Genomic DNA, 243,793 nt, shown 5'->3' on the forward strand with positions numbered 1-243,793 from the left:
ATGCTCTCTGCTCACTCCTCACACTCCCGCACTCAACTCAACTCAACTTCTCGCCATCTCGATTATTAAATGTAATGAATATTTAATATAACATTCCGTGCTCCACCATTTCTATATAATACACATTTATTTGTATGTTATTTTTCCTGTATTTTTTTTGCTTCGGGAAAAAATCTCATAATTGAAATAAAATGATCTTTTTTATTTTTTTCGTACACATTATTTTGTTTCCCAACTGACAAAGAAAATACTGCTACAAAAATGAAAATTTAATCAATTTTCACCTCGCAAAGGCCGTGCAGCAAAAAAAAGAGAAAAAATTGTTGCTTTACATTCTCCGAAATCGCTTTTTTGTTGTTCTTGCTCTTGTTGCGCGCCTTGTTATTAATTGAGTTATTCAAATTGGTCCGATGTAAATGTTGTTGTTGTTGCTGTTGCTGTGTTGATGTTGCTGTTGCTGTTGCTGCCTGTTGGCAAGACAGTTGACTCGCGCTTGGTCTTGGCGCTCTGGTTCAACCTCTGACAGTTCCGTGGCTCATTACGCATTTTAATTGTTTCATTTCAAGTGCTTTCACGTCAAGGTTTTCAAATTGCAACAGCATTACGTGGAAGTCTGCCCTCATATAAAGTCTCTACGCTAAGTAAATGAAATCTTAAATGACCTTATATTATTACATTCAATTCAAGTGAAATAAAATATTAAAATAATTAATTATTTATCTTTTCTTTACACTTACATGTTTTTATTGTATTCTTCAACGTAAATCCGTTAGTGTATACAAATGTTGAAATAGTTTGTTTATGCTCTCGTTTTATTTCTGACTACTCTATTTATTTTGCACTTTCTTTTTTCTTCTTCGTCGTTTTTTGTGGGGAGTGAACGAAATTGCTGTTAAGTGCGTCGCGCTGAGCATGTGGAATTTTGTTGGACATTTGTATCGTAAATTGCTTTACAAGTCGATCGCACACGAACCGAAGTATAAATTATTTAGAGTCGACTCAAGTCGCAGTGAGTTGCATGACTTTTGACTTGTTTCATCTTTGCTTTATGGCAGCCATTAACTCCAGCTCCAGAGGCAGCTCTAGAGCCTTGGCAAACTGCTCATCTGCACTTAACCCACTCAAAGAGTCGACACTTGGATATGGTTGAAATAGTTGGACACTTGGACAGTTGGACACTTGGACAGTTGGACAGTTTTGATACTTGACCAGTGTCCAAAACCTTTAAGTGCGCCACTGCAGATGACAGACAGACAGAGAGGAGAAAGAGTGGTGGGGCTGAAAGGGGAGAGAGTTGGCCTCTCCATCTGCCAAGTATATGAGTACTATATTCGTAGCATGTACTCATAGTATGGAACTCAGTTTGTATCATTTGCGGTAGCTCTCGCATCGCGTGCCATGCCGTGCTCTGCTCTGAGCTCTGCTCTACTGTGGCACATTAATAAGTTCACTTACACTTCCAGTCCAGACAACATTATTCATGCCTTCACGACATAATTACAATTTGAATTGCTTTTACGGCCAGCAGAAGTACGACTTACATTCCCCACGCTCTGCTGCCTGCGCTCGTTTCGTTTGTCGACAAATGAAAACATTTTGCTGACATTTACGTGGGCAACAACAACAGCAACAACAACAAGGATAACAACTACAACATCAGTATACAATTTAACGGTGTGAATATACTATAGCTGTCCGGCTCATTGCTTTATTGTACTCACTGTACTCTCTGCCGTACTTCACTTTAATTGTGTTTAATTAACTTTTTGCAATATGCCAACAGCTAAGAGTGCGCTCTTCCGCCATCTGCTGCTCTCCCTCTCTCTTTCTCACTCTATCTCTGCGTTAAATCCGCATTTTTCATACTATTTTAAGGGTCTGGTAATTTCACAAAAATTACCTTGGGGCTCTTACTCTCGGCATTGCTTTCATCTTCAGTTTGTCATACCCTTGAAGTTGTGAGAAAAGGTATAAGCAAATTGTTTATTTTCACATAATGTTTATACAGAAATTTCTTATTTAATTTCATAATTTAATTGAATGTATAATAACATAATTACATAAAGAATTTATTTTTAACCATTTTTACTAAGTATTTAAACGTCGCGCCTACAGCTTTTCTTTCTTTGGCCTCATTGTGTTTTCATAATATTTCCAAAGAAATTACATTTTATACTTGCTATTAAAATAACATAAATTATACAATTTTTATCAAATTGGTCATAAGCCGAGACAAATGTAGCTTTAAATGCCATTTTTTACAATTTTATTGCGAGCAACGTTTCGCGACCCCAAAAAGTATGCTACAATTTTTCGGGATCAAAGTGAATGAACAAAAGCGTGCTAATGTGTTATGAAAACTTAGTTTAAAAGAAATGTATACCTTATTAAATTAGTAAAATATGAAAACAAAAAATATATTCAAATATATTTATTATATATTTAGCTTTATCCGTTTACCAACGAGCACATTATGTCCCAAAAAGTATGCTACAATTTTTGTATTCAAAGTGAGTAAGGAAAAGCTTGGTAATGTGTGATGTAAACTAAGTTTGAAAGATATTTATAAAACTAGTAAAATATTAGAATTAAAAACATATATTGTAGAATAACTTGTCAGTGCTCTTAATACTTCTTTATTGTCAAGCGAGCACATTAATTATTGAGAAATGGAATTACTTAATGGTAAAGCAAAGAATTGTCCATACATTGTGCACTTAGCTGGAAAATATGTCATAATATTTACCAATCGTTTTCGCTTTTCACTGGCCATTGGAATCGCTTTCAATCAATCTAGGGGCTAATGGCATCGCGCTCCACTTCAAGGTCATTGGCAATAAGTTAAGCTAAGTGGCCGAAAATCTTGGACAGCAGCACATTGCTGGCAATCTAAAAAGATTGCCGCACAGCACACAACAACAAGAGCAACATCAAATAACATTAGCCAAGAGGAATTGGGTGGAGAGCATATTCAGAATGCGAGTAATATAAATAAATAAACTTTAAGCTAAGCCCACTTGGCTCTTTTGAAGCTGCTCCCCAAAGCATCTACATACATACACACACATATAGCGAATGCCCACTTGCAATGCCACGCCCTGCTCCACTGGGGGGAAGCCGCACTTTGTATTCCCGAACCGCTGCTGTCATTCGGCGCAATTCGAAGCCATAGATTACAGCGCATTGTGTCTGTCTGTCTGTTTGTCTGTGTGTGTTTGTGTGTTGTTATGTTCCTGGTTTGTGTTTCTGTTTCGCTTCGCTTTTTTACGCTACATTCTTTTTTTTTCAATTTCTTTAAAATGTTTATTATCGCCATTGCCGTATCTGCCACACAATCAAGATAAATCGCCGGCAATTGCGGCTATTTTGCATTTATTTTATGGACAAGTCGCCGCTGCGGCGCATTTATTGATTTTGTTATTATTATTATTATTTTTTTTTATACACTTTTTATCAAACGAAAAAAATACAATTTCATATAAATGTGTATAGCGTAAAAATATAAATACTCAAGCATTTTGTACATGTTTTCATGATGTTGTTGCAGCTGCTTATCAATATGAATGTTAACAAAACACACGCTTCCCTCTTCTCTTCCTTTTCGATGTCTGTCTCTTTTGCTTGGCCTACACAAAATTGCAAAATATTTTACTTGACCCAAGGTACGAGTAATGGGGGGAAGGGAGGACTGCGCGTGTATTTTTTAGATTTAAATATTTAATTTGCCCCGAGGACAACAAGAAAATGCCGATAAGGCACAGGGGTGAAAATGTCCCCTTAGTTACTTATTCAAGCAAAAACCAATTAATTAATAATGTCAATATTTGCGACGGGCTTGTCGAGTCAGAATAATAATAATATGGAAAGCGAAGAAAAAAACTGCACACACCAAATGTAAATTTAATGAAATAATCAAAAGAAGAAAAATGCAAATGAAAATCGAACACAAGAACTCTGCAAATAATTAACAACGATTTCCAACTCTTGAGCTTAATAAAAACAATTTACATAGCACAGTTAAAAAAATATAGAAAATTAAATGTAGGTTAGCATTTATATCTAGTATATACAAAACTCTTGCCATTTAAGTCAGCAGGCAATTCCAGTATTGCAGTAATAACAGAGGTAGCTATAACATGAAATTATACAACTACTAATTAGAGCTGAATCCCAAAGCATTTGTAATTAGTTTCGTAATTGTTAAATAAGCGAGGCATAATCAACTGTTAATAACATGAAGACAGCTTGCATTAGATTCCAAAGAATGCAAATTTTGTGTGCGAAATTAACAAACAATTTCTAAGCAAGTTTTCCATTTTGCCAAATGGAAACCATGTGAAAAGGCAATTGCAGAGCTGGAATAGCGACCCACAGACCATGCACTCATTCCATGCAATTTTCGCAATTACGCATACGCAGCGTTGGCCCGCGCAAAAGGTCATTACTTTAGCTTGTTCGAGGAGAAGCTGCAAAGGTACGAATAATTTCCATAAGCTGCAAAATTTATGCTAAAATAAGCGTCACATAAAATGCAAATAGTTATTATTACACTTTTCTCTCCTTGCGTATTCTTTTACTCGGTCCACTGCGGTCGCTATGCTAGAGATGAAGTAGAGGAAGCTTTAGCCGCATTGCATGCAGGATGCGAAGGCTGCGACCTAGCTTATATTTAGTTTCAACGTTCATCATAATTATGTTTGGGGCCGCAACATGGTCTTTGGGCATAGAAACTGTTGGCAACATCTCGAATTGAAACTGACACGAGCATAGTTCATTGCATGCGCCACACATTTCATATTTCATACGGCAGCCAGCCCCCAGACAACATGAGAGACTAATGTTAATGATGCTCCAGCAGACAGAAGTTGTATGATGTGTGTTGTGTGTGTGTGTTTGGATTTCAAAAGCCGTGCCAGCTGCAGCTTCTACCTTAATGCTAAATGATAATAATACATCGTCTTTGCTTTATGACTGCCTGTAATTATACATTGTACACGCACATGTGTGTGTCTGTGTGTTGTCCTTCTTCTTTTTTTTTAAATAATGAACATACCTGTGCGTATTAATTACTGCAATAATTTACAAGTAACAGGAACAACGATGACAACAACAACAACAACATGAAGCACTCGCGCCTCTGCGAATGTGGTACAATAATTTTGCCTTGTTCGTTTCGTCAGACAATTTATTATTTGTCATCTGTTATTATATCATTAAGGGCCTTTTTTATTGCTCTACATTTTTAATTATCATTTGATCAATTTTTGTCCCTTTTTTGCGCAAAACTGAAGCTCATTTTAATGCTGTTTTACATGGCAATTAAGTTGTACACGAGTCGAGGCAGCTGTTGCCAATGATATTGAATGGCCGAGCTGGCCTATTAATTTGAATTCGAAATCGAGTAGTAATTGAGCTTACCTCATAGATTGAGGGGAGAGGAAAATGTGTGTGTATTGTATGTACTACGTGTATTATTAACTAGTTCGCTTCACTTGCATTCAAATTGCATTACTCTAAAGCATGCGGTAAACAATTTGATTAAGACTCTTAATTGTATGCAATTCACGCAAAATAAATACTATGTTGTATAGTATATGCAACAATTTTATTGCCTTTACGTGTATTAAATTCCATTTTCCACTGCATAAACATGGTGCCATTAAACTAATCAAACAAAGGAAGTTATAAATCGTAAAATGTTTAACAAAAAAAACCTACACTTTGCATGCAATTGTGTAGGGAATTTGTTAACAATTTTGTGATTTTGTCAACCAAATTCCATTTTACAAATTCAAGTATTTAATGGTATATTTAAATTGCTGAAATTCTTCATTAAATAATCAATTAATGCAACTCAAAGTCAATGCTCTCTTTGATGTCCACTCCACAACTCGTTCTCTCTAAAGTCCATTTATAATTTGCACAATTGATTTTTCGGTTCATTAATATTTAATTACGCAACCCGGTCAACAAACAGTCAACAAAGTGCCACAGCCACAACAACAATAAAATGCGATTCAACTTGAAAATGTCAAGCTGGGCAAAAGCAAGAACAACAAAAGCTTTTAGTCTGGAATTTCCATAGAACCACCAACAAAAAAACGAGATGTGAGTTATATAAATAATGTATGCGATCAGACAAAGTAACTGCGTATAGATTTTGGCATTTTCTTTTCTTATGATGCAACAATTAGCACATTAAAAGCAAATTTACTCCCCTTTTTGCGCCTAGTTTGATTCCTATTACAACTTTTGCACAATTTAACTTTCAGTCTACACCCAACTACTTATGGTGCACAGAATAGGAATGAAGAAACCTAAAAAAAAAATAAACATGTCATCACGCAAAAGAAGTTTATTTTAATTTTAACATTGCATGTCAAAGTTCTTGCCTTGGCTTTGGGCTTTGGCAATTTTGGTTCGCCTACTTTTTAGCTGCCGCTTTTTTTTTGTGTGTTGGCTTGGCAAATAAATCAAAGGCAGTTTACTCTTTCGGTTTCGTTCTTTTTTTTTAATGGCCACAAATCACGTGTTTGGGGCTCTTTCATAATGGCGCGTGTGCCATGCTCGATAAGGAAATATAACATTTGCTTGCTGCCCCATTTTGGGAGCACTTTTTCTTACCACTTTTCCATTTTTTGCTTAACTTGGGGGCATTTTTGGCAAATGTTTGGCAAGTATGATAAGTGACCGCCTAATGGCATATTTGATTGTTTATGAAATGCATTTGGTTTACCCCAAAACGAAATGATAAGATTCCAGGCTCGAGCTCATTAACGCCAGCCAAGCTTTTGGGCATGTAATAAAGCCATTATTATTTTGCACAAATATTTTATGGGGGAAGCACAATTTGTTTCAATTTGTTTGACTGCTCAGCATGGGGGAATATGAACGTCAAATTCACAACAAATCCATCAAAAATGTCAGACACAAAAGTGGAAAGACTAAAATCAATAGGAAACTTTAAGGTGTAAATATTCAGTATTTAGTATTTAGTATTTAGTATTTAGTATTTAGTATTTAGTATTTAGTATTTAGTATTTAGTATTTAGTATTTAGTATTTAGTATTTAGTATTTAGTATTTAGTATTTAGTATTTAGTATTTAGTATTTAGTATTTAGTATTTAGTATTTAGTATTTAGTATTTAGTATTTAGTATTTAGTATTTAGTATTTAGTATTTAGTATTTAGTATTTAGTATTTAGTATTTAGTATTTAGTATTTAGTATTTAGTATTTAGTATTTAGTATTTAGTATTTAGTATTTAGTATTTAGTATTTAGTATTTAGTATTTAGTATTTAGTATTTAGTATTTAGTATTTAGTATTTAGTATTTAGTATTTAGTATTTAGTATTTAGTATTTAGTATTTAGTATTTAGTATTTAGTATTTAGTATTTAGTATTTAGTATTTAGTATTTAGTATTTAGTATTTAGTATTTAGTATTTAGTATTTAGTATTTAGTATTTAGTATTTAGTATTTAGTATTTAGTATTTAGTATTTAGTATTTAGTATTTAGTATTTAGTATTTAGTATTTAGTATTTAGTATTTAGTATTTAGTATTTAGTATTTAGTATTTAGTATTTAGTATTTAGTATTTAGTATTTAGTATTTAGTATTTAGTATTTAGTATTTAGTATTTAGTATTTAGTATTTAGTATTTAGTATTTAGTATTTAGTATTTAGTATTTAGTATTTAGTATTTAGTATTTAGTATTTAGTATTTAGTATTTAGTATTTAGTATTTAGTATTTAGTATTTAGTATTTAGTATTTAGTATTTAGTATTTAGTATTTAGTATTTAGTATTTAGTATTTAGTATTTAGTATTTAGTATTTAGTAAAATACGGCAATTTTTAATATTGCGGCACAAATTACAAAAACCTCTTGACTATATCATGTTGCAGTTGAAGAATGATCAGTTGTTCTCGCAGTACTCGTCTACAGTTTACGTGAATTGTATCAAATGGCAGCTTACAGACGTCAGAGAGAGCATTCCCAGGCGAGACAAAGAAATGTGTTCGCATGTAACAATATATACAATCTCGCAGCTGGTTTCGAATGACGCTCGAGATGAAGATGGTGATGGAGATGCAGCTGGAGACGATGCTCTCTCGCTGGCTAAGTCAACTGGTTGTCAAATTTTGTTTGTGCCCTTGTGCAATTACCGTAATGATGTCAGGCAGCGCACAAATCAAGCGACGTCGTTTATTACAAGTGCGAGAACTTAATTAAAATGGCGAAACAAAGGCAGCTCAAATGGCTCGGGAAAGCGGGTGTCGGGTGTCGGGTGTGCGGGGGAAATGCGCACATAAACTATGCACAATACCAAGTGAAAGTGCCGCTTGTGAGCTCAAGGACTTCCGTTGCCGTCGTCGTCGTTGTTGTTGTTGTTGTTGCTGCTGCTGCCACATCAAAAAACAAGAGGCGACGACTGAAGCCCGAGTGTGTAGGAGGTAACTTTGTTGTTGACTTTTATGATTGCTTCTCTGGCATTGGCTGCCAGTTCTATGCCAAATGGAAATGGAAATGGAAAGTTGAGAGACGCTGCTGCTGCTTCTGCTGCTGCGTTTAACACCAATGCGTCTTTTCACGCAATTTCAAATCCCAACTCAATTTGAGTAATTTTGCAGTGAATCCTTTTGACTGCGGTTAGTGTGTGCGACAACGGAGCAGAACTACCATTTTTCGACCACCGCCATTCCATCATCATTATCCACCAACACCATCATTTTGGTGCTGGGCAAAGTCATTGTCCAAACTTTTGCAGCGCAACGCAACGGCGAACGCAGAGCGCAAGTTACTGGCTTCTGGTTATTGGTCGTCTGTGTTGGTCTGGCTTTGTTAATTTAGTTCGCAAACCGCACACACTCACACACATGCAGAGCATCACACATCGCAACACACTATTACTATTATTTCCTCCCTCACACGCACACGCACACTTTTGCATTTGGCAAACGCATTTGGAGCATTTGCTTCATTTACTGCGTCGTTTGCCGCATTTTAATTGCTTCTGCTCACTCACACACATACCCACGCTGACACTTAAACTCATCTCCATTGGCAGAAGGACACACACACACACACACACACTCGCACTCAGTCTTACAAAAGTTTGTCAATCTGCAATTTGAATGCGCGGCATCATCGACGTCCGTTTCCTGCCCATTCGCTCTGCGTCTGTTTGACTCATAAACCTGAGCGCGCTTTCCCATTAAATGAAATGAGTTTCTGACGAAATTATCCTCCACACTCGTCTTCCTTTTTCTCCATCTTGCTTTCCTGCCTCCCGAGGAAGTAAAGAAATCCGCTTTTGCCATGCCGATGTTCGATTTTAATGTTTAATGATCAATTTCGGTCACATACTATATGCCATATAGACTATGGATAGCATCACATATCCACACGTAACATTTGCGTAGCCCGCAAATTGTTTCATAACTCAGTTAACTAAGCAGCTGCTCCAGAGAACGAACGAGAGACAGAGAGAGCCTTGTTAGGGTTTGCCTGCCTGCAGCGCGAGCTAAAAGTTTAATTAAGTTGCTTACTAAATCAAATCAAATGAGCAGCTTGCGACAAGGATTAGGCGAACCTTACGAGTACCTGGGAGCAGCTACAACAAGCTGGCTGGCTGACTGCCTGGCTGGCCGCTCCCTCGACGGCAGCTGCTTAATCCGCTCGACAGCCAGCGTTTTCATGGCTCTCAAGTGGCATTAAAACAAATTACAAGTAATTAAAGACTCACTTCCCATTGACGACGACGGCGACTCCTGCCAGCAGCTACAATTGTAGTTGTAATTTGTTCTAGTTTCACATTTTTTTTTCATTTTTCTGTTCGCGATTTTGTTTCAAGGATTTTACTGAGCAGCTTTTTTTGCATAAAACGCAGCTTTAATGACAAATTATTTAATTTCGCATTTATGAAATTTGTTTCAGTTCTCTCAATAAAACACAAATTAATAATAAATGACAGCAAACCAAAAAAAACAAAACAAAAAAAACGAACTTCGTTGCCAGGTAAACTGCAAAATTAATGAAGTTTTGAGTGCGTACAAAAGCAGTCAAGTGTTGAGGCTCTTAAAGCCTCAACTCATCCTCATTATTCGCCAATATTATTATCGATAAGCTCAACTCATCGTCATTGGCCCTGTCAATTTCCCATTCCCCTGACCCATACTCATTCTTAACATTATCTCTTGATTGTTTACCCGCCATGTTTGCGCTTACTTTGATTTATTGCATTTATCGTTGTGCGCGCGCTCCACAAAAAAAAAACTGGCTTGATAAATGATTAAAGTTCTTTTTGTTTATGGTAATTAAAATAAAAAGAAAAGAACTCATTTTATTTGCTGACAGTGGAGGCTTCAGCTTACAAAAGCGAATGTGGCACGTGTCACTTTATTGGTTTTGAGTTGTTATATCAAAAATATTATAGAATTTAATTCAAGAATAACTTCAACATAAATATGAAACTACAGTGGGGAGCAAAAGTGAGTGCATGTTTGCATATAGCGCATTTGGATGCGCATAAAATTGAAAGTAGTAAAGCAAACATAATAATTTCTTTTCTACTTATTCTACATTTAATACACTACAAAATAATATACAACAATTAACAGCTAGAATAGCAGAAAAAAGAGAAATGTAAAAACAAAAAAGTCGCATGTACTCACTTATGCACCTTTGGTACTTAACTTTTCTTATATTACTCGCGATGTACTTAGATAATAAATACATCAAATAAATTATTATCATGTTCTGTCATTTTATTTTTGTTTCATAATAATACCGTCCAAGTTCGTTATATTTATTTATTTATTTATCATGCTTTTTCTCCAAAGGTAAATAACCAAATCGTAATCGGGCTTGCTCATACAGCATAAAAGTAATTATAGTATTGGGGCTGACTCGCATTAAGGCAGGAATAAATCCTTTATAAAAAGCAAGTGGTCCTTGTTTTGCAATGTGAATTGCCACGCCTCCTATTCCTGTAAATTCGCCAGGTCTTGCATTCATATATGTTGTTTTGATAACATCTAAAGGCTGAGTCATTAGTGTACCAATGAATCCCGCTATCGATGATGTAAGAAAGTGAAGATGGAGGCCCTCTTTAATATTAAATGAACTTTTTAGAATTTGTTTAACTTGATCATATGCGGCATTCGTGCCAATTGTTAAGAGCACAGCACGTGATACGGCTGGTACCGCTCCACGAAAAAGATTATTAATACCTTCCTCTTTAGCAATACGATATAAACCATCGAAAACGTGCTTGTAACTGTAAATCAATAAATCAATGTTATATGACTGCAGATTTCTACACTACTGACTTTCGTCTCTTCTCCGGTGGAAGCTTAATATCATTCTGTAACCGAACTGTTACAACGTCACCAGGAACCCCAATTAGGCCCCCAATTACTCCTGCTATTGTTGCTAGCTGTACTTTTGCTCCAAGATTATTAGCATCCACGAAATTCTTACCAAACTCGTATACAGCAAAGCGCGTAGTTGTATAAGTAAGCTGGCGGAACCACGAAGCTGATATGCCGCTGTAAAACCCAAGTATGCCTACGTAATCCATTCAGAGCATGTATTTATTTTTCACTTATATTCTCACCTGCTTCATTATATATTTTCTTAATAATCTGTTTTACAGGAACTTTTTCTGATTGTGTTTGCAGTTGAACTTTCACAAGATCAAGAGGATGTGTCGTAGTGACCGCCACGGCAGAGCAAACACCTCCAGACCACCATCTCGGTAAACGCTCCGTTCTCCGATCATCCATTTAAACTTCGAAAATTTTTGGAAAGCTAGAAATCTTTGAACATTTTAAATAAATTTTTGGATATAATAAATATAGTTCCAACGCTTGCTGATATATGCTCATAAAAATATATATTAATTTTATTCATGTTTATTATAGAGAAGAATGCGACAAAGTTAAATATTCTTTTGATAATAATATGTATATTCAAATGAATTTAATATTTAAAATCGATAGCTGCATGGCAAAGTTTATGCTCGACTGTTTTTTCATTTAATTGAACTTAAATATATATATTTATTTGCCAACGATGAGTGACTTTTCACCTGGTAAATAAAGCGAGTCGCTGTTTACACAACCTGAACCACATTCATATGACATTATCACTTAATTCTTGCCTGGGTTGCATTGCACTCGTTAAACCAATGAACCGAATATGCAATGTTCATATTAAGAGCAGCAGAAAGGACAACAAAAGTGTGATGCTATTATGGTTACGCAACCATCTGCATCGCTCTCTTCAGCTTTTTTTTTTTGTTGGGCATATCCAAATCAAATTCGACATTTTAAATGCCGAACTCAAGGCACGAAAATCAATTTGAATGCCAAGTCTTCTTCTGCTGGTTGAGCTAAGCCTACTTAAGCGATTTGCTAATAATAGCCCAAAAGCCTTAAGCTCTTGCCCACAAATTTGTAGCCAATATATATATATAAAGCGGGGGTCCAAGTTCAAGTGGGAGTATGTGGCATGCTCATTAAATATGCACAAATGTGTGTGTGTGTGTGTGTGTGTGTGGGAGGTTGATTGGGAGGGGTCAAAGTGCCGCCCATTTCCGCACGTTAACAGCAGGCAATTACAAATGTTGTGCGTAACTGTAACTGTGTCTTCCTTTCGTTGCGTGCTGTCTTTGTCTACGATATATATACTCGTATGTTTGCTACGTATGCGTAATCTATTATGCCGCTGAAAGTGGTAATTCCGGTCAGTAAATAACATGCACGCCCAATGCCAAAAGAGTCGCTTTTGCCGCTCAAAGGCGTCGATTAGATTTTAAGCCACGTCGACGGCGCGCCAGAAAGTCAGAAAAACGATGGCCAATTGCGAATTTTTAAGCCTCGACAAGCGAAAGCCAAAAGCGCCAGACAGACAGCAATATCGAGAGCAAGAGAGAGAGAGAGAGAAAGAGAAAGCGAGAGAGGGAGGTGTAAGCAAAGCTATAGCCAGCGAAGGACAGACAACAATAACGGAGCGAGCCCAACCGTCTATAATTCCTGTGTTAAAACCCATAAATCCATTGGGCCCTGCTTACATATGCGCCATTTCACACCGTTACCGTTAGACGCTATTACATACACATACATACACACATACAGTTACCTACACTAAGTGCCAGACTCGTGTTTGACTTCGACCCCCGCCTCGTGGGCGAAGCCAACTACATACAGTCTGTTATCGATAAAAATGGCGTACACCTTTCAACAAAATTGCTTTCCGTTCGATTTCCTACACATACACACACACAAGTGTATAAAATTTATTTACAGTTTTTTTTTGAAGCAACATTTTATCAATATTAAATTCAACATTGGATTATTTTTGTACGCTGGCAATGAAACAAAATTAAACAACATTTAATAGCCTGATTAATTTATTCAATAACCTTCCACAATGTCCGCTACCAGAATAAAATTCCATTAAATTGAAATTTAATTTAAAAAATGCATGAATACAAGAAAGCTGCTTAACAGAATTCAGCTGAAAAGATGGCATTGAATTTAACTATTATGAAAAAACTCATTCTTTGTTTTTTGAAGATTTACCTTGAAAGTTTACCTATTATTGTTTTGGGCTACAAATATTATTTTGAATATTAATATTAATTTGTTTTGTGGGCCATAAATCAGACATAGATTTATCAGACAACCTAATAACAGCGACTCGACAGAACTATTTATTCTTGTGGCCAAAAGCAGACAAAAGGCCACGTTAACAATTTTGACAGTTTTCAATTTCGAACCGAGCACAAATTAAAAACGTTTCGAGTATGGTGAAGACCAAACGACGCCAGCTGAGACTTCAAAAGCCTTTGCAAACCAACAGACAGAGAGAAACAGAGAGAGAGAGAGAGAGAGAAAGAGTGAGAAAGACAAATAAGAGGACAACACAGGCAAAAGGCACGTGAGTTGGTGCTCATGTGAAAATCGTACAACGAATATTTGTCAATTTGGTCGAAAAAATAAAAATGCCAAGAATCTGCTGGAGTCTCGCTGTCTCCGTTTTGAGGCTGCTTTTGCCAATTCGTGCGTTTTGTTTGCCTGTTTGCCTGTTTGTCTGCCATTGAAGTAGTTTTTCGGCTGCTGATTAGAATCGCACACGCACACACATATGTCACATACACACATACACACTCGGAAGAGGCGACAGAGCGACAACACGGGAATACCCTGAATGTTGCTGGGTGCACATCATAAACATAAAAGTGAAATGGTGAAAGTAGTGACAGCGACACATACTCGTAAATACGTTTACGTATATATGATACAAATCCTCTTTTTATTCTTATTTAATATTTCTGGCGTTTTATGAAATTTTAGTTACACACGCACACACAGTGAACAAAGTCGGCAATTCGAATATTTTTTTACGTACAGCTGCGTTTCCATGTGTCTCTCTCTCTCTCTCTCTCTCTTTCACTTGACATTATCGGGCACGCATGTGTCAACTACCGACGCCGCTGACGACGTCAGAGATGGAGAAACAGACAGAGACAGCGACAGCGACAGCGACACACAAAAAGGTACAATAATAAAAACCAATAAAAATGACAAATAAAAAGATTTATGCGATTTGTGTGTATTTGTGTATTTATTGTATTTGTCTGTGTAGGTAGAGCAACTTGTTCTTCTCTATTCCAACATGACTTTTTGTACACTTAACGAAAATGTCCATAACGAGCTTTCCATTATGTAAATATTGATAAAGGACTATTGTTATTTCCATCGTTCATAAAAGCATATCTAATCCCAATATTGGTAATTAGCTTTCAATTTGAAGAAGTTCACCTCATTATGGAAATATAATGATATTGACTTGAAGAACTTCTTATAAAGTGATCAAAAGTACATCTAAGGTAAGGCTCATTATTGATATTAAATGTAAATTAGATCTAAAGTACAACTCATTACGTGAGTATTAAATATTAAGATGCTAAATATTGACTTAAAGAACAGATAAGGGAATGCTCATTATATATATTGAATTGAACATGAAATATAAATTAGATTTGAAGTGCAACTCATTAAATCAGTATTGAATATTAAGGCACTAAATATTTACTTAAAGAACATCTAAGATAATGCTCATTATAGATATTGAGTTAAGCATGAAATGTAAATAAGAAAACTAAAGTGCAACTCATTAAATAAATGTTGAATATTAAGCCACTGAAATACTTTTATCTTAATGACTCTACTAACAGCCTGCAAGTGATTGATGAAATTTATTTAAGCATGTATTTTCAATAAAATCAGTTATTCACTGAATTTGTATTAATTTCACATAGAATTGAATGTGAGTATTCAATTTCATGCAAAAAGAAATGAAGCGAGTGAACATATGAGTGAGTAAGGCATAATTTCTTACAAGCAATTTATTTCTCATCAATTTACATACAAAGTGTATATACAATATAGAGAGAGAGCGAAGACAAAACAAGGCATTTAATCGCCTATGTGATTTATACATAATGTACCTACAACGCACACGCAAAAAAGCACACACAAGAAAACAGAATATAGAATACAGAATACAGAAGGCAAAAGCGAGTCGTACATTTGTTTTTACGCATTTCATTTAAAGAGTTGCTTTGTGATCTGTGGCTGAGATAAGAAACAAACAACAAGCAAATTAAAATGAAATAAAGCAAATGTGCCGCACATGTGTGTAGATGTGTGTGTGTGTGTGTGAGAAGTGAAGAAACACACACACACATAGGGGCAAACAGAGAAAAACAAAAAAACAATATGCAAATGCGATTGTGTAGCATACTTTTTGGGGCCAGAGGTGAATGTGAATTCAAATGCGAATACGAATGCGAAAGCAAGTGCGTAGGAGCATGTGGTAATGAGTTGGCAGCACCTGAAACTGAAATTGTAATTGAAACTGATAATTATGTATGCAACTGAACAAAAGAGTTGTTTACAGCCAAACCGGAAAAGGGGGAAACCAAGCGCCGCAACAGGAAAATCAAGCCACACACACACCCACACACACAACATCTTGGAATTAGTTAAATACATTTCCTGTTTTGTTGTTTGCACTACTAGAAATTCCCCCGTAATGTGAGCTTATCTAACTGACAGCTGCAGGGCAACATTATCAAGCGAGAAACTCTTAACTGCAACTTACAACAATTTTCAGTTTTCTAATGGTTACTTTTGCTTAAAGTGCAAGCACAATTTAAACCCCAAACAATTGGCTATTTCAAGCGTTGAGAGCAAAGTCCATTGTGGACCAGGGCTTAAGGATGCAACGCACACCTGCAGCTGGAGTTCATTGAGCTGGCCACCATGGCAGCCCAGCTCATGGCAGCTCATGACATTGTACCTAAAATGTGCTCCAATGAGCATCAATATCAATTTACTCTTTCTCAGTGCCGGGATACATTAAGAAATTTGTTTATTTTTCATTTGTACAGCGAATGAGCACTGAAAGTGAAGTAAAATAAATACAAACAAAACAGAGCAGAGCAGAGCACAGAGCACAGACAGATGCCAACATCGATTTTCATCTTGCTTATTGGCAGTCCCCTTTCTCTCCTTCTATATCTTTACCCAACTCGAGCTCTCGTTGTTGTTCTGGTTAACCAGCAACTCGTGACAGTTGACATATATTTCTCTCTAATAATTCTCCACCCACTTTATGTCACTTGTCTCTCTCGCTTTCGATTTTTGTGCACTTAATGAAAATGTTTTCCTTTTGGCAAACACGACACACATATATCGTACATATGCTGTTCATATATCGAAAAAAAAACAAAAAGAATATTTACCAGTTGTGGATAATTAAAAATAAAATTTCATCAACTCTGGGCTAATAAAGTCATCGAATTTGCATGTGTTAAGCCAAACAAGCCATAAGCTTTTGCCTCTCACTGAATAATTATTTAGGCAAAATAACAACAACAATGGCTATAAAATAACGAATGACGGACTCCGTTCAACACTTCAACAAATGCGAACAAATAATAAAATGGCTATAAATACACTTTGAGTAAATATTTTGCATGCCAACAGCAAACCAAACCAAACCAAACCAAAACCAAAAACCATCTCCCATAACCATATCCCAGACGGGAGAAAAAACCAATGCCAAAGCCAAAACCAGACCATAGCAAACCCAATCAACCTGCCATTCCAGACTTTCTACCTTCTATGCCTTGGCTGCAGGTTTTGCAGGCTGCGAAACAAAAACACAACACAACAGCAGCAGCATAATAAAACCAACGACAGCAACCAACAACCAGTATCAACAGAGCAGCAGAGAATAGAATGAAAGGCATAAAGATACCGTGTAATTAACAGAATTTTAATGTCAATTCATTTATTCATGAAGTGCAATCTATTAGGAAATTAATCCTTAAACATAAGGGACTGAATCCAGAAATAAAGTAATCTGTTTACCTATCTTAAAGTATCTACAACTCAATCTCAAATAAATCTTAAAGCTGTTCAATACTTCCTCATAAAGAAAATAAGTAACCTAAGCTGCTGTCTGCTGGTCATGTTCACACAAGTATATGATAGCCCCCGCCTTAGCTTTTATGTGTACAGGATATAAAAAATAAACAAATAAAGTATAAAAATCATGCAGCGCGCAAACAAAAGAACAACAGCAACAGCAACATGAATAAAAATTTATGAAAATGTGTAAAGCGAGCGGGTTTACGGATCGTGAGGACAAAAACAGGAATCGCACACACGGAACTGTTGTTGTTGTTGCCAAAGCAACGCCAAATGGATACATTGAGATACTCATTCTCCTTCGCTCCTTGCGTTCGCCCTCCTTTCGTGCCATGCGGTCGACTAACATGCCATAGTCGACGTAGTATGTGCATGTGCCACATGTGGCACAGTTGCAGCAAACGACTAACGGAGCTCGACAAGTGAACAGCATCCTGCATAACTGAAGCCCCATGACTGACTCGTGAGGTAAGTGATTGTGACAGGTTGCAAATTTGAGTAGCTAAAACCGCAGTTCGTGAGCGCAACTGAAGGATTTGTGTTGTGTTGAGTTGAGTTGGTTCAGAGCAGTTCAGTTGAGTTGAGCTGAGTTGCAAGTTGCAAGAGTTGCCAAAGATTACAGCCATAGTCAGGGGACCGCTTGACAACCTATCAGATACAAATGCCGCTCTTAAGATGATGCTGATGCATTGTCAAGAAAGTTTTGCTTTCGAAATGCGAAATGCATTAATAACTACTTTAAAATCAGTCCAAATACTTTTGGCCTACTTTCCGGCCTGCTAACGTAACGAATGTGTGTGTATACGCTATAAACGGAATACATTAAAGTTTCAATTAAAACATTTTCGAAGTTAAACCCTCGCTGATTTTCATAAACCTCGCGTTTTTTCCATTGGCCTCAAACAACAACGAGCGAGGAAGAGAGAAAAAGAGTAAGAGAGAGAGCATCGTTTAACCTGCCAGTGCCATACACACACTCACACACAATTCCCTCTCTCAACTCCTTTCCGCCTCATGTGCATTCTGTTTTTCAGTTTTCCGCGCCCACAGACACAATTCCTATGTTACTTGTTTCCTTTCCTGGCACTGTGCCCTTTTTAATAATATTTTCTGTGTGTGTCGTGTTGTTTGTTTTGTATTGTTTGCATTTTGTTCTTTTCGCGAGGCGCAAAAGTAAAACTCGCAAAAAAGTTTCAGTTGCATTTTGGCATTGTTTGTCTGTGCTGAGCTCTCGTTCTCTCCTTCTCTCTCTTTGCCTAGGCAAAAGAAATTTATTTTAAATTGTTCTCGCAATGTTGCAAAGACAACAAAAAGAGAGAAGAGAAAGACGAAGAAGAAGAAAGGGAGGAAGGACCCTACGCTGACTTTTAATTCATTCAAAACGCTGCGAGTGAGACATTTCTCGGTTAAATTAGCGCAAAGTTATTTGACTTGAGTGCGATTGAAGTACTTTGATGATACAACAAACCATGTCAATGGCATTTTGGTGCGTGAGCTGAATCACAGCGCCATCCGCTGAGGGCGTAATAAACGAATACACTCGACGAGTGACGAGTCCACTTAGGGGCGGGCATCCCTTTGAAACACACTCACACTCACACTCACACCCACACACATGCAACGTCAACGTTAAAGAGAGGAAGCAAAAAAAGCATTGCATACTTTTTGGAGTAGTTCTCAAAAGAGCAATTTAAAAGAATAGAATACGTTGACGTAACTTTTTTGACGAAATTGTGTGTTTATCAAACTCTTGAAAATAATTATAAATAATAAAATATTAATATTCGTGGCAAGGGCATAGAGGCTTCGTTGTGCGTGTTTTATGTGTGGCACTCGTCTATTGTTTGAAAATTCACTTGAAGTTCGCAACAACTTTGTCGCAGCAAAACTTGGCAAGTCAACTTGAATTCAGTTGGCACACAGACACACACACAAAGGGCATACTTATTTGTTGTCGTCATTAGCCGCGTTTGTCTGAAATTAAGTTAAGTTTATGACACAGCCAACAGCCCATTCCACAATACTCCGACACAGACCTCCAACAGACTGAGACTGCGACTGACAAGACAGAGACAGAGACAGAGATTGGAGACGATGTCGCCGATGTTGTGTGTGAGTGTGTGGATGTGCTTTTTGGGATGTGTTCATTTGTGGGATTGCCATTATGGTTTTATTATCATCAATATCACATGTTAGCTTCTATATCTATATTGTATGCCATGTGGAACAATTAATTCGGTTTGGCTTTTATTTGCTCTCTTTTAAGTGTTTTCTCTCATCATCTCTCTCTGTCTCTCTCTAATATAAACATAACTGTCTTTGTCTTTCTCATTCGCTATGTGTGTCAACTCTGTTTTGCAGTTGACGCCGTGTCGTTTTTCATGCTTTTGATTTTATGACAGCGACAGCTTGAGCCAAATAAAAGATATACGAGTATGTGCAAGTATCTGTATCTGTATCTGAATCTGTATCGCGAACTGTATCGGGATCTGTTACTGTCTCTGTTTCTGTGACTGACATAAAGTTCATTAAGTCCAACCAACGCTAAAGCGCACAAAGCTTTTGTATTAACGGCAAAAGCCAAAACTCTAAGTACGCTTTGCGTTTGCCAACTTTTTTGGCCATTTGTCGGTTTTGCGGTCGCTTGAACTTTATGGCCAACTGACACGACGCGACGTGGCGCGACGCGACGCACTAAAAGTGGTTAACTACAACTACAAAGGACATTCAAATGTGCTTAGATTTGCACAAAGAGACAACAACGTCACATTTAAAGGTAACAATTTCTTTTATTACTTGTGCCAAATACTTGTCATTAAAGCGAAAGTTTTTGGCAACAGTTTAGTCGCTGATTGCTTCACAGTTTATCGAGCAATTTCCCGAACAACACGAAGCATGCTCATTAGTTCAGCCAACAAGCTGTCAAATATGCTTTGCCCGGTGTGTCGCTCTCTCACTTCCAAATAACTATGCCACATTTAGTGGCAAGAAGCAGCAGCAGCAGCAGCAGCAGCGAGCCAGCGACAACTTAAAGCCTAAGCCGCCCACAAATGACTTCAAATGACAGCAATTGCAGGAGAAACACGCGCGTTTTAAAATCATCAACATTATCATCAGCATTATGGCAGTTATGCGGCGACTGTTGGATGCTCCATGTATCCAGCTCCCTTCTCCTTGTCGTCCTGCTTCTGCTCTTCTCTTGGCCTGACGCCGTCGGCTGTTGCTGTCATTCATTAGGCGACGCACAATGTGCCAGAAATGTGCCAAGAGAGCGAAGCAGGAATAGAAAAAAAAAGAAATGAGGAAAAATAATAACGCCATAGAACATGAAATCAAATTACACGGCGAACGTTGGCGTTGGCGACAACGACGACGACGACGATGACGATGATGGCAACACGGCTACACGGCAACTGCGTGCCACAAACCTTTCTCGCTACACAAAAAGTTTTTGCATGTTGCTCTTCGGCTCTTTGGCGACACAGCGACTGACTGCCAGACTCAATGACTATCCATCTATCTGTCTCTTTGTCTGTCTGCCTTACTTTCTATCTGTCTGTCTGTCTGTCTTGCTGTCTGTCCATCTGTGTCTGTGTCTGCTGCGGAATTTCAACATGTAGCTGCAGCTGCTTCATTTATTTAATTATTTCCGAGCAGGCAACTGTCTCTTCACTCTCTCCCTCTCTCTCTCTCTCTCTCAGCTCTTCAGCTCTTTTACTGCCTGCTGCGCGTGCTACTTTTACCCTCTGCAGTAATTTAGTTTATTGTTATTTTTGCTTACACACTCGGCAAATTGCATTGTTTACAGGAAATTGCAGAAATTAGTTTTCGACGACTAACGGCGCATAATTGTATGAAATCTCAGAGTGTGTCTCTCCTCAGCACTGATTAAAGTGCCACGCCTCTTCCACACTTGTCTCAAGGCACATTTCTATGTACTTCATTTGCCCACTGTAAACAGCCATCAAGACTCACATGCGCAGCCATTGAAAAGGCATAAAAACGAGTAAGAAAGCTTCAGTAGAGAGTGCTCGACTGTGAAATACCCGCTACATTTTTTAATGTAATGAAAACAGTGCGGTAACAGTGCAGTAAATAATACAAATAAATAAAGGGTAAAATATACCAGATTTTCAGACCAAGCAACTAAGATCCATAGTAGGTATGACTCCTATCTTTTCCATACAATTCCTAGAAGATATAATACCATTCTACCCTATAGGTAGCGAGTATTAAACAGAAAACAGAAAATACGCAACTCAAACAATTTCCTTGTAGAGCCGTTTTTTGCTCCTTTTCTTTCATTTTTATGACGCATTGATTTTATGATTTTTAGCACCCAACGGTGTAAAAGTTGACATCCGTGTCCTATGAGAGCACCGTCTGCACTTAAAAGATGCCTCCAACCAATGTTCGCTACAGTTTACCCCTAGAGCTTGTGAGGCAACCTTAAAAAGAAAGATCTGCAGCTGTCTGCTGAGCTGATAAGCGCTAAAAGCGACATCAATTTTAATGCCGATCTCTTTGAATCTATTTGCACGGAATATAAATTGAAAAAGTTGCCAATAAATATTGACTTTTGGTATTATTTCAGATTAAATTTCACAGCAATGTATGTATTAATTTAATACAATTTCCTCTGTACAATCTTAGTCTACTTTTGCTTCACTTGTTAACTAATTATGAAGCTCTTTAGGCCATGAACAATCTATCCATCTTTTTAACTATCCTGTATGTTTCATCAACTACTTTCATTTATGTTACTTTCTGCATCTGTAGCTTAGTTCCAGCTCATTTAACCACGCGTCTGAGTCTCTAATCTCAGCGCATCCAGGCAGTCATCTCAGCTCAACGCAACTCAAACTCGTCTGAACTCTACTCAACTCATCTGCCGCCAAACGTCACTCATCCAGAATTCTGGGCATTCACATACACTGCCATCTAACATTTTCCCAAGCCCAAACCCAGACACAAGCCCAAGCCCAATGGTGTAAATCTCAAAACACATGCTCCCAAGTTGCGCAACATCATCCATCAAAATCATTTTATATGGAAACGAGATGGGCAACAATTTTATGGGCGCACTTAAATTATTTTTTTTTTCTCCCCTGTTGTTGTCGCATGCTGGCTTAACCCTTTGGCAAGCTATTGGAGCAAATAGAAGCAATACTCGTATCCTTTCTGGTTTTTAATGCCTCAACTTTAACACGAAAATGGTTTGGCCTCAAACTCCAGGCTTTTTGTTTTCGGAAACAGAGAAAAACAATTTTTTATACCGAAGAGAGAGCAAGTTTATTTTATGCTTTGTTTTGTTTCTTGTTCCGACTATTTTGTCAATGTTCTCCCAGTTGTCCAGCATTTTTTACGACCAGTTTCCAATTCGCCCGAGGTGGTTATACCTGTCACAAAACGAAATCGGCATAAAAACTTTGCCATAAACTTTGCTGAATTCGAAAAAAACAATCAGTCAATTAGATTATGCAATTTGCCACTTTATTATCTGTATATGGTTTTTATAGTGTTTCAATTTAATTTATTTAACATTTCAATTGCTTTAAATTAAATTTATAGAGTATTGCAGCTGCGGTGCATTAATATAGTACACTTTTTGCTTTATTTTTACGCCATTGAAGCGTGTTATTGGGTTGAAGTAGTTGGAGGGCCGCAGACATAAAAATAGAAACATGTCTCATTCTATTCACATGTGAGCACGACATACGCACGAAATACTTTTGAATTGCCACGAAAAACATCGCCACAGCAATGGCTGCGACTGTGACTGCGACACGGCGATCCATCATGGCGGCAGCTTCCGGTTTGCCAATTGCGCAGCGCAAATATTTTCATAATTCGACTAACAAAGTCAAAAGCCGCAAAACTGCATGGCATACCCGAAAATCAATAAGTTTGGCGTACGTGTTATGCTCAATGACTCCACAGGAGCTGCCCAGATCTATCCCTCAATATATATCCAGATACGAGTGCGATACCCACTATGAATGAGTACCCGAGATGCTAGAGCGTGAGTGCTCGCTCGTTCATTTCTGCCTAGGGCCTCTTTTTTTATACCCGATACTCGTAGGGTAGAAGGGTATTATAACTGCATGAAATGTATGTAACAGGCAGAAGGAGGCCCTGTAAATTATATATATTCTTGATCAGCGTCAAGAGCTGAGACGATATGGTCATATCCGTCTGTCCATCTGTCTGTATATTTATGATTCCTGCGAATTTTATTGCAATCGCATAAAAATGTTGAAAGTTATTTAAGAAATACTTATTTTTGGCAAATTACGCCTACTGCAATCGAGTCTTAGCTAGTTTGGCTGACAATCTGGTATATTTTTACCTCTTTGGTATATTTAAAATCATCTTTGTCGATATGGTCTTTGCTATATTTCAGAACTTTTGCGGTATATTATTTAATAAATTTCTAAAGGATTATTTCATCGATATACCAAATAGGACTTTCGGTATAGTTTTAGTACGTTGTCGTATTTTTTGTATATTTTAAAATGAATACCGCACTGTTTCTCTTTTATTCGAAATGGGTAGCGGGTATCTCACAGTCGAGCCCACTTGACTGTAGCTTTTTACTTTTTTTTTTTTGTGGCTCGTGATTTTTGCCAAAAGTTTTGCTGAAGTGGATTTGAGCTAACGCTGTCGATAACTTCATCAACCTGAAGGATTTTTGTACTTTTTTTTGTACCCTTACCTATGTAGAAGGTAACATAATTTAGTTTGTGTAGTCAATAGAGCGTATGCCACAATTTATTTTTGGCAAACAGAAACATCAATTTGATTTACACAAATTGGATTTAGTAACTGAAAATGAAACAAAGTTTTAAATTTATTTTATATTTAAATAAAATGTTGCTTGCAGTTCAATAAATTCATGAATAAATGCAAAAAGAAAATACTTTAGTAATTAAAAATTTATTTTGGATTCCTTACATATAGAATATATAGAAATATACTCACATTACAGCATCAATCGTTGAGGGTATCGAATAGTTGTTGATTTCCAAAATTCGCTGCCCCTTCTAAAACTTTTTTTTAGGTATTTGCAGTGGCCAAACTTTTTGGCAAGGGTCGCGTGGTGGCACGTGTTGGTCGTTGTAGCGCACGCTGGAGAGTTATTACAACAACCTCATGCTCATGCTCAACCTCAATCACAACAACAAGAACAACAACAACAACAACAATGGCAACTATATCAATAGCAAAGAAAACAAGAACAACAAGTGTACTGGCAACATGCATACTTATATTTATTAATGGCCACTTCGATAAATCTCAAAACGAGAGACGCCTCTGCGACCATCGTCATCTTCGTCTTCATCTTCATCATCAGCATCACGAGTGGCATCCTCAGCTTCATCATCATCGTCGTCATAACAAAAGCTTAGCGAAGTTGCCGCAACTTTTCCAATAATAAGCTCAAATGAATATGAGTGCCGAGAGGCGACAGCGTCACCCAACAAAAGATATTGCCAACTTTTTCGTTTCGTTTTTTTTTTCTTCTTTTTTTTTTTTGACATGTGGCTCAGATAATTTTTGTGTGGTGGCAATTTGATTAAAGGCCCAATCATTCGATTGGCACAAGCAGCGCCCTAGGCTCAAGGCAATTATGTACCAACAAGGATTTAGTTCAACAAAAAATGACAAGCACAATCCATAATAATCTGCAAATATATATTATGCAAAATCAGACAAAGTACGTGCGCACACCAACTGCAAAATACAAAATGCGAAAAATACGAAAAATACAAAATACAAAGTTCAACGTAAAGTCCAAAGTATGCGGGATTTATTTCATTTTTAACAATTTCAAAAGTGTCGCAATTTTCAGAGCATGATAATCTGCAGATTGGTTGACTGATTGCAGCATGAAGTATGCGGCGGATTAATTATAATAATTAAATACGTTAATGTTGCCTATAAAATGTTTATAAGGTAAAACATTTTAGCTGAAAAGCAAAAGCTAACCGAATATAAAGTTTCTCAAGAGGCATGCAAATATTTATGCATTTATTATTTAAAAAAAAAATGTTTTAAGTTTGACTTCAAATCAATATTTGTTGTAGCATTAGACTTAATTATTAACTATCATCAAACTAAACATCAAACTAATCATATAGTATTTTATATTTTCTATTCAGTTCAATCAGCATAATAATTTAAATTTAAGAATAAATTAAATTAAATTTAAATTCAATCAACCCTCTGAACAACTTCACAACTGCAGAATATATTCCATTGTCTATTTTCCATATTCTTCTTAAATACTCATAAATTAAATTGAAATTTAGTCAGCCTAGTCATTGACTTCCCGACTATTTCTATAGTAGAATACTTCATGACACAATACATATTTTGCCACTACACATTTAAGCACTCCAATTTTAACTGAATATTTGAAGTGAACAACTTGTAACTAGCTTTCCACACCGCCATTTGCATAACAATCTCAAATTACACACAGATTGCTCAGAGCCGAGTGCTGAGTGCGATTTCTTGGGTGCAGCCCAAGGTATCTTTTATTTTTTTGGGGACTCAAGTGTTGACAGCGCGTGGCTCAACTTGCTTCGTGGCCCAAAAGTTGTTTGCTGCCAACGCCGTTAACAAGCCAAGTCAATAGCAGAGACAAGAGCCGGGTTAACCGTTAGCCCAGCAGTCTCATTAGGTGCCGTGCGTCCTGTATATACATCCGACTGTTCTCCTGTTGTCCTGTTGTCCACACAAAACGCTAAGCCCAAAACGGTTTGGAGTTGCTGCCCCTGCCCCACATCTGCATTTAGGCATTGTCAACATTTCGTGTAACAGTCAAAATCGTCTGGCAGGAAATGAGTTTACTTTGTAGGCCACCCACGAGACACCAAGAGACTCAGTGAGCAGTCAAAGCAGACAGTAGCAAAGAAACAGAGAGTCAAAGTCAGAGTTGTGGGAAAGGGAGTGTGGAGTGTGCTGTCCAGGAACAGGAAGTTCGCTGTCATAGTTGCTGCCATAATTATCTTGTTTACAAGGTGAAGGTAGCCAGCACACAGGCTGAGGCTCAGGCCCAAGCCCAAGCTCAGGCCAGGCAACAAACCCACAACACAACAGCTACTGTGCCTGACTTGAAAATTTATGACTGTACAACACATTGGGTATATTAATTTGAATATGATTGCCCTTGGGTGCCCGGTTTGCCAGTTCATAATATCAAGTCAAAACACACACACACACACATACTGACAACGATTTAGTATGCTCATGAAATATTTGTGTTGCAGATTAGTAAAATGGACAATTTTGTTGCTTTTGCCCCTGCCATTAATTACAGTTTTCACTCTCGCTTACAGATTTACACCCACACACACACAGACATTTGCTGTACAATATTTTGTGACAATTATTAATCGTGTCGCCTGTCGTCAGAGCCATCGCACAGCTTGGCTTTCCCTTTGCATATCAAAAATTTCTCAACTCTCAACTTGTGCCAAATTTGCTGTTCATTAGCATTTTGGAAAAGGCGATTGCATGCATTGTCCCTAATTGAGTTGAGTTCACTGGCATTTTGGGGTCAGACCAGTCACATAAAAGCCACTAGTCCAAGGCTCACGTTAAGCTCTCTCTCTTTCTCTCTCTCTTTCTCTGGGAAACGTTGCAAATAAGTCTCAAGATATAGCTACATATAATTAATGGCTTACCTTGATTACACACTAATGCTGGACTATTAGTAGCAATCATAAATTCAACATTCTATATCTCAGCATATCTCTGTCTAGACTAGAGATTTAATATAATGAAAGTTCTCCAATTGCTTTGATCAATAATCTGGCAAGATTACAAGTTCTGCCGAGCAAACTAATGATGGAAAAGATAAATAAACAGGCAAGAAATGTTAGACAATATTATTATAGAGAAAGTGAGAACACTAATGATGCTAAATGAAATAAATGTCGCAACTTTAATATCGACTTCTAAACACACAAAAATTTTAAGACAAATTTGTTGCCTAATTGATGGCGCAGTCACCCTGTAAGCACTTGATGTGAACTACTATGTAAACTCGAGCTAGCAAATTAATTTATCATTACCTCTCAAAGCAATCTGAAAAGCGCTACTCAAAAACTAAGCCAGCCGAATTTACAAACGTCTGGCGCAAGTCAAGTAACCATAGACGAACAACAAGAAGCGCCAGAAGGAAAAACAACACGATGATGATGACGATGAAGGAGATGATGAGTAAACCCTTCAGTAAGTTCATTAGCCCACAAATGGGTTGAAATAATGCGGCAGTTTTTGCTTGCTAGCTAAAAGCAAAATCAACAAGACCAAAGCGACTGCAAAGAAAATACAAATTAATGGCAAATTAATGAAATCTATGGCGGCAGGCGGCGCAAAACTGAAATAGAAATGAAAATGTTGCCGGAGTTGGAGTTTGAGTTGGAGCCGGGAGCTGGGAGCTGGGAGCTGAGAGATGGAGAAATTGCAAAGTGAAAGAGAAAAGCGGACAGTGGGGCACAATTCGAAGCGACTTGAAAGGCAAAGTGGAACACACAGAGAAAGCAATACAGAGTGGGAGGGAGAATCAACGAACCCGAAAATGCCGCCAAAAGCAACACAACTGGAAATGTGTCAAACCGCCAGCCATGCCACTGCATCCTCCGTACTCCTCCTCATCTCGTTCCCTTCCCCACATCATCGTCCCGTGATGGAAACCCACAGCAAAGCGTGCAAAAGCGCCGAGTGAAGGAATTTGCAGTAATTAAACAATTTTGCACTGACGCAACCCTCCGGGGTCCGGATGCTGGCAACTCGCGTTCATTACGGCAATTTTTCAGCTCAAGTGTTGCATTTTGTTTGCGCTAATATCCGGGACTCAGAACAAACCCAACCCCTCCTACGCCCCCCTCTAAGTCCTCTTTCGTATCCTACCTCAGCGTTGCAACAACTGGAAATTTTTATGAGTGGCTGCAAATTAGCTCAAATTAGAGGCGAGGGCCCAGAAAAACGACAAAGCAGCGCAGCTAACTAGCAGCGCTAATTATTAAAGCGACTGCAATTTGCACTTAAAGTTCACCTTAAAGTTATCCACAAATCAGTTACAAGTGCTCACCTTGAGGCGCCTAAAACAAATGTGTGTGTGATGGGCAGAGGCTCAAAGCGAAACAAATTGTTCGACTGACTTTTGTTGACAGATATCCGACAAAACTAATTTCTCTTCCCTGCCCCGCTTGTCAAATATAGTACTCGTATATACGTACATATATAGGCCAAGACAACGACACGACGATGATAACGGCAAGAGACAAAGACAATTGAATTAGAAAAGCGGAGCGTAGACAGCAGATGACAAAACAAAGAGACATCCCATATACTCGTCGGCATGTAGTTGACCATGTGGACATCTTATTTCAAGGATAATAGATATCAAACAAGCAAACAAAATGGGGATATAGTCAACACACTCACACACACATGCTTGTCTTGAGAGGGGTCAACAGAAGACGAAATTGATGACAACGAGTAGTTGACCTCGCTCGAACACATTTGACTAAAGGTCACATTAGCTGCAAATAATTTAGCGGATAAATTAACGAAAGTGCACGTATTAAAGTGCAAAATAATATATAATAATATTGCATTGAATATAAAACAAAACTATAAAAACAATTAAGAATTTGGCAGAGTAATTTAGATTAAAACAAGAAAGCTATAGTCGAGTGTGCTCGACTCAATCGTAAATACCTACATCTAATTATTTGAGGGTGTCAAGAGAAAACGAAATTCAACACATTTAATACAAATAATATAGTCCAAAAATCAACTAAAGTGCAAATATTAAAGTGCAAAATAATATTATTGAATTTAGAAGAAAACACAGCTATAAAAACAATTAAAAATTTGTCGCAAAAACAATCAAAGCAAAGCAAATTTCAGTAATTTCGATTTTCAACAGTCTGACTCATTTTTTAGCCATTATTTTTATGATCCACCATTTGCTAGAGTGTGTCCAGCAATAAAAACAATTGCAAAAATGCAAAATTGAATTGCATTTAATTGAATAAAAATAAAAATAATTAACTTTTCACACATGACTTCGGTATTAAATGTCTAAATTTATTGACACAATTGTAATTAATTTCGTGTGCACAAATTGGCAACATTTTGGCCAAAATTGCATTTAATTAAATTGCAATTTAAAATAAAATTTAAAAAACTAAATCCATTAAAGCTTGTCAAAACAGAGAACTTGAAAATCGCAAAGCATAAAATATGAATATATAATAGAGTCGAGTGTGCTTGTGTGTGTGTGTGTGTGTGGAAACTCAGTTGAGCATAAGTTCAACTTCTGAAGCAAAATAAATAAATAAACTTAAAGCAAGCAAAAGAACTCGAGCTGCTTAGTTATTCACTCACCCATTCACTTTGAGTCGGTCGTGAAACTCATACGGATCGACAACAATACAATTACATAAATGTGGTTTAGGCCGTGGGGCATAATAAGGCAAACTGTAAACCAGCGTCAATGAAGCGTTATACATAAGAATGTATTAGTCTTCTGCGCAAAAAAAAAAACCAAACGAAACGAAAGCATAAAGAAAAGCGAAACGAAAAGCAAACAAAAGAAGCATATAAATGTGCTGGCCATCAATCAAAAGAGCATTCCAATGCCAACAAACGACAGCGACAAACAGCAAATGGCCGTGAGAGAAAGCGGAAGTATAACGAGCAGCTTCCATACTTCGCACCGGAAGCACAGCCGGCAAAGGTAGGTCCCATTCCCCAAAAACGGAAATGCCAACTCTAAGAGTAACTAAATGCCTTGGAAAAACGCAACTGCTTGAAGGTAAGAGCTAAGAGGTAAGAGGCAAAGTCCAAGTCGCAGTCGTGTGACAATAAACACAAAACACAAAACTGGTGAGCTGGCGAGCAAACGACAAACAAATAGACGGCCTACAACTTTGTTTAGACAAACACAAACACACACACACACTCAGCTATAGCTATAGCCACATTGCGTATACGCCACCAGCGCCGCAAAAGCAAGCAAATGCGCCCTTTGACACACTCGTGCACACATTGTGGTGTAGCCTGAGGTAGCCACAGCTAAGCATAGCCACAGCCACACACACACATACACATACACACACACTCTCACACACCAGCCAAAACAGACGCAGCACTCATTCTCACTCTCGTTTTTGTTGCTGCTGTTGTTGCTGTTGTTGCTTAAGTATTTACGGCCTCGGTGGCGAAATGAAACAAGCGCGAACAAAGTGTATGCCAGCTATATAGGTGTGAGGCGACAAGAGACAGCGGAGAGCGGAGTGAGGGGCAGAGTGTAGTGGCTGTGCCACAGACAGCGGCACAAATAAGCAAACAAACAGCTCAACATCCTTGCACAGTGGCTGGCACATATGACGCCTGTTAATACCGCGAGAGTTGCCAGCAAAAAAGTGACAGTAAAAAATTAAAGAGTCACTTTAAGAGACTATGCACAGAAGTGAAATAATCTAAAAGTACAAAAATGTTAAAGACTTTTCAATATTGTCACATAATAATAAATCAATAAACATTAAATATGTCAAATGAAATAAGAATATTAATCTGATAATTTAATATTTTCTATTAAAATAATATTGAACATTCTAATACTAATTTGGAACTTAAACATTTATTATTATTTATTGAAAGTGGCGAAAATTTTAATATTAATTTGAAAATTTCAGATTTCCACTTTAATTTAATTAACTTGAGAATGTTAGTAATATTTTGAAAATAGTCTAAGAATAAAATACTTTACATTTCTCTGTATTAGAATTTCGGCAAAAATCATTTTGCATAATAAACTTCAAATAAAGAAACTTAGAAAACTCTTCTCAATAATACTAACAAACATTTTACTTTAATAATTTAACATACGCATAACAAAACATAAATAGCAAATGTTGCTGACATTTAGAACTCTAAAAATAAATGACTATCTACTTAATCTAAACACAATTACGTTTCATTAACTCAGCTAAAATACTCGCTGGACATTTTATGAACTACTGCAGACATTTTACGACATAAAAGCAGTTAAATTTGTGAAGCTGGCCTCGCGTATGCAAATTGTGGAATAATCAGACGACCACAGATATCACGGACAATTGCTGGCAGGACACACAGGACACACACGTAGTTCCCTGTGCCGCACGTATGTGTTGCGAGTGGCAAACTCAGCTCAAAGGAATTTATAATATGAAGTTAATTTATCATTCCGTTTGGCAATGCGAAGTGGAGACTACATCTAAATATCCTTGGCAATTCAGTGCAAAAAAAAACAGAGGAAATAACAAGAAAGTTGAACTGTAAACTGAAATAGAGACTGTGATTCGCAGGAATGAGAGAATCCGTATAACTGCGACAGTAAAGTGCTCATAATTTGTGGTAAGGATAGACAATTTGAGTGCTCTAGCTGTAGCTCTTCTCTTCTCATTGTTTTTGGTCAGTTGAAAGTTGATCTATGCTGAAGGTCATTCATTCATTTCATTTCATTTCGTTTTCTTTTGTTTGTGTGTGTGTGTGTGTGTCTTACGTATTTTGTTTTGTGGCTTTTTTATGGCTCGCCAGTTGCAAACTATAATTTTCTACGTTTATTGCTAACTGGCTTTCAAGCATAAAAGAAACAAAACTAACATAAGAAGTTTATGTTAGCCTTGGAAAAAGTTTTGCCGCTCAAAATACAGCTAAAAACTCATTAAAATTTAATAGCAAAAATATAAGAAGAAAATCCTTCTGTTTTTATTTTAATGCAAGTGCAAGTGCGACTGCGAGTATTTTCTCAAACGAAAGAAAAATGCAATCACATGTCTCATAAGGCAGCTTATGCTTTTTATTCATAACAAAGCTTGCCCCATCAACACAGAGAACGAGAGAGATAGAGAGAGCGAAAGAGATAGCGGAGGGAAAGCTACAAAAATGCAACATACCGCAAAATACAATAACTCATTCAAAACCCAATTTGTTTCCGGCCTGTTTCCCCAACGAATTAATTATGATATCAGCATAACAATTTGCATAACCTCAAAATGAAAGCCAGACATGCACATATACTTTGCCATTCACACACACAGATAGGGGAGAGAGGAGAGAAAAGGGAGAAAGGGGAGAGAGAGAGCTGACAGCATATCAGCCATGGTACAAATGAAATAAAGCTCGTTTTCCCCAAATGCCATATCAGCTCAGCAGATGTATAGCCAAAGATACAATATAGCAGCCGAACATCCAAACATCCAGTCGCTCTCTCCCCTTCCCTCTCCTGTCCTCCGCCATCACTTTCATGCCCTTAACTACAACAGCATCAATATTACAATATAAAAACTCATACGAGGCCACAAACGTGTTATTCATACTCTGTTGCTACAAGTTCTCTTACAATCTGATTAAACATAACAAGCTGGGAATTTATAAACAACAACTAATAAAAATATGTAGTTGCCAAACTTAATTTTTCAAAGCAATTAACACTTTCATTTATCTTAAGAATTTCTTAAAAATAGTTATACTAATTAAAATTACAAAAAAAAAGGCAGACAGCATTTTTATATCACTCCCAAATATGCATTTTATTTACTATTCTTATTTAAATGGAATGAGTACAAAATTCAAAAGAGTAAAGAAAACAATATATTAAAACGTGAATTTGAGAAACTAAATTTTTAAAAATAAATAAAATTTATCTTACAATACATCCCCAAAAATGCAGTATTAATAATGCAGCATTTAATGTATTAAATGTTATCTTCCATATAATACAATCCAAAAATATGATTAGTAAAAGCAAGATTTTGTTCAATTTCCTTTCATACTTAGTTTTATTCCTCAAATTTGTCTACATTTTGTAGAAACAAATTAAAAAAGATATTAAAAGAGATGAAAGCGAGTGCATTGCGTATTCGACTTGAGTTGTCAGTTCTTTAGCCGCTTTTTTAGCCATATCTCGATGTGGCAGTGTGTCTTTTGGTCTGATGAAATTGCATAATCGCTTCCAGTTGTTGCACAATTATTGAAATGTGTCTGTGTTGACCGCCCACATCAGGCTGCGAGGGGCTGGCTTGAGTTTGGGGGCCTGAGTAGAAAGAAGGCACAGCCACAAGCAGTATGGAGGAGGTGGAGGAGGAGGCGAAGGAGCAGGAGTGAGGGGGAACAGGAAGCAACCGCAGTGCCACGCCAAGCAACGAGCCGTAAAATTCACTCGGAGCTGGCGCTGGAAGCGCGTGCTGCAAAAACGCAAACGCAAAACGCAAATGAAATGCCATTTTTCAGTACAATGCCAACAACAAAGGCAATCAAAAATTTATAGGCGACGACAGGCAGACACATTGGGAGCACCGACATTCATTCTGTGGATGCATCGATGTGGATGCGAATGTGAATGTGACTGTGGATGTGAATGTGAATGTGGATGTGAACGCGGACATGTTTCGTGGATTGTGGCTGGGAATGTGAATGTGCGGTTGTTGTCTCTTAAACATGAAACATTTAATTGCCAAGTTGCTGCAAATTGCTAGCAACATTATTTGACCAGCAAAATGGACAATTGTCGGACTCGCAACTGACAACTGCCAACTGGACAACTGGCCAACTGGCAGAGGACAATTGGCAGCTTGTGGCCTACGTCTTGGCCACAAGCTAATTTACGAAATGCATTGCAGGCAATCAACGACAATTAGATGGCCAGCACTTGGGTCGTATGCGTAATATGCTAGTGGGGAGAAATAAGGAAAAAAAACTATGCGAGCTTGTCATACAATGGTATATCTCATTTGTGGCCCCGGCCACATCGATAACATTGACAGTCGGAACTACTGCAGGCTGTGGCTGGGATCTTGGCACAACAAGGCAAAGGCTGTCAATTTCAGTTAACTGCTTCGTATGAAAGCAAAACCAAAGCCAAGCCAAGCCAAGTCAAGCCAAAGTCAGTGGCACAGGAAAATTGAAGCGAACTCAACAATGCAACCACACAGAGTAGGCGACACTGACACTGACAACGACAACGACGACGACGACAACAACAGAGCGGACATTTTCACATGCAACTTCCGTTTCCGATTCGCTTTTGTCTGCCTTCAATTCTATTCCTTTTTTTCTCTCAATTTTTTTCTCTTATCCATTCAACGTTTAGCCTTTGGGCCTGAAACAAAAACAACAACAGCAGCAGGGGAGTAACAACAATTGGCCTGCAAGTGACATGGCTGTAGATTGCTACCAATAGGGACACCCTTTGCCAGCTGGAGCCCAACGCGATTGCCCCTTTGCTTGTTGAGGTGTGTTTGAGCTGCTGTAGAACATGTGTTTCGACATTCTGCAGCAGCTGCTGCCTCTGCGTTCTCTTGATTGAATTTGCCAACAGCCAACTACGAACTGGCTGTTAACTAACAGTCGAATGTTAGCACCAAATTCGTAGCGAGCTGATTGAAATTTTCAACTGCAGTCGATGATTCAGCACATTTTTTAATGACTTTCATTACTCATACGCCGTGTAAACATTTCAGACCAATCAACATTCCCTTTGTTTTGTCTATTCTATTGCTTATGATAGCCATCTTCAGTCCACATGCCATTTCAACCCCCTTTTGATTATTATCAACTTTTCGCATAGCCAAACACATTTCACGTCTATAATACCAATTAGAGAGCTGCGCTCACAAAACAACCCCAACGACAGCCACAGCCAAGCGACCCCCAAAACAATTCAATTATCTCAACACAACGCGGGTCCAGTGAAATGTCTGAGCTGCAACAGTTCTCGGTGTCGCATCAAATGAAAGTCACTTGCACTTTCAAACAAATTACTTTTCGCCACAACAGTGCTAAGTCGCCAGACCAAAGCCAGAGAGCGCGCTCGCTGAAAAACTTAATAAATCCCAACTTGGCTCGCTGGCTGATTATAAAACTAGACTGCAGGACAGCACAAGGCATAATAAAACAAAGGCCAGTCTAACGTCTGAATATGTCGACTATTTGATGCTCTTCTTAAAGAAAATCTAATTGAGTGTTGCTTTACAGATTAAAAAATGTAAAATCCTTTAACATTTTGTTCGAAAATATATAAAAATTACAGAAGTGAGCGATAAGGATAAGTAAACAAGAACAAGAAAAAGTATAGGCCATTAAATCTTTTATACTTAAAGATATTAATATAACACATTAATGAAAGAAAAAATGAATTTATAAAAATCTTACCCGATACAAAAAACACTATATCAAAGAAAAGTATAAAATTTACACATCAAGTTTCACCTCTGAAAATATGAAAGGAAAAAAAGAAACTAAAGAAACTATATAATAGAAAAGAATAGAACTTTCATATAAAGTTTCGTCTATGAAAATATAAATAAAACCCAGCCTTAAAAAAAGGAAATATTTACACCAAAGAAAAGTATCTAACTTCGAAGTTACGCATGTGAATATTTTGCAAAAATTATTCACATAATAAACTAAACTTAAATGCAAAACTCCCGCAACAACTTTAATAAAAACTTTCGACTGTTAACCAAGTGAAACGAGCGAGGCGAAAGAAAGAGTATTTGGATTTACAAATGTAATCGAGAGAGTGGCAGCGACAGATAATAATCAGCACTGTTTGCCTGTTATAAAGAGGGGGCGACACGAAAAGGATAGCATATAACAGTTACATATAAATGTGTATATACGTATACGTAATTTTTTTTCCAGTTATTTGCAGTTTTTATAGCAGTTTCCCTTGACGCAAGTTCCTGTTCGTGCTGTGTTTTGTCTCTGGCACGAAGTGAGGAGCTTCATTATGCTCAAATGTCGCATAATAAAAATGTCAAACGGCGACAAATATGACAGGATATACGATACTAATGAACTGTCAGTCCAGGGTCCAGGATGTGGACGCCGTGTGGCCGCCAGAAGGGAAAAGCAAAAGCGAAAAAAAAAACACAGAAAAAAGTTATCGCGAATTGGCAATTCGATTGTTGCGGATTGAGTGGAAGGGACTCCGCTCCCCTCTTCACCATCCCCTTGCTGACTATGCGAAAGCCAGACACAGACACAGTTACTTAACAAGCGGTGAGCGTACAATGGCCAAATGGAAATTGGATTTCTTGTGCGAAGTTTGGACAATAGATGGCGCCACGGGCAGCACAGCATCCTTGATTGCTCCAACAGCGCGATTGCAGAAGCTGTACTTTACTTTATTCTTCGTTCGCTTCTCCGATGAATGCATGCAAAAAAATTTTTTTAATTAAAATTATGGCAAGCCAAATGACTAGCAAAGTGAGTATGGCGATCAGCGGGAGTGGTTTTTTCTGTATACTACATAGATATAGGTTAAACCATTTGCTTGGGCAAGTTACTCGAAGAGATTCTTGGACACAAAGTTCCTGACGAGTTGGCACAAGTCGCACAGTCGGCATTTGGGAAGCGGAATGCAAAAACTTTTTCGGGTTACAGATGAAGTAGAAGTTGAAGCTGTAGCTGTAGCTGTAACTGCTGCTGAAGTTGTAGTTGCAGTTGCAAAAAGGCCACAGAGCGCACACAGGATGTCGACGGGAGATTGCCGCACAAATGAGCAGCGGCAATCGGCAGCGGCAGCGGCAACGGCAACGGCAACGGAAAATGCACAAAACTTAACCTAATGAACATTAAGATAATGCAACAACAAGAGAGAAAGAGGAGGCAACCCTGGCGGACTGCTTTGGCTGTCCCATGGCTACATAATTCTGCATTCGACCTCAGAGCACAGCCACAAAAGTTTTGCTTACTACAACAGAACCCTCGCACCGTCAGTGGCTGCCCCTCCTCCCACCTCCCTCTCTGCACTCACTCTGCTGCCTTGATGTCCGTCTCCAAATGCAGTCGGAAACTTGCGTTTGCCATTTGCCAGTTGCCAGTTTGCATTCTGGAAGCAACATAAAGTTTTTAGCTTATGTTGTGATTTTTATGGCTAAGGAGAATGCGACAGACAAACAGAGAAAGAGAGAGGGAGTGAGAGAGAGAGAGAGAGAGAGAGAATGAGCTCAGACTCTGACTGGCACACCAAAATGAAGATAAGTTTTATGTGGCGCGGAAATTAAGAAGTTTGTTTATAGTACTACATTACAGTAGCACATAGCTTAAGCAATGCATGTCCCTTGTCCTTTTTTAGTGTCACACTGATGGCACATGCATATCTTCCTCCTCTTCAATGTTAACGACACTGTCATTAGCTGCTCGTATTTCGAAAATGTGCAAAATGTTATTAAATGTATTAAGAATTCATTAGTTATCCTTATGGCCAACTTCAAGTCAAAGCAAAGCAAAGCAACGCAAAGCTTTGGGCCATCATTAAATATGCATTTATTTTATTATCAAAACTTCAATTGTATTCGGACTCAATAAGCTCACCTGCGAAGCCCCATTAATGCGCTGTCAATGCTTTTGTTTCGACTTTGTTTAGCATAACAAAAGCCAGCGACCGAGCGACAGCTGAGCAAAAGTATGAGTCTTATTAAATAATAAATCTAATTAGAAAATTGTTAAATCACGCAAAATTCTCAACGATAAAGACACACAACACAAATTGACATTTTAATTAAAATAATTGCACAGATATCTAAATTATTGATATGATTGATATTGATGGTTTAATTATTATTATAAAACATTAATTTGAAATGTGAATCACACTTTAAACTCAATTTAAGAGAACAAACTGTTTAAATGGAAAAGCGAAAGCAGGTGCTCAAGCATGTTGTGGCAAGTCAACATGCAACGTGTGGCAAATGTCGCCAAGTAAAAATCTAAACACGTGCCGCACCAACTTCAATTTCAGCTCCAACTCCAACAAGTCGCCCTCTTTGCTGACTATCTCTTAATTAACTTGCTTGCAACGTGGGGCAAACAAAAAAAATATATATGTATGTGTGTATACTAATCATGGCTAGTTGAAGTAACGAGTACTCCTTCTTGTTCTCATTCTCATTGCCATTCTCTTTCTCATGGTCGGAGTTTGGCAAACCTCAGCTAAAGCCATAAAACGTCGTGAGACAACTTTCAGCAATTAATTATCCGCAAAGTTTTCAATTACAAGCCAATTACGCCCGAGCATCAACCCATTGCCGCACATGAGTCTGAGTCTGAGCAAGAGTGTGTGTGGCATATCACGTACCTGTAGCTGAGGCAAATAAAATTTTATTGAGCACCAAGCAGCAGCAACATCATCATCGTCAACTGTCGATATTCATGTTCCCCTCTTGCATTGGCTGTCGGAGTCGCTGACACGTTTTGCCAACACATCATACAACGTTGATGATGGCCAAATGAATGCGTCCTGCTGCCATAACGGAAATGCACTGAAGCGTCGGCGTGCAAGCGAGATAGCATGCACTTTTGCAAATGGCTGACAAATATGGCGACGCAACACAATGGCCGACTTCAGTTGCTGCCTCTGCCGCTGTCGTTCTACTGTGTTTTTGTGTGCGCAAATTTACACGGAATTGCAATCGAATCGTGTCGGGAATATAGGCAACAACAACAACAACAACAACAACCGTAGTGCAGACAAATTGCAGAAATTCGCATTTGGCAGAGTCATTGTGGCCGGAGTAATGCAAGTTGGTGCCAGAGGATATTGGTTTTTCGGCAGCATTCTGTTGACGTTTCAAATGCGCACTTAATTAAGCTATAATTTTCAATATTGTGCGAGTTGGTCGCAAAGCAAAGTTGCCTGGCCCCAGCTATTGACATGTCATACAAATTGTTTACTAAAGATACACAAGGGGCAAGATGTAATGTTGAAGAACAATGCAATGGCAAAAATAAGGCGCTAAATGCAATTAATTATATTCAAATGAAGTGCAATTTAGTCATTTGAATTACTCAACAAATCGATAGCAAGCTCATTAAAAAGAGGTCACCATGGAACGTTTGCCAGCTTATTATCCAACATTTATTATTTATCTATCACAGTCACTTAACAGTCGTTCACGTTCTCGTTCTCTTTTTTTTTTTGTGGGTAAACAATTGACCTTAACTATGACCCGTAAACGACCTCTTATAAGCAGTTAATCGTTCGATATTACTAACTATAGTACAAATTGCCACCCACATGTAATGTGGTCTAACTGCACCCGCAATGAGTGATTGACAATAATGTCAATATATCAACCGGCATGTTTGTCCAAAAACGAAATAGCCTACAACGAGAGAGTATGAGCTTGCGAGAGTGTAAAGCCCAAACAAATTGAATTTAATTACACTACGCTTGGGTATAAAATGTGTAGTATGTGGGGAGTCTCATTCAATCAATTCTTGCTAAATTATTCAAATGTCAAGATTTGAAAGACAAACATGAAAAGTGTTTTGCCGCAGTTCGGCATCTATTTCTAGTACTATTAATACGACAAAAAAGGTAGAAAAATACACATACAATAATAGTAAAAATAGGAAAAAATAAACGGATATCTACCATCTAAATTGTCATGTTTAACTTAAAGTGGAACTTTGGAGCTGCTACTACTATTGGACAATTGCCAACACACTTGAATTATTTATGAAAGTGGTAGCAACAAGAGCACATGCCGTGTCAACATCAAAGCCAACGTCACCTGCAGAGAGACAGAGAGAGAGAGACAGAGAGAGAGAAAGCTCATTGCGAGCACTCGTACTCGTAAAATGCGCAAAAGTTCTCTGGCTAAGGACGAAGAGAAAATGTGCAGTTGGTTGCGAGTCTCTTGGTTATTGCACGTGAATACTTGAATGGTTACTTCGTCTGCTCGTATCAGCACAATTTGATTTAACTCAAATTAAAATCAGCTGAGCGAGTCCGAGTACCGAGTACTTACTAACTGACCCTCTTTATACACATTATCCGGATACATTTATCTAAACATTGCCAATTGGATTCGTAATGTGAATGTCGGCCAGACAAAACGACTGGATAACAGAGTAATGAGTTGGCCACTCGAATGGCAAATTCCAACGCTTACCTGCATATGTGCTTCGCATACAAGAAAGTGTGCGAAAAAGTGAGGTTATGGCGAAAAAGTGAGGTTAGAGCTGACTGCAAGCAAATTGCATTTGCACAAAAAATACCAAACTAAAACACGTCTTGGATTTTATTGAGAAAGTTTGCATTAGTGCAAATAAAAACTATAGATGTTAGTCTTTCAAATTTAAGTTTGCTAGAAAATGAATTGTTATATTTTTTTGTAAACATCATAAAAAAAACTTTGGAAATAACTTAAAAATTGCACACTGAAACACATTTATTTAGCAATTTAAGTTTTAAGAAAGTATGTAAGTAGAAATGTATATCTTAGCATCTTCATATAGGTTATGTTGAAAATGTGAGGTTAACTATAAGGTTAGCAGGTTATGTTGAATAAGTCTGGTTAAAGTTTGACACTTTAATAAGTTTCAATAAAGGACGCACTGCAAAATCAAATTATAATCAAAAAAATACTTGATTTTGGATTTTTTTTTAATTCATTTTGAGAAATGATACTGTTAAATATGTATGTTTGATTAGGTTAGGTTAACATAACCTAAAAATATTTAACTTAAGGTAAATATAGGTTATGGTGAAATAAAATTTCTTTATCTGTAACTTTATGTCAATGAAACATTTTCATCTGAACTTGTATCTTCAACTTTAGCTGTACATTTAAATTTAACCTTCACTGCAATTCTAAGCTGTACCTAAACTTGGCAACTGAAATGTAGACTGATTGCATAAATTACTCGACAGATCATTACCGTCAGGGTTATCTCACGTTTCACAAAGAATGTCTGCGAGCGAGTGAGCGACAGAGGGAGAGAGAGGCAGATAGATAGTGTGTCCATATATCAATAGCCATATGCCAACTACAAGTAGAACTGCCATTAGAAGCAGGACAGCCCAAAGGGCGCTGCTTTACCTGGCAGTTAAAAACGAAATCCGGTGCGAGTCCATGACTAAAGGTAAACTGAAAGGCGTCGATGTCGATGCTGCCTCGTGAGCGTGTGTGTGTGTGTGTTGGAGAGTATGCGTGTTGCAAGGACAATAGAAGCGAGCACAGTACATAGTACAGCGAACTCACGGCGAACTGCATTGGGAAGCACTCAGTTAAATTGTTCAAACTGTCTGACGAGTGAGTCCTTACAGCCTTGCAAACAGCACACAGGAGCAGCAAGAAGGGGAGAGAGAGAAGTCGGTGTATGTGGAGCAAAGTGCTTGCCATATAGCAGTGCATAGATAACAAACGAGTGCAAGGATAACGAGGGTCTCTGGGTCTCTAACCGCGCCGGAAGTGTGCGAAAAATGGCGCAACAGTAAAAGTGCCGAAGACATTGAAATATTGAAATACAATTGGATTAGGATTTTGCCAGATACCCGAGACCGGGAATGGGACCGAGACCGAGTCAAAGGCAGTTTTTGGCGGATGGCACTTTAAAAACCGCATCAGGACGCCAGCTTAGCCTGAGTGCTGTTGCGCAAACTGTCGAACTGTGAACTGCGAGCTCGAAACTGGAAACTGAGTACCCCAAAAGACATTGTGGTCTCGCTGTCAGCGACAGGCAACTACACACACACACAAACACACACACACAGAGAAAGTGCAAATCCTTTTTCGTACAAACAACGTTGTCCTTGCCGCGCCGTGTCGCTGAGTTGCGTTGCGTTGCGGCTCCTTCGTCAATCAACAGCGGCTTCGCCATTGAGTGGGACACGTTTCGGCAAAAGTTTCCTGCTGAGCCAAAGTTCACCACAAACAAGGCGACACATGACACGTACTCAACTCGACTTCGCTTCCATCTACCCATCTACCCATTTCCTCATCTCATCATCGTCATCTTCTACTAGGTTCGTCTTCGTCTCTGTCTTGGGCTTGGGATTATTTTTAGTTTGCTTCGACTATTCTTCTTCAGCGTTCTCTCGCTCTCTGCATTTCGGCACTGTTTTAAAGTTTAAAGCTCTTTTGTGGCATATTTGCATATTAAGTGGCATGCGTTGAACGTTTGCAACAGCCAACACAGCGCTCAAGTATGCTGTGTAGTGTAGTGTTTTAGGTGCTCTACACTCTCTTTGGCTTTTTGTGTTAAAGTCCCCAAAGTCCCACCCCGTCCCAGGTGTTGCTGTTGTTAGTTTACGTAGGCTTATTGTTGAGCCCGAAACCGTTGTGCCAACTTGCAAAATGTCAAAAATCAGTGCCTGCCACATTCACTGGCTCCGGATTAAAGCTCTGTCTTCTGCAGCCGCGTGTGTGTGTGTGTGTGTGTGTAATAGTGTGTTAGAGATTTTGCGGGTACGCCCACGTCTAAATGTCTGGTTAAGACTTTAAAAGCCTCACTGTAATGCCAACAAGCTAAAAACTCAAATTACCATAGATAAAAGGATTTTCAAATTTCATTTATACTCTTTCTCTCTCTCTCTTTTCGAATAAAACTTTCGCAAAATACATTTTACACATTATAATACTCAGTTAACATACATTTACATACACGTAACACATATATCACTTTATAAAATCCACAATTTTTTGCAATAGTTTTCATTTCGTCTCTCTCTCTCTCTTTAAATCACTAAGACCCTGAGTATTTCAATAGATCTCTCTAAAAGTCTATAGAAAAAAATAAAAACAATAAAAAGAAAACGATTAATTTGAGTAACAAAATGGTTAATGGGAAGATAATTTAAATAGTATCCCTTTCCCTTTGAGGATAGTTCGTCAGAATAATTTGTTCATTTGTTGGAGACGTTTTCTTTGTGCCAGTATTGGTTCTACCTCAGTGCTGATGGTCCTAACCGTCAATATCGCCGGACTCGAGCAACCGTTGACAACGCCATCGACACAGGCTCGCACATAGATGCGATAGTATTGATCTTGCAGCAAGTTCGTCATATTGTAATATTGCTGATTGCCCGGCACTACAAATCCCTTAATTTCCTCCTCCACAACGCACTTCTGTTCGAGTTGATTGGCCACCGAAACATCAGAGCTGTGGCACTTGGGCGGATCGTGCAATATGCGAAACTTCTCTTGATCCACATCCTGAATATTGCGTGTCTTCTCCTCCACTTGTAAACGGAATATTTCATACAGTTCCGCAGTTGTTTCCTTTGGTTTGGTCACATTTGCCGATGATGGGGCTTCGGTTGTAGTAGAAGTAGTAGTTGTTGTTGTAGTTGTTGTTGTTGTCGTTGTTGGATTCTCAACAACTTGACTCATGGGACGACCTGCTATTAGATCCGTATAGTCCACAACCTTTTCAAACTTGTCTTGCTTGATTGGCGGTCGACGACGTCTAGAAACAAAATTCATTATAAAAACTGCTCTAAAATCTAATTATTTTGCTTTGCTTACGACACATAGATGAGATTGGGCAGCGCTTCTTCGTAGGTTGTCTGCGTCTTATTAAAATACTTCTCCACCTCCGGCTGTGGACCCGAATAATATGGCTCCTGATCATTGCACTCACAATTGGGGGGATCGTTGATAAAGAGAGGCTTTTCCATGCCATAACTTTTGGTCTTGTTCTCCTCGCTTGTTAGATTATGCAGCTCATAATCAATAATGTATTTGGTGATGTTGCCATTGGGACGTATCGGCGGCCACCAATGCACCATCTAAAAGAAAGCGGGCTCTTAGTAGTATTTCATTTTAAATCATTTGCTTTTATACACACCATTTGTGTGTGGACTTCCGAGATGCCATAGAGACGTCGTGGAGGACTCGGTTTGCTTGGCGCCGTGCGGAAATATTGTATTTTTGAATAGGCTTCCATTTGCCGGTGGTAATCCCAAGGTGACATGGACTTTACAAAGTATGCATACTGTGTGTAGGGCTTCAGATTGCTGATCATATGCCGACGATTCTTGCCGATTGACACATCCATTGACCAACTACAAAAAGTTAATTTAATGTCATTCAATTGAAATGATATTTTTTCATACTCAACTTACTTGTCATGCCCACAACCATGGCGACCATCGTACATGGTTATATTGCGCTTGGGTGCTTCCATGAAATGATACGTATATCCAATTAGATTACTAACATATTCATACTTCATAAAGTCGAGCACAATGCTGACAGCCGTCGCGTTAATATCCTGAATTTGTGGATCCAATGTGGACACATCTTCGCCACAAATCATGCGCTCGCCATTCGAATTCGGCGACACATCGGCTACGGATAATTCTGTCTTTAGATTTTTCAGCGCGGGCTGCAGATTCAAGATTTTCTCATAGCACAAACGAGGATTCAAATGGAAGAAAATTGAGCCATGCTGTATGGCCACCTGGCGATTTGTGGGCCAAATGTGCTCCAAGTGATAATTATTGACCACATATAAAGCGTATCTAAAGAGACAAACTTACAATAAACCATTTTATGTGTGTTGGGAAGCTTTACTCACTTCTTCTCAATGAGCTCATCGCCGCGTATGGTGTCAAGATTCATGAGAAACGTCAGTGACATCAATGGTGTGGAGTGTATCACTTTTAGATACCCTGTAATCTCCTTGATGTTTCCCAAAGCCTCCTCCAATGCTTTTACAATTGGCTCTAGAATTCAGAACTTTAAATTGATTTGCTATTTATCATTCTCTCAAACTTACCTTTAATATCCACCAGTTCGATAATCAGCGAACCTTGGATGCTCACACAATCCCTCAGCTGCTCCAAGTCCTCGACACGCTTCACGTGGTAAAGTCCCCTGCACTCCTGGTCGCATTGCTTTCCTCCATTGGCATCTATAATGGGCTTGTGATTCTTCGGACACTGATCGACACAACGCAAGCCTTGAGCCAATGGAATAAGATTCAGCTGTTGACATTCCTTGCCTGCAATGCACAGGCGTTTGTTCAGCTCATAGCTGGCAATGCATTGATTCACACAACGTCCATTGCGCTGATAATTGCTACACAGTGTACAATTCTGACTGGAGCAACCGGTGAGGCAATTGTGATCACAACAAGTGCCATTCACATCACAGCCAAAGCGACCACAACTCGCCGGGCAACCCTTGACCTTGGGCCGAGTCAACTTCAGCTGAGGCGCGAGGATTCTCCAGCAGTAGGCCGTATTCTTGTGTAGATAATCATAGTCTGCAGATAGACCATCGCACAGAGGACAATGATTTGGCGATCTGTTGCCCTGGAAAGCGAAAGTTATGTGAAGTGTGAAAAGTGAAATATACCGGGTATAAATTTGAAGAAAGGGTATACACGAGTTTTGTGAAAGGCAAACTAATTATTAAACAAAATATACAAAATATAATATAGTAAAGTGTGAAAAATGAAATACACCCGGTATCCATATGGTGAAAGGGTTTATACAAATTTTGTAATAATCCAAAAAGTTATTGCACAAAATATACTAAATATAGGTATATGGAATATTTGGAATACTTTAAAGTATTAAGTAAAAAATGCTAGATATTTAAAAAAAAACTTATAAAATGAATATGTATATAAAACTACTTTACTTGTTTTTATATACTCATATTACATATATATCACATATATTTTTCTTCTAAAAATTGTCAGCAAAGTTAATTTTCGATTTTTGCGTACTCTTAAAAAGTTTGTAGTGAGTATTGCGAAGTCAAGTCGATTTTTCGGTACTTCTAAAAAGTTGGTATTGAGTATTCCAAAGTCGAGCGCACTCGTTCACTTATTTATTTGTTTCCTTTAACAATTTTACCTTTTATACTAACTATTATCTACAACTTCTTGGTTCACTTTCACTTACCCTTATGGAGAAATGCTGCTTGGTGCTATTACCCAACAAATAAACCCAGTCGATGGTATCCACATAGCAGAGCGTAGGATTATTCTCGATGCGTATTTTACCATTCTGTATGCGCAACAATTGCAAGAGTCCAAGCTCCCGCAGATTGCGATTCTCGTAGACAACGAATGAATAATGATTGAAGAGTAAATCCCGACCACGAATGAGACGCAGCTTAGGGAAAATGTACTCGGCAGTGAGCAGACCCGTCGTATGATAGATCAGCAGATAGTCGGTGATTTCGGTGACATTCGTTTGCAGCTGGGTGAGATTGACATTGCCTGGCAGCTGGAGATTTGCAATGCGCACATGACCCACAACAAGGTTGCAGTTGCGCAGTTGATCAAAGTCCGAGAGTTTGCGCACTTCGATCGAACCGCAAATGTTCTCAGCTCGTATGATGGCGGCCAGGGGGCAGAGAAGAAGTAACCCGAATAGAGAGCGCCACATTTTGATGCTGACGCATTCAATTGAGAGCACTTGACCCGATTGACATGCAGCAGAAGAATGCACAATTAGCTGCCCTCTCTCTATAAATTGCCCAATTGAATGCCAATGTCGTTCGTTCTCCCCAAAGACACAGTAAAGTTGTTTATGATGGTTCTATTTTTCTATTTTTCTATTTTTGTAGCGGCTTCCGAGTGCCAAACGCGCTCCGTTAACGACGACGTTTCAGTTTCAACTGATTTGCCCTGGCGAACAAAACGAATCCAAAATGAAACGAATCGTCCCCATGGCGATTGCGTTCGATCTTTTCAATTAGCTAAAGCCCTACTCTGCTCTGCTCTGCTCTGCTCTCCATCTTTCGTTCGTTCTTTTTATTTTTTTGCTGATTATTGTTTTTGTTTCGCATTTCGAGACTTGCCGGCAATTCTTCGCTTTCAAAATTTCTCGCTTTGCACACCAGCTGCAAAACTGTGTGTACACTTTACTAATTATTTGCCGTTCACTGAAGTTTATTCTATTTTCCAGCTGGTGTGAGGGTGAAGCAAGAAGTGCGAAGCTGCAGAGGCTTGAGATTAAGGGGAGTTAAAGAAATGGAAGATTGATAATTCAAATACGAAATGATAAACCAAATTTGAAATGAGAGTGAAATAAAGTTGTAGTTTTAAATAAACTTTAAAACAAATTTTAAATAAATAAATGTAATATGTGATAATGATAATATGATAATAATAATAATATATAATGATAATATAATAATAATAATAATTCACTACAAATTAAATAAGCTATAAGTATACAAATTAAATAATATAAAAACAAGAAAAAAGGAATAAATTTAAAGACAGTTTTTTATATTCATATGCTGCCTTTTTATTTGACTGATATAACAAAATATTATTTATTTTTTTATTCACTCTTTTTTTAATTTGTAAACCCCCCTTTAAGTATTCCAAACGCCGCCTGTGTCTCGTTCTGTCGCCGTGATGCTAATCGTCTGATGCGTTTCTTGCAATTCTTTCGGGCAACTGTTGCCTTGCAGCTTTATTCTCTTCCACTTCCTTTGCGCCGGCAGTCAAAACACTTGTTGCCCTTGCCCATCTCCCCCTTCCGCCCCTTCGCAGGCCCTTCAGCACGACCTTTCAACTGAGGCTGCAGAACCGGTTCACAGAGAGACCCTTCCTTCACCCTTCCTTTGCGCATCTCGTCGACTGCTTTGCACTTTTATCGTTTTGTTTGTGTGTTCATTCCTTTGTTTTCTTAGATGCTGCGTTAACTGATAAGAAAAATGCGCCGCTGTGCAGAATAAAACAACAACAAAAATTAAGTTGCAACGGTGAACATTTCAATTAGAGTAAAGCAGAGAGTAGAGAGAGAGTGAGAAAGGAAAGTAAAGGAAAGGCAAGAAAAGGAATCGAGGCAGAAGTAAGCGAAGCGAAGTGGCGCAAAGCGAGCAATTGGCGGTTTCAGTTGAGTCAATTCAAGTACAAATAATGTTAACAATGTGTTCTGATGAAGGCTAATAAAATGCAATTGAAATTAATTGAGGTGAAAACAAGAAATGCGCAGTGAAAGCAGCAAATACAACGCAGCCAATAAACCACTCTAACTGGACATACTACAAAATACCCTAGGAAATTGATTGAAGGGTATATTTTACAAGTAGTTTCCTCATCATCACAATACATTGTTGATTTTTTCTGTGATTTACAAATTGTAAGTTAGATAACGAGGTTGTCTCTCTCTCTCTCTCTCTATCTCTATCTGTCTCTGTCTCTCTCTCTCTCTCTCTAGGCAGATTGAATTTCCAATTCCGTGAATTCAATAAATTAGTATTTCCATGTAGGTCAAGCTATATTCATCATATGGTGCATAATTGACTCTCTTTGATGCATTTCATTTGCAGCATGTACAAATAAATGAAAAGCAATTAATTAATTAAGATTGAAAATCAATTTAAATCGAAATCAAATGACTGTTGTAAATAAGAGCGTTCACCAGCATAAATCACACAAAGACAAGCATAGCGAATAAAATTGTATATAAATTGTATGACAGAATGAATATATCAGTTGCCATTTATAAAATTATAATAAGATAAGTCAGTTGCAGCATATGTTCACGACAAGCACAAAATATTGCTACAATCTTAACATGAAATAGTAAATATAAAAATGTTTCCACTTGATGAGTAATAGCAAACTTAAAACAACACTTAGTTTAGCATTTTCAAATGAAATAAAAATTCGCGACTGATAACCACAAAAGCGCAATGCGACAAATATACGTGTGAAAAAGCCAAAAGTGATATGACAAAATCGTGGCGTGCAAAATTCACACCTCACACACACTCGCACACTCATTCACTGAATGAGAGAGCGCACAAGGCAAAGGCAGCTGTCGGAGCCAACTGATGCCGCTGAATCAATTTTCATGAACATTTTGTGGGCTGCGCTGATGAGGATCGTAAATTGAATGCAGCATACTTTCGGGCGGCATGTCAAACTATGTAGTTGTCGTTGTAGTACTTCCCTGTGCGCGCCAATTATTGAATATGCCAGCAATAACGACACGGATGGACGCAGCCCGCCAAACGACCAACGCAGCACACAGAAGAGCAGAGCACAGCCGCCACCACACACACACACACACACACACACATAGTGCCATGGGCTATATAATCCAGTGGCATGCCAACTGGGAGACACCTACAGCATCATCGTCGATGGAGGCGGCAAACACGTAACGGCATTTTGTGGCGCGTGATAGGAATCCATAGCAGTCTTTGCTGCCAGCTACGCTGTGAATACGTGTGCATATGCCTACTACATATACTTATAACCATTCCCTCCTCCTACTCTCTCCCTTCAGCCTCTACAACTTCTACTGTTCACGCATCTCCCCAAGGCGCTTCATAAGTCAGTCAGTCCCACGCACGTCGCTGCATTTAAGTGCCAAATTAGAGCCGTGGTAGAGACCACTTCGTGTGTGTGTGCGCTGCACATGGCAGCCGCCATCAACTATAAATCAAGAGTGAAGCGCATCTTATGCACTTTATGGCATGCCAATTCAAAAGAATCTGCCGCCTCCATCATCTCTATTATTAAGTAGTTGGCAGCGCTTAAAATTAATTGACTTTCCACATCAATTTCAACTAGCAGCAAGTGCTGGCAGCAGCAGCCAACTCACACACACACACACAGTTTCAAGGCCTGACACTTGCTAATGCCGTTTGACATCTAAATAAATATAGAAAAAATACATGTGTGTGAGCACATATTAAATTCTATGACGCACCTAAAAGTATGCAGCACATTTTTGCAGCACAATTGATTTTATGTGACATGTCAAAGCATTATGATTTTGCAATAACTTTCAACGAGTTTAGTTGGATTTTAAATCACTTTTTTAACTCGAAAATGGCAGCACACACATTTTTTTCGATTTTTCAGCATAAGGGCAATTTAATCTAGATTTATACCCACACCTATTTTTACTCTCTCTGCGTAGGAAAATGAATTGCAGTTTCTCAGGCAGTTTCTATTATAGTCACATTTTAAAATATAACTATAAATTATTTGATATAAATACGCATACGCAATGCGAACGGAATTAAACTGAATTTCAATTACAGAACGCACGAAAGGCCACTTGACTAACATTTGCGTGTCGATTGCAGTCGCCTTTGATTGTGGCAGGTGTGTGGTTTGCCTTTGTGTGTGGTGTCCTTACACACACGCACTTGCACACACACACAAACACACACACTTATGCAAGCTTGAAGGAATCTGTAAAACAAAAGGCGAAAGCATTTAAAAATAGCTCAATTTATTCAACTTGCGTGTGCTTGCCGAAGCGTTGGAAATCTAAATTTATATCCACTTAGCATTTTACGCAAATCAAATTGAAAACTTATTTATAATCTATAAAGTGGCAATTACGTGTAATTGGATAACTAGAATGTAAATTACACAAATATGTTAAATAACATTTTCATTAACACGCACTGCGTAGGCGTCTGTAAGTACAAATTAATAACCAAGGAAACTCAATAAGAAGGGCTAACAACTGTGCCTGCAAAATATAACTAAACATCATCGTCTAGAAGCGCTGCGATATTGAACTTGGAAACAGATCTGATTAGCTTAAGCTTGATATCATCAGACATCTGTCTATGCATGATTTTAAAGTGCTTGCACTTCAAACTTTATCTTTTATGGCCAATTAAAGCAAACAAAGTTTTGTGTGCATTTTATGTGAACTTTTCCTTTCAGAATCTGTCTCTCTCGCTGTCTCTCTTTTCTTTTCCCATTCAATGCGCCTTTTGCGTCTCTGCGCGCTGTCAACGCATCTGAGAAAAAGCGTTGCATATTTTACGGCTGTGCACATTATGCCAAAGCCAACATAGAGACAGCTGCCCTCAGCCATAATGGCAACCCGCAACCCCGTTTGGTATTACGCATACGCCACATACACTTGCACACATGAAGAGCGAGAGGAGTGGAGAGACTGTGAAATCTTGAAGTTTATGCAAAAGGTGCGCAATGCTGCCATTTGCTTATATTCCATTCTCTATTTTTATTTCAATATAAATTGTGCCCGACGCTAGCCGGGCAACCAGCTAGCTAGCTAGCTTTGCCCTTTTCCCTTTCCCCTCCCCACTTCCCCTCTCTTTGCATATTTTTGCCTTTCCCCCCGGTTATCATGCAATGCAAATCGCTTGGCGTTGGGTTAAACATTTTTTCTGCATTTTTCTGCCACTCGCCTTTTGTTGCCTAAGCGTGTAATTTATGTCTGTGTGTGAGAGCGCGCGCATGTGTCTGTGTTAGTGCGTGTGTGTGTGACAGCATGTGTATATTTCCATTTATATGGAATGTGTAAGGGGAGCTGCGGCGGCACTTTGCATGTCCTGGCACAACAATTTGCATATGCTGCCCATATGAAAGGCAGGTAAAAATTTTCTATTAGCCGCACATAAAGCTTAATTTATTGGCTCAGAACTTGGACTTTGGCGCAATGCTTTTGCTGTTGTTGTTGTTGCTGTTGGGCCAGGAAGTTGCAATCAGCCCAAAAGCTGGCCAACACTTTATACACACGACCAACAAACACATCTACCCCTCAACCGCTTGCAAACTTGACCCAAACGGCCTGAAAATGAAATTTGATATCAAAGCAAATTAATAATGCAAAAAGGTTTTGTGAGTCGCCGGAATTTTCACTTTGCGTGCAATGCTGGAATTCGATGCCACGCCCCCATGCCATCCGCCCAATGCTCACACCCATGTTCTCGCCTCCATGATCCATTGTGTTAAATAATGAGTGAAAATATTTCAAAAGGCTTAACCAGCCATATACACAGCCATAGCCGAGAGTCAAGCGAGAAGTCGAGAGTCGAGAGTCGAGAAGTGCCATTCTGCCAGACAGACATTCGTTAGTTAGTCGGCCTTTTCAGCCAGCACATTCTCTCCGTATCCGTAGCCAAAGTTTTTGCGACGGAATTGAAAATACTGCGGGAACATCAACAGCAGCCGAAGAACAGCAACAACAACAACAGCACAATATTAAAATCAAATTAAAGTCATTATTAAATTTGGTCGCTGAGTGAAAACAATGCGTGGCAAAAGCGTAGTCTTCTGCCGCTTTGTGGTGTGTTGATGGCCAAATTAATTGCATATCTGATGGTGCTAAGATTCTGCATACAAAACCAAAAACCACCAAGTTGAGTCTCGTTTCCCATTCCCCGTTCCCCATTCCCCGTTCCTCGATCCCCATCAGAGCAACCACTACGCTCATTTGTTGTGCCTTTGTTATGGTGAATTGTTGCGTTATAGGCAGGGGGAGTGGCTTTTGGTGCACTTGACTGAGCAGACGGAATGGGGATGACGCGACGACCGACCCGACATGATGATGAGAAGGGGGAGGAGGAGCAGAAGGAATCCGACGACTCTAATCTGGCGTAGAAAGGGTTGCGATATAAAATGCTGCTGTTGATTATTTGGCATGCAACGCGTGCTTAGCCAAATGCTGGTCATGAAATTGCTTTAAAATCCATCTCAATGAACAATTTGCATTCATTTAACGCAATTATCGCTGCTGATTTATAATTGAAGCGTTGAAAGAAATAGAAAAGCTAAGCAATTACAAGAAGGAGATTAGAGATGCTTAGCTTAGATATTTAAATTAACATTCGTTTTATATTTCTACATGTATTGAATTTATTAAAAAACATTGTCAAATTAATTCGGTTAAATTCTTCTTGTAGTTTCATTAACTCTCAAAAATATAATAATTACATAACTTTAAAGTACGATTTACTAATGTGTTATTGTAATCAATTCAACTATCAATACAAATTCAAATAAATAATTTGTTTGAAAATAAGAAGCACTTCTTTTAGTGTGAATCTTTCTTTGTAAAATCTTTTTTAAATACTCATGTCTATTGCAACCTTTTTATATTCATTATTTGCCATTCTAAAAGCAATGCCAAATAAATAACCACAACTGTAAATATGCAACTCAATCTGACGAAACTTTAATTAAAATTGCAAGACTTCTAAAAAAAGGAACTTACTTCAAAATAGAAAGCTGTCTCCATGGAGATAGCAGAATTTAAAGTACACACAACTTAAATTTGGCTTCTTGAGCCAACGAGTGACAAAAGTCAAATACTTCGTAGAATTGAAGAACTGAAAGCCAACCGCAAGGGAAACCTTTATTCCTAGAAAATACTCGAAATGTCAGATAGTAGATATTCAAATAGGAAAGGAGCTGGAGTAAACGAAGGGAACGAGAGGAACGAGAGCGAGCCCGTAAACAAAAGGACACCTCGAAATTTGTTAAGATTAGCACACAATTCGCACACAGTCAACGCCATCTACATCACCATCTCCATCTCTTCCATCTCCATTTTGCTTTTCCATCCGTGGAGCTATGAGATGCTGTGGCCAAGACGCAGGCGTCTGTTTAATCTAATGGCTGCCGGCTGCTATGGCAGCCTGACAAACATTGACATTTTCTGTTATGTAATCAGACGCCCCAAGGTATGCAGCCAAAAAACAAAACGAAAAAGAAACAACAAAAAAACGTGAGCGCCACACAGAAAAATACACAACAACAACAGCAACAACAAAAAGAAACGAACGCAATAAATTGTCGCATAAAAATTGATGTTTTATTTTCAGGTGCGTTGTGTGATGCTTTTTTTTCCTCCTGCTTTGTGTTGTTGTAGCTGTTTCACTAATACTTAGGTGCGCAAAACGTGCACAGAAAACGCAAATTCTTGTGGTTAGCCAAAAACCAGCAGGCTAACAAACAAAAGCCAGAGAACCAGTCAAAATTATGAGCCACGAAAAAAAGGAACTATGGATACTCTTTCGAAAGACTTTAAATAAGTTGGCAGTAAAAACAAACTGTAAGTGAAATGTTCATTTAAATGCATATTTATTTACTTCTGTTTACAGTTCTTCATTATAAAATTGACTTTATATTTAATGCTAAACTAAATATACCCCATAAAGAAATTGTCTAATGATGTGAGACCGCCCTGTGGGAAAATGCCATTCTCAGGAGAAGACAAATCAAATTACCCATTGTGTAGATTGGACTTAAGCGAAATCTAGTCAATGCTGCGTATGATTATTATGTGTTCGAATCGGCAAAGTTATATTTAGTACTCATATGCCAACGTTTATATCGCTGTATGAGTGTGATCCTGTCATTTGTTTGAAGTGCAAACACACACACACACACACACACACACCCACTCATAAGCAACACACATGCTTATGATGATGATTTGACTGGGCATTTAGCTGGGCCATTTGTATTGAGAAGTTTCACGCCACAGCTGCTAAATTAATACTTGGCACGTGTAACGCGGCGTATGCGTAACCTTAGCCCAAGCCAAAGCACTGATGAAAAATGCCAAATAATCCATTACACGGTGCGCAAGAACCAGCCTCAGCAAGTGTTATGTTACAGCCTCTTTCTCTCACTCTCTCTCTCCCTCTCTCTCACTTTCTCTGCTTTTCCCCATCTCTGGCTGTAAGCTGACAAGTGGCTATTAGCATTGGAATTTGAGCTTACAACGAACGAATGAATTCAAACTTGGGCTAACAAACCTGTTGGCCAATTGTTCTCAACAAAAGCCGTTGACAGCTGTGCTGCGGGTTGTGACTGAAAACGAGAGAAAAAAAAAAACAAAGATAATGAAATACGCTAGATGGCTGAGGCCGAAATTTCATTTACTTCCTTTGGCAATTCTATGAAAACTTTTAGTGGTTTCTCTGAATTTTATTATGTGCAAAATGAGTCTACGTGTTTAGCTAGAATTGATTTCAAAATAAGATATGGAAGCATCAAACGGTTTTTTGAGAAGTTTTACTGGCTATGATAAACATATGTATAAATAATGTATTTATGGGTATTAATACAAAATTTTTAACATAGTGTTTAAATTCAATCCATTGCTTCACTAAAAGTGAGCAAGTTTTCACTTCAGCATAATTCCTTAGAGTATATCAGCTGCGGCATGTTGAATGAAGCAAATTCCAGCAGCGCAGCGGTTAAAATCAATTTACACCAGCTCTATCTGGCTCTGTTAAAATATGGTGTTAGCAAGTCCTGCAGGAAAAGCAACAGCTCAGCTAGAGCAATCAGGATACACTTCACTTGGCACTCGCTATATATAGTATATACACACACACACTTACATACACACATATAGTAAGGAATCATCAAGTTTAGCCCGGAGGTGATGGCGGCATCATCTTTGTAGAGGCAAGTAACGAGATAGCATGCCGGAAATTTGAGCAATGCAGCTAAATTGCGTTTAACCAAGCAAACCCCTCCGCTGAAGCTGTGCCCGAAAATCCAGATAACTTGAAGACCACCTCGACTACACGTAAAGACAAACTGCGCGATGAAAACATAAATTCTTGATTGCAATAGACGACGACGATGTTGACGTTGACGTAGACATTGACGTTGACGTCGACGCTGACGTCGTTGTCCTCATCGTTGTCACCGCCAGCATCGTCGCCGACGTCGTCGACGTCGTTGTCATCATTTTGATGTCTTCTCATGAACTTGTGCCATATTTCACTTAAGGGTAGCATTTCAAAGGGACAGCCAAAGGCATGAGAGGGGAAGTGAGGAATGAGGAATGAGAAAGGGCAGGCAAAGCAGTTAAATTGCGTCCAAACGTAACAAAAGGAACACGTGACATCTGCGGCACATAAATAAAGCGCCATTGTGAATTATTACGCGTCATCGTCAGCGACATGTTTCGGCAGCAGCATCTGAAGAGGTCAGCGACTGCGCCGCACTTCCTCCTCCATCTCCACCACTTCACTTCTCAATCACTGTTTTATTTATACAACTCAAATCAATGGAGAGCCAAAAGTCCTTGTAAAGCTCCCTTAACAACTTTGCCTAATGGCGAACAGCGTCTACTTTTGCCCAAATTAAGTGCTTAAATTTCAATTAAAACTTGTCTCTCTCTCTCTCACTCTCTCTCTTCCATCTCTCTACCGATTTCAATTGTAAAATTTCACTACGCCATTAAGGTTAAATATCAGCAATATTTTACACTAATTAGATACAGTTAAATATAGTAGGCTGAACGGTGTTTGGTTACGATTATTACCGAACACAGTTCTTGGCTTTTGACCGCGGCTTAAATAATATTTGTACAAATTAGTTTAATTAATAAGGCGTATAAACTGCAGCTTTGCTTTATTTAGCTGGCAAAACTTTCGTATTTAAAGATATTGATTCGAAGCTTTTAAAATTGTAATCCATAGCGGAAAATGTTTTTTGAATTACATTATTTTGGAACGACAAGCTTAAAAGTGGCTTATAGCTAAACAAATTTGGATAACTTTTGCTTAAGTTATGCCACTTCCAAATATATTAATGAATAAAGTAAGCAATAATGGCGATATTCTACACATATTTTTGATATATGTTAAGAAACTATAACGTATAATGCATATATTAACAAGAAAATCAAAACAGTGTGCTATTCATTTAAAAATATATCAAATTAATATACCGCAAAAATACAACAAATTATACCAATTACTGTATTTGGTATATTCTTCTAGTACTATATTAAAAATATACTATAGAGTGTAAGATATACCAGATCGACATACAGAAGCATTTCTTAAATAACATCTAAATTTTATCCACAAATTTTCAGGAATCATAAAAACTAAAAATAATATGTTTTATACAACAAGCTTAATCGCAATTTTGGAGGGAATTTTATAGTTCATTGTTGTAAATACTGCTTCGAAATTTATTTAGGTAACATGTTTTAAAAATATAAAAAAAGAAGCCTAAATTTCGTCTAAATCGAGTTTGCAAATTCTCCTGAGGAGAATGCTATTTTTCAGAGTTTTATATATGTATTATATTGCGTACATGTAGTATACGCAATAGTTTCGAAATTATAGCAAAAGTCAGACAGCAGCTTAAGCGAGCAGAGAGCAGAGAGCAGAGATGTCAGAAATTTGTATACCTTGAGCTTACAATACATTTGGCTGCCATTTCTCTCGATTGCCGTCTTTGATTGCAGTTGACCTAGTTGCTGCCTGATTACCCAACCGCACATTCAAACACACACTCGTACACACACACGTAGATAGACTCCATCCACACATACATATATATGTTGTACACACAGAGCGTGCTCTCCATAGCATACTTTGCATAACTTAAGGCACATTCCGCATTCTTCGCTTGGCAAATAACTTTGCATATTTGGTGGCGCCTTTTGCCGCATGCCTTGATTTATGCAAAATTTTCATTGCTGCCGCTGCTGTTGTTACTTCGATTAATTACTATGGAAAACTCACAGAGTTTAATATGTTCCCATTGCAAAAAGTCTCGCACATATGCCATCAACAACGACAACGTCAACGACTACGACAACGACTACGACGACGAAGACAACGACAACGACAGAGGCAACGACTGACACAATTTTCAGAATTCTCGAGGGCTCCTTCCAGCAGCATCCGCGTGTGGAACTCGGAAAGTATCACATTAATTTGCAGCTCTTTGCCGATCCGCAAGTCTTTAAAAGTTTTGTTTGCCTTCGAGTTTAGTTTTAATCGCATTTGCTTGTCTCGTCACTGAGACTTTGACTTGCTGCTGCTGTTTTCCATCTTATGACTTATTGTTGCTTGTTGTTGCGGCGGCTTTAAATGCAAATTTATATGAGCACCACATAATACATTTGTGCATATGTTACTGTTGAATATATCATCTGGAGTTCAGCTAACAATTATATTACACAAATTATAGCTAGACTTGTTTTCATCCTTAACAAAATTTGGGAATTATAAGTTTTTAAGTAATTATCAATGCTAACATTTATTTTGACCTTACGAAAATTTAGAGTATATATTAAATAGTGCAGACATTCTAGAACATTTATATATTTTAAAAGGTTTCGGTTTCTTTTTAGTGACGTAAGTAAATCGTTCAGGGATTTTCGATTTTCGTTGCCAAATTCGTGCCACGACGGTGTAATAAAAAGTAACATACACTACAAGTTATTATAAATTAATGAACATGTTTAAATAATCTTCGAAATAATATTTTTGACTTACATGAAAATCAGCACAGTGGGTACATAGAAAAAATTACTCAGAACGAAGACGCCTCCCGGAAATGATTTAGAAGTGGCAGCGTAAACTGCATTGTAGATATATGGAAATGTGTGATCTTCAACTAGTTGCAATATACTAAAAATAGCGAACAACTTGCCTGGAGATATAAATGAATTTAAGAAATCCGTTATGTTTTGTGTGTTTTAAACAAACTTACCCTCATCATGAGTAATAATAGATGCAGTTGATTTAATGGACACAATACTTAGATATCTAAACAAATCCAGCACTTTGACCACATACAATTTTGTCGCATCCGTTGCGAAAGCCTAATTAAAATAACTTCGTCAATTGAGTTTAATTAATTTATCAATCTACTTACATAAACAAAGAAGGACATGACAGTGAAGACCGAAGAATATATACCAATCATTAAATCGGAGAATTTCAAAATTATTTTAAAGACTACGAGTCCCAGAATAGTTCCGATAATACTTGATGTATAACGCACCGTATTGGGTGTCTCTTCGCCTTCGAAATTCCACCTCTGTTTATTTTCTCCGTGTACTTTCAAGTATTCAGACTCCATCTCACTAGGACCAACAGTTAGTAAATAACACAAAATAAGTAACAATAATATTGAACGGCGATTATTCGACCGCCTTTGAAAAGGGAATTTAATAAGCTCCATCAGCAGCATCGGATCAAAGAATTCTCTTAATACGTGACGTCGTGCAAGTTCTATCGAAGGTTCAACTTTTGATGATTCTACCTCTTTTGTCGCTGTAGATCCATTAATTTCAACAGCGAATACATCTATGTTTCTTGTTTCTTTCCTTTCCTTATGTTGACTATTATTACCATGTGACTTGGGCTCCTTTATAACCATTGCAATGTATAATATGGTAACCAATTGCAAGATCACACCTGTTGTAATATCATCTGAAATTAGGCGTGTGATTATAATACACCTAATATGCCAATTCAAATACTTAACTTACGATCAACTCCGAAGACATAATAAAAATTTTTGTCACTAGGGTTAGATACAAATTTAGTCAATAACACAGAGATGATAAAGATGCCAAAGCGTAAGGTTCGATCCTCCTTAGAAGTTGTCGAGGTCATAAAACAAAATATAGACATCATAAAGGAAGCACGACCGCCAAAAGCGCCCGCAATACTGCACATAAATAGATAATTAGCTCAGAAGGAAGATCGGAAAGAAATATCACCGAAAGAATCTGAACTGTGAAAAACAAATTTGTATTAAATAAAGTAATAGTTGATTTAGAGATACTCACTAACAAAGTATATGCATTCACCTACTATAGCCAACATCATGATGGTTTTATGCTTATGGTAACGATCCGTCCATCCTCCAGCAAAAAGTAACATAATCAATGGAAGAACAAAATCTGCGGGCCATGAAAAAAGATACATATCAAGTTCATAAAAAGCGATTGCGAACAGTCCTTGAAATGAACCAACTTTAAATTCTAGCTAAAGTGATTTGAATACTAATATTAAGCGTAATTGATTAAGTAATTGTGTGGTATGCATAAAACTATTATTAAGTTATTGTAATTACCTATATAGTAAATATTTCCAAAATAATTATGCAATACAGATTGTACTTTATATCTTATACTACATTCGTCATCATAATACATGGGAAAATTTCCATTTTCGAATTCTAATAACCGACAATCTTCTATCGCGCTCCATTCACAACTGGAAATATCGTTTGCCAAGTTTTGCGATACAAACTTGGCGATACAACAAATAGTATAATATCTTATTGTTTATAGATACTGATGTCCAATGTAAAAACAATAACGGCTCTATAATGAAAAAACGACGCCACAAGCTTTGCAGATATTTGAATTTGAAGTTTTGCTTTGCTTCAACCGTATTCACAGATCCGACATCGTTGGATGAAGTCATTGCAGTACAATTTGTTGAGAAAATTATTTTATTGAATTCCACACAACACGTACGATGGAGTGCTAAAATTACACTGATGTCGTTTTGAGCTTGTTTAGATGTAACATAGTATAACGAATTTGTAGCAGGTAGCCAAGCCTTATTATGATAAATGACGTAAACTAGGTGAAGATCCAGCGATTATGAAATGCCAGTGGGAATTTTGTCTTTGGGCAACATTATTTTAGCTAATGAAAAAATATATATTTCTTTTTATTGCCTTTGAATTTGTTGACCCAAAGGGTATTATAATGTTGTGCTCTCAGAAGGAGGCACCGACTCCATGGATATTCTTGATCGGTGTCCATCTATCTGTCTGTCCGTATGAACAGAGACAATAAAATACTGGTTACATATTTTAAACTCTGTGGTATATTTTGAATGTATATTTTTTATACCTGCGGTATATCATTGCATTTTCTTCGTATATATTGACTTTAGATTTCTTACTTGTTTAATTATATAATATAATATAACATAATATAATATAAGATAATATAAGATAAGATAATTTATAACGTAATTTATAAAATAATTGAATGATGTTTTATATTGTGCACATACATACATACGTATTTGTATATAAATAATTAGATTAAATATTTTTAGAATCTTGCTCTCCATTTGTTCCGTCTTTCTGAGTTAACTCTGTGTTTTGACGACGTATTAGGATGTAGCATGTCCTACAAAATAATGATTAAATTAAATAAAACCCTTCCATTCGTTTTAAGTCAAATGATTTCAACTTACCTAAATATTAATCCGATCGATAAGTTTAAGAATACCTCAAAGAACGATTCAGTTTTGTTACTGTCGCGAATAATATCGCGAATTCTTTCAAAAAATGTTTCTCCAAAATATTCTAAGATAGCAAACAGTGAGAACAATTTTCCTATAAATATGAAATGATTGGAAATACTCTCCAAAAGAATTAATTTTTGTATTCAATCACCATAGTCATTACTAATAATAGATGCCATTGATTGGATGGGGATATTGCGAATTATTTCAGCCATTTCAAATGGTAATTTCAAGATTGAATCCATGTCTAAGAAGACCTGAAAGAAATAATAAAAATAGTAAGCTTATTTTATATGTGAAATTTCTAATTGTAAACTTACAGGTGCCAGGCTTGCCATGGCAGTAATTAATGAAAATAACATGCCCATTACAGAATCAGATATTTTCATTAGTTTACTTAAAAGTAGGTAGCCAACAAATATTACCATAATAGCTGATGCTACTATTACAACCTTGTCTATATCAGCACCAGAATTTGCAAATGGATTACTAAAACGTAATTCCTTATCATTTATTAAATCTTCATTTTGAGGGGTAAGGATGTAAGCCAAAATCAAAAGCAGTAATATAGAGCGACCGTTATTCTTTCGCCTTATAAATGGGACTTTCAGAAGATCCTTCAGAAGCTTGAGATCAAAGAATTGTGTGCACATATTATTTCCAGTAAGTATTGACTCTGAAGGATCGTTATTGTCAATCATTTGGCTTGGCTTGGGCTCCTTTAAAATCATGACAATGTAGATTAAGGCAGCAATTTGACAACACGCACCTATTGCAAAGGATGCTGAAAAAATACATATGAATAAAAGTATTTCTTTATAGAATAAACAATCAATACTTGTGTAGCCGAAAAGTTCATAGCTAGATCCGCTGGTGAAAATTACAAAGGGTGCAAGTTGCTCAACTAAGGCACATGAGACAAAACGCAAAGCTCTATCTTTTGCAGGAGTTGATATGGCTATGTAGCTATACACTGACATCATAAAGCATATTTTGCCGCCAAAAAGATTAATGAGCATTGAACTATAAACAGCAAACTTCCACGATATATCCTTTAAGAATAACGACGCCAAGAGCTGACCTGTTAATCACTAGAAATCACATTTCTCTACTTGCTGACTGAATTTATGATACTCACACACAAAGAACAGGCAATTTCCTAAAATGGGCAACATCATGAAGGTTTTATGCTTATTGTAGCGATCTATCCATCCTCCAGCGAAGCACAGTATTATCAATGGGAATATTATATCTGTAACATTTTATTGTTTTATTCTTACTCATCAATATTAACTGTTACATAGCATTTGGTTAATTATTTTTACCTATTTCCGCACTATAGAGCTTTTTTAAATGTACATCTTTGGCAAGTCCATCAGTGCAATTCGTTTCATAAGCAATTTTATCTATACTTCCATATATGTAAGCATCTTGTATGACTGTACACATGGATGGACATGCCATACAATACCAAAAAAGTATTATTGGTTTGTAATTAACACGACTTGGAGCCAAATATAAAAACAATATCGGCTCGACAAATAGATAACGTTGACACACTTCTCGTAAATAGTTCATTTTTGACTTTTCACTTGTGGCCTCAGTTGCAACAGCGGCCTCTTCGAAAGAGTTTCCATTATCCATTTGAATAATTTATTTTATTTTTTTTTTTCTTTTTTTCCAAATTCCACACTACACCCAACACTTCGCCTCAAGTTCTAAAATCAAACTGACGGTTTTTGAGCATTGTCGGGTTTTTTGTTTAGTTTAGTTTAGTTTGTGTCTTAACATAGCCCTGCCCATATTATTCCACCACATTGACGCTGGTCAAAAAAGTATCCACCAAAATTTATATCGTCGTTCCTTCCATACGAAAGTATCTTTTGTCTAACACTATCATTGTGAGAAGGTTTAAGGACTCCCTTATAGGTCATAAAGCATGTGTTATCTTCACCTTTTTATTGCCTTTGTTAACACGAGAATTAAGAGAAATTATTTGATAGTTTACACGCGACTATAGCTCACGACTAAACTCATTAGGTTAATTTAAAACAAATTCAATTGTAAAATTAGCCATAGCTTTTTGTTTATTGGCCTTTTTTACAGTTTGTTACACACACAAAAGATAAATATAAATATAATTAAGGAATATTTCTTTGAGAAATTTGATTATGGATCTTCGGATCTGTATTTATCCCTTCAGTTTCTTAACTTTGAAGAGCCAAGTTCGCACTACGATGACGAATTAGAAAATAGCAAGCACTGAAATATGATAATAATTCCGTTTAAGTATAGAAAATTATATTAAAAATAAATGTGTTCAACTTACAACAAAACCAGCACATTTGGTATGTAAAACAGTTCAATAAGTAGCAACATTAAATTCTCAAATGAATCAATTACGACAGAAAGGTCTGGAACAAAAATGCGTGGATATATGAAGACAAAAATTGCTTAAAACACGTCAAGATGCCAATGTGCAGAAATGAAAATAATTTTCCTAGAATGATAAACCGCTTGAAATGTTGTGCCAAAGCGAAAGGTTTTGCTTTTATTTACCAGCGCCCTCACTAATAGATGATGCTATGCATTTAATTGGTATTATGTGAAGAATGAAAAACAAATCGAGCACTTCAGCATAATACTCTTTAGAAGTTTTTATACCCGCTACCCAAAGGGTAGAAGGGTATTATAACTTTGTGCCGGCAGGAAATGTATGTAACAGGTAGAAGGAGGCATCTCCGACCCTATAAAGTATATATATTCATCATCAGCATCAACAGCCGAGACGATATAGCCATGTCTGTCTGTCGGTCTGTGTGTCTGTCCGTCTGTCCGTATGAACACCTAGATCTCAGAGAGATAGAGCTATAATCTTTTTTCAACAGCATTTGATATGTTTGCACGCAGATCAAGTTTGTTTGTTTGTTTTTTGCCACGCCCACCTCCGTCCCCGCAAATCAATAAATTCGAATAACAAGCGTATGATGTATACAATAATAACTATTATTTATTTATAATTTCTAAAAATTTGATTGTGGTCAGATACTAATTGTGGAAGTTATTAAAGAAATACTTTTGTATGGGAAAGAACGCCTCCTTACTAGGCGTCTTAGTTGCTTTGGCTAACAATCTGGTATATTGTGCCGTCTATGGTATGTTTTAAATGTGGTACTATATCGATATAACAAATATACCGTTTGGTATATTTTCAGTATATTTGTATTATTGGTATATTTTGGGAAAATACCGCAATATTTTGCTTTTATTCAAAATGGGTAGCGGGTATCTCACAGTCGAGCACACTCGACTGTAAATTTCTTACTTGTTTTAGTATACGCAATAACCGATATAACAGATGAACATAATAAATGATAATAAATGAAATTCAAGAATTCCATTAATAAACTTACAAACATGACACGAGACATAGCTGTGAAGACAGCAATCCAGATTCCAATCATGGAATCGGAGAATTTCCAAATTTTACTAAAAATTACACCAAAAAGACAGGCTCCAATAATAGATGTCACAAGTTTTTTCATTCTGTATGTGTTGTGATTATGATCATAATAATATTTTGATTCAATGTATATAGTTCCCACAGTAACACACAGAGTATATATTTAATAGTGCAGACATTCTAGAACATTTATATATTTTAAAAGGATTCGGACGTAAGTAAATCGTTCAGGGATTTTCGATTTTCGTCGCCAAATTCGTGCCACGACGGTGTAATAAAAAGTAACATACACTACAAGTTATTATAAATTAATGAACATGTTTAAATAATCTTGAAACAATAATATTTTTGACTTACATGAAAATCAGCACAGTGGGTACATAGAAAAAATTACTCAGAACGAAGACGCCTCCCGGAAATGATTTAGAAGTGGCAGCGTAAACTGCATTGTAGATATATGGAAATGTGTGATCTTCAACTAGTTGCAATATACTAAAAATAGCGAACAACTTGCCTGGAGATATAAATGAATTTAAGAAATCCGTTATGTTTTGTGTGTTTTAAACAAACTTACCCTCATCATGAGTAATAATAGATGCAGTTGATTTAATGGACACAATACTTAGATATCTAAACAAATCCAGCACTTTGACCACATACAATTTTGTCGCATTCGTTGCGAAAGCCTAATTAAAATAACTTCGTCAATTGAGTTTAATTAATTTATCAATCTACTTACATAAACAAAGAAGGACACGACAGTGAAGACCGAAGACCATATACCAATCATTAAATCGGAGAATTTCAAAATTATTTTAAAGACTACGAGTCCCAGAATTGTTCCGATAATACTTGATGTATAACGCACCGTATTGGGTGTCTCTTCGCCTTCGAAATTCCACCTCTGTTTATTTTCTCCGTGTACTTTCAAGTATTCAGACTCCATCTCACTAGGACCAACAGTTAGTAAATAACACAAAATAAGTAACAACAATATTGAACGGCGATTATTCGACCGCCTTTGAAAAGGGAATTTAATAAGCTCCATCAGCAGCATCGGATCAAAGAATTCTCTTAATACGTGACGTCGTGCAAGTTCTATCGAAGGTTCAACTTTTGATGATTCTACCTCTTTTGTCGCTGTAGATCCATTAATTTCAACAGCGAATACATCCATGTTTCTTGTTTCTTTCCTTTCCTTGTGTGGTCTATTATTACCATGTGACTTGGGCTCCTTTATAACCATTGCAATGTATAATATGGTAACCAATTGCAAGATCACACCTGTTGTAATACCACCTGAAATTAGGCGTGTGATTACAATACTCGGAATATGCCAATTCACATACTTAACTTACTATCAGCTTTGAAGATATAATACAATTTTGTGTCACTAGGGTTAGATACAAATTTAGTCAATAACACAGAGATGATAAAGATGCCAAAGCGTAAGGTTCGATCCTCCTTAGAAGTTGTCGAGGTCATAAAACAAAATATAGACATCATAAAGCAAGCACGACCGCCAAAAGCGCCCGCAATACTGCACATAAATAGATAATTAGCTCAGAAGGAAGATCGGAAAGAAATATCACCGAAAGAATCTGAACTGTGAAAACAAATTTGTATTAAATAAAGTAATAGTTGATTTAGAGATACTCACTAACAAAGTATATGCATTCACCTACTATAGGCAACATCATGATGGTTTTATGCTTATGGTAACGATCCGTCCATCCTCCAGCAAAAAATAGCATAATCAATGGAAGAACAAAATCTGCGGGCCATGAAAAAAAGATACATATCAAGTTCATAAAAAGCGATTGCGAACAGTCCTTGAAATGAACCAACTTTAAATTCTAGCTAAAGTGATTTGAATACTAATATTAAGCGTAATTGATTAAGTAATTGTGTGGTATGCATAAAACTATTATTAAGTTATTGTAATTACCTATATAGTAAATATTTCCAAAATAATTATCCAATACGGAGTGTACTATATATCTTATACTACATTCGTCATCATAATACATGGGAAAATTTCCATTTTCGAATTCTAATAACCGACAATCTTCTACCGCGCTCCATTCACAACTGGAAATATCGTTGCCAAGTTTTGCGATACAAACTTGGCGATACTGCAAATGGTATAATATCTTATTGTTTATAGATATTGATGTCCAATGTAAAAACAATAACGGTTCTATAATGAAAAAACGACGCCACAAGCTTTGCAGATATTTGAATTTGAAGTTTTGCTTTGCTTCAACCGTATTCACAGATCCGACATCGTTGGATGAAGTCATTGCAGTACAATTTGTTGAGAAAATTATTTTATTGAATTCCACACAACACGTACGATGGAGTGCTAAAATTACACTGATGTCGTTTTGAGCTTGTTTAGATGTAACATAGTATAACGAATTTGTAGCAGGTAGCCAAGCCTTATTATGATAAATGACGTCAACTAGGTGAAGATCCAGCGATTATGAAATGCCAGTGGGAATTTTGTCTTTGGGCAACATTATTTTAGCTAATGAAAAAATATATATTTCTTTTATTGCCTTTGAATTTGTTGACCCAAAGGGTATTATAATGTTGTGCTCTCAGAAGGAGGCACCGACTCCATGGATATTCTTGATCGGTGTCCATCTATCTGTCTGTCCGTATGAACAGAGACAATAAAATACTGGTTACATATTTTAAACTCTGTGGTATATTTTGAATGTATATTTTTTATACCTGCGGTATATCATTGCATTTTCTTCGTATATATTGACTTTAGATTTCTTACTTGTTTAATTATATAATATAATATAACATAATATAATATAAGATAATATAAGATAAGATAATTTATAACGTAATTTATAAAATAATTGAATGATGTTTTATATTGTGCACATACATACATACGTATTTGTATATAAATAATTAGATTAAATATTTTTAGAATCTTGCTCTCCATTTGTTCCGTCTTTCTGAGTTAACTCTGTGTTTTGACGACGTATTAGGATGTAGCATGTCCTACAAAATAATGATTAAATTAAATAAAACCCTTCCATTCGTTTTAAGTCAAATGATTTCAACTTACCTAAATATTAATCCGATCGATAAGTTTAAGAATACCTCAAAGAACGATTCAGTTTTGTTACTGTCGCGAATAATATCGCGAATTCTTTCAAAAAATGTTTCTCCAAAATATTCTAAGATAGCAAACAGTGAGAACAATTTTCCTATAAATATGAAATGATTGGAAATACTCTTCAAAAGAATTAATTTTTATATTCAATCACCATAGTCATTACTAATAGTAGATGCCATTGATTGGATGGGGATATAGCGAATTATTTCAGCCATTTCAAATGGTAATTTCAAGATTGAATCCATGCCTAAGAAGACCTGAAAGAGATAAACAAAATAGTAAGCTTATTTTATATGTGAAATTTCTAATTGTAAACTTACAGGTGTCAGGCTTGCCATGGCAGTAATTAATGAAAATAACATTCCCATTACAGAATCAGATAATTTCATTAGTTTATTTAAAAGTAGGTAGCCAACAAATATTACCATAATAGCTGATGCTACTATTACAACCTTGTCTATATCAGCACCAGAATTTGCAAATGGATTACTAAAACGCATTTTCCTATCATTTATTAGATCTTCATGTTGAGAGGTGAGGAAGTAAGCCAAAATCAATAGCTGTAATATACAGCGATCGTTATTCTTTGGCCTTATAAATGGGACTTTCATAAGATCTTTCAGAAGCTTGAGATCAAAGAATTGTGTGCACATATTATTTCCAGTAAGTATTGACTTTGAAGGATCGTTATTGTCAATCATTTGGCTTGGCTTGGGCTCCTTTAAAATCATGACAATGTAGATTAAGGCAGCAATTTGACAACACGCACCTATTGCAAAGGATGCTGAAAAAATAAATATGAATAAAAGTATTTCTTTATAGAATAAACAATCAATACTTGTGTAGCCGAAAAGTTCATAGCTAGATCCGCTGGTGAAAATTACAAAGGGTGCAAGTTGCTCAATTATGGCACATGAGACAAAACGCAAAGCTCTATCTTTTGCAGGAGTTGATATGGCTATGTAGCTATACACTGACATCATAAAGCATATTTTGCCGCCAAAAGATTAATGAGCATTGAACTATAAACAGCAAACTTCCACGATATATCCTTTAAGAATAACGACGCCAAGAGCTGACCTGTTAATCACTAGAAATCACATTTCTCTACTTGCTGACTGAATTTATGATACTCACACACAAAGAACAGGCAATTTCCTAAAATGGGCAACATCATGAAGGTTTTATGCTTATTGTAGCGATCTATCCATCCTCCAGCGAAGCACAGTATTATCAATGGGAATATTATATCTGTAACATTTTATTGTTTTATTCTTACTCATCAATATTAACTGTTACATAGCATTTGGTTAATTATTTTTACCTATTTCCGCACTATAGAGCTTTTTAAAATGTACATCTTTGGCAAGTCCATCAGTGCAATTCCTTGCATAATCAATTTCATCTATACTTCCATTTATGTAAGCATCGTGTATGACTGTACACATGGATGGACATGGCATACAATACCAAAAAAGAATTATTGCCATGTAATGAAGACGACTTGGAACCAAATATAAAACAATATCGGCTCGACAAATAGATAACGTTGACACACTTCTCGTAAATAGTTCATTTTTGACTTTTCACTTGTGGCCTCAATCGCAACAGCGGCCTCTTCGAAAGAGTTTCCATTATCCATTTGAATCATTTATTTTAATTTTTTTTCTTTCCAAATTCCACACTAAACCCAACACTTCGCCTCAAGTTCTAAAATCAAACTGACGGTTTTTGAGCATTGTCGGGTTTTTAGTTTAGTTTAGTTTAGTGTGTGTCTTAACCTAGCCCTGCTCATATTATTCCACCACATTGACGCTGGTCAAAAAAGTATCCACCAAAATTTATATCGTCGTTCCTTCCATACGAAAGTATCTTTTGTCTAACACTATCATTGTGAGAAGGTTTAAGGACTCCCTTATAGGTCATAAAGCATGTGTTATCTTCACCTTTTTATTGCCTTTGTTAACATGAGAATTAAGAGAAATTATTTGATAGTTTACACGCGACTATAGCTCACGACTAAACTCATTAGGTTAATTTAAAACAAATTCAATTGTAAAATTAGCCATAGCTTCTTGTTTATTGGTCTTTTTTACAGTTTGTTACACACACAAAAGATAAATATAAATATAATTAAGGAATATTTCTTTGAGAAATTTGATTATGGATCTTCGGATCTGTATTTATCCCTTCAGTTTCTTAACTTTGGTAAGCCAAGTTCACACTACGACGACGAATTAGGAAATAGCAAGCACTGAAATATGATAATAATTCCGTTTAAGTATAGAAAATTATATTAAAAATAAATGTGTTCAACTTACAACAAAATCAGCACATTTGGTACGTAAAACAGTTCAATAAATAGCAACATTAAATTCTCAAATGAATCAATTACGACAGAAAGGACTGGAACAAAAATGCGTGGATATATGAAGACAAAAATTGCTTCCAAGATGCCAAAGAAAGAAAATAATTTTCCTAGAATGATAAACCGCTTAAAATGTTATGTCAAAGCCTAAAGTTTTGCTTTTATTTACCATCGCCCTCACTAATAGATGATGCTATGCATTTAATTGGTATTATACGAAGAATGGAAAACAAATCGAGCACTTCAGCAGTATAAAACTCTTTAGAAGTTGTTTTAGTATCTGCAATGACCTATATAACAGATTATCATATATTAATTAATAAAATTCAAGAACTCCATCAATAAACTTACAAACATGCCACGAGACACAGCTGTGAAGACAGCAATCCAGATTCCAATCATGGAATCGGAGAATTTCCACATTTTACTAAAAATTACACCAAAAAGACAGGCTCCAATAATAGATGTCACAAGTTTTTTCATTCTGTATGTGTTGTGACTATGATCATAATAATATTTTGATTCAATGTATACAGTTCCCACAGTCAAGTAGTAACACAAAATTAATAGCAGAAATATAAGTCTACCATTATTGCCTCGTTTCTTAAAAGGTAATTTAATAAACTCCAACAGCAGACTCGGATCAAAGAATTCTTTCAACACATTTCGGCGAGGAGGTTTTAACGATAATTGCACATCTGTGACGTTCTCTTTAATCGGCAAGTCATCCAGATTTGTTAAATGAGTATCGGCAGCGGAATCATTCCATTGAGAAAAACTTTCATTTGACTTCGGCTCTTTCACTAAGTAGATAACGTAGAGTATGCCAGCGATTTGAATAAGCACACATATTGCGCAAGTTACTGAAATTTACATTCATAAATACAATTTTAAAATACTGCTTCACAGACTGAAAAATAAACTTACTTGAATACCCAAAGTAATTGATAGGCTCAATGATTACACTTAGATAGTTTGTAAGTAAAATAAATACCGCAAGGATACTGAAGCGTAAAAATCGATCACTCTCTGGAGTTGTTGTGGTTATGTAACTGAACACAGACATCATGAAGCATGGACTATCCCCAAAAAAGAGCTGGCAGCATTGAGCTATAGCAACTATATTTTAACGGCAGACTATCAAAGAATACCGAAAAAATGAACTGATCTGTAAGATACATAAGTTTGTATTTAGAAATTTATACTGTACATACTTGGAATATACTCACTCTTATAGTAAAGTCATCTGCCCACAACTGGTATAATTAAGAATGCTTTACGCCGATTGTATCGATCCGCCCAGCCTCCAGAAAACATTAAAATAATATATGGAATAACGAATGCTGCACGAAGAAAGAAAAACTATCGATTATAAGATAAGCTATACATTATATTTTATATTATTATTATTACCTATTCTTGAACTATATAAATACACATTGTTCAATAGTGGATCAGTCTCATCTTTGCAAACATCAAAATGAAAATTGGGCCAAAAGGTTTCGCCTGCTATGTAAAAGCACGTGAATGCGTCGTAGCTCAGATTAAAGCGGCATTCATTGTTTATCGGCAAATAGTCCAAACTTAATACACTTGGTGACCAAAATAAAATCAATATCGGCTCGACAATTAGATAACGGCGCCAGAACTCTTTAAGATAGTTTAATTTGGGCGCCATGGCTTTAAGAGCGTCCTTCACGCAACCGACCGCTCCTTCGGTTGCCATTTTAGTACACGATTTTAGCACACGATTTTAGTCCACAATTTTTGGCAAATTCCACCCAACAGTTCAGGCACAGAAATCATACTGCTGTCCTGCATGTAGGCTTTTGTTCAATTCACCACATTTTTGTCTGCGTCGACAGTAAGGATGACGCAATTCAGAGCTCATTTCCCTTCAGCTAATTTTCTTGCAAAAAATAGGTGTACCATTTTAGGTGGATTTGTTATACAAGTTTCCCATAAGATGGAAGGGTATTATAGCTTTGTGAAATGTGTAGAATAAGAAATAAGCAGACACCTCATATGCCTTGATCAGCATCAACAGCCGAGGCAATATATCCATGTCAGTATCCAATTTTCAACACATACATATATCTACAGACATTATTCATCGACATTTATAAAATTTATTTAAGATATTGTATAATTTTATGACAAAAAAATCTTAGTTGTCTTAGTTGACAGTTTGGTATATTTTGTGTCTAGCAATATGTATATAAAAAAAATTCAAAATATAAAAAATATCTATATATACAAATGTAGTATATTTTAAGAATACTACCACACTGTTGTGTTTCTGATGTAAAGGGTTGATGGGTGTTTAACAGTCGGGCAGACTCGACTCACTTAATTTTTTATTTATTACAATTTATTACCTATATGGAAATCCATTCAGTTTTGTCAACTTATTGTCGACCGCATGATTTGTTAATTTAAAGTAATTTTATGTGGTTTGGGCTATTTTAGAAATAGATCATTTTATGATCATATCACAACAAACATGCGAATTTTTACAACCTGTAAGATTCTTGCTTTAAATGAAATAACTTTTTTTATTTCAAAAACATGTATTATAAATCTTTCTTGTTGGCACAAAATTATGATCATCATGACTTACACTCAAGATTTGCAAAACCCAATTTAAATAAATACTTAAAAATAACTGAATTTGTAAGATTCAACCAAATTTGACTATAAATTTTCGGTGCTGTTATGTTGAGCCATGTTTGAATTACGACGACGCATTAGAAAATAGCAAGCACTGAAAGATGATAATTATGTTTAATTATTTAAATTAATATTGAAAAGAAATGTGTTCAACTTACATAAAAATCAGCACATTTGGTACGTAGAAGAGTTCAATGTTGAGCAAAAGGAAATTCGGAAATGATTCAATAGACGCAAAAACGACTGCATCGTATATGGGTTGATATATGAAGATAGCAATTGGTTCCAAGATGCCAAAAAAAGAAAATAATTTTCCTAGAATGATAAATAGTTTTAAATATCATGCCATAACTTTTGATTGTCTTTTAATTTACCATCGCCTTCATTAATAGTTGATGCTTTGGATTGAATAGGCACTAAACGAAGCACTGCAAACAAATCGAGCACTCCACCAAAATAATGGGTTGTAGTAATTTCAGTTGTAGGCGCAAAATTCTATATATAAGAGATGAAGATACGTTAGCAAATGAAATTCAAGAATTTTAGCATTAAACTTACATATACTAATCGAGACACAGCAGTAAAGACAGAAATCCAGATTCCAATAATCGAATTGGAGAATTTCCACGTTTTGCTAAAAACTAAACCGCAAAGAAGGGCTCCAGTGATATATGACTCAAATCTCATCAATCTAAATGCGATGTTGTCATGATCATTAAAATATTTAGTTTCAACGTCTATCTGCCCCACACTCAGACAATAACACAAAATTAATAGCAGCAATATAAGGCTACCATAAATGTCGCGTCTCTTATAAGGTAATTTAATTAATTCCAGCACCAGCATCGGATCAAAGAATTCTCTGAATATATTACGTCGAGGAGGTTCAGATGACAATGCAATGTTTGTGACGTTCTCTTCAATCGGGATGTCACCCATATTTGTTAAATGCATGTCATTCGATTGAGAAACGCTTTCATTTGACTTGGGCTCCTTTATCAAGAAGATAACATAGAGTATGGCAGCGACTTCAAAGGCCAAACATATTGCAGAAGTTACTGAAATTGGCATTCATACATACATATTTAAAATACTTCGCCACAGCTTGAATAATAAACTTACTTGGATATGCAAAGTAATCATTTGGCTCAATGATAAGATTTAGATTGTTTGTGAGTAGAACAAACACTGCAAAGATACTGAGCCGTAAGACTCGATCACTCTCTGGAGTTGTTGTGGTTATGTAACTTAACACAGACATCATGAAGCATGGACTATCCCCAAAAAAAGCTGGCAGCATTGAGCTATAGCAACTCAATATTAACGGTTGACTCTCAATGATTATCGAAAATAAGAACCGATCTGAAAGAGAAAAAAGTTTGTATTTAGATATTGATATGATAAATAAATGGAAAATACGCACATTTATAGTATAGACATCTGCCCAAAATTGGAATAAACATAAACGCTTTGCGTTTATTATATCGATCCGCCCATCCTCCAGCAAACATTAAAATAATATATGGAATGGCAAAGGCTGCAAGAAGATAGAAAAAATATCTATTAAAAGATGAATAGAATTCCTAAGTACGCTATTATTTTTACCTATTTTTGAGCTATATATGTATACTTTGTCATCCTGATGGACAGTTTTGCAAACATCATAATGATAAACAGGCCAAGATGTTCTGCTTGTCAAATAAGAGCACGAATATTCGTCGTAACCCATTGGCCACTGACAAGCCGTTTGTGTCGCAGAATAGTCTAATCTTAATACATTGGGTGCCGAAAATAAAATCAATAGTGGCTCAACAAGCAGATAACGGCGCCACAATTCTTTAACACAGTTTAATTTGCGCGTTACGCCTGTAACAGGAACGTCCACTGGAGCGACCACACCTTCAGTTGCCATTTTAGTACAAGAATTTAGCACATAACTTTAACTAATATTATATTATGCTTAGCGAATTCCACCCGACAGCTCAAGCTCCAAAATCACACTGTTGTTCTGCGTGTTCGCTTTGTTCAAACAACCACATTTTTGTCTTCGTTGACAGCCAGGATGACGCAATTCAAAAGAGGATTCAACTCAGCTGAGCGAACAGTTTTCTGCCTTTAACAAGCCTATAATAAATAAGTGTACTGCGTGGACTTGTTATACACACTACCCAGAGAAAGATATTATAACTTTGTAACAGTCATTTAACAAAAAGCCATCTCCGGTCCCCTAAATTATATATATTTTCGATCAGTGACAACAACTGAGATGATATAGCCATGTCCGTTTGTCTGTCGTCGATTTTTTATCTATGAAGTTAATTAACATATAATATGTTGATATACCAAATAGAGCCTTAGGTACATTTTAGTATTTTTGTGAAATATTTATTTGGTATGTTTGAAGAATAATAGCGTGCGTTCGGATATTTATTACTCGTACTTTTCTTTAAAATAGGTTGCTCCTGAGAGATACGCACTCGACTTTAGGTTTACTTGTGTTTCTGTTACAATTTTGATATTCTACTCTTTATTTTTTGTATACTTCATGGTTTGTTTTCACCGAAAAATTATCCAGAATGGTTAACTTATAGTTAGTTCCTAGTTCGTGGTTTGGGATTTTTTTTTTAAATGTGATCATTTTATGATCATACCAAAGTGAAATTAAATGTTTGCTTAATGTTTGTTTAATTAGTTACTGTATATACCGAGTATACACTATATATTATATAATTTTTTACAATCTACATCTGTCTTGTAGATACGATTGAAGATGTGTCTGCAAAGTACTATAATAGCAGAATATATAATATATTAATAAATGCATCTCAAGAACTTCGTCAATAAACTTACAAATAGAACGCGAGACACAACAACGAAGACTGCAGTCCAGATTCCAAATAGGGAATCGGAGATTCCAACTATGGATTCAGAGAATTTCCAAATTTTAGCAAAAGTTATTATTCCAAAATAGGTTAAGTTAATTGACATCATAAATTTAATCAATCTGTAATAAAGTTCCATATACGAGTATTCCATATATTCCACATATTCATCAAAGTCGATTCTATTTAAAATGTCAAAATCCATAAATTTGGTTTCACTTTCTTCAGGTCCCGCAGTTTGAAAGTAACACAAAATTAATAGCAGCAATATAAGTCTATCATTATTGTGTCGTCTCGTCGGATCAAAGAATTTGTTGAACACATTGCGTCGAGGAGGTTCAGGTGATGATTCAATATTCGTGACGTTCTCTCCCAAATTTGTTAACTGAATGTCGCCAGCGGAATCATTGACTTCAGAAACACTTTCATTTGACTTTGGCTCCTTTATAAACAAAATAATGTAAAGTATAGCAGCGATTTCCAGACCCACACAAATTCCAAAGTATACTGAAATAACACATACAAATTTAATAAACTGCTTAATAAACGAAGTAATAAACTTACTTGCAAAGTCAGAATTAATAAGATGCTCAATGATACCACTTAGAAAGTTTGTAAGTAGAACAAATACAGAAAGGATACCGATGCGTAGGACTCGATCACTTTCTGGTGTTGTTATTGTTATGTAACTAAACGCAGACATCAAGAAACATGGAACACCGCCTAAAATTGAAGGTATTATTGCGAAATACCAACTCAATTGGAAAGGCAGACTCTCATAGAATATCGAAGATTTGAGTTGATCTATAAAAGAGATGAGTTTGTAATTTGATTCCTATACAATCCTTAATGAATACCTACATATATAATATAGACATCTGCCAAGAATCGGTAATATCAAGGATGCCTTACGCTTATTGTAACCATCGACCCAGCCTCCAGCAAACATTAATATAATATATGGAAATACGGAGACTGCAAGCAGATATGAAGATGAATGAAATTCGAATGTTATTCAAACAATTTTATATATTAAAATTACCTATCGGTAAAGTATTTAAATATACATTGTTCACCAGATTTTGTGCCTGATTTCCAACTTTGCAAACGGCATAATTAAAATTGGGCGAGCAAGCATCTTCAAATAACTCGTCAGGTGAAGGAACTAGTATTGTCAATGTATTTTGTGGCACGTAATATGGATTACAATCTCTAACATAATAGTAGTCATATATCACGGCAGAGCATATATCTTCGTTGTAGCCGAGACTAAAGCGACATGCCTTGTGTGTCACAAACTTGTCAAATCTGAATAAAGTGGGTGCCCAAAATAAAATCAATACTGGCTCAACAAGTAGATAACGATGCCAGAATTGTTTAATACAGTTGAATTTGCGCTTCACGCCTTCAACAATTGCATCCACACAACCGACTGCACATTCGCTTGCCATTTTAGAACATAATTTTAGCGCAATATTAAATATTGATTTTTATTAGTTTTTAGTTCAAGCTCCAGAATCACACTGTTGCTCAGCATGTTAGCTTTGTTCAAGCGAACACATTTCTATCTTCGTTAACAGTGGAGATGACGCAATTTAGCTTAGCTGATAACAAGCCCTCAGAGAGAAAGTGTATCATATTGCGTGAACTTGTTCTAATTCTAATATGTTTGTTTGATCTTCTATTATTGTGTATAAATAAGTAAGACAACTACCGTGGAGTGTGCTCGACTGTGAGATACCTGCTACCAATTTTGAACAAAAGCAAAATATTGTTGTATTAATTTCAAAATATACCGAAAATACTATAAAAATACTAAATATATATCAAATAGTGTATTTGGTATATCGATATAGTACCACATTCAAAAAATACCATAGACAGCACAATATACCAGAGTGTTGGTCAAGGCAACTATGTTAAGACCCCTAGTAAATAGGCGTTTTTGCCCAAAAGTATTCTTTAACAACTTCCACAATTTTTATCTGATCGCAACCAAATTTTCAGGAATCGTATTGTTATTATTGTTATTATAGTATACACCAAAATAGTTCTAGCCTTAAAATGACGCTTGCTTTTTTATTTGCGGGGGCGTAAGTGGGCGTGGCTAAAAGTTGAAACAAACTTGATCTGCGTGCAAACATAACAAATGCTGTCGAAAAAATTAGACCTCTATCTCTTATAGTCTCTGAGATCCAGTGTTTCATACGGACGGACGGACAGACGGACATGGCTAGATCGTCTCAGCTGTTGACGCTAATCAAGAATATATATACTTTATAGGGTCGGAGATGCCTCCTTCTACCTGTTATATACATTTCGTGCCGCCGCAAAGTTATAATACCTTTCTACCTTATGGGTGCGGGTATAAAAATGTAATATAAACTATGAAAAATTAAAATATCTATCTACCCTATGACTCTCCTTACATAAACTAATAAAAAATTAAACCAACAAAAATGCATTTGTAAGATTTAACAAGATTTGATTATATATATTCGGTGCTGTCTTGTTGTGCCAAGTTTGAGTTACGACGGCGCATTAGAAAATAGCAAGCGCTGAAAGATGATATTCATTAGGTTTAAATATTTACAATATATTTATATTTACATGTAACTTACATAAAAATCAGCACATTTGGTACGTAAAAAACTTCGCTGAAGAGAAAGACGAGCGTTGAATACGAATTTCCAATGGCATCAACGAACGCATCATATATGGGATAAAATGGGAGAACAGAAACTGCTTCCAATATTCCGAAAAAGGAAAATAATTTTCCTAAAATGAAAAATATCTTGAAATTCTGTACAATAGATAAAAGACAGGATTAAATTTACCATCGCCTTCGTTAAGAATTGATGCCAAGGATTTAATTGGTATTAAACGTAGAATTAAAGACAAATCGAACACTCCAGCATAGTAAACGGTTGAAGATGTGTCTGCAAAGTACTATAATAGCAGAAAATATATTAATAAATGCAATTCAAGCGCTTCGTCAATAAACTTACAAATAGAACGCGAGACACAACAACGAAGACAGCAGTCAAGATTCCTATTAGGGAATCGGAGATTCCAACTATGGAATCAGAGAATTTCCAAATTTTAGTAAAAGCTATAATTCCAAAAAAGGTTAAGTCAATTGACATCCCAACTTTCATCAATCTGTAGAAATGTTGCGAATTCTCATCCCAGTCGAGTCTGTTTAAGATGTGAAAATCCATATAGTTGGTTTCGCGTTTTTCAGGTCCCGCAGTTAGAAAGTAACACAAAATTAATAGCAGCAATATAAGTCTATCATTATTGGGTCGTCTCTTAAAAGGTAATTTGAAGAGTTCTATCGCCAACATCGGATCAAAGAATTCTTTGAGCACATTGCGTCGAGGAGGATCAGGTGATGATTCAATATTCGTGACGTTCTCTCCCAAATTTGTTAACTGAATGTCTCCAGCGGAATCATTGACTTCAGAAACACTTTCATTTGACTTGGGCTCCTTTATAAACAATATAATGTAAAGTAGAGCAGCGATTTCAAGACCCACACAAATTCCAAAGTATTCTGAAATAACAAATACAAATTTACTAAACTGCTTAATAAACGAAATAATAAACTTACTTGCAAACTCAGAATTAATAAGATGCCTAATGATACCACTTAGAAAGTTCGTAAGTAGAACAAATACTGAAAGAATACCGATGCGTAGGACTCGATCACTTTCTGGTGTTGTTATTGTTATGTAACTAAACGCAGACATCAAGAAACATGGAACACCGCCTAAAACTGAAGGTATTATTGCGAAATACCAACTCAAATGGAAAGGCAGACTCTCATAGAATATCGAAGAAGTGAGCTGAACTGTAAAAGAGATGAGTTTGTAATTTGATTCCTATAATATCCTTAATAAATACCTACATATATAATATAGACATCTGCCCAGAATCGGCAATATCAAGAACGCCTTACGCTTATTATAGCGATCTGCCCAGCCTCCAGCAAACATTAATATAATATATGGAAATACGGAGACTGCAAGCAAGATATGAAGATGAATGAAATTCGAATGTTATTCAAACAATTTTATATATTCATATTACCTATCGGTAAAGTATTTAAATATACGTTGTTCACCAGATTTTGTGCCTGATCTCCAGCTTTACAAACGGCAAAATTGAAATGGGGCGAGCAGACATCTACAAATAACTCTTCAGCTGAAGGACCTTGTGTTGTTATTGTTTTTTTTGCCATGTTATATGGAATACAATCACTGACATAATCGTTTGCGTTTACCACAGCAGAGCATATAGCTTCGTTGTAGCCGAGACTAAGGCGACATGCCTTGTGTGTCACAAACCTGTCAAATGTGAATAAAGTGGGTGCCCAAAATAAAATCAATACTGGCTCAACAAGTAGATAACGATGCCAGAATTGTTTAATACAGTTTAATTTGCGCTTCACGCCTTTAACAACTGCATCCACACAACCGACTGCACATTCGCTTGCCATTTTAGAACATAATTTTAGCGCAATATTAAATATTGATTTATATTAGTTTTTAGCAAATTCCACCCGACAGTTCAAGCTCCAGAATCACACTGTTGCACAGCATGTTAGCTTTGTTCAAGTGAACACATTTTTGTCTTCGTAAACAGCTGAGATGACGCAATCTAACTTAGCTGATAACAAGCCTTCAAAGAGAAAGTGTATTGCGTGAACTTAATTCAACTATAGTGGAGTATGATAGACTGTGAAATATTCGCTACTCTTTTTAAATGAAAACCAATGACTAGACTAAAAATATGCTAAAATATACCGAATACTATATTTGGTATAACGATATGCTAATACATTTATATAAATACAAAAGAGTTAAAAATATGTCAAATAGCAGCAGCCTTTTTACCTTCCACAAAATGTATCTTTTCGCCACCAATTTTTCAGGTATCACAAAAACTCATTATAGTATATTTATCTTTTATGGGTCCGTAGATGACTCCTTCTGCCTGTTACATACATTTTCAGTTATAATACCCATCTAGAGTGTACATAAATTCAAATAAAGATTTATTTTACAACATTGTGTTTTGCAGCTTAAATAAATAAAACAATTAATCAGTTATCCTGGTCTTAAGATTGTTGTTCACTTTGTTCGCTTGTTTGGGGCGTCTTCGTATTACGTCGACGCAGTAAAAAGTAGCAGGCGCTGCAATGGAATAAATAGTAAATTACTTTAAATAAAATGAGAAAGTTATTCTTAATGCTTACATGAAGATTAGCACATTGGGTAAGTAAAGAAGTTCGCTGAGGAGGAAAACAGCGCCCGGAAATGATTTGGAAGTGAGAGCATAAACCTTCTTGTAAATGGCCGAAAAGACGTGCGCTTCGATTGGTTCCAAGATGCCAAGCAGAGAAAACAATTTTGCTGCAAAAGATACATCACTTAAAGTGCTCACCAAAAGGTTGAGTTTTTTGAAGTACACTCACCTTCGCCTTCAATAACAGTCGATGCAATTGTTTTGATGGGAATATAACGAAACAGTGAAAACAAATCGAGCACTCCAGCTGCATAGTATGTTGGAGTATCTGCTACAAAGGCCTGAAGTATAAAAAAAGATACAAAGGGATTATCATCATTTATAAATTCAATTTATAATCAATAATTTTGTAATCCACTTACATATAAAAGACGCGACACAACAGTGAAGATAGCACTCCATATACCCAGCATGGAATCGGAGAATTTCAACATTTTACTGAGGATAACAGTTCCAAAGAAAGTTCCAAATATAGCCGATGAACGTTTCACCATAATATATGCGCGATAATCAAAGTTCTTATTCCACACAGGTTTCTTATCACTGTACATGTCCATGTATTCGGCTTCACCTGCCTCAGGTCCAGAAAATAAGATGTAACACAACATTAATAGCAGTAATATAAGACGTTCATTATTCTCTCGTCTCTTAAATGGCAATTTAACGAGTTCAACTACTAAAGTGGGATCAAAGAATTCTCTGAGCACATTGCAGCGTAGTTCGATTTTCGGGGATTCAATTTCCGATGCCTTTAAATCATCCTGGTCAGGTAATTCAAAAGCCTCTTCATGTGGTTTTGGCTCTTTTAGAAACATTATAACATAGATTATAGCAGCGACTTGAAAGAGCGCACCCGTGGCAAAAGAGACTGCAAGAGATACAAGTCAAAATATGTTGTTTCAATTGAATGTTAAAGTTTTTAACTTACTTGTGTAGCCCAAGAAATTCGGAGGAGATCTAAAGACAACAAATACGAATTGGTGAAGTTGGGAAACTATGGCAAAGACACCGAAACGCAGGACTCGATCTTTTTCTGGAGTGGATATTGACATATAAGTAAATACGGACATAATCAAGCAGGCTTCACCACCAAACATGGCGGGCACAATCGTCTCCAGATAGCCACCAAACTCGAAAGGAAGACTGTCAAACCATATTGCTGCTATGAGCATAGCTGTAAAGCAACTAGAATTGTATTTAATATATTTAATAACAGACTTTTTTCGATACTCACTCACAAAGTAGAGACATTCACCCACTAAAGGCAGAATCATGACGGCTTTACACTTGTTGTATCGATCCACCCAACCACCAGCAAACAGCAATATAATCAACGGGAACATGAAGACTGCAAAGCAAAAATATTAATTGCGTATACTTAATATTTAATTTGAAATGTTTACCCATTGCATCACACTTGTCATAGACTTTGGTAACTATTGTCTGTGTCTGCGCTGCTGCTTTGCAAGCTGTGAAATTAAAGCTGGGCGAAAAGACATCTACAGCTAGCTCTTCTAATGTTGGACTGTGTTTGGTTGCATTTTTAAGTGCTAACTCCAATGGCTCACAATCGATGCCTTTCGCTAAGCATGTGGCTGCATTGTAACCAAGATTAGTCCGACACGTCTGTTCAAGCGGAAAATTATTCAATGCAATTGCGTACAAATAAGTTGGAGACGCGTATAAAAAGAACAATATTTCCATATCCAAATAACGTCGCCACAGACTCTGCAAATTCTTTAATTTGAACTTCGATTCTATGGAATCCTTAGTTCCAATTCCTTTTGTTTTAAAACGCATTTTCTTTTTCTTCAACGACTTCCGCACGCTAATCAACACGTCGCTTCAAGTTCCAACACAACATTGTGTCGATTAGCTGGACAATTGTAAGAGCGTTTGTTCAACGATGTTGTCACATTTCCGCCAGGATGACGCAATTGAATAAATGACTTACTGGATAAAGAGGAGTGTCCATAGAGTAAATCCGTTACGAGGTCTTTGGGGTACTATTACCATACCACAGAGGAGCAGTTATTCCCTTTATGAGCATTTTATAGCAAATTGTCATGACTTTAAAGCTACAGCATATTCACCTCTGATTAACATAAACTCCATATTTTAAGCTCTCTTTTAATTTGAATTTCTAATTTAATTACTAAAACGTGTATTTAGATTTTTGACCGATTTTTAAATATCACACATAAGGAGGTATTATTAGAGACTTTATTCATTATCTATTGCATTCTTCTTAGCGAAAAGAAAGCAAAAATGCATTGAACAGTTAATTTTTTAAGAGTCCTCCTCACACTTTTCATACGATAATATTTCCATCTAACTCTTGTAAATAATCCGCATTGTTTTTTTATATTTTTTAAATATTTAAGTATGCTCTTAAAAGTCGCTGCAACTCTAAATGCCTTTGGCATTTTTGCACAAATTTGTTTTTTGTTTAATTTGTCGCGAATTTCACAACACGTCGGGTCGAGTTCAAATATTGCATTGGCTCCTGAACTGAATAACTAAGTTAAAACAACATTTTGCTATCTAAAATTAACACCTATGAATGACGCAAGACTTGAAGTGTGTAGCCACAATCCACTGAGGGAGCTTTTTATGAGAAATTGTCATTTGGATAACACACACAGAAACAACTATCCCGAGGGACAAACAATTTTACAACCACAAACGAGAAGGAAAAACCACAAAAACTGAATTAACTACATTCTAACTTAATTTTTCTGGTGAATGTGCTAATGATATTTAACGAAATAAATATGTTAATGGTAATAGTTAATTCAGAAGCTTTAAATGGTCTACCTTTTCTGGTTATAATGGTAAAATAAAATAAACAAATTGCAGATATTTAAGAACTTTAAAAAGTAAAGGTTTAGAGCTTTAAAAAGGAAATTGCAAAGTTCTTTAACTATTTGAATATGTAATTATATAAGTTTCAGATATAACAGAAATATGGATTATGAATAAATAAAACATTCATTAAAGAAATTGTTACACCAACTAATTTTATTAAATTGTATTTGAATTTTTCTTCATATTTAAGCATTTTAGTTTAGGAAATCAACAAATTATAGTTCAAAGAAAGGATAAATATTTTCTTTGCATTTGTAAATAGTTTGAAAATTTGATGTAATTTGGTTTATTTAGAGTTTTATTGATGTCATACAAAGTATAGTGTGTTGTGTTCAAAGCTTCAAAGAGACTGACTACTTAAAAGATGTGTATCATATGTATAACAGACGTTACACTTACTATTTTCATAAAATAATAAAAAATTAATTAATTTGAGTTTTAAATATACAATTAAATGCTTTCTATTCATTTGTGAATATTAGGAAAATGTGCATTAACTATTCATATTAAATGGTATCGAGTTTTAATGCTCACCTGATATATCACAAATAAATTAATGTTTTCTTTGCATTTGTAAATATTATGCTGATTATTTTTCTGCAAAAATTTATTGCAAACGCTTGCAGAAAAACAGCAAGACAAGACAGACAGAGAGACAGAGAGAAAGTTCCCCGCATTTCTCTTTGAATCTATCTGAAATGCACAAACATTTCATTTCATTTCGTTTTGTGATATCTATATATATATATATATAGTAGATAGTATCTACATACTATATACGTTCTATGTATATTTTCTTTTTGCTTCTTTGCTTAGCTGTTCCTGTTCCTGTTTCTGTGCCTGCACCTTTTGCTTTTGGCTAGCGTAAGCAGATCTCAAAATCAAGTCAAGCGCGCAGCGAAGCTGTCAACCGCACGAATACGCCAGGGGAGTGTGGGCGGACAGGGCAGAAGCAGGGCGTGGCAGGTGGCAGGGAAGGTAAATACAGCATGCAATAGACATGGTTAAGTATATGGAGCGCATCCAAACTGCAGCTGACGCACAGGCAAACACACACACAGAGAAGTTGAGGGAGCGGATTGAGGGAGGGGATTGAGGGAGGGGATTGAGGGAGGGATTGAGGGAGGGATTCACAAGGGAACTTTGCTACCTTGATGCAGCTGAAGCTTCAACTGCGGAGTTCTGTAGCTAATGTAGTTTACTTACGCTGAAATATTTGCTTTGCTGCAATTCCTATTTCACAGATACTCACACACACACATATGCACACCCAAAGCTAGTCAATTTTTATCAGCGCTGTTAAATTTGCAAACGACCTGACAGCATTTTCTGACTCTTTTCAGTCGAATTGAGTTGAGTTGAGTCGCCGTTTAGCTGGTCACATGCAACATGCAACATGCAGCAGCTGCTAACAGACTGCAGCAATCGCGTTGCCATTTTCCATTGCTGTTTGCTGCAGCAATTTTCAATTAGCTGGCACCAGGATGAGAGAGGACGACGCGTGTCTAGGCAACAAGGACTTGTATTTGCCCCGAAGGACTATGCTGGGGTAATGTGACGGCTGTTTGCCAAAAAATTAAGATAATTACGCCGACGACGACGACGATGGCAATGGCGATGGCAATGGCGATGGCGTCGCCGGAGTTGGTTGTCAGGATCAGCCGCAAATTGCCGTCATCATTCTTGACTACCTTTTGTTGTGCCAGGACTTATGAGAAAGGCCAAAATGTCATGTACAAAAGATAAAAAGGACACGGCGGCTAATGAAACGCCCAGCAAAGCGTAATAAAAAATGCTCCAAAGCAAAAGGCCAAAAGGATTGTAAGCCACATTTCCATTTTCCACTTTCCCCACACTCACTCCCTCTTCCTCTTCCCTTCCCTCCTCTCTCTCCACCGTAGCGTGCTGCCATCACAGCTTTTGCAGGCGGTCTATTGTTCTTGTTGTTGTTATTATTCAGGCACAGTTGCCTTTTGTTGAATTGAAACAATTTGTCACTTTTGGCCAAGTTGCCGCTGGGCTTTGTTTTCCACGCGACAGCGAAGCAGCACGAATGAGAGGGGAGAGGGGAGGGAGGCATCGCCGGGTGGCCGCATTTGATAATGAAATAAATGAAGAGTAAAGTTTGCAAGGGCGCAAATATGTAGTCATATTTATATAGCAAATATATAATTGCATTGTTGCTTTAATGCTGCTAGACCAACACACCAAAAAAAAAATAGCACAAAATATAAAGCCAGGAACAAATGTCGCCCATTATTCAGATCTGTTGCGAGTCGGAGGCGATTACAGCTCATTTTAGATGCAAATAAATGGCTTTAAAATAATGCAAAACTTTTGCAAAGAGAAGCTCAGTTTATCTAGCTAAAGAAATACGAATTCTTACCTACATTTTAGAGAGGAAAGAGTTCAATTCATCTAGTTAAGCACTAGATAGAGTATGAAACAAATTTTTGTAGTATTAAAAATATAAAAGAGAACAGTACAGTATTATTCTTTAAATATACCAAATTAATATACCGAAAAAATACTTAAATATGACCAATTTATATACGAAAGGCTGTATTTTTTATATCAATATACTACTACATTCAAAATATACCATAGTTATATTATTCACTACATACACATACTGAAAAAATACTTAAATATACCAGAGCGAAAAAATACTTACATATTATAAAATTAATTACTGAAAAAACTGAAATATTCTGAACGCGACATTTGATATATCAATATACTATTACATTTAAAATATACCATCGATTACAAAATATACCATATTCCGGAAAAATATTTGAATATACCATATTAATATACCAAAAAAATTACATATGCCGAGGGCTACATTTGGTATATCAATGTACTATTAGAATATACCATAGATATATTATTGTAGATTTCCCATATACTGAAAACATACTTAAATATACCATATTAATATATCAAAAAACTGAAATATGTCGAAGGCTACATTTGGTATATCAATAAACCTAAAAATATACCATTTAATATATATCATATACCGAAGAAATACTTAAATATACCAGAAATCTGAAATAGGCTACATTTGGTATTTTAATATACTATACTTTCAAAAATGTACCATAGAGTACAAAATATACTATAATATCAACAATTGCAACTAAAGTCCGATAGCAGCAGCCACTTTTTACCAGATAAAATGATATCTTTAAATAACTTTTACAATGAACGCAAACAAATTTCCAGAAATCACAAAGAGCATGTAGTTATAAATCTGTATAACAAATTTTAGAAAACTAGAATACAAAAAAAAGATTGGCATTAATGTAAAATAATGTATATTACTTCGGTCTATTTTTGGCTCTCTCTTTTTCAATCTGAGCTGGCTTTTAGTTGATTGTCTCTCTCTATATATAGATTGTATAAAGCATTATTATATTATTTAAATGGCACTTTATGTGTGCTTACCACACAGACCACGTGTGAAAATCGAGTAAACAGTGCGAGAAAAACACAAAAAACAAAAGCTTGTGGAGAATGTGAAAAATCAACGCCAGTTAAATTTGATTTAAATGGCAATTTCATTTGCATAAGTTGTGCGAAGCGAAGGGCGTTATTACATTACAATAATGCCAGCTGGCCACTTGGCTTGGCTTAAATAAAATCAATTTAAATTGTCGGCCCCCAATCGTGGCGGGTCAAGTTATCCAAAATGCCAAAACCAATTCATTGACTTGGCTTCGCTTCGCTTTAAGACAAATCTGCAAGACCAACACACACACCTATGTAGATAGATACGGCAGGTTGTTGACGTACTTAAAGCCGCTGGTGAGCTGCTTTATGATAAGCCCAAGGATCCGAGGGCCAAGTGGCCGTTTGATCTGTTTGCCCCTTTTCGATTTGCAGCCGTTGGGCCAAATCGGCCTAAATGTCTAACGTAACAGGAAATAAATTCTCAACAGCCTTTTGTGCCAAGCTCTTCTCTATCAACCTTACCTTTCTCTCTCACTCTCTAGCTCTCTCTCTCTTTCTCTGATGCTTCACCTGTAAGCTTTCATTTCACCTGCCAACTGCCAACTGGCAACAGCCACCTGTCACGCCCACTCTGCACTGTATAGTATTTACTGAACTTGTGCTTGACCAAAGACTGGCAAAATGTTTGCTTAAATGCGGTCACCTGACCGGGCTTATTGCAGTTGCTGAGCACACTGCCAAAGGGTATATTAACTAAGAGAACATATTTTAAATAGTTTTTCAACATTTTTATATACATAAGTAATTAAAAATACTCGTTTTATGGGAAGTTTTCTTTTCAACTTTTAAGGTTGTAGAATGTACAAAACTATAGCATACTTTTAAGGGCATGCCTATAGAAAAGTGAATACGAGTATATTATATTGCGTTTTTATAAATTTCTCATAAATGTGTCATATAAATATGGTCTTACTGTACTGACAAACACTAAAATAATGAACTTAAAATATTAAAATAATCAAATTAAAGGCACTTCCTTTTTAAGTTCAGTGTTTAAAAAAACTGTAGCATACTTTTAGGCGCAAATTTAGAGTATTTTCTATTTAGTTAGTCTAAACACCTCACAAACATAATAAATAGCATAGTTTGTACTTTAAAGTAAGCGCATTTCCTCTTCGCATATGCTGCAATTGATAGACTTATTCTTTTTGCGTAGTTTATTTTCATATACTTCAAGTTGGGAGCAAGAGTTGTTGCTCTGCTGCTCCTGCTGCTCCTGCTGTTGCTGCTGTTGCTGTTGCCGTTGCTTTGTTGTTGTGCATTGTAGTGTTCATGTCTGAGGCAACTCTGCTTCAAATGCAACATTTCACCGGAAAGCAGCGGAAGGGCTTTTATATGCCAGGCTACTTCCGGTCTATAGAAATCTAAAGCATTTACTAGAGTTCTTCTTCTTGTTGCTCTTGTTGTTGTTGAACTTGCCTCAAGTGGCTGGTTGGTTGGTTGGTTGGTTGCTTGACTCAAGGGCTGGTTGACTGACTGCCAAGCAGTTAACAATGGCTGCGCCTATGCATATGCTATATATTTTTTGCAAAGCGCAGTCAAGCGCTAACAAAGTGTTGCATACTTCCAGGCAGCGCCCTTAAACTTGGCATATTCACTTTAATAAATAACCCCCACGGCAATGAGTGTATCATCATCTTAAAACTCTTTGAAAATCTAGCAACTCTTTTTTGCTTAGTTGAAGAGTGCCTTGAGGAAGTGTTTGATTTATTTTGAGTTGAACTAATATTTAAAGATGCCACAAGAAGTGAAATAAGTTTGATAAGAAGAAAATACGCGACAGTATTCAAGAGGATTCCAAAGCTACTTTTGTTCTTACATTGATCAATTAATAAGGAAAGATGAAAAGTCCAAAAGGAATACGGGATCTCAGAGAGGAATTAGCTAAGTAAGTGTAAATACTTTATAAGGAATTGCAATTGGAACAACTGTAATCTATTTTCAGGCTTCCCAAATCGAGAAAGTTTTGGAGCAAGTTACCAAGATCTCAAAGCTACAAGACGACGTCACAAAGGACTCCACAAAGAACAAGTGAAATGAACAAAGTACAAACAAAACAACACGTAACTGAGCAAATGAAAATTTATACTTTAAATAGGAGAAAGCCAAAATAACGCAGGGACCAAGCTCCCAACCCAATGGCATTTGCTTAGCTGTAACACGGACTAAACACGGCGGAGATAAAGCACAAAATAAAAAAAACCGTAAGTAAGTCAAGGGGGAAAAGACGCAGGTTAATGGATTTCTCTTGTGATATTTGACTTGAGTGAGAAAAGCTGACCCAACCCAATTTTCGGACCAGGTCTATATAAATATATTCTCACTGTATTTTTAACCTTTATGCGAGAAGTCTTTATTTTATTTTCACTCTTTGCCTACCTACTGCAAAAAGAAAACAACTTTACATTTATTATCAAGATGTATGCGATGGGCTATATAGAGAGGAGGGGGTGATGAAAAAAAGGGGGGCGACGACTCGTTTGGAGGGACAACAAACAACACATTACGTTTAATTGAATGTTGCGGTTGTCGCTTGTCGTCGACACGACAACAACACACAATGCTAAAGAGCGAGGGAGTTGTAGTTGCAGAGAAAGACAGAGAGAGGAAGGGAGAGTGAGAGAGAGGAAGGGAGACAGACCTTGGCCAAGGCTAAGGGCTTTGGGCCGTGTGCTTTTGTGTTTGCCGGGCACGCGCCTAAGAAGAACAAAAATTATAATGTAGTGTAAATATTTAATGATGATGTGACTTTAGATTATGTTGCCGTCACGTGGTCGCTGTTAAACGTGCTCGCCTCCCAGCTCGGCCAATTCAATGAACTGTAAATGTCGCCTGTGGCATTTCGCTCTTTCACGTGTCTGTCGTCCGATGCAACCGAAAATGAAAGCATTGACGTAATAACTTATTTTGTGTATGGGCGTAAATCATTCGAGCTGCAGACAGCGATAATAAAAACGAAATCTAATTTATATCCGTAACTTTACTGTGCCCATAAAACCGGAAGCAGTGCATAATTTAGACGAAAGTTTTGCATTTCAAATAAGAACGTGGGCGCGCCATTTGCACGTTAGCACCATCTGTGGCAAGCACTGGCAAACAACAGTGCATAACTTAGTCGCATGTGTCGCATTTCAAATACGAAAATATGCGCGCGCTTGCACGCTGGCGCCATCTGTAAGCAGCACCAATAACTGACAAGCCACGTAGCAAGCAGCTTTCCGCTGATAGCACTAACGATTAAACATATTCGAATTTTGACATTTGTTCACATATCGAATGCGCAATCGAATAGCGTGATTTACTCGATACCATATGATAGAGAAAATGTACGTCATGTGATTGTGGATTCTTTTTTTTCGCACGAAGCAGTCACCTGTCGGCCGAGAAAAATACAATTACGCCTGCAATTTGTGGTAAATAGCACTTGAAATTTTCACAAAATTCACAATTTTTACAAACGTTTTTAATCCAATAGTCAGCCAGACAAAAGAAACGAGTGCAAGATGGCGCCTAAAATACGCACAGTCGTAACACAAACATTTCTGTGGCTCTTCCTCGCTGCAGCCACCATACTGATCCTTTACTTTGTTATGACTGGCAAGGGCGAACGCGTAAGTGTCGGCTGGTTCCTCTCTTCATCGAGCCCCTACATGTGGGCCTGCCTCGGCATCGGACTCTCTGTCTCGCTGTCCGTTGTGGGCGCTGCCCTTGGCATTCACACTACAGGCACCAGTATCGTGGGCGGTGGCGTTAAGGCGCCACGCATTAAGACAAAGAATTTGATCTCGGTCATTTTCTGCGAAGCTGTCGCCATCTATGGCCTGATCACTGCAATTGTGCTCTCCGGTCAGTTGGAGCAATTCAAAATGGCGTCAGCGCTCGCCAATGTGAATGTGCTGAATCAAAATTGGTTCTCGGGCTACTTGATTTTCGGAGCTGGCCTTGCCGTTGGCCTGGTTAACTTGTTCTGCGGTATTGCCGTCGGCATTGTGGGCTCCGGTGCCGCACTCTCAGATGCCGCGAACGCTGCGCTCTTCGTCAAGATTCTGATTGTGGAGATCTTTGGTTCGGCTATTGGTCTCTTTGGTCTGATTGTGGGCATCTACATGACGTCGAAGGCAAAGATGGGTGATAAGGATTAAGAAATGCAGTTTGCAACGCAATGTGAGTAACGACGCTGTTTGTTTAATCAATTCAATACGTAACAACAATTAATTTAGCCTTTGCAGTATGTGTGTCACGCGCCTCATCCAAATACAGCAAAAACAACAACAATAATCAGTCATCAAGCCATTCCGACAAAAAAAATAAACACAACAAGATCGGTGTTATCACTTTTGGAAATTAGAACTCGTTTTATGCAGTTACAGTTTTCCTTCCGCTCGCCCGCTACGATCAGGATTTAACATGGGACTTTAGTTACTTATTAAGTTAAAAAGTACATAATTTTTACGCCTCGCGCATTTCGTCAATTAATTATTCAGCATCATTTTAAATTGTTCGCTTAATGTGCGTCGTGTAAAAATTGCTTCGATTTGTTTTCGTTTTCTTTTTATATTTAATTTAAGTGAAAGACAAGTGTGTGTGTTAATTATCGATGTTGTAGTTATTGTAGTTGTTAAATATTATTTGTTTATTTTTGGCACTTGTATTTCTACAACAAAAAAATGTATTATATTAACTACAAACTACAAATAAATCTAAAAACAAAGAAAAATATTGTATACTTAATGCTGAAATTATAAAAGCTACCATTATTATTATTATTACATACCTACATATAATAGCAAGTATTCCATATTAAACAATAATAAATACATATGTTTTGTTTAACAAATCCTTAAACGTCTATGTGAATTATGATGCATAGGCACTATACTCCATTTGTAACAATCAAAGAACTAGTTAAATATAATTAATAAAAACAAAACCATGCGCAACATCTTCAATTTATAAATGTTAAATATGAAAACAGCTGCTGGGTAGAAATGATTTCGAATCTAATAAAAATTTCCCTTGGTCTGAACCAATTTGAATATAATGGAGAATAGGTGGTAACGCCAACAAAAAAGTGAGTCAGGTGGCAGCATCGATCAAATGGAGCAAGCTGGCAGAGCTGCCACACTGCTGTCACTCAAAAGCGACGTTACACATAAAAAGCCAAACTAGGATCCCATTTTGTCTGTTGCCTTCAAGCTGAACAGTTGCAGGTTGTCAAAGTAAAATAGAAAAAAAAACAAGATGTCGGACTTCGGTGAATCGCCACTTGACTCTGGTTACAATAACAATTTCGATGCAGAGCCGCAACAAGCAGCTCAAGATGCGGATGTGTGGATTAAGGATGAGGATTCGACCACTTTAAATGGTCCCATGATAGTGGCCAACGAGTGGCCAGAAATTAAGCTATTTGGTCGCTGGAGCTGCGAGGACATTTCGATTAGTGATATTTCTTTGCAAGACTATATTGCTGTCAAGGAGAAATTCGCACGTTATTTGCCGCATTCGGCTGGACGTTATGCCGCAAAGCGTTTTCGCAAGGCCCAATGCCCGATTGTAGAGCGTTTGACATGCGGCTTGATGATGAAGGGACGCAGCAATGGCAAGAAACTATTGGCCTGTCGCATTGTAAAGCATGCATTTGAAATTATTCATTTGCTTACCTCGGAGAATCCGCTGCAGGTGACGGTGAATGCGATTGTGAATGCCGGACCCCGTGAGGACTCCACACGCATTGGACGCGCTGGAACTGTGCGTCGCCAGGCTGTCGATGTGTCGCCCTTGCGTCGCGTTAATCAGGTAGCACATTCGTTTATTATTATTGAACTCGTTTATTTACCCATTCTCATTACTTAGGCTATTTGGCTGATTTGCTCGGGCACTCGCGAGGCCGCTTTTCGCAATATTAAAACAATTGCCGAGTGTCTGGCGGATGAGATTATCAACGCAGCCAAGGGATCGTCCAATTCGTACGCCATCAAGAAGAAGGATGAACTGGAGCGCGTGGCCAAATCAAACCGTTAAAACGATCGCATAATTGTAAATTGCAATTGCGCGATGCTTTAACAGAGCCTAATAAATATTTTCAATATGAAACAAAATGGCAGGTCTAAAGCTAAATTCGTTTGTTTTAATTTACATTTAGCACACAAATATCTTTTTGATATATGTACATATGTGTAATGAAACGGGAAATATGAACCTTAATTACGCATATTTATGGCAAATTGGCGTTAGTCGCACCATATAAGATGGCGGCAAAAGTGTGTACACTCCTAACGCATATTTAAAATGGAAAAGAAACTTAATTATGTACACACTTATCGTTTAAGTATGGGCACACACAAAAAATGTTTGAATTCAAATTGAAATGCGCAGAGCAGGCAATCATTTGTTTACATTATTCATTTTATTGACTGAATGAACGTAAAACGAAAATGGGTTATTCAAAAATAATTTTCATATTTGTGGCAATAGTTGCGCTCACATGGTCTGTCTACGTGCTCAGCCAGGTGATGACGGGCCAGGGAGAACGCACCGGATTTGCGTGGTTTCTCTACACCACAAGTCCGCAACTCTGGGCAGGAATTGGCGTCGGATTAGCGGTATCGGCTATCTGTAGTCGGCGCTGCCATGGGCATCTATACCACGGGCGCCAGCATTATGGGTGGTGGCGTGCGCTCGCCACGCATCAAAACCAAGAATCTGATATCAATTATTTTCTGTGAGGCAGTCGCAATCTACGGATTGATCAGCTCCATTGTATTCTCGGGAAAAGTGCAGACGTTTGTGATGCATCAAGCTATCAACAATCATGAGCAGATGAACAAAAACATGTTCTCAGGTTTTGCCACATTTGGAGCCGGCCTAACTGTGGGGCTTGTCAATCTTAGCTGTGGCATTTGTGTGGGCATCGTAGGATCGGGAGCAGCACTCTCGGATGCAGCGAATGCGGCGCTCTTTGTCAAGATACTGATTGTAGAGATCTTTGGCTCGGCCATTGGACTCTTTGGATTGATTGTGGGTATTTACATGATGGCCGATGCGGAAATGGAGTAATTATTATTTATTAATAAAAAAGATACAAAACTAACTAGCTTTATTTAATCTTAATGTATTATTCATCGTCGCTGTCATCACTGTTGTTGTCCGCCTCCTCTGGCTCATCGTCGTCCTCCTCGTCCCAGTGCTTGATCTTCTTGTTGGTCATAAAGTCCTCACGCAGCACATTCCATTCCTTTTTCTTCTTGTTTGTCGATGGCTTTTCATCATCGGATGGCTCTTCATCATCCTGTTCATCATCGGAATCCGTTTCCTGCTCCTCTTTCTTGACGGGATTGTCTATCAGAGCGGACTTGGCACGTTTACCACTCATCAGCACATCGAGAAACTTGCGTTTATCAATGTTGTTGAGCACGGCATCCTGACGACTGTCCAAAGGACCCGCTTCCACCAGCTGCTGCTTAATGTCCTTCTGCTGAATGCGTACTGCATTGAAGAACTGCACCGTGCCACGTGTAGCAACTTTGCGGAGATTACGCTCTCGCTCCAGATCACGAAAATTGGGTTTCACTCGCAACTGCAGCGGCACATTTTTGCGTTGTTGTTTTGTCAGTTCGGCATTTAACGTAGATTCATTTGGCTTCACATCCTTTGACTTATCCTGCTCCTCCTCCTTCACTTCAGCGCCATCAATCTCAAAGTCATAGTCCTTTTTGGCCTTCTTTTCGGTTTGCGCATTGGTGGGTTTCAGTTTCTTGGCGCGCGACAAAACGGGCTTCTGGGCTGCCGATTTAGTTGTCTCCAACACTTTGAGCATCGAGTTTGCCCAACCCGTGTTACCTTCGTCACCACTCGCCACGCTTGCCTCCGCATCGGAGCTATCTGAGACTGCTGGCAGCGCCTTTTTGGCACGCTTAGCTTTCAGTTGTGCCATTTTATTTGATTGCAAATTCAAAATAAACAAGTGCACTTACGCTTAGCACGTGTGCGTGAAAACAACAACGACGAGCGGTCAGCTGTTAGCGGCTTAACAGTGTTGGGTAGCGTCAAAAAACCAGCGCTGCTATTAACAGCATTTTTTTATTGTTTTTTAGCGCAAATCGTTGAAATCAAAATAAGAAACGTTTAAATATAAAACTAATATATATATATAAAGCGAAATTTATTTAACAATAAGCTGCTGTAAGCTATCCAAAGCAGTAGCAAATTCCTTTAAATTGCTGGGAGTTTGAAGGCTAGTCGTCGAGCTATTCAGTTGGCAAATAAAGATTTCAATAAATTCTTGAGTTAACTGTTGAATAAAAAGATTATTTTCCAACATATTTAACTAATATATTAACAAACTTATAACTCACCTGTACAATGGGTTTCGCCTTTTCGTGCACTACAATGCACTCTAAAAGCACAGCCACAAACTTGGTAAGAAATTCACGTAAATGAACATTTAATGCCTGCAGTGGAATGGGAAATATGCACACCAGATAACAACGTTGCATGGCCAACAGCAACTTCGTGCAGACACTAACGCTCCGCAATAGTTTCTCCGATTCCAGAACAAGCATTTGCAGTATGGCTTTGGCCCAACGATAATTGGTGCACACATTAATCGAGGCACAAACTTCGCGACACGCTGCCAACTGTTCCGGTTGAGAAAAATCACTATTCAAGACTTCTTTGACCTCTGCGCGATTGATGGTGAAGTAATAGCCAAGCTGTGTAATGAATTGCAATAGACTAATGGACATTTCGGGGCTTGATGCCATCGTAACATTGTGTATAAGTCTCTCCAGCATGTCATCACATTGATTCCACTACAAAAACAAGTTTTAGTGAAATATAATAAAGTTAAATTCACATATTCACCGTATACGAATCGAGCATAGTAAAGTGATCCAAGCACTGGCAAAGACACTTCCAAACTGATGTTGTGACGTCCACAGCATCCATAGTATAAGCATCGCGAAAGAGATTCTCGTAGATGACACCTTGTACGTTCAGCTCTTGGATATCAGAAGCATCCTAGAAGGGCAAGGCTCGGATCAACACATCATTTAAAGTGTAAACGAAAATCAATCTTACACCGCTGTTCAGCATTCTAGCGAAGATTCGCACGCCAAGGTGTTTGTACTCTGGCAGATGACATTCACGTACATTTAGTCCAACAGCCAAGCTGAATGTTAGCAGCTTCTTGGTCATTTTAACTTCATTGGCGCAGCAGTGCTACAATAAAATAACGTTTAATGAAGTCAATATCAAAGAGAAACTTTCTTACCTCCAGATATCTTTCATAGCCATGCACAGCTCCCAGTTCTCGCTTCCAGCAGTCTTTGTGCAACTTTTGCTCATAGTACGTGAAGATGGCAGCTGCCTCGCCAAGCTGACAACAAGTTTCTAGCTTCTTTAGCAGCCGATCGACAGTTTGCAACAAATTTGTGGCGTCAACATCTAGTTTATAAATCGTTGACGATGCGCTCAACTCACACAACAACAACACAAGCAGCTGCCGCAACTGAAAGGCAATTTGTTATATTCTAATTTGAACAAGAACTAAAGCAACAAACCTCTTTGTAAAATGCCTTATTCGTAAAGATGTCCTCGTGTTTGTGTATCAAATCAAACAATCGCGGAAGTTCCTGTCGCAGCAGTAAGTGATATGTTTTTAAGTGTTCGGGCAGCAGCTGCACTTCATCTAGATTTTCCTTAAGTGCTGGGAGCATACAAAGTTGCACCTGGTTAACAATTATTGCCAATTGTTCTTCACTTAACTCGGTTTCCATTATGTTTAATCAAAATAAACTTCTATTTCAAAACAAATTGCCGCTACTATCAACAACAATCAGATGTTTGTTAGGATGACCGTTCATGGTTGCGGTTATCCATTAAAATGGAAGTGTGACCAGCTTGTATACTAGAAGCAACGGCTTTTGAAAGTAAAATAGTGCATTTTGAATTTAAACAGACGGCAACACTGTGTCAAACTCGTTTTTTATTTACGCACCCAGTGGACAGCTGGTGGAATCAATCAATTTGTGTTTTGTATATCTCTGTAAATAGTGTATTAAAAGCCACAGTTACAAAAAATGCTTAAGCAGAAACTCGCGGCATTGGGTCATCCATCGCCCAACGATGTGGCCTTGAGTAGTAAGCAATGAATATTTTCGCAATATCAAGATTAATTAAACCGGCTTTCTACAGACCGCAAGGAATTCGCAAGCACAATTCTCTGGCTGGAAGATCAAAAGATTCGCCTCTATACAATTGAGGACCGCGATAAATTGCGCAATCTACAGGATATGAAGTTGTGGGAAGAAGCCTACCTCAAATATTGCAGTGACTTAAGTATGCCCGCATTGGATACACAATTGGAGCAGCTAACTTGGATTATTGGACATGCAATACGTCTAGAATATCTCGATGATCCAGAGCAATATGGGTCAGTACAGGCTGAAGACATTGGCGGGCCCAAAAGGAATGGCACTGCAACAGTGCCACAAAAAGTGCAAACCATATTCGATGGCAAGATAAATGGTAAGCCATCAAAAGTTGCAAATGAATTGAAATAAAATGTTGTGTTCTTAGTTGACGACAAGGAATTCATTGCGGCTGTACGTCAGCTTGCCACCAAGCTGCAGGTGCCCCATCACCCCAATCATTTGCTACAACTGGAGGCCATCTCTCGCATTGTTCACGAACGTCTTAGTGTAACAGCCAAGGATCGAAAACCAATAACCGGCACACCATTTCCTTTTGACAAGGGCAACGATGTTGTGGCTGGCACTGATCCAAAACTGGACTATCCGATGCGTATTTTGCGTCTGCTGCAAATCCAAAACCTGCGACAGCTGCAAACACAGATAAACGAAACCATTGTTGCCGTTCAGAGTCTGACGGCGAATCCCAAGACTGACACCAAGCTGGGCAAGGTGGGACGCTAAACAACTCGAGCAAGACGAAAAAATCGCAACACAATTGTAATGAACAAACTAAATTTACTTAAAAACGATAAATTAACTGCCGCGTCTAAAAAACGGATGATTTCCATCAGGTTTCGTTGGTTGCTTCTCGATTGGTGCAACTTTTGCTTTCAGGAAACTCGCATCTGCCAAACGCGCTACTCCCAAAAAGCCAGCAACTGTTGAAGAAAAATGTTTATTTTACGATTCTTTCAATGTTTATTTATTTTTACCTGCTGCCAAACTCTTCATTGTGTAATTCTCCCAAGGCGCTTGGCGGCGTTTTGCTTGGGCTAAGACAAAAGCTCCAATGCCAATCATACCGAAGCCACTAATAAGGCGGCAGGCAACACAGTCTGCAGCCTCTGACACATTGTCACGATACCATGCAGATAATTTGCCAATCATTGTTTAGCTTAGTTGAAAAGTTTTGTGTTTTTGTTTTGTTTGGTTTTTTGATGGTGTAATTTCTACTTGATCAAAAGTAACTGAAATGATTGAAGGAGCAAAGTTTACACCAACTCTCTGAGGCGCATTGAATTTATGGCCGCGTTACAATGAAATGTGGTAACAGCTTATGTTACGATTCTCAACAAGTGCCTAGATAGATTTTAACGAAATATTAATTTAACGTCGATCAAACCGCTCATTGAGAGGTGCTCAGCTGTGTTGATGTAAATCGATAATAGCCGAAACGATAGTTTCAAAATAACATCCCTACTGTATAAAGTTTACAGTGAGCTTAGCAGCAAATGTAAACATATTGCTATGACTAGTGAGTAGTCGACGGACCGCCACTTATAATAAACCAATTATGATACCGGGAAGTCAAATATAGCTCTATTGGCTGGCTTCAGTAATTTTATAATAGCTAATATTTAAAGTATTAAAATATAAAAAAAAGCTGTGTACTTGAATTAAAAACATTACCTATAGCCATACTAATTGGTACATTTTGCAAAGTGAAAAGGTACATTCTGACAATTTAGCTTGCAGGCACACTTCAATGCAGGTGTTACAGAATGACAGCTAATATATAAAGTTTTAAAACTCATAAATATTTAATTTGTTTAATAATAATAATAATTCATATAATTCTGCTTGGAATAAATCATCGATTTAGGCCATGAAAAAATCGATGCTTAAAAAATGTCAATAACATCGATTCATCGATAGTGGCATCGATGATTCTCCACCTCTATGAAACAAACGGAGAGCAAAATACAAACACGAGTGGAAAGAAATCTGTAATTTAAATGTTTCAAGTGGTTTATTAACGCTAACTCAAATTGAAAAAAGTGTAAGTTACAATGCCAATTGGAATAGGCTAAGTTTTCAACGTTTGCATTATGTAAAAGCAATGGGAAATACAAGAGAAAATCTATGCCGAAAAAATGAAAGAAAAATTGCCGACGCGACAACGCTACACACACTTGCATAGCGCACACACTCGACTCTCACACATACACGTATACAACACTAGCTTGCAAATGGCGGATGATGGTTCCAACAGCAAAAAACTGCATACACATGTATGACGTGTGTATGTATGTGTGTGGTTTAAGGCAGAAATACTGTTCGGTGATTTCAATGTGAAAATGTTGTAAAAATTGTTGACGTTGCAAGAAGTTGGTTGGAAGAGCAAATCAAAAAAAAAGAAGCAACGGTAATTGCATAAAGTAAAATCAGGTCTGTTTCTTCAACCTTTCAATGCAAATGTGTATGCGTGTGTGTATGTATGTGTTCAGTGCAGTGCATTTGTTGTTTTTGCGCGACAAGACGGTGACAGCGGCAGCGACGCCCTTTTGTCTTGAGCTTTGCGTACGTCGCCCTTTTGCATGGGATCTCTGCGCCGACCTCGCCCCCGCCCCCCATTATATGTATATCTGTGCGTGTGAGTGTGTATGTGTTGGTGGTTGGCTGTGCTCCACATCCATCAGACAGACGAAAGACGAAGACAAACAGCCGCACACAGCATAGAGAGAAAATCGGGTTTAGGTCACTTGGCAGGCATGTATGCTTTGCTTTGCATCGCAGTATTTTCAAATGCGTCTTCTTCTTGTTGCCAGTCTCGCCAATTAGGTGCTTAATAAGCCACGTTGAATATTTTTGCTGGCTCACACACTTTCACTATATAGTAGTTGCAAATGATTATAATGCCATTCAACTGCAAACAACAAAATTATCGTATATTTTTTGTCATTATTTTCTTTTCTTATTTTTTTGCACTCGACTTATTTGATTTGCCAAGAACTTGTGTCTGATTGCCCCCGGTCATTTATCTCGGCTGTCCCATCTCGTTCGCTCTTTCTACATCTCCCCCTCTTATTCCCTAGTTTGCTCTGCCTGCCTTTGTTGCGATTTTATCAAACAAGAAATAAACATAATTGATGTGCTGGCCTCTATTTGTTGCGCTCCTCGCACACACTTGTCTGTCTGACTGCGTGTGTGTGCTCTGCTTTTGTGTCGAGCATTTCTTTTGACATTTACACATTGCTGGCAGAGCAGAGCAGACATACGCCTTCCCTCTCCTGCGGCTCGCTCGCTCCACCCCACTCACACAGTCTCTCAGTTTATGCGCTTATCACATGGAGCAAAGCGTAGGTGCGAGCGAGACAAGTGGATGGGAGAGTGCATTCTGTTTGCATAGGCAGACAGCAAACAAAAGCAGCATATAAATAATGAATGTAGTTTTCATTCATGCGATAAGTGCTAAAGTCACTATATTCACTCTATTGATGATAATGCCAAACGGCGGCTCGTGCACGTCAGCAATCAATAATCATTAATAGAAATCAAACATTGTTTTCAATTGCTGATATATCTGTGTGTGTGTTTGTGTGTGTATTTTTAGTGGGAAATATTGAGTGAGTCATTGAAAAAAGCGACATTCCTTAAGCCAAATAGCTCGACTCAACGCAGCCAAACTAAGCAGAAAGAAAAATAAACTAAGTAAATAAAAAAAGACAAACTTGATGCTTCTCACACTCACTCTCTCCTCTCTCAAATCACACGCTCTCTTTATTTGGAGCGCACTTGAAACACAAAAAAACATTGCATGTTGCATAAACATAAATAAAAAAAAAATGAGAACTTTCTAAAATTAACACTTGCCGCGGCCTGACTATCAATAAAAATAGCAGAAGCAAAAAAATTGCATTTATGAATAAAACATCAAAAAGAACGACGACGACAACAAATGGCAACGAAGACAAACCGCAAATACAAAAACAACAAATACAGCAGCATTGAGTGAGCTTGTGTGTGTGTAAGTGAGAGAGCGAGAAGCATTTGCAAAAAAAAGAGTGTGAGTGAGAAATTCCATATGGGCAAAATGCGGCTGCTTTTCCAACTAATTGAACAAGAGCAACAACAAAAATTGGGGCAAATTTGCAGTTGACGCTGCATGTAACCAGGGCAGCAGTAAATTTAGCAAACGGCTCAGCCATAAACATAATTATTTGGGCACACTCACATACACAGTTATTTTTATGCATGTGTTGGGTTAGTGTAGTTGGAATTTGATGATAATAATGTTTATTATTGTGTTAGCAACTAGTTTTTTTTTTTCGACTTTCTCACATACATACGATACATACACAAGCACACACACTCTCGCGCACATTCCGCAGCGCCGCTCTTCCGGTTGATGACCTTTACCGGCTTTTATTTGTAGTTGGCTACGGCTTTGCTGGACGCTCAGAGATGCCGCCGCCTTTGCTTTGTTTGGCACCATTGACTGTCTTATATATTTAGCACAGAGCCGTTAAATGTATATTTACACGCCCAAAAACCATCATGAAGATGTTTCAGCCTGCTGTGACGTCACACACTTACTGCTCAAAAGCATTATGTGTTTCCAATGAAAAATCGTTATCAACGACTCTTGACATAATGTTGAAGTCATCAAAATTAGCTAGAATTTTTGAAGTGCTGAAGTGATAATAATATTGACACAGCGACCGCAAGCAAGAAGATAACGAGGCAGAGAGAGAAAGTAAAAATAGACAGGAATTTATTAGATGCCAATGTATATAACTATTGTATAAAGATATTAAGTTCAGCCTCTCAAATTCCTTAGAATATCTGAGTCAGCCCAGCTAAGCAGTTAAAAAAGCCAGTTGCTGAGCTGAGCTCAGCGGCAAAAGAGCGAGAGAGCAACAACCTTGAATTGAATTTGCAATTTGTGAATTCTTCAACGAGCGCCAACGCAGCGAAGAAGAAGCACAGCTTATACGGAGCCTACTTGAAATTTCAAGTTCTAACCGAGCGACGTCACACACGTCGGGAGAGAGTAAAAATGAACGCAAAGAGAGCAAGAGAGAGAGTGAGCGAGCGCCGAATTGAGCTGAGCTTTGCCGTCAGAGCAGCGTCAGTTTCGTTGCCGTTGACGTCGTCGCTGTATCGTTGCTTGGCCGTCGCCACCTAGTGTCATTCGTGTTTTGTCCAGTTAGCGCTCCGCACAAAGTGAAGGAGACGTTGTGAAGCGCTGTTTGGCAACGAAGAAGCAGACACAGCAGAAGCAGCCGAAGATCCAAAAAATTTAGTAGTGAGTTGAGTTGAGTGAGTGCTTTGTAATATTTGCATACGTGTGCGTCAGAAAGTGAGATATTTATTTGCTGTCTTATTTGGGAATTTCCTGTTATATTTGCAATTCATTTTTTGGTGTTTCTTTTTCTATGTGGGCAGTTTGTGCCTTTTTTATGGTATCCGCTTCAAGTTTAACCAAGTTCTCATGCATATGTAACTTTCTTCGCTGCGAATTGCAAATGACAGAGACAAACAAGTTGTTTGCTCTCCCTTTTTTCAACTTGTTCGTTTTCTTTGTGCGAATTTCTTATGGTGTCTATATTAGCTTACAATGTTTTTTGCCGTAACTTGCGCGAACATTTTTCACCTAAACGGACTTTTTGCATCTACCTAATTACATTTATATTTTGTTACAAATAGTCACGACTAGACGTTAAAAAAAAGCCAGCTGATTTTGTACTCTTCACAGGTATTTCAAAATCAATCGATAACTAAGCTTATCAACCATACTTATCGATCCTTGTTTGTAATCTTGCAACACTGATCTCTGCTGCAATGCGTGTGTATGTGCATGTTTGTTACAAAGTGGTTTAAAGTGCAACTGCTATCGGAATTACGAAACGAGAGTATCATAAACAATACCGATATCAACAAGTACATTTATATTTACAACACGTCGTCAAACAACAATGCCGATAACAAATGTTGTATATATTATTTTAGTGCCATTCACCGGCCGGCAAACTGATAAGCACGTACCAAACACATACACACTCACGCACGCTCGCATTTGTGTGTGTTTGTGCTCATGAAATATTTGGATTGAATGACAATTATAATTACGTTTGATTGTTAATGTCGTTGATCTTGCTTTATGCCTCTAATGTGAACTGTTATTCGTTATGGTTGTTGTTTTTTTTTTTTTTTGTTCTGAAACAACGTCAACAGATTCTAACTAATTGCAAAGACACACGTCATCGGTAATACCGAAAATATAGAAAACAAAAAACTGCTTGCTGATAATGTGAACAAAGAAGTAGAAATTTGTAGCGCACACTTTGTCTAAACATTTCGCCGTGATGGAAGCTTGTTTAAAAAACTTTCCATGCCAGAGAATGCAATCAAGACACTCGACGTTTGTTGATTCACTTATCGTATAATCGAAGTGTGTAAAGTTACAACGATCTCCAGCCAGTGCTTAGAGTTAGGCAGAATATTATATTATGCTTTCTTTATAAACAATTATTTAAAAAATATGATTAAATAGAAATGGTTCAAGGCCTGCACTCTTATCTATATTCTATATATATATTTGTTTGGAGTATCTCAAAGTTCTATTTACAATTATAAATTTAGCTTCATTAAGTTGCTTGAGACACATAGAACGTATTTTGCACAAAGCTTTTTGAAGACACAAATTAATTGGTAGCCCTTATTTATATTTTGGCAGCATTTCAAAATTCTTGAGATACCAATTGTAGATTCATACAAGTTTATTAATTATAAATGCTAATTTTTGATTCTTTTTGATTTCTTACAGTAACCCGCACCCCACAGCAAACTAAGAGGAATCATCACCATATGCAAATATGGATTTCCACATACTGATTGTCATTGGTTGTGTGTTCACGGCATCTCTGTTGTCCTTTCTGTTCATCAACAAGATCTTTCGGCGTAAGACCTTCGAGGAGGTTGTAGCCGAGAAGCGCGCACTCAGCGCCAATTTGTATGCCCAGAATAAATCTGGTGGCAATGCAGCCTCCCAGCGGAAGCCCAAGAAGAAGGAGCTGAAGCGGGAGAAGAAGCAGCGACAGCGTGAACAGCAAAAGGATAATGCCAGCAGCAACAACGAGCAGGACGAACAGGAAGACTTCTCTGATGGTCATTCCGAGGAGCAGAATTTGGAAGAGGAACCCGGTTTGTCCAAGCAGCATGTCGAATTCGATCCGGATCCAGAAGTGTTGAACGAGCAGCGTCGCACTAGCGTCAATGCTGAGAAGGAGAACCAAGCCAACAATAATAACATCAACAACAACACCAAGAAGGGCAAGAAGGACAAACGCAATGGAGCTGGACCCAAGGCTGCTGCAGCTACGGCTGCTGTCGGCATTCTGGTCAACAAGAATGAAGCGATCAACGTTAAGCAGACGCCAGTTGAGGAAACGCCCGTGTTGAACAACTTTGAGGCACGTCCGCCCAAGGATGTCGTCGAGCTGAAGAAGCAGGAGCAAAAGGAACGCAAGGAGGAAAACACCAAGCAGCAGGCTCAAAAGAAGAATGGCGGCGCTGCTGCCAAGAAGGAGAAACCAACCGCTGCTGCCGTGGCCCTCATCAATGCCGCCATTGAACAGCCTGTTGAGGTGCCACATGTGCCCAAGCAGCAGCAGGTGCTCAAGCAACAGCAGCAAATCGGTTCACCCAAATTGCAGAACAATGTGAACAAGAACAAGCAACAGGTCAACAAGAAACAGCAGAAGGAAACAACTCTCGCAGCCAAGGATCTTGTCCAGGCTCTCGACAAGCTCGCCGAGCATCAGACCATTGGCGTCTCGGCTCTGATGAATGTCTTCTCACGTGCCGAACTCAATCGCTCCGAGATACAAATACTCATTGATTATCTGTTGAACAAACAGCAAGATATGCCCGCTAATCATGGCGATTGGTCCGATGACATCTGCCAGAAACTAAAGCGTCAACTGGAGGAGAAGGAGAAACAACTGGCTGAGGAACAGGAGGCCTCCATTGGCATCCAGGCTAAATTGCGTGAGCTGCGCCAAGAGGTGAATACCGAGCGTGCTCAAATGCATGGACGCAGCCAGGCCTACAACGACAAATTGGCCTCATTGAATCAGGATCTGGTCAATGCCAATGACAAATTGACCGCATTGGGTCAGGATCTGGCTGCTGCCAATAAGGAGCGTAATGAGTTGCAGGCCAAGTTATTGCACGAGAAACAGGCCAGCTCGCAAGATCTGTTGCTACAGCTGCAGCGTCTGCAGCAGGATCTGGTGCACAAGGAGAAGGTCATTGCGGAAATGACGAGCTTTTTGAACGCCGAGTCACAACAAAAGAATGAGCTGATTCAACAGCAGACAAAGCAACTGCTCTCACTGGAGCAGCAGCGCGATGAGCTCGAGGCTCGCCTCAATAACAGTGTCTTTGAGCTGGAGCAACGCAAGCAGCTCGAGACCCAGAACACTGAACTCCAGCTGGAGCTGCGCAATCTGAACAATGCTCTTGAGACGGCTAAGGCCGAACTGTTGCAATCCCAGGCCGATCTGCAACGCGTCTGCAGCACAGAATTGCCCGAGTTGCGTCAACAGACGGCCGCTCTGGAGGCCAGCAATGTCACACTCAACCAGCAGTTGAGCCAGGCCAACAGTCATGCGGTCCAGGCGAATGCCCAGCAATCGGAGCAGGCCCAAGCACAGTCCGAGGCTCTCATTGCACTTCAAGCCGAGCTGCGTGCCCTCAACGATGTCCAGGCCACACAGAAACAGCAGAATAGCACGCTGCAGTCGCAGCTTGTGGAGGCTCAACAGCGTGCCGAGCAGCTGCAGGGCAAGGAGAAGCAGTTGCAGCAGGAGCTGCAAGAGCAGCGCGAGAAAAATAATGTGAGTACATTTAAAAATTAACAAATATAGAAAGTAATTTAAATTTGCGCGGTCGCGAAATTTCCCGAAAGTACCATTTAGGGATCAAATACAAACAATGTGGCAACTTTGCGGGAATATCGAAAAATATCGATCTTTATGTTATCGAAACGCTTCCAATTGGAATTCGAATTTAAACTACATTCAATTTACAATGATAATTTCTAACATTCTTCTTCTGTGTTCTTTATTTTTGGTTTGTCCATGTCTTGTCCAATTAATCCGAACTTCCTTTTCGCTTGACTAATTTGCCACGTTGTGTTTGTTGTGTTTCGTCAGGACGTTCGTCTGAAAAATTGGAAGTTGATTGAAGCGTTGCAAAATGCCGAAGCAAACGCTAGAGCAACAATAATAACAACATCAACAGCAAAGACGAAAACAAATACAGCGCTAAGCGTAGGCGTAAGTGCACGACAAGATTAACACGCTCCCCGCCCCGCCCCGCTCCGCTCCGCTTATTGTTTATTTACGTTTACGTTTTTTGTATTATAATTTTAATGCTACAGTCGAAATAAATCAAATGTGTAATTCAATGATCAATAGTAATGTGAGTATGTATATATGTTTGAAATTGCAGCAACAACACAAGCAGCTGCAGGAGCAACAACAATTGCAACAGCAGCAACAAAAGTTGACAGCTGCTGCCAACGGCGCTTTGAGCGGTGGCAACTCGGCAAAGGGCGAACAGCAACGCATTCGCGAGCTGTACCAGCGTTTGTATCCGGATGCAGTTAAGGCGCATGCGGGCAACGCACTCAGCGCCTCCTTTGACGAGTGGCTGGAGCAGGTGCTGGCCACACACCTGAAGCAGCAGCAACAGAAGCAGCTGCTACTCGCAGCCCAGAGCAGTAGTAATAAGTCCACACAATCAACAAACAATGGCAGCAGCAACAGTAGCAGCAGCGAACACAACAGCAACAACAACAATAATAATACCCACAACAATATTAGTAGCAATAATAGTAATTCGAATAGCAAATCCCTCTTCGTTAGTGCTGCCGAGCAGCAAGAGCTGCAAACACAGAACCTAAAGCTGCGCAAGCGCAACGACGAACTCACGCAGCTGGTCACAAAGACGGTAAGAAGAGAAAGTTCCCCCAAAGTCCACCTTTTGTTATTTCATTAATTGACCATCTTCTTTTTTTGATCTGCAGAGCAACACTCTGATTGACTTGGAGCAGCGAGCACGCGAGCAAGACGATCACTGGCGTGGCATTGTTAGCGAAAAGGAGCAGCTCATCTCGAAGCTGCAGCATGCCTCAAATGGCGAGCAAGTGAGTTTATCACTTCACAATCAAGAATAGAATATCTTAACTAATTACGTTTTGTTTTAGGACATTTAATGTCGCCGCAGTTGGGAGTTTGTTGCCCCCCATAAATAAATAAATTCAGCAGAACCACAACGATTTATATGGACAACAATCAGAGCGTTTGTCGAACTTCCACAAAAAAAAAAATAAGAAAGCAGCAACTCAACAACAACAATTCTAACAATCTATTAAGTTTAAAGTTTAATATTACAATTACAAAATACTTGAAGAAGCAAAACTAAAACACACATAAAAAGAAGCATAAGAAAGAAAATGGAACAAAAAGAGAAAATATAATAACGAGCCCAACAACAGCAACATTTAACATTTTAAAGTAGTAAAAAAAAAAGAAAAACAAAAAAAGAAAATATGATGAAATTAAGTAATGCTTTAATGAATTATATATACATAAACTAAACAAGCAAGTAAGAAGAAAAACAAAACAAAAACAAAAAAACCATAAAATAATACAAAAAGAAAAAAAAAACTTGTGCAATGTTGAACATCTAAATGTGAGGCGAGAGAAAAGTAAATGAATTATTCTAAATCCACAACCAACAACAACCACACATTGCTGCTGCTGTTGCACATGCCACATCTAGAGACAGTTTAGAAACACAGTTTAATTTAATTTATATACACATACAATATTATGCTATATTCTTTGTGTTTAACCTGCATTTAAAAACCACGTCAAAAGTGCGCGCTAACCTATTAATTGTTTTCCTGTTTCTTTACTATTTTGTTTTCCATTGTTTGTACATGTTTTATTAAGTTAAGCAAACCGAAATTGAAATTCTTTGGCGAATTTCAAAAGGCCAAACAACAACCAATCAAATTGTAAAGAGATTCAATTGTCAGATGGAAGAGGAGCGAAAGTGAAAGTGAAACCAGTAGTAATTGTAATTGTGCATCGAGGTTTTTGTTTATTTTTTATGTTTTTGTTTGTTCAATTGTTCAGTTCTGTGTAAAGTGAGAGAGAGCGAGAGCGCAAAAAGTAAAAAGTATTTCGAGAAAGTAGCCGCAGCAATAGAATATGTTAGTAGAGCAAATGGTTAGCCGACAACAGCAACATTTAATTAAGCGTATGATAAATAAAATAAAACAAAACAAAAACAAACAAAAAAACCAACTATTTTTATATACATATAAAATGAAAACCATTAACAAAAAGTAAATAAAGAACTTAAATCTAATTGATAAGTAAATGAAAACAAGCGCAGTTGATGAAGATGGGGTAAAAGCAACAACATATAACGTAATGAGGAGATGGAAAGCGAATTAGTAATTAATGTTGCGTTAATTAAACAACTAAAGCGCAAGAGATAAATTAGGAAAACAAACAAATTGATGAACACACAGAAAGAGACGAGGGATAAATGGAAACAAAAGTCGCAAAGGGACAGCGCGTTGTTATAAATAAATAATAATAAACAAAATGAAACACTACACGCCCTAGCATTAACGCATTATAACAATTTATGATGTATAATTTATGCTAAAAACGAGAATTAAATACACACACACATATGACAAAACTCCAGTGCATTTCTTATATTTAAATCATTTCTTTTGTGCATAAATATTTTGTATGAATATGACATAGCTTAAATGTAGATGCGGCATTAACGCTTGGCCGCCAGCTGAAGATTCTGTAGGGGAATAACCATGTGGAAAGGATACTGCAACAGCTCCACACATGAAGGCCGCTTCTTGGGATTCAGTTGCAAACAGTTCTTGACCATCTGCAAGTAAATTTTGGATTGTTATATTTTTATATATATATACAAAGAATTCAATATTTACGTGGACTAGCATTAGAGGATAATAAATGGGCAGCGCAGGATACTCGATGCTGCTGCTCGGATTCGCAATTGCGTTCATCTTCGCGTTGATGTTGCGTATGTGGCCAAAGGGCGTCTTCTGATACAGCAGCAGATACAAGATGCAGCCCAACGACCACACATCCGACTTCGTGGAGATCTTAATCTTCGGCTGATTGCCACCACGCATGGGACTGGAGCCGCTAGAGATGTCGGTCAAGGCCTCGGGACTGATGTAGTTGAAGGTGCCAGCTTGCGAGAATTTGATGATGCTTGTCGAGTCTACCGCAATGTTGCTGGCAATACCAAAGTCAATCAGCTTGAGTCGACCATTGGCCATGAGAAAGTTGGCTGGCTTCAGATCGGAATGGATAACACCATGCTGATGTATATAGTTGACGGCCTGCAGCATTTGATAGAGTATGTTCATCAGATTGTACAGTGGCAGATTGGTGGTGAATCCTTGGAGTATCTTGTTCAAATCGCAATCACCCTTCTCCATCACCATGTACAGCTTGGACTCAGCACGCAACAGTTCACTAAGGAATAAAAGTGGGATTACTTTGATTGACTCTTAGCTTTGTGGAACAACTCACTAATCGTAGAGCGAGACAACGCAAATGTTGCCCTGCAGTTTCTCCAGCAGCTTGGTTTCATTGAGATACCCCTGCACCACGAGAGGATCGGCTTGAAGATCAACCACCTTCAAGGCAAACTCCTGACCATTATCCTGGCGACGCGCCAAGTAAACGGAACTGGAGCCTCCGCAGCCCAGTTTCTTGACCATCTGATAAGCGTGTTGTTTGATTTTCAGTACATTCGAGTTGGCTTTGGCAGCATTATCTGGCTTATCAGTTGCTGTGGCAATGGGCAGCGGCAGTTCTGGAATTGTGGCTTTAAGTTGCTCCGCTTGACCAAAGGCGCCTTCAAGTGACTTTTTTGATTTTCCGCTTGGCGGCATCTCTTTGAGCTGCACTGGAGGAGCAGCCGGTGTGTCAGGACTCTCGCTGATGGTGTCACACAGCGAGAAGGTCAGACTATCGCTGGCAAATGGCGCATTGCGACTGACGGTCATGGGCGTCTGGAAGAGCACTTTTTGGAAGCGAAACTCATTGTCCAGCTGCTCGTTGCGCGTCTTTTGTGTGGTTCGTCGTGAGCTAATGCTGCCCACCTGTGGCGTCACAAACTCCACCTCGGGCTTCGCTTGCGACTTGGCCGCAGCTGCTGCTGGAGCGGCTCTCAGTGGTGTTTGGCTGTCCAACGCCTTGCGATGCTCGGAAATGATGTGCATCGATCGTGGCGGAGGTTTCTTATTGGGGATATGGTGTGCCTGCTTTGGCGATTTGTTGGTAGTGCCACTACAGTCGATGCCCATGCTTCCAAAGCGTCCCAGAAACGACAAATTGGAGTCATTCGGCTTCAATGGAACGGCAGCAATCAAAGGTTCACTAGATGTGTTGCCCGTCAGCTCCTGCACGGGACTGAGTACAAAGGAGTCGTTGAGAATGGCGCAGTTGAGATTGTGATCTTCATCATCGCTATCTGAGTCCATCATGACCATCTCAGCACGTCTTCTAGGCCTAAAATTGAAAAAATTATTTAAGCTGCTGATCATGGTGATCTACCTTGTCTCACTTACAGCATATTGAAGCTGGGTGTTGCCGCATTGAAATTTGTCTTTGGCTCTTGTAACACATTCTCCTTGTCCGCATTGTTACTGTAATAAACTCGGGCTTAACTTTACTACTAATTTAAAGAATATTATCTTACATAGCTTGCGGTTTCCTGTCGCCAATTGGATGCGCGTCCGTTGGCTTGCAGGGCGCTGTGCTGCCTTCATCTTCCGAATCCGAGTAAAATGCCAACAAATCTCTAACGCGGCGTGGTGCAGGTGTAGTCATTTATAACTTGTATTTTGCTGCCAATTGTTAAACAATTTTACCGCAATTTGAATTTTCCCAACAACAAAAACTTTGAATTGTTTATCAAGCCAAGAGATGCAATAGATTTATCGATATATCGATAGCTCATTAATGCTAGAAGTATGCTTAAAAAATGAAAATTTGTACTAGAGGTTGCTACTTTTAAAATATAACCCTCAATTATTACCTGATTTACTTGTAAATGGGCATTCTTTAAAACTTTCAAAAGAAATTTACGTTATTTGATTAATAAATGAAGAGTGCTGTTATCTGGCAGCGCTGCGCACAGGTATATCACAGTGTATGGTATATTGCGGTATATTTTACGTCGTAAACTAGTATTGCTTTCAAATTTACGTGACGGTCACGCTGACGCTGCGGGCGCACCGACAATAATAAAAAACAAACAACAAACAAAGCCCATTTATTTTGCTGTTTAGGTGCAGTCCATTTGAAGCTCAACGAACAACGCAACAACATGGATTCCGATGCAGCAGCTGGCGCAGCTATACCAACCAGCAGTGGAAGCCAAGGGCAACAGAATCGCGACACTGACGAGCTGCTTGATCCCGTGCTGTTCTCTAACGACAATGGCGCATATAAGCTGAAAACCGTGCCTGCATTTAGGTATGTACGCATTCTCACACATACCATCACATAGCCGGCAGCTATGAATCACAGAGTGTGAAAGAGTGATGCTATTGCTGGCTGGCTTGTTGCTGATACCAGCAGCGTAGCGAAGCACAACGCAATTAACACACACACCACTGGTACAATGAATGTACTTTACTTTTTTTATTTAACATTTTTAGTATACATTTGCTTATCTCGACGATCATTTCGTGTGTGGGCATTGGCCTGGCGACCCTGTTCCCAGAGGATCGACGCTGCGATGCCTACTTTATAATGCTCTACTTGCGCGCCACCTTCTGGGTGATCACTTTCGTGAGTATCTCCTGTAGAGTTTACCCGTTTGTCTGATTACCGTTTCCCGTTTACCCGATTGCCATTGAACGCGACCTATCTCAATCCATAGACCGTATCTTTATCATTGAGAGTTGTCGTATACAAATTACATGGCAATATTTTGATTTTAATGTTGTTATTCAACAATTTAATCATTCAATTTAAATTAAAAAAGACTATAAATAACCATAACTTAAAGATGATTCTGTATTTATGATTTACATTTTGTTGCTGGAAATATTTTGTTAATGAAATTTATTAAATTAATTTATTACTTTAATCTATTTTAAGTCTTATATAGAAACGTACCCTAAAATAATCATTATTTTGTATCTTTTTGAACAGCTCTTTGATCACTTTGTGAAGAAACAGCACGATAATCTCCGCATGAATGGATATCACGACTTCCATCGAGAGACGAGCATGCAGAAGGGTGTGCCATTGCAAATTGTGTCGCTGTGGAACTCGATGCTGCTCGGAGTCCAGGCCCTCATCCATCACTATTACGGCAATGACTTCGAGAAGCATTGCGCCGAGGGCTGGCTGTCGCCCATCAGTTACATTACCACCTTCAATGTGGCCGAGAATCTTCTGCTCGCCGCCACCCATGGCTGCTATATAAGTGAGCACAATCCAGTTACTATTATAAACAGTTTTACATCCTTTTTCTCCCCCTAGATAAGGTATTGAAGTTCAATAAGGCAAAGCTGGCGCCAGATGTTTTGCGTGGCGCAGATCGTGCCAGCGGCTCTTTGGGTCTCATGCAGCCGGGAGGCGACACTGCTGAGCTGCTCGAGAGGCAAGCGGATCTGATCAGTTATCTGAAGGATCACACATATAAGATCAACCAGAAGCTGCACCAGATGCAGACGAATGTGCGTCCGTTGCGTGTGCCGCAAATTCCTTAAAATAAGACAAATTGGCTAAACAATTGGACAAACAATACGTAATTCTACAGTATACAAAACAGAAACAAAAGAAATCAAAAACGACATTTGCTCTTTTTTTAAATTAAACTTAATTTTCATTTTATCAATTTTATTTTATTGTTCTCGACGAAGAAATATTCTTCAAAAAACAAATGTAATTGTCGCTGACACAAATTTCTTAGTTTTAAACTAAGAAATTGTCACGAAAGATGACGGATGTGGTTTTGATTGGCGCGTATTAAAAAAGACTTATTAACCAAGTCAACTGTTGCATGAAACTTTACAACTAAAAGAAAACAAATGCTGTTTATTTGCTTTGTGGATTCAATATTTCCGCTGGTATTTCCAATATTTCTAAAGAGTTATCCTTAGACGAACAAATGACCTGCAAATCAAATTGGAATTGAATCAAATTTAAATGTTATGCGAATGTTTATTTGAAACTTTACCTTATCGCCAGCGACGGCCAAAGCCAGCACCAAACGTCCGCAGCCCTTGAAGCGACCCAAACGCAGTCCCGTCTCCTTGTCGAGCACATAGATAAAACCATCATAGCAGCCAACCAGCAGAAATCGTTCGCCATACGCTGCCATTGAAACGGCGCCGTTGCCACAGTTGGAAATATTGCATATGTTGCCGGTCTGTAAAGCACACAAAATACATTATTATAAATTTGACTTTAAATTGCAATGAATCAGCAACTGATTCACCAACAAATACACTCACGGCAAAGTCGAATTTGAACACTTCATTTTTCTGTGTGCCACAAAACACATGTCCATCGCTCAGAATTAAGCTATACACATTTAGACCTTCCGGTATGCTTAGACGACGCAAAAGCAGTCCAGAGGCTGCATCGTGAAGAAACACAGTGTTTCCCTTGCAGCCAAACATGATGATTTGACGTGCTCCCTCCTTGATGGCTCTGATGGCAATTATCGACTGTCCCGTGAACAACAGCGGCACGTCCATCAACTTGTTGGCCTGCAAATAAAATAAAAATTTAAAAATAAATAAGCGCAAGTATTAGAAAAAATTAAAAAAAAATTGAGATCTCAAAGATCCTTTCAACTTGGAGATGCGGGGCATCGATCCCCGTACCTCTCACATGCTAAGCGAGCGCTCTACCATCTGAGCTACATCCCCGTTGTGATTTGCCTGCATTTATTGGCCCTCTTAAACACCGATAACTATCGTAAGAAATCCGTATTTACCTTTCTGTAGTTGACCACATGTGCTTTGCATTCGTAATTTGGGCTTATTGTAATGTCGAATGTGCAACGTCATGAAAAATCGAAACCATTTCATTGCATAGCACTCAGTTTTACACACAATTAAAAATAGATTTCGTTGGTATAAACTATTTATTTATATATTATATAGATATGTAGACTGATTATTTGTTTGCAGTGCTTTCTTATCAACTAAATATTTAGATTAGACAATTGTATGTTATGCCAATACTTATTTCAAGATTTCGGGAGGAACTTTATAAAATAACCTTATGAAATATACTGAAAGGGATTCATGGCCTAAAGTTCTATTAAAATTGAAGAATATTTTAATGTGATTCAACCCTATTTAACATAGGAACTTTTGTCTTTTTAGAAAATAAAAACTTGTACAAGGTGTCAAATTACGTGCTTTGTATGTGAAGATTTTCTTATCAGAAATGAATGTATTAAAAAGTTCTCATTTTGTGTAATAGATGATATCTATTATCTATTATTATATAGTATCTAAATTCTCATATATGATTATCTAAATTCTACTGTAAAGCATAATATTCGTTTATGAATGAGACTTTTTTTTTATATACATATTCAGAATTTTACAACTTTTTACTCAACCAAGAAATATGATATTTCTTTATTAATGAGAACGTAGTTTTTTTCCTATTGGAAAACAGTTCTTCTATGATATTCGAATCAAACAATCTTTCAGCCTACTTTTTCGGCATTGTTTATCAATCAATAGATAAGTTATCATACAACAAAACAACCTTTTCTATGGGCATGCAGCCAAAACAATTACAAATTCTTGAACAAAAGCAATTCAATTAATTCTGAGAAATTGATAAATGTATTTCACATTATTATTATTATTATTTCAGTAAGTTGAGAATTGTGCGGGCAAAGCTTTAAATAAACACTCGATAGTTTCGGAAAATGTATAAAAAGCCATTAGGACTAAATAAAGAATAACTAGCCACACCCTTTGGGAAAACACTAGAAAATTGCAGACCCAAAATTGAAACGAGGAGAGGAGAGGAGGGAGGGAAAGTGCAGATGCAGCTAGCCTTGTGATTAATAGAACTGCCTCTCCTCCCTTGGTCATGCAACTCTAATCAAACATAGAGCACATGAAATGACTATAAAATCAACAATATTAAAAAAGAGCGAGACAGAGCATGGGCAACTGCAATTTACATGCATGCACTAGTATTGGTGCAAAATACATATAGTCGAGTCATTTTACAAGATGGCGTCGCAGCAATGTGCAATGTGCATGGGAAGGTGAAAAAAAGGAAAGAAAAAGAAATAAAATAAATACGAGATGGTAGCTAAAATGTTGCTGGCGTTGCTTTGTTTATTTAGTGGTTGCAAGTGTGCGTCGCCTGCCTTCCTGCCTGCCTGCCACACCCACAAGGGCGCATGCAATTTGCTGCTGCGTCGGATGCTGGTGTAACAACACAGCAATAGCAATAGCAACAGCAACAGCAATAGCAATAACAACAACAGCAACAACAACGATGTCGGGACCGGCAAATAACCAACCCGATTCGTCAGGCTCAGCCAATGGGAGAACAGCTCACACACACACACAGACAGGCGGCGTCATATTCCAGAGACACAACACAACAAAACAGGAGCCAACCAGCCACCCACAACAACAGCAAAGGCAATAACAACAACAACAAGCACGAAGAAACATTCCAATTGCAGCGCCTTGGAAGGTTCGAGCGACAGAGCAAACGATAACTGAGCAGTGAGGGAGTGAGAATGAGAACGAGGGCTGGAGTGTGAGTGAGCGAGTAAAAGTGTGAGTATATATAGTTTGTATTTTATTTAAAATTGTTTTGAGTAAATAGCATATAAACATTTTATTTGCTGCTGCCAAATTGCCGATGCCAGAGCCGAGCGAAGCAAAAGCAAAAGCAAAAGCAAAAGCTAAGCCACAAGCAAAGTGCAGCAGCAGCAGCGAAAGACATGCGCAAAGTTAAGAGAGTGCGAAACGAAGAGCGCAACGAACGACTTCGTGTAAGCACAAAGAGAGTAGTGTGGGAGAGCGAATGCGAAAACGAGAGAGCAACGACGATGATGATGATGGGTTGCTGCTGTGTGTGAATGCAGCGCAGCGCAATGCGAGCAACGAGTGCAAGTGTGAGTCAGCAAAATATAGAGTAAACTAAACATGAACACATAAAAACTTAAATAAACAACAATAGAGCGTGCCCGAGTGAGATGGGAGTGAGATGGCAACAGCCGGCAGCCAGTAAGCGTATAAGAGAGAGAGAGAGAGAGAGGTAGTGAGGTGCTCTATGTGCTGCTGTTGCTGCATGCGCTGCAGTTTGCTGTTGTTTGTTGCAACTAACCCCCAGACCAGGCGCTATATAACGGCTATGTATTAGTTTTTTGGCCAAACAACGTGCAGCAAAGCCAAACACACACACACAAAATAAAAGACAAAACAGCGACAAAGCAAAATATCAAGCAATAGCAGCAAAGCAAACTGCAACAAGCAACGCCTTCTCATGCAACCAGTATATAAATATGTGTATGTCTGTGTATGTGTGTGGCACCTACTTGGGTCGGGTCTATAGCACTGTGCTGTATAGTTGGGGCGGGGCTATAGCTAAATATTTAGTAAATAACTAGAGGCAGCTGCAAGTACAGTTGCCTCGTTGTATTTCGATTTTGTGTAGCATAATTTTAGGCGGCAGCAGCCGTGAATTATCCGCACGTCGCAGCCATAAATCGAATGCTGCCAAAAAATTAAGACTTATCGCCATCGCCCTCAACATGAAATCGTAATGAAGTGCCAGCTTTGCATCTCCCTTCCCTTTCTCTCGCTTCTTCTCTATCTCACTCTCCCTCCGCTTCGCGATTCCCAATTTGCGTATGCCAAAAAAAAAAAAAAACGAACAAAAATAAATTCGATTTGATTTCCATTGTCTAGACATTGGGTTCATTCGATGGCTGCTTAATGCCAATTCGTTGTTTTTCATTCTTGCCACTTCTTCTGGGGCAAGGTGTGGACGCGAGATAGTTGTGTGTATGCGTGTGAGTGTGTGTGTGTGCGACACTTATTCACTTTTTAATTGAATATTTTCGAGTGTTTATTTGACAGCTAAATATTTAATGAGCCGCACATTCATTAAATGTGAAGCCAGCTACGAAATAACTCCAAATCCCTTACGAAGTTTGATCAGTGCGCCTTGTGGTATGCAACACATTTGTACGAATCGAAATGGTTGAGGAATTGACGAAATTAGAAATTTATAGCTTTGTCTATGCATCTGAATATGTGGAAGATGTTCTATTGTTATCTTTATATTTATTGTTTAAAAAATATGCCAAATTTAGCATAGTTTGACAATAACAAATTTTAAGATAGAGATAAAACTTTAAATTGATTAATTTTTCTTTAAATCCTATCACGACTCATATCCCTACTAATATATTTAATCTTAGTGCGTATCGTCAGCGAATTTGGTATGTCTAGAGTTAATAGTCTATGAACTAAAGCGATTTGTTGATGCGGACAGACAGAACGACAGAGAGATAAATACCTATAGAAAAGACATTCCTTTGTTATCCTTTTCCTAATGGCTTTTTTTCATAAATATGACATATAAGAGTCATACTAATATATTTCAGCACTCTTAAGAAACGCTTTTATTTAAAACATTTACTTAATTAAGTTTTAAAACTACTCTAATCTTATTATTGTTAAGGTTGGAGTAGTTTTAGGATTCACTATTTGCAATTCTTTGGAATTTCGAAATAAATAAATAAATATATTTTCATTTTCGACTTACCGCAACGTTGTAGGTGTAAATGTTGCCCCAACGGCTGCCAATATATGCAATGCCCCAATTGATATCAATAGATTGCAGCGGCTCCTTCAGATAACCCGTGTGCAGCATACTTTCCAGATTCTGAACATAAATGCAATGTAAGACAGAGCACAAAATATGAGAGAATTATATGCTTTACCCCCAGCGATGACTTTTTAAAGAAGCCATCCAGTGATGTGGTATACAAACAGGATTCCTTCTCGCAGAAAAACATGTTGGTGATGGCATCGCTGTGCTTGACGATGTGCTGCTCCAGCTTGTGATTTTCTGCGTTGAAGACATAGAGATCACCGCTCTCTGAGGCGGCAAAGATGCGCATCTTGTGAACCACAATCTGTGAGATGGGACTCTTGATGCTGAACAAGCGACCGCTGGGTATAAAGTTGCTATTCTCTGGCATGGATTTCAATGGCAACTCATCGGTTGAGTTGTCGATGGGATCTGAAAAGGTAGGTAGCGGAGGTGGTAACGGTGGTATAACAGCCAGTGGTTGTTGACAGTTGCGTTTGGCAGGCACAACTTCTGGTGCATCAATTGAAGCTCGCTTTGGAGCGGCAGTTGCAACAGGCTCTGACTCCAATTTGATTTGCTGCGAATCCTCTGAAGACTGCTCTGCAGTTTTCGGCTGTGATTTCTGCTCGATTTTGTCCTTTTTGCGTGGCTTGCCACGCACTCGACTGCCATGTTTGCGCAACATCTTCACATGCCGCACTATAATTGTGCGTCGCGAACGCTTTTTCACTGGCATCGGCGATGTGGCACGCTCTGTTGTGGCAACCATGGGCGGAGGCGAATTCACAGGCGTAACGCCAGGCGGCGGTGTGGCAGCTGCCTGATTTCTTGTGATTATTGTATTGAGCAGCAAATACTTGCGATTCATCAGCTCCAAACTGACCATCTCCAGATCGCTCTTTTCCTTTTGAAACTTGAGTATCATCTCCTCGAGGAAGCCACGACGATTCTGATACTCCAACAGCCGGCGATCAATCTCCAGCAGATTCTGCATCACAGAGTCGCCAATTGGCAGCTGTTTGTTCTCCAGCGGCAGCGGATAAAGTCCCGGCGAGAGACGCGGCAAGGCGGCATCCAGTTGCAGAAAGGACATGCCCAGCAACGGTGCGGCTGCTTGCAACGGCTGTGTGGTGGCACTTGCCACATGACTCGGCGGTGTGGCATTGCGGGGTGGCGTTGGCGGCAATGAAGCGCGCTCTGATTCCGCTGACTCGACGTTGCTTTGATGTGCCGGCTGCTGCTGCGAGTTAAGCTCATTTGTGGACTCATTAGTCGGTTGCAGCTTCAGCAGATTCTCGATTTCCTTGGCAAGAAAATCGATGGCCATGCGATTGTTCGACTGTCGAAGATTCTGTTGTATTTCAGCCACAACACGCTTGCTAAACTTGTTGGGATTATGCTGTTGACTGGTCACCATACAGGAGATAAAGTGCAGTTTGCTCTGCACATTCGCGCTGCGATTGCTGCGATAGCAATTGGCCAGCGATCCTTTCAACTGCGGCAGCATGTGCTGCTCAAAGCTAGCGATAACTTCAGCTGCGTCGCGTTGCAAATCAGCTTCGTTGGAGTCGACTTGCTCTGCTTCTCTATCATCGTCAGTGGCTGTTGGCTTTGTCTCTTCCAGCTCTTCTTCCTGCTCATCTTCGGAGGACGAACTGAGCACAATGCAAGCGCCAGAGATTTGTTTTTTGGCTGTCAGTTTTTCAGGTTCCTTTGACTCGCTTTGCGTTTTGTGGGACTTTCCTTCTTTGGTGTTTTGCTTGACTTCTTCGCAGTCATGGCCTTGAATTTTTTGGCCAACTCCAAGCGTGTCATCAAATCCATTTCTTCCTCCAGTTGGTCTTCAGTCTTCACCTCGATATCGTTTTCTTCCTCCAGTTGGTCTTCAGTCTTCACCTCGATATCGTTTGGTTTCTCCACTGTCTCTGTGGATTCCTTCTGCGTTTGCGTTTCTCCGCTGTTGAAATTCAGGCAATCTTCAATCTGCTGCAGCAACAGTTGTGGCAAATCCAGTGCATCCACAATATCGTCCTCGACCAGCTCGGTTTGCAGCGTCTCCTTCGGCGGCTCGATCTCAATATCCTTAAGCTGCCTGCGTAAGCAATCGCGTTGTCGACGACGCGCCTGCGACTTGAGATGCTCGTTGTAGATCGTGTCGCTGTTGTTGATTATGTACTTGAGTGCTGCCTTGTCCATGTTGGCCAGACGATCGTTAATGCTGTCCCCGCCATTGTGACACACAGTTTGACGACGCGCCTGAATGGCAGGCGGAGTTCTTGTTGTTGTTGTCTCACTTGCAACGGGGGGCGTATGCGTAATATCGCTATGCAGCTGCTCGCTGAATATTTCTGCACTGAGCAGCTCGTTTAAGGGTCGCACTTGTATCAAGGAAGAAGTTTTTGGTTCCCCAACTAACTCAACTGCTGTCGACTGCTCTTTGGCTGCTGCTTGCAATATTTTGATTGGATAGGGAGTGTTGAGTAATACTTTCCTCTTGCTGATCTCTTTTTGTGAGCTTTCCTCTTGACTATTCTGTTGCACTTTATTTGCCTGCGGCTCGTCTGGTTTCTCGTTGTCTTCCTTATCTTTATCCTTAAAGCTTAAACGTCTCTTATTGATCCTCTTTCGCTTGTTGTCTGCTTCCGGTTTTGTACTCTTTTGTTCGTCTTGACTCTTTTGTTGATTGCTTTCTTCTGCTTGCTGGTTTTCTTTACAGTTTGCTGGTTGTTCTTCTTTAGATGATCGTACTTCGCTTCTTCTGAGTCTTACTCGACACTTATTAATCTTGTTTTCTTTTTTATTATTTTCCTTATTCACTGGTTTAGTTTGTGGCAATTCGTTTTCTTCTAGTTGTTGTTCTTCTGTTGCTTCTTCTTCAGTTGCTTGCAACTTGAAATGCCTTTCTCTTAAATGTCTATGATAATCAGTTCTTTTGGGACTCTCGCGTTTTCCGTAATAATTCTTATTTCGATAGTTGTGTCTGTCATTGGAATTGTAAGAATCCGAATTGTTCCGACTGTTATTGCGTTGCCAGTTGGGTTTCCCAAAATAGCGTTGTGAATATCGAGTGTTATATTGCGGATTTGGGTTATAGTTCCACTGCATACAACAAATCAAATGAAAAGTGTTTGAAATCTATGCTTATTAATACTTACATTATTATTGAAAAAACCCCTGCAAGAGAAGAAGAAAGAAAAGAACATTCGAATCAAGTTGCACAAACAATAAAGGAATAATTAATGTAATCAAGCAACGTCTCAAGTTTGCGAGTCAACTTTCTGGCACGTAAGAAAGCTGCGGCATTAATTTAACAGATTTAAAATTTATAACCACAGGCGTCTGCTCCTCTCTCTTGACTTTCTTTAACCTCCCTATTTGTGTATGCAAAGGTGCGAATTCCTTTTTTCTACTTTCTGGCATGTCCGCTTCACCTCGCTCCTTCTTTTATTTGGTTTTCTCTCGCAAATCTCGTTAAGAAATGCTAAAATATACGACCACAAATCTTGTGTTGTTCTTGCTGCCGTCTTTTGTTCATGTAATTTGTAACTTAAACTAATTAAAAATTGTAAAATGTTGCAACACTCAAGCAGCTTAACAATGTGTTCTGTACGCTTCACCTTGAGTGTTTTCTTTCTAGGATTTTGACAGATTTTAAATCAGAAAATAAGTCAGAAATAATTTTATATTAATTTCTAATATGTTGTTAAATGTTTGACAATAACCAATTAATATTAGCTGTGATTTTCATAGATTTAAATTTAAGATATATTAAGGAATTACTATATGGCTTTTATTCTATAGATCATCTAAAGAATAAAATACTACAAACCTAGGAATATACTAAAACATATTTTTTTTTTAATTTAAATTTTAGCAAATTATTTCTCTAAAAAAATTCAAGTAGTTTTCTAACGTTTGTTAAATAAAATACTACAAACCCAAAAATATACTAAAAAATATGTTTCATTTTAATTTAAAGTTCAGCAAATTATTTCACTAGAAAAAATCAACTAGTTTTTAATGATATTTCTAAGGTTTGTTCAGTCAATAATAAATAAAAGCAATCAAATTGAATACAATATTTGTTGTGGAATTATTTCTCACATATTTTTCAACAGCAAAACTTTGCGTTATCAGCTAAAATGTTTTACTAACAAACGTTGAAAGATTTGCTGACTCTCTCTCTCAGTTCTGTGCCTCAAAATAAACCCAAAAACCCGCATCACAAGTTGTATCAACACGATTGCTACCTTCTTTTCTTGGCTGGGCAAATCAAGGCAACTTGAACCCAAAACATAAAAATTAATATGCATAACGCATAGCGGAAGGAAAAAACTTAAGAAAATTTATGCAGTGATGAGTGAAAAAGGATGCCCAAGTGTTGCACAACAAAAAAAAAAGTATACAAAAAAATAAAAAGAAGAGGCGCAGCAAAAAAAGAAAAAGCTGCCGGAAACGGGACAAAAGTCAAATGTCACACGGGGCGTATGTGACAAGTGCTCTAATGAGCAGGAGGCAAATACTTGGGCACCTCTGAACTAATGAAGCCTCAGTCAGATGGGGCGTGGCAAGTCAATTAAAAAAACAGAACGAGAAGAGACGAAAGTTAGAACCAGCAAAAAAGTACGTGATGCTTGAGAGAAGAGTGAGCACAAATATTTGCGAGACAGCGCAACCAAAAGTCGCACACAGACTGTCTAGAAATTAAAATTACAAGACGCTTGGATGACTGCGGCAGAGGCAAGTTATTCTCCTGCCACCAAGCCAGGCAGGCAGGTAAAAGTTTTGAGGTAACATTTCTTTTACGATTCGCCTGGGTGGCAAGCAAAGTCAAGTCAAGAAAGTAAGCAAAATTGCCACTCGTGCCTTTGTCATTAATTTTGTATATCATTGAGTTTTACGATGCTCATAAATATGAAAACGTTTAACTTGCAGCAACTCTCCTTCCTCCTCCCCCTCTCCTTAACCCCTTTTTGATATGAGACAAACTAATTGTTGTGCTCGAAATGTCTTTTTAAGCGGAGACACGCTTCCCCACATGTTTTCACAATGTTTTCCCCATTCTTCTCTCTACTCACTCTTAAAATTCTGAATCTCTCTCTCTGATAAACAACAATTAATGGTCTGGGATTCCTCTCGAGTTCTCCTGATGTGCAACAGCTTGAGGTAATTTTCAACTTTTCTCCAACGCATTTGGTTGACTCGTTGACAGGCGTGTTTTGTTCATTCGTTTGTTTGGTTTTAATTAAATCCCAAAACACACACATAACGAACAAGATACTCAACTCAATTTTAGAGAAGTGTGAGTATTTTGCACAATAAACAAACAACGCGTTGTTTCAAGAGCAATTGTCGTTTAATTGTGGTTCTTGAAAGACAACAGAATTTGTTAAAATGCAAGAAATTCTATATAAAGAAATACTTGAAGAAGGTATTACTTTTCATACTCGATTATTTCTGTAGATTCTGTCTTATCCCTAATTCTTTATTGAAACAAATGCTACGGTAACTCACATTGTCAAAATAAATATTTAATAAGACTTTAAGAAAAATACAAAATTTGTTGTAAACTATGAAAATATTACATGCAAATAGTTAACACATTGTCAAAATAAATATAAGATTTTAAGAAAAATACAAAATTTGTTGTTAACTATGAAAATATTACAAGCAAATTTCTTTATTACGAATTAAGGTTAATTCTTAATGATGATAAATGCTTGGCTAAATCACATTGTCAGAATAATTATTCCAAAGTATTTTAAAGAGCCAGCAAACTTTGTGTCTATTTATATTTATCTAATCAGCGCTATGAAATCTGTTTAAATAAATCAAAAGTACAGTAGAAACGCACAAAATAGAATACTTTGAAATTTGAAGCTTCCAGAAATGAGAAAGCATTATGAAATCAGTCTTAGTAAATTAAAATACAGTATAAACTCACAAAATATAATATTTTGTAATTTGAATTTGAAGCATCCAGAAATAAGATAAAAAGTTTTGAAAGTAATTCGAGTACAATTTTAATATGTTTTATATAGTATATAGAATTTTGGCGGATTGTTTAGTTTATTTATAATATGTTATAAAAACCATATAATAAATTAAACAATCCGTCGCAATGCTATATACATATAATCAAGCATATTCAAATAAAATGTTCATATATATATAGAATAAGTTTTTCAAAAAGTTTACTTTTTTATAAAGTGTACAAACTGAATTTTGTAGAAATTTTTACTGAAGTTTTTGAAGTAATTGGAATAAATCTTTATATTTGTAATTATTTAAAAGTATATATAATATTGTTTAGCTGTATTTACTTGCTTAAAGTAAAATAAATCAATTGTATTTTTTTAAAGAGATCACTTAAACAGTGGACTTTTTGATTACAAATGTTGACCAACAACAGAAATTAGCATTACCACAAAGACAATTTTCACCGTTTCCACTTATCGAGTGTCTACTGTATAATCAGCTTATAAGTGGCTCTATTCTCTATTCAGTTACATTGTATCTATAAGAGCTTGTCGCATTTCTGGCCACTCCCAAGTGCGACAATTACTTTCAAAATAAAAACTCGCCTCGCTCTAAGGCAAAAACCAGTTCAGTTGAGGCCAAGCTTAAGCGGCGAATGTGGGCCAAGCCAAGACATGCATTTCAATTGAATGGTCATTAATTGTTTTTGGACTTGGCCGCGAGTTTCGTTGGCAAAGTGTCGCAGATATAGCCCAGTTTTACCGTTAGTAATCACCTGGGGATGTAGCTCAGATGGTAGAGCGCTCGCTTAGCATGTGAGAGGTACGGGGATCGATGCCCCGCATCTCCAACAAGGACGAAACCAACTTTTTGCTTTTTTTCTTTTTTTATTTTTCTCTATATGACATAACAAAAATTAAAAAATAGCAAAACACATAAATTTCGCTGGCAGCTAAAGAGAAGAGCAGAAGGGGGAGAGTTGGCAGTAGCTTAACTAGCTTAGCAGTCGTCAGGGAGGCGAAAAACTTTGTCCTGTGCACGGCAAAAATTAAAACAAAAGCCTTTTGCTCATAAATAGCACATCATGTATCATTTACAATACTCAAACCCACTCAACTCAACTCAACACAGACCCCAGAGTGTACTCCTGTTTGCTGTTTGTGTGTGCCTGCGGCTCAACTCGACTGCTTCGTTGTCCTGGGACCTGGGAGTTGTGTCCTGCTTGCTGTTTAATTGCTGGCAAAGTTGTTTGTGTGTGTGTGTGTGCCAGGATGGCTTGGCAAGTAAACAAACATTGGCATATTGTGCTGATTTATGCGCGACAATGTGTTTTCCGTGTGATTCTTTTGCCCATCGGAATGGGGCATCAAATCAAATTACGCGACTTGATTGTCGACATGGGGGCAACACACACACACATATATATATACATTGAGCCCAAGTCGTTTGGCAGTTACAAAGCGAACTTTGAATATTCATTAGTGCGCCGCGCCTTCTTATATCCTCGCAATCTTATTGCAGACGTCTGCATATTTGTTCTCCAAATTGTATCTTCTATTGGCAGGCAAAAAAAAAATTCCATTCCGGATCTTTGGAGATGCGGGGCATCGATCCCCGTACCTCTCACATGCTAAGCGAGCGCTCTACCATCTGAGCTACATCCCCATGTGTCTTTTAGCCAAACAATTTCCACCTACAATTGCCGCTAAACTTGCCAACAAACTGCAGCGACAGCTAAAAGCCAGCAAAGAGCTTTTGGCCTCAGCAAACAGTTTGTGGTAGCTTTAATGCAAATGTCTTCGATCAGCAAATACTTTTGGGCATTCATGTAAGAGAAGTTGTTGATTTATTTTCACCTTCCTCAAACTGTTTTGTAATTTACTGCTAAAACAAAATAGTAATATTTTGTTATTTATAAGTTTTAAGTTTGGAATCTCAGATCTATATTTAAATTATATAGAATTTTAGTACTTTTGGTAAACTGAATTTTGCAGACAAAAATAGTTTTGAAATGAGATTGTTTGACAGCTGTGATATTCGCTTAGATTTCTGCTTCAGAATGAGGAAAGAATAATATATTATTATTATTATCAAGAATCATTCAAATATTTTTGGGCATTTCTGAGCGATATGTTGTTGATTTTCCTCAAAATGTTAAATTTAGCGGACAAAAATAGTTTTTAAATGAGATTGTTTGACAGCTGTGATATTCGCTTAGTTTTCTGTTTCAGAATGAGGAAAGAATTATATATTATTATTATTATTATTAAATTAGATTGCTGATATTAAAACTAGTTTCAAACAATATTTAAATACTTTTAGGCATCTCTTGCATGAGATTTATTTTTATTTTCCTCAAAATGTTTTGTAATTTACTCAAGCTAAAGCAAAGCTATGATACAACATATTTACTTACAAGTTCTAAGTTTGGAAACTCAGATCTATATTTAAATTATATAGAAATGTTGTAACATTTGTTAACACTAAATTTAGCGGATAAAAATAGTTTGTAGATGTGATTGTTTTACAGTTTTAAGTGAATAAGATTTTAGCCTTAGAATGAGGAAAAAATACTATATACAATTAGATTGCTGATTTTAAAACTAGTTGGAAGAAATCTTTGTAGACCCTTATATTAAAAAAAGAGGAAAACGGTCTACTAAATGTGTTCAATTCAGAAAATATGTTTATTAAAATTATGATAATAGACACATCTTTTCTTATTATTAACACTCTGTTCTCTTCAGTTGACGCATAAATCGTTCGCCTTTTTCTTATTATTATTATCTTAATGATTTCCTATTATAGCTCAAGTTCTTATGAATCCGTAACTTCTAAATTCGCAATTGCAATTTTTAACGATTAAATGAAGCCACATTTGAATTCCCTTTCTTCAACCTGACTCGAAATTTATTTACCGAATAGAACTCTACGCTAAACAACTTAGCCAAAGTTTTGATCCCATCTATTTATCTTCTTTCTCGCTGCGAGGCATTTAAAAATCGTGAGTTCGATAAAATAATACAACAAAGCTACCCGCATAATCAAGTGCTTGGCATTTTTGTATCGTTTGTCGTTTGCCGTTTGGTGCACGAAACAACCAAGAAACAAACAAACAATAAAATATTGAGCACATTAATGTTTAGTCAGACGTAAAATTACTTTTAAGTCTACTTTTGCCAAACGCAAGGAGCTCGCGCGATAGACTCTTAAACAATGTCAAGGAGCAGGACACCAGGACATCAGATAGAGATAGAAAGAGGCACGAGCTATAAAGACGTTAGATAAACGTTAGATGCATATTTATGATTTAGCACTCGAAACGGCAAAAATGGAATGAGATACGTGGCCATTGAGGACACTCCTGTTGGTCCTGACTGTCACATTTTTCTTCTATTTTTTTTTGCTATTTGCGTAAAGCTTTCATAATGCTCGATAATGAAAAATGAAAAATCTCTCACTTTTCAGATAGAAGAAAGGAGACAGTTGGCTGGCCTTTTCTCGTGGCCGTAATAAAAGTTTATGCAAGTGTTTTGGATTTAATTAAGAATAAGAAAAATGAAAATGCCAAACTTTTCGATTGCCAGATGCGCGTGTCTCGCATAAGCGGATTTGCCAGAGACATTTATTGTTATTTCTACTTCGAATTTGTTTACGTTAATTAGAAAGAAGCTCAGCGCCATCGACAAGGGGATGTCCTTGCATAGATTGCGCACTTTGAGCAAATTGAAGGCACCAAAAATCATCATCTTAGCGCGAGATTGGAAGGAATTTATTTGGTCATTTCATGAAATTGACTGAGAAGTCATCATAACTGCATGTGTCATAAATATATTTGAAATTTAAATTGAAATGGGATTGAGACGGATTAAAAAATATTAGAAATTACTGGAAGTTAATTACTTTCATTTTTCGATAGTTTTTAAATAATTTTTCAATATTTTCGTAAATTTTTTAGCCATTTCATTCGTTTTAAGAAATGTTTTCATTTTACCTATAATAACCAAATATCTCAAATTGAAATATATAGTATTTTAAAATCTACGCATTACAAAAAAATACTTTTTTAAAATGCAACTCAATAAAAGATTTCAAAGAACATTTCTTTAAAATTGATGTCTCTATAATAATAGATTATAATTTTAAGCTCACCTTGTTGTTTGATTTATAGTGCAATTGAAAAAACTCTTGCTTAACCTTAGGCTCTTCTATGGACATTCGATACTCAATGCAAATGAACAATAAAATGAATCACAAACAGCCTTAATTGACAACTTGGTTGCCATCTACTAAACACTAAATCCAGTCGTCAGTTACTCAAAACCAAGTCAGTCTATTAATGCACTTAAACAATTCGATTGCCAAAGTTCAGTTAATTACACATCAAGTTCAATAAGTTAACTCAATCACAATAAGTCAGTTGACCATGTCAAATACAGCTCACGTTTTGCCACTTCAAGCGATGCTTAATTGTTTATGAATTGGCCTATAGAGTTGTGTCGTTGTGTGCGTGTGAGCGTATGTGTGTGAAATATAAATCAGCCTGTGTGATAGGCTATGGTTTTTTTGTGTGTTGGTGTTTCCTGTCAACACGTTGCGTGACAGTTATGCGGTTGACAAAACGGAAACGGAAGTTTGTGCGTGGTTAAGTGAAGGGAGTTAGTTTCTTTCTCCTCTTTTTTGAGGTTTATTTTCGATTTATTGCTGTTTTTGGCGTTTAATTTTTGGATATTATGTTGAGTATCGCCTTATTTTTGTTAACCATTTATTTTTATGAACTTTATTTTGAATTCTGATATACTTTTTTTTGCATTGGAATTACAATTTATTTAGAATTAATTTGGTATTTTTGTATTTGTCTATTTGTATATGGATACATTTATTTAATGTAATTTTGAATTGTATTTGATCTTTAACCTTTATAGTAAAATGTGGATTAAAATATATTGGTTTTAATTATTTTATTAATTTTGTATATGCCATTTTTAATTTGATTGATTTATTGCGATTTCTGAGTTTTAGTTTGATTTGTAAATTATTTCTGAATTGCATTAATTTTTGAATTTTTTTATTTTACTGGTAATTTTTATGAATTTGTGCTTTAATTGTTGTCTATTTTACTAAGCATTTATATCTCTGTTTATTCATCACTGAATTTGAAGTGATGAAGTGACTATTTCTTATGATTTTAACATAATAATATTGTCTTTTGTTGTTAATTGTTTATCATTTGTATCTCATTTATATGTAATTATAGTTAAATTCTTGTTATAGAACAAATTGATTCGTATAATGAGAGACTGCAGTTTGGAAAGTATTATTTATGGCACCATAAAATCAGGTGTTGTTGACCGAAAACAACAACACATAGAAGACATATAGAACACTGCACTACACAACACTGGCACTGGGTACGAGAACTTTCTGTGCTGCTGTCGTGCTGCCAAATGGCATTAACCGACGGTAAGATTCTGGTAGTTGGGAGTAGTTTAGAGAGTAACACAGAAACAGCAACAGCAATAGCAATAGCAATAGCAACAGCTGCAGCAACAACAGCAAGTGCTGCGATGTACATGGCCAACACAACAACAAGTGCAATAACACACAACACAATAACAAGAACAAGAACAACAACAACAAGAGTTGCGTACACACAGCCATTTCATATACAACGAACGAGCGTCGAGCCGAGGATCATAACGACTTGTATATAACACGAAGTCACGGCCCGAGAGGCGGCCGCTGCACCAAAGCAGAAGGAGAGGGGAGGCGGAAGGCAAAACAAAACACAGCACAAAACAATGCAAAATACAACAACAGCAGCAGGCAGGCAGGCAGGCTGGAAGAGGGAGGCAACAGCAATGTGTAACTAAATAAGATGCAACGACAACGCAGCAGAAGGATTGGGGGAGGAGGAGGGGAGCAACCGCCCACGCCGCCCGTTGCGGGCAGCGCACGACGAACGAGCGAGGTGTAAAGACCGAGCGAGACTAACGCCATACGCCAAGGAGCAGTGCAGTCAGCAGCAAGCCTTTCGTCTTCACACGAAAGCCGACACACGACGTCAGCCGAAAGACGGACGAGCCGAGAGAGCAAGCAAGGGAGCGAGCGCTGGAAGTGAGAGCGAGTGCGCATGAGAAATTGAGCAAAAGAAACGCATTGGGAAATAAAATAAAATACAAGCAAAACAACATAAATAGCAAAAACAATAACAACAACAAGATGAAGAGAAGCAGCAGAAGCAGCAGAAGCAGCAGCAGCAGAACAGCAACAGCAGCAAAGCAATAACAACAACTGCAATGTGCAATTAATGGTTGCTTGCAAAGTCAGAGCGAGAGCGAAAGAGAGAGAGAGCGTAAGTCAGAGCGCGGGAGAGTGGGAAAAGTGCAAGCGCAACTGCTGCCTGGTTGGCTGTTGCACACTTCTAGGCTGGCTGCTGGTGTGAGTGTTGGCATTTTTGTTTGTAAACTACATATACAACAATACAATAAGCAAGACATGGAGATGGTTTCAAGTCGGAGTAAGAGTCAGAGTCAGTGTGCAGGATCCTCCTGCTCCTTGTGCCCCACTGTACTATACATATGTAGTATGCAAGACCGAAATTTTCGGCGCATGTCATTTGATTGTCCTGCCTATAAAAGTCAGTTAGGCTATGTGCTTGAGCTCAGTTGAATTTCAACTACCAAGCGTTTCGTGTTTGTCTCCTACGAAGAAGCAACAAACAACAATTGCATTAACTGTGTTTCGTCCTGTTTATAATTGTGTGCTACGCAAGAAAATCGCAAGGAAATTCGACATCGAGTTCATTGCCAAAAAGAAGGGCGGCAAGACTCTTGGATTTCAACGCGAGCCAACGGCTTAAAAAGGTGCGTCTGAGTTTAGGGGATGTATTCACATGCGCATGGGGTTGTAAAATTAAATTCCTATCATCTACAAGTAGTTCTAAGGTTCATTAAGGGATTGTTAAGTTAATTAGGATTGATCTCTGATAAGTCTTATTTAATTAAGGAAGAGCAGACTTCTTAAAAATTACCAATAAGTGACAGAATAAAGAAAAAGTATACTGTACTTTAGATATCTTTTAATGAGGTAGCAGAAATGTTTGTGGAATAAGTATACACATTTGATACAAAAAGAAAAGATCATGACCATGGTATTCTGCGCATTAAGAGCCAACAGATCTTCAGAGTCTTAATCGCTTACTGCGCAGATAACAATCTCGCTCTCTCTGTTCTCCAGCTTCGGCTTTACTTCGGTTTGCAACTTCGTAAAGCCGAATAAGTTCAACCACAGAGAGCTTAGTGAGACGTAATGATCTGTGCACTCTGAGGAACTAAAGTTGGGGAGCATTTATATAAAAGTTTTTCCTGAAAACTTCTTAACTACAATTCGCTATTTATATTTATTTCTACGAATATCTCTTTTTTTTTTGTTGTATATTTGTTCTTTATTATAACCCTACATTTAATATAAGTTGAAGGCCTAAGTAGCTCTAGCTCATTGCAATTTGAATTGTATACTTTATTATAATAAAATAATAATAACTATTTGCAACATTTTTTATCACATTTCGCAGACTACTTTAAACTTCAATAGCTGGTAAAGCTCGAACTACTTCAATCATCAAACGGCTTCAAGGCCGCCATCAAATTAGTTGTGTGTGTCACTCGTCAGTTCGCACACAGCGAGCCTACTGTAAGTAGAATCACGTAAAGATGCCAACAATGAAGAAAAGCGTGGTTTTTCATGGAGTAAAGAGCAACGTCAGTCGCTATAAGGCGTCACACAAAAGAACCAAAGTCACAAATAAGTATGAAAAATGCAAAAAAAGCAAATTGAAATGAACGTAACGGAAAAGTAACCATTAAATTAATCCATATAAATAAAATAATGATAATTGTAACCAAATAGTAGGGCCCTTAAGTAGCCAACGATATACGATACGATGTAATCAATATCAAGTTAATTTATCAAACTATCTAATTAAGCAGTCACAGAAAATAAACAGCAATGCATAGGTAGGCAAGTAATGGTATAATAGCTATAAGTTCAATCATCGATAATAATGCACAAAATAATGTGTCGAATCCAACAATCAAACATTCCCCCGACAAATTAAGTATAACGATCTATAAATGATCACGCTAGCGATCGGTTTAAATATCATTAAAACTGTTCTTCCCAACGAGAGCTAAACATTGGCCCAAGTCTGATCTATCCGGGGCATGTGTTCTGCTTGTCAACCTCAACCTGCCAACAAAATTATCCGTGGAACATTCAAATGGGTGTCCGTTTTTTTTTGCACAACGCGTACGCGACGGTCACATACAATGAAATCCATTCAATCTGAGGCCAGGGTCCGGACCTTTGCTTTAACGCGATCTACGTGCCGTGCGTCAAGCGGCTGTCGCCCCTCGTGTCGGTTGGGCGGGTGGTGGGTAACTATTGATGTTACACGTTGGGACTGCGTTCGCAAAACAAATCGGATTGGATTCAAGATTGAATTCTAGTATTATATTATACATTCTCCACATCTTCACTATTATTTGTTGTTTATATTTATATGTATCCCTTTTATTTTGTGGATCTTATCATTTTATCAATCAAAATTTGAATATTGTGCGCATACGTATACTTAATATTTGACACATACTTGCAGCCATTCGCCATTCGCTGGCAACTGACTAATTGACTTTCATTGCCAATTTCTTCAGGAATTTGCTATATGTATTCATAAAATATATTTATATACCCGCTAGCTTTCGAGAGCACTTGTTATGTTGTATGCAGATCAATACAATACAGTAATAACTATAGTCTTTATGTTTCCTGAAACTTTGGTATCGATCTGATGTAAAATTTATTTAAGAAATTCTTTTGTATGGGAAAAATCGTTGAACTACTAGGGGTCTTTGCTTTGTTTGTCCATCTGGTATATTTTGCACGCCATGGTATATTTTGAATGTACTACTATACCATATACCAACTATACTCTTTGATATATTTTAGTATTTTTGCGGTGTGTTAATTTGGTATATTTTAAGAAAAATACCGCACTGTTTTGCTTTTATTCAAAACTATTCTACCAATTTTAACTCAAATATGTTCTGCCGTTCTTGATTTATAAGTACACAAACATAACACGACTTTCTGTTATACTATATAGATGGGTAGCGGGTATCTCACAGTCGAACATACTCGACTGTAGCTTTCTTACTAGCTCAAATAATCGTTCTTGCATCCTCGCATTCTAGAGTTTGAAAGAAAGCATGCCACTCTATTCTTCAGTTTTTTAAATAATGTATACATATGTGCTAAAAATAGTTTTCACAAATTTTGAGAAGTTAATTTAACGTTAAAATTTATTATTTATTTATAATTAGGTATTTTTAGAATTTAAATTGTTATATGATTGATAAAGATTTTCTTTGCTTGTCTTAAATTGAAGTTGAGTTGGATTTATATACACATAGATATCATTAATGTTTGTCAAAAGTCAAACCCAATAGATATTCTACAGCCGCTATTTAGTTTTCATAGTGTTTATCACTAGGACTGCCTTTTCTAAATCCAGCTTGATGTGAGAACTCTTGCCAAAATATCTTTGGGAGTTTATCATAATCCAACTTCAGCGGCTGTGAGGCCACCACAATTGGTGTTTGTTTTGAAACCCTTAACGCAAACCTTGTTAACGCTCTTTGCTGTCAACCGAGCATCGGCCAAGAAATGCATATTTAGTCAAGTGTTAATAATGTGCTTGCCTTCCCCAGGGCAATCCAAGCCCCAGACCCAGGTTCAGACCCAGGCAAACCACCCGCAATCCACCCACAAAAGGTGCAAGCGTGCGTTAAAAGAAAGAAAACAAAAAATACAGAGACGCACACACAAGACAAACAAACAAACAAATATGCTAGTGTGAGGGGCTAAAGAAAAATGAAAATAGAGAAAAAAACTTGCCTGCGTAATTTTCTCCAGGGCTGGTTTTTATGCGACGGCGGTGAGGGAAACTGGTGCCTGTGATTGTGAGAAAAATAAATATAAAAAATTAAAATAAATAAAGCGAAAAGAAAATGCATAACTAAACAGAGCAAAGATTCTTATAGCTAGTGTCCAAAAGCGAAGAGATAGAGAAGGAAAAGGAGGCTGACTGTCTGTTAATTTTGTTATTCAAAATGTTGTCTGAGATTCGCGACGTTTATTTATTTCCGCATTGCTGCGGCCTTTTGGCTTCATTCTTTTCATTTCAAGACCTCGCTCGTTTTGTCTTGGCCTTCATTGTCATTTCCGATGGGGGACGAAGCTTTTTTTGTAGATTTTTTGTGAGTTGGCCTGCAACGAGTTGATAATGAAGTTGCAGAGGAAAGGCGAAGAATATTTCGCAGGGATTTTTAATTTGTTGGCGCATAATTAAAATTTGCGGCAAGTTGCAAATGTCGCATCAGTCTGTTGCACATGGCAAATAGACTGTAGTTGGGGTAGATACTGTATCTGGTAGATACTTTTATCGGCACGACGCGTCACGTACTTTCAACGTCAATTGGCCAAAAAGTTATTGCCTAGGTGAATTGACAGGCCAGGACAACAACCGAGCGCACTCGAACGGAAATTTCAATGACAATGGCCAGAGTCCGAACCCCAAGGAGTCTGAGTCTGAGGCAAGCCAAGCGTGAGCCCAAAAAGTATCTCACGAATAGCCGCAAGGGACAGCGTCGCCTCTTTTTCCCCACCTCGACTTCCATTGTTCGCCATCCACTTGAAAATTTATGTGTTAATTTCAAGACAGCGTTTTTTTCGGACATTTTTCAAAAAGTTTTTTCCTGCTGTTGTTGTTTAGGGCTTAAAAGGGAGTGAGAGGCATGTGGTCCAGGTGCTGCCAGGGTCAGCTTGGTGCTTGGTGGTAATAAATGAGCTAATAATAAGCGAAATGTGCTTTTGAGTGACCCTAAACAATGGCCCGTTTCCCGATTCCCCCCATTTCTTGGGGTCTGAGGCGATTGGAAGGTTCTGCTTCATGCCAGAAATTGCTGTGAAATTGAGTTAAAAAAAAAAGAGCGAGCACAACTTTCCCGACCGGCAACTGAAAAATGCGCAAAAGTGTCGAAAATTCCGTTGCTGACATGAAAAGATTTGTTTATAATTAATTTCCCAACGCTTTTCTTTTTTTTATGCAAAGGTCTGAAACATGTGACGCGGTATGAAATTAATTACGTTAATACCTATGGTCAGCTATGTTTTATTTTCACTTTTTTTTTGGCGATGGCGAATAGCAATTAACAAAGGTCTTAAACAAGAATTTGAAAAATACGAAAAAATAAGTTTAGAATATAGTGAAAGTTGTATACTCTACAAAATACTTATTCTTAGCTTCTTATACTTTTTGGGAACTCAATTGTATTTACTTTACTTTATTTTAAAACATTTTCTTAAAGTTTCGAAGGATGATTATTAAAATAATATTTATCCTTTTGCTGACTTTCTTGAATTTTCTAAATTTATCACTAATAATATGTTCTTTATTTTATTGTAGACTTCAACAACCCTTTCGTTACAAACTTTATTCAAATTTTAATCGACTCTAATTTAAGAAACTTTTCTGAATTTTTTAAAAAGTACTTTTGGTAGTCGGAGGCCAAGGGCCACATAACAGCAGCAACAACAGTAAAAGCCACAAACAAGTGTTGACGTGTTGCGAGAAATTGGTAACAGAAGAGAAGAAAGAGCAGAATGAAGTAGATGTCAGAAAAAAGAACTGAAATTTTTTAGCCGCATGTTACAAATTCCAATCAATTTCTAGAGCGTCTAGAAGGTGAGGACATGTTGAGATGAGTTCAGTTCAGATGAGATGAGATGAGATGAGACCAATGTCCAGTCATTTGCCGGAAAATTGAGCAGACATGCATATCCGGATATCCGCAAAACGGAAATGGTCAAGATGCAAAACGCAGTCAGGTTGGGCTGCTATCAATTACAATTGTTCTTCATCTCTACTTTTTTTTGGAGGTGAACTATGCTTTGTGGCTTTGTGTCTTGGCAGCAGTTGGAGCCGTGTCTGCAGCTTGTTTGGTTAACAAGATGAAGTCGGCCCAGCTGCAGGCTATGGCTAAGGACAACTTCGACGTCAACGTCATTGAGACAAGCATCCGCAGCTAACAAAACAAACAAACAGCAAAGTTGTCTATTGAGTCGCTTTTTGTTTTGTTTTTTTTCTAGCCTGGCAACATTTGCGGCCTAATGGAATTTGACGCGTTAGCTAAAAAAAAACTGACTCAAGTAGCTGAGAGAAAGAAAAAGGGGGCATAAAGGTCCTTGCTACATGTGGCATATGAGTTGTTGTTGTTGTTGTTGCTCCTGCTGCTGCTGAACTGAAAATCGAAGTTAATATGCGCTGCAGACTGTGAAACAAATCATTTTCAAGTTGTTATGCGATATCGACACGTTTTTCCCATTTTATATTTATTATGAGTATTTCACATTTGTTTTTCTCCGTCTCTTGTTTTTGCAGCTGTTGCAAGGACACGGCATAAATGCCAATAATTTGATGATATTTCATAGAGAGCAGCATATTAGATTTAGCTAGAACTTTAGCACATTATAATGCTGATGACATTGCTTATAAGCAAATTAAATGCAATTTGAGGGCTTATTTATGCCACAAACCTCAAACCTTGCAGCTCTTGCCACATCAAACACGCAGCAGGCAGTCAAGAGAAAAGCGCGCCAAAAAAGCTCAACAAAACACTCGAGTATGTAAAACAGGCAGGCAAAAAAAAATGCGTTTAGGCCAGCTATTTTAGCAGCACGTGGGGGGATGCTGTGCCACGAAATGTGGCATGTGGCAAGTGGCATACACAACACATTATGCTTATGTCTCGACCTGAGATCCTGCGGAGCCCATAAAATTAGTAAGGACGTGAGAGCAACGCGTCGCTGGCGTTGATAGCCTGCCTCATTATCATAACATTTTCTGCGAACGTTGGCAGTTTACTAAATTCAATGTTGCACGGCATGTACAATGAACAAGCCACAATAAATATATGTACATAGCTTCTAGTTGATGTTGCATTTTCGTTATTATGATTTGGTTGTACATACGCGTGACAATAATGAAAAATACAATGATGTAAATATAAAATTGAAAATTACAACTAAAAGGAAACTATAGTTTAATTTAATTTAAATGTGAAATGCTCTTCTAGTCCTTTAACTACAATCTTTACGTGCATGCGACAAAGTTTTTTATATTTTACTGTCCCTACTCGTACCTCACTTAGCGGCCTAAACTGGGAGAGAATTTAGGCGGTTAAACTAATAGATGTCAAGTGAAACTGCTACATTTTATTTGATTTTTCTTTAGGGGCTGAAAGTGTACCGATTATATGCCGGTAAATATAAACAATGTTGCCATTAAGTGAGAAATTCATGAAGAACCGTGTGTGTCCTTCCAGTAGAGATTTCGCTGTAGACTTCACATTTAAGTAAACTTTATGATTGGATGAGATTTCTTTCTTCTATTAACATTTTGACACAAAATATATAATTAACAAACCTAACGTTTAAAAAATCTATAAAATTATGTGATAAAATGATAATTTCAGTAATTTCGCTTGCATTTCTAAATCATCTACTAAATATTTCAATTGGTATTCACACACACACACACACACAAGATTTTGCATATGTATGCAAGCATCACACATGACGTCTGTCTGTTTGTTATGCATGTGTGTGAAAGCAATATGGCGACTAATGAGCTGTCAAAATATAAAATTGCAACTTACCTATTGCCACTTGGTGGATTATATTGTTTGTTATAGAAATACGGCAGACGTTGTTGTTGTTGCTCTTGACCACCTGTATGGCATCCAGCTGACTGCAGCTCCGTCGCCGGCTCTGCTGCCGGCTCGCATGACGCAGAATCCGTTGCCGAAACAGAAGCCGACGGCTCTTCGGAGCCGGCAATTGTTGGTGTCGCCGTTGTTGTTGTTGTTGTTGAAATTGGCGTTTTTGTTGAGACTCCAACAACTGCGGTCGCAGGAGCCGCGGCCGCATCACACTTTTCTGCTATGGACTCCTTGGGAGTCGGCAGGTCTTGATTACTCTCAACGTTCATTGCCAAACTTAACAATCTATATACAAGTAACACTAGGAACGACTTAAAATAATAGACTTAAGTCATTATTAAGGCAGCGTCATCACAATTGTTTTGCTACAACGCGATTGACATTTGTACTTTCAGTTGTTGTTGTTGTTGCTTGAAACCGTCAAAGTGCATTTCTTATTGTCACTGCCGTGACGACAGTATTATCGTTTTACGTTTGTTTGTTTATTTACGAACTTCCCGAGCGATTTGTGTTCAATAAGATTACAAAAAATGCAAACATTACAAAAACTACGCACGTAAAGAACTCTTACTTTTGTTTGAGCTAAGTAAAATACTGGAAAAAACAGCTGAGAGCAGAGTTGCATGGGCATGCAGTGCTGCCACCTAGCGTTAGACATTTGAGGCGCGTAAAATAACAATTTGAAATTGCAAAACGAAATGTAAATAATATTGTGGCTTGCTTGCGAGTTTATGCAAATGCTGTTTGATTATTTGCTTTTATCTACTCAGACATTTTCATTTGTTTTGCCGCTACTTTTATTTACTCTCGCACAAATCTTTACAGCTCCCTGGCGCTGATTTTTCATTTGACGTCGTTGTTGTTGTCTGGCTGCTTGGCAGATACGTAGTTTGAAATTTCCATAATTATATGCATCAGTTGGCAGGTGGCTGAAGACGCTGAGGCACAACAATAAAAACTCAAAACAATAAACGCAAAGAACCAAAGAGGGCATGAAAACAAGGTAAATTGTACGAATGTGTATTTTTGTAATTTTTATGGCAGACTAAACCTGCGCAAAGTGTAAATATTGACAGTTTTTAAAAGCGAATAAACAATAAAGGCAAAATTGCAACTGAAAAGAAAAACAAACAAAATGCGTAAATTAATTTCTTCTGTTGAATTGTGGATGTTGTGTTGGGTCGATTTTGTGGGTTGTCTTGTTTCATTCCAGATTGTTCCAAGACTAAGCAGCCCTTGATTAGATTATTTTTGGCAGTACTGTGGAATGTGTTACGTTTTGGGCAAACTTCGATCACCAGGGGATGTAGCTCAGATGGTAGAGCGCTCGCTTAGCATGTGAGAGGTACGGGGATCGATGCCCCGCATCTCCAGAGGGAATTGACTTCTTTTTTAAAGATTTTTAAAATAGATATGATTTTAAAAATATTAAAATAAATAAAATTTAATAATTATTTAGAGTTTTTCTTATGAATGCGGTGTTTGTTTTAATGAGATATGAAATTTATATATGTATTATTTATTTGAAAAATTTAAACAAACTTCACAATGTTACAAATTAAAAAAAAAATTGAAGAACTGATAATTCCTCTTTTTAACTGGAGATGCGGGGCATCGATCCCCGTACCTCTCACATGCTAAGCGAGCGCTCTACCATCTGAGCTACATCCCCGTTGCATTTTGCAGCGATTTATTTCTCTAGAAAAGATAACTTCAAAAATATGTATTGTAAAAGATTGTTTTTCAAAAATTATATTGGACACATCCAAAATTATTATTTGAGAATTGTAGCTGATATCCTAGATATAAATTTTAATCCTGCCAGGCTAATATTTAATTAAAACGCTTTTCGGATTAAAAATCAACTACTTTGGAAAGTACAGAATAACCTAGAGAAATTAAAAAAGAAGGACAATGCCAATGAATTATCCTTTAAACTGGAGATGCGGGGCATCGATCCCCGTACCTCTCACATGCTAAGCGAGCGCTCTACCATCTGAGCTACATCCCCGTTGCGTTTTGCAGCGATTTATTTCTCTAGAAAAGATAACTTCAAAAATATGTATTGTAAAAGATTGTTTTTCAAAAATTATATGTGGACACAAAAATTATTTTTTGTGAATTGTAGCTGATATCCTAGATGAACATTTTTAGTCCTGCTAGGCCAATATTTAACAAAAAAATAAAAACGCTTTTCGGATTAAAAATCAACTACTTTGGAAAGTACAGAATAACCTAGAGAAATTAAAAAAGAAGGACAATGTCAATGACTTATCCTTTAAACTGGAGATGCGGGGCATCGATCCCCGTACCTCTCACATGCTAAGCGAGCGCTCTACCATCTGAGCTACATCCCCGTTGTGATTTTCGGTGATTTTGTGGTCAATTTAAAAACTGCAGCTCGTAGAATCTAAAAATAGATTGGCCTGTAAATAACTGGAATGCAAGACCATGGTCAGCAATTGGCCACATGAATGGAATCAACAAATGAACGCAATAAACAAAGATACAAGTTTGTGTTACAAAAGAAACAACCTAAAACTGGTCACGTATTTCTGGTTCATTGGCCCAAACAAAATTTGAAAGTGCGACCAAAGCATAAATATGCATGAACTGACGTTTATATTATGCAAGAAGGCTACCAAAGCAGTTTTGATTCGACAATGCTGGTCAACTTACAAAGCCACAAAAAACTGGTTTTTTATTCATCAAATGGTAGTTGGATACAAATTAATGTGAATAGTCAGCAGAGATAGTAAAATATAGCAGCTTAATAAATCTTCAAAGTAATTAAATCTAGAATAGATTTAAAAAAATCCTTTCAAAAATCAAAAAGAATCGACGGGCTCAACCGGGATTTGAACCCGGGACCTCTCGCACCCAAAGCGAGAATCATACCCCTAGACCATTGAGCCGCTTGTATTTACGATCGCCCATTTGTCTTCTTAAATCAACGATCTTGAGTTGCACTTTGTTTAAAATTCAATTTTAAAATGCAACTTTCTAAAATAAAACCAAGGTTGAATACAAATTATTTGGGAAATTAATTCAGTTTGTAATACCAACTTGTTTTTCGAACATAAATCACGTAGAGTAGTATAGGGCATAGGGTTGATTTAAAATAAGACTATTTTTTCGGTTAATTTCAACAGGGGATGTAGCTCAGATGGTAGAGCGCTCGCTTAGCATGTGAGAGGTACGGGGATCGATGCCCCGCATCTCCAGAGAGGATTTCTTTTTTTCTTGGTTTTGTTAATTTTTTCTCTCATTTTCTGTAATTAACTGCGCACATTATTTCCAGTTGAACACACTCGAAATGGACGGCAATTATTTGCATTAGCGTTTTGTGGTCGATTCAAGATAAAAGGTTAGTGCGAAAGTGAAGTTGAGTAAGGACTTTTCACATGCACTATATCTCCAGTTCAGTTCCAGTGGCAAGAGAATCAGAGAATGAGTCCGCAACCTGCTCAAATATTTAATTATTCATAACTTTAAACAATCACGGCGACGTCAGCGTCATGCCATATAACCCTAGGGCTACCCCAGATTTATCCTCCGCACAGTCAGAATGCCGTTTACGTCTCAACAAGCACAACACACAATACAAGGGTTTCCCCCCAACCCAACCCCCCATTCCACCGTCGTTTTTGCTGCTGTGCTGCTGCTGGTAATAACATTGTCGTAAAATCATGTTTGGCTTATCGTTATCCCAGCTGGGGAGCCGAGGACATAGCCAGGCCAGAGGATAGACAGGACACGACTTGGCATCGTCAGGATGTGAGTTGTGCGCGCTGCATTTAAATGCCGCTGAAAATGGCGTGAATTATAGAGGCGTAGGTTAAATGCCGTTAGACAGCCACATAAACTACAACAACAAAAACAGGAACTACAAGGATATGGGGGAGTCGAGTAACCCTTTCACTCTTGACATGTCATAGCATCGGGATAGATTTCAAAAATGTTGAATGTTCGCAAAAGTTTTGCGTGTCGCCCGCCCGTCTGCTTTTAATTTTTGTAAAATTATTTGCATTCGCATGCGAAACTGACACAAAACTTTACTACAACCTCCGCCGTGTTTTGGTGTCCTGGCTGGTTATCCTGTCGCTGCTGCTCCCTCGACTCCTTCCAACCAAGACTCTGGCTGTTTTCTTGTAATTATCGCTTTTGTTTGTTAGTTGAACTTTTGCCAGGTCTGGCCGCCGGCTAGCATACAAGTAGAAAATTAGCGTACTAAAATTACTAAACAATATTTGGCAAGACGCCTGTTTGCTCCTGCCGCAAAGTAGGCAACATATTGTCCTTGACTCGACTTGTTGTCGTTCATTTTCTAATTGGTCCAAAAAAAGTTGCTGCCAAGTTTTCTCGTTCCATCCTCGGCTACGAAAATCACACAAAAATGATTTCGTTTGCTAATTCAATTTTAATGCTTGATTTCATATTAATTGAAAAATAAATTTGACTTTAGCAACTGACAGTAAAAAAGGGTGTCGTTGAGTAGAGAAAGTAACTTAAAGTTGGTAATTGGACTTGAAGTATAATTTTGGAAAGATTTATTTCCTTTGTCGACTGATTAATTTATTTGAAATTTGGCAATATATAAATTTTTAATATAAATATTATAGCTATAATATAAAAAGATAAAAATACTCTCTGAGTTTCTGAAACTTTTCTGAATAATTGAAAAGAAAAAGGAGAAACTAAAATGTGGAATAATAAATAAAGAAATTCTTAAATATATATATATGCGTCAAATTAATTGTGGTTCTAAGCTAAATCTTTCTCAATGAAAGATTGAATTGCTGTGAAATAGTTGTATATTTTTCTAGAAAATTAATGGTTTAAAATATATAAAATTTAAATTCTAATTGTATTACTGAATATATATTGTAAAATAAGGCTTATTAGCATTGAACCGAGTCTTAAAGTCCACTATTTATGTGTCTAACTGATATGAAGTATTAAAATCAATTTCAACAGACTTTTGTTGAATATTATATTAAATCTTAGTTAAAAGATTTATTTCATTCTGTCCATGGACAATACCTAATCTTTGGGACAATAATTTGTTATGAAGCCAACGTTTATTAAACTAATAATTTACATGGACACACATTGTCGTTAAAAACAATTTGCTGTGCACAACAAAAAGCACACACACCGAGATTTATAAGCCACACATACAGAGGAAGCCAGTAAAAAAGCGAAGAGTCATAAACGTATTTAGAGCGATAAAAAGGTCAGCTTCCTCTTGCTTCTCCCTAAGCTGTAAGTAAACTTATTGAATGTCTTAAGTTTTTTCCATCTTTAACATTGTTTTCCCCCCATCTCGAGTTGCCTTCTGCTTGTTTTCATTTCATTTTTATGACAACGTTTAGAAATCGTTGTATATGAGTATTTTGCTGTCTTTTGGCGCTGTTTGTCTTTCTATTGCTTTGCTTTTGGCCACATTTAGCGCTATGCTCCCATTCCGTTCCGTATTGACATTTGATCTTTATGTGGCCAAGGTTCTAACCCCGACCACATATTGTACAGCAGCAGCAGCAGTATGTTGACTGTGTCGCTTTTGTTTGTCTGCAGGCATCTTTTTATGACTCGAGTGTGTTTGCCTTTCGGCTTTCGCCTTTCGCCTTGCCATAAAAAATAAAGAAGCGAAGCACAAAAAATGGTACACAAGTCTTAGAAACCAAATTTCTTGTGCGGGGTCATAAATATGAGGTCATCTGTTATGAACACGAGCTGCAATGGCTTAAGAAGCCTTTGAGTAAATAAAACTTGCCTCAAAGCAACGCAAAGCAAATCGTGTCGTTGTCTTCTGTGGTGACAATCGAATGATAGAAAATAAATACAAATGCAATACAAAACTTTAATGTATTGTACAATGTAGTAAAAATATTATTTTAAGGAAATATAAAAAATTGAACTTTAATTTATTAATAATAATGAAAACAATAAAATAAATATATAAACAAGTAAGAAATCTGCATTTGAGGTACCTGAAATGCTTTTTAAAAGACAGTACAAAACAGTACGGAATTATTTTAAAAATATACCAAATTAATATACCAAAAAAAAACTTAAACATACCGAAGACTATATTTGGTATATTGATATACTATTATGTCAGGTAAACATTTAATTTAATATTACAAAACGGAACAGTATTATTCCAAAAATATACGAAATTAATATACCAAAAATAAAACTTAAACATACCAAAGACTATATTTGGTATATTGATATACTATTATGTCAAGTAAACATTTAATTGAACAGTAGAAAACTGTACGGTATTATTCTAAGTATATACCAACTTAACATACCGAAAAAAAACATGCCGTATAGTCTGCGGCATATATTGATATATTGATATACTATTAAGTCAGGTAAACATTTAATTTTACTTTCCAAAGTTTATTCAACATGTTCTCTAAACATTTTTTTATAGCATTTCACGCAAATTGCAGAGCTAAGACCAAACAAACTAACTTGATCTCAGTCCATTACTTCAATCGGCAAGCAAACTGCGCATCCTTTCACTATCCTCACAATCCGCTGTGTTGAGAACCCAAAACACATTCCAAACATCTTAATCAAATCAGAGCTGCTAAATGGCCAGAGATACCCTCATAAATATGTCAATTAATGGCACGCCCAGAGAAAGAGAGAGAGGTAGAGAGAGAGAAAGGAATAGTGTCTGCTGGTTGGTCTTATCTGAATGAAGACATAAGTGCCGTGATATCAATTTATGTCAACGTAAATGGGACTGATTGTGAGATTGGACGCGTTTAATATATGCACAAGCACTTGACTGGCCCTGGAACATGTGTCAGCGAATCTTAAGTGAAGCTTATGAAACTATTAAAAGGCGCAGACGGCGCACCGCACATGTCCTTGTCTGCCATCCCTTCTAGCAACAACAACAAGGATAACAGCAATGACAAACATATAAACAAACAACGTCGCATACACGCCAAAAACAGGAGCTGGGGTAATTAGTTTACTACACGCCCGAGGCGTACCCAAAAACTGAGGTTGTCTCTTCTCCATTCCATTCCCTTTCCTTCTCATTTCCATTCCCTTGTTTGTTATGAATAATTCCGACAATGGGCACAAAACTTTGACCAGCTGCAGAGACAGAAAACCGCAAGAAGGTAACCGCAAGTCGAAGAAACTGCGGCACGGATTTCATTGCTCTAATGTAATAATCATTGTGTAGCGCTTAAACGCAGATTACTCATACGCACGGTTTGCCAACGTCTAGCATTAATTATTTAGCTGCTCAGAGTCTGACAGCTCAATAAAAAGGGAATGTTGCTAATGTTAATTGCCTTTTTGTGTGCCACAGCATTTGCATAATTTTCTTTAAACAATAAAAATCTAATTTGGCCAGCGCGTCGCACTTACAAATATAATTTCTTGTTAAATTCATAATTGTTAATTTTGTTTTCGGACACTTTTGACTTGCCTTCTGCCAAGGCCCTGGCTTTCTTTTGCCATTGTGGGCTTAACTTTAATTAAGAGACAAGTTCATTTGCCATGGGGTTGTTGTGTTGCCTAGTTCTAAGGGTGGAATAATGAGCGTCTCATAAATGGTCAGTTATGTAGTTGAGATGATGAGAAGAAAGAGAGAGAGAGAATGAAGTTTAGAGTAGTATTATTTTTATAAATTTATATTTTTCCTCCCACTCACAATTCCTTTTTGAAGTCACACAAACAGCACTTAAAATTAATGGTTTACTATTTGCACAACAGCTGTGCAACATTTGGTAATTCAGTTGCAAAAAATTGGGCAACTCGCCACCAAAAATCCAAAAAACAGAAAAAAGGTAAGCAAACCATTTGGCAACTCCCAACTCCCCATGTGAATGAATGTTGGCAAACAGTGCAAACCTTTTGTAATTCACTCGCAACAGTTTCCCCCTTGAAAGCAGGAGCAACACACTCGACATTCCACATTCCGCATCGCGTTGTGACACATGAGTCGAATATGTTGCAAATTCAATATTTGCCAACAATTTTGCAGCATTTCTTGTTGTCATTTTTTTTTGGGCAATGTCTTTTGCTTTTTTGTATTGTTGTTGTACCTTTTTTTTGGACATGTCCGAAACGACAGTTGTAACAAGCAAACAACGACAGCAAAAGAACAATAACAACAATGCCTCGTGCATGGCAAATAAAAAATTAAAAGCATTTGATGCAACACACACAAATGAGAGAGATACGAGCATAAGAAATAGCAACAATAGCCAGAATGAAAGGGCAATTGAATAGTATTACAATTTTAATGCTCTTTTAATACAGCAAAATTACTAAAATTACAATCATTTTAATTTGAAAAGCATAACATAAATATAAAAATCTTTTGATATGGATTCTTAAAGTTTATGATATCAGACAGTATTTACTCATGAATTTGTAACTGAAGAATTTTCAATACTTAAACTTTTATTTAACATAATAATAAAAATAAATATAGAATCCTTGAATAGTAGTTGCTGGGAATAACGATGACTATTTTTGATAGTATCAAAAAGGAATTACAAATATAGAGAGAAATACACATACAAACTTTTGAAAAAATGTTGTTAACATCAAAAAAGTTTTGCTTATTAATGTTTAACTGAAGATTTCAGATTCACAACACTTTGTCATATAATTATCATGAATATCAACGACATCAATTTCTATTATTAGGGAGAATTTACTTATAAACTTCTAACAGAAAGTTTATAGATTCCATAGCAACAACATTTTAAACTCTCATATACAAATTCTTAAAAATGTAAAAAGAATTGTAATGATCTAATTTTCTACTAACTCTTAAGCAGTATGCTAAAATTTGAATACTCTACCTTTTATGATTTCGTCATGCTCATACTTTACACAAATGTGACGAGTTGCAGAGTTGTGAGAAGGAGAGAGTTGAGGAAGTTCTCGCATTTCCTTCCTCACTGGCCCACAGTGGCCGCAGGGCAGCTCTGAAACTGACCGTGTGTCTATTCGTCCGTCTGTCTGTCCGTCCGTCCGTATGTGCGACTCTGATCCGTCTGTTGTGCTCGCCTGTTAACGTGTGCTTTGGTTAACGAATCGTGCAAATGCGGGTGGAATTGGTAGCTGGGGAACAATGATGATGGAAGTTGAGTTTATTTTGCACATTTTTGTGCATTTATTTGATTACGCTGAGTATTTTATTTTTCAATAAACACGACGGAAGGAAAGAAAAGCAGGGCAACTGGCGCCGCTCATTAAATTTTGATTGTTTCTTGGCCATAAAAATCACAGCAAAAGTTTCTTCAAATCACACAAGTCGCGACGAACTACAACAACAACAGCAAGGAGAAATAATGTTGATGGCAACATAATAGCAAGTGGCATACCCCATGTTGCATAGCTTGAAATTGCTTTAGGCATTTCGCAAAAATGATGATAATTAGCCACAAAAAACCGGCAGTCCGCTTGCTGGTCCAAAAAGTAAAAGTCAAATCAAAAACTAAACAAAAGTGCCAAGGAAATTGCCCAACTGCGGAGCAAGAAGAAGCGAACGAAGAAGCGAGGAGTGTCAGTCATGTCCCAATGTGAAAATTAACTTGTAAACGCTTATAGCGAAAGCGCTTGAAGGGGAAGCGCAGATAGCAACACCCAACACCAAACACCCAACACCAAACACCAAACACCAAAAGTCAGGACTCCTCTCCAGGGATTGGGGCTAACGATTTACAATCAACCCAACACCAAAAACAGCAGCAGCAAGAAGCAGCAAAACGCCAAGAGTCTAAATAAAAACTTTTGCATTTCATTTCGTCTTTTGATATTTGTGTGGAGATTTCTTGCTCGCTACTTTCGAGTGCGATTAAATTGTTTTAATGGTTTTTGTTCTCCACGGACAGCTGAAGAGGGGAAAATGCAGGGGGATGTCAAAGGTGTTGGGTAGTGGTGGGTAAAACGCTTAAAGTTTGTTTTTTAATGGCCGCAGTTTTGATGGCTGTGGTCTGTGTTCTGTGGTCGCTGAGGTTTCCTAATTGCCACCACAACACCGCCAAAAATAACAACAGAGAGAGAGAAAGAGCAACAACCATTTAAAGGTGTTAAAGTCTTTAGGAATTCGGGGATTAAAATTGTTGATGTAAAGGAATTTTTGGTGGGTTTTAAAAGATATTTATTTAACTACTATACATAATAATAAGTGTCTTTTTAATTTACCATTTCAATACATTTAATTAGCATATACAAAATCTTTTACTAAAAGTAAAATGTATTTATTATTTTATTTTTTATTTTCTGCTTGCAGTAAGAAGAATTAAAGTTAATCTTCGTCAAAAGTTATATGAATACATTTCGAATATATTGCTCAAAAAACCTATTTAAAATTCCATAAAACAAATTCTGATAAGTAAATTAAATAAACATTGCAAGCTTTGATTTTTTTTAAGCAAACCAAAACCAAAGAAAACTTTATGATATTCTGTGCTCTGTTTTTCAGCCAAACAATAAATGTGAATATTCACATGTGAAGTTAAATAATTTTTGGCTATCAACACTGCCGCACGCTGTCCAGTTTTGGCCGGCTTAAGGACATCCTTTGCCCCAGCCACAAGAGCACCTTTGTCACAGTCACAAAGCTTAGGAAGAGTTTGGACAAAACCCAAAGGTTTCAAGTAACTATAACAGTTAAGCAGCTTTTGGCCAAGTTGTGTGCCATTTGATAGCCAAAAGCGCAAATGAATTCTATGCACACAATATACTATATAGTATTTCATTTAAAGAAATGATATATATGTATGTGCTTTTTTTATTTTATGAGTGCCAACTAACCGGGTTCAGTGACAGTCGACTAAATCATGTGAGGATTTGCGTTTATCACACAAGGCAGCCAAGCGATTCGCTTGGATGTTGTTGTGTGTTTGTTGTGCGTAGTCGAGTCGCATCCTGTTGAGGATGGCACCTTTTTGGGATGGCAGGAAATTGAAAATTTCCACAGTCAACGCCATCGCCACATGTGTGGCATGTCAGCGAGTCTAATGCCAACTAAAGCGAACCCATGGGCCAATAACATTTACGCTAATTTGATAATCTGCACACGCACAAGGGTTGCGCCAATTCCAACAACATTTACATACATTCCCAAAAGAGGAATGAGAGGGCCATAACAGACGCACCTAATTGGCTGCAATGGCACCCGAGGGAGTTCTGGCCACGACGGGCCACACAATATTCACTAGCTGACCGCCTTGAATGCCAATGCCAATGCCAAAGTCAAACCGAATCCCTTTCACATTATCAGCGCGTTATCATCGCATTCGCTTTACTCTTGAACGCATTTTCGGGGCGCAACTCTTCTTCTTGCGGTCAGCGAGTTTATTATTTTGGCTTTTATTTTATTCGACTTTATTTTATGCTGGCTTATCTGTTTTTGTTGTTAACTTTTACGCTGTTGCAAAAAAGCTGTTTTTGCCATGCTCGCCACCCAAAAATCGGCTGCGTAATCGCTTTTGTACGCTTGACTTCAGCTGGAATTAGCTGCGGGTTCTGGGCGATACAACATTCAAGATTTGTTTCGTCTCACAGCATTTATTAGTGCTATTATTCTTGTCGTTTGACTGGTCAGGCAAATAAATTAACTTTGCATAAATCTAATTATTTATTCAGGTCATTAATAAATAAGCGGCACAGTTTTTATCTAAATAACATACAAAAATGAATTATGAAAACAATAAAATAAAGTGTTCCATTTCTTAAATGTTCTATAATAAATACCGGAATTAACCAATTTTGATTAAAATTCGTATTACATTAGTCGTTAATTAATCGCTAAGTATTTAATAGCAATCATTTTATTATTTCAATGTGTTTTATTTAATTCACATTCAGGTTATTTTTTAAATTATTCTATATTTCAGAATATTTCCTCCTTCTTCTGCCAATCATTAGCTGTCATCACATTTACTCTGCTTAAGAGGAAGTCAACGCCCACTTGGCGTATGCGTAATCTTCTCCTCTTCCCACTTGCTTGCACATTACACATACGCCCCATGTGCATATGTTTGTGTGTGCGACGGCTGGCTGTTATGCGACAAGATTTATGTGCGCTTTCTTTGGCTGGCATTCAACATTTTAACGCCTGCAAATTTGCTAATTAATTAGTTTAAACGAGAAAAATGCCTGATACTCGAGTGCGAAAGAAAATCTCCGTTGTAGGCATTATAATTTGATTAGTTGGCAATTTTCCAGCGCAACATGCAAGTGAAAACAGCGTTCACCGCAAAAACCCAAAACACAGTTGGTGGTAATTAATGTGTTTATGAGTGAGACGCGACTTGAGGGCGATACACAGAACGTCAAAAAAACGCGAGGGAAACGCGCGCGTTTTTACACGCGTGTAATTTGTTTGGGAATTGTTGTAGCCCTTTTTTTTTGACTGCTTTGCGGCAAATAAAAAATTAATTTAACGCATGTTTTGCATGTGGGTTTAGCCGGCGAATTTCGGGCACCGTTGAAACATAATGAAATTGATTTAAGGTTATTAATGCCGAGCACTCGGCGAAACATTCCAGTTGCGTTTGCCTAAGTAAATGTTTGCCATTCCATAATGTTGCTCTAACCTTTAACGTCAATTTTATGCAAATTATGTTATTTTTGCTGTGGCTGCTGTTGCTTTTAGGGGGCGTGGCACGAATGGATCCGTGTAGCGACGGGGCGTCGCTGTAAACTTTTCTTCTGTGGCTCAAGTGGGTCTGGGTGTTGTTATTGAAGTTTTTGGGCGTCTGCCCTCGAAATGACTGCCGACTGTTCACTGCCGACTGCTGACTTATTCAATAAGCCAAGTTGAAGTATGCTCCGCTGCTGCTTAAGTAAATACCGTATGCCTCATACAAGCCACGAGCCGAGTGTATGCAAAAAGTGCAAATAATAATAATAAAGAGTACTTATTGTTTGATTTATGTGTCTGTGTGTACACAATACGAATATTCCTACATACGCGTATTTGCTAAAGTGTGGGCAACTGAGGCTGCTTTCTTGATTTTTGAGGCAAGTCTGCATATCTGCGTAGAGAAAATTTATTGAGAGAACTTATTATGAGACCAAATACGCAACTGGTTTTTATAGCTAGAGGGCTGGGTAGTCTATAGTTTAGAAAAAAATAAAGTTTAGTTTTTATTTTTATATAATTTCTGTTAATTTTGCTAGCAATTTGTGCTTATGAACTTATGAGCTGGAAATATTTGTAATAGTGTAGAAATATATTTATATTTAGAGACATGAAACATAGAGGTTAATATAGATTAAAGATATTTCGAATAAATATATTAATACATATACCTTTGCTTTTGACGACTGCTGCTGCTTCTGATTTACTTTTGACGACAGATGATCTTCTTTCTAATTTCTGGCTTCTGATGATTTACTACTGACACCTGATGATACCGATAGCTTCCTGCCTATCGTATTGCTAATGCCAAACGATACCAATAGGGTCTATCGAATAGCCTCCACCTACATGTTTTCCTTAGATTTTTTAAGCAGCATTAAAAAACTTTTTCAAACCTCAATATTTAATATAGATTAAAATGATTATTTTATCATTAAACAAACTTCAAAATATAATTACATTTTGCATAAAAAGTTATGAAATACTCTCTTTTAATATAGTTTTGTGTTTCACGTTTCTTATAATCAAATGTATTATATTTAAAAGTCCATTAAGTGCTTTATTCACTTTGAAACTAGTAGACAGCATTTCATTTACAATTTTTACTATTATATCAAATGAATGTAAAAATGCCCAACAGCTTTTTCCCCTTCATTCAAATACATTATTGCCTAACCAAACCTCAAAATACCTTTGTCTTTCTTAAGGTGTTATTTTCGACACTTTTTGAATCTCTTTCTATTTCATTTCTCCACTTCAAACTCTCTTTTTTATGTCCCCTCTTTCACTGTCTCTTATTTCATCTCCGTCTGTGTATTGCAAACTAAGCCCTGCCATCAGTTGCCACTGATAAAGTCACCTTTATTTGTCAGTCTTAGCAAAATCGTGGGCACGTACCTGCCACGCCCCCCAGTGCCAAGTGTCCAACTTAAACCCAAAGCGTTAAACCGCACACACCTATCATGAGTTTGCTGTTGTTGTTGTGGTTGTTGCTGTTGCTTCGTCACCTCGAACATTCATTCAGCCAGCCAGCGATACAGGATGTGCCATGATGGCACGAGGCAACGGGCAGGGGGCGAGGGGGCGCTTGCTAAGTGAGCCATTTATCTTCTCAGGAACCTCAAGCGCGGCGACACAACAACACAAAAATAGCATTTCCTACACGCGTCATCCAATCCAGGCAGACGCCAATAATGTTGCGCTGCAAATAAAACGATTTATATGCCGCAATGCCACGCAACAGCAGCAACAACAGCAACAACAACAACAACAACTAGAAAAACATTTCGGTTTTTGCCTTATCCCAGGATACATCAATTGAACAACAGCAACACGAAGTAAATGAAACCCCAGAAAAGCCAAAAGAAAAAATAGAAAAACGAAAGGAAAATCGAAGATTGCTATCTTTGACGGCTTGTTTTCCTGCCTCCCAGTGCAAGGGCAAGGAGGCGTGGCAGCCATTATGTATTGGCGTTGAAACAATTTGAACAGCCGAATGTTCCAAGTGTTCGCTTCGCTTTCGCCTTCGTCGAGCAAAACAAATGAAAGGAAGTCGTTTAAAAGTACAAACGGACATTATTTATCGCTCAAACCATTTAGTCGCTGAAACTACACAAAGAGCATAAAAAAGCAAGGACTAAGACCTCGACCAAAGTAGCCTCTTCCCCCCCGTCAATGGTCTCCATCTCTTACCACTTGTTGTTGTCTGTGTCTACTTAGTTGTAATAAATGGAAAACGTTGCCGAGTCCAACAACTTCCCCACACACACACAATACGGTGCATATAATTTTTTGGCGCTAGCAATTGGATTTTAGCCGCAACCACTGAGAAAGAGACAACTAGATGTATGGAGATTGAGAAGGGAATGGAATTCAGATAACTGCCGCTGGCAAATCGATTGATTTCTGCTTGCTTAAGCAGTTTTCGATAGAACCGGGAGCAAAGTAATTTACAGTTAGCAGCTGTCTTATCGGAATGAGAACTTACATTGTGGCCACTCGCAATGAGTTTCCCTTAATTGTCGCTGTTTGCTGTTGGGGAAAGACAACAAAAATCAACTGGACAAATCTAAATGATAGTTAGAGGAAATACAAGTTTTTATAATCTTTGAAGATTTTAAAAGATCTGCTTTAATAATAAAGTTAATAATCCTTTCTAAAGAATCTTTTATAATTCCTAAATAAGAATAATTTCATTTTATGTATATTTCAGAGAATTTATTCAATTCATTTCAATTTTTAAGACTTACAGATAATAAACTAAAATTTATTGTGATATATCAAATCAGTAGCAATTGGGCTTAGTTTGCAATACACTTAATCATACGGAATTTTCTCGCAAACTTTTTGCAAAGGGTAAATCTTTTAGTGTTTTATATTTAATATTTTAACTGTAGTACTATGATATTACAATATCAGAATAGTTCTGCATATCACGAATGTAGATTATCTAAAACAAGTGAAACATGAAAAGGCACTATATTAACTCCAACTTTATCCGTCAACATAATTTTGGGATTATAGTAAATTACATTAAATATTGTCTTAGATGAACGCTCTCAATATTCTCTACAACTTTTTCAAATACTCGTACATTCCTTAGCTAATTTAACAGACAATTAGAAATTAGCTACGCTTATTTAACTGCTATTGCCAATGTCGAGCTTTAGCGTAATGAAAACAGTTTCTACTACAACTACTTACGCTTTATCCAACATATTCAAGATTCGCGAGGCAGACAATGCCACCAGCTAGGCATTCCTATGTCACAACTACAATGAGAAGTACAACACTATGGAATAAATGGTGATTTCTCGACAAATATTTAGTTTGAAGATTGTCAGACAAATGCTAAGAACTTTTTATACCTTTAAAGATCTCATTATTATTTTCCAAATACAAATAATTTCAATTAATTTTTATTCAAACAATATTGGTCATAATTTTGTATTTAATGTTAATGTTTAATGTCGTCAAATCTTTAAACATTTTTAAGAGATTTGCTCAAAGTGTGACAATTCTGACTTATACTTATTTATTTTTAACACATTCTTCTGGAAAATAGTTAGAGAAATGTTTGCAAAGTAGTCTTAAAGTAATATGAGTATTACCGTTTATTTTCTATAATTTATGCATGTTAACTTTTGCCCAATTCAAATTTCTGGTACTGATCTAACATTTTATGAACTAAATACAATTCACATATTCTCTACAAAATTATCATTTTTGTCCATAGTGCAATGTCCAGGCGGAATACATACAATCATACAGACCTCAGGCGTCTTATCGCCTTAAACCACTTTAGTGTCAGGCACGTTGACAGCGGTCGGTCCGTATGCCAGACTTACTGTGAACATTGTCGCCGCTCTGCTCCACACCCCCATTTCAAGTAGTTGTCGTTGTTGTTGTTGCTGTGTGTGTGTTGTTGTGCTTGTTGTGTGGGCTGACCATTTAACGGAGTGTCTGTTAACATGGCCAGTGGTCTTGTCGTCATTGCGAGATAGCAGCAAAAAAGAAGAGAAGCTCACCCACAGCGAGTGGAATTTACGTTTTTCGGGCCATAATGAGGGTGATTTTCGTATTTGTGGTAGATTTGTCCACTTAGCAGCATGACCACAGCCAGGACTTGGTTTGCTTTTTGATGCTGTTGCAATTTGCCGGACCGTCGGCAGTCGACCGTCGGCTGGGTGTTAAGGCAAATCATTTGTAGCGCTTTGCCACAGTGGATTATCTAGGCCGGGTCCTGCAGGATAATGTTAATAATTTGTAATGCCTGCATATTTTTTGTTGCCTACTTTGCGGCGCTCGTTGTCATCAGCCTGATATGCTATACGCGAGCTTGTGTTTTATGCGCCAGCATGCATGACAATGATTTGTGCTAATGAGTAACGCACCAGGAGAGTGGGGAAAAGTGGAAGTAAAGAGAATTTTGTGGAGTCAGATTTCCCCTAGTGCTCGTTTAATTGGCATTTTTGCTGAGGCGTCTGCCGGTTTTGTTTTATTAAAAAAACGGGAATGCAAAAGAATTTCCAATGCAAATGAAAACCGAAATTTCGGACAGTTTCGCTCTCCATTCCAATTGAGTTGATTTTCATTATCAGCAGCAGCAAAAGCGGACTAACTTAAGTCCGCCAGGGTCCGCCAAGTGCTGAAATGTGTACACAATTGTCTACGGATTTTCAATATTATTTTGCTGCGGTCGTTCCCCCTCTCCCTCATCCTTCTCTATCTCCTGCTCCAACTTCCTCTTCGCAGACAAAAAAGCCACCAGCAGCTGAACCTGAAGTTGTCTTGGGTTCATTGTGAATGTGTCAGTCTCGCTCTCAACCGCTGTTGAGGATGTTCATTGTAACCAATTTCAATTGGGCATTTTATTTTATATTTGAATTTTAAAATTCCTTCCGCACCGGCGACAGCAGGCGACAGGAAAATGGACAATTTGTGTTTGCGGCAATTGATTGGCAAATACTTCGTTTTGTCCGGCCAAATGGTTAAGGCCAAAAGGTTTGCTGATTAATACGCGTTGACAGTGAAAAGCGTAGATTTATTTTCATTTCTCAGCAGTATTAAAATTATTTTTATTTTATAGTGAGGAGGGAAGAATAAAGCAGCTGTATATATAATATTATTTATGAGAAATTACTGAATATTTTCTTATTTTATTCGTTAAAATTTAAATATATTTTAAGACCAAAATATAAATATTCCAGAAATCAAATTCGATTGCCAAAAAACTTCTCATTTAACTGCAACAAATTTATTGTTTGTGTTTATGGCCACAGAACTTTGCACTTAGCAGACGCCACGATCAATTGACAACTCATCCATGCAGCGTATGCGCCATTTAAGCGCCTTAAAGTCGGCAATAACCGAGAGCACACAAACAAGATGAAAAAAAAGTTGTCCGATGCGTAACTTGCATGCAAATTACAAGCAATAAAACGAGGCACGTCGATGCTTAAGCAAACTTCTGAGACAAAAACCAGAGGCAGAGGCACTCAGACAAGTAGCGACAACATCCACAAGCCAAAGCGATTATTCTTTATTGTTTAGACAACGAGAACGACAGGAACAACAACAGCAACAGCAACAACAATAATAACAATAACATGAAACAGGCGCTTGTAGCAATTCTCACATCATACGATTGGCATTGAGATTGCGTCCTTGGTATTGGAAATTCCCAAGGCTGTCATATGTAACCACGACAAACGCTGGGGATATGTAAATTTGTCAGCTAGCAAAAGGAGTGAAATAATCATAAAAATGTCAAGGCAGACGGCGTGTGGGGAAAATCCTGAATTGAATTTTTATCTATTGTATAGGCAATAAAGTCACATTGTCAATGTGTTGCTATAAAATTATTATTTACTTTCTTGAGTAAGAACAAATAAAAAAAAAAGAAACCGGGCTCAACCGGGATTTGAACCCGGGACCTCTCGCACCCAAAGCGAGAATCATACCCCTAGACCATTGAGCCGCCGATGATATACGGGATTTTGTTTCGAAATTTAAAAGCTGCATCTAGCTTAAATTTAAATATTTTAGTGTAATTAAAGATACAAGTTCAACAAAATATAAATGCCAACAACCGGTTCCCAGTTGTTTCTTTTGTCTTCAGACCTTCGCTCTTTGAGACATCTTTCAGCTGTCAGTTGTTAGTCAAATTTGTTTTTGTTTTTCCTTTTATTAATTATAGGTTTTAATATTGGATATATATACGATTTTTTTCTGGTGTTACCCTTATCATTTGAGCGTTGATTTATTGACTTTTAAACGCTGCAGTTGCACAACACGCAGCTGACTCATCAAATTTGTTTTGTCTTTTCCCTTTTGGCATGCTTTTAATTTAATTTGAAAAGTTTTGCCTGCCCATTTGGCGCATTAAACCCTTTTGACCCAGCCAAAATTTTATACATTATAGAAAAAAAAGCGAGCGAAACGAAAACAAAAGTCTTCGCATAAATAATTATGATAACTGTCAGAATTTTGGACACGCTACGAAATTGCCACGCCCATTAATTGCAATTAAATTGCGATTTCATTAGAAACTGACAAAATTTCATAATTTAGCTATCTTTGTACACTTCTTCGATGTTGAGTAGATCTTACTATCAAAGATGGTACCGTCGATATTGATAAGTATCTACAGCAGTTAAAAGTCGCACTCAACGTAACATCGTTCTCTTCAGTTTGTCTCATCTTAGCATTTAAAACTTTTATATTTTCCTCTTATTTTTAATGCTCCCATTTTTTATTGTTGTCTTGCGTCGTTATAAATCACAAAACTGTATCCATCGAAGATTTATGAGCTGCTAAATATGCGCCAAAGAGAGCAGCGAAACTTTCAACGCATATCAAAAATGTAAAACACAATTATGCTGTATCCATATATATATACTACATACATATTCTGAGGCATGTGTGTACGTATATCTATATCTCGTTACGTACATTATTTATCCGAGTCTTTGTCGCTGTTGCTTTTCATTTGCGCAGATAAACAAAACAAGGTCCTAAGTAAACACAAAATGGTCAAAAAAAAGATGCTAAAAGAAAGAAAATTTTAAATGCTGCCGCAGACAAAAACACAAGTTGATTTTAATTGAAAAATAGCAAGAAAAATGCAAACAAATTGTCTGAATTTTGAGGTGTGTCTTCAATACAAAGATAACAGAATTGTCTGACTAGATAACTCATTATTGTTTTTAGTTTTCACTTCATGTTGAAGCTTATAAAAATTACTTCAATTAATGTGGTTAAAGGGATACAAGGAGCAACAATTTTTACACTTTGCGTGCCAAAAATAACAACAAACTAACCATAAACAACAGCAGTCAATCGAGTTTTTCCTTTATTTATTTTTTCAGCAACTTTTTTTACCTTTTTCCCACTCGTTTTCAAGTGTTTCGCTGAGCGCCACTTAGTTTGCCATTGTTGTTGTTGTTGTTGTTGGGGAAAAGCCATTAGAAAAAGGCTGCTTGAGTGTTAAATGTGTTTTGGGTCTTGGGTGTTTTGCCTTTTGGTTTGGGGTTAGCATTGTTTTTGTTCGTCTAAGTCAACAAGGTCGAGGGTTAATGAAAGCTCCTTGCTGAAACTTTTTAACCTTAGCTACAAGTTTTTGCTGCTTCGAATTGTAAATAGTAAATAGATGACAATGAGAGATAGCTCTTTTTTTATTAAAAATATAAATATTTGTCGTCTTATAGATATAGATTATAATATACCAAAGTCAGTCGTTATATCTTGGCCAGTGCCTTGAACTTGTTGCGTTGCTGCTGCTTAAAGGCTTCGTGTTTCTTGCGTTCTGTATTCTTTAGCAGAAATTCACGAAACTTGCGACGCATATCCAGGGGATAGTCCTGTGTTCCGCAAATCCAATGACTCTAGCATCTTATTGCAGCCTATAATCTTCAGCAAATGCTTGCCAAATTCCTAAAAAAGGAACACTGAAAATTTAAGTGATCTTAAAGAAATTAGAACTTACCTCGCCCAAACAATTGTTGGATAGATCAATGTGTAGCAGTGTCTTGTGCTGGCAGATCAACATCATAAAGAGCTTCGTGATGGTTTCGCTGATGCCACAGCTGCCCAGATTAAGTTCCCGAATGGGCATCAACTGCAGCGTATGAAAAATGGCAGCAGCGCCATCGCTTTGTATGGGATTCAGACGCAGCACCAGGCGCAACAGCGGCACGTGCCTCAAAGTGCAGCTCAACGTGTATGCGCCTTCCTCCGCTGTCGGGAAAGGAAATACATTTAAAAAATTGAAAATAGAAAATAGAAAGAAATATTAAAGAAAAAGAAAATAAACACAAAGAAGTGTGGTATTATTTTTTCAAATATACCAAATAGAATTCAGAACAATGAGTAAACACTACAGTGCGGTATTATTATAAAATATACCAAATTTACATATTGAATAAATACAAATATATACTGAGGGCTATTTTGATAGATAGATACAAATGAAGCAAATTAATATACTATATAAATACTAAATTACACTGAGAGTTTTATATATCGATACAAATAAAGGAAAAGGAAAGCAGTGTGGTTCTTAAAATATACCAAATTAATATACTAAATCAATCACTTATTAATACTGATACTATAGTATATCGATATAATACTACATTCGTACGCACTGATTTTATTGTTTGTCAGATCAAGCACTGTGAGTGTGGAGAAAGATTCCTTGCCACAGGTCTCGAGGAAGCTGCGTATACCCGCATCTCCGACAGCGCAATGCATCAGGGATAATTCCTTTAAATGATGACAACCCTTGTCCAGACTATGAGCCAAGAATCTCAGTTGATACGCAGCCAGCTTGGTGTTGTGTAGACTGAACCCAAGAGTACAACATTAAAGGACGTTTCAATGGTTAATAAAAACACAACTTACCAAAACTTGCGCAGCTCGTGACATTGGCTGAGTCCCTTGGACAGCAGAAGAATGTCCCGTGGCGTTAGCTGATTGCAGCCAATTTGGTAATTGATGCCCGCCGTCTTGGTGCTGTAGCTCAGCCGCAGTCGCCGTAAGTCCGGCAGATTGCTCAGTAGGTAATCAAGCGGAATGTGATCTATGTGAGAAAGGGAGAAAGAGAACTCATTATACACTGCTTTAAGGTTTTACTATGAAAAGAGTATAACCATTGCTCTCGCTGTCGCCTGGTGCGGGCTGCAGCAGATTTATCTCCAATTGATTTATGTACGCCGCACAGATGTCCAAGGCGGTCTGCACATTGCCATCCTGCTCGTAGTCGCCGGTTTGCATATTTTCAATAAACTCCTGCACATGTCGCTCCATGTATATGTTAATCCAGCGACGCTCTCTGCCCCGCGCCTGCAGCGTTGCCAAACGCCAGCGCAGCTCATAGCAACGCTGCCAGAAGCAATCATCCCGGATGTGAGTGCTGAGCAACTGCAGCGGTAGCTGCGTATCCAGCTGACTGAGTATGTAGTTACGGTCCTGTCGTCGTGGCAGCTGACGGTAAAGGGGCAGCTCTAGAAAACAATACGTGAATACGTCGTGTTTTGCTCTTGTTGCTTCTGTCAACTTACAACCAACCTACTTACCACTCCAATTGTTGACGATGGCATCGAGCACAAGATGTCGCAGACTTTTCGCTTCATTTGCTTGGCACTCGCCGGCAAGTTCAGCCTGGATCGGAGTCAATGATTTACTGTTGACTTTGGGCAGCCTGACATCCTTGGAATTGAAATAGGCCTGGAAGGTGTCAATGGAGACTGTCCTGGGAAATTCACAATACGAGAAATCCATTCTTCACTTCACAACAAAAACAAGAACTATTTACTTTTTAGTTTTAAGTAAACAAATTCATTTGAATAATCGGTTGTCAAGGCAATGCGGTATGTTCCACTTAACTTGGTTGCTACATTACTCTCTTAAGTAAGCTGGCTGCTACGATACCCGCTAGTTAATGCATTACTCGTGGAGATGGTTGCTACATTACTCATAAAAGTAAGCTAGCTACTATGCCATTCGCTGGTAACTATATTACTCGTAGAGTTGGCTGCTACAACAAAAAAATGGTTGCTGGCTGCTACATCAATTGTACACAAATAAAAGGATGTTTAACGAGTTTTCTTCTGCTTGGAACTTTATTATCACGATCAAATGATCAGACAATTTCTGTGTATTGGTCAGGTATAAGTTGGTGTTTGGGATACTCGGGAATCAAAAACTCCAATCGCATGTTACGTAGCAGTGCACAGTCAATATAGCTCCTAAATTCTGGATATTTACTAGAATGGCACTCAATGGCCCGTCCGTCTTTAAATATCGTTTTACGCAGCTCCATCATAATTTTTCGATCTCGAATTTTTGTATAGAAATATGGAAAGAGCCAACCTGTTACCGGTGGTATATTATAAGGTGTCGATCTTCCGATGCAAACAGTGCTCAAGGGGCCCCTTAAATTAATGCAAATTATGTTTAGAATGGTTTTTTAAATGTTATGAATACTCACATTTCTTTGTAATAGTTTATATGTGGTCTCGAATCAATTCTCATTCGATATACCGTAAATTCACCACCAATATTGTAACGAGTATCTCGAAACAGATCGCCAAAACTAACGGCCCACGGATTGTGAACCCAGTTGCCCATTTTATCTGTTTCATACCTCGGTAGTGGAAGGGTCAACTCTATGTGATCTGTATAACGGATTAGTTCGATAGTTACATTGTTATTATTATGCAATTGCCTTACCTTTATTCCCGAACACTGGACCTGGCGTTAAGTAGTCATCACTGCCTATTCATAAAATTAATTTAATTGCCATAGTTATTCATTATTGGTATCATTTGTTTGTATTTACGCGCTTTGTGTGATTTATCGTCATTCGCTCGGTCTGCTTTTTTGGTACTTAATTCCTGTTTAATGGGTTTTGCTTCAGCAACTTGCAGGTCATCGACGAGTGAATCCTCAAATCTACGCAGGTTCGATTTGCTTGGGATTTCGGCAACGTCAGTTTCACCCTCAAGACTATTCAATGATATCGTTTCCTGTGGATCTTTGTTTTCAGCAACTTGAAACTCCGGTCTAGACAAGTTCGATTTGCTTAAGATCTCGATAAGTTCGTTTTTTATATCTGTTCTGTTCAATGGAGCTGTTTCAATAACCTAAACGACCAATAGGCTATACATTATTTCCCCCATGCTATCAAAAAATTAAAAACTATATACTCACACTCGATATAAACATAATAATAATGACCAAACTTAGCGACATTATTTTTTTTTAACTTGAAACACAGTTTAATAATATAATATATCAGTGTTCGTGTGTGTATCCGAGTGTAATTCTGAAATTGAAATTTGTCGAAGGTAACTTTTGGAATGTTTCTATTTATTATCTGAGTGAAACCGTCAACGTTACTTCGACTTTAATCTCCAGGTAAAATTTGTAATATCCCATGGGTAGATAATAAGGAAAACCGTCGCCAGTCAAAGGACAATTATCAAATATGTATATACTCTTTCTTTAAATCTGATAGATCCACATATGGCGGCAAATTTGAGCAGTTTGCCACATTCAAGTAGAGCATGTCATGGTAATAGGTATCCACAAAAGTCTTTAAGCTTTGATTTGGTATTTGGTAGGGAGTCAGAGTATAGTCGCTCTCACGGCCATTTCGACAATGCCATAGAAGCATTTTCGCCTGAATTTGTTATTGATTAGTTAATATTATTACTGCATTAAAATTATATTTTTCTCACTGTGCTCTTTTCATCGGTATCACAATTCCAATTGACACGTGCCGAAGCGACTGATTCACTGAATGAGATCCGATTGACTTGTATGGACGTATTCACTTTTTATACCCGCTACCCATAGGGTAGAATGGTATTATAACTTTGTGCCGGCAGGAAATGTATGTAACAGGTGGAAGGAGGCATCTCCGACCCTATAAAGTATATATATTCTTGATCAGCGTCAACAGCCGAGACGATATAGCCATATCCGTCTATCCGTCTGTCCGTCCGTCCGTCTGTCCGTCTGTCCGTATGAACACCTACATCTCAGAGACTATAAGAGATAGAGCTATAATTTTTTTCGACAGCATTTGTTATGTTTGCACGCAGATCAAGTTTGTTTCAAATTTTTGCCACGCTCACTTCCGCCCCTGCAAATCAAAAAAATCTAATAAAAAGCGTTTTAAAGCTAGGGTTACGAATTTTGGTATATACGGTAATAACTATAGTAGTTATGATCCCTGAAAATTTGGTTGCGATCAGAAAAAAATTGTGGAAGTTATTAAAGAAATACTTTTGTATGGGCAAAAACGCCTACTTACTAGGGGTCTGAGTTGCTTTGGCTGACAATCTGGTATATTGTGCCGTCTATGGTATATTTTGAATGCGGCACTATATCGATATACCACATATACCATTAGGTATATTTTTAGTATTTTTGCAGTATATTTGGTATATTTTGAGAATAATACCGCAAAATATATTGCTTTTATTCAAAATGGGTAGCGGGTATCTCACAGTCGAGTACACTCGACTGTAGCTTTCTTACTTGTTTCTCATCGGATGATGTCAAGCCTGCACTAAGTATTTCAAAATCATATGCTCTCTTTGCTGGTGAAAACAATATGCAGATATTTGGCATCAACAAAAATGCCCACACAATCGAAGACGACATCATTTAAATAGACAATGTGCCGACTATCTCAATTTATCGTCTTTTTATATGGTCAACATTCTAAGCTTCATGAAATTGAGTTGTATTGACATAATGTTCAGCGTTGTTAAAAATATCTGGTCATCGCTGTATTTCCGTTTACATTTCAAAAGAAGCAGATAAATTTAACATCGTCGTAATTAAATTAGTAAATACGATTAGATAATCGTTGTATGAGCAATAAATAAAGCCGACTTTTGGTTAAGTCGGTAATTGATCGTACATTTATTCAGTCATTATAATGAATTTTGCATTGATTTCCTACGGAATACTTTTGTGTTTCTTGTGTTTTAGTGCTAGAAACGATGCCTTGGTAAGTTGTCAATGATTTAAAACAATAAAAATATCTGTCTCAATCTTTATCCTCATTATAGCGCAATTGGGATCGCGAATTTTTGTACATCAAAGTAACGAGCTCAAATGAGGAGCTAGTCAATGCCAGCATAAAAATAGAAGACACAGAAATTGGTAAGCATTCAGTGTCAGGTTTCATCGATTGGAAATTCGATGTTGATGAACATACTATGGTGAGTTAGTTTGTGATCTTAAAATGCAAACATGCGATTTCAAGAAATGCTTTTCGTTTGGTTGCAGTGTCAATTACGATTTCTTTATAGTCAGAGCGGCAGAGATAATGACTATAAGGACACCATTCATCAAGTACCGATGATGACTTTTTATGAGTTTCTTGATAAATATTACATGAAAATTGTTTATGCGGATTGGGGCAGTTGCACGAACTTGCCGGACATCGGGGACAAATTTGTTCCACCCTGGAACAAAACTACATACATATTTTCTAAATGTAATCCACCGGGCGTGAACTATCCAGATATATTACCTACAGGCTATCATAAATTGGTGTGCAAAATAATTGGGCAAGCTGAACTTGTTATTGATACTACTCTAAAATTGACACCCCGAAAAAATATGCTTGTTTAAAGTGTTCCTTGAAAAAACCTACGATAAAAAAATAGAATTTGCAAACTCACATTTCTGGAGTTTATTTCAACCTGTGTTCTGATTAAAATTTATAATTCAAATTAAGTCCAGTTCCAAAGTCCGATTTGCCTCGGAATGGTCCGCTCATGTGTCGCGATGCATTTGCTGTGGCATCCAAATTGAGGTTGCCGCTGGGCGACGACATCAGATTGACCTTGCCAGCTGCATTCATGGTTGTCATATTGTACTTCGGTATATGATTGACTCCCACAGATGCAGCATGGCCGCGGCTAGAGTTAATATTCAACCCACCTCCGAATTGGTCGAGATTTCGGGTATGAGTGTGCATAGCAGTTGCATTCATCTCTGCTTGCTTGTTAGAGAAAATATTCGCCTCGCCGCTGATTGTGGTTGAATGACTTTCCATTGTAATTGGTTGTAGTTGCTGTTGATGCTGAAACACTGATTACTGATAGTATTCTGAGTGTCGCTAGGTCTCCGATCCGCTTTTTATACCCCGGCTGCATCACCGCAAAGTCGGTACATTCCCGCCTATAGTTTGCATTGAGTAATGAGTACATCACACGCTTGACACTCATTTAGATTAATAAAATACATAAGAAAGTCCCCTCGATATATATGCCCTTTGTATAATAACTTTATGAGTCTGCAAATGCACTTATATCCAGGAATTATAAAAAAACTCAAAAGAAGCATTTAATAATAAAGGAAAGCGTCAGCGTTCCTTCGCTTTTAATCTCCAGGTGAAATTTATAGTATCCCAAAGGTAGAATATAAGGTAAACCGTCGCCAGTAAAAGGACATTCATTCAAAAAGTATCTCATTTTCACTGGTAGTACATCGAAATACGGCGGCAAGTTTGAGCAGTTTGCCACATTCGAGTAGAACATGTCATGGTAGTAGGTATCCAAAAAAAGTCTTTAAGTTTTGATTTGGTATTTGGTAAGGAGTTTTACTGTACTCACGGCCATTGCGAATATACAACAGAACGAAATTCGCCTGAATTCATAATTAATAAGTAAAAAATTAATTAATAAGTAAATAAAAATTACATGAATAGTCAGTATTTCTTACCGTGGAATCGTCATCGGCGTCGCAGTTCCAATAAACGTTTGCCGAAACGACCGTTTCACTAAATGAGATCCGATTGACATGTATGGACCCATTCACTTTGCTTTCATCGGAGGACGTCACAGAAGCAGTAATTATTTCAAAATTCCACAATCTCTCTGACTGACCCAAGATGCATATATTTGGCATTAGCAAAAATGCCCACATGGGATGGCTTTCATTCGTACAGAGTAAAGTTTCTGATTGCGGTCAACTTGGTGGCCGCCAGTGCGATCTCTGTCTACGAATGATTGCAAGTTGACACACAGCCTCCTCGTGGCACCTCCTGGGTAGCTATCTTAGCATCCGCTAGATAGCGAGCTAATGTGTGCAGCGAGTCATCCGGACGGTAAATGGTTGAGCGCAGGGTTTGGAACCCGCATCGGAAAAAAGAAGCCCAAGGAAAACCAAAGCGAAAGCCTTGGATAGGATCCCCCCTTATGTTGACGACCACCGCAAAATGAAAAAGGACTACGATTTAAGGATATGCACCTGGAATGTCCGAACCCTTAATTGGGAAGGTGCCTCTATCCAACTGGCGGATGCCCTCGAAAAATTAAAGGCTGACATTACCGCCATCCAGGAAATGAGATGGACAGGACAAGGTTGCTCCAAGCGAGCAAACTGCGATATTTACTACAGCTGCCATGCGGAGAGGCGCGAATTTGGATGCGGATTTGTAGTAAGCCGGAGACTTCGATACCACGTCTCCAATTTCACCCCCGTGAGTGAACGGCTGGCTACAATTCGTGTCAAATCTAGATTTTTCAATCTTAGCATAATTTGCGCGCACGCCCCGACGGAGAAGGACGATGCTGTTAAGGATGCATTCTATGCGAGACTCGAGGACACATATGACCGCTGCCCAAACCACGACGTGAAGATCATCCTCGGGGACTTCGGGGACTTTCGGCACCTCGACATCCACAAGGCCACATGGCTGTCCCCTGAAGGCGGAAGGCGGAAAGCCTGACGTCACTAGGCTGCGATCACAACGGACAGCAACAGCCTACTCCACTCACCTCTCGGAACTGCTCCACCAACCTACCCCTCTTCCTGTTGACGCCGGCGGACTCTGGGCGCACATATCCCACTCCATGCGAGCTGCCGCTGAAACAGCCATTGGGTTCAAGCGCCCACCTACACGGAACCAATGGTATGACGAGGAGTGTCGCGTCGCAGCTGCGGCGCAACGCGAGCTACGTGTGAACGTTACAGGAAGAAAAGGAAGGAAGAGAGGCGGCTTTTTAGACGGAAAAAACGGGAGAAAGAAAAGCGAGAGTGCGAGGAACTCGAGGTGTTGCAGGACAGAAATGATGCTCGAAAATTTTACCAACAAGTGAACCGTCTGACACAAGGTTTCAAGACCGGAGCATCTAACTGTCGAGATGAAAACGGGAATCTGGTTACAGATACGCAGTGCACGCTGAGGTTATGGAGGGCGCATTTCTCCAAGCTGCTAGCAGGCGATGACGGCACCAATCCCGCCATTGGAGGAAGCAGCCCGATACCACCAATCGACGACAATGTGGATATACCACTACCTAGCCATGACGAGGTCCGAGTTGCTATTATGCGACTCAAAAACAACAAAGCAGCCGGTGCTGATGGACTGCCTGCAGAGTTGTTTAAGGCCGGCGGCGAAGAGCTGATAAGGTGCATGCATCAGCTGTTCTGCAAAATATGGCTAGAAGAAATCTCAGCGTCCTTTGTCCTGTGCTGAAGAAAGGCGACCCGATGATATGCACCAACTACCGGGGAATTAGCCTGATTGCCATCTCATATAAGGTCCTATCGAGCGTAATATGTGAACGACTGAAGCCGTATACCAGCACACTGATCGGACCTTATCAGTGCGGCTTCAGACCTGGTAAATCCACCATAGACCAGATCTTCACATTGCGCCAAATCCTGGAGGAAACCCACGAAAATGGAATTGACACACACCATCTATTTGTCGATTACAAAGCTGCATTCGATAGCCCGACAAGAGAACGCCTATATGCCACCATGTCTGAGTTCGGTATTCCAGCAAAGCTTTGCAGGATGACATTGAGCAGCACCATCAGCTCTGTCAAGGTAGGAACGAACCTCTCCGAACCTTTTAATACCGTTCGAGGTTTCAGACAAGGCGACCCCCCTGTCGTGTCACACTTGCCAATAGGTGCTACTTTGGTCTGAGTAGGCAAATGTGCAATAGAGACTTCTCTCGCCGAACAAAATTAGCACTCTACAAGGCACTCATCCTACCCGTGCTCTTATATGGTGCAGAAGCATGGGTAGTGTCAATCACAGATGCAGCAGCGCTTGGGGTGTTCGAGAGAAAAATTCTTCGCAAGATCTTCGGTCCCGTTCGGATTGGTGACGACTTTCGCATTCGGATGAACCACGAGCTGTACGAGTTGTACGACGACGTGGACGTGGTACGGCCGCTGGCTCGGCCACGTTGTGCGTATGAATGAAGAATCTCCAGCTCAGAAGGTATTCGATGCGAGAGTCGACTACGGGCGACGACGAAGGGGACGACCAAATCTTCGATGGGAGGACCAAGTAGAGCAGGACCTTAATCTACTGGATATTTCTAATTGGAGGAGGCGCGTGAAGAGCAGAGGCGCCTGGAGGGAGACGCTGAGGTCGGCCAAAACCCGAAATGGGTTATAGTGCCACCTAATAATAATAATAAAATGCCCACACAATCGAAGACAACATCATTTAAAAAGAGAATGTGCTGACTAAAGTTGTATCTCAATTTAACGTGTGCTTATATGGCTAACATTCTGAGATTGATATAATCGAGTTTCGTTGTGACCAGCAGGAAATGTATGTTACAGGTAGAAGGAGGCATCTTCGAAACTATAAAGTATATCTATTGTTAATCAGCGTCAACAAACGAGACGATATAGCCACAATCTGGTTATTATGCACTCTATTACTTGTTTACTTACTAGCAATTTGGATTTGGATTTTACTTATATTGTGTGTCGCCTGAAAATATGCAAAATATTTCGAATTTCGTATAAAATGGCGTTATTTATGTACGACGACGACGACGATCAAATCCCCTGTCCAAATTAATATCCCAGAGTTTTCATGATGCGCATTATTATGGCCAAATTATTCACCTTATAAAAACAGTCGCGCTTCCTCTCCCCCATCCAATGTGCTTCTTTTAGGGAACCACAAATTGCAGGGTCATGCCAAATCATTCTCATATAATCTCTTTTTTTAAACTCTTAGTTACGTGTGTTATCTTGATGAAGGAAATTCATGCACCTCATTTATTTGAGGAAACATGTTAACAGCAATAATTTATCAAAATAATGATATAGAGAAACATTACACAATAGAAAACGTTGTTATATCTATCGCATCTAACAATTAGCTTGTTGTATGTCAATGATAAAAGTTATTAAAATATTTACCAAACAATGCAATACATGAAATTTGTAGTTTATTCGATAATCAGATAAATTTAACATCGTCGTAATTAAATTAGTAAATGCGATTAGATAATCGTTGTATGAGCCATAAATAAAGCCGACTTTTGGTTGGGTCGGTTATTAATCGGTCTTTTATTCAGTCATTATAATGAATTTTGCATTGATTTCCTACGGAATACTTTTGTATTTCTTGTGTTTTAGTGCTAGAAACGATGCCGTGGTAAGTTTTCAATGATTTAAAACAATAAAAATATCTGTCTCAGTCTTTATCCTCATTATAGCGCAATTGGGATTACGAATTTTTGTACATCGAAGCAACGAGTTCAAATGAGGAGCTAGTCAATGCCAGCTTAAAACTGGAACACGCAGAAATTGGTAAGAATTTAGTGTCAGGTTTCGTCGATTGGAAATTCGATGCTGATGAACATACTATGGTGAGTTAGTTTGTGATCTTAAAATGCAAACATGCGATTTCAATAAATGATTTTCGTTTGGTTGCAGATTCAAATGCGATTTCTTTATAGTCAGAGCGGCAGAGATAATGACTATAAGGATCAAGTTTATCAAGTACCGATGATGACTTTTTATGAGTTTCTTGATAAATATTACATGAAAATTATGTATGCGGATTTTCGCAGTTGCACGAACTTGCCGGACATCGGGGACAAATTTGTTCCACCCTGGAACAAAACTACATACATATTTTCTAAATGTGATCCACCGGGCGTGAACTATCCAGAAATATTACCCAGTGGCTATCATAAATTGGTGTGCAAAATAATTGGGCAAGCTGAACTTGTCTTGCAGGCTATTGTAAAATTGACACCCCGAAAAAATATTCTTGTTTAAAGTGTTCCTTGAAAAAACCTACGATAAATATATAGAATTTGAAACTCACATTTCTGGAGTTTATTTCAACCTGTGTTCTGATTAAAATTTATAATTCAAGTTAAGTCCTGTTCCAAAGTCCGATTTGCCTCGGAATGGTCCACTCATGTGTCGCGATGCATTTGCTGTGGCATCCAAATTGAGGTTGCCGTTGGGCGATGACATCAGATTGGCCTTGCCAGCTGCATTCATGGTTGTCATATTGTACTTCGGTATATGATTGACTCCCACAGATGCAGCATGGCCGCGGCTAGAGTTAATATTCAACCCACCTCCGAATTGGTCGAGATTTCGGGTATGAGTGTGCATAGCAGTTGCATTCATCTCTGCTTGCTTGTTAGAGAAAATATTCGCCTCGCCGCTGATTGTGGTTGAATGACTTTCCATTGTAATTGGTTGTAGTTGCTGTTGATGCTGAAACACTGATTACTGATAGTATTCTGAGTGTCGCTAGGTCTCCGATCCGCTTTTTATACCCCGGCTGCATCACCGCAAAGTCGGTACATTCCCGCCTATAGTTTGCATTGAGTAATGGGTACATCACACGCTTGACACTCATTTAGATTAATAAAATACATAAGAAAGTCCCCTCGATATATATGCCCTCTGTATATTATCTTTATGAGTCTGCATATGCACTTATATCCAGGAATTATAAAAAAACTCAAAAGAAGTATTTTGATAATTTGTTTGTGCTGGCAATTTAAATGAAAGTTCAATGTGATGAAGTATATGTCGCAAGTTTTGTTATAATCTATGTATGTTACAACTTATTATCCCATTAATTTCGACGTCAGTTTAAAAATAAAGGAAAGCGTCAGCGTTCCTTCGCTTTTAATCTCCAGGTGAAATTTATAGTATCCCAAAGGTAGAATATAAGGAAAACCGTCGCCAGTAAAAGGACATTCATTCAAAAAGTATCTCATTTTCACTGGTAGTACATCGAAATACGGCGGCAAGTTTGAGCAGTTTGCCACATTCGAGTAGAACATGTCATGGTAGTAGGTATCCAAAAAAGTCTTTAAGTTTTGATTTGGTATTTGGTAAGGAGTTTTACTGTACTCACGGCCATTGCGACTATACAACACAACGAAATTCGCCTGAATTCATAATTAATAAGTAAAAATTAATTAATAAGTAAGTAAAAATTACATGAATAGTCAGTATTTCTTACTGTGGAATCGTCATCGGCGTCGCAGTTCCAATAAACGTTTGCCGAAACGACCGTTTCACTAAATGAGATCCGATTGACATGTATGGACCCATTCACTTTGCTTTCATCGGAGGACGTCACAGAAGCAGTAATTATTTCAAAATTCCACAATCTCTCTCTAACTGACCCAAGATGCATATATTTGGCATCAGCAAAAAATGACCACATAATCGAAGACAACATCATTTAAAAAGAGAATGTGCTGACTAAAGTTGTATCTCAATTTAACGTGTGCTTATATGGCTAACATTCAGAGATTGATATAATCGAGTTTCGTTGAGATAATGTTCAGCGTTGTTCAAAATATCTGATTATCGCAGTATTTCCGTTTACATTTCAAATGAACATGGAAAATATCTACATCACTGATTATAAGATACACATGCAACAAGTCGATTATGAGTTGGGTTAAATATCATTACATCACATTTTTATACCAGCACCCATAGGGTAGAAGGGTATTATAACTTTGTGCCGGCAGGAAATGTATGTAACAGGTAGAACGAGGCATCTTCGAGCCTATAATATCTATTGTTAATCAGCGTCAACAGCCGAGACGGTCTAGTCATGTCCGTCTGTCCAAATCCAATGACCCTAGCATCTTATTGCAGCCTATGATTCAGCAAATGCTTGCCAAATTCCTAACAGCTTGCCAAATTCCGAAACAGTGAATATTGAAAAGTTCTTAAAGAAATTAGAACTTACCTCGCCCAAACAATTGTTGGATAGATCAATGTGTAGCAGTGTTTTGTGCTGGCAGATCAACATCATAAAGAGCTTCGTGATGGTTTCGCTGATGCCACAGCTGCCCAGATTAAGTTCCCGAATGGACATCAACTGCAGCGTATGAAAAATCGCTTTGTATGGGATTCAGACGCAGCACCAGGCGCAACAGCGGCACGTGCCTCAAAGTGCAGCTCAGCGTGTATGCGCCTTCCTCCGCTGTCGGGAAAGGAAATACATTTAAAAATTGAAAATAGAAAGAAGTATAAGAGAAGAAGAAAATAAAGACAAAGTGCGGTATTATTTTTTCAAATATACCAAGTAGAATTCAGAACATTGAGTAAACACTACAGTGCGGTATTATTATAAAATACAAAAAATGTATCTACTGAATAAATTCAAAAATATACTGAGGACTATTTTAATAGATAGATACAAATGAAGAAAAAGTGAATACGTCGTGTTTTGCTCTTGTTGCTTCTGTCAACTTACAACCGACCTACTTACCACTCCAATTGTTGACGATGGCATCGAGCACAAGATGTCGCAGACTTTTCGCTTCATTTGCTTGGCACTCGCCGGCAAGTTCAGCCTGGATCGGAGTCAATGATTTACTGTTGACTTTGGGCAGCCTGACATCCTTGGAATTGAAATAGGCCTGAAAGGTGTCAATGGAGACTGTCCTGGGAAATTCACAATACGAGAAATCCATTCTTCACTTCACAACAAAAACAAGAACTATTTACTTTTTAGTTTTAAGTAAACAAATTCATTTGAATAATCGGTTGTCAAGGCAATGCGGTTTGTTCAACTTGGTTGCTACATTGCAACACTACACTAAGGCGAGATGGTAGCTAGTAGCTACATTACTCATAAAAGAAAGCTTATTGCTATAACACTCGCTAGTTACTACATTGCTTGTGGAGATGGTTGCTACATCACTCCAAAAGTTTGCTGGCTGCAACATCAATTGTACACAAATAACAGGGTGTTTAACGAGTTTTCTTCTGCTTGGAACTTTATTATCACGATCAAATGATCAGTTAATTTCTGTGTATTGGTCAGGTATAAGTTGGTGTTTGGGATACTCGAGAATCAAAAACTCCAATCGCATGTTACGTAGCAGTGCACAGTCAATATAGCTCCTAAATTCTGGATATTTACTAGAATGGCACTCAATGGCCCGTCCGTCTTTAAATATCGTTTTGCGCAGCTCCATCATAATTGTTCGATCTCGAATTTTTGTATAGAAATATGGAAAGAGCCAACGTGTTACCTGTGGTATATTATAAGGTGTCGATCTTCCGATGCAAACAGTGCTCAAGGGGCCCCTTAAATTAATGCAAATGAGGTTTAGAATAGATTTTTGAATGTTATGAATACTCACATTTCTTTGGTCTCGAATCGATTCTCATTCGATATACCGTAAATTCACCACCAATATTGTAACGAGTATCTCGAAACAGATCGCCAAAACTAACGGCCCACGGATTGTGAACCCAGTTGCCCATTTTATCTGTTTCATACCTCGGTAGTGGAAGGGTCAAATCTATGTGATCTGTATAGCGGCTTAGTTCGATAGTTACTTTGTGAATATTATTCAATTGCCTTACTTTTATTCCCTAACACTGGACCTGGCGTTAAGTAGTCATCGCTGCCCCCATGGAACGAGCTATCTAAAAACAAAAAAAATTAATACTCACGCTCGATATAAACATAATAAAAATTACCAAACTTAGCGACATTATTTTTTTTTAACTTGAAGCACAGTTTAATAATATAATGTTTCAGTGTTCGTGTGGTCGATGCTGAAGGTAAGTTTTAGAATGTTTCTATTTATTATCCGAGTGACCTAGTAGGCGTCACTTTAATAATGAAGGAAACCGTCACCGTTACTTCGACTTTAATCTCCAGGTAAAATTTGTAATATCCCATTGGTAGATAATAAGGAAAACCGTCGCCAGTCAAAGGACAATTATCAAATATATACTCTTTCTTTGAATCTGATAGATCCATATATGGCGGCAAATTTGAGCAGTTTGCCACATTCAAGTAGAACAGGTCATGGTAATAGGTATCCAAAAAAGTGTCAAATTTTTGATTTGGTATTTGGTAAGGAGTCAAAGTATAATCGCTCTCACGGCCATTTCGACAATGCCATAGAAGCATTTTCGCCTGAATTTGTTATTGATTAGTTAATATTATTACTGCATTAAAATTATATTATGCTCACTGTGCTCTTTTCATCGGTATCACAATTCCAATTGACACGTGCCGAAGCGACTGATTCACTGAATGAGATCCGATTGACTTGTATGGACGTATTCACTTTTTCCTCATCGGATGATGTCAAGTCTGCACTAAGTATTTCAAGATCATATGATCTCTTTGCTGGTGAACACAATATGCAGATATTTGGCATTAACAAAAATGCAAAAAAAAAACCGAAGACGACATTATTTAAAAAGAGAATGTGCTGACTAAAGTTGTATCTCAATTTAACGTATGCTTATATTGCTAACATTCAGAGATTGATATAATCGAGTTTCGTTGTGATAATGTTCAGAATTGTTGAAAATATCTGATCATCGCAGTATTTCCGATTACATTGCAAATGAACATGGGAAATATCTACACCACTGATTATAAGATACACATGCAGCAAGCCGATTATGAGTTGGATTAGATATCATTACATCACACTTTTATACCAGCTACCCATAGGCCAGAAGGGTACATATTATAACTTTGTGCCGGCAGGAAATGTAAGTTACAGGTAGAAGGAGGCATTTTCGAACCTATAAAGTATATCTATTGTTAATCAGCGTCAACAGACGAGACGGTAAAGCCACAATCTGGTTATTATGCACTCTATTACGTGTTTACGTATTAATAATAATAATATTAATAATATTGATTTGGATTTTCTTTTTATTGCGCCCAAGCAGAGTGAAAATTTACATGGGACTTAGCCAAGATATTCGCAGCTGTCATGACTCGACTTTAATGTAGCTTCTTGACTTTGCCATCTTCAACGTGGTGTCATTTTTATGGCTTAGTTGCGTGGCACTTGGAAATATGCAAAATATTTCGAATTTCGTATAAAATGGCGTTATTTATGTACGACGACGACGACGACCAAATCCCCTATTCAAATTAATAACCCAGAGTTTTCATGATGCGCATTATTATGGCCAAATTATTCACCTTATAAAAACATTTGCGATTCGTCCCCGACCAACAAAGATGTGAACCAATTTTTATGTAAAGCAATTTATTTTGAATTATTTTTATGACACTTAACGCTACTCAGACATTTGATGGTTATTTTGGAGGAAACACAAATAGGTGTGTCTACTAAGTCTAACTTATATCATAGTCTTTTTTATCTCTCACTAACGTATGTTGTGATGATGAAGGGAAATTCATGCAACTCATTTATTTGGGGGAACATATTAACAGCAATAATTTAACAAAATATTGATAAAGAGAAATCTTAAACAATATAAAACGTTAACTTCGTAACTATCTATCGCATCTAACAGTAGCTTGTTCTATGTCAATTATTATTATTAAAATATTTGCCAAACAATGCAATACATGAAATTTGTAGTTTATTCGATAATCAGATAAATTTAACATCGTCGTAATTAAATTTGTAAATGCGATTAGATTATCGTTGTATGAGCAATAAATACACCCGACATTTAGTTTGATCGGTTATTAATCGAACTCTTATTCAGTCATTATAATGAATTTTGCATTGATTTCCTACGGAATACTTTTGTATTTCTTGTGTTTTAGTGCTAGAAACGATGCCGTGGTAAGTTGTCAAAGATTTAAAATATTGAAAATATCTGTCTCAGTCTTTATCCTCATTATAGCGCAATTGGGATTACGAATTTTTGTACATCGAATCAACGAGCACAAATGAGGACCTAATCAATGCCAGCTTAAAACTAGAACACGCAGAAATTGGTAAGAATTTAGTGTCAGGTTTCGTCGATTGGAAATTCGATGCTGATGAACATACTATGGTGAGTTAGTTTGTGATCTTAAAATGCGATTTCAATAAATGATTTTCGTTTGGTTGCAGATTCAAATGCGATTTCTTTATAGTCAGAGCGGCAGAGATAATGACTATAAGGACACCATTTATCAAGTACCGATGATGACTTTTTATGAATTCCTTGATAAATATTACTCGAAAATTATGTATGCGGATTTTCGCAGTTGCACGAACTTGCCGGACATCGGGGACAAATTTGTTCCACCCTGGAACAAAACTACATACATATTTTCTAAATGTGATCCACCGGTCGAGAACTATCCAGATATATTACCTACAGGCTATTATAAATTGGTGGCTAAAGTAATTGGGCAATCTGAACTTGTTATTCATATTACTCTAAAATTGACACCCCGAAAAAATATGCTTGTTTAAAGTGTTCCTTGAAAAAACCTACGATAAATATATAGAATTTGCAAAATCACATTTCTGGAGTTTATTTCAACCTGTGTTCTGATTAAAATTTATAATTCAAGTTAAGTCCTGTTCCAAAGTCCGATTTGCCTCGGAATGGTCCGCTCATGTGTCGCGATGCATTTGCTGTGGCATCCAAATTGAGGTTGCCGTTGGGCGACGACATCAGATTGGCCTTGCCAGCTGCATTCATGGTTGTCATATTGTACTTCGGTATATGATTGACTCCCACAGATGCAGCATGGCCGCGGCTAGAGTTAATATTCAACCCACCTCCGAATTGGTCGAGATTTTGGGTATGAGTGTGCATAGCAGTTGCATTCATCTCTGCTTGCTTGTTAGAGAAAATATTCGCCTCGCCGCTGATTGTGGTTGAATGACTTTCCATTGTAATTGGTTGTAGTTGCTGTTGATGCTGAAACACTGATTACTGATAGTATTCTGAGTGTCGCTAGGTCTCCGATCCGCTTTTTATACCCCGGCTGCATCACCGCAAAGTCGGTACATTCCCGCCTATAGTTTGCATTGAGTAATGGGTACATCACACGCTTGACACTCATTTAGATTAATAAAATACATAAGAAAGTCCCCTCGATATATATGCCCTTTGCATATTATCTTTATGAGTCTGCATATGCACTTATATCCAGGAATTATAAAAAAACTCAAAAGAAGCATTTTTATAAGAAAATACATAATTTGTATCTGCTGGCAATTTAAATAAAAGTTCAATGTGATGAAGTATATGTCGCAAGTTTTGTTATAATCTATGTATGTTACAACTTATTATCCCATTGATTTCGACGTCAGCTTAACAATAAAGGAAATTGTCAGCGTTCCTTCGGCTTTAATCTCCAGGCGAAATTTGTAGTATCCCAAAGGCATAATATAAGGAAAACCGTCGCCAGTCAAAGGACATTCATTCAAAATGTATCTCATCTTCACTGGTGGTACATCGAAATATGGCGGTAAATTTGAGCAGTTTGCCACATTTGAGTAGAGCATGTCATGGTAATAGGTATCCAAAAAAAGTCTTTAAGCTTTGATTTGGTATTTGGTAGGGAGTTTTACTGTAGTCACTTTCACGGCCACTGCGACTATGCAAAATAACGACATTCGCCTGAATGCATAATTAATAAGTTATTTAAAAATTACATGAATAGTCAGCATTTCTTACCGTGGAATCGTCATCATTTCATTAAATGAGATCCGATTGAGATGTATGGACGCATTCACTTTGCTTTCATCGGAGGACGTCACAGAAGCACTAATTACTTCAAAATTCCACGAAAAAATGCCCACACAATCGAAGACGACATCATTTAAAAAGAGAATGCGCTGACTAAAGTTGTATCTCCATTTAACTTACGCTTATATGGCTAACATTCTGAGATTTATATAATCGAGTTTCGTTGGGATAATGTTCAGCGTTGTTCAAAATATCTGATCATCTCAGTATTTCCGTTTACATTTCAAATGAACATGGAAAATATCTACATCACTGATTATAAGATACACATGCAGCAAGCCGATTATGAGTTGGATTAGATATCATTACATCACACTTTTATACCAGCTACCCATAGGCCAGAATGGTATTATAACTTTGTGCCGGCAGGAAATGTATGTTACAGGTAGAAGGAGGCATCTTCGAACATATAAAGTATATCTATTGTTAGTCACCGTCAACAATATAACCACAATCTGGTTATTATGCACTCTGTTACTTGTTTACTTACTAGCAATAATATTGATTTGGATTTTCCTTTTATTGCGCCCAAGCAGAGTGAAAATTATACCTGGCATTTAGCTGAGATATTCGCAGCTGTCATGACTCGACTTTAATGCAGTTTCTTGACTTTGCATTTTTCTTCAACATCGTGTCATTTTTATGGCTTAGTTGCGTGGCGCCTAGAAATATGCAAAATATTTCGAATTTCGTATAAAATGGCGTTATTTATGTACGACGACGACGACGACCAAATCCCCTGTTCAAATTAATAACCCAGAGTTTTCATGATGTGCATTATTATGGCCAAATTATACACCTTATAAAAACATTTGCGATTCGTCCCCGACCAACAAAGATGTGAACCAATTTTTATGTAAAGCAATTTATTTTCAATTATTTTTATGGCACTTAAGTCGATGCTTCTTTTGGGGAACCACAAATTGCAGGGTCATGCCAAATCATTCTCATATCATCTCTTTTTTTTAACTATTAGTTACGTGTGTTATCTTGATGAAGGAAATTCATGCACCTCATTTATTTGAGGAAACATGTTAACAGCAATAATTTATCAAAATAATGATATAGAGAAACATTACACAATAGAAAACGTTTTTATATCTATCGCATCTAACAATTAGCTTGTTCTATGTCAATGATAAAAGTTATTAAAATATTTACCAAACAATGGAATACGTGAAATTTATTGTTTATTAGATAAGGAGATAAATTTGACAAAGCCATCATGGTGATGATACATCGTTATAAAATTAGTGAATGTGACTTTATAATCGTCGTATCAGCTTTATATAGCTTGGCATTTGTGTGGATCTGCTAACAATCGTACTTTTATTTAGTCTGCATAATGAATTTTGTTCTGATTTCCTGTGGAATACTTTTGTACTTCATGTGTTTTAGCGCTAGAAGCGATGCAATGGTAAATTCACAACGATTTAAAATAATTAAGACATCCATTCCCGACACCCATATGTATCTAAAAAATATCCTATATACTAAAGCGTTCTTGGAATTTTGAAACTCTTTACTTCGACATAACGAGTTCAAATGAGGACCTAGTTAATGCCAGCACTAAATTAGAACACCCAGAAATTGGTAAGCATTCAGTGTCAGGTTTCGTCGATTGGAAATACGATGTTGATGAACATACTATGGTGAGTTAGTTTGTGATCTTAAAATGCGATTTCAATAAATGCTTTTCGTTTGGTTGCAGATTCAAATGCGATTTCTTTGGAGTCAGAGCGGCAGAGATAATGACTATAAGGACAACATTTATCAAGTACCGATGATGACTTATTATGAATTTCTTGATAAATATTACATGAAAATTATTTATGCGGATTGGGGCAGTTGTTCGAATTTTCCAAATATCGGGGACAAATTTGTTCCACCCTGGAACAAAACTACATATATATTTTCTAAATGTGATCCACCGGGCTTGAATTATCCAGAAATATTACCCAGTGGCTATCATAAATTGGTGGGCAAAATAATTGGGCAAGCTGAACTTGTTCTGCAGACTACTTTAAAATTGACACCCCGAAAAATTATGCTTGTGAAAAGTGTTCCTTAAAAAAACGTAAGATAAAACAAGTAAGAAAGATACAGACGAGTGTGCTCGACTGTGCAATACCCGCTACCCATTTTGAATAAAAGCAAAATATTCTGGTATTATTTTCAAAATATACCGAAAATACTACAAATACTACTACTACTAATACTACTACTACAAAAAACTAAAAATATACTAAATGATATATTTGGTATATCGATATAGTACCACAATCAAAGTATACCATAGACGGCACAATATACCAGATTGTCGGACAAAGCAACAAAGACACCTAGTATTTCTTTAATAACTTCCACAAATTTGCAGGCATCATATATACTATTGTTATTAATCTTATTGTATCCACTAGCTCTATCTTTAAAATTTCGCTTGTTATTCGATTTTTTTGATTTGCGAGGGCGGTAGTTTGCATGGCAAAAATTTGAAACAAACTTGATCTGCGTGCAAACATAACAAATGCTGTCGAAAAATTATAGCTCTATCTCTTATAGTCTCTAAGATTCAGTGTTTCATACGGACGGACGGACAGATGGACAGACACACAGACAGACAGACAAACGGTAATGGCTAGATCGTCTCGGCTGTTGACGCTGATTAACAATATATATACGTTATAGGCTCGAAGATGCCTCCTTCTACCTGTTACATTCATTTCCTGCCGGCACAAAGTTATTATACCCTTCTACCCTATGGGTAGCGGGTATAAAACTAAAATTTTCAAAATCATATTCCTAGAGTTTATTTCAACCTGTGTTCTGATTAAAATTTATAATTTAAATTGAGTCCTGTTCCAAAGTCCGACTTGCCTCGGAATGGTCCGCTCATGTGTCGCGATGCATTTGCTGTGGCATCCAAATTGAGGTTGCCGCTGGGCGACGACATCAGATTGGCCTTGCCAGCTGCATTCATGGTTGTCATATTGTACTTCGGTATATGATTGACTCCCACAGATGCAGCATGGCCGCGGCTAGAGTTAATATTCAACCCACCTCCGAATTGGTCGAGATTTCGGGTATGAGTGTGCATAGCAGTTGCATTCATCTCTGCTTGCTTGTTGGAGAAAATATTCGCCTGGGCGCTGATTGTGGTTGAATGACTTTCCATTGTAATTGGTTGTAGTTACTGTTGATGCTGATGCTGAAACACCGATTACTGATAGTATTCTGAGTGTCGCTAGGTCTCCGATCCGCTTTTTATACCCCGGCAGCTACATCACCGCAAAGTCGGTACATTCCCACCTATAGTTTGCATTGAGTAATGGGTACATCACACGCTTGACACTCATTTAGATTAATAAAATACATAAGAAAGTCCCCTCGATATATATGCCCTTTGCATATTATCTTTATGAGTCTGCATATGCACTTATATCCAGGAATTATAAAAAAACTCAAAAGAAGCATTTTTATAAGAAAATACATAATTTGTATCTGCTGGCAATTTAAATAAAAGTTCAATGTGATGAAGTATATGTCGCAAGTTTTGTTATAATCTATGTATGTTACAACTTATTATCCCATTGATTTCGACGTCAGCTTAACAATAAAGGAAATTGTCAGCGTTCCTTCGGCTTTAATCTCCAGGCGAAATTTGTAGTATCCCAAAGGCATAATATAAGGAAAACCGTCGCCAGTCAAAGGACATTCATTCAAAATGTATCTCATCTTCACTGGTGGTACATCGAAATATGGCGGTAAATTTGAGCAGTTTGCCACATTTGAGTAGAGCATGTCATGGTAATAGGTATCCAAAAAAGTCTTTAAGCTTTGATTTGGTATTTGGTAGGGAGTTTTACTGTAGTCACTTTCACGGCCACTGCGACTATGCAAAATAACGACATTCGCCTGAATGCATAATTAATAAGTTATTTAAAAATTACATGAATAGTCAGCATTTCTTACCGTGGAATCGTCATCGGCGTCGCAGTTCCAATAAGCGTTTGCCGAAACGACCGTTTCACTAAATGAGATCCGATTAAGATGTATGGACGCATTAACTTTGCTTTCATCGGAGGACGTCACAGAAGCACTAATTACTTCAAAATTCCACGATCTCTCTGACTGACCCAAGATGCATATATTTGGCATTAGCAAAAATGCCCACACAATCGAAGACGACATCATTTAAAAAGAGAATGCGCTGACTAAAGTTGTATCTCCATTTAACTAATGCTTATATGGCTAACATTCTGAGATTTATATAATCGAGTTTCGTTGTGATAATGTTCAGCGTTGTTCAAAATATCTGATCATCGCAGTATTTCCGTTTACATTTCAAATGAACATGGAAAATATCTACATCACTGATTATAAGATACACATGCAACAAGTCGATTATGAGTTGGATTAGATATCATTACATCACACTTTTATACCAGCTACCCATAGGCCAGAAGGGTACATATTATAACTTTGTGCCGGCAGGAAATGTATGTTACAGGTAGAAGGAGGCATTTTCGAACCTATAAAGTATATCTATTGTTAATCAGCGTCAACAGACGAGACGGTAAAGCCACAATCTGGTTATTATGCACGTGTTTACGTATTAATAATAATAATAATATTAATAATATTGATTTTGGATTTTCCTTTTATTGCGCCCAAGCAGGGTGAAAATACCTGGGACTTAGCCAAGATATTCGCAGCTGTCATGACTCGACTTTAATGCAGCTTCTTGACTTTGCCATCTTCAACGTCGTGTCATTTTTATGGCTTAGTTGCGTGGCGCCTGGAAATATGAAAAATATTTCGAATTTCGTATAAAACGGCGTTATTTATGTACGACGTCCAAATTAATAACCCAGAGTTTTCATGATGTGCATTATTATGGCCAAATTATACACCTTATAAAAACAGTTGCGCTTCTTCTCCCCAAACCAATGTGAACCAAATTTTATGTAAAGCAATTTATTTTCAATTATTTTTATGGCACTTAAGTCGATGCTTCTTTTGGGGAACCACAAATTGCAGGGTCATGCCAAATCATTCTCATATCATCTCTTTTTTTTTAACTCTTAGTTACGTGTGTTATCTTGATGAAGGAAATTCGTGCACCTCATTTATTTGAGGAAACATGTTAACAGCAATAATTTATCAAAATAATGATATAGAGAAACATTACACAATAGAAAACGTTGTTATATCTATCGCATCTAACAATTAGCTTGTTCTATGTCAACGATAAAAATTATTCAAATTTTTACCAAATAATGCAGTACATGAAATTTGTTGTTTATTCGATAAGGAGATAAATTTGACAAAGCCATTATCGAAACAAAATTAGTGGATGCGATTTTATAATCGTCGTATCAGCTATATATAGCCCGGCATTTCTGTCGATCTGCTAACAATCGTACTTTTATTCAGTCATTATAATGAATTTTGGATTGATTTCCTATGGAATACTTTTGTATTTCTTGTGTTTTAGTGCTAGAAACGATGCCTTGGTAAGTTGTCAATGATTTAAAACAATGAAAATATCTGTCTCAGTCCTTATCCTCATTATAGCGCAATTGGGATTTCGAATTTTTGTACATCGAAGCAACGAGTTCAAATGAGGACCTAATCAATGCCAGCTTAAAACTAGAACACGCAGAAATTGGTAAGAATTCAGCGTCAGGTTTCATCGATTGGAAATTCGATGCTGATGAACATACTATGGTGAGTTAGTTTGTGATCTTAAAATACAATACAAACATGCGCTTTCAATATACCAAATGCTTTTCGTTTGGTTGCAGTTTCAATTGCGATTTCTTTGGAGTCAGAGCGGCAGAGATAATGACTATAAGGACAACATTTATCAAGTACCGATGATGACTTTTTATGAGTTTCTTGATAAATATTACATGAAAGTTATCTATGCGGATTGGGGCAGTTGTTCGAATTTTCCAAATATCGGGGACAAATTTGTTCCACCCTGGAACAAAACTACATACATATTTTCTAAATGTGATCCACAGGGCGTGAACTATCCAGATATATTACCTAGAGGCTATCATAAATTAGTGTGCAAAATAATTGGGCAAGCTGAACTTGTCATGCAGCTTATTATGAAATTGACACCCCGAAAAAATATGCTTGTTTAAAGTGTTCCATGAAAAAACCAACGATAAAAAAATTAAGAAAGCTACAGTCGAGTGTGCTCGACTGTGAGATACCCGCTACCCATTTTGAATAAATGCAATATATTTTGGTATTATCCTAAAAACATACCAATTATACTACAAAAATTTAAAAAATATATTTGGGGTATTATTATTAAAATATACCAAATATACTAAAAATATACCAAATGGTATATTTGGTATATCGACATAGTACCGTATTCAAAATATACCATAGACGACACAATATACCAGATTGTCAGCCAAAGCAACTCAGACCCCTAGTAAGTAGGCGTTTTTGCCCATACAAAACTATTTCTTTAATAACTTCCACAATTTTTATCTGATCGCAACCAAATTTTCAGGAATCATAACTACTATAGTAATTATTGTATATACCATTCGCAACTTTAGCTTTAAAATTACGCTTGTGATTCCATTTTTTTTGATTTACGGGGGCGGAAGTGGGCGTTGCAAAAATTTGAAACAAACTTGATCTGCGTGCAAACATAACAAATGCTGTCGAAAAATTATAGCTCTATCTCTTATAGTCTCTGAGATCCAGTGTTTCATATGGACAGGCGGACAGACAGACAGACGGATATGGCTAGATCGTCTCGGCTGTTGACGCTGATCAAGAATATATATACTTTATAGGGTCGTAGATGTCTCCTTCTACCTGTTACATACATTTCCTGTCGGCCACCCTATGGGTAGCGGGTATAAAAATATAATTTTCAAAATCATATTTCTAGAGTTTATTTCAACCTGTGTTCTGATTAAAATTTATAATTTAAATTGAGTCCTGTTCCAAAGTCCGACTTGCCTCGGAATGGTCCGCTCATGTGTCGCGATGCATTTGCTGTGGCATCCAAATTGAGGTTGCCGTTGGGCGACGACATCAGATTGGCCTTGCCAGCTGCATTCATGGTTGTCATATTGTACTTCGGTATATGATTGACTCCCACAGATGCAGCATGGCCGCGGCTAGAGTTAATATTCAACCCACCTCCGAATTGGTCGAGATTTCGGGTATGAGTGTGCATAGCAGTTGCATTCATCTCTGCTTGCTTGTTGGAGAAAATATTCGCCTGGGCGCTGGTTGTGGTGGAACTGCCAAATCCTTGGGTATGTCCGTGTTGTACCGACAAACTGTGGCCATTGCTGTCGAATTTACGCTTGTGAGCAATTTGTGAAGTGAAATAATCATAATTAGTCACTTACGCATTTACTCCTGCATAGACACCTTTAGTGACGGGTCCTCCATTGGTCATAGCGAAAACTCCAGCCTTAGCATTTGTCTGCTCATCACCTTTTATCACGCCGCATTTGGCGAATGCAGCTCCTGTCTTCGGGTCGGCGCTTGAATGACAGTCCATTGTAATTGGTTGTGGTTGCTGTTGATGCTGAAACACCGATTACTGATAGTATTCTGAGTGTCGCTAGGTCTCCGATCCGCTTTTTATACCCCGGCAGCTGCATCACCGCAAAGTCGGTACATTCCCGCCTATAGTTTGCATTGAGTAATGGGTACATCACACGCTTGACACTCATTTAGATTAATAAAATACATAAGAAAGTCCCCTCGATATATATGCCCTTTGCATATTATCTTTATGAGTCTGCATATGCACTTATAGCCACGAATTGCAAATAGGTTACTCAAAAGAAACAGTTATAAAATTCTATATCAATTTAGTAACTAAAGAAAATATTTCATCGTTTGCGAAAATACACTTAATTTTATCTCAAATTCTCGTAGCGTGATTTACTCTTTCCGGTTCATTTTCATCAAGTTAGTGACTTATTGCTGCTTTAGCGACAACCGCGCAAAAGGCGCCGTGGCTTAGTTGGTTAAAGCGCCTGTCTAGTAAACAGGAGATCGTGAGTTCGAATCTCGCCGGGGCCTATGCAACTGAAAAGTTGTAGTGACATCTTTTTTTTATTATATTTATAATTTTTTTTAAACAAAAACAATAAACAACTTTATTAAACAACACATATTTAAAAGTGTTTTTATCAATTATCGAGTTTAATTGGCAAGTTTTCCATACGGGTTTCATAATTATTTTTTTAGATTCTGTAGAACGATCTTATCAATTTAATTAATTAAAAAGCTTTTAAATATAGTCATTGACAGATTCTTATCTTTCATGAACTGAGAACTCGTATTGATCTACTCGTTAAGGGAAAAAATGTTTTAAAGTTTTCGCGACCCTTTCAACTGGCGCCGTGGCTTAGTTGGTTAAAGCGCCTGTCTAGTAAACAGGAGATCGTGAGTTCGAATCTCGCCGGGGCCTTTGTGCAACAGTTGTTGTACAGCAGTGAAATTCGTATTTTTCTTTTTTAAAAATATGTATTTTAGAACATACGAAATAGATTTAGTGGTTGTCGCCCCTTGCCACTTGCCATCTAAAATAGTACAATGCTGTGCCATTTTCTTGTTGCTTTTATACGTCTGCACTGCTGACAGCTGACAAAAAGTTTGCGTGCCGTAAACAGTGGCATCGGCATCGGCATCGGATTTGCCTTTATAGTCATCAACTTGCGGCATTCATATCAACTCACTCCCATATACACCATCCGCCCAGTTGCCACCTGTTGTCGTGGCCATTGCATAACGGAAGCCAACGGCGCTGAACGACGGATATGTTCGACAGCATGTTGCATGACTGTTGACTGTCAGAATGAGGGTGCGGGGTGAACATACATTTGCAAAGCAAATGTATCACATATCGTCGTCAACGTCCTTTCAGTTATTTCTCTGGGGGGTAGGCTGCAATTAGCCAGCAGCATCAGCAGAAGCAGCAGCAACTTTATTTGTTTCGATTTATTCGCAGTCGTTGGCTTATCTTTACTTTTTATACTTAAACGCACAGCTCAGATAAATTGCGCTGGATGAGAGTCAAATGAGAGAGGGGAATTTACCCACATCATAATCAGCACAGCGGTTAAAATAATATGTAAACCACAACTCCGGACAATGGTCACATATTCATATGTGTATTGTATGTCACATCGTATAATCATTTTTATGGATTTCATTTTCAATGTCCTTCCTTTTATGTGGTTGCTGGTGAGCTGCTCCTTTTGTTTGTCGGATACAGCAATGTCCTTTTCTAATTTCCTCATGAGCATTATTATTTGACTCTTGCCAGCAGACAGTCAAGTTTAATTGAACAAAATGTTTATCTACTTACTTGCTGTTTATGCAGTGATTATGTATGTAGTACATGTGTTGGGAATGTAATTATTTGTTTAGTAAACTAGCTTACCAAGATCTTAATAGTTAAATCTGATTGACATCTGAAGACATTGTTAACTTAAATATATCGGCAATAAAACTTAATTAAGATTAGAAAGTATTTTAATACTTTTGACACTAAGTACATTGTTCAATAATGTAAAAAAAAACATATTTACAGTCGAGTATACTCCACTATAAAATACCCGCTACGCGCTTTTAATTGGAATTGTTGGTAACATATACCAATATACCAAAATACGTAAATACACCGACGTGTATATTGATATACTACTAATATCAAAATATACCAAATTGTCAACCAAAGAAATTAAAAGCCGACAGCTTCAGTTTCATTTTTGCCATATTATTAATTCTGGAATAACTTCTTCAATAATCATACAAATTATTAAATCGTAAATTTTTCGTTCTAAAATCGTTTATTAACACAATTGCTGGTATGTATTTTCTATTCTCAAGTAAACGGTCTTAAACACAATTGTACATAACATAACATATATCATTTACAACACTGACTGCAATACTCTCTGACAGATGCTGTATGTAATTGCCACGCCTGCTGACCAAGGCAAACTCACACCAACTCGTAGTTTTTAGCAATTGTCAGCAATTTTCTCAATTGGGGACAAAAACTATCGGACTGCAGGACAGAGCAGAGGAGAAGAGTAGAAGACTAAACAAATGTGATTTGGGCACACAATGTCGTCGTGTTGCTGTGTATTTTTGTGATTATCCTGAGCAAGGACGAAGACTCCCATTCGGGAGCACACCCACAAACACACACACACACATGGTGGGCGTGTACATACCATAAGCATTAACATAATTTATGTGGTTCCGCCGGATTTAGCTTTGTCGGCGTTGTCGTCGTTGTCCTCGTAAAAAAGGACGCTCGACCATTGTCCGTTTGAGTTGTGCTGCTTATTTCGATAACAATGGCAACGTTTTGGGGAGGATTGCGGTTTTTATTGTTTTTATGGCAACAAAGTTTATAAAAAGTTTCCCTGCCAACAGATAGAAACAGACTCTCTCTCTCTCTTTGTACTGTAATTTCATTTTAGTTTTCTGTTGACTTTGCATATTTTTTTAATTAAATGTAAAAGTAACCGCCGAAATCAAAGTTGTTTCATTGGTGCTATGGCTAATCTATGAAACCATTTCTCAGATTCGCCCTCCGGGGGTCAGAGCCATAAAAACGTGCGAAATTTTCATCGGCGCGTGAATTTTCACAGCATTTGCTGTTGCTGTTTTTGTTTTTCACGGGCCCAGGACATGGGATTCAGCTGATTGTTGTCACCTGTGCATACCCTGTAAACGTAAGGAAATCAGGAGAACGATGATGAATCACGATTCCATAAAACTATTTGAGTATACCCAGAAAATGTTCAATAGAAAGTGTTAGTGTGTTATAAATAAATATACATTTTCAATCTTTATATATTATTAAATTTACAGGATATTTGTGCAGTTGTTCTTAAATTTGTATTGCCTTCAAAAGTTGTTTTTAGTACACCTGGCACGTAGCGCTCATAACTCAAGAAACATTGTTGTTGCCGGCAGGAATCAGGCAGCAAAAGTCAAAAGCTTGCCAAGTTTTGTCCATTGCTCTGTGTTGTTGTTGCTGCTTAATGAATAATGGCCAACACGTGCTGGCTAAAAAGAAAGTGAAGAATATGAAATTATGAAATTTAAACCTACTTAGCAGTGTCAACTGAAAATAGGAAAAATAACTGAATAGTAAAAAAAGTTATTGAGAGTTTGTATTCAAAAGCAAATAAAAATTTTACGCTATACTTATTTATTATTTAATTGTGATTTCAAATTTCAATTTAATTATATACAAAATGAAAAAATGTCCATTAATAAAAAATAAAACTTGAATCAAGATTGTTTGTATTTTAAAATTGAACCAAGAATGTTTATTCTTAAATCAAGATCGAAAATTTAAAAAAAAATCTAGATTACCCAATCTGGAAATTATAGATAGATAAAGAAAAATCTTAAAATTGAACCAAGAAACCAAAATCTTAAATCTAGATTTTTTTGTTTCTGTATAGCCTTTATTTACCTAACTATTTATTAATTAATAGCAAATGTAAGTGATGTGCAATACACGTGTTTATTATTTAATTATAATTTTAAACTTGTCTATATTTCAAATTAAGTAAATAGCTATAAAAATGCTGTGAAATACTTAAATTTAATATATTAATTAATTGTAATTAAGTCTGCGACAGTCCGTTCAAAATATTGTGTAATAATTATTCACTATTTAATTGTCAGTTGATAAGAAGAATTACTTTTAATGTGTAACCAAGGCAAGTTGAGGGAAATAGGCAGTTATAAAGCAACAACTCAATAGCTACTTCAACTTGCTCTTGGCCTGAGCTTCAAGAGCAGTTTGATTGAGCTAATTACAAGTGTGTGTCTTGTGTCTTGTGTCATGTGGCGTTGTTCAATGCTGCACGCTTCGCTGCGGCAACTCTTGCGATGTGGCAGCTGAGGCAACGGCGACTCCCAAACTTCATTACAGGCCTCATTAAGCGGCATCTCATAGTGAGTGGAGCAGCTTCATCCCAGCCAAGTGAATGTTCAGTTCAGATAGAGACTTTAATGCGGATAGTTGCCAAAATGTCTACACTCGTAAGTAAGAAACGAGGATCACCTCCAGTTCAATAAACGAATCTCTTGCAGATGCTTTTGCTGTTGATGCTGCTCTCGGCCATTTGCTGTGCGGACTTGCAACAGGATGAGCAGGAGGAACTGCAACCAGAACACTACGATGGACGTTCGTTCTTCTTTCTGGGCACTTTGTTTCGTCGCTGGCGGGATCGTTGGCTTGCTTTCCACAATCCTGCGCCGCTTTACGCTGGCGCCGCATTTCCCATCAATGGTTACTACAATTGTCCACCCTTTGGCTGCAATCCTGCTGGCATTGGACCTCAGCCTGGTTACTATCCACCCTACTACGGATCATCACTGCAGCAGCAACAACAACAGCAACAGGCGCAGGGCAACAGCAATGTGTACATCTATCAGACGGATCAGAATAGTGCGAGTTCATCAGCTAGCAGCATGCCGCCTTATGGCTCTGCTTTCCTTGGTCCAGCGCGACAGCCAACGCCTTTGCTGCCGCCTTCCCCCTCTTCACCACAGGCACCACCGTTTCCTCCTCTACATCCGCTTCCCCCGCGGCCCATTCCTTTGCCACCGGCCACGTTGCCGCCTCAAGTAAGCGCCAGCAGCAGCAGCGGCAGCGGCGGCGGAGGCAGCAGCTTTGGCTTTGGAGCTGTTCCTCTGCCTGTTCCGCTTTCCGTGGCTGGCTGCTGTGCCCTGGGCTAAGCAGCATCGCCTAAGTAAACACCGCAGACAAAGTAAAAGAAAACAATACAGTTTTAATTGAAAAGCGTGCAACAAAAAAGCAAACCCAAAAATTCACAAGACACTCGTCTTCGACCATCTGATGGCGAAGCCGAATTACTCTAAATCAATAGAAATACTAAATATATAAAATACTGAATTGATAACTGAACTGAAATAAATAAATAAATTTATATACTATAACTAAATTGAAATACTAAATGTATAAAATACTAAATTGATATACTAAATATGTATATAGTATACTGAATTTATATACTCTAACTAAATTGAAATACTGAGTTATTAAAATGTTAACGCGGCTTGTTAAAAAAGAATCTTACAAGCTTTATATAAAATACTGAATTGATATACTATAACTAAACTGAAATACTAAACATTATATATACTAAATTGAAATACTAAATGTATAAAATACTGAATTGTTATACTATAACTAATTGAAATACTAAATGTATAATATACTAAATTGATATACTAAATATATAATATACTGAATTTATATACTCTAACTAAATTGAAATACTGAGTGATTAATATGTTAACGCGGCTTGTTAAAAAAAAGAATCTTAGAAACTTTACATAAATAGAATATTAGAAAACTTAGAATGTAAATTCATCTATATATCATTTAATAATACAAAATCAATCTCTATTAAATAATACAAAATTCTATAAAAGTTAAATCTAAATATTCATGCATTATCTGTGAATTCACTTTCAATATTACAGTGTCTCAAACTCAACACTCCAGCTGTTGAACTCTTCTTTAGTAACTCGCTAAAAAGGGTTATGTGTAAAAATGTGCATGAAAATGAGGGCAGCAAAGTGTTTGAGGAGGGAGGGGAAAAACATTCAATCACATACTTACACACACACATTTGCAGGCACAGACACACATATGGACATTTATCCATTAACGCCGAAAAAGTCCAAACCAATCTGCATAAACAAACTCATCAGAAGCAAGCGCAGCGCTCTGGCATTTGTTTTGATTCCATCATAAACCATAAGATAGCTCCAGACAAGCAACTAGCTGGCATCGAATCTGATGCTGATGCTGATGCAGATGCTGGTTGCTGACTACTGGCTGCTGGATGCTGATGAAGTGGTTGAAGTTGCCCAAGGAGCAGACGTAGACCCAACACGCTGTTGAATTGTTTGGCAAATAAATGCCCGCCAGCATAATGGATGGCCATGGATGATGGCTTCGCTCGGCTTCGGTCAGCTCCTTCTTGTCGCTCCCCAGTTTCCACTTCTCGATTCTCTCAATGGCAGTCCGGTTCTGTTATTATTTTTATATAACTTGTGAAAATAATAATAGAGCTCGCAGAGGGAAAGAGGAGCGTGGCCAAGCAAATACGAATGCGCCAGCGAGCGACAGTTGTATAAACACAAGTGTGAAAGTCCAGATAGTAACGGCTGATGAGCAATTGCTGTTTGGAACGGGACCAGCATCCAGCATATCCAACATATCCAGCAGTCATTTCTCCTGTTCTCCTCATGCAATTGGCCGCGCGTTTATTTGTGTTTGTGCTATGACAACAATGGAGCACGAAAGTGGTAAGAGTTAATGTCCAGGTCTCTCTGTGTGTGTTGTCCACAACATACTCAGCAGGTGCTGTTGTTGTGCTTTCTTTTAGACAACTTTCACTGACCGGAAGCGGAAATTAAATGCATAAGTTTATTCAAGTTGTGTGGACCCATCGTCCACTTCTTATCGAGTTTCAACCAGCCGTCCGGCAAGTGACAACAATATGTGATGGATAAAGTTGTGGTAAAAGTCTTCAAAATCAATATACATATACGTAATTTATTTTAAAATGCAGCAAATGTGCCCACAAACTTATTTCACACGTGTGCGAAATTAATCATTTCTATTAACATTGTCTATAACACGGAACGCGAGTCACAAAAGCGGCATTTTCTGCCAACACATACAATCGGGATGTAGCTCAGATGGTAGAGCGCTCGCTTAGCATGTGAGAGGTACGGGGATCGATGCCCCGCATCTCCAGTTGGAAGTATCATTTTTTTAACTTTTTGTTTTGTTGTTGTTTTGATCAAGTTTATTTAATTTAAAATAAAACATATTTTTGTTAATAATTTAAACAAAAAATGTTAAAAAAGTTCGCCGGGCTCAACCGGGATTTGAACCCGGGACCTCTCGCACCCAAAGCGAGAATCATACCCCTAGACCATTGAGCCGCATGTATGACGCTCGCCTGCTTGCAGTTTTATACTTAGCATTGACGCGGCTTGTGACTAAAAGAAACGAAAATGTTTATAACTTTAGAAAGTTGCTATTAATAATTTAAACAATATTAACAAAGCTGAAATACATATTTAATTAACAAAAAAATCGAAAAAAGAAAACACCTTTGGAGATGCGGGGCATCGATCCCCGTACCTCTCACATGCTAAGCGAGCGCTCTACCATCTGAGCTACATCCCCATGTGAAAATTGGTTGGCAAAGAGTCAAAAAGCGTGGCACTTTGGGCCACCTTATTTGGTTTTATATATGTGAAGTAGTTTTAATGGTCAACAATATGCTATGACTACGAATTGATAACATGGAGAATTAAATAATACTTTGGTTTGGCAGAGTCAAGAGTTGAATTGCTTAGCCATAATAGTTGCCATAGCTGGGAACGTAGCCGCCACCGTAATTGCTGCCTGGATAGCCGCCGGGATAGTTGCCAGCATAACCGTTGCCGAGAGCGCCTCCATAGCCAGGGAAACCAACTCCTCCATAGCCGGGATAACCACCTCCATAGGAAGGCAAGGGAGCGGGATAACCTTGTTGACCAAACGAAGGGCGTGCATTGTTGCCACCACCTAAGAAGCCACCGAGGAGATTGCTAAACAGACCACCAAGTGGTCCGCCGCCTCCACCACCTCCTCCTCCGCCAAGCAGACCATTGAGACCAATTATGCGATTATCCACGGGAGCAGCAGGGGAAGCTGACGAAGAACTGGCTCCTTGAGCAGCTCCTGTGGAGGCAGCTCCTGCGCCAGGATATTGATATTGAGCATAGCTGCTGCCGAAGAGGCAAAGCATTAAGAACTGCAAAGATTGTAAATAAGAAATTGTTTGACGGTTCAAGAAGTGAGAAACACTTACAGCACAGCTAATCTTCATGATGATTGGATTTTGTTTGGATGTTGACTGATTGTTTGCTTTGAAGATGTCTCAGCTTATATAACAAGTTCTCAGACTGCACGCCCACATATTAGGCCCGGAACTAGACAGCGACCTTAAACTTGCGATTTGAACTCATTCAATGTTTTTCACACGATTCGCAATAAGTTTTGCATTAGTCGCAGCGACTAACTAAGTCAAATTTTTTTATTTATAATATAGGCTTGTCATAAACTGGTTCGACTAGCTTTCGATTTCGATTGATAGTTCTTTGAACTCATTGGAAAAAGGAGATACAGGAAGTGAATGAAATGCTATAAAAAGTGTCAACTCGATTTTGAAGTTGATTAGAACTTTTCGACAACATGAAGCTAAACACGGTGAGTTCCAAATTTATCATTGCAAATCTTCAATCCACAATGTGCAATTTCAGGGATCGCTGTTGTTGCTGCTTTGCGTAGCTTTTGGCGAAGGACATGGCTTTGGTGGCAAGAAGTTTGGAGGGGGCTACGGAGTGGGTTACCCATTGCCGTATCCTGTGGCACAACCAGTTCCAGTGCCCGAGCCAATAGTTGTCCCACAACCAATTCCAGTGCCGCAACCTGTTCCAGTGCCAGTTGCAGTGCCTCAGCCTATACCCTATGTACCCTTCAAGCACGGCTGGAAGGGCGGATTAGGTGGCTTTGGTGGTTTTGGAGGTGGCTATGGAGGCTATGGCGGCTATGGTGGTGGCTATCAGAGCTATTCATCGTATAGCTCGGCCAGCGCATTTGGAGGTGGCGCTTATGGCGGTTTCGGAGGATTGGGTGGATTTGGCGGTTTCAAACGGCGCTAAAATAGTTATCGTTAATTTATTGTTATTTTACAAATAGTTTATAAAAAAAATATAAAACAAAAAATTAAATAAGCAAAAAGATTGTTCCCGCCCGGGTTCGAACCGGGGACCTTGTGCGTGTGAAGCACACGTGATAACCACTACACTACGGAAACCTATATTTTGAAGCGATGTTATTTTCTATTAAAAACTGATTGCAATAAAACGCCATCTATAGTTCATGTACTAGTTTGACAGCGTTGAAAAATGCGCGCCATCTAGCGGAACAATAATGTAACAATCCAAGATAGCAATTCAAATTGGTTTGTTGAGCTGGATGAAATTAGTTGGATTGAATTGTGGCCAACTAATCCGATTGGATAATTATCAAGTAAGAAAGCTGCAGTCGTTAAAATTACCCAACTATTAATATAACGAAAAATACCATCAGTGGTAAATTTACCAATCTTAAAATTCAAGATTATTCTTGTTTGAAGAATGCGAAAATCCCAAAATTTAACTACGAAGGAAAATCTCAAATCAAGATCAACCTAAAAATCTTATTTCATCAAATTTTTTTGAAGATCAAAATAATCTTCAATTTAGATTAGAATCTACTTTTTGATCTAGATTTTTTCTTTCTATGTATAAATAAATAAATATAAATTTACTTTTATCTTCAATGAAATACTAATTTTTGTTAATAACACTAAGTGCATGTTTATTGTGAAATGAGCTTAAAACTAAATAACAAATAGAATGATGCTAATGGCAAGAAGTCTCTGGTTGAGCTTTAGGCTCGCTTATTTGCCCCACAGGCCACCACCGCCGAAACCACCGCCTCCATAGCTGCCGCCTCCATAACTGCCGCCGCTGCTGTAGTGGCTCTCATGGTGCTCCTCGTGATGCTCGTAGCCGCTGCTGTGGCCGCCATAACCGCCGAAGCCGCCGCCAACATTCACGCCTCCACCGAATCCGCCGCTGATGCCACCGCCAAGTCCAGCTCCCAATGCGCCGCCAATCAAACCTGCCTTAAGGCCCAGCAGCTTTGGGGTACGTGCTTTCACCTTGACGAAGCCGCCATGTGGACCTTTGAAGGCAAGAAGCTTCAGCTTGCCAGCATTGGCTTCATGGAGCAGGAAGACTAAACAGATTCCTAGGAGAAGGAATAAATTTTGTGGACACTGCAAAAAAATGAAATAGATTTTTAGTAATACAATATTATTTTTATTTTTAGAACATATATTTATATTCCCAACATTTAAAGAACAGTTTTTAAGGCGAAAGCCTTTGTAGCCAGTGCTTTAAAAATAAATTAGTGTTAATTTTAATTAAATCTAATATAAGTAAATAAATAAATGCTTCTATTTCTATCAACTTCAGTGTAAAGTTGACAATATCAATTTGTCAAATACATATTTGGAAAATCTTTAATCTTTATGAATCTTTGATTTATCTATCTTGTGTTAAACAAATCTATTCACTTTAAAGATTAATCTTGTGTTTCTTTCGAACCTTATTAATTTTATTGTTGCACACACTTTAAAGTTGCAATTGAAAACATTTAGTTACTCACAATGATTTGCATTTTACAGCTTTGGGTATCCGCTTTTTATTTGATGGCCTCGTATATTTATGTTTGTGTTTTATTAATGTACTTTTATTGTCCAATTTGTAAACCGTCCAAGCTCAAATGCTCAAATATATCTTCGCCGATTTATAAGGTATGATGTCGCTTGCATGGACCACGACGCGTCTGCAATTGAAGCGACTGCGCGGCAAGCGATCACTTTTTATCTCTTTAGCGTGTTTTTTCTTTCATTGCCCTTATGCAATCGCCGCTTGTCAAGATCTCGTTTTACATTTGAGTTTGATGTTGTTGTTGTCGTGTGAACTTCAGTTCAGTTGTTCATATGTGTATCTGTGTGTGTGTGTGTGTGTGTTGGCATCTTTGTCTCATGCACACAAATTGACCCTGAAAATTTCTGGTTTTCGAGCTGAATAGGAGCGCAGATATAAAGCAAAAAAAAAAACAAAATAATATCAGATATATGTGACAGAAACTCAGAAAAGTGGGAGCTAACAGTAAATTATTATGAATGGCCAATGGACACGCTGCTCTAATTTAGGGTATTTCCAGTCTCAGCAGTTGACTTAAATTAACACACAAATTCGCACACATTTCGCTCGGAAGTAAATTTTTGATTTCCTATTGTTGAAGAAGTGTTCGAGAATTTCCATAGATAGATCACAATTGAAATATATAAATAAAGATGATAAATATGCCAATTTAAACTAATTTTTGAATACCATTGCAAATAGAGATCACAAAATTGCAGGCAATAAAGCACGTGAATCATCATCACCAATTTTGGGTATTTACGTTTTATTGACCTCCAAAACGTCAAAAGACCAACAAATAGAAATCGTTTAACTAAAAAAACAGAAATTTCCAGCAGTTAACAACACAACACACATATCTACATCTACATTTGTAAGCATGCTCATTTGCCATAGCCAAAGTATGGATTTCTAAAGCCGCCTCCAGCTCCATAATTGCCATAATTATTGTATTGAAATTGATTCGACTGCTGCTGATAGCCCGCTTCGTAGCCTCCTCCAAATCCTCCGCCATATCCTGCGCCTGGCCATCCATAGCCGTATCCTGGATTTCCAAAGCCATAGCCATAGTTGCCACTGCTGCTACTCGCTGCTGCACTTGCACTCGCTCCAGACGAGGCGTAGTTGCCTCCTCCATATCCTCCAAAAGGTGCAAAGCCGTATCCTGAGCCTGGGAACTGAGGCGCACTCAAGCAAGCCACAGCGAGGCAGCTCAGTATAAAGCAAACGAAATAAAACTGTGTAAAAGATTAGGATTAGTTATGTTATAGCTGATAGAACTTGGAAGACGTACCTGCATAGTTGAAGAACCAAAACTGTAGTGACAATTGACTCGCAAATTTGCCATTTATAAAAGCCAATTTAAACGGAAGCCAAATCTAAAGTAATTACTTATTAATGGCATATAATTAACTAAACTAAATTATTGTACGAACTTGAAGACAGTTGAAAATAATAGCAAAAACAATAAGCACAATAGAAATATTAAGAATGAACTTTGCTGGGATTTTCCAAAGTGACACCAACTAAAATAATTCTAAAACATCTTATGTAAACCTTGTAGGCAATTTAGTTTAGTTCTTTTCATATTAAAATAAAATTTGTATTGTGCTGACTTGCAAAATATGAATTGCCACTAAAGCATGAAATCCAATCAGTTTGCAAATGTTGCGGAAGGCGTAATACAAATCCATCATCGCAAGTAACAAAGCCATCAAAACTTCGTCTAACATTTGACTAAGTAAAGCTGACATGCCCCCAAACAAGTGACTTCCTCATGCTGATGTGGGTGGCTTTTTGGCAACTCCAGCTGACGTCAACGAAGCAATCAGCACAGAGGTGAATAAACTGCGTTCAACGAAAGTGAAGGCATAACATTATTCATACAGAATAAACACAAAGAGTAAATAGATTGAAAGATTGCCAAGGGGGCTCGGGGTGTAATGTTATAGTTAGTACTGAGTACTTGCAGATTAAACAAATCAAATCGTTAGCAAGTGCTAATGAGCCAACTGAATGCTGGTCGCAATCGCATTGGCTGACGAGGGTTCCGGCAGCTCCACGCCTAATGCTTCGCTGCACGTTCTCTCACGAGTTCGTTGCCTAAGTCTTTTGTTTCAGCAGTTTGGTATTTTGTTGCTTGTAGCCGAATACTCTAGCTGTAAAGTTGCTAAGCTGTGGTAAAAGGTAAACAATGTTTTTTCGAAAAGAATGCAAATAAAAAATTTGTTATTTATTAAACCAAGTCAAAGTAATATTTCGAAAAATAATAGAAGTGAGTCAATACAGAACTTTAAAAGAGTAAATTATAATTTAATAAAGTATATAAAAATATAGAAATATAATTTTATTATATATAATAATAGAAGTAAGACAAAACTTTTAAAGAGTAATTAATAATTTACAAAAAATGTATATAAATAAGAATACAAAACTTAAGTACCTTTGAAAAGAAAATGTTAAAAAAAATTCCTGAAAATACTAACTACAAGTTTAAATTATCTCTAATTTGACTATTATAAAATTCATGTTCTATACATAAATGAAAGAATAAGCGAAAGATAAATTATGGTTCTCTTAACAAAATGTATACAAAGAAAAGACTAAGGAATGATTTATAGCCTCTCAGTTAAAATGAGCATGACTCATCTTGAAACTAGCTTCAAAGTCCTTAAATACAGAATAAAGAAACTAAGAAGAGGGGCAAAAAAATACCTTTAAAACTGGTTACTGGGTTAATGAGTTAATGCAAGGGTATGCAAGCATCGGCTAGGTGGGAAATTCTGTCTTATGATCACTCAAGTGATTATTTTTATTGGGTTTTTTTTTTTCAGCTGTGTGTGATCTTGATCTTCCACAACGACGACGACGACGACAAGCAGCAATCTTCGGTACGATGGTACGGCAATTGCCTTAACCCTCAACAGATTTTGTAGACTTGTATCGTAGACTATATGTACATATGTTTATTTTGACAATCGTCGAAAATTAACGCATTCTGAGGCCCATTGTCAGCTGGTCATTGAAGAAGGGGTATTCCATGATTTCGTCACTAACTGGTTGTGCTCTCAGATTCAGATTGAGATTCAGTTTCGCTCTTCGCTGCTGTTTGTTCTGCAATTTGCGTAGAATTACTTGGCAATGCGTGGCGCGTACTTTTCAGCTTCTTCTTTTTTTGGGTTGGGGGGGAACTATGCACGAATTCAGCGGGCTATATAAATGCCAAGCACTTCACAATTGCAATTTAGTTTCGTTATCGAATCGGTGCGCAACACAACCACCATCCACTATCCACACTTAAATATATAATTATTCGTATGGCGCGCTTTTGTTGTGTACGTTCAGTTGGTTGCCTTCTTTCTACTTGATGCAGTTGCTCATCGTTTGTGGTTTCTTTTCTTGCAGTTGTTGGTGCTGCTGGCAGTAGCTGGCTATGGAGTCGCTGCACCTGCACCGGGCAAAGCCCAGGGACGCACATTTGGATTGCTTGGCGGTGGCTTAGGCGGAGGTGTTGGACTCAGCGCTGGAATTGGCTTGAATGCCGGTCTCTATAGTGGATTTGGCGGTGGTCATGGCTTCGGTGGTGGCTACTATCCAGGCGGTGGCTATGGAGGATATGGTGGCTATGGAGGCTATGGCCGACCTGGCTTTGGCGGTGGTTACTATCCAGGAGGAGGCTATGGCGGAGGTTATGGCGGTGGCTATGGAGGTTATCCAGGTGGCGGCTATGGCGGCGGTTTCTATCCCGGTGGTGGCTACAACAACTTCGGTGGCTCCTACGGTGGTCAGTACAGTCAATCGCAGTCGCAGTACTCCAACAACTATTACAATGGCGGCTATGGAGGAGGCGGTGGCTTCTTTGGCAAATAAGCCTCAGTGCGTGTGATCTTTACTTAATGCTTAGTTATCTCTTGTTATTTGTACTGAAAAATAAACAAAAATGATGAACGCCAAAAGTTCCCCTGAAATCCGGTTTTTCCTCTTGTAATTGTGCACCGTGTTGTCCTTGTTATTGTTGTTCCTCTAGTCAATGTTGTTGTTGGCGTCGCCTTCTTCACTTTTATGCGCAGAACGCGACGTGCATAAATTTAATGTGGCAGAGATGAGAGATTTATTTAAGTACGTGCATGAGTAAGATCTCGAGCAAAGACCAGAAATATTCTACGACTATTATTCATCGCAATTGGCGGCGGAGATAATAAAGCAGCATAAATGTAATTTATGCATGTGCTCAGTATAATGGGGAATCCCAACTATTTCATTTTGAATACTTATTTCAAATACAAAATATGAATACATTATTTTTGCGGGTTGCGAACAATTTGTTTGGGAAGTCATCAATTATTGCTTTTGAAATACTTGCGAAAGATGTGTAGAAAAATATTTAATTGTTTCGAGCCAAAATTGGATTTATGTATTAAGATTGTATTTTAATACCCAATTCATATTTTATTTAATGTAAATTCTCTCAATAATTTATTATTAAATGTATTTGAAATATTCAAAAAGTATTTTAGGCTGTAAATCGAAAAATTTGCAGCTGTGAAATAATATTGAATGATATTCGTGCAGAATTTTCTAGAATTTGTATTTTATTTTAACATTCGAATGATTTCTCAACTAATATGAATATTTTAATATTTAAATCGAAAGATGTGTAGAAAAATATTAGATTGTTTCGAGCCAAATTTGGAATTATTAAGATTGTATTTTAACACTCAAATGATTTGTTATGTGATGGAATTACTTTTATTAATTTTAAAGGAAATCTTAAACATTCAAAAGGTGAACATCATTTGGATGGATTGGATTTGATTTGAAATGGATTTACCATAATTGTAATTTTATTTAATATTCAAATTTTTTTCATCTGGCGTGTTTGCTCTTAGAATTGTATTTTTTATCCACATTGTACAAACATTTTCAGAATTGTTCAAATACTTGAGAAAGAGATGTGTGGAAAAATATTCAATTGTTCCGTACTGACTTTGAAATTATGATAATTTTTGTTATGTAGTTGTTATTTAGTAAATAAAAAATATTGGCAATTCAATTTTAAGGGAATCCTCAGTTAAAATGGATACTCTGTTCAACTCAATTTTTAATAAAATTCAGCAAATATTTTAAAATGCAAATGGCACTTCAATATTTATACATAGTGCTGTAATCATGTGAAAGAGAATGAACTCAGATTATATTTCCGTGCAATCAATTTAAGAAGTGTCATGATTTCTCACTTCTGTTTAATATTCTTAAGATAGATTTATGGACTTGGAATATTTAAAGCCAGGAAACATTTAAAAAACAATAAAGTTTATTTTATAAAAAACGTTCTACAATAATAAATGTAACTGTTGGTTTTCGTCTTTAATGTCTAACTTAAACTTAAATAAGAGTCGATTGATTTTAGCTAATCTCGTTGATATCCTTATCCATAGCTGCTGCGATAATTCCTGACATTGTAAGCGCCTGTCTGATAGACCGGCTGCACTTGACCCGTCAGCTGTTGAATGATGCCATTGACTGTGGTTGCCACGCCTCCCACAAGCTGAGCTGGCGTCACTGGCGGCTGGAAAGGGAAGACATATTAGCAAAGATCTATAACTAATTACTGCAGTTCACTTACAGCGCCTGCTGAATCGTAGTACACTCGATTGGGCACAGGACGACGCACTGGGACTGCAACTGGAGTTGGATTGTAGTTGGGATCAACAGCAGGATCGCTTTGTGGATCGTTGGCAACTGATGCGGCAGCTGGTCGCAAGGGCAGCGGATCAGCGAGTGGCACAGTGGTGGCTAGGCTGTTCTGCAATATGCCCGGGGCAAAGAGCGACAACCAGGTGGCAAATGGTGCATAAGGACGCACAGGTACGGGAACGGGCACAGGAGCAACTGGACCTACGGGATCAGAGAGCAGACCGCCACCTAAACCACCTAAGCCGCCTAATCCGCCACCGTAGCCACCTAATCCTCCACCATAGCCACGACAGCCGCCTGCACCGCCATACACGTTGTAGACATTCAGGTCGAACAGAAAGCGTCCCTGCTCAACGGCATCCTTCTGAGCGCCGCTGGCATCGCGGCCAAAGGGAATACAAGGTCTGCCATAGCCATAAGCTCCAGCTGCTGCATAGGGTCGATAGAGTTTCTTCAACTTCTTCTTGAGCAGCAGCGTCTTGGTGTCGCCCTCATCGCTGTTGAGATCATCCAGTTCCTGATTCTGTGCACCTGCAAACTTGGCATTCTCCTTGTCCGATTTGCTGCTGCTGCTTTGTCGACTCAAGCGACTGCTCTGCGAGTTGTAGTTGTTGTTGTAGTTGGCGATGGCTGCCAGACGTCGATTGTAATAGGAATTGTAATCGTTGTAGACACGCGACGCGGCGACACAATAACCGAGTGTGCCGATCAACAGCAGCCAGACGAACTGCATCGTTACCGAGGATAATTTTGTGGTGCTTCTCTACTCTTTGTGGCACTTGTGACGCTGCGGCGCGTTGGCAATGGACTATGTTGCCAGCTTGGAGCACGCCCCAATTTATCACCTCTGAGCCAGACGCGCGAAAAAAATGAAACCAACGAAAATTGCTAACATGGCAAATTTGCTGTTTTTCCCTTAGAAGGCAGCAGCAGGCGATTGCACAATGCTCATTTTGTTTTTAATTGGCTCGCATTTTTCCGCAGTCGCATTCGTATTCGCATTGTGCGAGTCTGCGATAAATATGCTAATAGAAGCCGCCCACGCACAGCCACAGCCACAGCGTCATCATCATCATCATGATGATTGCGCCCACATGACACAGTGAATTAAAGAAAGAAAGAAAAAAAACATGTTACAAGCGAGCGACGCTTGTGCATTGACCTGTGTCAAATGATGCCACAAAACTGAGTTGAGCAGCCAGGCGTAGGGAGCTCTAACTTGATGCTGCTTTCGCTTGTAGCCAAAAAATTAATAACACCAAGTCAAGTGGGTCAATGTCACACGGCTGAATCAGCTGGCAAAGCTAAACACTACTCTTGTCTTGTCTAGTGTCTAGCTTAATGTTTACAATTTCGATTTATTCATATCTGCTGTGCAAGTGTAAAACTGCCTGCTGCTGATATGTATTACAATTAATAAATATACATATAGTAGTTTACTTTAAGCACACGTACAAAATACTTTTCAAGCCTCGCAACTTACATTTAAGACTTAGAACTACAAAACAAGTCTGTACAATTGAGAAATATAGGTGACAAGACATCAGACTAACTAACAGTTAGAGCTACCTAACTACACGAATATATGTATTTAGTTTGGATTGATTGAAAGCTTAAAAGACTGTGTGCGTCATAAGAGTCTCTGTCTTGAGCAAGAGTTACAACTAAACAGCGATCTTGGGCTTGCTGGCCTCGGCACGTTTGCGTTTCGCCCGCAAGCGTTGATTGCAATACACGCGCAGAAAGATGGCCACGAATACGATGAGCACACCAAAGATGCCCAGCAACGTAATGCTGTGTTGATAGATGAAACAGGAAAGCATTATGGCAGCGGCCTGTAAATAAAACACAAAGGAAAGAGTGTGAGAGAGTGAGTTGTATATCAAATTCATGGCATTCAAAGTGCGGGCCACTCACCTGTCGCAGCGTCATGATGATGGTAAACACAACTGGGCCAAACACATCAATTGTGTGGTAGATAAACAATTGGCCAACCGCCGAACAGATGGATAGAACAACCATGTCGAACACGAACTTTGGATGCTACAAGTAAAACCAAATATTTGTAAACAAAAGCAAACAATTGGGTGGATGACTGAACTATACAAAATCCCCGACAAAGTAAATTAGCAAATGCCAAATAAACGAATAAACTATGTGCATAAATAGATAAGTAGATTCGCCGATTGCGAAATGATGCAACTGTTTAAATAGACTTTGAAGAAAGATAGGCAGGAATGGACATAAATTAAAGGTGTGTAAATGCAGTGCAGAGTAATGTTAGCATTAGATATAATAAGATAAGATAGTTGTTAATTAAGGTTTGTAATTGGAAAGTATTTCTAGACAGAGGAATATTCAATTCTAAAGGAATGAAGCAACCACATAGAGTAAAGATAATTATTGCCTTCTCTGTTGACTCACCTCTGTGGCAAATGCGAGCGAATCCATGAAGCCGCCCTGCATGGAGAGTGAGGCGCCCGTGAAGATCGATGAGAACAGATTGACGCCGCACATCATTTGCAGCGAACTCATGCCATAGCTCTTGAACAATCCGCCCTGCCAGTTGGCCGTGAAGCTGTCGAAGACCATGTACATGGAAAGCAGAAAGATGCCAGTCAATGTGGTCACTCCACTCGCTTTGCTGTTATCCGACGAGCCACTCATGAAGAAAATCATGCCCAGGGGAAATGAGCAAAGCTGTGAAATACTCATACGATTCGTATTTGGTTTTCGACATGATTTTGCCCATCAACATGACGGGAATAATCTTGCAAGACTTGGCCAGCACTTGTGTGGGGAAGTTTACAAACTTCAGAGCCTCGTATTGGAACCAGGCGCTCATAATGTTTGAGAACGAGGCAAACGAATACTTGTAGAGTGGCGCACGATGTCTTCCAGGAGCTGGTTGCCATTGCATATAGATGAGGGCCACAAAGAAGGCGAGCAATCGGTTGGCAAAGACCAGAAACTGTGAATCCTTGAATTTGGCACTTTCTCCGTTGAAGTTGTAGTAATGCTGCGTCATAATCTTCTCCTGCAACACACCCCACGTCAGATAGGAGACCATGAGGCCCCCAAAGCACCAAAATAGCTGCACAGCCTCCTGGGAACTTGTGCGTTTAATTTGTGTGCGTTCACGCTCGTTTGGAGTGAGTTCTAGGGGGTCGTAGCCGGAGTTCCCTGTGATGCACATGTTGACAGCGGTGTGCAGCAGCGTTTTGTTGCCACGCTCCAGATAATTTGAACGCTGCACATATTTGTAGATCAAATAGCCTGGCACAAAGACGCAACTATAGCCGAAGCAATTGACAAGTAGCTTAAGCAACCAGGCATAATCCTTGGACTGCGACTCCACCAGCTGAGACAGCGTCATGTCCACCACATAGCGACCACCCAGAGAAATGCGCAGCAGATCCGAAAAGAAGTGAATAACGAGTAGGCTGACAACGATGAAGGAGCTGCAAGGAGACACGTTAGAAAAAGATACAAACAATATTACATCTTACATACCATATTATTAGCTCTGGTGTACGAGTTCCCATCTTGTAGACGACCATGTGGCAGCTTTGTCTGCGTTCGACTGTTTCTTGCTCTTCTTTGGGTTCAAGTTCGAGCCACCACAAGAAGAATTTGCTGACACGTTCGAAATTTATGTAGTTGCCAAATAATCACGCCCCAAGCGTTCTTCTAGCCGGTAAAGTCAAGTGTCACAAGTTCAATAACCGCTCAAACAAGTTTTTTGAATACGATAAGCAGCACAACAACAACAAATACGTGAAGACTTTTGTTTATATGTAACTAATAACTATGCATATGTTCGTCCATATGTTTATTTACGTTTGGTCTGCATAACACAAAGCGTTGCGTGATGTTTGCTTTATATAAAGACGAGATGAAGCTGATTGATGACACAGCCGCACTTGTGCCGCGGCTGTGCTAATATTATACGCATTTCATTGTTAATTACACCTTAAAACTCTCGCGCTGTGTAGAAAATTCAACTATTATGATAAGTGCCTGCTTGCCAGCGCTGCCAGATCCCGTCGATTGCATCTATTGTGAATGAGTATTCAAATTTTGCAGCCCTACAAGAAGTGTGGCCATTGAGACTGATATTTGTTATATTTGTACTTAACTTTGTTTAGCAACTCCATAAACAAAAATACATTTATATGTATATTTGACAGCATGCCAGAAATACTTTTAAAAAATTATATAAGCTTCATAAAATGCAATCAAGCTGCTATGCAACGTATATTTTAGTATATTTATAGTCGTAAAACTGTATGTACTAGATTTCGAATCTGCGGCCACATTGTTTACAAGCTGTACCTTTTTTGCAATTTGCTTTCTTTGTCAGAAAAACTGTCAGGAAAAATATTATTTTCACATGCTAATCGCTAACAAATCAAGCTGAAAATAGTGAAAAACGAATATTTCGCGTGGAAATAACACTTTGAGAGTGTTAAAACTAAACTACACGGAGCCCTAGCAAGAGAATATCAAAAGTGAAAAATTGTGAAATACAACGCAGCTTCTTTGCACAAATACAGAGACAACGACGATAAGAGCAGCTTAATATGTAAGTTTTATTAGATTAATATAGAAAATATTCGTGTTTATTTTTAGCAAATATGTATATAATATATTGAAAATGCAATTGAGAAAATGGATATGCAATATGTGTTGTTGTTGTTGCTGTTGCTGTTGCTGTGGCAACTGCCGTATGTTTGTGTGTGTGTGTGTGTTTATAATTAGAATTCATTTTTCACATGCTCCATGAACTCATTTCTAAATCTGTTCAAAGAGATAATAATTTTCGTATGTATCACATAATTGACGTACATTTGTTTTATGGCACGTCGACGACATCTGCTGGGCTCTCTTCGATTTATTAATCCGCCGATTTTATGGCGCGCAGATTTTCCGACGGCAGCTGCTACAACATATTCGACTTTCTACCTGTTTCTGCTACCTGAAATCGGCAATATTTTCGCATATATAAATAACTGACTTCTGTTTTTTGCTTACAGTTATCAACCAAGTTTCAAGGTGTCAAGAACGCGAAACTCGTGAACGCAAAACAAGCTAATAAATAAATAAGCAAAAGTTATCACAACGTAAAGGAAAATATACAAATATAAAATGGTGCAAACAGGAATCTCGCTGAACGAGCGTTTTACTCAAATGCAATCTCGCCAGGATCATCAGGCTCGTCCAGCCGCGCCGGCTCGTGGACGCCGTAGTCGTTCTCAGAGTCGCAGTCGCCGCATTGTGGATGCCACAGCATCGGCGGCCAACACCCGACTGTTGCAGGAGTTCAAGAGGAAGCACACTGTTCAGACGGCCCTCAAACTGAAGCGCGTATGTGTCCAAAAAACAAACAAACCAAAACAAACAACAACTACAATCACAACTACAGTATTAACTGTCTGGGATAATTGAGGGAAAATCAAGGAAAGCAGTTGTTTAACTGACTGAACATACGACAAGCAACGTTGAACGTTAAACGTATTCCATGGCTGGGAACAGCACAAAGACCACAACAACTGAACGTGGAGCAGCTACAGAGGATTAATGCATTCTGCGTTTATAACACTAGTCTAAACAACACAGTTGAACACAACTGTTTTTTGATTAGCTAGCAAAGCGAGAAGAACTTGTCCTGCCTGCCTGCCCAGTGCAGTCTAGTTCAGCCTTATGTATAGATAGCCACTTCAGTAGTAGACTTCTATTGTTCACACACACTGAACTGAAAACGTTACCGCCTTTTTTGAGCCCAGCGACTGTTTCAGTTTTGCTAACTGCAAAGCAAAAAGCCAAACAAATCCATCACAAAAAAACCAACCAAAACCCTTATGCATCTTACAGAGAAGCTTGCGGACAACTGCCAACGGCGGCATCGGCGGCGGCAGCAACATCAAATCGCTCCGGATGGGGCCCAATGGAAGAGCCGTGCGCTCAAGCAACAGCACTCGCCTGGCAACGTAAGCATCACCCAATACAATCTATATATAGAAATGCAAAACACACACATTTGAAGCTGTTGTTGTCTCGGAAGCAAGCAAGCAGCTTTAAACTCAAGTGATAATTGCCCAAAATAGAACCCAAAAAACCAAAACACATCTCTACCTTCTGCTTACAAACTTCAATATCACATAAAATAGCATGCGCGCCGATTTGATTGCCAACAACGGTGGTGGACGACCACGTCGCAGCGGCAGCGTATCCCGGCGTGCCAGCTCGGTGGCTAGAGCAGCAGGAGCAGGAGGACTACGCCAACGACTGGGATTACGTCGACCCACGGTGGGTGGCGCAGCCGAGCGTGTGGCACAACGTCGCCGCGGCTTGCCCCGTCAGCAGCAGCAACTGCGGCAGCAGCCAGCCTTTTCACGCAGTCGTGATCAGAGCCGCGGACGCGATCAGAGTCGTGGCCGTTCGCAGAGCCGTGGTCGCTCGCAGAGTCGTGCCCGCTCACAGAGCCGTGGCCGCTCGCAGAGTCGCGGACGCCGTCCGCAGCAGCAGCAGGCATTAGGCCAAAGAGTTGGTGGTGGTGGTGGACGTGCAGCAGGCCGAGTATCGGTGAAGCAACGTTTGGGCGTGCGTCCAGGTGTGGCAGCAGCAGCTGGCGCAGGAGCAGCTGCCGGCAGACGACGTGGAGCGAGCCGTCGTCGTGACAACAACACAAGTCAAGTGCGCGGCGTTGCTGCCGGACGCATTGGAAAGCGTCGCAATTCGAACGCAGCACAAAAGGCAGTTGCCGTTGCAGCTGCAACAACTGCTGGTGGCCGCGGACGCAGAGGACGTGCACGTGGCAGGTAAGCGTATCAAGCTCTTAATTAAATCATGCATTATATTAACCTATTTTCTATTGATTTTTTTTTAGATCTGCTGTGCGTGCCGTTAATGCTGCCACTGCTGGTTCTGCTGTCACACAACGCTCGCGCTCTCGCTCACGATCTCGGGCACGTCAGGGAGGAAATGCTGCTGCTGCTGCTGCGTCGCCAGCAAATGGCGGCAGGCAAAAGGCTGCTGCAGGCGCACGTCGCCGTGGTCGCAGCCAACAGCGTGCAGGTGGCAAGGTTGCTAAGGCTGGTAATAAAAATGGTAACAACAACGGCAAGAACAAGAACAATAGCGCCAACAACAAGAAAGGAGAAGCAACAGGAGCTGGCAAAGCAAATCAGCAAGGTCGTCGTGGACGTAGTCGCAATCGTGGTGGTCGCCCAGCTGCAGGTAAAAGCGTTGCAAGAGCAAGACAGCCAGCGCACAAAGGATGCCAGCCAGCTTGGATTGCAGCAACATTGAATTAACTATGTTAATTACAATTGCTTCAAAGAGCAACCACAATTAATCGTCGGTCTTTTTTTCTATTCTCCTTCCCCCACACAATTTATAGGTAAACCGCAGCGTGGCGAAGTTAAGCGTGAGGATCTGGACAAGGAGCTGGATCAGTATATGTCAACCACAAAATCTGAAATGGACTATCTGTTGAAGTAGAAGAGTAGACTGCGACCACCAAAGAGTACACACCACCGCATGGCAGATTTCTATTAGTTAATAAGTTATCTATGTTAGTTACTAATTAGACTGTAAGTCAGAGGCAACTTGAATCAATGCTCCTTTTTTAGTTGAATGCTGCTACAAAGCATTTCTGTAAATATCAATAACATTTAAGAGTAAATCACGCTGTTTGCATAATTACAATTGTCGATTGTATGGCATGAAATATACAGTGTGCTTCTTGTTCAACTTAAACGCTGTTACTTTTACTATTTGTATGTGTGCGTGTTTATGTGTTGCCAGACAACACAGCTGCGTATGTGTGTGAATTGTTTGTGCGTGTGTTGGCAAAGTGCCGGAAATTGACTTTTGTGTGAATGTGTTTTTATTTGTCTGACAAAGCAAACAACAAAGGAACAAACCCACTTAATCCCTGACCATCCCCTTGTGACGATTGAAGATAAATGTATTTATTTTTTTGGCTGCCTTGTGTACCATTTGCTTTGCACCCTGTAATACTGTTCAAGCGAAGACATTATTTGTGTCAGTTCATTAACATAGTTCTTATATGAGAGTATAACAGGGTATGCTTAAGCATTGTACTCTCAATTTTCTTGTTGTCTGCTCGCTTCTAAGTGAATATTTTTAATTTCTGTGATTGATTGTCCTACGCCAGGATTCACCTGCTCGAAAAGGTGCGCTGTGTTTGTGTGTTTATGTGTTTTGTGTGTGTAAAGGAAGATTGGCTTTATCGCTTTAATTAAATTCAGCTACTGTGTGCGCAATGTTGCCTTGGAGTAATCGAGTTTGCCGAGTTAAATGCTTGTCACAACATTGTGGTTCTCATGGCTGGCAATTCATTAAGCTGCATCACTCGCCCAATCAGCCTGCAGGCTAAAATTTGCCACGAGCCACCGCCATCCGCTAAGTAGTGAAACATGTTTCGCCAGTCAACTTTGAGCTGCTGCTCAATGCGATTAGCTTTTGGCCGCCCTCTCTGTCACTAATCACCCACTTGACGCATCCCATTCCAAATGTAGCCAAAGTCACCCAACGGGTGGTGGCCAAAAACCCGTCTAATTAACACAAAATGGCCATTTGTTGCGCTTGTTAATTGCCATGAAGAATTTCTCCATCCTACGTTCGACAATGCGTTGCGTTCTCGGTTAGTTCAACTTATAGGCCTCGTGGGACGTTTCGTCATTAACCCTTTTTTGGCCACCACCAGTCAGCTGCTGTTAAAAACATTAAACAATTCAACAATTTATAAGCAATTAGCAAATGTTGACGCCCAACACGTTTTTGCATAATTAAGGAAATCTATTTATGTGTTCACCTTTTCCTTCCTTTCTTTTCTTTTTATTTTCGTTACACTTTCCTTGCTCTTTAATTCAATCAGTTTTTTGTTCAAGTTAAGATCAATATTTGCAACATACTTGGAAATCAACATTTATATTTCTGCTTTGCATATTTGCCACCTGTCAGATTAGAAGAGTGAACTGCTGCCTTCCTTTTGAGCCGCATCACATCAAGACTTCAATTTGTCAGCGACGCGTAATAGCTTGTGGCTTAAAGCAAACAACAACTTGGCCAACGTAGAACCAATTTCACTAATCTGTTCGTTTGTGTGTGTGTGTGTGTGTGTTCAGTGTTGAGTGTGTCTATAAAAGCAGCGCAACCTGACAGTCAAAAGGTGAAAAAAGGCCTACGTTTTGCCTTGCTGTAATTTCGAGTCCATTTTCCGCTGGCGGATTACGAGCCTAATGCTAGCCGGTTCAAGGTAATCAAGGACGAGAACGACAGCTCGCTCTAATCTTCTTGATATTTTATGCGGGACTCTTGCGCGTATAAATTGTGAAGTTGTTTTTTTTTTGCCCGTGGCTAATTAGTGGAGTAAAGGACGCATGCTAAGACAGCGGGATATTGCTGTGTTCCCAACAGGAGCCAGGATCCTCTTATCAATTACATGCATGAATGACTCGCTACGCCGAAAGGCAATTTCTTCGTTTGGGGTGCAACTTCAGTTTAGCTCGCCACGTGTGATGTCAGTAAACACAAGGTAGCAAGATAAACACTAAAGCAACAAGAGTGACAATGTCAACAACTGGACGTCATATCACATCGCATCACATTATATCACACATACGCACCGCTGGTCGCCAATGGAATATAATTTCCACGCATAAATACCGATAAAACAGGGCAGCGTAAACGCTTTAGCGGAGTTTGTATTAGGCAACAAATTGTGGCGTGTGCTGCAATTACTTTTCGCCAGCAAATAGGTAACTATTAAAAGTTTAATGTAAGTAGAGTATTAGAATGTATTCAACTCTCTAACGAATCTTGATTTTCAGTTGTACACATTAACTGGTTTTCCCTTCACTTAAGATGTTGGAGATGCTTTATAAAAGACAAACAATCTTAGGATGTTCCGCAAGTAGTTTTCACGTATCAACAAAACTTTATGGTACGTGATGTATTATTTATAACATAAATTTATTCTACTCTCTAACGAATCGTGTTATTCAGGTGAACTCATTTCATTTACACTGAAAGTTCAGTCATTACAGCAATTTGTGGAACGTTCTGCAATTACTTTTCGCCGGAATACCCCAAACTATATAAAGTTGTTGGTAAGCTAAATATTTTATGCATAACAAATTGATGTAATACTCTAAAGTATTGTGTTTTCCATTTGAAATCGTTTGCTGGCTTCCCCTTCAGTTGAACTTTTTAAAGTGCTTCATAAATGGCATTTGTATTGTAATCTGGCTTCGCATTCGTCGCTCGTCACTGCGCCGACTGGCAGAGCTAATGAAGCGTCAAAGTGTTGAATGGCAATCTCCTGTGCAGAGTTGTATTGGGTGAGCGAGCGTGCGTATGTGCGTGTGTATTAGTGTGTGCCGCATAATAAATAAGCTAAATCCGGCAGGCAGCCAGTCACCCAGACAGCCAGCCAATGAGTTAGTTGGTCCTTATGAAATTGTACACGTGTGAACAATTGAGCGATCAGCGTTTGTTTCCTTCGTGATTTGTGTTTTGTATTTTTATATTTACGCGTCATTGTTCTCAAATGTTTGCTGCCTGGTGTGTGGAAATTTGCCAAGGCTGCTTTTAAAGACGATGACGATGACGATGGTAGTGAAGGTGTTGTGCCAAATTGAAAGCCATGTTGCCAACGCAGCCATTAGCGAAAGCCAAAACAAATAAACTGCAGGAAGTCTAAGGACTTGCTCAAACTCTATCTCTCTCTTTGAGTCTGTTTCGCTCTGTCTATCTTCGTGTCTGCAGCTCTCGGTCTATCTCTTGTAATGCCAGTGGGGCAATCAATTTCATGCTTGCACACACTTTCTCGTATTTACTTTTTGCACTCTTCTTTGCCTGCCTTGCACATCTCTTCATCGCTTCATCTCGCTTACTGTGTGTATTTCTTTCCCATGATTTCGCTCATGCAATTTAATTGTCTCTCACTCACTCACTCGCTAGTTCGTGCGCTCGCTCGACTACATTGTTGTAGTTGTTGGCTTTGTTATTCCGCGACGCCATTTTGTCCGTGCACTTTGCGGTTGGCGTCGCTTTAGCGCTTAGTCAACAGCTCAACGTGCCCCTCAGGGTATGCAACACAAATTTTTCATTACGTTCACTGCAACTGCAAACCGTAGACACCTTGCATCTCATCTCATCTCTCTCTCTCTCCCTCTCTGGCACTCACTCAGTCATCCCATCGATGACTCTGATTTCTGGTACATTGCGTTTAACGTTTGATGGCAAATAATAACAAAGAGCTAAAAAAATTGTTTGCGCCACTGTGCTCGTAAAAGCATTTGAATTGCATTAAACCCATGGCAATAATGCAATTTTCATGACATTTATGAGCTGAGCACATGCTCGATACTGTCGCCATCTCATTCGCTTATTGACGCTGCACGCAGCCAGTCAAGTTTAAAGTTAACCGTCGTTCGATGCGCTGCGTTGAGCAGCAGAGCGTGGATTGGTGAGGGAAGCTGTATACACTGTCATCGACTGCCGGAAACTGTTTGTTGTCGTTGCTGCAAAGTAAACGACACCGTCAGCAGTTACGTGGGCGTGTCTGTGTGTCTGTCTGTGTGTGTGTGCTTGTGTGTTGTCTGACAGTGAGCACTTAAGTCCGCCTAACTCTCACAGATCTTGATTAGATGTGCCTCAAGCGTGTCACATGCACAACAGCAGCACCAACAGAAGCAGCAAATACCCTTTGTCATTGTCCTTGTCGTTGCCAATCGTTGGCTGATCCATCAGGGCGAAAGCGGATAAATTCCGTGTCATCGGTACAAAAAGATTTCGTAAACAATGTGCCAAGCTTTTCAAATATTACAAATTGAAATTCAATGTAATGCTCGAAATCTATATTAATAATACTTAATAATCATTAATTTAGACATCTTTCTCTTTATCAAATGAAAGTTCTTGACTTTTTATAGAATACAGCAACAAGACTTGCGTCCTGTGAAGTAGTTTATTTATAGCAATTAAATGTATTAATACCATAAACTTAGAGCATAAAATTCTTATGCTTGTAAACTAACATCGAAGGAAATAATAAAATGAATTGTTTTTTTATTTTTTGGTAGTCAGACAGTTTTGAATAGCAACTAATTCGAGTGACTAACAAACACAGCTACAGTTTAATAACAAACACTTATACAACTTTTGCCTTAGAGAGCAGCATTAGCTTATGCCTACGTTTCTATATAGTTTTCAAAATATACTATTAATAGTTTCGGTTTCGGTTTTTGTTTCTTTTGCGGAAATGCTTAGATCTTAATAGTAAGTACAGTTGAGTTGCTTAAAGCTACAAGATGGCGGCATGCGAAATGACAGGTACAGTCATACCTAGCTAATACACAGAATACACATACACACACAGTCACACACTATTTTAGTATTTTCATTCATTCATCGCTAATGATATGAAGGGAGTTTGTTATCTAAGTTTATAGGTTTCTCTCTTGTGGTTTGTTTGCCTAGGTAACATTTTGTTTTGCTCTTTGATTTGATTTTGAATGAATCACCCTGTAGTTTACATTTGATTACACACACTTAGAAGTACATACACCGTTATTCGTTATGCGTTTTGCGCTCCGATCTGATTTACATTTACGTTTACGTTTACGTTTACGTTTTTTATTTGCAGTTTCTCCCATAAGCATGGCTCATAAATTCGTGTTCAGCACTCGTCGTCGGTGATTGTATAACTGCCCCGGAACTCACTCAGCGGCGTGGCATTTGTCGTTGATGGCGTCATCAGTGGAGCCCCCTGAAAGGAGATGGCCAGCGGCAGGGCGGAGGGTGCACAGAGACTCAGTGCGCTCCTGCCTTCGGTCACGGAGCGATAGCGCAGAGGACGACCCGAGCTGCAATGCATAAATAGACCACCGAATATTTTGGTTATTTTACAATATAAAAACAAGTAAGAAAGCTAGTGGAGTATGCTGACTGTGTCCTACCCATTTTGAATAAAAGCGATATATTTTGCGGTATTATTCTCAAAATTATTATACTACAAAAATACTAAAAATATATTTTGGGGTATTATTATTAAAATATACCAAATATACTAAAAACACTAAAAATACCAAATGGTATATTAGACCCCTAGTAAGTAGGCGTGTTTGCCCATACAAAAGTATTTCTTTAATAACTTCGACAATTTTTATCTGATCGCAACCAAATTTTCAGGAATCATAAATACTATACTTATTATTGTATATACCAAAATTCGCAATTCTAGTTTTATAATTACGCTTGTTATTCGATTTTTTTGATTTACGGGGGCGGAAGTGGGCGTGGCAAAAATTTGAAACAAACTTGATCTGCGTGCAAACATAACAAATGCTGTCGAAAAAAAATTATATCTCTATCTCTTATAGTCTCTGAGATCTAGGTGTTCATACGGACGGACGGACAGACGGACAGACACACAGACACACAGACGGACAGACGGACATGGCCAGATCGTCTCGGCTGTTGACGCTGATCAAGAATATATATACTTTATAGGGTCGGAGATGCCTCCTTCTACCTGTTACATACATTTCCTGCCGGCACAAAGTTATAATACCCTTCTACCCTATGGGTAGCGGGTATAAATATGGAATGTTGTCCACATAAATGGAGAATTTCGATCATAAACGAGGGAAAACATTTAGGATAAATGCGTGCTAAGACTGCTCGATTACTCATTACCCTGTAAAGAATTCAATTTTAAATGGGGAAAATGGGAGTAAATAAACAAGTAAGTATAGAAAATAATGTTTTAAACATTTTTCTGCATTTCAATGAGAAGCATTCTTATATTTTCAGGATTAACATATTTGAAGATAAAAGTCTTGTAGTTGCATCCAAACTAAACCAATGTGACTTTGATGTAAGTATTATAAATCTTGTATTACTTTTATTTTTATTGAATTGCAAATTAAGAAACTCCTTAAACTATTCACAGATGCACAGGGTATATTCTTAAAAGGGAGCAAAAACAACAATGGAAAGTGCTGGAGTCAACAACATCGAGACGTTTTGAATGGAGTTTCAATAGTTTCCCATAAGTTTCAACTGCTTTTTAATATCACACATATGTGCATACTTTAGCATAAGTACTTGTAAGACTCCACAAACACACATACACACACACACATGCATGCTTCAATACCACATAAGAGTACTTAACATACAAACACACACAAACACATAAGTATCTACCAATGGATTGCTTTGCGCTTCCTCAATGCGACCTTCAACAATAAATTTGTGTATCGAGCATCCAATGGAAAATTTGCAATAATGAATGTGAGAATATATATTACAGTACTTCTATGTATATGTAATCCGATTTATGTATTCTAATATTTACGTTCATATTTTGTATGTCCTTAAATAACTATTGAAATGCTTCTAAATAAAAGCTTAAAAACTATGTTGAATTTCGCTTTTTTCTTTGGGCAAAATTATGGGAGCACTAATGGTCTTTATATATAATACGAAGGTAAGGTAAGTAAATGGAAGGAATATATTGCAAAATATTGCAATATTGCACTTTTGGCTAATCCTTGAAATGCCAAAATTAAAGACAATTTTTCCACCTCAGGATGAGGTTTGTAATGTCGATAATTTAGTCGTATCCTTACACATTTAGCTGAGCTTTCGCTTGTTGAGATCCCAATAATTAATACTATCGATTGGCAACAATAAAATATGACGTCATCTAAGAATTGTTCACTTGAAAATTTTCAGTCCGAGATCTTAAGAAAATCGTCGAAATTCAAAAAATCCTCGATAACTCAGAAACTACAAGGACGATTTGAATGTCATTTGGCCAGTTGATAGTCCTATTCTATAGAAGTTGTTTGCCACAGGACTCGTCAGATATGCAAGGATACAGCCAATATATAGCTAATTTTCTGTATAGAAAAAAAGTCCTTTTATTTCGGCTCCTGCAAGGACGATCGTCCTTCTGATTTCAGATTTTGAACTTTCAGGACAAGCACTATCTGCATGCCAAAGGACATCGCTGTAGTCCTTCAAACGGCTGAGTTACAGTTGATTTTTCGGTTTTTGACCAAATTTTCTATGCCACCCCCTTGTAAAATTTACGAAAAAAATGTTTGTGCAATTTTGAAAATCTTTGAATGCGAATCGATAGTTTTGATGCTGGTGAGTAGGAAAACACATGTCCTTTTTTGAATTTATAAGGATATAGTGTCAGAATAGCTAAGAAAAGAATGATTTTTTAGAAAATTAGCCATAACTTGGCCAAATGCAATCAGATTTTACGAGGGCACAGCTGGATGTGTTTGCTAACAGGAAGCGTTAGGAAGCTAAGGATATGAGGTCCTTAGAGAATTACCGATAACACATAACTATTTTAACATTACCATTTTGTGATTTAAAATGTAAAAAATTTGTTTTATTTGTTTAGATTAGTGCATAGAATAAAAATAAATGATTTTGCCGCGACGTATTTAATGAAAATTTGCAGCAGATTTTTTAAAGGCACTTTAGCCTTCCACACGAACAACTCCCATCGCATTGAAGGGATCACATTTCACATGTTTCGCCAGAGAATTTGTATTTAGTGCAAAACTCGCCGGATACTAATCGCTGTTCATTCATCAACTTGAGAACTTTTCACACATTGGCAGTCTGTGCGATAAATCGCATTGATTTCATCGCCGAAATACGAGTGGCAATGGCCAAAAATCAATCATACGTCATGTTGCACATCAATCGCCTTTTTCAGTGGCGAATGGAAAATGGACAATAGCATTGCGCACGCTGGCTAAACCGCAATACAATAGCTGATTGCGAGCACAACAAATGTGCTTTAAGCTCATTTTACTTACCGTTCACAGTTGCATTTCAGGAGGCGAATGAAGGCCGCACGAAACGTGCGATTGAAGATGGTGTAGATGATCGGATTGATCGTGGAGGAGACATAACCCAGCCAGAGGCAAGTGTTCACCACATGCTCGGGTACCTGGCACTCGGGGCAGGCGGCAAAGATGATGTTGAGTATGAAGAACGGGGACCAGCAAAGTACAAACGTGAAGAACACCAAACCCAGCACCTTGGTGGCCTTCTGTTCGGTGGCCACCGCGTTGGCGGAGAGACTGTTGCGTTTCTGGCGACTGTTGAGAAAACTGAGATGAAAAAAAGGAAAATATAAATGACTGCCACTTGGGCTAAGTTATTTGGCTAGCCACTCACCGCAAATTGAGCGTGGGCGTGGCCACACGATTTAAAGCAATCTTAAAGGGGCGCAGCTTGTGGCGTCTCTCCTCTGCTGTCGTTGTTGTTGTCGCCGTCGTCGCTGCTGCTGTCGTCGACGACAACGACGACGTCGTCACCTGCTCCAGTGGATGATTGCCCTGGCTGTGTATGGTGGCAATGCTGATTCGGCTGGAGCCAACGCTGCCGCCTCCAGCATTTGTGCAGCTCGTTGTGGCAGCTGTTGCGCCTCCGTTTTTACCGTCACCATTTCCATTTGTTGCGTAACCCAATTGTGGCTGAGAAACGCTCACGCGCACCGAGGCTCGTCGATTGGGATGGCTGCGGAGAAGAGGGAAGAGGGCGAAAGAAATGGGGAAATGTCGTGTAAAACGAGTCAGTCACTTCGCATATTTAGATTGTATTTTGCAGCTACGCGTTGTACTCGCATTTGATATTAGATTTAAGTCTTTTGATTGCGGCCTCCAGACGCCCACGCAACAAGCAGCAAGCAACAAGCACAACAGGCAACAGTTTATAAAATTGACTTTTAATGCGATGTTGGCAGGAGCCAAACGTAATGAAAAACGCTTTGATTTGCCAACAAAATGCGAGAGAGACCCTTTTGTCAAATGCTGGAAGTAAACGCTGGCAATTTAGCGATTTCTTTTTTCTTTTTCAGCATGCGGCAAACTTAAAGCAAACAACGTTTTGGCTTTGTTAATAAAATAAATTGGTGCTAAATTAACTTCTATATTGAATGTTTGTTGCAAATTGATTTGCTCTTTAATAACAATTTTGTGAGAAATTCTCCAAACTGATTTACTTTAACCTTGCCCCAATAAGTATGCTACGAAAAATGCAATCGCTTACTTTTTCGTACTCTTCGCTACAGTTTGATTAAAATAGCCATGCACCGAGCACAACTGCCTGCAATTTTAAGTAGTTGTTGGCAGCTGAAAAGTTGCCCCAGTTGACTCTCCACTTGGCCGAGTGTAAATAAATGCATTTGCAAACTGTTTGGGGACAGTTGTAACTATCCCCTCAACAGCTGCCGCCGTGGAAAAGCACTTTGCAGTACACTACGCTGTTTCTTCCTTCCTTGCTTGTTGCCACAACAAATAAAACATGGAAGTTTTTCAATTTTTTGGCCCAGAGCCGGCGACAAGCAGCAGAACAACGAAATAAGCACCCGAGTGGTGTCAAATGTCCAACTAATAATTTGCAAGCGAAAGCCAGGCGACAAAGTTTTTGTATTCTCTTCCTAGTTTTTTTTTTTTTTTTTTGTCTGTAGCATTTGTTGTAGCTTGTTACCTTGGCAACTTTTTTGGGAGCCTGTCTCATTAGAAATTCATATATTTATGCGGCAACTTGTTCGGCATAAATCCGAGGGAATGCGCACGGACGTGACATACAGCTGAGCGGGATATTTCATCTTCCCTTATTTCGTTTTGTCTTCGTTTTGTTGGGTAAGGGAGACGTGCTTAATCGTGGAGTGAGCTTGACTTGCAGCAGCTTTGCTCTCAGCATTTTCTGCTAAATTTGCATTAATGCAAATAGTAACAAAAGTGACAAGAGAGAGAGAGAGACAGCGGAAGAGAAAAGGACGACTGCAGTGTCATTTGCAAAATTTCGGTTGGCATTTTGGCTGAATGCGAAATTGGTGCTTTTTTGTACTTTTTTGGCCAACAACATTGTCGCCTGTGACGTTTGAGTAGTTGAGTACTCCACCTCTGGCGTCAGTGGCAGCTACGGCTCATGCTGTGGTTGTCCTCTTTGCGGTTTCCTTTTTGTATTTTATGCGCTATTTATTGTCGCAACAGCAGAAGGAGCTTTGCTGCTTCTTACACACTCAACACAACGCAACAGAACAGAACAGAACACAACAATGTGGCTGGCAACCCGCAGACTCGACAAACAGATTCGTGTTTTCTGTGTTTTCGGTGCTGCACCACATGACGTGTGAGTGATTTATGTTTGCAGCGCATTGCAAGTGCTTGCAAGCAAATTATGTATACGCCATGTTGCGATACGCACTTTCGAATGCTCATTTAATTGCACGAAAAAGCATAATTGATTGTATCTCCTATCTCTATGCTTATGAATTATTTATTTATAATTTAAAGTTTGCTGTCCATAAGCTGTCACAATAATCGAAGCCTCGCTTCCCTTCATCTTCCTTTCTGTTTTCGTTTTGGACATTCTAAATCCATGTCTACTTCACTTTTTTTTCTCTGAGCTGTATACAAACAAATGAAAGTCATTTGCCACGCGCTATGGGCCAAAAAACTTGTTACCAAAACAAAGCAAAGAATGACTAAAGAAGCAAAAAACCAAGATGAAGGTAAAGGTAACTTTTCAAGTGGCGAAAAAGCCAAAAGCAAAGTCGAAATAAAACTCAATTTGTTGTTGTTATTCGTCTCCGAGTTGAATTCGACTTCGACCTGAGGCGAAAAACGAAGCCAAACCGCTTTGCACTTACAATGTAAATTATGCAAATTTTCTTAGGGAAAGTAGTCGGAAAAGTTATTTGTTATTTGGTATTTTCGCTCTGGCTTGTAGGTTCCGACCATGTAAAACAAATGTAATAAATTTAAAAGCTTGTATGTTTAGCTGATAATCAACTCTCTCTACTTTCTTCTCGGGTTAGGTTTCCAAGTATTCTGGACACACACACACACACACACAGGAAAGGTAACTACAATGTCATGGGGTGACCATTTTGTGGTTGTGATTTGTCATTGCCTGAATAAATGAACTGATTGCCATCTTGGTTAATGAGCTTCCAGAACCATTTCGACTCCAATTTCATGGACTGCTCGCAAAGGTCAAAACTCTGTTCAGCTCTGCTCTGCGGTTTCCCTTCACTTGCTGTTGCTGCTGCTGTTGCTGCTGCTGTTGCTGCTGCTGCTGCTGATGGCTAACAAATGATAATTCAACCAGAGCTGGTGACTACAACATTCATCTCTGTATCAGTAATGGCTTACACTTTTCATACATATTTAAGTCATATATACACTGACAGCAAAAAGGGAAAGCACAATAAATAAATCAAAACAAGCAGGAAAAAGAACGCTGCAAAAAAAAAAAAGAAAAATAAACTATAAAACATAATATTTCTTTAGCCAGAGCTATGCATACACAGCAGAGAAATTCTTTAAGCTCACTTTGCAAAACAAAGGCGAGTAGATTGAAATGTCCAGCGGATAGGAAATGTAACAAGTTTATGCTGGCAAAATTTTGATACTGGCAAAACTAATTGCCAACTAAACTCGTAGCAAAAACTAAACAAATTATGTGGCAAAAGTAATTTCGCAAAATTTCGAAAGCTAGCCAATAGTCCGCTCAGCGAATTTAATTAAAGCTGATTCAATTTGCGACAGTTTGCGTTCGCGTCATTTGCATTCAGATTGCGCTCGAGAGCAAGTGCATCGCAAACATCGATGCTAATTAAAGTTTTGAGTGGTTACAACCGAGAGCGAGAGAAAGAGCGAGTGAAAAAGATGGGATGAGACACTCACCTGTCCATGAGATTGGGATTGCCACCGTGCTTGCGCCAGAAGCTGCTCGTCGTCTGTTGTGTCTTGCCGCGCATTGAACTCGTTGTGGCCGACGACAACGATGTTGTTGTTGTGGCTGTTGTTGGCGTCGAGGATTGTCGCAAGATGCCGCCGCCGGCAAAGCGGAAGCTGCTGCGTCCAATGCTTGTGACATTTCGACCACTTGCCCCATTGGCCACATTGCGAAAACTGACGCTGGCCATGCTGCGATTATTTGTTGTTGTCCGTTGCTGCATCAATGCTCGCTCCGTTGGCTCATTGTTGTTGGAAGTCATTGTTCCTCCATCCCCAGCATATCGTGTTCTTGTGCCACTTCCTCCACCTCCACCTCCACCTCCACCTCCTCCGCTGTCATTGTTAAAGTTGCGATTGCTGTCTCCCATGGCGAGGCATTTGTTGTTGCCGTAATTATTGCTGTTGAAGCTGCTGTGCATCTGCAACTGTTGCTGGCTATGCTGTGGGCGTATGGTGAAACGGCCGCCGAGCCTAAAAAGAGAGACAGAACAGAACAGAACAGTGAGAGAGAGCTGTCAGGATCGATGATTTGCTTGATTGCTCGACTGTCTGGCAGCGTGTTGTCTTTTGATTGAGTTAAAGCCAATTTGATGCGCATGACAGCGCATTGATTGCCCTTAACGCAGTTTGTCAACAGGCGACACACTTGCAAGGAAAACTTGCAAGTTTCTACAAGAGATGAAATGCCTCTTTTGTTTGCCAAGTCAAAGTTATGAGCTTCAATCAACCACATAGCTTGGCACTGAAATTGTGGAATTCACTTTGCAATGCTAACTCGCAATGCTCTGCGCTGCGATGTCTGTGTATTCAATTACTCATACGCCTCGTCTGACGACTTGTTTGAAGCCATTTTCATTTGCGCATAATTTATTGGTATTGATTTGCTTGGTAATCCAATTGCATCTACCGTTTTGACGCTTGCATTGACCAATTGCTCTCTCTCTCCCACTAGTCAAAGGTGACACAAATCTCAGCATTCCAATGGCCCTACTAATTGCATTTACTCTTACTCTGCTGTCTCTGTCGAAGTGTGTGTGTGTGTGTGTGCAAATGTCAAAGTTTTCAATCCACTTACCGACGGAAGAGCTCGCTCTCCGGATGCTCGGCTGCGAAACGTGCCTTCTTGCGCAGCAAGGGAATGGTGAGCGCATATGTGGAGACCATCATCAGCATCGGTATATAGAATGCCACCAGGGAGCCAAAGACAAAGAACGCTCGATTGTTAATGACACATACATTTGGCTGCGGCATAATGTTCTTCTCATTCACCAGACCTAGAAATCGAACATGAATATTCACGATAAAAGCAAAAGAATGTTGCTGCTTTCAAGCTCACCCAGCACTGTTATCGAACTGGAGACCAACATGGCCATGGCCCAGACAATGGCTATCTTGATGCCGGCCAAACGTTTGGTGGAACGATGCCGAGAGCCGAGTGGATTCCTTATGCCCAGATATCGCCCCAAACTGATGAAGCACATGTGCAGTATGCTCGACGAACAGGCAAGTACATCGCAGGTGACATAGACATTGCACCATGTGAACCCGAGTGGCCAATAACCTGCAGAGAAAACAGAAAAAAGAATTACACAAAACTGCAAGCTGAAGAGTGAGAAAGAGAGAGAGAGAGAGAGGGTGAGAGGAAATTGCTTCACTGAGCTGCCTGGCTGCTAATGAAAAGCGCATGGAAATCAAAGTTAATTGAAATGGGATTGTGCAGACGAAGAACACAAAAACGAAAAAGTAAAAGCAAAAGCAAAAGGTGAATGAAAATGAAAATGCAAAGCGAAATGAAGCAGTAATCAATGCGAAAAGGAATTGTTTAGCTGGAGTGAAATTGAAATTGAGCTGCGTCAAATGTAGTTCGAAGCAGCTGCTTCAAGATTATGAATATGTTAGTAGATGGCTGCAACTTGAAGCAGCAACGCTGTTGGCCAACAAACTCGGCATTAATTAGTACAAATTGCGCTTAAATGCGACGTTGTTATTGTTGGTGTTGTTGTTCGTCTTGTTTGTTACACGCTATTAGGCGCTCTGCGTGGGTTTTTCTCAGCTAATTGTAGGACACTGACGCAGCCAGACAGCTGGTGAGACGGATCAAGAGGCGGCGAGGGGACGAGGTCAAAACAGACAAGCACAGACGCGTCCACTCGACACACACAGAAGCACACACCGACACACGCACACACTTGAGAGCGAGAGAGGAAAGCGTTGAATGTAAAAGTCCGGACCCTCATGTCGTATTTAGTTTTATATGCTTGTCACTTACACACACACATACAGACACAGACACAGGCACAGACACGCACCGAGAAGTGGCGCGCACACAAAGGCATCAAAAGCTGAAAATGTATTTATTACGTATACGACATTCTGTCCGTAAGCTGGGTGCCTCAAGTGCCAGCCAGAAGTGTGGATGGGCCTAAACAGACAACGCGCCTAATTCCAATGTGTCTGTCATTTCAGATACCCTCTAAAGCAGCACTTAAGTGGGCATATACGCACGCACATACACACGATTACAGGGTATTAAGTGTCTTTATCTCTTTGCAGCTGCTTGCTTAGAAGGTCTGAGGTCATCATCAGCATCCGTTTTATGCGCTTTTAATGTGCAAATATATTTAAAATTCGAATTTGGCTTATTAATTTTACGACGAAGCCCAGCTGCAATTTATTTCCCAAGCTGACATCAAAACCAACAGCTTTTTGATGCCAAAAAAGCTTAAGCCAAGTTAATGTCAGCCAAGAAAGAGAGAAAGAGCAGAGCACAACACAAAAAGGAAGCAACTAAAAAAATACATGGCTGCAAAGCAAACAAAACACAGCGCGAATGTTTCCTGCTGCCCAGTCGACTGTTTGTTGTTGCTCTAGTTCTTGTTCTCCTTGTTGTTCTTGTTGTTGTTGCTGCGGCTAAGACCACACTTAAGGCTTTTAGTTACATTTAGTTTGCTGTTGTCGTCGTCCTAGTCGTTGTCGTCGTCGTCGTCGTCTACGGACAACTTGAGCGTGAAAACAAAGACCTTGCCCTCTGACACAGCGCTGGCAAGTAAACGAAAAGTGGCACAATGAGAAAGTTGCCACTGCAGCAGCGTTTCGCTTGCCACATCGGAAAACTGTTGCATAAAGCGTCGCGTGGCGAACAAAGTGCAAAACGAAAATGTAAACAAAAGACTAAAAGAACTGGCTGCAAAGAATGCCTGAAATTAAAGCAAAACCACAGACACTTTGCACTCTGGCAAAAGGATCAGCTCGGTTGTGTCTCAAGGACACACGCAGTAATTGAGCGTAGTTTAAAGCATAAATTATGGCGAAATTTACTTGTAAAGTTCATCATAGTGGTTGCCAACTATATACAAAAGCTACCACTAAATTATCTTCTCCCCATTTGCAGCAGTGTCCTGTCCTGTCCTGTCCAACTGAATGCACAACTAATGTGCTCATAATAAAATGAAATTCGCTAATGTTGTTAATGCGCTTCGTTGCGGCACAACCCGCTAAGTACACACACTCACACCCACACACACCCTAACACCCACACCCCTATTTCCCATATGGAGTTGTGCTCCTACTCTATGGGATTTATGGGGTTTGAGGTATTCGGTTTTGGGTTTTTGGGGTTTTTGCCATCATGCGAGAGAGACCAATTTATGTGTTTGATCTGTTCATGCTACGTTGAGCTCTGTTGCACAGAACAAGCAGAACAAGCAGCCAGGCAGGCAGACAGGGAGACAGACAGATGCTGGCAAAGCCTTATCTCTGCCGCATGCAAATTAGACAAGCACGAATATGTTCATAATACTGTTTACATATTTAACTGACAATCTGTCAGCTTTTATCGCAAAACGCAATCCACAAATTTAAGTTAGTTTTTTTTGTGTCTGACAAACAGCAAAAAAAAATCGATAAAATGCAATACTGCTTTTCATTTTAAATGATAACTTTAGAATAAATGATGGTGAAAATCTGTTTAATGATAACTATAACAAAATTTAGTACTGCTTTAGAATAAATTATTAAATGACAATATAATAAATATTTAATGACAAGTATATTATTAAAATTTTAATGGAAGTAGTTCAAAAAGCAAACTTTTATACTTGTTGTATGAAGAGTTAACTTAAACTGAGCATCATTAAATGTTTCAAATCATTGTGATGGAATTAAATGCAAGCTTTTCTTATCTTGTCAAAAAAATACTATAAAATGTCTTACGACTTTAGAATAAATGATGGCGAAAATATGTTTAATGATAAATACCAAAAAGTCAGTACTTTACTTTAGAATAATTGATGACGAAAATCTATTTAATGATAAGTACATTATTTAAATTTAAATAGAAGTTTATAAAGCAGATTTGTTGTGTGGAGAGTTAATTTAAACTGAGCAAAATATTCCCAACATCATTAAAAGTTTCAAATTTGTATTTAAATGCGAGTTATTCTTTTCAAAGTCAAACAGAAATACTTTACAGAGAAATTCAAAGTACTTTAAAGGCAACTAAATCAAGTAAACTCTGGACTTTAAAATGATGCTGCAACTTGACTTTAAATATAAGAAAAATCTTGAGTGAAACAAGAGTGACACAAATGTAAGATAGCAACTTGATGGAAAATGTAATTGATATATGTATGTATGTATAGTGTGTAGTAAAATGTATACACTCTCTTTTTTTCAACCCGTCGCTCGCTTGGACAGCAAGCAAGTCAAGCTATTTGCTGAGCTATTATAATATTCCGAGGTAATTGCTGCAGTTTTTATAGCCGTGCTGCACTCTGCAGAATTTAAGAAGCTTAAAAGCAAAATAAGAAATGAAGAACTCAAAAGGTTGCATTTATGTGGACACGATGTGGGTTGGCGGCAGCGGAAATGGCTAGTTGCGATGCTTCATGTGCTTGCCAAGGACTTTGCACGAATAATTCATGTACAGTGCAATGCACACATACATAGACAGAAAAGAAGACAAACTACATAGCGATACTTACCCAGAAATGCTGGAATGGCGCCCATGGGCATCACAAACAGACTGACAAGCAGATCGGCGATGGCCAGCGAGAACAGAAAATAGTTGGTCACATTCTGCAGCTTGCGATCCAAGGCGACGGCGAGACACACGAGAATATTGCCTAAGCCGCCGGCAAAGATGAAAAACACGACGAAAAGAAAGAGCCAATCGTAACCGTGCGGCGTATAGTCGAATATACTTCTGGCGATGACAATGTCGCTGTCGGTAGTTGTTGCTGTGGCCGCAGACGTGGTCGTGGTGGTTAGAGCCGTGTCCGAGAGCGTATAGTTGGACAGTATCATGTCGAGGCTGGCGGTCACATTGCTGACAGTCTGGTTGCCAAGGCTGCCAGTGACATTGTTGGCCAGTTCGGTTAGGTTCAGCCACGACCAGAGGCCATCGCCCAGTTCAATGTGATAGTCGTACAATGTTGTCGTGGCACTCACATCAACGTCAGCCAATTCGCCAGCTGTGCTCAGCTCCTGTTGCAGCTGGCAGAGTAGAGTTTGCTGCTGTTGTTCGTTGCAGACGAGCAGACTGCGTTGTCGATTGCATTGGGCACTAAAACTAAGCGTATCACTCACATTATCACTAACGGCCTCGATGATTGCCAGTTGAAATTGCGCATACGCCTCGTGTGGCGGCCTCAACAGTTGTGTCTCTAGCGCACAGGATGTTGCCCACTCCTGCTGCTCGTCCTCGTTGCTGTTGCTGTTGCTGTTGCATGCATAGAATGCCTTCTCCTCGTCTCTCTCAAATGCTTGCAAGCTACAATGGAATGTTGTCGTCGTGCTGTTGCTGTTGTGGGTGTTGCTGTCGCTGTTGTTGTAGTTGTCGTTGGCACTTTGGGCTGCCTCGCAGTTAATGAAAGGTTGCCAAAGTTTGTGCTCTGCCACACGACAATTGAAGTCACGTGTGGCAAGTGTGTATGTTGCATCTGTAGCTGTTGCTGTTGGTGTTGCTGTTGCATCTGTTGCAGTTGTCGTTGTCGTTGCTGTTGTTGGTCCATGACCAGCCTCGCTTTGCATCTCCATTTCATTCTAAAGCTGTGTGGCGTGTGCTTAATGACAACAACAACTTGTTATCCTTGTTGTTGTTGCTGTTGCTGTTGCTGCTGCTCGTATGTTGTCCTTGCTATTATTGTCTGCAAGAGATTGAAAAACATAATTTAAAATAATGCATAATTGTAATGCTACCTGCACACACACAGACACACACACACTCTCAACATACTTGACTACTATATATAGCTTTGCTGGCAACGAGAAATCCAACATTTTCTAATTAGTCGCAAATAAATGGTTTCGCAAATTGTGTGCGACATGTTTTGTGGTCGACACCACAGCAAATCCGCTACCAACTTTGTTTAATTAGCCACCGAGCATGCAAATGCAAATGCCACTGCGACTATTTACATATATAAATCTACATACACAGAGAGACTAAGTCAGTGCGGGATTTCAAAAAAACAAAACAATGCTGATTGCAAATGTATTTTTATTAACAGCAAATGTTTCTAGACTATATTTAAATTTATTTGCATATAGCATTTACATTTATTTGAATAAGAATACAATTTTTATTTTGTAATGTTTTTTCATTTTTTATTATAGTTTTCTTATAAAAATGGTCTTGATTCCAAGTATTTGGCTATACTATAATTCCAATTATGAAGTATTGACTTATTGAGCTCTAAGCGATATTGGCTACTTAGTTTTGACTGATATTAAATAATAAAATTAAAATTTGGAGTATAATGAAATATTTAATGCAATTTATGAGACTTAATTTTAAATCCGAGCTTGTTTTCTCACTGTGCATGGATGTGTGTCCTGCTGTTTATTTATATGGGTATGTATTAATGTTTTTTCGCATGTTTACACGTTGCTGTCAATAGCTGGAGCATGACACGCTCAATGGCGCTGCACTTGCTGTTGCTGTTGCTGCTGTTGTTGCTGTTGCCGTTGCCTAGTTGCAGTTGCATCACCATTCCAGTTGCACCAAATGCCGCAGTAACGGCAGCTTCCGTCAGTCGTCAGAATGTCAGTTGCTGCTGCTGTTGCTGCTGTGAATGGCATTTCAACAAAAGGACAGCTCTCATTGACGGCGTCGGCGCGGCTTTTGTTTACCGTTGGCATCGACTGCTGTCAGCTGTCGCCAGTTTGCCAGCCTCACGGACTGGCTGCTGTTGTCCATGGTGTGTTTGCTGCTGTTGCATGCAACACCCACGCGCCTAAAATGCTTTTTGTTTGGAATTTGCATTGGCAGCTCGGCAATTTTGCGCTGCTGTGCGACCCTTTGCTTTCACTGATAATGAGCTCACACACACACACACACACACAGTAAGTAACACACCCACACCCACACGCACACGCACACTCACACCTAAACACACACTTAGCTAGCTCAGCATAGCTCGACACTTGGCGACTTCTCGCTGCATAAAGGGTTAATTAAAAATGCACCAGGCCACAACAAGATTTATGCAAATGCTGTTGCCACAGCTGCGTGACACTGGCCTGCCACACTTCTGCTTCTTCTTCTCCTGCTGCTGCTTCTGCTTTTTCGCAGCTGCTTTGCCACTTTCTGGCTTAATAAATTTCAATTAAATTCGCTGCGCTTAAAGTTTTGCCCACAAATTGTGTCGCAACGTTCTGAGAGCATGCCGCATCGTGGCTCAATAAACCAAGTTGCAATATATTGTTGTAATATTTTTTGATCACAAAATATTTGCCAAACTATTTTCCATGCGGCGAGTGCGGGCTGGCATTGGGTGATGGGTGGCACATGTGGCATGCGGCATCAGGCATGTGGCATGTGGCAGCAGCAGAGTGCCGCTAAAAAGCGCATTCAGTATGCAAGTGATTTGGCCAATCAACCGCAACAAAGGCAGCGTTGTTGAGTGCTCGGGGGCGTGGCGTGGCCATCAAACAGCAGTCATCGCACACACACTCACACACACACACACATGCAGAGTCGCTTGTTCTCTGGGCAACCCCGACATTTGCAATTTGGCGTTTGGTAAAATGAAAAATTTTTTGCTTTTGTCAAAAATGAAAATAAATGGAACGCACTTTGTTCGCCTTTCATACACTACACTTCGCTCGAGCAGCGGATGGCAAACAATTTGAATGTGGCAACAAAAATGTTGCACATGGCAAGCTGCAACATGCATGCTCTGGCATAACAGCAACGAACAACGCATACAAAGACTTTTTGCGTTATCTTTGATTATGCTTAAGGCAAGTTATGCATACTTATTTTGACATGGAATTAAATTGTAATTGAAAATGCGTATCGAGGTATGCAAATACGCATGAATCACTCAGTTTGTTATACATAATATTATCAGATTAGAGCAAAAAGTAAATTGGGCAATGAGTAAAAGAAAAATGACATCAAAATTTTAATAATATTTTACGTGCATTTTTGGGGGATTATTATTTGAATCTTTGGTTTAAAGATTCCAAAATTTACTTTTAAATTTAGCTGAACATATTTAAAGACTGAGTAGATATTGTAGTGGAATATGGCTGCAAGTTAATCGGTCTTTCATTAATAAAAAATATAAATAGATAGTACTATTTTTTTATAAAATATTTACAAATAAGAAAATGGGCAAAACTGTAACTCCGCTTTTCAATTGATAAAAGAATTATAAAACTATAGTAGTCTTTTTTATTTGAGAGGCCCTAATTCATTTCTTTATTAGATGAAAATATTTCGGAGCTGGATTTATATAATATATTTAAAAACTGCGTTTAGATGATACTAGGAATATTTATCATTCTCTTCTCTTTCTTGAATGTTCCTGAAAATACTATTGTAAATCAAGTTGAAATTATTTCGTAATTGAAATAATAATAATATATAATTGTATGCATTTCTTGCTCTATTATTATTATTGATAGTAAACTCTATTATATTTAGAATGGATCCAACAAGTTTACGAAACTTCCAAATATTATTGGACCACGCCATTTTCATTCCTAATTAAAAGCTTTATTTCATTTAAAATAAACAATCAATAATTCCTCTCTAAATAGAGCATTTAAAATTCGTTTGTTGAGTGCTTTCCGTTTAGAGTATTTTTGGTTAGCCGCAGCAGTGTGTTTGTAATTCGCAATTTTGTTTAGCAGCTGCTGCGGTTTCGCTGGCAGTGAAAGTTATTTTTGATTGGATTTGCGCTCGAATGCGAACTGATGGCAGACTGTAGACGGCGGAAGTTCGCCAGGTCACCAGCAGGTAATCCGGTGACAAGAACAGCTGACATTTCGATCCCAATGGGTTGGACACTTGACTAGTCTTGACTGTTCGCCTGCCTGTGGCAGACGAGCTCTAAACATAAGGAGTTGCGACGGGGTCGCCAGCAAGCCAGCAAAACGCTGCTCCACTCATATGCATATATAATGTGCTTGCTTTGACAGCACTCTCGTCGACTTAATTTGAGTGGCGGCCACAATCATGTGCCTACTGCTCTTCACCTCCTCGCCTTTCTCTCTCTCTCTGTTTACTCGCTCTAAAGTCAGGGAGTGGAGGCAACAGCCGGGGGCTTTAATGATGTCTCGCTGCAATTTAAAGTCCGGCTGCAAAGGCAACTACTTTGCTTGTCCTGGTTTCACTTTTCCACCTTCTTCTGTTTGTTGTTTGCTATGCCTATGTATGTGTGTGTGTGTGTGTGTGTGTGTGTGTTTGTGGATGGCGCTTTAATGAGTCGCCGTCAGGCAAACAGCAGCGAGCAACGAGCAGCGGCCAACTTTTGTTTGATTGTTGCAAAATGGCTGCAGCAACAGTCGGGACAAAAAGTCAAAGTGCAAAAGGAGATGCGACCAAGCGCCCCAAAACACACACACACATGCAAAGTACTTAGTCACTGTGTGTGTTGCTGTAGTGTGGCATAATTAAGCCGCTCGTCTATGTGTCACAGCTGAAAATAATGATGCAGCTCTTCATCAGCTCCAGTCCCTCAACAAATCAACTTGAAATTCCATTGAGAATGTTCCCAGAATTTGGGTATCATAGACTGAGCTGCAGCTCGTTAGAATTAGATGACAAAGTTGCCTTTATTAAAGGACATACCAAATTATTGAAAACAAGAAAGAAAGCTGCAGTCGAGTGTGCTCGACTGTGAGATACCTGATACCCATTGTGAATAAAAGCAAAACTGTGCGGTATTCATTTTAAAATATATCAGTACCAAAACCTAAACCTATAATATAATATACAAAAAGTTATATTTGTTATATTAAAAATATACCATAGAGTGTAAAATATAGGATCGTAGATCGCTTCTTCTGTCTGTAACACATTTCCCGCTGGCACAAAGTTATAATACCCTTCTATCCTATGGGTTGCGGGTATTAAACTAATAAGCATCAATAACAAAATTCGTTAATTATGGCTTCTTTATTGCGCATTGTGAGTTTAATTATAGATTTGTATTGACCTTAAATGAAATGAATATATATCATATTGTTGACTGTTATTAAATGCATTGAATGCATTTCAAATGCCAAGCTACGTGCGGAATTAAAGTGATTGGAATTACCGAAAGCTTAAATCGTCGTATACGCAATATATGCGCTGCGCTTAAAGAGATTTTTCAACCGCAGTTAGAAAATGAATACCATAGAAAGCCATTTCATGGTGCGGAAAACACGCAGCCCGTGACAGCCATAATAACAATAAAGCGAGTGGGAAGCGAGAGAATATAAACTACAGCGAAAACAGGAAAAATAATATTTGCATGAAACACAATATTTGTTGATACTCGCTAGGTTTTTATATGTTTTTTTTTTGCATTAAAACTTTTTAAATGCGAGTGAGTATTTTGTGAGCGTTAAGTTATTTTTAGCTTTTTTTTTTATTGAGATGTGCACTCAACAGGAAACCGAGCGAGTCTTATCGCTTAACGAAGATCAAGATCAATTGCAAGATCTATTTGCTATACCGAGCTATCGAGCTGTTGGCCAACTGTGTTGACATTGCATTTGCATTTGCTCGAGTTGTTGTTGTCGTCAGTCGTGTGTGGCTTAATTTGTGGTTAATTATGTAATTAATTATTAACGGTGCGCTGCATTTGCTGCGTTGCGGTTGACTTGCATTTCAAGCGGCTTAAACTGGCGCTGCATTGTCAACATTTTATGGTCATGTTCAGTTAGTTGCACATACAAGATGTTGCCAACACGCCCCCAACAGCAACGACGACAGCCAGTTGGCTTCAATTACACAAATAAATTGCTGCTCATTTGGCGAAACGAAACGAAACGAAACGTTAAGCCCAAACACATCAGCATTAACACTTTGCTAGCGACCCAAAAAAAGGGGGAACAAAAAAGGAAAAATGATTGCAAATTATTAATAAAAGACGCGCGTTCAAAACAACAACAACAACAACAACAACGAGCTTAATTGCAACTTGTCCAGGCGTTGTGATTTGTCAAAAGTGTCGCCGCTGCGTCAGAACTCATCAATTATACAATGTCCGACAGTGAAATTGCCGAGAAATTTGTGTGAAAACTTCATTAAGCGGCGCGTCGCATCGCCCCAACAACAACAACAACATGGAGAAGAAAATGCCTTCAAGTTACTTGCCCATGAGGTCCTCCGCCTAGCTGGTTTTGGGGACTACGCCTAGCAGGCAGTTAATGAAGAGAAATGGCCAAAAGTGTTTTATAAATGTTTGCCCTAACGGTCGACTGCTGAGCTGGTCTAACAACTTTCCCATAGACTATGTCTTTGCCTCTCTCTGTGTGTGTGCGTTTGAGAGTGTGTGTGCATAAGTATTCTGAGGCAGCTGCAACTTTCGACATATTTTGTGCAAAGAAAATAGTTGCATTAAGAACAAAGTTTGCCACAGAATATGGCGACAACGTTGTTTGTCTTGCTTTAAGAACACGTTCAAAGCAAGGATGTGTGTGTGTGTATGTGTGTAACGTGCTTTAAGAGCAGCCGCAAACAACTTGTTCAAAGACACTCGGGCGTATGAGCAACGTCACTAGTTTCTTTGAGGCCTCGTTTTTTTTCGGCTGTGCCTTAACAAAAAGTATCTGTGATGCAAGAGTTCTTAGTTGCCATTCTCTCTCTCACTCTTTGCGGCAGTTTTTTCTTCATTCACCACTCGGGCGTATGATGAATATCAAAAGAACGTAATTTAATAGGCAACTGGCTCTTAAAGAGCATACGCAATTCGTTGTGCTAGTTTTTGCTTTTTTTTTTTTTTGAATGTGGTTGTTTGCGATTGCTTAAGCACATTACTTCCTGCTTTTGTTGTTGTTGCTGCGGTTGTTTTGCGGAAGTGAGCATCGATAAATTTTCGTTTTTTACTTGTGTGTGTGGTATTTTTGGTGTTCTTTTGTTGCGGCCGCTTTGCTGTTGTTCTCGTTCTCGTTCTCGGCTTGGCACGAAATTTGCTAATAACTCGTGTGCTTTTATGGCGATGCTCAGCGAAAGATACGGAATGTTACGAGCAATGTCGGCCATATCTTAATAGATATATAGCGAGATATATATGCATGGCTATTAATCCCATTCTGTCAGTCAATTATACTACTGATACGACGCGACGCTCTTTGACCCGGGGTTCAAATCGCAAAATGTGAGTCCCCTGACAGTCGACAGTCTCTCTTTGTCTTGCCATAAATATGCCAGGCACGCTGGAGAGCAATAGACGGCATCAACGAGACGGCCAAAGTATTGCCAGCTGTCAACAGTCGAATATCTATATTTATTTGCAGCTAGCGAATAATAAAAATATAAATGCAATGAACCGAATATATTTTGACAATCCAAATGGTTGATTTGCATTTGGCTAACTGCAAATACAAAAGAATTTAATATACACATTATATTTTACCAATTATGAATTTCCTCTTCAATGCTTTTTCACTTTGGTGTCAAATTGATTTCGTGTTGACCGAAAAATGTGACAAAAACAAACACGAAAAATCAGTTTGCATTGTAATTCGTTGCATTTAGAAAATAAAACTCGATTTGTTTGTTGCCATCAACTCGATCAAAGCACATCAAGAGTGTGATTTTTGTCATTGGTCAGCGACGAGTGCTCAATCTATAGCTGCAGCTGGCTGCACTTGACCTCGACTATTCTGTGGTGGAAGGAGGGGGAGAATTAGTGGCATAGTCGACTTAAAGGCTGACAACTGGAATTCAATTCGAGCAATTTGCATAATTATTAACAAGTTTTTAGTGGCAAGCATTAAATCTCTGCTCTGATTTCCCTCGAGTATGTAGAGTAATCTTTTTTTTGTTTTGTTTGCTTTTTTTTTGGCAACTTTTGTGAGTCACAGATTGGTGGCCATTTATTATTTTGTGTGCACAGATTTACGGTCGAGAACTTGAAACTGCCTTGCAGAAAGCACACATACGAACCGCAAGAAGTTCGCTTTGATTTACTGACGACTGCAACTTGAAACTGAATTCTGAAACTTGCCGCAATTTTCAACAGTTTTACAAGTGCTTCGGGGGCATTAAGTACATGTATACACTGCTTGCTGTCTGACAGCTACCGGTTGTGGTGAAAACAATTGAAAACTCTAGCCATAAATCTCAAAAAGAAAGACTATAAACTACAGATAGCTCTGCCTGCTCTCAACACAGAGTCCAAAGATTAGTCAGTCAAAAAAAAAGATAGAAAGCTATGTTAGAAAACAAAAAACCAAAATCGACAAATCAACTCAAACATTCACTCAGCCATTGTTTGCAATTCATTGAGAATTGGCAATGACAGGTAGGCCAAATTCCAAATGCAAACGGCATATTCGCGCGCAACATTGCTCATACGCCACGTATTCATAAAAAAAAGCGCGCAGAAAAAAGAAAATAGCCCATATCGACGCGTGTTTGTGTTTTTTTGTTTTTTTTTTCTCTCTCGCTGTTGTCATTCATGTTTTTTGGCTTCTGTGTTCTTTTTGATTATATTGTTTGCTGGCACTTAGCCAAGGTTAAATAAGAAAAAAAAGAGCAAGTGGTCGACGCATGCATACAAAAACATTCAGCCTAGTTTATTCGGCCCTTTTATCGACGCCCGCAGACATGAAACTAACAAGTAGTCAACACACACACATGTGAAAGTAATAAATTTAAATAAAAATCAAATGATTTACGACATTACAACACACACAGGCATAAAAACATCAACACGCAGTCGTATATCAAACGAAATATATATAATATTTAGATTTACAAGCAATTAAATTCCAATTACAGCCATTAAATGAGCAATCCAATCAATTAGGCTTGTCACATTCTGTTTGTGTGTGTGGTTTTCGTTTGACAAATGCATCACTTGTAGCATTGATAAGGATAAACACTTGCTTGGGGTTAGATTTGCGAGCAATTATAAGCAAATGATTCGTACAATGTTGTGATTTTATTAAGGTTAACAGATTTAAATTTTCATGGTAAAATTTCCATTGGATAAATCATAATGATTTAAGGCGCCAAATTTTAATAAACATTGCTATTCTCTTATTAATATTTTTGAAGAGGAAAATTCATACTACACTGAAACTAAAGACAAATTTCTAAAATCAAGAACATTCTTTCTTAAAAATTGAGATCTTAAAGTAAGACCACTTTAAGAACAAGTTTTAATAGTTGAAACTTTTAGTACACTTTAAAAACACATATTTCTAAAATCAAGAATATTCGTCATGAAAATTGAGATCTTAAAATAAGACCACTTTAAGAACTAAATCTTAAAACTAGGAACATTAGCTTGAAAATTGCCAAATTCGAAATTCAAAAAGAACTAAATACTAGATTTAGGTTATACATTTCTGTAAACCATTGAAATTCCTTTTCAGTTTTTATCTATCTTTAAAGGTATTCATTCACTGCATTCTGTATTGAAGGCTAAGAGAAGAAGGTCTTGTGTTCAAATGCTGAGCAAATCGATGATAAGAAATTCGTAAATAGAGTGATTAACATAAGACTGCATAATTAATTAAATAATAAAATGATGAACTAATAAATGAATAGTAAAAAAAACAATAATGTAATATTTGTTGTGATCTTATAATACAATTTTTGGTCTCAAAACTATAAGATTTTTCTCTGTTATTAATATGAACTTGAGACTTATATTAAATGTTCTTGAAATCAAGATGTGTTTCTAATAATTATTTTTCCTGAAACAAACATATAACATTTTTTCCTGTTATTAATAAGAAATTGAGTTTTATACCAAACGTTTTTAAAATCGAAATGTCTTTTCTAACATTAGGATTTTTTTGTTATTGACGCACTTTTTAGATCAAAATTCTTAGTACTAAGATCAAAATCTTGATTTTATTACATTTTTTTTAGTGTATTTATACATATATGGTACTATAAATAAATGGAAAGAATTCAAAGACTGGAAATAACTCTAATGATAATGTGAAACATATCCCAAAGCGCTGAGTGACAAAATGAGACCAATAAAAAATAACGAATCATTCATTAGGTTTTAAACGAAGCAAAAGCAATGAAAAAACATATTTTTTAAAACAAAATTGCATTTTAATTGAAATAAAAATATGCCTGTATTTGCAGTTTAGATTGTAATTAAATACAAAACAAATAAAGTAAGCAAATATGCTCGTTTGCCATTAAAAGTATTTTGCGCAGTGCAACGCATTGAATTTTAAAATAATACACGTAGTATAAATATTATTTATATATATATTTATATCTGATGGTTACACACACATTAGTTCGTCTATTGTTACAGATGTTTTGCGTATATAGCTGGAAACTATTTGCAGCCATATAAGGCTGCAGCTGGCACGTGCATCACCCCCTCCTCCCTTCTCGACTCCTCTTCCGGTTGGGGCACATTTATCGCCTGCATTTACCTGTGCTCAGTGCTCACCGGCAGCGACGGCGGTATCTTAATTGTGCTGTCAATCATTTTGCATATTTGCTCAGAGACAAAATGTTTGATGGCCAGCGCGACGGTCGCAGCGTACGCATCGCAACAACAATAATGGCAAAGATAAATTTAAATAAATAAATAAATATAGTATATATAGGCAATAAAATGTGCATAACGTGGACGAACATGCGAAGATGTTTGCTGTCAAGTGGCCCGATAAATGCGGTCAACTAAGTAGGATGACAAATCGTCAACGGGGGAAATATTTTCGCATAGTTAGTCACGACAAAAGTCTGAAATTCAATGTTGATTGTTTTGTTCAATTAGCGTGGCATAATATTTATGACTTTTCGATATCCATTCAGCAATTTACACGCCAGCCAATTAAGTGATAAGCCATCAATTAGCCAGAGAGGGAAAGAGAGAGAGAGAGAGAGAGATCGTGGGAGATCTCAACGTCAAATTGCGCATAAGAATTCGCTCAATTGCTCAAAGTCAACAGGCAAAAGGCGATTAATTACAAACATCACTTAGGCCCGACTACAACTTGTTGTTGTTTGATTTCAGCACTTGATGTTTTGTGTTTGTTTTGATTTGGCATTTTGTTTACCTCGTCACTTTTGATTGGCCAACTCAACGGCACGCAACTGGAATCTTGATAGTGTGTTCTCTGTTCTCCATACAATTTATGCAGCTTTCGATGATGATAACATTTACGATAACGATTAAATTTTTATGTGGCCCGCTGGCAGACATTGAGATCATTGAGAATGGGCGCCATGAATGAATTAAGTTTAATGCAAATACTAATACTCATAATACTGTATTCCCCTAGTAGTAGATATATAAATAACTCGTAAAATATAAATCAACATGTGGAGCGTATAAATTGAAATTGAAATTGAAATATGCCCATGATATATTGTGTGTACAGTTTATATTCTTTTATATTCGCTTATTATTGCAGGCTACACTTAGCATGCCTGATGATTGCATGTTCAAAATATTTACGAAAGAATTCATTGCGCCCGAAAGTTAATAAAAAGATTAAGTGCGTTTAATTTAATTAATTACGCACGCAGCGTTAAATTGGAATACTAAAGTCTAAAGGTCATTTCGGAAATTGTAAAAATATTTGTATAAAATATATTAATGTCTTTCACTCAGCTTGAGTCATGCGATTAATCGAAAACTATTTAAAAATATTGCTTATAAAATCAATATGTATTTTAAAAGTTTCCTTTTTTTTATCCGATGCTGCAATTAGCTAAGCCATTTGAGCTACATAATCGATCAAAAGTTGATGGCAAACTATTTTAAAAATATTTGTAAAACACATTTTGCTGGCAGGAAAGTACTTGGAACTCGCTTAAGTCACTTCACAAAATCTGAACAGTTTGGCAAAGTTACTTGCTGACCTCTCACAGCTAACATCATCACATCGATTGGGGGACTTCTGGTGGCAACACTTGTGCCACAAGTTGCGATAAGTTGTTCCACGCCTGTTGCTGACAGCACTTAAGCAGCCAAGCATCTAAGCAGCCAAACATCCAAACAGCAATAGAGCTTGCGTCAAAAACTTGAGGTAATCAACGGCATTTTATGTTGATTTGCCACTAAAGTTTTACTGGTTCCACTTATCTCAGGGATACTACGTCTATGGCATTTGCCACAAAAGTAAATGACTTTGCATTTCGCCCTAATGACAAAACACACACATCTCTTCATCTCTACATCTCTGCCGACACCTTTCACAGGTGTCATTAAAAGTTTTCGCTTAATAGTTTAATTTCCTGACAGGGCTTTAAAGAAAATGTGCGTATAACGTGCGACGGAAACGAAGAAAACCAAGGAAAACCTCAGAAAGGTGCGAGGACATTAAAAAAGGTAAACATTTGATTTTGGTTTTTGGGGTTTTTCGGTAATAAATCTCTGTCTGACAGTTGTTGTTGCTCATTGTTTTAGCATTTATTTTGTGTGCGGACAGTTGACTTATTTTACATTTTGTGGCTGCTTAAGTAGCAAACGTTGTTTTTTTTTTTAGTTTCCTCTCAACTAATGAAACACAATACTGCCATATTTGCACTTATTGTCTTGAATACGTATACGCACCTGCTACTATTGTTGTTGTAGTTGCTGTTGTTGCCCGGGCTTTCGTGTCATTTGCTGGCGCATTTAAAGCATGACTTCCTTTATCATTTTTATGCTCGTGCTATTTGCCTTTCCTTAATTGTTCGTGACTTTGCCTTCTCCCTCTCCTTTGCTGCTGCTGCTGGCAGCAAACAAAGCTAGCGCAACAAATTTACATTCATGTAATTACGTAATCAACGGCAGTCTGGTTACGAGCTTAGGGGAGAGAGTCAAGAGTGGAGAGGGGGGAGGAAGAGTGTTCGAGAGTGAAGGACACCACGAAGTTTACTTTATGCAGGCGTTGCTTTGATTTCCGCCGGCTTCCTTCCGGTACACCTTATTTACATCGCCATTATTCTTTCTCTTTTCGTTATTTCGTTATTTTTTGCTTCGTTTTTTATTTGTACTTTTCATGTATGTGTAAACACACACGCACACTTGCACACGCACACACACTTTCGAGTTAATTTTTAATTAATTTACATTTGAAATTGTTGTGTGTGCTCTCTAGCTTCTGCTGTTGTTTTTTCGTTTCTTGCAGTTTAGTTTCGTTTTTTGTGTTGTTTTGTTTTTCTTTTGGATTCTGCTTGATTAACAACCTGCACACGTGCCGACAATTTAAGCAGAGCTAAACACTTGCAACAATCGTAAAACTATTCTGAATTTAACTAGTTCTCCTTCGCTTCGCTTACACTGCAAATTAGAAGAGACAATTAAAAAAAACTTTGTCAGTGCTCTGCCGATAAATTCTGTGGAAAAGTAACGAATATTCCTCGAATTTTATGGAAGTCAATTTCATGTGGCACACCATTCAATTGATATTCAAATTCTCTAGAAATATGATTTATTTTGTGAATTGCAATGGTTTCATTTTCGGTTTATTTTTGCTCCAATTAAAGATATCGGTTTCAGTGTTTATTATTGGTTTTATCATATTTCCAACTAAGTAATTATAGAATTCTGACTTGAGGCTGGAATAAATAGTCTTTCATTCTATTTATACTTCAGTAGATTTAGTGATAGAATTCTTATTAAGCAAATTTCTAAGGTGCTTTTATTTTATGTGTTTCTTCTCTATATATTACATATTAACTGGGTTTAGTGTTTAATATTGATTCTTAATATTTTTCAAATTAAATAGTTGTAGGTGTCTGACCTGAGTCAAAATTTAATACTCTCTCATTATTTTTATACTTTACTAACACAATTCGCATTAAGCAAATTATTATGGTGCTTTTATTATTGGCTTTTTTTTGTATATTTTAGTATTTAATATAGATTTTAGTATATTTCCAAATAAGTAATATAGAATTCTGACCTGAGGCTGATATAAATAGTCTCTGATGCTTTGTATACTTAGATTAATACTTGAAATTTAGTAATATAATTAATTTAGAATATTGCTAAGGTGATTTTATTTTTGGTGTATTTTTGCTCTATTAATAGATATTGGTTTTAGTATTTACAATTGCTTTTAGTATATATCCAACTAAGTAATTGTAGATAACGTAAATGAAAAGTCTCTCATTATTTTTATGCTTCAGTAAAATTAGTAATAGAATTCTCATTAAGAAGATGCTAAGGTGCTTTTCAAAGTCTTTTGCACTCAGAATTACGTCTAATAATGAAAGTTTTATAAGTATGATTAAGTAACGAGGTTGGAACATATTTTTTCGTATTTTTAAATAGTTTTGCAATTATTTGTACAAATTGTTTTGTAATAGATTTTAACTACTCTGTTTTGCCTATAGTACAACAAAAATCTATTGTTGAAAATGAACAAAAGAAGCGAACTGAATAAATTTTAAATAAATTAGTTTCAAGCAATTTAGGTAAGCACCTTATATAGCTTTACTCACATATCGAATGCAATACGAGAATGTGTCTCATGATGTCTCATGCATTGCAAAGTCCACACAAATCGCTTTTAGTATATATTATTTTAAACTAATTGCAAATCTCTCGAGCTCGAATTCCCTTCTAATCTCTATAGCAACGTCTGTGTTAGGCCCAAGAATTTGCCTCTTTGTATGTTTGATTTTCCATTTTCAATTCTGTCTGCATAAATGTTATTCCGCAGATAATGAAGAGCACTTTACATTTCAATTAATCTATGTTGGTTTTAGAGAGAATTCATCAACTTCACTAACATTCCTCATTCAATGAGGGGAAAAAACTTAAATCATCACTTGGAGCTTTTAATTTTCAAACTTTTCTATTTATTTTTGTTTTTTTAAGTTATTTTTATTTTTAGTGAAAATTGCAACTGCTGATTATGCCAGCAAACAATTCGTTTATTTATTTTTTTATATTTATTTTTGTTTCCCCCGGAAAGCGTTGCAAATTGGCAAAGTGATTCAACGTCAGGTGAATGCAATTAGTTTGGTTTATTATTTTTTAAATATTATTTTAAGCTGACGAGGTGGCGAAATTCCATTCGTTCTACTTCTTTATGCACTTTTCAAATCATTTTTCTATTTATTTTGCAAACATTTTTCGCGCGCAATTTTCAATTTGAAAAGTATTTAGCTTGATTTGATTTTGTGTGGGCACAGTTCGAGCGCTTTTGTTGGCAGGCGAACGCAACGCGGCAAAATTTTAAAACAAACTGACTGTGCGAATTTTCCAAACTGGTCCATTGAGTCTGAAAAGCCAGTGAAAGGCAGTCGCAGTCGCAGTCTCAGTCGCTGCTGCTTCGTCGCAGTCGCAGTCGACGTCAGCGACAACGTTTTCCACTCTCTCAGAGAGTCGACAGCTTGCGCTCTCTTTTTTGGTCGGGTCGAAACGAAACAGAGGGAAATTCTGTTTTTGCGTTTGTTTGGGAAATTTTCTTGGCGCGCAGCAGCTGCTACTTGGCGCCAACTGTGGGGAGGCTCCACACACACACACACACACACAATATGGGCCTAAGGGGATTCGTTTGATGGAACGCCAAAGGCAAAGAGAGGAGTAGGTGAGTGGGTGACCTCCTCAGGCGCCACGTGCGTGCTGCTTTGGCTGTCAACATGGTACGTGCCCAGCGTTGTGGCGATTCATAGAGTACGGAGTGTGTTTTATGAATGAATAATATGGACACAACGAGCAAAATAATCATTGGTTATTAGTTGAGCAGTTCACGGGCTGCTCTAAGACTCTTACAAAGAGAGAGAGAGAGAGAGCTGAAGCTCTTGGCTGTTGTGATAATTAAAGTGTTCAACGGAATGAGCTTAGTTTTTAATTGATTTAAAGCATTCTGCGGTGACTGCCACAATTTGTTTGCTGGGTTTCCCAATTTTCTTTTCTTTTTCGCTTCAATGGAAATTTGCACAATGCCAATCGAAGACCAATGGCAGCTGCTGCCTCTTTTAATGTAATTTATTGAAACGTGCATTGGTTGCGCTTCGCTATTGAAAAGCGCCAAAAAAAAAAGAAGAAGTTTGGCGTGTCAACCAAACGCACATACCTTTTTATACTCTGAGCAGGCAGTTGTATATAGTGAAGGTACGTTTATGTGTATTTTATGAACGTGTTTGGAATTTGATGGGCTGTTTTGTTAAATTTTTTTTGTGCTCGGTTCTCGTTCTTTGCCTTTGGCATAGATATGAACATATTTTGCTTGCTTTATAACTGTATTTAATAGCTCACACAATGCACGGACTGCGTATACGTAACTTGCCACAAAGCAAATGAAGGATTTGCTTGCCTTTTCGCAGCGCACAAAAGTGGACCATAACTTGTATTTACTCGGGTGCGGCTTTTATTACGCTCCGAATTGAATCGAATGAGTGGCTCGAGGAAGAAAGAGAGAGAGAAGCGAGAAACTTATCGCATCATGTGCGTCCATTTTACGTGCCTCAAATATATTTATTTGGTTTTTGGCAGCTCAGCAAACATTGCAAGCCACTTTTGCCTTTTGCCACACGAACTGTTGCTTTCAACTCTGTGTGTTTACTCGAAGCATTCGTTGCATTTCGTTGCATATTTGTACACGGCACGTGCCAGGCGCCAGGCTATAAAAAAAAATATCCGTCATTGAAACAAAGCCGGCACAACTTTGCGTAATGTGTTCGCGTTCGGTGGCGTATGCGTAATGTGAGCCGCTGTTGAAACCGAGCG

The 243,793-nt window shown here is 38.1% G+C and overlaps 39 protein-coding genes, 3 long non-coding RNA genes, 15 other non-coding genes and 1 pseudogene across 72 annotated transcripts; 18 read left to right on the plus strand and 40 right to left on the minus strand.

Moving 5' to 3' along the window:
• Positions 1 to 10,751: 10,751 nt before the first annotated feature.
• LOC133838351 (mitochondrial dicarboxylate carrier) lies at positions 10,752 to 11,899 on the minus strand. The gene is made up of 3 exons (XM_062269424.1): positions 11,624 to 11,899; positions 11,337 to 11,574; positions 10,752 to 11,284 (listed from the first exon to the last, which is right to left on the minus strand). Exons 1-3 carry the CDS (start codon positions 11,790 to 11,792, stop codon positions 10,822 to 10,824), a joined length of 870 nt encoding a protein of 289 aa, XP_062125408.1. The 5' UTR covers positions 11,793 to 11,899; the 3' UTR covers positions 10,752 to 10,821.
• Positions 11,900 to 42,857: 30,958 nt separating this feature from the next.
• LOC133836966 (insulin-like peptide receptor) lies at positions 42,858 to 46,962 on the minus strand. 2 transcript variants are annotated; one of them, XM_062267600.1, is made up of 8 exons: positions 46,234 to 46,961; positions 45,099 to 45,636; positions 44,898 to 45,045; positions 44,443 to 44,841; positions 44,166 to 44,382; positions 43,844 to 44,106; positions 43,265 to 43,784; positions 42,858 to 43,099 (listed from the first exon to the last, which is right to left on the minus strand). In XM_062267600.1, the coding sequence occupies exons 1-8, from the start codon at positions 46,720 to 46,722 to the stop codon at positions 43,079 to 43,081; spliced, it is 2,595 nt and encodes an 864-aa protein (XP_062123584.1). In that variant the 5' UTR covers positions 46,723 to 46,961; the 3' UTR covers positions 42,858 to 43,078. The 2 variants fall into 2 exon arrangements, with proteins under 2 accessions (XP_062123584.1, XP_062123583.1); XM_062267599.1 differs by having other exon boundaries at positions 42,858 to 43,784; positions 46,234 to 46,962.
• Positions 46,963 to 58,146: 11,184 nt separating this feature from the next.
• On the minus strand, positions 58,147 to 58,671 carry LOC133835583 (uncharacterized). The gene is made up of 3 exons (XR_009893609.1): positions 58,557 to 58,671; positions 58,340 to 58,496; positions 58,147 to 58,275 (listed from the first exon to the last, which is right to left on the minus strand). It is a non-coding gene; the product is annotated as an uncharacterized LOC133835583 (long non-coding RNA).
• A 6,129-nt stretch (positions 58,672 to 64,800) lies between these two features.
• On the minus strand, positions 64,801 to 66,356 carry LOC133838586 (lysosomal proton-coupled steroid conjugate and bile acid symporter SLC46A3-like). Its single transcript, XM_062269735.1, has 6 exons — positions 66,250 to 66,356; positions 65,948 to 66,195; positions 65,329 to 65,888; positions 65,164 to 65,275; positions 64,947 to 65,103; positions 64,801 to 64,880 (listed from the first exon to the last, which is right to left on the minus strand). The coding sequence occupies exons 2-6, from the start codon at positions 66,135 to 66,137 to the stop codon at positions 64,817 to 64,819; spliced, it is 1,083 nt and encodes a 360-aa protein (XP_062125719.1). The 5' UTR covers positions 66,138 to 66,195; positions 66,250 to 66,356; the 3' UTR covers positions 64,801 to 64,816.
• Positions 66,357 to 69,865: 3,509 nt separating this feature from the next.
• LOC133837996 (uncharacterized) lies at positions 69,866 to 71,912 on the minus strand. 2 transcript variants are annotated; one of them, XM_062268916.1, is made up of 7 exons: positions 71,513 to 71,912; positions 71,329 to 71,442; positions 71,027 to 71,267; positions 70,451 to 70,962; positions 70,269 to 70,389; positions 70,053 to 70,209; positions 69,866 to 69,985 (listed from the first exon to the last, which is right to left on the minus strand). In XM_062268916.1, exons 3-7 carry the CDS (start codon positions 71,166 to 71,168, stop codon positions 69,931 to 69,933), a joined length of 987 nt encoding a protein of 328 aa, XP_062124900.1. In that variant the 5' UTR covers positions 71,169 to 71,267; positions 71,329 to 71,442; positions 71,513 to 71,912; the 3' UTR covers positions 69,866 to 69,930. The 2 variants fall into 2 exon arrangements, with proteins under 2 accessions (XP_062124900.1, XP_062124901.1); XM_062268917.1 differs by lacking the exons at positions 71,027 to 71,267; positions 71,329 to 71,442; positions 71,513 to 71,912 and having other exon boundaries at positions 70,451 to 71,016.
• A 794-nt stretch (positions 71,913 to 72,706) lies between these two features.
• Positions 72,707 to 74,300, minus strand: LOC133838828 (uncharacterized). Its single transcript, XM_062270054.1, has 6 exons — positions 74,193 to 74,300; positions 73,892 to 74,131; positions 73,328 to 73,827; positions 73,144 to 73,264; positions 72,928 to 73,084; positions 72,707 to 72,863 (listed from the first exon to the last, which is right to left on the minus strand). The coding sequence occupies exons 1-6, from the start codon at positions 74,278 to 74,280 to the stop codon at positions 72,794 to 72,796; spliced, it is 1,176 nt and encodes a 391-aa protein (XP_062126038.1). The 5' UTR covers positions 74,281 to 74,300; the 3' UTR covers positions 72,707 to 72,793.
• A 1,180-nt stretch (positions 74,301 to 75,480) lies between these two features.
• Positions 75,481 to 77,561, minus strand: LOC133837431 (uncharacterized). 2 transcript variants are annotated; one of them, XM_062268195.1, is made up of 5 exons: positions 76,694 to 77,561; positions 76,513 to 76,626; positions 76,216 to 76,455; positions 75,620 to 76,158; positions 75,481 to 75,555 (listed from the first exon to the last, which is right to left on the minus strand). In XM_062268195.1, exons 1-5 carry the CDS (start codon positions 77,100 to 77,102, stop codon positions 75,511 to 75,513), a joined length of 1,347 nt encoding a protein of 448 aa, XP_062124179.1. In that variant the 5' UTR covers positions 77,103 to 77,561; the 3' UTR covers positions 75,481 to 75,510. The 2 variants fall into 2 exon arrangements, with proteins under 2 accessions (XP_062124179.1, XP_062124178.1); XM_062268194.1 differs by having other exon boundaries at positions 75,620 to 76,455.
• Positions 77,562 to 78,074: 513 nt separating this feature from the next.
• Positions 78,075 to 80,234, minus strand: LOC133838774 (uncharacterized). The gene is made up of 7 exons (XM_062270000.1): positions 79,744 to 80,234; positions 79,562 to 79,675; positions 79,265 to 79,504; positions 78,660 to 79,207; positions 78,489 to 78,600; positions 78,273 to 78,429; positions 78,075 to 78,209 (listed from the first exon to the last, which is right to left on the minus strand). The coding sequence occupies exons 1-7, from the start codon at positions 80,150 to 80,152 to the stop codon at positions 78,140 to 78,142; spliced, it is 1,650 nt and encodes a 549-aa protein (XP_062125984.1). The 5' UTR covers positions 80,153 to 80,234; the 3' UTR covers positions 78,075 to 78,139.
• Positions 80,235 to 80,694: 460 nt separating this feature from the next.
• LOC133836818 (uncharacterized) lies at positions 80,695 to 82,368 on the minus strand. Its single transcript, XM_062267406.1, has 7 exons — positions 82,365 to 82,368; positions 82,196 to 82,309; positions 81,890 to 82,135; positions 81,324 to 81,829; positions 81,131 to 81,242; positions 80,912 to 81,068; positions 80,695 to 80,849 (listed from the first exon to the last, which is right to left on the minus strand). The coding sequence occupies exons 1-7, from the start codon at positions 82,366 to 82,368 to the stop codon at positions 80,774 to 80,776; spliced, it is 1,215 nt and encodes a 404-aa protein (XP_062123390.1). The 3' UTR covers positions 80,695 to 80,773.
• An 8,249-nt stretch (positions 82,369 to 90,617) lies between these two features.
• LOC133836292 (V-type proton ATPase 21 kDa proteolipid subunit c''-like) lies at positions 90,618 to 92,065 on the plus strand. 2 transcript variants are annotated; one of them, XM_062266689.1, is made up of 3 exons: positions 90,618 to 90,761; positions 90,824 to 91,512; positions 91,578 to 92,065. In XM_062266689.1, the coding sequence occupies exon 2, from the start codon at positions 90,852 to 90,854 to the stop codon at positions 91,488 to 91,490; it is 639 nt and encodes a 212-aa protein (XP_062122673.1). In that variant the 5' UTR covers positions 90,618 to 90,761; positions 90,824 to 90,851; the 3' UTR covers positions 91,491 to 91,512; positions 91,578 to 92,065. The 2 variants fall into 2 exon arrangements, with proteins under 2 accessions (XP_062122673.1, XP_062122672.1); XM_062266688.1 differs by having other exon boundaries at positions 90,619 to 90,761; positions 91,569 to 92,065.
• A 477-nt stretch (positions 92,066 to 92,542) lies between these two features.
• Positions 92,543 to 93,465, plus strand: LOC133836290 (small ribosomal subunit protein uS7). Of its 2 annotated transcripts, XM_062266687.1 has the most exons (3): positions 92,543 to 93,144; positions 93,202 to 93,381; positions 93,413 to 93,465. In XM_062266687.1, exons 1-2 carry the CDS (start codon positions 92,590 to 92,592, stop codon positions 93,367 to 93,369), a joined length of 723 nt encoding a protein of 240 aa, XP_062122671.1. In that variant the 5' UTR covers positions 92,543 to 92,589; the 3' UTR covers positions 93,370 to 93,381; positions 93,413 to 93,465. The 2 variants fall into 2 exon arrangements, with proteins under 2 accessions (XP_062122671.1, XP_062122670.1); XM_062266686.1 differs by having other exon boundaries at positions 93,202 to 93,465.
• Positions 93,466 to 93,714: 249 nt separating this feature from the next.
• LOC133836293 (V-type proton ATPase 21 kDa proteolipid subunit c''-like) lies at positions 93,715 to 94,438 on the plus strand (annotated as a pseudogene).
• LOC133836289 (RRP15-like protein) lies at positions 94,373 to 95,359 on the minus strand. The gene has a single exon (XM_062266685.1). The coding sequence runs from the start codon at positions 95,279 to 95,281 to the stop codon at positions 94,463 to 94,465; it is 819 nt and encodes a 272-aa protein (XP_062122669.1). The 5' UTR covers positions 95,282 to 95,359; the 3' UTR covers positions 94,373 to 94,462.
• Positions 95,360 to 95,501: 142 nt separating this feature from the next.
• Positions 95,502 to 97,271, minus strand: LOC133838354 (uncharacterized). Its single transcript, XM_062269430.1, has 6 exons — positions 96,909 to 97,271; positions 96,620 to 96,856; positions 96,427 to 96,567; positions 96,211 to 96,366; positions 95,703 to 96,158; positions 95,502 to 95,638 (listed from the first exon to the last, which is right to left on the minus strand). Exons 1-6 carry the CDS (start codon positions 97,122 to 97,124, stop codon positions 95,510 to 95,512), a joined length of 1,335 nt encoding a protein of 444 aa, XP_062125414.1. The 5' UTR covers positions 97,125 to 97,271; the 3' UTR covers positions 95,502 to 95,509.
• A 45-nt stretch (positions 97,272 to 97,316) lies between these two features.
• On the plus strand, positions 97,317 to 98,714 carry LOC133838357 (RNA transcription, translation and transport factor protein). The gene is made up of 3 exons (XM_062269432.1): positions 97,317 to 97,488; positions 97,543 to 97,875; positions 97,927 to 98,714. The coding sequence occupies exons 1-3, from the start codon at positions 97,428 to 97,430 to the stop codon at positions 98,280 to 98,282; spliced, it is 750 nt and encodes a 249-aa protein (XP_062125416.1). The 5' UTR covers positions 97,317 to 97,427; the 3' UTR covers positions 98,283 to 98,714.
• Positions 98,317 to 98,960, minus strand: LOC133838358 (uncharacterized). Its single transcript, XM_062269433.1, has 2 exons — positions 98,534 to 98,960; positions 98,317 to 98,479 (listed from the first exon to the last, which is right to left on the minus strand). The coding sequence occupies exons 1-2, from the start codon at positions 98,706 to 98,708 to the stop codon at positions 98,355 to 98,357; spliced, it is 300 nt and encodes a 99-aa protein (XP_062125417.1). The 5' UTR covers positions 98,709 to 98,960; the 3' UTR covers positions 98,317 to 98,354.
• A 484-nt stretch (positions 98,961 to 99,444) lies between these two features.
• LOC133838352 (putative uncharacterized protein DDB_G0271606) lies at positions 99,445 to 107,977 on the plus strand. 4 transcript variants are annotated; one of them, XM_062269428.1, is made up of 6 exons: positions 99,445 to 99,600; positions 104,371 to 106,444; positions 106,763 to 106,885; positions 107,061 to 107,561; positions 107,638 to 107,757; positions 107,818 to 107,977. In XM_062269428.1, exons 2-6 carry the CDS (start codon positions 104,420 to 104,422, stop codon positions 107,824 to 107,826), a joined length of 2,778 nt encoding a protein of 925 aa, XP_062125412.1. In that variant the 5' UTR covers positions 99,445 to 99,600; positions 104,371 to 104,419; the 3' UTR covers positions 107,827 to 107,977. The 4 variants fall into 4 exon arrangements, with proteins under 4 accessions (XP_062125412.1, XP_062125411.1, XP_062125409.1 ...); XM_062269425.1 differs by lacking the exon at positions 106,763 to 106,885 and having other exon boundaries at positions 99,446 to 99,600; XM_062269426.1 differs by lacking the exons at positions 99,445 to 99,600; positions 106,763 to 106,885 and adding an exon at positions 102,699 to 102,849.
• On the minus strand, positions 107,833 to 111,651 carry LOC133838353 (dual specificity protein kinase TTK). Its single transcript, XM_062269429.1, has 5 exons — positions 111,387 to 111,651; positions 111,256 to 111,333; positions 110,213 to 111,196; positions 109,600 to 110,155; positions 107,833 to 109,538 (listed from the first exon to the last, which is right to left on the minus strand). The coding sequence occupies exons 1-5, from the start codon at positions 111,515 to 111,517 to the stop codon at positions 109,419 to 109,421; spliced, it is 1,869 nt and encodes a 622-aa protein (XP_062125413.1). The 5' UTR covers positions 111,518 to 111,651; the 3' UTR covers positions 107,833 to 109,418.
• Positions 111,652 to 111,881: 230 nt separating this feature from the next.
• LOC133838356 (transmembrane protein 192) lies at positions 111,882 to 113,536 on the plus strand. Its single transcript, XM_062269431.1, has 4 exons — positions 111,882 to 112,165; positions 112,351 to 112,483; positions 112,850 to 113,126; positions 113,183 to 113,536. The coding sequence occupies exons 1-4, from the start codon at positions 112,017 to 112,019 to the stop codon at positions 113,410 to 113,412; spliced, it is 789 nt and encodes a 262-aa protein (XP_062125415.1). The 5' UTR covers positions 111,882 to 112,016; the 3' UTR covers positions 113,413 to 113,536.
• LOC133838359 (uncharacterized) lies at positions 113,238 to 121,743 on the minus strand. The gene is given in 7 exon segments (XM_062269435.1): positions 113,238 to 113,818; positions 113,883 to 114,074; positions 114,160 to 114,417; positions 118,475 to 118,594; positions 118,653 to 120,260; positions 120,263 to 121,624; positions 121,681 to 121,743. Coding segments are annotated over 7 exon segments (3,666 nt in total). The 5' UTR covers positions 121,729 to 121,743; the 3' UTR covers positions 113,238 to 113,740.
• Positions 114,507 to 114,579, minus strand: Trnaa-agc (transfer RNA alanine (anticodon AGC)). Its single transcript has one exon. It is a non-coding gene; the product is annotated as a tRNA-Ala (tRNA).
• A 3,538-nt stretch (positions 121,744 to 125,281) lies between the features above and the next one.
• On the plus strand, positions 125,282 to 125,354 carry Trnaa-agc (transfer RNA alanine (anticodon AGC)). The gene has a single exon. It is a non-coding gene; the product is annotated as a tRNA-Ala (tRNA).
• Positions 125,355 to 126,096: 742 nt separating this feature from the next.
• On the minus strand, positions 126,097 to 126,169 carry Trnaa-agc (transfer RNA alanine (anticodon AGC)). The gene has a single exon. It is a non-coding gene; the product is annotated as a tRNA-Ala (tRNA).
• An 8,243-nt stretch (positions 126,170 to 134,412) lies between these two features.
• Positions 134,413 to 139,061, minus strand: LOC133838148 (probable splicing factor 3A subunit 1). The gene is made up of 2 exons (XM_062269133.1): positions 138,283 to 139,061; positions 134,413 to 134,518 (listed from the first exon to the last, which is right to left on the minus strand). The coding sequence occupies exons 1-2, from the start codon at positions 138,612 to 138,614 to the stop codon at positions 134,428 to 134,430; spliced, it is 423 nt and encodes a 140-aa protein (XP_062125117.1). The 5' UTR covers positions 138,615 to 139,061; the 3' UTR covers positions 134,413 to 134,427.
• Positions 139,062 to 139,645: 584 nt separating this feature from the next.
• On the plus strand, positions 139,646 to 139,718 carry Trnaa-agc (transfer RNA alanine (anticodon AGC)). Its single transcript has one exon. It is a non-coding gene; the product is annotated as a tRNA-Ala (tRNA).
• Positions 139,719 to 139,944: 226 nt separating this feature from the next.
• Trnaa-agc (transfer RNA alanine (anticodon AGC)) lies at positions 139,945 to 140,017 on the minus strand. The gene has a single exon. It is a non-coding gene; the product is annotated as a tRNA-Ala (tRNA).
• Positions 140,018 to 140,283: 266 nt separating this feature from the next.
• Trnaa-agc (transfer RNA alanine (anticodon AGC)) lies at positions 140,284 to 140,356 on the minus strand. The gene has a single exon. It is a non-coding gene; the product is annotated as a tRNA-Ala (tRNA).
• Positions 140,357 to 140,629: 273 nt separating this feature from the next.
• Positions 140,630 to 140,702, minus strand: Trnaa-agc (transfer RNA alanine (anticodon AGC)). The gene has a single exon. It is a non-coding gene; the product is annotated as a tRNA-Ala (tRNA).
• Positions 140,703 to 141,188: 486 nt separating this feature from the next.
• Trnap-ugg (transfer RNA proline (anticodon UGG)) lies at positions 141,189 to 141,260 on the minus strand. The gene has a single exon. It is a non-coding gene; the product is annotated as a tRNA-Pro (tRNA).
• Positions 141,261 to 141,496: 236 nt separating this feature from the next.
• Trnaa-agc (transfer RNA alanine (anticodon AGC)) lies at positions 141,497 to 141,569 on the plus strand. The gene has a single exon. It is a non-coding gene; the product is annotated as a tRNA-Ala (tRNA).
• A 15,330-nt stretch (positions 141,570 to 156,899) lies between these two features.
• Positions 156,900 to 156,971, minus strand: Trnap-ugg (transfer RNA proline (anticodon UGG)). The gene has a single exon. It is a non-coding gene; the product is annotated as a tRNA-Pro (tRNA).
• Positions 156,972 to 158,668: 1,697 nt separating this feature from the next.
• On the minus strand, positions 158,669 to 173,032 carry LOC133839308 (uncharacterized). 2 transcript variants are annotated; one of them, XM_062270738.1, is made up of 7 exons: positions 172,879 to 173,032; positions 160,570 to 160,927; positions 160,144 to 160,497; positions 159,896 to 160,073; positions 159,640 to 159,836; positions 158,979 to 159,229; positions 158,669 to 158,926 (listed from the first exon to the last, which is right to left on the minus strand). In XM_062270738.1, exons 2-7 carry the CDS (start codon positions 160,772 to 160,774, stop codon positions 158,819 to 158,821), a joined length of 1,293 nt encoding a protein of 430 aa, XP_062126722.1. In that variant the 5' UTR covers positions 160,775 to 160,927; positions 172,879 to 173,032; the 3' UTR covers positions 158,669 to 158,818. The 2 variants fall into 2 exon arrangements, with proteins under 2 accessions (XP_062126722.1, XP_062126723.1); XM_062270739.1 differs by lacking the exon at positions 160,570 to 160,927 and having other exon boundaries at positions 172,535 to 172,948.
• On the minus strand, positions 161,086 to 173,843 carry LOC133839310 (uncharacterized). 2 transcript variants are annotated; one of them, XM_062270743.1, is made up of 5 exons: positions 173,746 to 173,843; positions 161,835 to 162,138; positions 161,726 to 161,770; positions 161,484 to 161,670; positions 161,086 to 161,427 (listed from the first exon to the last, which is right to left on the minus strand). In XM_062270743.1, exons 1-5 carry the CDS (start codon positions 173,785 to 173,787, stop codon positions 161,136 to 161,138), a joined length of 870 nt encoding a protein of 289 aa, XP_062126727.1. In that variant the 5' UTR covers positions 173,788 to 173,843; the 3' UTR covers positions 161,086 to 161,135. The 2 variants fall into 2 exon arrangements, with proteins under 2 accessions (XP_062126727.1, XP_062126725.1); XM_062270741.1 differs by lacking the exon at positions 173,746 to 173,843 and adding an exon at positions 162,206 to 162,323.
• On the minus strand, positions 162,384 to 165,928 carry LOC133839536 (uncharacterized). The gene is made up of 4 exons (XM_062271135.1): positions 165,743 to 165,928; positions 165,634 to 165,667; positions 162,736 to 162,830; positions 162,384 to 162,677 (listed from the first exon to the last, which is right to left on the minus strand). Exons 1-4 carry the CDS (start codon positions 165,926 to 165,928, stop codon positions 162,477 to 162,479), a joined length of 516 nt encoding a protein of 171 aa, XP_062127119.1. The 3' UTR covers positions 162,384 to 162,476.
• On the minus strand, positions 164,665 to 165,170 carry LOC133838681 (attacin-A-like). The gene has a single exon (XM_062269863.1). It carries the CDS (start codon positions 165,072 to 165,074, stop codon positions 164,730 to 164,732), a length of 345 nt encoding a protein of 114 aa, XP_062125847.1. The 5' UTR covers positions 165,075 to 165,170; the 3' UTR covers positions 164,665 to 164,729.
• Positions 170,124 to 170,770, minus strand: LOC133837976 (attacin-A-like). Its single transcript, XM_062268891.1, has one exon. It carries the CDS (start codon positions 170,491 to 170,493, stop codon positions 170,149 to 170,151), a length of 345 nt encoding a protein of 114 aa, XP_062124875.1. The 5' UTR covers positions 170,494 to 170,770; the 3' UTR covers positions 170,124 to 170,148.
• On the minus strand, positions 173,043 to 174,469 carry LOC133839311 (uncharacterized). The gene is made up of 3 exons (XM_062270744.1): positions 174,276 to 174,469; positions 174,102 to 174,217; positions 173,043 to 173,373 (listed from the first exon to the last, which is right to left on the minus strand). Exons 1-3 carry the CDS (start codon positions 174,462 to 174,464, stop codon positions 173,082 to 173,084), a joined length of 597 nt encoding a protein of 198 aa, XP_062126728.1. The 5' UTR covers positions 174,465 to 174,469; the 3' UTR covers positions 173,043 to 173,081.
• Positions 174,470 to 180,571: 6,102 nt separating this feature from the next.
• LOC133839099 (attacin-A-like) lies at positions 180,572 to 181,298 on the minus strand. Its single transcript, XM_062270437.1, has one exon. It carries the CDS (start codon positions 180,947 to 180,949, stop codon positions 180,605 to 180,607), a length of 345 nt encoding a protein of 114 aa, XP_062126421.1. The 5' UTR covers positions 180,950 to 181,298; the 3' UTR covers positions 180,572 to 180,604.
• Positions 181,299 to 181,336: 38 nt separating this feature from the next.
• Positions 181,337 to 182,185, minus strand: LOC133839097 (uncharacterized). The gene is made up of 2 exons (XM_062270436.1): positions 181,747 to 182,185; positions 181,337 to 181,689 (listed from the first exon to the last, which is right to left on the minus strand). The coding sequence occupies exons 1-2, from the start codon at positions 181,966 to 181,968 to the stop codon at positions 181,357 to 181,359; spliced, it is 555 nt and encodes a 184-aa protein (XP_062126420.1). The 5' UTR covers positions 181,969 to 182,185; the 3' UTR covers positions 181,337 to 181,356.
• Positions 182,186 to 183,091: 906 nt separating this feature from the next.
• On the plus strand, positions 183,092 to 183,950 carry LOC133837977 (uncharacterized). Its single transcript, XM_062268892.1, has 3 exons — positions 183,092 to 183,290; positions 183,352 to 183,504; positions 183,582 to 183,950. Exons 1-3 carry the CDS (start codon positions 183,219 to 183,221, stop codon positions 183,927 to 183,929), a joined length of 573 nt encoding a protein of 190 aa, XP_062124876.1. The 5' UTR covers positions 183,092 to 183,218; the 3' UTR covers positions 183,930 to 183,950.
• Positions 183,951 to 184,711: 761 nt separating this feature from the next.
• LOC133839312 (attacin-A-like) lies at positions 184,712 to 185,570 on the minus strand. Its single transcript, XM_062270745.1, has 2 exons — positions 185,172 to 185,570; positions 184,712 to 185,111 (listed from the first exon to the last, which is right to left on the minus strand). The coding sequence occupies exons 1-2, from the start codon at positions 185,324 to 185,326 to the stop codon at positions 184,727 to 184,729; spliced, it is 540 nt and encodes a 179-aa protein (XP_062126729.1). The 5' UTR covers positions 185,327 to 185,570; the 3' UTR covers positions 184,712 to 184,726.
• Positions 185,571 to 185,782: 212 nt separating this feature from the next.
• On the plus strand, positions 185,783 to 185,856 carry Trnat-agu (transfer RNA threonine (anticodon AGU)). Its single transcript has one exon. It is a non-coding gene; the product is annotated as a tRNA-Thr (tRNA).
• Positions 185,857 to 186,173: 317 nt separating this feature from the next.
• On the plus strand, positions 186,174 to 186,247 carry Trnat-agu (transfer RNA threonine (anticodon AGU)). Its single transcript has one exon. It is a non-coding gene; the product is annotated as a tRNA-Thr (tRNA).
• A 3,279-nt stretch (positions 186,248 to 189,526) lies between these two features.
• Positions 189,527 to 190,630, plus strand: LOC133838883 (splicing factor 1). The gene is made up of 2 exons (XM_062270133.1): positions 189,527 to 189,855; positions 189,907 to 190,630. The coding sequence occupies exons 1-2, from the start codon at positions 189,703 to 189,705 to the stop codon at positions 190,552 to 190,554; spliced, it is 801 nt and encodes a 266-aa protein (XP_062126117.1). The 5' UTR covers positions 189,527 to 189,702; the 3' UTR covers positions 190,555 to 190,630.
• A 2,099-nt stretch (positions 190,631 to 192,729) lies between these two features.
• Positions 192,730 to 192,801, minus strand: Trnap-ugg (transfer RNA proline (anticodon UGG)). The gene has a single exon. It is a non-coding gene; the product is annotated as a tRNA-Pro (tRNA).
• A 174-nt stretch (positions 192,802 to 192,975) lies between these two features.
• Trnaa-agc (transfer RNA alanine (anticodon AGC)) lies at positions 192,976 to 193,048 on the minus strand. The gene has a single exon. It is a non-coding gene; the product is annotated as a tRNA-Ala (tRNA).
• Positions 193,049 to 193,217: 169 nt separating this feature from the next.
• LOC133838894 (uncharacterized) lies at positions 193,218 to 193,858 on the minus strand. The gene is made up of 2 exons (XM_062270144.1): positions 193,719 to 193,858; positions 193,218 to 193,661 (listed from the first exon to the last, which is right to left on the minus strand). Exons 1-2 carry the CDS (start codon positions 193,734 to 193,736, stop codon positions 193,218 to 193,220), a joined length of 462 nt encoding a protein of 153 aa, XP_062126128.1. The 5' UTR covers positions 193,737 to 193,858.
• Positions 193,859 to 193,990: 132 nt separating this feature from the next.
• Positions 193,991 to 194,609, plus strand: LOC133838895 (keratin-associated protein 19-2). The gene is made up of 2 exons (XM_062270145.1): positions 193,991 to 194,116; positions 194,170 to 194,609. Exons 1-2 carry the CDS (start codon positions 194,102 to 194,104, stop codon positions 194,569 to 194,571), a joined length of 417 nt encoding a protein of 138 aa, XP_062126129.1. The 5' UTR covers positions 193,991 to 194,101; the 3' UTR covers positions 194,572 to 194,609.
• Positions 194,610 to 194,653: 44 nt separating this feature from the next.
• Positions 194,654 to 194,726, minus strand: Trnav-cac (transfer RNA valine (anticodon CAC)). Its single transcript has one exon. It is a non-coding gene; the product is annotated as a tRNA-Val (tRNA).
• A 527-nt stretch (positions 194,727 to 195,253) lies between these two features.
• LOC133838448 (pupal cuticle protein Edg-91) lies at positions 195,254 to 196,326 on the minus strand. The gene is made up of 2 exons (XM_062269563.1): positions 196,127 to 196,326; positions 195,254 to 195,734 (listed from the first exon to the last, which is right to left on the minus strand). The coding sequence occupies exons 1-2, from the start codon at positions 196,136 to 196,138 to the stop codon at positions 195,354 to 195,356; spliced, it is 393 nt and encodes a 130-aa protein (XP_062125547.1). The 5' UTR covers positions 196,139 to 196,326; the 3' UTR covers positions 195,254 to 195,353.
• Positions 196,327 to 196,929: 603 nt separating this feature from the next.
• On the minus strand, positions 196,930 to 197,470 carry LOC133836819 (keratin-associated protein 19-2). The gene is made up of 2 exons (XM_062267407.1): positions 197,465 to 197,470; positions 196,930 to 197,408 (listed from the first exon to the last, which is right to left on the minus strand). The coding sequence occupies exons 1-2, from the start codon at positions 197,468 to 197,470 to the stop codon at positions 197,055 to 197,057; spliced, it is 360 nt and encodes a 119-aa protein (XP_062123391.1). The 3' UTR covers positions 196,930 to 197,054.
• Positions 197,471 to 199,395: 1,925 nt separating this feature from the next.
• On the plus strand, positions 199,396 to 200,138 carry LOC133837219 (pupal cuticle protein Edg-91). The gene is made up of 2 exons (XM_062267892.1): positions 199,396 to 199,505; positions 199,576 to 200,138. The coding sequence occupies exons 1-2, from the start codon at positions 199,488 to 199,490 to the stop codon at positions 200,038 to 200,040; spliced, it is 483 nt and encodes a 160-aa protein (XP_062123876.1). The 5' UTR covers positions 199,396 to 199,487; the 3' UTR covers positions 200,041 to 200,138.
• A 1,348-nt stretch (positions 200,139 to 201,486) lies between these two features.
• Positions 201,487 to 203,072, minus strand: LOC133839309 (uncharacterized). Its single transcript, XM_062270740.1, has 2 exons — positions 201,797 to 203,072; positions 201,487 to 201,739 (listed from the first exon to the last, which is right to left on the minus strand). The coding sequence occupies exons 1-2, from the start codon at positions 202,598 to 202,600 to the stop codon at positions 201,599 to 201,601; spliced, it is 945 nt and encodes a 314-aa protein (XP_062126724.1). The 5' UTR covers positions 202,601 to 203,072; the 3' UTR covers positions 201,487 to 201,598.
• A 133-nt stretch (positions 203,073 to 203,205) lies between these two features.
• Positions 203,206 to 206,032, minus strand: LOC133839307 (adenosine 3'-phospho 5'-phosphosulfate transporter 1). Its single transcript, XM_062270737.1, is given in 5 exon segments — positions 203,206 to 203,702; positions 203,785 to 203,910; positions 204,292 to 204,552; positions 204,554 to 205,328; positions 205,381 to 206,032. Coding segments are annotated over 5 exon segments (1,380 nt in total). The 5' UTR covers positions 205,428 to 206,032; the 3' UTR covers positions 203,206 to 203,531.
• A 151-nt stretch (positions 206,033 to 206,183) lies between these two features.
• LOC133839306 (micronuclear linker histone polyprotein) lies at positions 206,184 to 209,628 on the plus strand. Its single transcript, XM_062270736.1, has 6 exons — positions 206,184 to 206,452; positions 206,904 to 207,234; positions 207,742 to 207,857; positions 208,038 to 208,688; positions 208,757 to 209,106; positions 209,270 to 209,628. Exons 2-6 carry the CDS (start codon positions 207,016 to 207,018, stop codon positions 209,368 to 209,370), a joined length of 1,437 nt encoding a protein of 478 aa, XP_062126720.1. The 5' UTR covers positions 206,184 to 206,452; positions 206,904 to 207,015; the 3' UTR covers positions 209,371 to 209,628.
• Positions 209,629 to 210,157: 529 nt separating this feature from the next.
• On the plus strand, positions 210,158 to 214,687 carry LOC133839313 (uncharacterized). 2 transcript variants are annotated; one of them, XR_009894090.1, is made up of 4 exons: positions 210,158 to 211,675; positions 211,728 to 211,840; positions 211,903 to 212,006; positions 214,547 to 214,687. It is a non-coding gene; the product is annotated as an uncharacterized LOC133839313 (long non-coding RNA). The 2 variants fall into 2 exon arrangements; XR_009894091.1 differs by lacking the exon at positions 210,158 to 211,675 and having other exon boundaries at positions 211,721 to 211,840.
• LOC133839305 (5-hydroxytryptamine receptor 2B) lies at positions 213,962 to 242,301 on the minus strand. 4 transcript variants are annotated; one of them, XM_062270734.1, is made up of 9 exons: positions 241,558 to 242,300; positions 239,681 to 240,391; positions 226,673 to 227,836; positions 223,027 to 223,251; positions 222,766 to 222,964; positions 221,637 to 222,161; positions 218,116 to 218,457; positions 217,752 to 218,036; positions 213,962 to 214,766 (listed from the first exon to the last, which is right to left on the minus strand). In XM_062270734.1, the coding sequence occupies exons 3-9, from the start codon at positions 227,724 to 227,726 to the stop codon at positions 214,580 to 214,582; spliced, it is 2,817 nt and encodes a 938-aa protein (XP_062126718.1). In that variant the 5' UTR covers positions 227,727 to 227,836; positions 239,681 to 240,391; positions 241,558 to 242,300; the 3' UTR covers positions 213,962 to 214,579. The 4 variants fall into 4 exon arrangements, with proteins under 4 accessions (XP_062126718.1, XP_062126715.1, XP_062126716.1 ...); XM_062270731.1 differs by having other exon boundaries at positions 217,752 to 218,048; positions 241,558 to 242,299; XM_062270735.1 differs by lacking the exon at positions 213,962 to 214,766 and adding an exon at positions 217,342 to 217,687 and having other exon boundaries at positions 217,752 to 218,048; positions 241,558 to 242,301.
• Positions 215,506 to 216,327, plus strand: LOC133839314 (uncharacterized). Of its 2 annotated transcripts, XR_009894093.1 has the most exons (3): positions 215,506 to 215,647; positions 215,699 to 215,779; positions 215,855 to 216,327. It is a non-coding gene; the product is annotated as an uncharacterized LOC133839314 (long non-coding RNA). The 2 variants fall into 2 exon arrangements; XR_009894092.1 differs by having other exon boundaries at positions 215,506 to 215,779.
• Positions 242,302 to 243,793: the final 1,492 nt, after the last annotated feature.

The sequence above is a fragment of the Drosophila sulfurigaster genome, chromosome 2R, assembly GCF_023558435.1.
Source record: "Drosophila sulfurigaster albostrigata strain 15112-1811.04 chromosome 2R, ASM2355843v2, whole genome shotgun sequence".
Taxonomy (NCBI): domain Eukaryota; kingdom Metazoa; phylum Arthropoda; class Insecta; order Diptera; family Drosophilidae; genus Drosophila; species Drosophila sulfurigaster.

Excerpts from the sequence above, each read along its gene's own strand:
- LOC133839308 (XM_062270738.1), bottom strand. The coding sequence starts at position 160,774 with ATGGATTTCTCGTATTGTGAATTTCCCAGGACAGTCTCCATTGACACC. Across the intron at positions 160,498-160,569 it reads CATCGTCAACAATTGGAGTG|AGCTGCCCCTTTACCGTCAG; the intron begins GTAAGTAGGTTG and ends ATTGTTTTCTAG. Across the intron at positions 160,074-160,143 it reads AGGCGACAGCGAGAGCAATG|ATCACATTCCGCTTGATTAC; the intron begins GTTATACTCTTT and ends TTTCTCACATAG.
- LOC133838352 (XM_062269428.1), top strand. The coding sequence starts at position 104,420 with ATGGATTTCCACATACTGATTGTCATTGGTTGTGTGTTCACGGCATCT. Across the intron at positions 106,445-106,762 it reads AGCAGCGCGAGAAAAATAAT|GACGTTCGTCTGAAAAATTG; the intron begins GTGAGTACATTT and ends GTGTTTCGTCAG. Across the intron at positions 106,886-107,060 it reads ATACAGCGCTAAGCGTAGGC|CAACAACACAAGCAGCTGCA; the intron begins GTAAGTGCACGA and ends TTGAAATTGCAG.
- LOC133838354 (XM_062269430.1), bottom strand. The coding sequence starts at position 97,124 with ATGGAAACCGAGTTAAGTGAAGAACAATTGGCAATAATTGTTAACCAG. Across the intron at positions 96,568-96,619 it reads GCTATGAAAGATATCTGGAG|CACTGCTGCGCCAATGAAGT; the intron begins GTAAGAAAGTTT and ends ATTTTATTGTAG. Across the intron at positions 95,639-95,702 it reads AGGCGAAACCCATTGTACAG|TTAACTCAAGAATTTATTGA; the intron begins GTGAGTTATAAG and ends TTTATTCAACAG.
- LOC133838586 (XM_062269735.1), bottom strand. The coding sequence starts at position 66,137 with ATGTGCAGTATTGCGGGCGCTTTTGGCGGTCGTGCTTGCTTTATGATG. Across the intron at positions 65,889-65,947 it reads TTATATCTTCAAAGCTGATA|GTGGTATTACAACAGGTGTG; the intron begins GTAAGTTAAGTA and ends GCCTAATTTCAG. Across the intron at positions 65,104-65,163 it reads TATTATTACTCATGATGAGG|GCAAGTTGTTCGCTATTTTT; the intron begins GTAAGTTTGTTT and ends TTATATCTCCAG.
- LOC133839311 (XM_062270744.1), bottom strand. The coding sequence starts at position 174,464 with ATGCCAAATATCTGCATATTGTGTTCACCAGCAAAGAGATCATATGAT. Across the intron at positions 174,218-174,275 it reads ATACCGATGAAAAGAGCACA|GCGAAAATGCTTCTATGGCA; the intron begins GTGAGCATAATA and ends TAACAAATTCAG. Across the intron at positions 173,374-174,101 it reads GATACCTATTACCATGACCT|GGGCCCCTTGAGCACTGTTT; the intron begins GTTCTACTTGAA and ends CATTAATTTAAG.
- LOC133837976 (XM_062268891.1), bottom strand. The coding sequence starts at position 170,493 with ATGGAAAGTCATTCAACCACAATCAGCGGCGAGGCGAATATTTTCTCT.
- LOC133838357 (XM_062269432.1), top strand. The coding sequence starts at position 97,428 with ATGCTTAAGCAGAAACTCGCGGCATTGGGTCATCCATCGCCCAACGAT. Across the intron at positions 97,489-97,542 it reads CAACGATGTGGCCTTGAGTA|ACCGCAAGGAATTCGCAAGC; the intron begins GTAAGCAATGAA and ends GGCTTTCTACAG. Across the intron at positions 97,876-97,926 it reads ATTCGATGGCAAGATAAATG|TTGACGACAAGGAATTCATT; the intron begins GTAAGCCATCAA and ends TTGTGTTCTTAG.
- LOC133838351 (XM_062269424.1), bottom strand. The coding sequence starts at position 11,792 with ATGGATGATCGGAGAACGGAGCGTTTACCGAGATGGTGGTCTGGAGGT. Across the intron at positions 11,575-11,623 it reads GAAAATATATAATGAAGCAG|GCATACTTGGGTTTTACAGC; the intron begins GTGAGAATATAA and ends TGGATTACGTAG. Across the intron at positions 11,285-11,336 it reads CCACCGGAGAAGAGACGAAA|TTACAAGCACGTTTTCGATG; the intron begins GTCAGTAGTGTA and ends ATTGATTTACAG.
- LOC133839099 (XM_062270437.1), bottom strand. The coding sequence starts at position 180,949 with ATGGAAAGTCATTCAACCACAATCAGCGCCCAGGCGAATATTTTCTCC.
- LOC133837996 (XM_062268916.1), bottom strand. The coding sequence starts at position 71,168 with ATGATGTCTGTGTTCAGTTACATAACCACAACAACTCCAGAGAGTGAT. Across the intron at positions 70,963-71,026 it reads CAATTACTTTGGGTATTCAA|TAACTTGCGCAATATGTGTG; the intron begins GTAAGTTTATTT and ends TGTAAATTTCAG. Across the intron at positions 70,210-70,268 it reads ATCTATTAGTGAGGGCGATG|GAAAATTATTTTCTTTCTTT; the intron begins GTAAATAAAAGC and ends TTATCATTCTAG.
- LOC133838356 (XM_062269431.1), top strand. The coding sequence starts at position 112,017 with ATGGATTCCGATGCAGCAGCTGGCGCAGCTATACCAACCAGCAGTGGA. Across the intron at positions 112,166-112,350 it reads AAAACCGTGCCTGCATTTAG|TATACATTTGCTTATCTCGA; the intron begins GTATGTACGCAT and ends TAACATTTTTAG. Across the intron at positions 112,484-112,849 it reads CCTTCTGGGTGATCACTTTC|CTCTTTGATCACTTTGTGAA; the intron begins GTGAGTATCTCC and ends CTTTTTGAACAG.
- LOC133836290 (XM_062266686.1), top strand. The coding sequence starts at position 92,590 with ATGTCGGACTTCGGTGAATCGCCACTTGACTCTGGTTACAATAACAAT. Across the intron at positions 93,145-93,201 it reads CCTTGCGTCGCGTTAATCAG|GCTATTTGGCTGATTTGCTC; the intron begins GTAGCACATTCG and ends CTCATTACTTAG.
- LOC133836966 (XM_062267599.1), bottom strand. The coding sequence starts at position 46,722 with ATGTGGCGCTCTCTATTCGGGTTACTTCTTCTCTGCCCCCTGGCCGCC. Across the intron at positions 44,842-44,897 it reads GATGAGCTCATTGAGAAGAA|ATACGCTTTATATGTGGTCA; the intron begins GTGAGTAAAGCT and ends TTGTCTCTTTAG. Across the intron at positions 44,383-44,442 it reads CATGGTTGTGGGCATGACAA|TTGGTCAATGGATGTGTCAA; the intron begins GTAAGTTGAGTA and ends AACTTTTTGTAG.
- LOC133839097 (XM_062270436.1), bottom strand. The coding sequence starts at position 181,968 with ATGATGTCGTCTTCGATTGTGTGGGCATTTTTGCTAATGCCAAATATA. Across the intron at positions 181,690-181,746 it reads ACGCCGATGACGATTCCACG|GCGAATGTCGTTATTTTGCA; the intron begins GTAAGAAATGCT and ends TTATGCATTCAG.
- LOC133839312 (XM_062270745.1), bottom strand. The coding sequence starts at position 185,326 with ATGGACTGTCATTCAAGCGCCGACCCGAAGACAGGAGCTGCATTCGCC. Across the intron at positions 185,112-185,171 it reads GTCTATGCAGGAGTAAATGC|CAATGGCCACAGTTTGTCGG; the intron begins GTAAGTGACTAA and ends TAAATTCGACAG.
- LOC133838353 (XM_062269429.1), bottom strand. The coding sequence starts at position 111,517 with ATGACTACACCTGCACCACGCCGCGTTAGAGATTTGTTGGCATTTTAC. Across the intron at positions 111,334-111,386 it reads GACAGGAAACCGCAAGCTAT|TAACAATGCGGACAAGGAGA; the intron begins GTAAGATAATAT and ends AGTTTATTACAG. Across the intron at positions 111,197-111,255 it reads ACACCCAGCTTCAATATGCT|GCCTAGAAGACGTGCTGAGA; the intron begins GTAAGTGAGACA and ends TTTCAATTTTAG.
- LOC133838883 (XM_062270133.1), top strand. The coding sequence starts at position 189,703 with ATGTGGCAGCTGAGGCAACGGCGACTCCCAAACTTCATTACAGGCCTC. Across the intron at positions 189,856-189,906 it reads TTGCCAAAATGTCTACACTC|ATGCTTTTGCTGTTGATGCT; the intron begins GTAAGTAAGAAA and ends AATCTCTTGCAG.
- LOC133838681 (XM_062269863.1), bottom strand. The coding sequence starts at position 165,074 with ATGGAAAGTCATTCAACCACAATCAGCGGCGAGGCGAATATTTTCTCT.
- LOC133836292 (XM_062266689.1), top strand. The coding sequence starts at position 90,852 with ATGGCGCCTAAAATACGCACAGTCGTAACACAAACATTTCTGTGGCTC.
- LOC133836818 (XM_062267406.1), bottom strand. Across the intron at positions 81,830-81,889 it reads GAATTTCTTGGGCTACACAA|TCTCTTTTGCCACGGGTGCG; the intron begins GTAAGTTAAAAA and ends TATCTCTTGCAG. Across the intron at positions 81,069-81,130 it reads GACTGTTATTGAAGGCGAAG|CAAAATTGTTTTCTCTGCTT; the intron begins GTGAGTGTACTT and ends TATCTTTTGCAG.
- LOC133839310 (XM_062270743.1), bottom strand. The coding sequence starts at position 173,787 with ATGTCGCTAAGTTTGGTAATTTTTATTATGTTTATATCGAGC. Across the intron at positions 161,771-161,834 it reads CGATAAATCACACAAAGCGC|GCAGTGATGACTACTTAACG; the intron begins GTAAATACAAAC and ends TTTTATGAATAG. Across the intron at positions 161,428-161,483 it reads ATAAACTATTACAAAGAAAT|GGGCCCCTTGAGCACTGTTT; the intron begins GTGAGTATTCAT and ends CATTAATTTAAG.
- LOC133837977 (XM_062268892.1), top strand. The coding sequence starts at position 183,219 with ATGAATTTTGGATTGATTTCCTATGGAATACTTTTGTATTTCTTGTGT. Across the intron at positions 183,291-183,351 it reads GTGCTAGAAACGATGCCTTG|CGCAATTGGGATTTCGAATT; the intron begins GTAAGTTGTCAA and ends TCCTCATTATAG. Across the intron at positions 183,505-183,581 it reads ATGCTGATGAACATACTATG|TTTCAATTGCGATTTCTTTG; the intron begins GTGAGTTAGTTT and ends GTTTGGTTGCAG.
- LOC133839309 (XM_062270740.1), bottom strand. The coding sequence starts at position 202,600 with ATGCAGTTCGTCTGGCTGCTGTTGATCGGCACACTCGGTTATTGTGTC. Across the intron at positions 201,740-201,796 it reads ACTACGATTCAGCAGGCGCT|CCGCCAGTGACGCCAGCTCA; the intron begins GTAAGTGAACTG and ends TTCCCTTTCCAG.
- LOC133838148 (XM_062269133.1), bottom strand. The coding sequence starts at position 138,614 with ATGAACGTTGAGAGTAATCAAGACCTGCCGACTCCCAAGGAGTCCATA. Across the intron at positions 134,519-138,282 it reads AATCCACCAAGTGGCAATAG|GCACCAGTTTCCCTCACCGC; the intron begins GTAAGTTGCAAT and ends TCACAATCACAG.
- LOC133838774 (XM_062270000.1), bottom strand. The coding sequence starts at position 80,152 with ATGGCAAGCGAATGTGCAGTCGGTTGTGTGGATGCAGTTGTTAAAGGC. Across the intron at positions 78,601-78,659 it reads TTGTGTCTCGCGTTCTATTT|TACTTTGCAGACACATCTTC; the intron begins GTAAGTTTATTG and ends CTGCTATTATAG. Across the intron at positions 78,430-78,488 it reads AATTCTTAACGAAGGCGATG|GAAAATTATTTTCCTTTTTC; the intron begins GTAAATTTAATC and ends TTTTCATTTTAG.
- LOC133838358 (XM_062269433.1), bottom strand. The coding sequence starts at position 98,708 with ATGATTGGCAAATTATCTGCATGGTATCGTGACAATGTGTCAGAGGCT. Across the intron at positions 98,480-98,533 it reads AATGAAGAGTTTGGCAGCAG|TTGCTGGCTTTTTGGGAGTA; the intron begins GTAAAAATAAAT and ends TTTCTTCAACAG.
- LOC133839306 (XM_062270736.1), top strand. The coding sequence starts at position 207,016 with ATGGTGCAAACAGGAATCTCGCTGAACGAGCGTTTTACTCAAATGCAA. Across the intron at positions 207,235-207,741 it reads CGGCCCTCAAACTGAAGCGC|AGAAGCTTGCGGACAACTGC; the intron begins GTATGTGTCCAA and ends TGCATCTTACAG. Across the intron at positions 208,689-208,756 it reads AGAGGACGTGCACGTGGCAG|ATCTGCTGTGCGTGCCGTTA; the intron begins GTAAGCGTATCA and ends ATTTTTTTTTAG.
- LOC133837431 (XM_062268194.1), bottom strand. The coding sequence starts at position 77,102 with ATGGCAAGCGAATGTGCAGTCGGTTGTGTGGATGCAATTGTTGAAGGC. Across the intron at positions 76,627-76,693 it reads TTTAAATACTTTACCGATAG|TCTCCGTATTTCCATATATT; the intron begins GTAATTTTAATA and ends ATCTGCTTGCAG. Across the intron at positions 76,456-76,512 it reads CAGATGTCTATATTATATAT|ATCAACTCAAATCTTCGATA; the intron begins GTAGGTATTCAT and ends TCTCTTTTATAG.
- LOC133839305 (XM_062270732.1), bottom strand. The coding sequence starts at position 227,726 with ATGGAGATGCAAAGCGAGGCTGGTCATGGACCAACAACAGCAACGACA. Across the intron at positions 222,162-222,765 it reads GAGAGCGAGCTCTTCCGTCG|GCTCGGCGGCCGTTTCACCA; the intron begins GTAAGTGGATTG and ends CTCTCTTTTTAG. Across the intron at positions 214,767-217,751 it reads CTGAAATGCAACTGTGAACG|CTCGGGTCGTCCTCTGCGCT; the intron begins GTAAGTAAAATG and ends TATGCATTGCAG.
- LOC133839536 (XM_062271135.1), bottom strand. The coding sequence starts at position 165,928 with ATGCCAAATATATGCATCTTGGGTCAGTCAGAGAGATTGTGGAATTTT. Across the intron at positions 165,668-165,742 it reads ACGCCGATGACGATTCCACG|GCGAATTTCGTTCTGTTGTA; the intron begins GTAAGAAATACT and ends TTATGAATTCAG. Across the intron at positions 162,831-165,633 it reads GTTGTATATTCGCAATGGCC|TGAATACGTCCATACAAGTC; the intron begins GTGAGTACAGTA and ends GGGTATAAAAAG.
- LOC133838828 (XM_062270054.1), bottom strand. The coding sequence starts at position 74,280 with ATGTTTGCTGGAGGATGGGCGGATCGATATAATAAACGCAAAGCGTTT. Across the intron at positions 74,132-74,192 it reads CAGATGTCTATACTATAAAT|ATCGGTTCTTATTTTCGATA; the intron begins GTGCGTATTTTC and ends TTTCTCTTTCAG. Across the intron at positions 73,828-73,891 it reads TGATTACTTTGCATATCCAA|TAACTTCTGCAATATGTTTG; the intron begins GTAAGTTTATTA and ends TGCCAATTTCAG.
- LOC133836289 (XM_062266685.1), bottom strand. The coding sequence starts at position 95,281 with ATGGCACAACTGAAAGCTAAGCGTGCCAAAAAGGCGCTGCCAGCAGTC.